This window comes from Stegodyphus dumicola, chromosome 2 (assembly GCF_044657685.1).
Source record: "Stegodyphus dumicola isolate Sdum_Otavi_A_Nest chromosome 2, ASM4465768v1".
Lineage (NCBI taxonomy): Eukaryota > Metazoa > Arthropoda > Arachnida > Araneae > Eresidae > Stegodyphus > Stegodyphus dumicola.
Window position 1 is genome coordinate 93,221,518 of NC_140769.1, and position 288,358 is coordinate 93,509,875.

The following is a 288,358-nucleotide window of genomic DNA, read 5'->3' on the forward strand; positions in this document are numbered from 1 at the left end:
ACAAACTAAAGGTGAAATTTTCTAGTTATTGGATTTTGTAAAGAAATGTGGAGAAGCGGTAATAAATGAAGATGATAAAACAGAAGTTTTTCTTTGCGATGACAATGCCCAAATCAACAATCAATTAACAGATGGCGAAATCTGTAGTATGGTTCTAGATACAGAAAATACCGCTTCCGATAGGTGGAACTTTGTAACTGAAGAAGAAATTATGTCTGTTTATAGAATTAAAGAGAAAATATTAGCACAGAAAACTAAGCAACTTACATTGAAAGAAATGTTTAATAAAGTAAACAAATATTAGGCACTTTTTTTTTTTTTTTAAAATTTTGAAAGCTTTTAGATCATAATTGCTCTTTATTACATAAATTACGGTTTCTTATTTTAATTTTATAATTTCTGCATGTCATCTTACCAGATTTAAATTGATGTTCTATAATCCAGAAAAACCCCTAATCCGGAATCGCCGAAGTCGTGACGAGTCCAGATTATGGACTTTGTACTGTATTATTATTATACAAGTAATTTTATTTTGTTTGTGCACTATATAATATTCTTTTTTACTTCTCACAGGAATTCATATTGTATTTGTATTTTATGCTTTCTCACCTGTTAAGCACAGACGTGATTTCTAGTGTTATGATAGTTTCTTAGGATTTCTATTACTTTGATGCTATACCGCACTGCCCTGTTAAATGTCTCTCGGTTGGGCTTCTTGGTTACCTTGCTTGGACGCTTTATGGCCGTCCCCCTATTTTTTTTCCCTTTATTCGTCTCCTTTGGGATGCCACATTCACGACAAATCTATGTTATGCGCCCACGTGGCATTACTTTATAGAGCCAGAACAGTTGCGCTTATCACGATATCGAGGTGATATTCATAGAAATGAATCAGTTTCTCAGTTTAGTTCAGCGTCAGTTCGGAGTATTGTGAGATCTCTGTACGAACTTACCTTTTCAAACATGTTTTCACAGCGCTGTGTTTAATATTCTTTGTAGTTTGAAATATAACTACTGATTGTACTTTGTGAGCCTGAGAACAGCTGTACAAGCATTTTTGTGGAACGTTCCAGAAATGTAAAACATTTCTTTTAGTAAAAATATATCTTATCAAGCTATCATCAGTTCTGCGTGCATTCAATCTCTTAGAAACCCGTTCACATGCAACAATATATATACATACTTAAATTTAATTATTATTTTTCTATTTATGATTTTCCCTTAGGAAAGGAAATGTAAAACTACTCCAAATTGAAATTAGGAAATGTTAATAATTAAGAGAACTGTGTTAAAACTATTAAAAACTTGTAATAAACTCAAATCCTGTGAACAGGCTGGCTGAATGAGTGTTTTCGTGGTTTTCCCCATGTGTAACGTGTATGCGAGCCAGTTTCCCTTAAAAAGTCCTCCCTTAAGGCAGATAGCCCTCGAGTGCTTTGCCGTAATCTAATAAGAGAGAGAGAGAGAGAGTAATAAACTTAAAAGAAGTATTTATTTGTAATGAATGGTATGCATTAAAATTGTACATTTTAAGAAAGAAAAATGAATAGTACATACACACTCGTATATCTATTAAATATAGCAAACTGCACAAGAAAATGTAACAGAAGAACTGAATGCGACAACAAATAATTAAAAACTTAAAACAATAAGAGTATAAAAATAAAGATCAAAGAACTTCAAAATTTATTTAAAAACAAAAATATGATTACAGGAAGAAAATTTTTTTGCATTATTCCTGCAAGATAGAAAGAAATGAAATCGGCAGAAGCAACTTTTTTCTTTCCATTAGATATTAAGTTAGTTTGGATTCGGAAAGAAACCAAAGGTTCTTTCACCAGTGTGAATCAAATAATGATTATTTAGGCTGCTAAGAGCTTTAAATCTGTTTCCACAAATGTCACAACGAAATGGGCGATTTGGAAAATGAACCTGTGCATGAGCTTGAAAATTTGAACTTACATTGGAAGAATATGGACACTTTTTACAATTATATCGAAAATTAGGTATTTCCGATTTGTGGTGCCACATCTTGTGCTTAGACAGAGTAGAGGAAGATGAAAACCACTTGCAACAAGATTTGCATACAAATCCTGCAATAAAAAATAACCATGACAGGTTACAAGTTAAAAACAAATTTCATTGACAAACAAAATAAACGATTTTACTTCATGAGTAAAGCAAACTAATGAGAAAATCAGTAATTTCCGAAATTTTCCTTCATAACTCAAAATAACTCATAACTTTATAACTCAAAATATTAACTGCAAAATTTATCTGTGCAAAAAAATATCCTTGTAAAATTTTAAAGAAATTATGAATTTTGAAATATTAAACAAATTACTATTACAAATTATAATTATACTTATTATTTTTTAATTAGTTATAATTTATTCATAAACTCTTCGAAACATAATAGAATAAAATTTCTTCTAAAAAATTAAATTTCTGCAGTTTTATAGTTTGCATATATTAATAACTTATTGACAAAATATCTGATAATATACAAAATATGCTGAATAAATTTCCAAAAATTAGCAGTTGCAGACAGGAAATATTCATTTATCATAATAAGTGAAAGCAAATGTTTTAATGGGATGCAAGACTTCTTACTGCATTAGTTTAATATATTTAAAATACAGTAAGAATATCATAATTTAATCATACAACTATTACTATGAAATCGTACAGCAAGATAACTGTTATTTTCCTAATTTCCAGCATGAATGAATTTCAATGACACTTAAAAATGGTACAAATTTTGAAAGACTTATTTCGATATTTTTAGATAAAATAACAATACAAGGAAATATTCAAGACAAATATACTAAGCATTAGTTTAAAAAAAAGGCATATTATTTTTTCCATGTTGTTATTTTTGTTCTCAGCAATATGCATTGTAAGGATATTCTTTGCTCAAAGCTTATATACAGTTTTATTATTACAAAATTAAAGAGAAAGTTGGGGGACAAATTCCTTTACGGCTTAAACCAACATCATTAAAAAAGTTCACTTGAAAGGAGAAAATTAATTCTTGTTTTTCTACACTGCAATTTAGAATTCATCCCCCCCTTTTTTTTTCAAATTGCAAATTCAATTATTCCAAGGCTGCTTATTATGCAGTTTTTATATTCTTAAACCATTTTGCCAAAGTGAAGTAATAAAGATTCGTCATCCTTATATCAATTCCTCTTAAGCTCAGTTTTATTATAAAATTATGTTTTTATATGCTAAAATTATGCATACCAAATACTATTTATTGCCAAATAGCATTTTATAGTATAGTATAAAAATATTATTTAAGGAGCATGTTTTGCTAAATATAATTTAAAACTACAATATTATCACATATACTTTAAAGTAATATCATTCGACGTCTCTAAAGAGTTATTTCATTTATATATTCAGATCCACTTTACCACATACTTCAATGTAATGCTTTTGAATCTTTCCTTAAAACGGTTATATACATATATTCATTTTAGAAGGAATCTGGCTAATTTAATTTATGAATCTATATATATGAAAATATTTTGCTGGCTTAACGCTGTTTCATTTAATTTGTTTCTTTGATATTAAGGAGAACACATAAAAAGAAAATTTCAATACTTTTGCACACTTTCACCATTAGATTAAATGTTTTTATTATACATACAAAAGGGGAAAAAAGTTTAATACATACTTTCCATGTGACATAATATACAGATGTAAAATTTTATATTTACCACCTAATTACAGTTGGCAGGTTCTAATGTCATCAAACATCCTAATATTTAACTCACCTCAACTTAGGATCTCATCATAAGAGGATCAATGATGGCAGTTCTATCCATTCCGATTCTCTTTGTACTTAGAAAACATGTCAGAACTATTTTGACTTATTTTGTTATAAATAAACCACCAAAACTAAAATAAAGTCCATTTTCTAAATTCATCTTGTGTTTACAATGCATAATAAACAATATGCTTTTATTTGATTACATATCTTGTTATATTACATATATGTTTGATTACTTTTAACAAATACAAAGCTATAGACAAAAAAAAAAAAAAAAAAAAAAAAAAAATCTCAAGTGGTTAACATTTGCTTAAAACTTTAAAAAAATTCTATGAATATAAAAATAAACTATAACACAATATCAACAGAAATATGAAAATATACAAAAAGGTTCTTTAAAGTAACTGACCATAACTCACAAGTACAGTCAAAAGTCTTTAATCCGGACTCGTCGGGACTTCGACGATCCCGGATTATCGATTTTTCCGGATTATAGATCATCAGTTTAAATCTGGTAAGAGGGCATGCAGAAATTATAAAATTAAAAATATGAAACCGTAATTTATAAAATAATGAGCAATTATGATCTAAAGGGTATCAAAATTTACAAAAAAAAGAAGCTTAATATTTATTTGTTTACTTTATTAAACATTTCTTCCAACGCGCGCATGCGTAAAGCATACATTACGCATAGCCGAAATTAGAAAATTGCAACCAGAAAACTATTTGATTTGTATTCGTGATATTTATAATGACGAGGAATTTGATTTAAATCATATCAAAGACGGAGTACATCGAGATGAAATACATTTAGTAAGGAATTATAAGCCGAATAAAATAAAAACATCTGCCCTGAAGATGAGGATAGTGCTGACAGATCAACTTCCAGTTCATTGCATGCCGTGACGTCCCCCCCCCTCTGCAGAGCAGCGTGAAATTGATAAACAGATTTCGAAATGGTTAAAGAAACAAAGGATATGTCTTTATCCATTTTTTGTAGCAATTCCACTTTTTGTTTGATGGACATCGAAACATACTTTCGTTTTGTAGATGCTCTGGGAGCTCCAGCATCGGAAATTCTATTTGACATAATCGAAAGTTCAAGCTTACTTTTATAAAATTGCTCTTACAGTCTGCAAAAAATAATAAGCCGGATCCAATTCGAAGATTAAGGAACAACGCAATCGTCAACATTAACTGAAATAGATAATTAGATAATTTTAGCTTATACCGTCCGTTATACATTAAACGCGAACGAGAAAACGTATTCTGCGCTTGCGCAGACACATATGCGCAGTCGTAAAGGTCTTGCACGCACGCGTAAACGCCTATGCGCATGCGTCAAGGCGGCGCATGCGCAGAAAGATTTTAGCTTTGAGGTCCGGATTATAGATCATTCCGGATTATGGGTGTCCGAATTAACGACTTTTGACTGTATATTCTCCCCCTACCTCTAATCCAAAGGTGACAGGTAAAAAAAGAAATAGATCATACTGCTAATCAAACCACTCAGAATTTTAGACTTTGCTGATGGTCCATCATAGAACTGCTTTGCTTGTAACCAAAAGTAAATTATTAAATAAAAACTACTTCCTGTCAAGCTCAAGAAATCTGTTTTTTGATTAGTTAGTTTATCACAATTTATATGTGATGGTACATACAGAATTTTAGAGTTCTCATGTATAATTAGGAATTCACACCAAGGTGATAAACATGACAGATGTACAGACTGTTTACAGATGACTTTTGGAAATTTGGGATTATATGATTCTTTATATATAATACTTGGCATCATGCAAATCAAAGACTATTTACAAAACAACTGTTCAGAGTAGAAAACTGACCACTCCTCTCTCCAGATTATTATTTTTCAAACTAAAAATTTATAACCCAGCCTTGGAAATAATGTTTGTTTTAATCTATTTGTATCTTATTAATCTAAAGTACAATAAAATCCCTTGTAGCCGGAACCCAATTAACATGCATTATCAAAATTATGGCACTTCTGAAAGTCTAGATTTAAATCTGAAATTCAGGCCTACGAGACAAAAAAGTATATAATCAGCTAACTGTCTGAAGACTTAAATGCTAAACATTTGTATTACGTTTCTGCCTCACAATGTATCAGACCTTATCCAACTAGTTGATCAAGGAATTTTCCAGAATATAAAGATGAACAATTAATTTCTTTTTGTTCATCCATGTGTGAACTTTGAAAGTAGTGTTCACAATTTTTAAAAGCAATTCATACTGATTTATGACATATTTACTTTTCTTTCCTGGAAAGATGAAAAGAACATGCATTACTTTACTCTGCTGTTGGTGTAAACTAAGGCAAATGATAATGTTCGTAGATGATGAATCGAGCCATAAAGATTCTCTTGATTTTAAAACACATCTAAACCCATGTCACATACCTCGGATTTACTTACATATTAGGAAATTACTGTTAGTAAAGAAGAGGTGTAGGCTTGGATGGAGATAAGACAGTTTTGTTCCCTTCACACTCTTTTAAGATGATGAGGAAATAATCAGACATTCAGTGATAAACTACAAATAATAATAAGGTGTTGGGAAGATAAGTTGAAGACAACACATAGAGCAAGGAAATTATGTGGAAAGAAGCAGACAAAAAATTGCAGACTTTCATAAGATTTCTCTAGAAACATACATCTATGCCCAAACATGATCTTAAGAAGCTTCATTGTATACACAGAGAATTTTTAAAATTACAGTAATAATAAACTAGCAGACATTGAAAGTTATATTTGAATCAGCCATAATACTAAGAAATTTATAATTTTCATGTGATAATAAACATGGTAACTTTAAAATGTTGTTTAATTTTTTTCAAACATAAAATCATGTTATGCATTTTTATTTTAAATTACATGCATAGTTTTCAATATTTTTTGTTTACTTCTCACTGACAGATCAAAAACTTTAACAACATATGCTGCAGTTTCTATAGATAGCTTCACAAAACATGCTCATGTAAGTTCTATATCTAGAAAAATCTCTTATCCAGAACTAGCACAGTTTAAAAAGGTTAAAAGAGATTCTGCTGTATTCTAAAAATCTTAACTGCAGAAAATTTAATAATCTCATTTTGGTGCATATCTTGCAAAGTAAATTTTCTGAGGCTAAAATTATTTATATTTATTCATATACACAGCTGTACTTTTGTTTGCTCAGTGCAGACTGCACACTAATCTATATTCATATAATATGCATTAAACTTTTACTGACCTATAGGAGAAAAGCACCACATGTGATCCCTCCTTTTTTTAAGTAAAGAGCCAGGTTTAAACCCAAACAGATATTCTAATTCTCATAGACTGATTTTAGTGTCAAAATACTCTGTTTTAGAAAACAATTCATGTTTTCAAATACAAATGTTAATACATAGAATAATTTTAAATATTTTTCAAAATCTTTCTGAATGTAACTTTCGCTGTTAGAAAAATTAGGCAAACCTTATTTAAATTGCTAGAAATATAACAGACTAAATAAAAAATGTAATTAATGATCAAAATTGCTGCCAACATTACATTACAAATGACCTAAAAGTTGGTAAACACTTAAATCCACATTTTAATGAATCTGTAATGTAATATTATGAACAAAATTTTATAAAAAAATTCTTCATAAAATTCCAGTGGTACTTGGAACCACATTCCAATTTTTATTAAATTATGTCTTTCATAAGCACAAAATACTTCAAAATAAACTCTGAATGTGGCACTTGATTACTGAGCCATTACCTGAAAATGAGCTAAGACACATATGGACAATGGATTTTTGTATTAAATTTAACTATACCAATTAATAGTAATATTAAAATTAATATTACTATTTTTAATAATAAAGTAAAGTTGAACATAATAAGTCGCACATGGTTAAATCAAACCCTACGGTTAGGTTGGTTATTTGAATACAGCGACGAACATTAGAACTATCTTGCCTAATAAAGATGATTTCTGTATCAATCAGTGATGATGAGTAATTTTTGTATATCCAAGGCTTTATGTAACCCCATAATAAAAAATTATAGGATTTAATCTATGGACCATGTTGAAAATGACAGCTCATTACTTGATCCCACTTATGTTGAAAATAACAGCTTATCAATTAACATTTTTTAAAAGTTAAGAACTGTTTGAAGGAAAAGCAACAAAGAATGATGTTCCATCCCGCATATGTGTCTCAAAATCTAATATCTACCTATCTTTTAAATTAATTTTTTTTTTTGTTTTTGTTTTGTATGAGGTTAATGAAATATTTAGGATTCAAATGTATTACAAACTAAAATTCCTTACTTCCCATATTTAACATAATACATAATTAAGACAAATAAAACATGATTAAGGAAAAGCAAAAAGAATCTAAAATTTATTCTTAATTAAATGTTTTGATATGAAACAATAAGTGCCAAATACCCCTTCCCCTACACATTTCAGAATGGAGCAGGTAACAAAGAATTTCCTTTAAAAATTTACCATTTAAAGAATTGTCTGCAATGCAGAAAAAGAAACATACTAAGCTCTTTTTTCCTTCCTTTACAGCTGAAATCAACTAAATTCTGATTTTTTTTTTCTCTAATACCCCAAAAATGAATCATGCTTTCAGAATTTAGGAATTCAAAATTTTGTACCTGTACATAAAAGCATGCAATTCATTACTACATGTGGAATATAGACATATAAAGAATTATTAGGATTCATTTTGTTAACATAATTCATAAAAAAATGAGAGTCATCCTGACAAAACATTTTACTAATACTTCTCAGCTGCAACTTCATAATGTGTTGTACATGTCAGATGGGAATTTTTTTAATGGAGAAGAAATTATTTCCTTCAACATTATTGCTTGAACAAATATTTGTGTTCTGACAACTATAGCTGATTCAAATTAGAATTACAGAAACATAAAGAAACTAAACTTGGAAACTTACATTGACAGTTAAATTAAGACACAATAACACGCCGAATAAATACTAATTCAGAAGTCAAACAACAAAAATCAGCGTTATATTTACCAAATTTTCACAGGACTAGTTTCGATGGTTTTACCGAACCACCATCTTCAGCTGCAAAACCGCAAATGAACCAGATAGGAAATAATGATTAGATAAGATAAGAAAGCCTGGACAAGAACCATCGAAACTAGTCGGTAAAACCATCGAAACTAGTCCTGTGAAAATTTGGTAAATATAACGCTGATTTTTGTTGTTTGACTTCTGACAGTTAAATGTTAAGTTTATTTCAGCCAACAAGCTAAATTTCTTACATGTTGAGAACTAATCTTAAAGCCAGGGCCCACCAGTGGCCAAGCAGTAAAGTCGCTGAACACTGGTAGTTCAGTCCAAGGTTCGAAATAGTGAACAGGCTGACTGCATGGACGGTTTTGGGGTTTTCCCGATGTTTAATGTGAAAATGCGCAAGTTTTCCTTATAAAGTCCTCGACAAAGGCATCTCTTTCCTTAGGCAGATAGCCCTCTAGACTTTGCCATAATCATAAAGCCATTTTGTTAGTATGTTTTACATGACCAAATAAATCTATATTTAATTCCTCATTTATAAAATCAAAAGATTATTAACCTAAACCTTTCATAACCATAGCTGCCAATGCTGAAATAACAAGAAAACAGGAGATTTTTCATGCTGCGCTGTTAAACTTCAGATAGATTATAGACTGAAGAATTTGACTTATATCAATTTATACCGCCTAAGATCATTATACTGTCATAGTACGATTTTGATATAAAATATTTTAACTTAATTTATTCATAGCTGTCAACCTAAAAACATGAAAAATTGGGAGCTTCCAGGAGTTTTTGCACTATGCAGTAGGGCCATTTCAGAAGTATTCCAAACTGACTTCAATTTACTTTATATGCATGATTCACATCATTCAACTATTTAATTTAGAATATGATTTTAACAAAAATATTCTAATATTTAATTGAAATTCTAGATATTCTAAATTTCATATTCTTTGGCTAATTTCCAAGGATGGAAAGCTTTATTTTATCAGTACTTTTCAACCTGACAAAAATAAAATAAATAATTTATGTATATACTATCATGTGGATAAGCTTAGTAATTTACCAAATAATGATGTAAAACAAAGTTAAATACAAATATTTACTAATTAAACATTGGTTAAACCTAAAATAATAAATATCACCAAGTAACATTCCCACTGGCTATGTACTATCAAAACTATGTGCATATATAAGATATAACAAAATATGATAGCTGTTTCAGAAAAATAATTGGCGACCTCAAAATTAACATTCTAAATTTGGTGATCTGCCACTAAATTCATCTCTTCTCACAGGTTCTAGATTTTTCTATCTTACGTAATGTTTTAATGCAGATGCTTCTTGTCCAATCAAATTAATTGTAAACCAAAACTCTGAACTGAACTTTTCCGACTCCCACCCTTCTTCCTCTTGAAGTTCTATAATACTCTTCCCTTTTTCTTCATAAGCTCTAATGCCGGCAAAATGCTTTTCATGTATGCTGCTGCCGCTTACTTGCTTAAACCGATGTTGTACTTCAAAATGCAACTTCTGTAATCAAATATAATTAGGAAACATCTTGGAGGAAAAGAATGATTTGATATATGTAAAAAAAAAAAAATAAAATAAAGATTGTGATTTTTCAAGATATGTTGTAATAAACACGTCATCATGCTTTCCCACCTTCAAGTTTTCTCGGTCATCTACGCAATATCAAAAGTTGTTAAAAGTTCCAATGTCTTCATCTACGCACTTTTAAAAATTATTACATATATAAATTCAATGCGCAAAAATCCTTGACCACAAAGGTCTTTTTTAGTTTGTTATCCTTTCTTAAATTACATACATACATATTTTGCTGTACATATTCATTTCCTCAACATTCAAAAAAAAAAAAAAAAAAAAAAAAAAAAATTTTTATTTAAGGCACTGAGGGAAAAATTCAGTTATTAATAAAATCAATGGAAAATTTCATTAAAGTTGTTGTGTGTTGCAAACTTTACAATAAAACCATTAAGTTGGATTTTTAAGCATCTAATAAATTTAGATAGCAACTAAAAATTTCACAACAATGACAAAATGCCTCAAAATTATGCCTTAATACTTTTATTGTACAATTCTTGTGGTCTCCGAGGGAAATAATTATCATTAATGCTCGACAAATATGAACTTCTATTACTACCAAATGTGTTTGAAAAATACCTTTCTATGAACATAATACATTTCTTTACGTTTACATTATTTTTTGATATATTTTTATAAATTAATCAAGAAAAAGTATAAAAAGCGTTGATAAATACCAGAACTTAAACAAAAGTAGCTTTTTTTTTATTCATAAACTGAAACTTAAATACGGTGCAAAGTCTGTAATCAGGACGTCGATTATCTGGAATGATCTATAATCCGGACCTCAAAGCCACAAACTTTTTTTTTTCGTATGCTTTATGCATGCACGTTTAATCGTAGCCTTCGAGAATACGAAGGTCACGGTTTAATGCGCGCTTCCAATACGTATACGTTGCTTCCGATAGTGAAGAAAGTGACAGAGAGGTTATTGAAAACGAAAAAATTTCGATTGACAAATTAGTCAGTATTCTCAATACAGCAATTACAGGACTTGAAGAGTGGAACTTTGTAACTGAACAAGAAATGATGTCTGTTTATAGAATTAAAGAGAAAGTATTGGCGCAAAAAACGAAGCAACTTAAACAACTTACATTGTAAGAAATGTTTAATAAAGTAAACAAATAAATAAATATTAAGCTTTTTTTTTTTTTTTTTTAAATTTTGATACCCTTTAGATCATAACTGCTTCTTATTTCATAATTTACGGTTTCATATTTTTAATTGTATAATTTCTGCATGCCATCTTACCAGATTTAAATTGATGTCAGAAAAAACCCTAATCCAGAATCGCCGAAGTTCTAACGAGTTCGGTTTACGGACTTTGTACTATAATAGGCGTCTTTCCCCCCCTTGAAGCTATGAAATCTCCCCCACTATTTGAGAAACCTTGTTTTCCACATTTCAGAAAAATGCCTTTTAATTCATTCAATAAGCTTTAGTTTTTTAAATGATAAAATTTATATGCCTCTCTTTATTTACAATAATTATCAATATCCCATGAATAATATTTAGAATACTTTTAATTTTATATCACAAAAAATAATTCTTTTTTTTCATGTTGCAATAATAGTAGTATTTTATCTCAATCTTTCATTGCATGCTAAATTGATAATAAAAACCAAGCTTTATTTAAAATAATAATAATAATTAGCCAAATGTAAATAATAATGACAAATTAATATATTCTCAAAACACACACATTTTTAAAGGATACAGGAAATAACTTTTGACAGAAAAATTAAATATTTTAAAAAGATAAGCATGGAATACTTTCAGCAATTTTTCTATATTTGCTACAGATAGACATTTAATTTATTAGTATTTGCTGTTTTAGAGAAAAAATTAACCCATTAGTCTCTGGTGTTGCGCTGACACAATGGTCAAAATAAATGCGTATATAAATATAACTACCTACGATATTTTATACCAGCAGATGATTTTGTGTAGGGAATATTATGAAAATTATTTCTGTAAGAAATTATTTGCCTTCAACAATCATTTTGTTTATAATAATTAATCTCATACTTTAAGCAAAATTTTCGACCGGGTATTTCTGCTGAAAATATTTAACGAAAGAATCGCCATCTTTATGAGTGACCTATTTTTAGTCAAGGTCACCGTTTATGAGAACATTACATCAGTCAGATGTTTATATTTGTGTTGGGAAGGAAGGGAAAACAGGTGTTGCGTTGACACAACGTCAGCAGGAAACGGGTAGTCAATTTCCTTTTTCACTCATTCCTTTCGATGTTTTGGTTCACGTTCTGGTTGTTTAAAATGCCTAGAACGAGGTATCTTACTTTAGAAGAAACCCTTCAAAGATTTTTTGATGAAGAAACAGATGATGATAATGTTAATAATGACCAGAATGAAACTTATATTGTTGTTGTTCCCCCAGAAATTGCAAAGGCTAATGTCGAAGAAGAAAGGAATGGCAATGTTTTAAATAATGATAATGACATTTTACCAAATGACACTGCTGGGGAAATAGAAATTCACGTAAGAAGTAAGTTTCAGCTTTCTAAAAGCAGTTATAGTCATACTAAAACGTTTAAAATGCAGAAGACTGAAATCTTCAAGTGGATAAAAAAAGGAACTGTTAGTTATGTCTCAGGAAGAACATGAAGAAAGAGATAGAAGAGTAATTATAAAAGACAAAACACAAGGTAAAACTAGTGCACAGATTTTCAATTTTCTCTTTGGTTTAGACATTTACTCTCTTCTCGTTGAACAGACAAATATATACGCTCAGCAAAAAAAAAAAAAAAAAAAAAAAAAAGCCCAGAATTTATTGCATATGAAGCCTATATGAGAAGATTTATTGGAATATTATTGCTTACAAGACATCATTCTTTACCTCAAGGCCAACCAGCGGCCGAGTAGTAAAGTAGCTAAACTCTGGTAGTTTGGTCCGAGGTTCGAATCCCGCGAACGGGCTGGCTGCATGGGCGTTTTCGTGGTTTTCCCCATGTGTAACGTGTATACGAGCCAGTTTCCCTTAGAAAGTCCTCTAGGAAGGCATCCCTTCTCTTAAACAGATAGCCCTCGAGGCTTTGCCACAATCACACACACACACACACACTCTTTACCTCAAGAAAAAATGTATTGGTCTTTTGATAAGGACATTTCTGTTCCTGTTATACGAGAATTGATATCACCTTTGCAGTACAGGAATATGAAGCAGAATTTGCATTTGACAATACTGATAAATTATATGAGGTGAGACCGTATCTAAACTTACTAAATATCACCACTTTTTTTTACTGGAAATATAAAGTCTCTTTTAGATTTCACACACGAGAATGCATTATTCCTTTTGCAAACTCCTATTGAGAGTGTAGAATTAGCCAGAAATAGATCAGCAACAGGAAAACCTAGTACATTCAGCATTCAAAAACCATTGCATGGAGATGGTAGACATTTTATTGTAAAGTCCGTTGATAACAAAAGACTTTGTTGTAAAGAGTACCATAGCCAGACTGTTTATAGATGCAAAGTACGTAATGTAGCTTTACATCATGATTGTAATCAAGCTTTTCATGCTTGAATCTTTCAAATGAAATAATCTGTATTTGTAAAAGAAATACAATGTATATTTTAATATTAAATTAATTACAAGTAAAGTGATTTGTAGATTTATAAAACGTTATACAGCTAAAAAGTAATCCTGCGCTCCACTCAAAAGAAACATCACACGAGTACAATCCTACTCACTAAACATCTGTAGTCTTTTTCCGCTGACGTTGCGCGAACGCAATACTCGCTTTTTCCACAGGTAAGAGCATTTATTTTATTTTCAATGTAAATTTATGTTATAAATGCTTAATTTAATATTTGTTATTATTTTCACGAGAAAAGAAACATTCCTTGTAATTTTGGCAGTTAATGGGTTAAAGCAAACATGTTAAAATACTAAACAAATTTTAAAGATTATAAATAAAATATTAAACAGATTTAAAGATTTTAAAAACTATGCAAAATATACGATTATCAGTATAAGCAAGAATAGACATAATTAACATTGTATTATCATGTGATAAAAAAAGTTATCCAGTGAAGAAGCTATATCTCTGAATCTCTTCACCATGATGGATGAGTACATGATTGTTAAGGCTATTCATGGCCTTAAATCTATTACCACATACTGTACATTGAAAAGGTCGATCTAGAGAATGCACAGCAGCATGGTTCTTGAAATTTGTGCCTTCATTAGTTGCATATGGACATCTGTTGCAATTAAATTTAAATTTGGGAAATTCTGATTTATGATGCCATATTCTATGCTTGGTTAATGTTGATCGAGCAGAAAACCATTTGTAGCATGTCCTGCATACAGCACCTACTGATAAACAAATAGTTTAGTTATAAACCATTCAGTAACTTGATAATAAACATAATTACAACTAAACATAAAAATACCTAAGAAAGCTTTTAAAAAATTACAAGTAAAAATTTTAATTCTTTTCACAACAAAATATTTCTAACAGTATAAATCTATTTGTTACTGTACAAAACCATGAAAAGTTCAAATATGAAACAGTAAAAACTTTGTGGTAATATATGTATTGGCTTGATTTTTTATACAGTACAAAGTCTTTAATCCGGACTCGTCGGGAATTCGGCGATTCCAGATTAGGGGTTTTTCCGGATTATAGATCATCAATATAAATCCGGTAAGATGGCATGCAGAAATTATAAAATTAAAATTATGAAACCGTAATTTATGAAATAAAGAGCAATTATGATCTAAAGGGTATCAAAATTTACACACACACACACACACAAAAAAAAAAAAAAAAGCTTAATATTTGTTTACTTTATTAAACATTTCTTTCAATGTAAGTTGTTTAAGTTGCTTTGCTTTTTTTTTGCTAATACTTTTCTTTAATTCTATAAACAGACATAATTTCTTGTTCAATTCCACTGTTCAAGTCCTGTAATTGCTGTTTCGAGAATAACTAACTTGTCAATCGAAAGTTTTGCATTTTCAATAACCTCTCGGTCACATTCTTCACTATCGGAAGCAGTACATCGAAACATGCTTTCGCTTTGTAGATTCTTTGGGAGCTCCAGAATCGGAAACTCTTTTTGACATAATCGAAAGTTCAAGCTTACTTTTTATAAAATTGCTCTAACAGTCTGCAAAAAATAATAAGCCGGATCCAATTAGAAGATTAAGCTGCAGCATTAACGGAAATAGATAATTTTAGCCTACTTTATGCTGTCCGTTATACATTAAACGCGCATTCATAAACCTATTATGCACATGCATAAAGGTATTATGCGCATACGTAAACGCATTATGCATTTACGCATGCGGAGAAAGTTTGTAGCTTTGAGGTCCGGATTATAGATCATTCCAGATTATGGATGTCCGGATTAAAGACTTATAATAATTATAATAATATATTGTAATGTAATATAACTTTTAAAATTATGAACCATATTTACATCTAAAACTGTTTAAATTCTTTCCAAGATAATTCACAATCACAGATGAACAGAAAATGAAAAAAAAAAAATATTCTGAAGATTATTACAGTAATCATATAATGTCCTTTGGAGTTCAGTTAGAGACCTCACAGTGATTGACAAAATATAAAAAGTACATAAAATACATAATAAAATTAAAAGAAGTGAAAATACACAATAGAATTTCAGAAATTTTCAAGCAGCAAATAAAACTTAGAATGTATTTCTCAGCTACGCAATAGAATACATTTTAATATTATCAGAATTATAATAATTCCTACAGAGAATGCTCTTATGAGCAATTCAATTTTTTATTACAAATAGTTTGTTAAAATAACAGCTGTTTCGCTTTAAACACATAAACTGATAAGAACTGGATTCTTAACAATATTCTAATTTTTGTCAAAAAAGAAATCATCACTGTAAAATATGGCAAAAGGAATACGGCTGCTTGATTCAACATAATTTCATGATCACAGGTATTTAAAAGTTTCATGATTGCATTTAATTTTAAAATAATGAATGGAAACAAATCTATTAACATACAAAATTAATAGTGCATAGGCATTTATCAGAAATCATTACAAATGTATTATTTTAGTTTGAATGCATAATATACAGAAAGCCTAAACAGTAGCAAAAATCATTTCTTGAAATCTAATTTTCCCCCCTTAATATCTAACTTTTTTTAATTCAGTTAATCTCAATGTTTTTAGATGCACTATGTATCTTTTAAAATGTTTGCTGAATACACTATGATCATAGTGTATTCATGTTATATATAGACACAATAAAAAGTCTGAAATCTGAAAGCCTGATATTTGAAATGATGTAATAAACTTCCAGACCATCAGCATTTTTTTAAAATTTTATTTTACAGGCTAGGTTATTGTAGCATAATATTAAATAAAACAGGTGTACTGTAAAAGTGCATCATTGAAAATTCTTTAGGTATCCTCATAACAGAAATTGAAAGGGATAAACTTTCACCTCTGAAAAATTTACTGCAACATGAAAAAAAAAGCAATCTGATCGAGCACAGGAGTAAGTTCAGTTGGAGAGGGAGGTGGGCATGGCTTTCAGACAGAATGTTGCGTACATGATCTTGAGAAGCAACAAGGAGTCTTAGATTACTGTTTATTCAGCAGCAAAAATTTGAGGAAAATACATCAAGCAACAAGGTTGTGAGTCTAACTTTGCAAATAAAGTCTAGCATTAAAATAATTAACTCATTAACTTTCAACACAGTGGAGATCATCAGATGATGCCACCGGTTTTGTAGTTTTGTATTTCGCTTTCACTTCCCAGGGAATTACAATATAAATTGACATTAACCACGACCACACTTCCAGCCTTTGAATATTTGTGCAGGGAGAGGTATACTTTTTTTTTTATCTAACCTAAATAATAAATACCAAAATGTATTTGTTTGGAGTGGGGTGAAGCTCATACAGGTTTTCTTTTGTTGGCAGAGTAGCAGGGAGAACAAAAAGAATTACATTCCAAAGAACTTAACATAGTAAATTGCACTCTTCCTTAGCTACGTAATTTGATCCAGCTCATTATTTTTTGCAGGCTTTTATTATTATAACAACTATCTTTTCATAATTAAAGTTCCAAAAGCACATTTGATTCTTGCCTTCTATAGCAACTTCAATTCAGGCTTCAGAAGAGTGCGATTCCCAAATTACACAAAACAATAACTTTAAAGTTTTCCAATGCAATGACAATGGCTAGTCACCAGCCAATAGTTAGTGAAACTTTGGTACTTGCTGCTATGCTAGTGTCAGCGCAAATATTATCACACTCTTACCAGCACCTCAAATACTCTGGTTAAGGGAAACAATGCATGTAAAGCCATAAATAGTACCACTTATGGGTGAAATGCAAAAGAAAAAAAATTTGGCAGGCCCTGGCCTGTAAAAGATAGTGCAAGAGGAGCACTGTGTAATATATAAGAAGTAGTGTCGAGGATGAAGCAGAAGTTAAATGAATGGCTGGCGGTAACCACATGGTGGTCACAATAGACAGCGAAATTTGTCACATGGTTTTAAATCCAGAAAATTTCATTACTGATAGTGAGGAAAGTGCTAAGAGGTTTTTGAGAATGAAAATATTTTGATTGACAATTTAGCATGAATTCTTAACACAACAGCTTCAGGATTTGAACAGTGGAACTTTGTAGATGAACAATAAATTATACCTATATATATATATATATATAAATGATGCATTAAAAAAAAGAAATATTTAATAAAACAAACAAGTAAATATTGAACTTTTTTAGTAAATTTTGATTCCCTCAAGCTCATAAATGCCTCATTATTTCATATTTTTAATTTTATAATTTCTACATGCTATTTTCCTAGAGTTAACGGTGAAGTCTCAATAAATCTGGATCCTGTACTCTGTAAAGTGCGTGTGTGTGTGCAAGCATATAAATCAAGCATGGTTTAGTTTGTAATGATCATACTGCATTCAAAAAACATTTTTTTTTAAAAAATTAGTTTATAAAACACTTATTTTTTAAAGTATTATCATGTACGTATATACATGTGTGTGTGTGTGAGTGCGCTTACATATATCCATTAATTTTCATCTTACTTTTAACATACACATCAAAATCTATAATATTAAATGAGAATCGAATAATTCTTTTAATAGAAATATAAATCTAAAGAAGAAACTTGCAAAATAATTTATATTAACTGGAACACAATGATATTTTTAAACCATTATAGATGCTTAGTTATTCAGAATGTACAAGCAAATAATTGTAGGTAACTGACACTAAAGCCTACTTAAACACAACTAATTCCACAAAATTCTGTCTTTTAAGCTTAAACTTAAAACAGACCTTTTTTAACGGTTCTTTATCAAAAACCTTACTTCCTGTTTATATTTATTTAATAATCTAAATTAATATATTTCCCTATTTTTAAATTACAGTTATGAAAGATAATACAAGTATAACAGTTCAATAGCAAAACAAAATACATCTTGAAAATACAATTGCAAACAAAAATCTAAGCCATTATTACAAGATGAAACTTCAAACTGAGCAATAAACATAAATGTTTTTCTCCGCTTGATGTAAAAAATGTGACAAATTTTTAAAAAAGAAGAGAGAAAAATAAAACTTAATAATAATATCTGAAAGGACAGAGTAGAAGCAAAAATAACAAACTTACAAATGAATAATCAATAATCTATTTTTATCAGAAATGCATAACACCTCATTCAAACTGTTAAAATGAACAAATCTTGTGTTGAACCAAATTAAAGTGAGTATTCCTAAAAGTTACCTTCAGCATTAAAAAAATACAAACAGATTTAATGACGAGGCATAACGTGATGCACAAGAAGTTTTTCCCCAACATGAATAACTATATGATTATTTAAACTGCTAAGTGCCTTGAAACCATTTCCACAAAATCGGCATTTATATGGACGATTAAGTGCATGCACGCCTTCATGAGTTTTGAGACTTGAACTAGCATTAGTAGCATATGGGCATTTGTCACAATTATATTTGAAAACTCCAAGTTCAGACTTATGGTGCCACATTCTATGCTTCATTAAAGTAAATTCAGATGTGAACCATTTCTTGCAAGTTCTGCAAATAACATCTGAAAGGAAACATGCATAAATATTAACATTTTTTTATTAAAATGTACTATCATATTAAACAGTCAATAAATCAAAACTGCAGTGCACTGTCAATTACTATACATGATTCAGTTCTTTTTTTCCAAATTCAATTAAAAGTTTCATAAATTAAATGAAAATTTTAGGCAACACTAATTTATCACAGCGTGGGAGATTAGTCAATCATTAAAAGAGGAAACTGTGACCCAAGTATATCCAATAAATAGAATATTTTTATAAAAAGCAAATTACATGCATTTCTCAAAAACATAAAAATCATTGCAAAGACAAAATATGGAAGTCAATTTTCAGCATATACAAAATTCTCAAAATAAAATATTTTCATAATTTACTACAATCAAATAAACTTTAACATAAATACAAAAATATTAAAATCTGAACTTCAGACCTATCACAATACTTCTGAGTTGCTATTTATGGCAAAAAGAATCATCCAGAACTCATTTTCAATACATACAATAATTTAAAAAATTTCACAAAATTGCAAAATGCTCAAATTATTCTATTCAATTATAAAAAAAAATTAAAAATTTCAAATTGTAATTATTTTGAGCTTTTTGTTCTAATCAAAATATCTTAATCAATATTTATTTAGCTTTCAAGGTTCATCTTTGAATTTTTTATTTCGTAGTCTTTAATCTTAATATAAAAAGGTTGTTCTATCAACCTTGGAACTTGATTATTTTGGGGGAAAATACATAAATCTGCTTACCTGAAAGGAGAGGGGAAAGGAAAAAAAGAAGATATTAAAAAACTTGTAGCTAAAGTAGTACAGATAGGCAGATAAAAAGTGTAAAATATAGCAGCTTCTGACAATGCTTTAAGATTTTCAAAATTTCAAGTTATTGTTTCCCAAATCACCACATGATTATAGGGGGAAAATATAAAATAATAATCTGAGACACACAGCATCTTAATTTGCATATATCTATTCATTTATGAATTTTATTTAGTTCTACTATATTTGTTATGCTCAGTAATATATTTGTTTTCAATTAATGTTCAGACACATTTTTAGAACAGCTTGCACGAAGATACAATCTTCTGCCAATATGCACTAACTTAACATTAAATAGATAGGAAGAGACTGATACTTGAAAAATGTGGCCAGAATTCAAGGAATTATGGTAAACATTTCTAAGGAAAATGCTTTGTACTTCAGTCATGATTGCAATACATGCACAATACACACTTTTTAAACAATCAGTATTTTGATTATGGGTTAAACGTATGTCAAGGATGTAGGACGTTGAAGAAATTATCAGTACAATAATATATTTCACAATAGCATATATTAAACACAAATTGAAATGTAACAACAATTTGCTTTCATGTAAACAAATATAAACTAAAACGTAATCTGTAATCATCACATAAATCAATGAAGAATGGAAAATTTTAAATTGCACTTTAAAGAGTAGACTGCAAACTGGGAAACACTGCAGACACATTTTTGATAAAGCATTGAAAATATTATATAAAGCAATAAAAATACAAATGATTCTACTCCTCTAGAAAAACATAACATTAAGTAAATTAGGAATTAAACAGGTATAAATTTGCAGTTAAAAATATGTTCTGTTAATCTTATAGCAAGGTAAATATAACTGTGCTTGACACTGCAGGGTTGATTTATGATTTTGAAAACTTCAGAATGCTGCCAAATTTTGTTTGTAAAGTTTTACTTTAGTGTTCAAAAGCTTGATATTGAATAATTTTTGCAGAACTGTTCGTAAGGATTAACAATTAATTTTAACCTGGGATGCACTCTTTTGAGTCACACGAGCGCGCGCGCTGGTTCTAAAAGACCCTGCTCGTGTTTTTTGAAGAATAAACTGTTACTCTTCAGGTAAAAGTGCTACATTTATGCCAAAATTTTATGATCAAACTTAAAAAATATGCAAACTATAAAAATTAAAATTTTAATTTTCATAATATTTTTTATGAAATAAAATATTTTTAAAGGAATAGAAAAATGTATTATATTAATATAGAATTTATTAGGAATTCATTATATTATTATTTAGGTTATTCAGGTTTATCAGGAATATACTGCCTGAAAGAACATCTTCCTCGAGAAGCTTCAAATTTTTCATCAATTGTTATGAATTCACCGACATTGTAATATTTAAGGCAGTTATTCACAAAATCTTCAAAAAATATCTTATAGGTGAACGTTTATCTCTTTCTTGACGACGTGAGTTTCTATGTCATCAAAATGCAAATATTTTGATAAAAAAAAGAAAACGTTTGTAGGACATATAGTTTTGTCGACAAATTTCCAAGCCGGTTACATGAGATGACTTATGTCACAAAAATAAAGCACGAATTTCAATTAGAGTTGAGTGACAAGCATTTCTCTCTCTTTCAAAGCTGTTAGAAATAATGCAATATAAATACTTTTTTAACTGACGACTTTCAGCAACATTTGTTCACTTAGTAAAAGTTCCCACAATTCATTTGAGTCTACACATATTTTGCCTTACTGATGTTTCCGGACAATTTAGTAATATCTAACATCAGCTTTAGGCGTTTTTTCTTTTTTTCCCATTAGGTGTTTTTGTCTTTCCAATAAAGCAATAAATGTTATTCTCATTTTCGTTTTCAGAATGCATCTCGATTTCTGAGTCAGTATCATGAGAAATAAAAAATTCATTATAACCTTCATCATCTGTTTCTTCAGTGGAGTCTTCAGCAGCTGATACATCTAATAATTTTTGCAAACATAACATTTCTTCCTTATAGGATAAATTACGCCACTTGTTTGCAGTTTTCCGTGCTACCACAAATGAACTACGCTACAGCAATGCTAATAGGCGTACTGGGTCTGAAAGACCGATCCAATTAAAATGAAACTTCGAATCAAATTTTCAGCAAAAAACTTCAGAAACATAAAGAGGATGGCCTTCGAGGAGACTACACTGAACCACAACCACTTGGGGAAAATAGGTACGTTTTCAGAAAAGTTTCTTTAATCAGGTGAGTCCATTGGACCCAGCCCACGCGCTCGCGGGTTAATCAATGCCTTTTTTTTTTAATGTAGAGCTATATATATATATATATATATATATAATAAGTAAAGTTAAATTAAATTTAAATAATTCTCTTGTGCCATTCCTGCAAGGAATGAAATTTGAATTTTACAAACATTCTCTATTCGTATAAAACAAATTTAAAGTTAATTAAAATTTAAATTTTAAATTATTAAATTTTAACAGCATACAAATAAATAATTAATTATTGCTGCAAACCAATTTACAACATCAATTAAATTCTGAGAGATTATGTAAATTAATTTCAAGATTCTATGGCTAATTGTTTTTTAGTTATGTGAGATATGTACAGACATTACAAAAAAGCACATTTTGAATCCATTTTGGAATAAAGACCCCTTCATTCTGTCTGTATGTACATACAATAAATTAGTCAAAATGAATTTGGGAATGGCCAAAATTGATATTTCTATTGAAATCTGATAACCAACATTTTTTGCAATTACAGTACTTCCTTTGCTTTGCACAATGAAGTGAAAACAGGAAAACCATTTCATATTTCAAACACATTTTATTATGCTTTGCATTCATTAAAAACTGAATTCATAAATACTGCATCTTTTTGTTTACTCATATTTTATAGCAATGGTCTCAAACTTAAATTACATGCAAGTTGAATGAACAAGCTAAAAGCAACGGATGGCCTTTTGTTTCACCAAGATAAATTTTTTTACAAGAATAAAAAAAAAAAAAAAAAAAAAAAGTGACTGAATTCTGGGTTTCACTTACTAAACATATATCAAAGCATGCATAAATAATAATAATAACATATAGAAGGAAAAAATATTTATTTTCTGTCTGAATTCTAAAGTTTGGTACCTGCAAGACATCTGCCAGAAATGTCAATTGGTTACAAACACAATGACAGCTAAATTTTGAGACAGATACTTATTTCAAATAATTGTAATATATTGAACTAACCACTAAATAACTTACTTAAAGAAATTTGGAAAAATTTTTCAGTTTTCAGATAAAACTTAACAATAAATAACGACAACTTAATTTCTTTTATTTATTTATTAAACTTTTTTTCGACACATACAGAAAAAAAAAAAAAAAAAAATATATATATATATAAATGCTTATAGGTAACTAATTATAAACTTATTTATTTATACAGATTTACAGTTGATGGCATTTCAGTTCTGATAAAATGTTTAACCTTAGAAAACAATTACTGGAAACTATCTTCATAACAGATTTAAAAGCTAATCGATCACTCAGATTCTTTTCTTATAGCAATAATTTTCAACTGCAGAAAACTTTGCTCACTGTACATTCCTATGTAGAAGAGAAGAATTAAATTTTTTTTCTAATTTGTTAATTAGGATGCCAGCTTATATATGTATCCACCAATCTTGAAAAAGGTACAGGCACTTTTCCGTTAGCCGGCTGCAAGTGATGAATAGTTAAATATTGCCCTTTTTTATTTATTTAGTTATGAAAAATATTAATTTTAAACGAAATGAGTTATTTATTTTATGAAAACAAGTTAGTTTATTTCCAAAATTGTTTATAATGTTGTTTTGTTGTGTTGTCACCAAAATGAAAGACTTGATGGAGAAATTTGCACCTGGCTTTCTCAGCTTTGGAACTTGTTTTTCATTTATCGAGAAATGCCAAGCACCCATACTGTTGTTAGAATTTTCAGCAAACCTAATCACATGCAGTTTGAAATCTGCTGTATGAGTTTCTCTTCCCACTCATCTTTCAGACAAAAAATATAGTTGCATAGAAAATAAGATAAATATGTCACAGATCATATACAAGATAACAAATGAATGGAAAAAATGTGCTAGCTTCAAGAAGGGTTACCAGAGTTAAAACTACTGTCATTAGAATCTGGCGTTTTTTTTTTACAATGATTTGATTCAAAAAAATTCCATTAGTTTTATTTACTTGGTAATATTTTTGTCTTCATAGCAACACTGGACACTACAGGAGTTTGTTTTTTCATTTCGGCTTATATATGGATTTTGAATTTTGAAGAAAAAATGCATTCTTGGCATATACAAGCATCAGCTTATATTCGGAAATATACGGCAGTTCCTAACAAAGTGATTATTTTTTTCCTAAAATTTCTTAATTTAATGATATTTATTTCTTTTCAAGTGTCAATAAAAGTTAATCATATCTACATGTTAAAATCTTTCAGAGTTTTATATCGCACTAAATATTTAGGACCATTTTGTATATTTTCTGCATGTTATTCTTTTTCAATTTTAATGGTGATGAAAATTATGCAAAATCAGATTACAAATCAAGCAGCAGTATAAGTGTCTGAGACACCAGCTCTTCAACACAGGTTGTACAGGTATAGTCCCACCACACTAACTGTGCAGTTCCACATAAACTTGAGGAAGAGCAACCTGGGAATAGTCCAAGGATCTCTTAGCTCTCTTTCCCCTTTAATCACTCAAGAACTTTGGCTAGCCATATATTTTGAATGACAATATAAACAAAGTATTTTAGGAAACCCTAAAATTAGTATTTTCATAAAGTGAAGAAAATTAAAATACATTTACATCAATTACAACAACCAACTCCCCAAATGATTTCATTTTTACATATATTAATTAATAAAAACTATTGAAAGTTTTCACATATATGAATATAATCATGAGTAAATTATTTTAATTTAATAAATTAAATGAGTTCTTCTCCTGTATGTATAATCAGATGATTATTCAAACTTGCAAGCCTTGTAAATCCATTTCCACACTGATAACACTGGAAAGGTCTATCTCGGGAATGGACATCTATGTGATTTTTATAATTGGAGATCTTGTTGCTTGCATATGGACAAAGACTGCAGTAGTATTTGAAAGGAGGAAATTCGGATTTATGATGCCAAACTTTATGTTTTGTTAAGGTAGATGTCGAAGAAAAGGATTTTGAGCAAATATTGCAGACAAATCCTAAAAATAAAAGAAATGATATACTATTGTATAAACTACATGATAGTTACAAAAAAAGCACTTTACAAATTTTTATTTGAGATTAATACAATCCTTTAACAAATTTACGAAAAGCAGAAGTTTTTTGATTATGTTACCCTTTACTCCTCTCTTTTTTAATGCAACATTGTTCTAAAAAAGGCTTCACATTTAATTAGTATTTAATATGAGAAGCACTGAAATATGCATGTTCAGAGTCAGTAGTGAGAAGTACCAAACTGATTGAGTTTTCGTGACTATCTGTATTTGCATTTGTTTCATCAGCAAACTGAGTTAGTAGCCAAGAATTGTAGCTATAGACATCATATTTGAAGTTATAAGTTTGTTTCAAATGCTAATCCTAGCATCATGTTTAAAGACAGTTTTTAGTTTTAGTCTTTAACATAGCTGTAAACACATTTTAGAATTTTATACTCAGCTTCTACTACTAAAATTGCAATTTTTAAATTAATTTACACAGCAGTAAGTTGTAATTTAATTTCTTCTATTATTTTCTAAGTTACAGAAGACTGACTGTTATTCAAATAGCACTTCATACACCAGAAACCTCATAGGACTATCTTCATAAATAAAAATCTATCAATATAAATAATTTTGCCTTTAGCATATAGTAAATGAAGAAAATAGGGAAAAAGCTTATGGAACTGAAAAAATAAATATTAAGTTTTGCTGCTTACAAGTTATTAATCATTTCCTATGATATCAGCATTTAAGGCAATAGAAGCAGTTTTGTGATCAGCCAATTATTTAGCTGGTATGAACTGAGATGGTATTTAATACAGTAAATCAAGAAATTACTTTTCATAAAATAAACACTACAATATGCTATTCACTAGGAAAACCAATTCTAGAGTAGTGAATAATGACCTAAAATAATAACATAGAATAATGTTATTCTACTAAATTTATCTGCTGCTGCAGATGTTTGACAAATATACTTCTGATATGAAATATTTTAAGTGATCTCCTTAATTCATTAAATTTCAATCTCATTAAGCATATGAGAAATTTAATTATAATAAATCTTCTAGTCAGATCTGAAATATTAATTAGACTGCATGCAAATTAGTTAGAGATTTATAAACAAACAAACAGAATCAACAGAATCAGTGCTACACTGAGTGAAAACTGTACTACTTACTACTAAGGTATGAAAATACATACCTTAGTGGTAAGGTATGCATTTTACATACAGGTTAAAGGTATGTAAAATACAGACGCAAAAAATATAACGCAAAATTATCCACAGAAATCTTAATTAAACTGTTATTGCTAACATGGTCTGTTTGTGGGGTAAAAATGTCATATCATTATTTCAAAATAAAATGAATTCAATGAATATACAGAAAAAGGATCCAATCTAAAAAGAAATCACTATCACAATATTTCTTTTCTCACATGCTTTAAAAGATACACATCAAATTTCTTTTATTCTGTAGAAACAAAACTAAGCTATTTATTTGATTGCAGCAAAGTACCTGACAGAAATTTCAAATCAATTGCATCTGAAATAAGTTGGTGATGAAAGTCAAAAGCAATCAATAAACATTTTCAGAATTTTACAGGAGTACTTGAAATATTCATACACCAAATAAATACAGCCAATAATATTTAAAAATAAAACACAAATTTCAAGGTATATTTATTAGATGTTACCACATTGTATGCAAAATGGGAATTTCATCAAGAATAAGGATTTGATCACATTTAGTTCAGAAATGGAGTTTTAAAGTGAAATCTTTCAAAGCACTTACTTTTTTTTTGTTGTTGTTGCTGTCAATTCCTTATACATTTACATATCCTTGTATATATATGTATTCCTTATACAGTCAAAAGTCGTTAATCCAGACTCGTCGGGACTTCGGAGATTTCGGATTATCGATTTTTCTGGATTATAGATCATCAGTTTAAATCTGGTAAGATGGCATGCAGAAATTATAAAATTAAAAATATGAAACCGTAATTTATGAAATAAAGAACAATTATGATCTAAAGGGTATCAAAATTTACAAAAAAAGCTTAATATTTATTTGTTTACTTTATTAAACATTTCTTTCAATGTAAGTTGTTTAAGTTGCTTCGTTTTTTATGTGATAATACATTCTCTTTAATTCTATAAACAGACATAATTTCTTGTTCAGTTACAAAGTTCTGCTGTTCAAGTCCTATAATTGCTGTGTCTACCGACTAATTTGTCAATCAAAATTGTTTCATTTTCAATAACCTCTGTCACTTTCTTCGCTATAGGAAGCGAATTATAATGACGAGGAATTTGATTTAAATCCTATCAAAGACGGAGCACATAGAGATGTGATAATACATTCTCTTTAATTCTATAAACAGACATAATTTCTTGTTCAGTTACAAAGTTCTGCTGTTCAAGTCCTATAATTGCTGTGTCTACCGACTAATTTGTCAATCGAAATTTTTTCGTTTTCAATAACCTCTGTCACTTTCTTCGCTATCGGAAGCAAATTATAATGACGAGGAATTTGATTTAAATCATATCAAAGACGGAGTACATCGAGATGAAATACTACATTTAGTAAGGAATTATAAGCCAAATAAATTAGAAACATCTGCCCTGAAGATAAGGATAGTGCTGACAGATCAACTTCCAATTAGTTGCGCGCCGCGGCGTTAAAGATAAACAAAGTTTAGATAAACAAACGTTAAAGTTTAGATAAACAAAGGATATGCCTTTATCATTTTTTGCAGCAATTCCACTTTTTGTTTAATGAACTTCGAAACATACTTTCGCTTTGTAGATCCTTTACATATTAATAAATATATATCAGAAATTCTATTTGACATAATCGAAAGTTCAAGCTTACTTTTATAAAATTGCTCTAACAGTCTGCAAAAAATAATAAGCCGGATCCAATTCGAAGATTAAGGAACAACGCAATCTGCAACATTAACTGAAATAGATAATTAGATAATTTTAGCTTAGCTTATACCATCCGTTATACATTAAACGTGCACTCGTAAACGTATTTTGCGCACGCACACAAGCATATTCGCAGCCGTAAAGGTCTTAAAGGCATGCGCAGAAAGTTTGTAGTTTTGAGGTCCGGATTATGGGTGTCCAAATTAACGACTTTTCACTGTATACTAAAGACGAGGGTTGGGGCAAAAGCCATGGCAACTGTTTTTTTCTTGTAGATATGTGAATGGATCACAAAACATTTATGTGTCGCGTGGAAGTTCTGCAGGCATAGTGTGTATGCAGAACAATAGATGGCTCGGTGGTAGCGAGGGCTCTGAAATCAGTCAGTTGGTGAGTGTCATGTGAGATGGAAGTAACCCGTGTTGAGCAGTGCACTTACATCAAACTAGCCATTCTCCAAGGAAGAAATGTGATGGAATGTCACAGTGAATTAGTAGAAGCCCTTGGGAATAATGCCCTACCATATCATACAGTAGCACAGTGGGTAGGAAAGTTTCAGCAAGGATGTGTATCAATCAGTGATGAGCAATGTTCGTGATGACCGATGAGTGTGTGGACCGACTTGGCACATGCCACCATCGAGCACCTCATGGATGAAGACAGACGATGAACATTACTGGAGTTAGAGAGGGCAAGTGGCATCGAGAAACGCACTATCCACAGGATATTGCGCTATGAGCTACAGCTATGCAAAATCGCTTCATGGTGGGTACCGCATGCACTGACGGAAGTTTAAAGGTATGTGTGCTATGAAATATGCTCCGACCACTTTGCACGCTGGCAACAGGATGGCAATCAATTCTTGTCACAAATAGTCGCTATCGATGAATTTTGGGCCACGGCATACAAACCAGAACTGAAACGTCAGTCTGCGGAGTGGCGACATCTTGGATCACCAGGGCAGCAGAAGGTCCGTCAGAATCCTTCCCCAGTCAAATTGATGGTGATCGTCGCATATGACATCAGGGGTGTCATTGTTTGCCACTTTGTTCCTCATGGCAGAACAGTGACCGCACAATACTACAGGGACTTTCTGGTACAACAGGTATGACATGGCGTTCGGGATAAACGTCCGGATCTTGTGCACAGTGCAATAATTCTGCATGACAATGCAAGACCACATAAAGCAGAGTGTGTACGGCAACTACTCCGACGTTGGGGATGGGAAGATTTGGAACACTCACCATACTCTCCTGACCTTTCCCCCTGTGACTTTGATCTCATTCCCGAGATTAAGGAACCAATATGTGGTAGGTAGTTTGCAACAAGAGAGGACATTGCTAATGCTGTGCGCCAACAGACAACCCGATTCAGACATGGTGCGGCAAATGCTGAGGCTGATGGTATTCAGCGCCTCCCACATCATTCGCAGCGTGTGGTGACAGTAGCAGGGGACTACATTCAGGGTTCTTAGGCCCAGGCTTGTAATGTCAACTTTATGTGTATTGTGTTATCATTCTTTTGCATTGTGAAAGCCATATTGCCCTGTATACTACTGTAATAAATTCGTGTGTTGCGACATTTCAGTTCTATTCACTGTCCACATATGTAGTTAAGATCTTGTCCTTTTATATGTATTTGTCACATTTTCAAACCGGACTGGTATCTTCAAGAAAAAAAATAGTTGCCATGACTTTTGCCCCAACCTACGTATATATATACACACACACACACACACATATATATATATATACATACGTAGGTTGGTATATATATATATATATAATATTCCTTATTTATATACTCATATGTGCATGTAGTTTTATTATAAATTATTATGAATTATTGGGTTTTATGTATTATATATATACACACACATACATAAAGAGAGAGACAGAACACAAATTAAGTATCGTTACAGAATATTCAATTATCATATTACTAATACTAACCTTCTACAGAAAATCAATTTTCCAATAAATTATAGAATGCTCACTATTCACTTACATTAATGTTGAAGGGCTTAGATGAAATAGTATAAATATTACCAAATAAAAAAAATAATAAAAAAAAATGTTTTTTAAACAGTTAAATCTAAATAATTCCACTATTTACTTATTTATGTCTAAATAAATTAAATAAGCTGAAAAAAGTAACCATCAATCTCTGAAAAATTAAGGTCATATTTCATAATAAAACATGATATAAATCAGCTTAAATACATGGATGAAATCACATATGATAGTTTAATTAATTTTGTACATTTCAGCATAACTACTCTCTAAAGTTCAATTGTTATTTATAACATACAATTAAAATTCTATTTTCATCCAAGATATGACTAAATCTTGAATAAATAATTTATTCATATTTGAATGCAATATTTATACTCGTAATGTGCATGTATTCTACTCATGCACTACATGCGCATGTGTTTCATAAATGCCTGAAATCTCTTGAATGGTTGGTCGCAATCACATAGTTCCAGTTTAAAAAATAAATCACATTAAATAGGTTTTCAGATTATAATGTTATATAGTCTCAAACTCAGCTTGGTCACACCAAATGTCAGAATTTAAGGGCAGTAAAATTTTTAGAATTTAGGAAAAAAAACCAATGGTGCAGAATTTGAGTGGCAGAGTTTGCTGGCCACTTTGTACTGGCAAAAAAGTCCAGTGTGGGTCCTGCATGTGTCTGAGTATAAAAAAGGCAATCACTTTTTTATACTCAGACACATGCAGAGCCCACACTAGATACTTTTCTGCCACAGTTACACTGAATTTTACCACTCCACAAAGTGAATGTTCCAAATACAGTAACCATCAATGAAAATTTACTTTTCTCTTTTACATAAATTCAATTTAAATTCTTTAATATTGAATGCATTTTTAAGAAATATTTTTAAAGAATGAAATAAAAAAACCTTTTTTTTTTGGCAATATTTTAAAATTCAAGGCTGAAAGTTATTTTATATTAGTTAATTCTACAATCTCCGATTTCAGTATAATTATGATAGTTTGGGATTCACTATTATACAAAAATGAAATTATAATTTTTCTTTTAGAAACTAATATTTAGCCAGATTAACAGACTTGTGCAAATAATTAATGATGTGCCTCTATCTAATTTAATATTTTTTATCAAACATTTTTATTTTGGGTTGTTTACTCTGTAAAACATAAATGTCCATTTAGAAGCAATAGTTTTTAGTTACCTTCTTTAAAAATGCCAGAATTTGAATTAAATCCCTGAGAATTTTTTTTTTTTGGGGGGAGGTGCAAGTGGTTTTAAGTTGTGTAATTCTGATAATTTTTCCATTTTTTAAATTTGTACATTATACTAGGTGGATAACCAAAAATTTACTAACTGAAACTTTACAGACAGAGAAAAGTTTTAATTTTAAATATTTTTACTACGTGTTACATGGCCAAAATTACAATATGAAAGCTTGCCTTATTTGATTCCATTTTAATTTGAAATGAGCCTATGATCAACAATTTAGTTGTAATCTTTCTTGAAAATCCCATATATATGTGTATGTATGTATGTATGCATGCATATATGCAAATATACTGCAAACTGAGTGACAAAGAGTTATGCTATAAATCTACAATACATAAAAGAAATGTGAGTTTTCTTAGCTTAGAAAACTTAGTTCTTAATTTTAGTTTTTTAATTTTATGTGTTTTAATAATTTTACAAATTATTATTCAATTATTTTGTATTTTTAAGTATTTGCTGACAAATTTAAGCAAGTTCTTTACTACTGAAGTTTAGGAGTCAACATGTATATGAGACTCAAACAAATTTATAAATAATTTTCTCATAAAAATAATACATAAATTAAATAATTGAACTTTTTTATTTCATTTGATCCTAATATAGTACATTAACTAAATTTCTTAATATTAATAATCAACTTGGAAGTCTCTTCTTGCTAGAAAAAAATCAAGATGAACGTTATTATGCTACATTTCATTATCCATATTGTTGTCATTTACCTTTGAGACATTACCATCTTCAGTTCTGCCTATTACATTGCTCAGGAAAAATAAAAACTTTTACTTTAATACTCTGAGCATTACAGGTTTGATCTTGAAACCCTACAATCTCCAAGATGTCATGAATAGGTGGTATTTTCTTGACTATAATTCCAAAATCAGCCTCTTCCTTTCTAAATCAGCTCCTTTGCTTCCAATATGTTTCCAACCCAGAATCGAATCCATCAGGAACTGACAGAAACTTTTGTGTGCAATGAATTAGAAAACTATCCTTCTATGCTAAATTTTACATCGATAACCCTTGGAGGATTAAACCAGCAGAAAATGCAGTGCCGCCCAGATACTATTCATTATACAGTTGAATTGAAGAATTGCATTTTACAATTCATAAAAGTGGGAGTGCAACCGAAGAGAAAACAAAAATCTTGAGATTGTTCTAGAATAGTTACTACTCAGAATCAAAACAAAATTCATTTTGCTATCGCCAAATGTTATATATGCTCCGAAACTGGAAGAATTAAGAAAGATAAACTACTGATATTACAAGTGTTCTTTCCTTCCATATCCTACTTCTATTTTTTGAGTGGCAACTGAATTTAAACATGCACTCATCTTTACCTTGTTCAATGGACAAATAACGGAGGTCCTGCATGGGTCTAACTACACTAAAGAACCACATTATTTGCATATTTTGAATATATATATATATATATATATATATATATATATTAATATTAATTATAATTATATATATATATATATAAATTTGGCTTACACATAAGTTTTTTGGTTTGGGTTGAATTTTTGCAAAAAGATTTTTACCTTTTGGCTTACATCCAGAAATTTATGGTAAACACTTAAAACACTTGTATATATCTTACAAATTCCATACACAAGCTCAAAAACTCTAAAGATTGTTTTTAATTTTAGTGAATAAAGACCATTTTTTTTGGGGGGGGGGCAGAGATTTTATATTTAAAGACACATTTATATTATAAGTCATATATTTATAGCCCCAATTTTCTTAATGTCTTGTTTTAATGGTCACTTTGCAAAATCTTATAAATGAATTCTACTTGCATATTTCTGCATGGGTGTAACTCTTTGAAAGTCTTATTTTTTTAACAATATTAGTTGATATGTGTAGTTTCTTACGGCTTCACCATGAGGTCTGAAGCCTGAATTTCCACCACTTATATAATCAACCCAAATGCAATTTTTTATTTCATTGGAGGACTAAAGTATGTTTTCATTTTGTTTACATATGTTATTAATACATGTTATTATTTATTATTCACATATGGTATGCACATTAATTTATATATGGTATGCTCATAAGCAAAAATTTATGAGTGATTAATGTTAATGTGCCACACGAATTAGAAAGATACAAGCAAAAAAAAAATGTCACAATAGAACTATATTTTTAATAACAGAATTAATATTAGAATAATATTAGAATTTTCCTAACGATGAAATATAAAATTACAACAAGCTTCACAAATTAGCAATTTGGCTATTTGAGCACATCTGACCAAACTGTTAGGAATACTCAAATGGTCAAATTGCATTCTTAGGGGCAGACCAGCTTAACTACAAGTAACACTAAACTGCCTTAGATGTTACAGCAGACTGCATATCATCACAGCTAAAATGTTTCTGCATCACTAACAGGATGTGATTTTTGGCCAAGATTTATATAGTATGTGCAAGCTTGGCTCCTTTAGCACCCTAGCCAATCAGTACAGATTGCACCCCCAATAAATTAAACATATTAATAATTAAAAATGAAATATATTTTTAATTAGTTGTTGCCTGTGAGAACAACTTAACTGTTGTCTATGCTTGCAGCTGGTCCACAGTAGTATGTGTTACATAAATGTTGGGAAATCAACAAGTAAGGCATTTTCTTATACTAGACATCTTATGTGTACTATTTCCTTTATTAAGTACAAAATAATCATTAGATCACAGATTTAACATTTACTTGAAAGCTAAAATCACCATAGCAGATTGCATAATTCAAAACCAGAATATCAATTTTAATTTCCTCATGCAAAATGTTAAGTGTAAAAATCATAAATAATAACATGTGTAGACTTAAAAAAAAATGGGCCAATCAGAAATGTTTCAGCATCTCAAAATCTAGAGTACATACACTACTAAAGCGACTAAAAATTCAAGACATGACTTTTAAAACACTAATATTTGCGGTTTACTCAGGGCTGGATTATGACTTTTAGAGGCCCTAAGCACTAAAAGGTTTTGGTGCTCCACATATATTTACATGTTTTTTTTTTTTTCATTCTTTTTCTCTCAGTCTTGGTTTAGCTGCACTACATATTCTCTCATAAAACCATCAAAGGGAATTTTTGTGGGGCCCCTTCTTGAATACCTAAATACCTTTTTGTGATACCTCCTTTCCTTGATGCACATGCTTATTTTGCTTAATGGTTAATTCAACTCTGAGTTTACCTCAAAGTCAGGTTTTGAAAAGGTCTCCAGAACAAACCTATGACATTTCCATGGACGCATGCACTTATTTCCTTCTTTATACTTTTGCATGAATCTACAAATTTTTTCATTTACACTGCTTTTAAATCCAAAGGGTTCATAATTTCAGGGTAATGCAATAATGTGCCACAATTGGAGACAGACTGAGTGCCTGCTTACACACTTCATAAAAAAAAAAAAAAAAAAAAAAAGAATAAACTTCCTCTTAAAATTTATTTTTGAATGTTATTTGCAACAGTAATTGATTTAGGTTTTAGCCCTTGTTCAACAAATTACATCTCAATGCTACATTGAGAACTTTGTCTAATCTCAATGCTCCACATCAATTCTAAGTCAGAAAGCTATTCATCTTAGCTTTTACTCCTTTTTGTATATTTAGCAGGAACATTCAGATTTTTCTCTTTCTTTTTATGATCTAGATGCTCCACATTGACTGGTTTCTTTGGAATACTTCTGAAGTCTTTGTAATTATTGAACATATCAACCACCAATGTAATTTTTTTTTCAAATGTTATTTTTGTAGTCATTGAGCATGCTCGATAACACAAGTAATTTTTCACACTGTCATCCAGCAAATGCTTGGGTACTTTGCTTCTGATCCAACAGTTTGACTAATTAGTAAACATTTAAATCTGTCAATTTTTCAAAATTCATCATATCCAAACTGTTTTGCCATCTGTTAGTATTTTAATTCAAAAATAAAATCCTTCTAAATCTTATCAGGTTGTCATTGATACAGGATATCAGGTAAACAAAAAGTTATCTTTTTTGATGTCCCATTTAATGCAGCACTCACAGGGAGGAAATGAAGTGATTCATACACTGCAGAAGCAATGAGGGTTAGTGTAACCCAAGGGCTCTCAACAAGGGGAGATTTTTCCCCTGGGGGAATTTAGTCAGCTTTTTATTTATCGGTTAGGAATTTAGTTTCAGTTTATGAATATCAAAAGTTACTTTTATTCAAGTTTTGGTATTCATCAGCATTACCTATATTTTTAACTGCTTAGTTTATAAAACATGTTAAAAAATAATATAAACCTAAATAAATGCATATGCAATTTTTTTTAAAGTTTTGGGAAGGAAAGGGGGAGGGAATGATCTAGCAGTAATGAAAGGGATGCATGGAGCAAAAAAGCTTGAGACCACCAGTGTAAATACAGATTTTCATCAATACAGACATATTGTGCACACAGCAATCACAACTCATCCAGTGTCAAAATTGAAATCTCCAGAAATTGAGGTATCAAAACAACTTGTTCTTGTTTATTACTGACTGAGGTGACCCTATCAGAAGCTGTTTCAAGTTTGTCAAATACACCAGGCCTTTGGGGAAGTTGTCGCAAATGAATGCCCCACCAGGCATTGGCTTCAGAAGTTCATGTAGGAAAATTTGAACCCTTATTATAAACTCTGCAGTAGGTGACTACAGTTGTTCGATGATAGAGCCCTGAACAAAGCCACAGAGAAGAAAGTGACACCTATAATGAACTAGCTGAATACTTCCAGGTTTCCGAAGAAAGAGTTAAACTTCACCTACCTAGTAGGGAGGTATACGAGTTGAGCATGTGGGTATCTCACATACCATCAGCAGCTAACATGGAACAATGATTAGCCTGTTTGTCGTTGCTGCCTTGACACAGCAACACAACCATACTGGGTGAAGTACTCATAAATGGGGGGGGGGAATGGATCCAGTTCAGCACTCCCAAGTATACTACAGAATAGTTGTCTTCATGTGAGCCTGCCTCTCCCACTTCAAAACCACCTCTGAGAGCATGTAAGATCATGTTGTTTGTCTGATGAGTGAGTCGCAAAGTGATGCATTATAAGCTGCTATCACCAGGCTGCACCATCATTGCAGACCTGTATTTGAAACATATGTAACACACATTAAAAACAGAAACAATCATTATTCGTTACTTGCAGGGGTGTGGTGAACCTCCAAGACAATGTGAAAGTCTCAAGGAAGAGAACTAGAGAAGCTTCAAGTCTGGTATAATTTATTATGCTTTCAAAAACCCTCTAAAAACTCTTTCTAAGCTAGCTTCTCCATAAGATTAGGGATCTTAGTTCTATAAGCTTTAGAATATACAATTAAATAACAACCAGCTCCTATAAATCACAGCAACTGTGAGGTCATAGTCATAAACTTTTAAATGCATATCGAGGCCCTGTGGCACAGTGACTAGTGCATTGTGCAGCAGCACCGCAGGTCCTGGGTTGCCTTTCATCTCTTGGGTCGATAAAATGAGTACCAAGTTCACTTGGGTACTAAACACTGGGTGTCCTGCGACAAGCTGACCACTTATTCAGGGCATATGCTTATGCACCCCGGGGCCCATGGTCATGAAAGCAGATTTCGGGGCACTGCTGGCCTTGGCCCATTAGGGCTGTTTGCACTACTGAGTTTTTTAAATGCATATCAGATAGGAAGAAGTTCAAAATGCAGATTTGAGCCTAAATTTTGACCAAACTTGTCAGCCACACCTTTAGCCAAAGAATATGAGGCTTTCTCACATCCATAAGGATAAAAGAGAAGGGCAGTTGTTTGAATTCTGATCCATCACAATATTCACCCAGAAGGATCTTAAATAAGAAGCAGATTAGTGTGTGATTTCCCTTAGAGCTAAGAGCCCCAGAGTGCAGATCTTAGTGAGTACAATCATTTACTCCAAGGATGATTAGGTTACACACATTGACCTTTTTATCACTTTGCCCAGAAATGCCATTTTGTAGCCGTAAAGTTCTTATCAAATTCAGTTTATATACTCAGACCGATCAATAGCAAACCCTAACAAGAAAGAGGTAAGGGTATCAAAATTATCTTTAGCAGTAATAAAAAACCAATGAACAATAATTCTACAATTATAAAACTGATTTAATTTTTGATCACTAAAATTTTAATACATAATAACTATACAAACTGTGAAATGATCTTCTATTACAATTCAATATACAATATTTCTATATTGGTGATAGTGATGAGCATGTCCATAACAGCTGGTGTTACTAATACTATGTTAACTTTAACAGTAATGAAAATTTATGAACGATAATTCTACAGACATGGCAATGCTAATTATACTCTTGACTGCACTAAATTGGTTTAATTTCTGCTATTGTAACACTACTGTTGCTGTTTCTATTACTATTAGGTACTATAAAAAGTAACTATCTACAATTATGATGGTACTTAAAAGCATTAAAATCAATACATATCATCAATAAAACATAAAAAAAATGGATTTTATGCTAGAAGATGATAAAAAATAGTTACTCAGTAATTCCATGCAGGAATGGATTTTATGCCAAAAGTTGATAAAAAATAAACACTCAATAATTCCAAAACAGTAATATTTCCTTATACATAAATACTAAAGTTTAATATTAAAAAAAACACACACATAATAATGCTGATTTCAGTTTTTGAGTCATTGCTCAATTTAGTAAAGCTTAATTCCATAATTAAAGCAATTGTTATCAGTATTAAAAGTAAGCAAAACAGAATAAATTAGAACAGTAACAGTTATGAATCTTTTTCTAAATCATAATTTCAAATGGATTTTTATCTCTATTTTTGAGCACATGTGATATCTTACAGTAAAAATAAAAGTACTTACTACATTTGACAAATTTCATTAGATGAAGCTCTACATACACTGCCTGGCATGGAAAATGCAACCATAAAAGATTGGGTAGAATGTGATCTCAGCTGATACAAAGACTGATCATGCATACACAAATAAGGGATGTTATTTATACAAAGATACATTTTTACAGTGTTGAAATATACAGGGAATCAGTGAGATGTATCACTACTTCTTGTGGGGAATGAAACTGCAACCCTCAGAGGTACGGATTCAATTACCATAAGGATAGCATCCAGAAGGATGGAAGCCCATATGCTCTAAATTATCCTCCAAAGTTCATCCTCTGATAAAATGGTTGAGGCAAAACAGACAAATGATGATCAATGAGATCTCAGATGTGTTGTTCAATTGGCGAAAAATCAGAGGTCATCGAAGGCCAAGGAAACAATGGGGCATGCTGCAAGGCTTGTCTGCTAATGAATACTGTGTGTGGTGTCATACTGTCCTGTTTGAAAATAACATTTTGCAGCTGCTGAAAGTAAGGTAGCAAAGCTGGTATAACTGTAGCACCTCATCAGCATATTGCCATGCTGTCAATAGTGCCTTTGATGCATAACAGGGGTGACCTGCTGTCATGAACAATGGCACTCCAAACTATGATGCCACATTGATGAACAGTATGGCTTTCAGCAACAGTAATCGGATTTGTTCTATCTCCTCAATGTCTCCAGACTCTTAAATGGTAACTATCATCAAATAAACAAACTTGAGACTCATCACTGAATACCACATTGTGGATTTTGGATGTTCAAAAAGCTTTTGAAGACACCACTGCAGTCTTTCGTGTTGATGGTTTGACTCTAATGGCACTCTTCGCAAGGAGCAACTTGTGAGCTTTCAGCCAAACGTCAAGAAGTTTCCCAGAGGGTGCAGAATCCAAAGATCCCTGCATATGCCTCAAAATGTCTACAGCAGTCAACTGTGAGGCTGCCAATGTTTCTCTTTGTATGTGTCATTCTGTACATTCTGTAGTACATCTAGATAGACCTGGTCTTTGACTATTTACATTTCCTTCATCGATCCATCTAGACTAAATTCTATGCATAGTGGATACATCTACATGCATTTCAGCAGCAATACGACAGGAAAACCAACCAGCCATGTTCAGTCTATGGTTTGACCCCTCATAGAAAAACTCATTTGCTGGAACTGCGTATAGGGTGTCATTGTCCAGGCATCTCTTCATTTACATGTCTTCTAGTATGTCGAATTTCTTCAAATTATGGATTCCCTAAGCTGAAGAGGGTAGCAACTGCTAGTTCATCAGCTGTTTCCTTCCTTTTTATCACATGCTGTAATTACGTGACCAACTTGCATTTCACAACATCTGCATGATTTGTTCTGCTACACATTCCCCCAAATTTGCATATTTATATGCTTGAATCTTCCTTGTGTTGCATTTTATATTGGCCAATGTAACAATGAAAGATCATTTTACTTACACAACTGATCAACTTATACAATTTTAAGACAAAACGATCTTGCAATCTTGAAATCAGAACAATTTCCACAATGAAAAAAACCTTTGGAGTCATAAGATTTACACAAATCACTAACATTTCATAGTCACAGAAAAGCATATGATTTGAAGAGATTCGCATTAAAGAAATAATAATACTTAGTAATCTGGAAGATGACACAAATTAAGGAAAACAAATCTGGAATCAAGGTAATTCCTAAAGATCTCATCAAAGAAATCATCTTCATATTCTGAATAAATGCACAAATGAAAACGACTTTATAATTGATGCAATTCCCAAACATCAGAAAACAGGATGATTCCTCATTTGTCAAATTTCCAGCAGAAAAGACTTAGTGCATGTCTTTAACTCAAAATCTTACTGATTCTTTAAATACAAAAACATTATCACCAAGGATATTCTTAAAACAGACCAGCAAATATTTTTGTCAGAACTGTGGCAGGCAACTCTATTATCATTTTAGATATATTTTTATTTCATTTTAGATATAAGTTGTAACACAATCTGAGAAGAAACCATTATTTACAAAAATATTTACAGCTAATTTTATATTACAGGTTTTCCTGTCATAGCTGAAAGAAAAGGAGCTTTGCCCTCAATTCATGCTACAATTTTTATGGCCCCTCACGATGCAGCTCTAGAGGAAGATGTCTTTGATCCTATCTGTGGGCACAAAACCATTTGGTGTAAACAAAACAAAAAGTCAAACTTGGTGAAATAAACTGTGATATGCTCTGATTATCATCAGCAGATGCCTTAGAAAGGGAACTGTTACAGCAGGCAAGCCTAAGATGACATTTTTCAGAAAGATTGTGTGATAGCAAAAGCTGATGCAAATACATAAAAAATTCCTTTTTGCCATTCAGAATCATTTAACTCACACTTCTTGGACATTCAGTCTAGAAACACTGTTGGATGAAATCTAGAGCAAACTGTCAGTATTAGTTGCAGCATCGATTAGTAACTTATAGGCATTGATAGCTATACCTTTCTACTCTTGCAGTAGCAAAACCTGAAATTTGTCAGACAGGATCTACATTGTATTCGGTGATGAATTAAGGTTTTTCATTTGACTCAGATGATTAAAGAATTTGTCTGGAAAGGAGGTCTGGCTAAGGCTGCTTACTCCATATCATATGTCAATAATACCTAGCACGACCATTTGGAAGGCCACTTATGATATCCAGATTTTAGTGACTTTTTACCTGATGATACATTGATAACATCCAGTGACCTGCTGTATTGCCAATGCTGTTGCATTTGTAGGGAAGTTATCTTTCAGAAAGATGATGCAAGTCTCCAGGAAATGTGCAGTGCAATAATCTTTCTCGGATCTGCCAAATTCCAGACCTTTTCTTAATCTAACATGATACAGTTTAAGATTCCAATAACAGTATCCCACAGTATATATGAACTTCCTAGCAATTACAAAACATCTGACAACAAATGCCAATATAAGTTCAAGCAAAATCGTTGCAGAGATGTTGCTTATGAATTGTTGCTCGAGATGGCTATACACAATATGAATATATGATGGCTATACAAAATATGAATGCATGATGGCTATATACAATATGAGTACATTAAGGTTCTGGACCAATATCTGCTCAATAAATAGACTCACTGCCATCTAATTTTAACCATTTCTTCATCTTAGTGTCATGGGTCAAATGTCACTGCAATCAAATAATTTTATTATCTGGATGGACTGTTTAATGCAAAGTACCTTTCAAATGAGCATTTAAGGTACATAGATATCTACGTATATGATTATCAATTTTACTTATTTATTTATTTACATGACAGAAATACATCTTCTTAGCAGTTATCAGAACACAGTCACATTTGAAAGCGAATTTAATTCAGATTGTATATTCTACAAACTGGCTGCAGTGATGGACTTTTAAAAAAACTGCATATACTTCTTTATAAAAAATAATGAGATGCTAATAATATTAATAATTTATTAATAACTCAGCAGAATTCTGAAATTTGCATTCCTATACACATATATCACTTACAAGAACCTGTAAAAGGCTGGCCGGATAATGCAGTCCAAATATATGAATATCAAATGGAAAAAAAATTAAGCTCATGTTTAAAATTTTATTTATTTTATGAAAATGGCATTCACACTAGATTTTTAAACATTCTCTACATATAATAATGAAAATCATATTTAACTCATATAAAGATTCAATAACCTTCAATACGCTTATCACTGTCACTTATTAGCACTTTTCAAGCATAACCATAGCTTTTCAGTCACATCAAGCTAATAATATTCAATACTTACAGTCATCACTATAATCTGTTTCTTTAAATTAGGAACTTCAAGGTTATTTCTTGCCATCCAATTTGACTTGTAAGCATGGGAAAAACAATAGACTCAATTTTCTTCCTCCACTACATTTTCATTCAGTGTGTTTCACTTCATGAAAAGTATGCAAATGAAATCTGACTTGAATTAAAGTCTCAAATGACATGGAGCAAATACATGCAATGGAACATGGCAATGGCCTTGCAGCGCTTATTTTAAAGTAACAAACTATAAAATACACTAAATTTATGACAAAGCAAATTTTACTATCTTGAAAGGCAATAAACAAAATATTTAATAAAAACAAAATTAAAATGGTACACTGCATTAAACATGATAATGAATATTCTTAACAGTAAAGTCTCAAAATTTTATTTATTACACATTGAATTAATAACTGCAATGATTACGAAAATTTTTCTCTCAAAAAAAATTTGCTAATAAGCTATAAAAATTATTTTATACAATCAAACAATGAAATTTAATGATATAACAGTTTCAGTAATATGCCTAAGAGAATATTAAAAACTTCCTTATTAGAGAAATCAACAGCAATTTCGCTTACTTTAACGTAAGGCATGATTAATAAAAGTTCTTATATAAAACTATGTTTTTATAAGCTATATACAATTATCTGTCCAATGCTTAAGAGATTTACAGAACAGTGCATTTTATATCTCCAAAACCATTAACACCATAAGTAGCAAATTATATTTTCCAAAGTACCCTCATCACTTTTTTTCCAAACTTGTACCTTTTAGCAATATCAGACAACTATGATAAAACAGTTAAAATTCAGATTAATTGAAAGTAAAGCAAAATGATTGAATGGTCATCATAAGCAGAAGTAAATATTAAAATTACATTGAAAAGGTGATTGAGGAAATAAAATGCTATCTTAAACAGCTTTCACATTTTATCTAAGACAACATACACTAATAATTAAATGAAAATTTAACTTTAAAATTGCTAACCCGCCAAACTGGCATTTTCCCTTTGACAGAAATAGGTGTACTTTAGCATCCACAGTGCTAGTATTAACTATTATGGTCACTAAGAGACATACAAAAAACAGCTCTCAGATTTCTCTCCAGTATGAATAACAAGGTGCTTATTCAAAGAACTGAGACAAGTAAATCTATTATCACACACATCACAATTATATAATCTGTCACTTCTATGTACTGCTGAATGCTTATAAAAATTAGCTTTTTGGTTAGTAGAATAAGCACACTGAGAGCAATTAAATTTGTATTTTGCAGTCGGAGATTTATGATGCCACATTCTATGTTTTCCCAGTGTTATTTGAGAAGCAAACCACTTTTGACATGAGTTACAACTATATCCTGGAAGGAAACCTAAAATAGTAAATTTAACTTCAGCTTTCTGACAATCAAATTTAAATAAACACTGAGAATAAAATATAAACACATACTAAAATATTCAAAAAAATTACATCTCTACAATAACTTGTTGAAACAGATAACATAACTGCTGGATAATAAATCACCTCGTTTCAAATAATCTTCCTATTCATGTCATATAAAGAATTCTGAATAAATTTTCAAGTAACCTTTCTATGCATCTTCAGAGCCAAAAGAAAATTTAGAAAAAAATTTATAAAAAAAAAAAAAAAAAAAAAAAAAAAGGCCAGTTTTTATAGCAAAGAATCTTCTAGTCACTTCATTTTAGACATGTAAGCAAATACATTATTAACTGAAATCAAATATATACTTTTAGGTTTTAAAAAAGGCAGCAAAATGTTTTCAAATCTGTATGAAAAAGTTCTTCTGGGTAATAATGTATAAAACGTCCAAGTTACCAAGATTATGAAATTAGCAATAATTTGCATTCAATCTTAACATTACAATAAACTCCTGTATGAAAAATTTGGATTATTTGGATCAGAAAAGGAAAAAAAAATAAAGTATCAAATAATTGTATTTTATCGTAAAAAGTATAATCATACAAAAATTAATAATAACTTGCATATTTTCTAAACACTAGCTGCTCCCAAAATCAGCCCCTAAAATAATTATTACAAAAAAGAAAAAAAATATATAGAAATTTCACAGGTCCAGTTAGTAATTAATAGCAGAAGAGATGAGTAACTGCATTTATTACTTTTATATTGCTTAGCTTGTTAATGAATAACATGCTGATTAAATTTCAAAGAAAAATATTAAGTACTTTATGTTTAGCCCAAATGCCAACACACTGCCATGTGGAGGATAAAAATTTGTTATTTCGGGCAGTGACAACGTATCTCTTTTAAATTGCTGAGTTCATTGATTAAATTTGAAAAACAAATATCTTACACTATGCTACATGCTTCTTTTAAATAGTTGAATTTTTTTAAATCACTAATTCATTACACAAAATTCCATTGACTTTACACAAATACGAAATAAATTTAAAAAAAAAAAAATTAATTCAAAACTCGAGTACAAGATGCACATGTTTGGTGGAGGGTTCCACATGTTCAAAATCTGTGGATAATGTACATACGTACAGATTCTTCATTATTTAATAAGAGAGATTTTTAATCTTCAGAAATATCATGAGAAAAGTTATTCCATTATTAATTACATGAAACATCTGTTAAATATATGAATATAATTATCCAAGAATTTTTTAACATATAATCAAAAACACATAAATAAATAAAACCTTTTTGAGTGCTTATTATAGCAGGAAAAAGTATACATTCAGAGTTACATTAAAACTTCAATTTAATGAAAGTGATGATAAAAAATAAATAATTACATGAGTAGAAAATAAACTCTTATGTTAGACTGCTAATGACTAAGTATAGTTATTGCATTTACTATATTAAATTAGAATGCAACATAAAAACATAATAAAACAGAAAAAAACAGAAAAATTTAAATTATTCTGTATGACTTAACTAAGCTGTTAAAATTTTATAGCATAGGTTTTATACCAACAGAACAGATTTCATGCAATAAAACACGTATAAAAACAAGACATATTTTAAGCTATCTATTTCGGCAAAAAGGCAAGTTAACCATATGTATATATTTTAAATTTTGTTTTGGAGAAAAAAGCTAGATTATTTTTAATTGTCAATCTGATCCTTAAAAAATTACTCAATTATGCAAAACAAGTTAAGTTAATAGCAATAATCGATTAAAAACAAAATAAAAAATAATTTTTTTTTAAAGTCTCAGTAAGTGTAATGTTACGATATAGTTAATAACTTATTACATCTATTTAAACAAAATATAAAAATATTTCAGTAATTTTAAAATTACACCTTTGTTATTTTATTGGAAAGCTATAGATAAGAAAGAGCAGAATTTTATTCAATAACTTTATAAATGATTTTCTGCATTTAATTAAATTGCAGCTTCTTTGCATACTGATGTATGCTAAACAGTTTGAAAAATTTTTGAAGGGGGGGGGGAATCAACATTTTATCACTTGCAAGTAGTTACCAAAACATTATTTTATGATTAAAACAAATTAAAAATTATGCATTGAAGAAAGATGTATAACACTGATTTACTAAATAAATCAATACAAGAATGAACAATGCAAAAAATTTTCAAAATATAAAAAAAATAACCGGAATTAGAAAATTATTAGTTGCAAGTCAAATCCAGAATATTTTGATTTCAAATGATGTTGATGAAAAATCTGATATGAATTTAATACTATATGGAGATCCAAACATCATATATGCTCCTTCTGATTTACATACAACATTTTAAAATTATGATGACAACTATCTGATTCCAATACATTTTAGTCTTGAATAAATTTGTAAAATTAATCAAAATGTAAATTAATTTGTTACTCTCTCTGAAGAAAATATATCAATAAACACTAGATTTTGAATATAGACATTAATGTTATACTATTTATTAGCAGTAATTGCTTGTATTTGCCCATACATAAGCAAGAACATAGCTAGTTTCCCTTTTGACAGATAATTTTCTTATGCTTTGAAGCATTCAACAAACAAGGGTAACAAGGGCAATTGTAAGTTTGGTATCATCCCTAATTTGTTCCACATGCTTACATTACAAAGGAAAAAAATTTAGATTATGATATAATGTGCAAATTCTTTATCAAAATGAATAGATTTCTCCCCTTTAAACTAAGTACACATCTAAGTTTTTTTCAACTTGAGTGAAAAAACAAGTTAGGTAAATGTTGCTTAATCTGATCATGGTTAATGTTATCATTCAGATATTGTTATCAAATCACCACAGACACACTCACTTGTGTATGAAAACCTAGAAAATGCATTGCTTATTGTGATCAACAATTCGGTTAATGTTATCAAACAGTTGTGGAATAATTTTTTTAAATTGAAGTAAAGTTACCAAATTAAAGTTAAAAATTCAGGTTAAGGTTGAAGTACAGTACAGAAATTGCTAAATGACAAAGATATATTTCCAAGTAATGGGCTAAAAGTAATGGGCTAAAAGTGCTACATAACATGAACTTTGGGAATTTAATGCTTTGGCGGATATTGATAAGAAAAAACTAAACTTGCAGCATCAATGACAGAATATAACTGGCAGTCGCTTTCCAAAACTAATCCATGCACATTTAATGATAAAATTTCTGTGGAAGATGACATGAAATTGGAGAATCTCCTACAATACTGAGACAGATTCCCTATAGTTATTAAGATTAGGAGTACAGTACTGATTAAACAATATTGAGAAACATTATTAATATAAACAGTTCATAATTCAGTATAACATTTACAGACAATCAACTATTAATGACTTTTTCCCTAATTAAAATATTGTGAACGTAAGTATTTACATGTTTCTAGTTATATTTACATTAAATGTGTTAAATTCCGTTGATATATTTCTTGTTGAATGTTATTATTCAGTTAATGTTATCAAAATTATCATGGACAAACATGATCACATTAATGACGCCTACTGAAGTAAAAAGACAATATTATTAGATTTGTATTTGCTGCTACAAGAACATCAAAATAAACTGACACAAATAAACTAGAGAGAAAACTAAGTTTCACAGTGTAATTTTTAATAGCAGTTTACATTACATACTGGTACATTTATAACACAGAATATGCTCCATAACGCAAACTACAACTTATATAGAAAACCACCTAAATTATGCAATCCCATTTCAAAATGAAAGCAGAAGCAACACTAAAATTCATTAAATTTATTCAAACATCATTATACTCATTCACAATAACACTTTATGTGATAACAAAAAGTGCGACTGATTTTTACAATGCAATTATATTACTATTGGAACACCAATGTGTAAATTAAAACTAAGCCTCCCTTCCAAAAAAGCAAATTTAGATTAGAATAGAATAAAACCCCATTGAATGATCTGACATGACTAACTCTACTTCAAATGCAAATGTAATTTAATTTATTTTGTTCCTGAAGAAGGACCTATGGTTAAATGATGTCTGACTTGATTTACTTAAAATATATGCCATATCAAGGACTTTTTTGGTCTAATTTTAAATACAGCAATGCATTTGATAAGTTGGATAATACAATAATTAGTTTTAATTACAACATTCATCATTTTACAATAAAAGTTACATACATATAAATAAATAATGATGAAGAAATAAATTTTATTTAGTTTTCTTAAGTATTCATACTTTAAACCTTTATTATCTTTTATATATTATATAAAATTAACCATAAAAAAATTTAATAATATTAACAAATATTTCAAACTGCTTATTAGATGGTAAAAAAAAAGTACAATACAACAGTGGACATTGGTATGACCACACATTTTTCAAACTAATACAGATGTTTCTCTACTAGAAGGATCACTAATTTTGAGTTTCAAAAAATATTTTTATCCTAATTTTTTTTAATAGATATTTCACAGATTTAGATATTTAGTGCTATAATTTTATATCATTAAAAAAAGATTTAAAACTAACTAGTATGTTGCATAATTATTACAATGAATAATAATTAATATTCGCAACCTAATAATTAATTTCATCTTGAATGCACATGCTATTATTTAAATGCTCCAAAATATATTACATATATGTATATACTTAATACGATGCTGCCCAATGGGATATAGGATAGTGGTTAGTGACGCCAACTACCATACCGAAGGGCCCGGGTTCAAATCCAGAAGGCACAGATGTTCTAAATTAATAGCATCTTTGCAGCATAGCTGAAAGTCCAATACATGGCAAGCTGAAAGTATTTTCACATGGCTTGGTGTTAGGGAAAGAGGGATGCTCTTCCTCAAAACTGGGGTGGGATTGGGCAAAGTTATACTACCACCTATATAATCTCGAAGACTCTTAACAACAATAGATGTAATCTTGTATTCCTCATCACAATAAAATTTGTGGGCTTGTTCTATTAGCTATAGCACAACAACACACTTAATACAATAGATTCTGAAATTTATATTGTACATGATCATAATAAATAAAAAATTAACACATTTAATTTCCATCTAAAATAATCAGACAAATGCATCTATAGTACATGCATCGTAAATCCTACACACAAAAAAGTTGATCTTCATAAATTTTTAATTTAGAAGTTCAGTTAATACTTCAGTATCTCAATTACAAAAATATTGTTCGAGATCATCAATATTACAGTTCCATTAAAGATTTTTTTTTAAATCCTTTTTGTTTTTCATTTCCTCACTTTCAGGAGAATTAAAATCACTATCTGTAAAGCAAAAGTTTTAATGTTATTAATTTCTCCTGGGCATAATTTTATTATTGAATGATACCTATTCATCAACACATATAGTATCCACTTTTTGCCCTTTTTTTAACAAATTTATAAAAGTCTGATTCATTATATCAATAAAACTGGAAGAATAGGAAAAGTATTTTATAAAAACCAGCTTTCTGGGAACACTTTTCTATATCTGTCTTTTTTTTTAACTTAACTACCAAAGCATCTAAAATATTTATGCATTTACCCAAATCATTACAATACTCAGCTAAAGATATTTTAGATAAAATGTGGTGTAATTTAAATTTTAAACTCTGAATAGATCATACCTTGAACTAATGGTAGATACACACACCATGTCTTTGACAGAAAAAAAATATAATGTCTATTTCTGAAGTTTCAAGTAAAGAAGGTTGAGAAGTAACATTACCCATAAATACTTTATAATTAAACATTTTTTCATCAAGAAATATAATCTTTTCATCATCAAAGATATAATCATTTCACCATCAAAAGAAATAACCTTTTGATGCTGTTCCTGGCTTCTGTCTTTTCAAAAGATATAAGACAAGTAACTAAGACTTTCAAAAGATAAGATTTTCCAGGCTCATATCTTTAACTTATATCTCTTCAAAAAATATAAGCCAGGGGTTCCTCTAGGGGGCCAGTGTTGACCCTGTAGAGGTCAATGGAATTTTAAAGGAGCTCAATGATGATCAAGGGGGCAGTTGTAGTCTATAGCAGAATAAGCATCTTAATTAATTCATTCCTCCATGGCTAAGGTACAAAGTCAAGTTGTGGGCACCCTATGTTTTGGAATTTAGTTGTGGGCACACTACATTTTGGAAAAGTCATTCAAGAGAAATACCACAATATAAAAGCAATAACTGAATCATTATCATTGACTTTCACCACATGACTTCCTTGTACAGAATATTAAATTATATGCATTTTCCCCTGCATTTCATTTAAACTTATTTCCTCGAATTTCATTAGAGATGTATTTCTCATTCAAGTAATTCAGTTCTCACTTCACGGCAAGGCAAAAATACATAAAAACTCAGAATATTTTCATTAAAAATTGAAAGATCTAGAAAAACATAAAACACCAAATACAGTTAAAACAATTAAAACAAAAAAAAAATTTACAATTAAAATTACAGTTTCTACGCATAAAGAAGCAATTCAGCCAGTAGGGAAGAAGGCAGATTTTTCAGAGCACAAAACTAAAAGTTTCCTTTTGGTCTCACTGGGCAAAAAGACACTGAAGGTGCAGAAGGAATTAATTCACTATTCTGTTAAGTTTCAAATGTAAACAAATATGACTTCTATGGTAAAAAAAAATTAAGGCTTAGCTGCACTTAAACAAATTTAAATTGTTGATAATTCTACAAATATTGCATGCAGATTAACTAAAGGTATAAAAACCTTAACAGAAGATAAGAACAACATAATTAAACAACTTTTAAAGCAAAAAATGCAGAATTTATCAACATATAAGAATAAAAAACTGAGCTCACTGAGCCGAGTAACAGTGTATGGGAATATATATACTTTTGGTGTGGCTGAATGCAACCAAAAAGGGAGGTGCACAACTACATGTTATAGCAGCCCTATATACAACATTTCAACATTCTGAGGTTACTCGTTGTTGAGTTATGTGAGATGCATACATATGTACGTACATATAGACGCCACAAGAAAAATTTCTTCTGAATCCATTTTAAATCAATTTTGTTATTTGTTTGGGGAAAAAGAGTCCTTCATTCTGTCCTTATGTACAGATGCCATGCAAAACCATCGTTAAACTGCATTCAACAGCGGTAAAAATGGATATTTATGTTGAAATATGATGCCCAGAATTTTTTGCGATTACAATACTTCCTTTACTTCATATAAGGAAATAATAAGTAAAATAAAGAGCTATCTTTAAAATAAAATTTTCTAAGCCGAAGAAAAACATGCAAATGCCAAATTTAAATTGGGGAGGGGGAACCCTTAGATTGGTACGGATTTTTTAATAAAATTTTACAGATTTCGAAAATGAACTGATACAGATATCTCTTCTTCAGTGGCAAAATAATTTTGCATGAAATTGATGGATTTTTATTGAATTCTACACCAAAATAAGGTTGCTTTTATTGCTTAATTATAAAGCATACGTAAATACTATTAAACAGAGGTAAAATATATTACATGCCTAAATTAAGGGGCAGGAAATAGCAAAATTGTCCATTAAATAGAAGTGCCCTTTATTTAGAAATAGCCACTATAAAAGGCTTTACTGCATATGCATAATTGCAATACAAGCATGCCCATAAAAGTCCTTGCATGGTCTTTACTTTTGCAAACACTGGTCATTGACATATACTTCCAACTACAAAAATGTTTTAAATGCAACAAATATACGTTTTAGCACTTTTAAAATAAAATTAAAAAAATTAAACAAGAAATCTAATTTTTAAAAGTGTCTTTGACCATATGAATAGGAAGTTATCCCTATAGTTTGTAAAAGTTTATACTCATCTAAAAGCTAAAACATCAAAAGTTTGACTTCCAATATAACAAAAACTGACAGACATATTTAATATCAAAGCCTGAGATATTTTCAAATTTTTCAGCCACAGAAAGAAACTTTTATTATGTTTGAGACCTTGGCTAAAAAATAAAACAGAATAACCAAGAGTTGATTTTCTTTCCTTTAATGTCATTCCGTAAAAGTATCTTTGCAACATGATTCAGTTTTATTACATTTGATATTTTGAAAGCATTTCCACACAAGTAATGTATAGATTTTTGGGTGCTAAAAATATATTAATAATATTCACATGTAGTTTTAATATTTTAGAATTATAACCTATTGAGTTGCTAAAGTTCATGCCCAATTTTCACAGATGGCAGATTTTTTTTTAATAACCATATTATAAATTGACCATCTTAATGTGCTGTGAGTCAGCACAACCTTAGAATAAAGTTTATTTAAATTCATTTCTTTGCAGGGTTAATGTTCAAAATGGAAAATGAAAATTTACATTTTCATAATGTTATACTATACAGTGCATTCAATTTAAAAGCGATATGAAGCACAAATATACAATACACAAAATATACAAGTAAGATTCTTTAAGCATATGGTTGAAAACGATGACCTTATTCTTGAATACATATGTTAACAAGTTTTTCCATATTTTTAGCAACATTATGGAGAACATCTACAGTTATACTACTAATTTATACCATTATGTTGTGCCACAGCTCTTCTAAGTTGTGTGGATTCTGCCTACTTACTTTTTGCTTCAAACCTGCCCCCCCCCCACAAGAAGTAGTGCAGATTTTGAAGATCTAGAAAGTCCCAGTCCCTTTGAAATAATCCTATGTTCAAAGAAATCTCTTAACCTACACATCGTCTTACTGGAAATATGCAGAACTGCACCATCCTGCTGAAACCAGCACCAACATTCCTCTGGTTACAAGACTGCAATAAACTGCATCATAATGTTTTTTTATAATTTTCACTATCTATTTTGTTTACAAAAAAAAAAAAAAAAAAAAAAGCCCTACCACTTGCCACTTGGATATAGCACACTAGACACTCACTTTTTGGGACTCGACAAAAAAAGAATTTTCAGAGCTCCGTGTTTGATAATTTTGCAATGACACATAACCATTCAGGTGAAACAACATTTCATCAGAAAAGAACTTAATCCAACACAGTGATGTCATTCCCAATGAAGTCCTTCGACCATTGACCGTAATGCACGTGACTAGGGTAAACAATTTAATTCATGAAAAACTTCATTTTGATATGGATATAATTTCAACATTGTCCTCACTGCTGTACGGGCTGATTCTATGGACACTTACATCTCCTGGTTGAAGAATTGTAAAGATCTTGTCATTATTTCACTAACATTAATCACTGCCTCTTGTGTTACTACAGTCCTCTTTATGTCAATGTTTCACATTAAGTACATATACTGTCTCACCGAATTTACTGACCATTTTCTGAACTGAACTTACAGTTGGAGCACTCTTACCAAACATTTACATGAATTTACTGCACATTTTTTTAAATGAATTAATTCCGAAATGTTGTTAAAAAATGAGCACATGTTCCTGAACACTAAATGGCATCGTAGAGGGCAATTTCTCACTCCACTAAATGAAGAACATGCAGTCAGCAGTAGAGCAGACCACCTGCAACTCGCAATGCATTCATCCCCTTCCCTTCCGCTGTAATGAACGTTTTCAGTAACAATGGGCACAATGGAAAAACAACAACAAAAACAAGACTCAAATATACCTTACATACCACTTTCAAATTGAATATGCTCAATACAGATTTTAAATTGAACGTACTGTATGAGTTTAAAAAGAAAAATTAGTGTTGGAACTGCAATACAGATGCTAAGATGTTTATTTGGATAGTATTCAATTTTGAAATTATAAACATTGCTCTGAGGGACCTTCCAGCACTGAGAATGACTTTATCTGTGATTTAGTGAACAACAATCGAAATAAAAGAGATTGCTGAGAGGCTAAATGTTGGCAATTCAACTGCATCTCAGCATTTAAGGCAACTTGGATAAACTTTGAAACTTGACACAAGGATCCCGCATGTTTTAATAGAACGGAACAAATTGTGCATTCAGAGCCATTACTCTCCTCACCAATAATATCATAACTGAAAACAAAAAACGAGTTGTGCATAACAACATAATAAGAAAGAGAAAAAGGAAGCATGGAAGTAAAAGAGCAGAATCTATGGCAAAAATTGAAATGCATCCTATGAAAGTGTTATGTACAAATATGTATGTGTAAGAGTGCAGAGGAATTACTTTTCACAAGCTTCTCCCATGTGGCCAAACAATAACTGTGAACAAGTACTGTGAGCAAATCACCCAACTCATTGTTGAAATCCAAGCAAAACATTCAAATCTGGTCGACTGAAAAGGTATCATTTTTCATCACGATAACGGTAGACAATATGTCATTAACGGGCGCTGCGAAAACTGAAGGAGTTAAATGTGAAATGTCTCCAGCACCTGCCATATTTCTCTGGCCTTGCCTCTTCATATTTTCATCTGTTTCCTTCTCTTCAAAATAATTTGAAAAGCAAAATATTTGATTCTATGGAAGAAGTCAAAAACTACCTAACAGCTTTCTTTAAAGGAAAAGCATAGTCCATCACAATCAAAAACTTGTAAAAAGTTGGAAGATAGTTATAAAAAAATGATGGATATTATTGATAAATAAGTATTTTTAATGAAAATTTGCTGTACTTAATTTGGAGGGCATGAACTTTTGCAATCAGCCAATAATAATCATGCAAATTCACTGGATCAGAAATATTTTTCATCGCTAAATTATGCAAATATCATTACAAGCTTTCTTATGGTTTTCTGAACTGATGTTTCATTCTCAGTTCTATAAAAATTTAAATATCTCTTCAATTTGTGTACAAATCCTGAATGTTCAAGTAATAATCTCAAACTTTAAAATTAAATAATTTGGCAAATTTTTATGATATGGGAGTTAAATGTTTGTGTTTTATTTTTTAAAATGCACATAAGTATTTAAGTAACTAGATGGGCTAAAGAAAAATAAAAAGTTAAATTTTGTAATTTTTATAAAACTGCTTTCTTAATCCTGTAGCATAAATATTTGTGCCATTTAAATCATTTTTGTAACTAGAAATTTCTAGGATAGGCGTTCTCAGCCGAAGAACAGTTTCATCACAAGGCATGTGGTCTGCTTTTTATTTACCTGTTCTATCAACTTTTTATACTTTTCCTTAATTTATAAAACACATTAAATCATCTAAATTTAAATAAATGCATACATATTTTTTGAGTTTTGTAAAGAAGGGAATGATTATATAACAATGGTAAAAGGCATGTACTGAGCAAAAAAAACTGAGCTCCACTGGCCAAGAACTGTATTTAGTGTTTATCACCAGCAATTGCAAAAATAAAGGCAGTGAAAAGACTTTTATGGGCATGCACATACATATAGAAACTGGAAATAGCTCAGATAATGCAAAAGTTCTTGAAGCAAAAAAACAAAAATGATTTGCATTTAATTTACATCACTTACTTTAAAAATAAAAATTATATACAAAAAGTTTCAATTTATATAATATTAGAAATTCAAATACACTGTATCCAAAAATATTAGTAATATTATTTGATCATCCAAGTGAGTGGAATGGTAAATTTTCTCCTGTGTGTATAACAACATGAACACTTAAACTCTTGAAAGTAGCAAACCTATTTCCACATATGTGACATTCATAGGGCTGACTGCTTTTATGAACAGCAGAATGCCTCTTGAAATTAGTAGCCGTATTTGTTGAATAAGGGCACTGTGTGCAGTTGTATTTAAAAAGTGCAAGTTTTTCTTTATGGTGCCACATCCTATGTTTGAACAATGTAACTTGAGATGAAAACCATTTTTCACATATGTTACATGTGATGCCCCTGAAAACACCTGTGAAAAATTTATGTACTGAATTAAAAAAAATATACTATATCTGCAACAATGTATTAAGATTTGTTGGTTAGTAAGTAACAATATTTGGTTAAAATGCAGAAGACAAATATTTAAGAAAAAAAGAGACAATATTTTAGCAACTGAAATTATAATAAATTTCCTCACTTAAGATTAGCAAAAATTATTGAAAAATCTATCGTAAGCATATCAATATACTTGAAAACAGAATGCACAAAGAATTACAAAATAAAATAGTTGCACTAAGTGCACATAATTATAAGCCAATATGTTTTAAATAATTTACAGAGCAAGTTTACATAGTATAATCAAGCACATTTTCAAAAACATATATATTTTGCCAATTGCTTCATTTCAGAGATCATACACTCCATATTTTTATCAAATATGATTAACATTTTTAGAAACTAATTCAAAAATGTTTTGCGCTTCTCCAGTGTGAATCAGAGAATGGCTGTTCAAACTACTGATAGTTTTGAATCTATTTCCACAAACTGTACAAACATGTTTACGACCAGGTTCATGTACTAAACAATGATTTTTAAAATGAGAAGATTCATTAGTAGAATATGGGCACAATCTACAATTGTATCTGTATACAGTACTGAGAGATTTATGATGCCACATTCGATGCCTGGACAATGTTACTTTGGAGGCAAACCACTTCCAACATGTAGAACAACGAATTCCTCCATATGAGCCTGAGAAAGTTGGAAAAAAAAATTTATAAAACAAATTTATTAAAAGATGGGAAATCAAAAAGCAATATATAACACTACATTCTGCAATGCAAAGCAGTCTGCCTAAATAGAAACAAAGGGGGGGGGTGGAATAATATCCAGACCAAACAATTAACATTTTATTTTTTGAACAAACCTTTCATTCCACTAAATTTTAAACATATAACATGTCTGCATTTAAACTCTGACGAAATATTTTTTATAAGGAAATTATATTAAAGAATAAATTTTGAGAAACATACTGAGAATCTTGGAATTTTATGTAGATATAAAATGTATTATTATTTTTACAAAAGTTCTGCAATACAAAACAAAAAAATTAGAAAGAAATACTACAAAATTAGCAAGGCAACTTTTTCCATGAGTATTCATTACATAAATAAAATAAACAAATTCACACTATTAAAGGTCACTCATAACTATTGATTGCAATGATTTAGAAAGAGTTGTGAAAAAATGAATGAAATATTGCTACTCATCAAAACAATATGACGAATTCATTTGCTCAAGAAAATTTCATTTTGTCCCTTCCTTCTTACTTTAAACTATTCAGCACTCTTTTTTTTTCCTTTAATCTAGCATTTATTTCACGATTATGATAATTTTATCACATTTGTTTTACTCAATTGATTACAGTTCTACATATAATTTTTACTGATTATAAGTGAAGCACAAATGTTTTACTTTACTTACGTAAAATTGCTGGCAATTAATAGAGTGATTATAAGCACCATATTTTTTTTGATAAAATATGTTGCCTCTGTACGAATATTCCTTTTTACTCATGCCTTAAAAATAAGAATACTCTTAAAAACAATGCTTGTTTATTTTGCACGAAAATATAGAAATACATTAATAATCAATGAGGATTTTTTCATTAGGTAGTTATGCTTTGAACATATAAAAGACAAGCTTACTTAGATGCATTATAGAGTTATTAGGTATTTGTTTTAAGGCGGAAAACATGAAAAATGTTACTTTCTTACTAGGATCCCCAAAATGGTAGTCGGACATACTACCAACTACATCCTCCCCCCCTTATATACTGTATTTACCCTTATATTTTCCCTGCCAGCATTTTAGCAGAAAAATCTGAAAATTTTTTAAATAGTCACATAATTTCTCTCTTCCTTAAGGTGTACAAAATGCAAGTTCCTCTAAATTTTAAAATGGATTCATCCACATATCCATGCTGTCTGAATAGTGAAACAATAATAGTGAAGAAGCTTAAGAAAATGGATGCTGCTGATGGTTCTGAAGATCACTGCATGTGAGAAGACAGACTCAGCACTGAAGGAGATGGTTATGATGGATACTGAAAGCTCAGCAGACGATAAAGATAGCAGTTCCAACAACACTGAATGATTTGAGGCCTAGGAAGTAGTAGAGGGCAGCAATAAGAGTGATCAAGATTCAAGACACAGGAACACAGAAATGAAGCCATCTTATTAGATACTGTAATATTAATATTACTGTGTATTCTTATTGGAATGCAATTTTCTTATAAAAGAAAACCTGGCAAGAGAGAACAAGACTTGATCGGCCAAACTCTGGTGGTGACAAATTATCTTTCATATTTTTAGTTGGGTGCCACTACAGTTAAATATTTATTTTACAGCTGGATACGTGAAAAATCAACTACACCCTCAGTAGGATTCAAACTCTACTTCTTCTGATTGTTAGCAAGATAAGCTACCACCACAAAAAAATGCATTAGGAAAAGCAAAAATTCTAAAACGTCTGCCATTTTTATAAATTTGTTTAAACTAAAAATAGCATAACAAAAGTTTAGTAAATTTATTATAACATAATTAAGCACTGCATCTGTCCTTTGAATCTGGTGAAACCAATATGTCATGCTACTTTAATAAAAAAATCAATTCAGAAGATCCCACAACAAGCTCATACATAGGAATAACTACATATTTTATGAAAAAAGTGCTAAAACTAAGTACAGAGTAGGAAGTTACATAGCCAAATGTTTCTCACGTGGCTAAATAAATAAAATTTAAGAACTGCTAATTCAGTTTCAATACATAAATTTATTAAAGGATAATTTATTAGAATCCAAAAGTAGAAAATTTTATAAATTTTTCTCTCCAGTATGTATAATAATGTGGCTGTTCAATGCTCCAAGAGTTCTAAATCCATTGTCACATAGGTAACACCGAAAAGGACGATCTTCAGAATGCATGTCTACATGACACTTAAAATTCGAGGTCTTGTTGGTGGCATATGGACATCTGTTACAATAGTATCTAAAAGCAGGAAATGCAGATTTGTGATGCCAAACTTTGTGCTTTGATAAAGTAGATGGTGCTAAGAACAATTTAAAGCACATATTGCACGTGAATCCTAGAAATAAAAAATAAATAAGTATAAAAAGGAATGACGAAGTAAAATGTTTTCATTAGCATGGATGTAAACAGTTAAAACTGAAGTAAACATTTATTAAATTTTTAGAAACTTCACAATTTAATACATCAGGTAGCCATAAAAGTTCTACTGGTTTCTCAAATAAAACTTGAAAGCACAACAGATTATGACAAAAAAGTACTTACTCATCAATATAGTACTGTTAAACTCAATAACCTTTTCCCACTGTAACACATGCTCATATATATCCTATCCGTAAAATGTCTAGTTTTTAGAAATAAAGATCTCAAGTCTGATTTTAGTAATGCATCATCATAGAACTGTCTTGTGAACATATTGTTTTCCATGGCATAAAACGGAGGATAATCAGTTAGAGAGAGAATCGGAAATTCAGCATATGCAGCAACTCTTCCTATTTCAAAGCAATAGTTCCCTCACAGTTATTTATGTTATGTGTAGCTTAATTGCCCTTAATATTTTTCCTAGTTACCAATTCTGACTGTTTCCGATACAAGGAAAATTATACATATTCAAATGGCTGAATATAGACCTCACCTGGAATTATATAACTTTGATGAAGGAAATTGTCATGCATAATATTAGCCATTCTCTGTAACATAAGATTCTTGTTTTAAAGTGGAGCTTGCTGCTTATAGAGTAGGATCCAACAGCAACAATCAATGATGTGACTATTTAAAGTTGTACCGGCTCTATTTCTCATCACAAGCTACATGAAATCCAAACATATTCCATTTTTGTGATGATAGACGAATGAGCAGATGGACAGCTTTTCAGGTCTCTTGCTGCTTGCCCTAATTTGTGCAGTCCCAATCTTTATGAACAACAATTATCAAGTACAATATTAATCACAGATGTTCATGGTACATCAGCCAACAATTTGTCACCAAAACAGAACTTTTGGAACGACTTTCATGGAATATAATTTGTAACTGTATTGTTTCTTAATACACTGCTTATTTTCCAGTATGCCTCAGAAGTGTGTGTGACAAGCTTGTACTCATAAAATAAACATAATCGAATACTAACAATGTTAACAGACATAATTATTATAATTTTCTATACAATGAAAAATGAACGGAAATGTGAAACTTCTCAGGTAGTAAATCTTATCTGTAAACTGTCATACCGATACATGCATATGCAGTTTACATAATATACATGCATCACCTATGCTCAGAAACATGTTCAACTATGTTCAACAACTATGTTCAGAAACATCACTGAAAAGTGATAGAATATTTTTGTATACCAAATATACTTCCCTCTTCATTTCTGAAGCTTTGAAAAAGAAGTGTAAGTAAATAATTGCTAAAATTTATTTGATAAATTACTCAAAAGTAATAAGTAAAGAAATCAAAACTAAATAAGATACAGAAAAAGAAATACAGAAAACAAGCCCCTAGTTAAAATTACCGAAAAAGTTTATAAGCATTTAAAATTTAGAAACTAAGTATAACTTTTATAAAATGCCAAAAGCTGAACTGCACAAAATCCGAGGCATTTCAAGCATGAATACAGAGTCGTAGCTAGTGTTTTTAGCCCATGGGGACAACTGAAGATTCACACCCCCTCCTATTTAACAAGAATGGAAAACATTTAATTCTAAAATTTCATAAGATCAGTTTGGCACCCCCTGGATGCTGCACCAAAGGACAGATGCCCCCTCTAGCAACACCCCTGTATGAATAGTACTGAAATATGTGGCTCTTATAACTGTTAATATAATAAATGAATCACAAATTTTTAAAATTTGCAAAATCATCAAGAATTCTGCAGCATAAAAAGCTATCTAATAAAAGTGTACATGACATTAAACAACAATAAATTTTTCATCCATATTTTTATACCATTCAAGCCTCTGCAGCATAAAAAGCTATCTAATAAAAGTGTACATGACATTAAACAACAATAAATTTTTCATCCATATTTTTATACCATTCAAGCCGTTTAATCATTTTCAGTAACTTCTGAATGAATATTGAAAACTAGGAATTCCTAATATAACACAGGTAATATGAAACACTTAATTTGTTAGAAATACTATTACTATTACAACGAGGATAAAAATATCTTTTATTTAGTAACACAAATTTAACTAAACTATCAGTATTATTAAATAGTTCAATTTTAACAGTATAAATGGTTTAATAGAATAGTTCATAATTTATACAAGACTGATATGTGGGAAAAAAATTTTAATTTTAAAGCTTAGAAATAGCAATTTATTTAACATGTTATTTCAATACTTACTACTTTCCATATATCCCATACATGTAATAAGCTTCTCTTATTTATTTAGGTTCACCAAAACTGTAATATTATAGAAAATGTTATATGAATCCAAATAAGTTTCGCTAACAAGTGCTGTGTAAATAGATTCTTCTAAAACATCTCACTTCACAAAAGGTATTCCATGAACTTTTCTTAAATGATGCTATGCACTTAAAACAATTCTGAGAAACGATAATATTCTTACAGCTTTTAAATATTTAAGTGTATAGGAATAAAAGGAAATTCTAAAGACATGTAACATGATTATTATTCCTACCTTCTTGAGTTAATATTCTAATATACATAATCATTATTAACTTCAGTTCTTGCATAGCCTATGAAGATGTATAGAGAACTCCTAAGTCAGATAACTCTTGAAAACTCTTCAATACTTTCTTAATTAACTAATGATACACAAGAAATTAAGTTCACAAGCTTACACATTTTTGTTTTTTTTTGTTTTTTTGTTTTTGTTGTTGTTGTTGTTGAAGTGGATTTATACAAAAAATTTTAAAATTTTATTTCAAATAAATTTTACAGCATCATACACAGAAAAGTTTAAACAGCGAGTTACAAATTCAATAAGTACAATTATTTTAAAAAATACATTAAAAATAATTATATATTTTAGAATTCAAGTTATGAATATGTATTAATATATAATAAAAAAATCCTACATTAACCAGATACTTTTTTATACTCCTTTTATCTTCATTCTTTGCCAATAATTACCATCATTAATTTTTTAATTTAATTAATAGAGAAAAGAAAACTTTATCTAAATGTCAAACAGCAAACAGGATTAGTTTTTTTTAATTTCTTTCTACCATCAAACATTACTAATAAAAAGCTTTCATTTGCATTACAGCTAACATATTTTCTCAAATGCAGTGACCAACAATGTATTTAAAATATTTCTGTTGATCAATCATGTCTGTCTATATGTTAAAAGAAAAAATACAGAGATTTTGAAAAATGATGTCTTATACATTCTATACATGCATTTGCTTACATATTATGATAATGCATTACAGATAATTAAAAAATTCAAAACCAACTCCATATAAAATTTTATACTCAGTTATTACATTTTCAAAAGTACTATGAAATTATGACACATAAATTGGAAAAACTGATATTTACATAAATGATACATTTTTCATGAAGCGAAAATACTTTTCTTTGAAACTTACTCATATGCAACATGAGACAATTAAAAACTAAACCAGATAAGAAAAATGCAAAATACAGAGCTTCTTTCTTGTTTTGTAAATAATATAAAGATACAAAAAAAAAAAAAAAAAAAAAAAAATTAAAGCTAAACAAATAACAGTAGAACAATACAGAAGCCTATGCAACGAACTAATGAAAACTACATTATGAAAAATTTAATGCTTAATAGAAAGTGAAGCCTTGACATCTCTCTCCTGTATGAATTATCATATGCTTATTCAGACAGCTTGAAGAAACAAATCCATTACCACATATATTACAATGATATATTCTATCACTTCTGTGAACAGCCATATGGCTTTTAAAATTTGTGGTTTGATTGGATGAGTAAGGACATTTGGAACAATTGTATTTGTATTTTGATGATAAGGATTTATGATGCCACATTCTATGCCTTGCCAGTGTGATTTGTGAAGCAAACCATTTTTCACATGAACTACAAGTGTATCCTGTGAGCAAACCTAAAATAACAAATTTTATAAAAATAAGAATGTTACTTTCTTTTTTTAAAAACTTTGTAACATAAGAATAAATACTAAGAAGTACATAAAGCAGATAATAAATATAAGGTACATTTAAGTAACAGACGAAGATACATCCTCACATTCATTCACCCATTACATATGTTGTGTAATGGATTATCTCTCCATTACATAAACATATATAGGACATGCTCTTTAATTTAAAAGCCACTCTATGTAACTTAAATTAGTATATATCCTCTTTTTGGTGTCTTCTATCTGGCTGGTTTTTGGAAGAAGCAAATGTCTATTATAATCTGTTGAAAAAAATACATATCCTATTAAATTAATAAAAATATATTCCATGAAAACAGTTAAACATCTTTTAAATGTATTTATTAAAAATGAACAGGACCTAGACAAAAGTTATATGAAGACTAAAAAAAGAAAATGTATCATAAGTAATAACTGTGACACAAATAAAAAAAAAGTAATGAGTTTCTTTTCAAACATCGTGGGTTGGGCAAATATTTTGTGGTGAGAACAATGTTTACACTTTTATATGCATTTTAAATAGATATCTGCAACATAATAAAGAAAAAAATTAAAACATGTATAAACATCTTCACTAAAGGAAAAAAAAAAGAAGAAGAAGAAGCTTTACACTTTTATATGCTTTTTAAATAGATATTTGCAACATAATAAAGAAAAAAATTAAAACATGTATAAACATCTTCACTAAAGGAAAAAAAAAAAAAAAAGCTTTAGTATCCCTCTTGTTTAATCACTAAAAACATAGTAATCCCAACATAACTATTCCCTATAAATTATAAATTCAATAATTAATTTTTAAAAAATCTTTTCTTACCTCTACAACTTTCAAACCTTAGGAATAATGCCTTCAAACAGCATGACAAAAATCTATTAATCACTATAGGTAATATTATTGATATAAAACCTAATATACACACAGATAAATATATGATCAGATGCTCCTAAATTTGAACATTAACAACTGGAAAAAAGGCTACCTTAATTTTTGCTTGTTTCAAACAAAACACTTGAATGCATTTCATAAAATAATGATATGATCTTTTTTTCTTCAGAAGCAAATCATTTCATAACCAGTAATTCTTATACTGCAGTCCAAGGAAGTCAAGAATAAGGGAGCTACAAATAATTTTTAAATATTTTAATATTTTTATAAAAAATACAATAAAAGTTCACTCCAAATTAATGGTTACGAGTTTGCCATAAAAAAGGGATTGATAAATTCTTTAAGAAAAGCTGATATACACTATTTATTAGGAATCACTGCTAAGTAAACTGCCTAATTACTGACATATATGCCTTTAGACATTATTTTAGTTCAATCATATAATTAATAATATAAATAACAAGGTGAACAGGGGTAACACCCTTCCCCTAAAAAATAGTAACAAAACTATATCGCGAAAAGTTTGAAATAAATTAATATAATAATATTCCCTAAGCATTCATTATCAGACTATTCAATTAAAATGGTGTAGTATTAATTAATTTATTTGAAAGTGAGTTGAAAAAAGTCCAAAGCATCAAAGATTTCATTTGGAATTATTAAAGAAAATCTTACAAAGCCTTCCAAAAATTTTTTTCCATTCTCTAAGAAATAGCCTTTTTGAGGCACAAAACAGATGAAGTATTAGCAAATGCCTAAGCACTGCTATTTTTTTCTTTTCTTTTTAATTAAAAATTTTTTATGGAATTTAAATCTATAAAATATCCTTAAAATGGTAATTCTGAATTTTATTTTATTCTAAATTTATTAAAAAATAAAAGTATTGTCCAAAATGATGTATGCGAAAATGATCATGGGTTATTTGAAATCGCTTTGCCTAAATTAGCTTTAGTAAACGAGTTTCTAATACACATAACAGACCGCAATACTTAAATGATATCATAATTACTAACTGTTATCAATTAAAATTTAAAAAATTATCTCTATAAAAAATTATCACAAAAAAAAGCATGAATTTTTCAGGTATTCTCAAAGTCATGTACAGCACATATGATATTACTCTGAAAACTATGAAATTAAGCATTTAATAAAATTGCAATCTTTTCAGATATACAAATTTAACAAGCTTAATACCTTACAACAAATCATAGATAATTACAAAAAAAAAAAAAAAAAAATGTGGAACCAAGCTAGTTGAAAGTTGGGTCAGTTAGCAAGATAAAATGCTCTATTGTCTACATGCCAAGAGAGATTCTTTTTGAAGGAAAAAACGATAAAAACATTTATATAACATTCAACAACTCATACAGATTCACCATCAGAAACCAAACTATGGGAATAACTGATACCTCTAATTTTTAGTCCTCACAAGGCATGAACAAAAATAAAGATCATCTTAACCTAATTTTTTTTTAACAATTAAAAATAATAAATTTTTGGAAATACGTTTTTTAAGGGAAAAAAGGAAAACAACTAAAAATGTTTCACTAAAGTTTGAAAAACTGCATAATGTGAACAATCACAAAATTATCAAAAGCTAAAAAATGGAAACTAGTTTTTTGTTAATATATTTTAGTATTTTTTTTAAAGTACGCATCTTGCTAAACTAAATAAAATGCTTTCACATTTTTATTTGGATACTGTAACATTAATCAAAGCACTTTCTTTCTTCCAGACTGAAAAACTTCAAATGATGTATATTTTTGTTTAAAAAGCTATCATGACTCCTGAAGTATAAAAAATTTTTTTAATAGAAGATGATCAATCACATCAGCTTTTACTTTCATTGTACTTTTGAAAAGTCTTAAATACTTTTTATACAGAACTCAAATTACCTACATATTAAAATTAAATTAATTCAGTGACATTCAGTAAATGGCTCATATTTAATTTACATAAGGAAAACCACAAAAATCAAACATGCTGCTAGGAACTTAACAGTTAAGATGTGGAGAAATTACTAGAGGAGCATAAAAATAAGCTCAACAAGAAGGAACTAGAACTTCAGAAACAGCAACACAAGGTGATTGTAGAATAAATAACTTCAAGAGGAAGAGAGGAAAATTATCCTCTCAAATCCACCAAACTTATGCACAATGAAGTAAGATATAAGTTTTTACATAACAATATCACTCCGATTAAGTTGCAGCAACCTACAACATATGCATTTTCAGTAACAATGTGATATGTCTCATTAAGAAGCATGTTAAAACAAATTTTCAGTGAAACAGAGGTCCAATGAGTCTCGAGCAGAGATGAATGGCACTTAGAGACAAAGGAAAGATAAAAGATTCTCTCTCAAGTCAATTATGTAATATATCTTTCTCATTATTTCCCACTTATGCCATTTAATCATCTTCATACAGTAAAATTAAATTTTCATCTATTTTATTTATCTTTTTCTATATACATTTAATGATTTCCACTGGAATTCTGCACAAAGTACTGTTGTTGCAAAGTTTAAATAAATAATCAACTGTAACCCAAGAATGAATTAATCCAATTTACATTAATTCCTATGAAGAAAATTGTTTTGGTTAATAAACACTTTGGCTAATAATGATGAAGAATGAACTAATGATGAACTTTTTATGAACGTATTTATTTGTAATTCCAGATTTCTTTTTTTCTGCATCACATATTATAACAATCACTTTGGACAACAAAAACAGGGATAAAATTTTCCTCAATTTCTACCAAATAGAATATAAATTATTATGTTTGGATGTAATAAAAAATAGTCTTCCTAGCTTTTCTAATAAGCAGAATTTATCCAAAACTATTACAAAATATTCTTCTGGTTTTCAAATTAGAAAAGCTATTAACACAAAAAGTAAACAAATATCCTATGACCTCCTTTGATCTAAGGACTCTACTAATGCATTTTTTAAAAAAAATAACAGTTTACAAGGGGGAGGAAAACAATTGCTAGCATGGCAGAACTAGCTATTTTCCAAAGCATACTTTTTTAATAATGCTACTTTTTTATTTGTGTTCATAAGCCACCAAGCAAAAAAATTGCATTTTCAATCAGATTATTAAAGTCTGTGAAACACTAATTTACTAAAATTTTTATCGCTTTATTCATTGCATTCACTTCCAATGACTTATAGCCATGCATACACTTATATAAATATTCAGAGCTGATATTTTTTCTTTCTTTTTTTTAATAAATTATGTAGGATTAATGAAAATCAAAACAAATTAAGGATCTGAGTGCTAAAAGAAAGTTAAATTTCAGTAACAATGTTTCTGAATCAGATCATACAAAATCAATCATAAGTTTTTCAAGAACACTTTTTGTTTAATGCAAGAAAAGAAAAGTTTCTGCTCACTAAATTTAGGATGATCAACTTCCTTCCCTCCAAAAAAAAAAATTAAAATCTGAATAAGGCCATTACCTGTAACAGTCTTTTAGTTTCTAAGAAAATTTCATTCAAGTTATGGGTATCTAACTAATAAGACGTGTCTAACTAAATGAATCAAAAATATTTTCCTTCTTCCCATTTTAGTGGCTACCTGCAGGCTGCATGTACTCTCTAAGCAATTACACACGACACATGAATATATTTTGGTTAAGTATATTCTGTAAATATGGCACCAAAAGTTTGCAGATGGCAAACATTATTGAAATAATAACCAAAACAGTAAACTTTATTTGCAGATGAGTTCTAAATCTTTGAGTTGTTGCACTGCTTGAAGAAACTGAAAGTGAGCACAAAGAAATTATTTAGTACAACCAGGTGAGGTAGTTGCATCGAGAAGCTGTACTAAAACAGTTTTTTGATTTCATAAATGAAATCAAAATTTTCATGACACAAAAATAAACAAATAAAACTTATATAACAGCTTTTTTATGATACATGAATAACAGATCTAGGATTTCTTCTTAACTGGACATTTAAATATTCTCAGAGCAATAAAGAAAGAATGAATTTACTGACAGGGGTGCTTGTCATTAAGCCTTTTAAAATTAAAGTGTATTTAGTGAAAACAAAACTTGAATCAAAACATTTCATACATCTTTAATCCTGTCTTATCATTTCAAATAAAAATGGCAAAAATATGCAAGAGAAATAGCAATATTATAATATATATTTCAAGTAGTATTGATTTTAAAGGTTTTGGGCCTAATTTTACATTATTTTCGTCACCATTAAAACTAATGTGAATAATGCACCAGAAAATCTACCAATGAAGCTAATTAATTTACAAATGAGATACAAATCTTACTCAAAGATCTGAAGATACAAATTTGATTAACTTCCACTCATACTTATCAAAAGATATATGTCTTCAAGCAACGAATTTTCTCAAAAATTGTTTTGTTTGGAAGCATACTTGTATGTGAACAGTACTTTTTAGGGTCCAAAATTAATAAATCTGAGATAAACAGCCTGAAGATAATTTCATGTAATAAAGATAAGGATAAAGATAATTCCTAATAATTATATGATGATGATACTTCTAGTAATAACATGATTCCCATGATGAAGATAATTTCAAGTAATTTTTCTCCAGGGCTATAAACTTTATCAGATTTGAAATGCCGTCAAGTATCAAAATGTAGTAAGAAATAAAGAATTTGTATAAATGTTTACATAAAAATATATGCATTCTTTCTGCACATGTGAAAGAAAGATTTAATAAATAAAAGAAAGTGGTTTGTCATCATTTATTCTCATATTTTGTCCCACTTCAAAAATTTTCTGTGAACATTTGGGAAACTTTAACAAAATCTGCCTATTTTTAGTTTATATGATTTATTTAGAGGTTAATTCAACATATTAGAACTAAATATCAGTTAATAATATAATTGAAATAAATACCAGTTAAGAAATTTAACATTTAACTGCCAGCACATTTAAAATGCACAGTGTAACCAAGAGAAATTTCTTGCAGGTACTAAAATTTAGATTTATGATAGAAAATAGGTACTTACGTATTAATGCCACCACAGCTGCAGATTTGGCGGTTTTTAAGTGCCGCCAATTTGCACCTAAAATTTTTGCAACAAATCACAAATTAAAACACTTTATTTAAAATCAAAACATTTTCAAAAATCAAAGTAGATAATTGGATTTTGGTGGAAAATGGGCCGATATAGAGTTTAACATAGATTCAAAACATTCTCTCTTTTCTTTGACCTGATGCTGTCGCCATATGAACTCTGCTAAATAAGATTCCATTTCCAAAATGTACGTTTACCAAAATAAAGTTTCATATCATGTAAATTGGTACATTTTAGTTTTTCTGGTAAAATATTTCGCTCCTGAAAAAAAAAAAAAAAAAAAAAAAAAGCATCTTTTTCTGTGTTTGGCAAATCCCAAAGACACATTTTCGTAGCACTAAAAAAATGGCGTCAAAAATCAGCAAACAATGAGGCAAAAAGGTATCCAAAAGATTTAACTACGTGCGAACAACAGGATTGCTCTTCATTGGCGCATCAGCACAACTTGTGTTGTGGTGCCATTAATACGTAAGTACCGAAAATAAATATAAATTTTCCCTAGGAGACATTTTGTAAGAACTTGAAACTAATAATTTTCTTAATACCATAGAAATGCTAGAAATGTCTATGCAGATTTCAAAATTTTTTTAGAACTCAGTAAATGCATTGCATATTTTACCAATGTTTAAAATAAAAGCAATAATAAATGAATTACAAAGATAAACTACATTTGAGATTCCAATGCATATTCGATATGAAATTTTGAAGTAAGATTATTAAATTTAAATGACCAATCCAAAAAGGGATATAATGACACAATTCTCCTCTACTTCCATAAGAAGAAGGGGAAAAAGGAAATACCCTCACAGTGATGTTAGTTTCATCAAATGTTTGAAACCTGTTTACTTACTGGTCTAATTCCCGAATACTGTTACTAAAATATTATATATTTCTTTACTGTTTCTGTATCATATAATTCATATTAAAATCATTCATTACCAAAGAGATCTCAAAAATAAATGGATGAATGCCTGACTATAATGCAATGATTGATACACATATATAATAAGTAATTAAACAAGAAACAAAAAGTCACATTTTATTTTGTAAAGGTAACAACAGACAAGCAAAGAGGAACTAATTTTGTCTAAAAACACATACAAAATTTTCACGTGAAGATATTTTAATATTGAATCTTACAGCTCAATAAAAAGTTAGATGAAATTACATCCAAACTTTTTATAATGTCAAAACAAATATTAAAGAAGCATAATCTTAAAATTATCTTTCTTACACACATATTCCAATTAATGTTTACAAGAATCTTCAGTAGTTGTCTATTAAATGGGCACAAATAACATGATTTTGTGAAGCTTAAGAGCAAGAGATATGATAAATCACCAGATATGGCACCTCTATTAAACTTAGTAAAGAGAATGACAATCAATTTCTAGACACATACGGCCACATTTATGAAAGGTTTTAAAGCGTCTGATTTCAGAAACTTTTGACTCAATGAAGAATTAGTGTAATGATTTCCAGACTAATATATTATACATTCTATATTTGAATTGTCTATTGGACAATTTATACCATATTTTTTTAATCTTTTGCTGATAATTATGTGCAGATGTCAGATATACAATTAATTTACATTACTACATTGCAGTTTGACATTTCAAGCAGTTTTACATATTACTTAAGGTTTTGAAAGGTGCCTAAGTTGATAATATTTTGTATCTTCCTAATATCAGTTGACCTGAATGCATAAATTATTTGTGCTTGGCTAATACCAAGTACCAAAACTTCTGTATGCAATGTTTTTAATATTCCTTTCAATGTAAAGATCAAGAATAAAATTAAAGCTTTCCTCTGAAACTTTGTAGGAAATTAATACGTTTTACAACTGGATTCTGCATATCTGAGATATGCAGAAAAAATAAAAACTTAAAGATAAAGGGTTTTCTTATGGAAAAAAGGAGGAAAATAAAAAAAAAAAAGTGGCTGAATACTTTAGAAAAGACTGAAATAATAATCCTATTTTCAAAATCATTTAAGAATTATGTTTAAATCACAGATTTTGTATCTATTTTGATTTACAGTATTACATCTATTTTGCTTGGAATTTACTGCTCATTTTACATCTATATTATTTACATACATCTTAGTAAAGTATTACCATTTGTCTATTAAATATTTCAAGGAATTTGCATATATATTTCATAGCAGATATCCTAGTTTTATATTTAGAGCAATAAAAGTTGACTTTACTTATTCAATCAAATTTAGGTTAATGCTGCGTACATTAACTTTATTTAATCATTTTAGAATATAAATAGTTCTAAAATTTGTATTAGCAAAAATAAATTATAGTTATAGCTGCTTTAATTGGTATAATGGTTAGTGCTGTTGATTATCATATCGTAGAGACCAAGTTTCGCATCCCAAAAAATATTTGCACATTGTTCAGTGGTAGGGAAAGTGGGGGCAGGAGGCCTTTGAACTCATCCCCCAGGTAGATTCTCCTTCAAAACTGGAACAGAACTGGGCAAAGTTATATTGTCACCTATAAGGTGCTCAAGGCCCATAGTATTGACAGATGCAATTCTGCAATCCTTGCCATGATAAAATTCAAGGACTTCATCTAATAATACTTTCAGACAAGTTAGATAAGTCACAATATTAACAAATAAAAATGACACAAAATTTCTAACATTCATTATCTAAAGAATACATGCACTAATTAAAAACGGATAAAATGAGTTTCCAGTGCCATTAAACTCATTTAACACTTTCTAGATTTTTTTCCCTTTAAACATAATGAAAATGAGATGTATTTTTTAAATTTGTATGCATTACATATTACAGTGCTATAAGCTGAAATTAAATTATTTAGTTTTCAGAAATATATTTAAAATACAACAAAAGCACAACTCAAATGAAACTTCAAAAAACAATTTTTTTTTTATAATATGGTCAAAAATTACACACAAAAGATAATTTTAAATGAGAGGAGATTCTCCTGTATGAATAATCATGTGGTGACTCAGGCTGGCAATTCGTCTAAATCCATTGCCACAAATTTTACACTGAAAAGGACGATCTGGAGAATGAACATCCATGTGAGTCTTAAAATTTGTTCGATTATCTGTTGCATATGGACATTTAATACAAAAATATTTGAAAGATGGTAATTCAGATCTGTGATGCCACACCATGTGCTTATTTAAGGTAGACTGAGATGAAAACCACTTAGAGCAAACTGGGCATACATTGGATGAATAGCCTGAAAATAAACAGATACTGAAATGAGTTGCAACTATTCCATAAAGCTAGTTTATATGAAAATAATAAAAGTCAATTAATTGAAAGGTTCTTTATACATTTTGCTTGTGTACTGGTGTATCATAAGAAGATTGCCCATTAAGCTCAAAACAGTAACTTGTACAATTGATTTCTGTTATATACCTATTTTCAATTTTAATTTATGTCATATGGTTTACTGGTTTATTTGGGAAATTATATAATTATTATTTGGCTTCAAGATCTACATAATTTATTAAACACATGACAATTAATTACAAAAACTGCGTTTGTAGAATTCTAGAAACAAATTCATTTTTATGTAAATATTTTTTGCTCGCTCTAAATGAAATTCATTTCAGTGATGCATTATAAACCATAGCAGTCTACAAATTAATTTAGAAATTATTCTAAAACATTCTTATAATTCATAGATGAGTTTATCTGAAATGAAATAATAGACAGAATAAATCAAATTTTTCTTTGATTGCACAACCTATTTTTGTAGTTTTTTAATTATTAATGAGGTGTAATGATATTTACATCCAGAATGCAATCTATAAACATTCATACTTTAAATCCTTAAATATTATATTCATCCCTACCTTTATCATACCACAGTAGATGGAATAAAACAGTCAATAGGAAATTTCAACTTTGAAAACACAACAATTTTACTAAAGTCTTGAAACAAAATATTAACAGAATTGTACATAAAATGCCTAAACACATTTTAATCGCACATCTGAGGGAAAAACATAGCTCTATGATCTTCACCAGTATGGATAATAATATGTTTATTCAAGCTACTTGAACTGTTGAATCCATTGCCACACACCTCACACCAAAATGATCGATCGAGTCTGTGCACAGCAGAATGGCTATCAAAATTTGTTTTTTTGTTAGTAGAATATGGGCACTTAATGCAATTGAATCTATACTGAACTGCAGAAGATTTATGATGCCACATTTTATGTCTTGCTAAAGTGATTTGAGATGCAAACCATTTTTTGCAAGCATTACAGGTATAACCCAAGAACAAACCTAAAAGAAATAATATAAGTATAGCAATATTTTAAGAGCATATTTAAGAAAAAAAATACAAATATGTTCTTAAAAAGAATATAGATACACATTAATCAAAATTGAAAAATTTAACATAATCACATTTATTAAAAAACTACATACAGATGTCACATGCCATTTAAAAATAAAAAATAAAATAAACATACAGAAAAATTTTAACATGGCCAAATGTTAAACTAGGATTTATTATAAATAAGATATGGAGCTTCTACATATTATATTTGTGGAAAGTAACAGTAATACAGTTTATTATGGTGACAAAGAACATTCAATCTATCAAATATCAGATTTTAGAATGGCCAAATGTAATGGATATTCAATAATATTTCTAATTTTAAGATATTTAACCAAAGCATGATATATTAACCCCTTAACTGCCGCGGGCGTATATATACGCCTTGCTCAGCCGATGCGTTAACTGCCCCAGGCGTATATATACGTCCTTCCAAACTGCTATCATTTGCTTCGCGCTGCTACACCTAAAATGATTCGCAAAGTTAACACATCGGCTGAGCAAGGCGTATATATACGCCCGCGGCAGTTAAGGGGTTAAAAGAAGATAATATTAAATTTAAACACAAAACTATCAGGATTATAGATATACTTAGTTTTAATTTATTACTTAAAAGGGTTGGTAGTTAAATTTTAAAACTTACAATTAAAACAAAATACTTTTGATATATTTTAAGGATTTAAAGTTTCATTAAACATTTTTTAAAAACTGCTTGCTTGAAACATTAAAGTAAAATTCAACAAAAGAAACCTTTTAATATTTTTTATTTGGCTTAAAAGATGTTAAAATTGATTATTTATGGCAAAACCTTTCTTTTAATATGTGTTCAACTAAAATTTTATCTTCAAGAAACTAACACAAATATACTATCATTATCAAAATGCTGATGTACTTTTTCATCTTTCTTGCAAATGGAAAATAATAATATTAGTAATCATAATTTAAGTTTATTGAACTAAAAATTAATGATTTAATCTTATATTAGATAAGAAAAAGAGAACAAAATGCAAATGGCATGGATGCACTCAAGAAGGCTTGCCATAATACTATGACATCGGAGATAAATAAAAATTAGCCTAGTTTGGCCTTTTATTTCCTTTTCTTGAACACCCTTTTTCCCGAGAACAGAGGTCTTAAGAGTACTCGGAGAAATTATTGGAATAGTCTTAGATTATTTTTAAGTTTTAAATCATAATAGATTTAATTACTGAAAATGGTAAAATCTAAATTAATATATATCTTATACAAATTTAATAAACATTTTATGAAAATATGTTCTAATATAATTTATTGAAACCAATACTTTATACAGTACTTGCTTTGTATTACATTTATGAAATTGTGAAACTTAATTTTTAACTTATATATGAAAATTAATGTAATTAATATTTAATATAATTTAATTTTTAGAGTTTATTACATTTAACAAAAATAGCATTTATTAAACATAATTTATCACAGCATAACAATTTTAATTCATTAGTAGTACATTAATCTAAAAATCATGCACTAATTGCATTATTGATACATTATAAAACATTAATCCTAATTAAATGCAATTTAATTGCTATTTACTAGTATTTTACTATTAGCATAACTTATATTAGAAACGGTGAAGAGAAAAAAAAAAAAAAAAAACAATGCATGTGGCATTGATGCACTCAGCTTATCAATGTTTATTAAAGTTTAACAATGTTTTTACCAGAAACATTATGTAGAGAAAAGTTTTTGATTGATTTCAAAAGTTGATTTATTTTCTTAACTTTACTGCTCATTGTTGTGCAAAGTTTCAAATTATGTTGTGAAATAAAACAATAAAATAATTAACCAACCTATATTTAATCTTGTAACCATGTCTCAAAACTTATACAATTTTAGAGTTACATTTATTCTCTATCTTTTCATTCTCCCATTCTCATTACATGCAATTCATACCACGAAAAGTTTCACATTTGCTTATTCATTTCAATTAAGAATCAAGGCTTACTTGTTTAATTTTCAAAAACATCAAACCGTACGTATTCAATAAAAGAAAATTCAACTTTATGTATGTGTGACTACAAATAAGATGTAAAAGGTGAATATTAAATAGAAAAATTAAATAAAGGGTTAAATTTTGAAGAAAAGAGAATAACAGTTATGATAATATATTAGCTATTATTCATTAAGTTCTTCACTATCAGACCAAAATATCACATATTTCACTTTTTATACTTGTATATATTTTTCTTTCTTAGTTCTATCAACCTTATACCAACCTTTTATGAGATAGCTAACCTACTGCAATTACATGTACAATATTTTTAACAAAAGAAATCTATTATAAATGCAATTTATCATGAATTTAGTTGCCTTTCGTATGGCCTGATTGCTGAAGATGTTATTATACTGTAATTCTCGAGCAATCGCATTTCTGCAGGCAGGAATACAAAGCATTTCAACTATTTCAAAACTTAAACATGATTTCAAACAAACTGTTATTAATTTCAGCTTGGAAAAACTTCTCTCCACTACAGTTAATAACAGAATTACAAAAAGAATTCAAAGGGTGGTCCATACACTGGTATAAGTATTGTGTAAAGAATATATATAAATATCAGAAACTGGTATAAGTATTGTGTAAAGAATATATATAAATATCAGAAACAAATTCTTTAGTGTTTTTGCCATTCTTGAAGCAAGATTTTGTAAGTATTAAGTGTTAATATTAAATTAATGACTGCTTACAAAGTTTCCAGTTCACCTGCTTCAAAAATTGTAATTTTTTAGTCTTTTTTTTTTTTTTTTTTTGGCAAATCAGCTCCTATTCATATTTTCAAAGTAATTAAAAATTATCAGTGTACATTTACCATGTTAAATTACTGTTTCACTACTCTTCATTGATCTTAAAGTGGCTTGAAGAGATTTCTAAACTGCTTTTCTGGATGTACTTGAGCTTTGTTGCAATATTCATGATCAAACATTCAAAGTGCTATAGATGCAGTTTTCTAGTCTTTTACACACACACCAACTCGAACATATGTCTATTAACTCAAAATATATATAAATATCTTCAGTTATTGTTTTGTACATATTTTACAACAAAATAACTGCAGACTTTTGGACATTAATAACTACTATTAAACTAACTCTCTCACTTCCCCCTTTTTCAATGAAAGAAAAGAAATCTGAAAGGATTCAGATTTTAACATCTCACCAAATGGTTTGTTAAAGTTTTTTATATGCTCTCTCTGCTTGCAATTTAATTATCTTTCTTGTACTCAATCCTGCTGTCAACCTTTTTTTTTTTTTTTTTTTTTTTTTTTTTTTTTTTTTTGTGAGTGTGTGCGTGTGTCTCTTTTTAAAAGTTAATTAAACATCAATTTCTTCCCACTTACACAACATAAAATTCAACAGTAAAATCTCAAAATGTTTAATAGCAGCAGATCTTTAGGATTCTTGACAAAGTGTTAAATTGTTGTCATACATTTTTCTATTTTTTTCAATCTTTCCTCAATTCATCGCATCAGTGTTCAATTTACTTAACATGACATACAGAATATTTTTTTGCCTTTTTAACTGCTCTTATTAAACATCACTTTCTTCGCATTTGCATTTCAAAATTCAACAGCAGTGTTAATGTTGTCATACATTCTTTTATATTCACTATACTACTTCTTCACAAATAATACAGGGCAATAACATTTGATGTGATACAGACAAAAAAAGGGAGGATCAAGATCAACAACACTTTTAGTGCTGCATTTTTTTTGCAACTTATTGGAATTTCTAATCACTGTTACTTTCAGTCTGCTATTAAGCTTTCTGTTTATTATTTCTATCATTATTATAATTACATCTTATTTAAAAAGTTAAGAACTGAAAAATTTGAAATTTATGATACCAGTTTGGAGGTCTTCTATATATAAAGATCACATCATCTGCTTTGACTACTTTGATTTGTTTAGTAGTTTGGAGCAATTTAGATGCCAAATCTCCCTGCGTAGATAGGGCTTTAAGGACTTGTAACAAAATATTTCATGCATTCAAGTAATACTTGTATCAAGATCAAAATATCTTCAATACTTTTAAATCCAATATTTTATATATATATATACTCTTAGTCAAGGCTGTATATATTGTAAAAAGTTGATGTATGTATCAAATTTAAAGCAGGATATTAAATATAAAAATATTTAACATAGTCAGCGCTGAAATATTTAAAATGAAAAATAATAAACTTCCAAGAATGCCTCTTTAGTCAAATAAAATGAACTGGAATGAACACAATATTTAACACATATAAAGACTTCTGTGCTTTTGAATATATTCCCTGCCAGGACATAAATCATTAAAACTATATAAATCAGCATGATGGCTGCCATTTAGCATTTTGGAAAATCATGTTAATTACTTTTCTTTGTGGTTAAATGAAAACAAAAGAATGAATTTGCAACAGCTTTTTTTAAAGAATATTATACTGCAGAAAAAATTATAATAAGTTATGCAAGAATATTGATTAATTTTTATTTATATTAAAAATAGACTATATTAAACATATGATTTTATAATCATAAATATATTTATTATTCTATAGACTTTGGTAAATATTTTCTGCTAATAATTAGCAATTAACTTCTACATACTTTATGTTATCATGTAACATTTTAAAATTACAGTCAACTCCCGACTTACCTGGGTAATATAGGGGATCCCGACTTACCTAGGTAATATAGTGGAGGATATGCACAGTTAACTCAAAATTATAGTTAATTCAAAGGCCATAAAAAAAAACCCACTTGTGGTCTGTACTGCAAAGACACTAACTTCACATCTGAACCATTCTCTACTTTACTTATTGTTTTAAGCTTGTGATAAATGGAAAGAAAAACACGCTTCCACCTTTTTTTCTGACATTCTGCAAACAATACATATTACAGTAACTCACAACCACTTGTAAAGTAAAATCTAAGCTTTTACTTGAAGTGTCCGAGCGAGTTCTGATGTTAGCAATTTCTGTTTCAGCAAAAGTACAAGATTTGTGAACCAAACCTTCTATGATTATTCTATCGTCAAATTAAGAGCACATATATTATCAGCTGTAAGGGGGAGATAGGACTTGTAACTGCAGTCAGATTGTTAAAAACGTGTCAGAAAGGAGAAAGGCAGAAATAAGCATGAAAATTCATCAATTAAAGTTTTACCTCTCACTAGCTTGTCTGCTCATGATTCTTGCGATAATATCCCCCCCCCCAACCAGGCCATCTTTTTTTTTTTTTTAGGGAGGAAGCCCCAGTTAAGCAACAACCGGGTTAACCTTCCCCTCTCGGGTAAACTGGAAACTGACTGTAAGCTTATGCAGCATCCCTTAAGAACCTGAAAACCATTTATGAGTGTATCAAGATAACTTTTCTCTCTGTATTATTAATATAGATCCTAATATTTTATATTTTTTTCAACAATTTTTGTCTATTAAATTTTAGTTTATTAGTTTTAATGTTTATTAGAAAAATAGCATAATACATATAAAACATATAAAAAAATTGTATCGTCTTTTGCAATTCCATAATAAAAATAAGAATTTAACCAAAATAACAATGAAACCAAGAATACCCCCCCCAAAAAAAATTAAAATGTAGCAAAATAAATAAAAAAGCACACACAGAATATGAAACAAAATTCATAATACTAGACAAAGAAATCATATGCTGTGTACTTAAAATCAGCAATACTCAATATAAATCAAATTGTACAAATGTATATTTGCATTGCCAATTTAACCAAAATAACAATGAAACCAAGAATACCCCCCCCCCAAAAAAAATTAAAATGTAGCAAAATAAATAAAAAAGCACACACAGAATATGAAACAAAATTCATAATACTAGACAAAGAAATCATATGCTGTGTACTTAAAATCAGCAATACTCAATATAAATCAAATTGTACAAATGTATATTTGCATTGCATATGTTTTAAGACATAAAACTAACTATGCTTGAGATATGCTTCATGCAAAATGCTATATGAGGGGAGGGGAAGTTTGATTTGGATAAATCACAAAAGTAAATATGATAAAAACATTACAGTAGATGTCTTCTAAAAGTCAGACAGTATAAAAACATTCATTTAAATTTTATTCTACAGCATACCTTAAAAAAAGTATATCCAACATATCAAGCTATAAATAGCTAATGTTACAAGAAAATATAATTTCTTCACAAAGCCTTTTTATACATTCCTTCATTACACAAGAATGATGAATGCCATTATGTTAGAAAAAAAGAGAAGATTTTCTTATCAAAAAAGTAAAATATTTATATTTACACAAAATGAAGAAATTACATATTACATGATTAGCAGCAAGATTCAGAAAACATTATTATGCATTTCAATCAATAAATTATATATAAAAAAGAAATAAAAAACAAGGAAAAAACTTTTCTGCTGTAGGATAACATGGGAAGTAAAATTTTTTTAAGCACAAAGAATTATACCTCATTAAATAATACATTATTTAATCCAAAAAAAAAGGCAAACCTTAAAAAGTTTTTATAGAGAATATTTAATTTGAAAACGAGAACAATATTATGACAGATAAGAATAACATATCGGGTTTTAGCGAAAGTTTACCACCACCGCAAATATCGTCCACGCAAACAGTTCGCATGTTTAATCATATTTTATCAGATGATTTTTGCCATTTGAAAGAGACTTGCTTTAAAATACTGTGTTGTGAAATTTTTAAAAAAGTATCGTTATCATTCACTACAAGGTATCCGATATGGAACCATAACACTACCAGATTAAAACCATCATTTACTTCCAGTTTTGTTGCAAAACGTCAGATAAAAAATGTCACCAAAACTTGTGTACAGTTTTAGGTACTAATACGACACAGTGAAGGTTTGGAATGCTACATCTTATACCACTTAGAAGGTTTTGTACCGAAAGTTAAAAAGCAAGGACTTTGACATTCACGAAGTAGAGCTCTCTGGCTGCCCTACTGATAATGATGAGGGCAACCTGCAAAAACTTGTGGAAGAAGATCGGTATGCACCCACTCAAGAGATTGCTAAGGAGTTATACGTTAGTGCCATGTCTATTAGTCATGCTATGCATCTTGATGCATAAACTCGACGTAGAAGTTCAATCACTTGTGATGAAAAGCAGATTTACTTCAACAATACAGCCCAGAAAGGGGGTTAGTCTGCCTCTGGTGAGCCCGTAGCAGAGTTGCAAATCATAAATTGACTAACAAAAAGATCATGCCTTGTATCTGGCAGGATTGCCTTGGTATTATTCACAAAGAATATCTGGAAAAATGTAAATCCTTGATAGTAAGGTGTACAGCGAGATGCTAGTCCATGTTGACGCTACCATCAAGGAAAAGTGAAAAGTGAGTTCAGGTGCAAAAAAAGTCATGTTCCATCAAGATAATGCAAAACCACGTGTGTCTGCATTTACCGGCTGGAATCTGTATGGACCTGAATAGGATCTTTTGCCACATACACCATATAGTTTTGACATCGCTCCTTTGGACTTCTACCTTTTTTCATACCTGGAGCTACATCTTGCTGGTGCTATCTTCCATTCTGCACAGGACCTCTGAAATAAAGTTGAACTGTTTTTGAACTCATGGTAACCAAGTTTCTGGGCCAAAGGCTTTAAAAAAACTATCAAAACATTGACAGAAAATCATAGATTTGGGTGGTGATTACTACCTGCACTAAAGGTACTGCTTTCATGTTTTCTTTTAATTTTATTTTTGGCAGAAAACTTTCGTTACCAGATATTTAGGCCATAATATCAATTACGATCCATTCAAATGGATAATCTTAATTAAAACATCTCCACACAAAAAAAGAATAAAAGTACAGTTAATACCATAGTGTACAATTGTTTGTTTCAAGTTGGTGCGTATATCTTCTTGTGGAAAATTCTTTGGCCCATGCTATCTTATAATAGAAAAGATCCAACAAAACAAGAAAACATAAAATATTACAAAACAAGCACTGACAGCTTTCTCCTTTTTGAACACTTTAAAAACTAATCATAGTATTGCAAACGTTGAAACTGAATATTTTGCACAAAAGCTATTAATAAAAAGTCATAAAAAAGACTCAAATTATTACAAAATATTTTTTAAATTCTTGAACTGACACTGATTTTGTACCATTATTGGGATACTAAGCATATTTTCCCCAGTGTGTATGATCTCATGTACTTTTAAACTATTAACAGAAGCAAATCTATTTCCACAAACATGGCATTCATATGGATGATAGTTTCTATGTACAGCACCATGCTTCTTGAAATTAGTAGAAGTGTTAGTTGAATAGGGACATTGAGTACAGTTGTATTTATAAAATGTAGATTTTCCTTTATGGTGCCACATCCTGTGTTTTGAAAATGTAACTTGTGAAGAAAACCATTTTTCACACATGTTACAGGTGAAGCCATTGAAAATACCTGTGGAAAGTTAAGAACATTTGATTTCAAAAATAGCACTATGCTTATAACTTTAGAAATCTAAATTCAGTTTTATACAATGAATATTAGCTATGATTCATGAAATCCAGAAACAGTTCAGAAAATAGTAAACCAAAGCAAAGAATTCTGAAGAAAAAAAATTCTTTCAGCGATCATCTTTACATATATTATTAAAATTTTTTAAGATTTCTTTAGGGTCAAGTAAATTACTTTCAAAATAACTACAATTTGTAAAAAGTTAATTTTCAACTTTGTTACACTTTGACTGACAAGTTTTAACTACCATGCAAAAGTGAGAATACAATTATGCATATAAGTAATAAAAAATAATTGAATCTGATACTACAAAGACTTGTTTGTTAATTCCCAATCTTTTTCATGTGTCATGCATTTTTTCAGAAAATGAGAAAGATCACCATGCTCACAAAAATTAATTTTAAAATCAGCAGCTATTTATTATTTTGAAGTTACTGAAATTTAACTTCAAAAGAAAAAAAATCAAATGGGGTTTTAAATAAGTTTTTAAGTAGCTCTGTCTAATTACAAACTACATCATAAATTTTCAAACTACAGTAAGCTTTTATAGAGGGCCCCCCCCAAAAAAAAAACAAGTACAGAAATAAAGAAGTATTAAAAACTAAATTAAAAATAAGCATTAATAAAATATGAAGATATGATAAAAAAATTTCAAAAGCAAGATGTCATCATTTATGCAATCCAAAGAGATATCTATATATGAAGTAACTATTTGTATACATACATAAAAAACGATAAGAATTGTGGCAAAACTAAGAAATGCAGTAAAACTAGAACACATTTTATGAAGAAGATATTTATAATAAAGTGGGAGGAAGCAAAAAATAGTTTAGGAATATGACGTAAGAGGAAAGTAGAATCTTTAATAATTGAATTACGAAGGATGAGAAATTAATAATAAACGTTAATGTTGCCTTAACTCCTTAATGTCAATTACTTAAGCAATTTAAAAGCAAAAAATACAAAAGGAGCTTAGCAAAAAATATATATACGTAGATTAATCTTATTACATTATATTTTACTTATAATTTATTTTAGGTCAGTACTTTTCAGTTCTAGTCTGCTAACTACTGCTACTGCTCAATTAAAATTTTAGACTGAAATACAAATAAAATGTTTATAAATTGAAGAATGAATTTTTGTTTTAGTTAACTTCCCATAAGTCTAAATTTATATTTCAACGTATTCAAAATCATGATTTTATAAAATACAACTACTTTTGGACATGAATGATGATACAACAGCTAACTTCCTCTATTTTCAGTTTTGTTTTAGAAATAAAATGATTTGGAGATTTGAAACCAGATAATAATTTGAATAAAATGAAATATACAGCCTAAAACTATGGTTCCATCCATAACAGGGTTTTAGTCTTGTAGTGTCAAAGAGAAAGCTCAAACACTTAAACAAGTGAACTTACATTTAAAATTCTAATAATTGCTTAAGTTTATGAAATTTAAAATTTTTTATTTGTCTGTAACAAGTAAGAAATTCCTGGCATGTTAAAAAATTATTTACAATTTAAATACAAACCCTGTTTTTCTCTATTTTTTTAAATAACTAATACAAACACAGATATTTGCTTTATTAAAAAAGTTTACACAGGATTTAAAGACTTGTTAAGCCTTCAGATATAATTTTTCAATATCTTACTTTAAGTATAATTTATGATTTTTTAAGTAATAATTTTTATTATCAGCAAAGCAATAAAACTACTGTTAAAAGTAAAATTTTAAAAACTCATTTTGTTATTTAAAGAATCTTTTACTACATTGAAATAACTAGTGATTTATTTCAATAAACATCAGCCATAAGGAAAAACATGCAACATTTCTACTTAACAGGTGCTAAATGTATATATATATATAGACACTTAAAATAAATATATATATACACTTAAAATAAATTTTTATTTCTTCAGTTACACATTTTAACACATTAATTTCTTTTAAATACTTTAGAAAATAATAAATAAGTAAATAACAGGTTAACAGAACTGTTTCTGACACTTAATAAAATTTAAATCAGAATATTTGAGACACCTCATATTAAATTATAGTCATCTAATACAAAAGTAAATTCTTACAAATACATACATAACAGAAAATATATACAGATGGAGGACAAAATAATAGGAACACCTGTGAAATAATGGAAAATCTTTATTAATAGGGGGTTGGACCCCTCCTGTGACTGAAGTACAGATTGAATGCGATGTGGGATAGATGCATAAAGGTCATAGACAATATTTAAAGGAATATTAAGCCATTCCTCCTGCAGAGCGGTCTCTAATTCCGAAAGTCTGGATAGAGGTGGAAATCGGGAACAAAGTTTGGACTCCAAATATGCCCATAAATGTTCAAAAATATTTATGTCTGGAGACTGAGGGGGGCCAAATGAGATGTTGAATTGCATCGTCATGCTCTTCGAACCAAGAAGCAGTGTGGATGGGGGCGTTGTCGTCTTGAAAAAGCAGTCGCTCCCCAGGAAATACAGTCCGGAGAAAGGATGGGCATGATCCCCCTAGAATGCTTAGATAGTGATTGGATGTTATCCCCCCATGCAGAATAACAAGTGGCCCAAGACCGCGCCAAGATATCGCACCCCATACCATAATGGCGCCACCCTCATACTTCACAGTCGGCAAGAGGCAGTCAGGATGAAACGCTTCTTTGGACATTATCCAGACATAAACGCAACCGATCATCTGAAATAGGATGAATGACGATTCATCTGACTATATTACCTGTTGCCACTGCTGTGGGGACCAGCCTTTGTGATCTCTGCAAAATTAGCATCGCTTGAAAGCATTAGTTGCTCTCATCAAGGGTTTACGAATTGCCACTCTGCCATAAATCTTCACAGATTGAAGTTCCCTTTTGACAGTTTTTGTTGAAATGGGGTCCTGGAGATGCCTGTTCATTTTGGATGTTATCTCGAATAATGATTGCTTGTGCTTTTGGACTACTATGTGCTTCAAGACCCGTCTATCCCTATCAGCCAACTTTGACTTTCGGCCATTGTTGTGCTTTGAAGACGTCGTCTTAACCTCTTTCGTGTACGCTGTGAAATATGTCATACTTTTTCCCAGTTGTTCGCATTATTTTGTCCTCTATCTGCATATACACATATCTGCCAAATATCAAGATAATAATGTCAAATAAGTTAACAGAAATAAATTATCTTCTGCACAGTAATATAAGAAAGACAAGTTATTTTTAATGAATATCAAAAGTTTGCACTGCTCAGTTCAGAAATCTTAAAAGACCCACTAGGTTGAAGTTAATTAACGCTATATATATATATATATATATATCATATTTACCATCATATAAGACACATTTTTTTCTTTGAAAATAGGTCTGAAAAACGGAGTGCGTCTTATATGTCAGTACTGTGTCTTTGTACGTCGATACTCAGTTTTTGATTACATTAATTTCTGGAAATTTCCTCTATTCAGAGTTATGCGATTTTTTCCCTTGTTTCCTAGCAGAGTGTGATAATATTACAGTTACATAAAGTTCAGTGTATGCTCATGTGCTGTCATTGACGATTACAGCTAGGTTCATTTAAACTTTAAAGCTTTTGTGAACAACTTATAAGTGTATGAAATTTCTACTGTTCAGTTTTCTTAAATTTCTTACGAAGTTATGTTTCAAAAACAATGTTGGCATTGCTATAACATAGTGTACAAGCTATGTGTGATTATGTATGCTAAAGAACATAGAAACAGGGCTGCAGAGAGGCATTTCGGTCCACCCCAAACTAAGAAAATGATAAGAATTTGGTGGAATTAGTAAGAGGATCCCAAAAAAAAAAAAAAAATTCACAGTAAACATGACCTACAAAAGCGAACTGCATAATGGCATTAGTAATGCACTGGATGGTACAGAGGAGAATTTGTTGTATGAGGACTCAGATGCTGATTTAGAAGAAGTTTCAAGTGATTCTTCATTTAGCTCCGGAGATGAGTGTCTGGATTTTGACAAAAAAAGATTTAAAAGCATTCTTTCCCAGATAGATTGGGTATTTGCAGAAAGTATTACTTTGTATTTGTATTACTTTATATTTAAAATACTGTAAATTCATTATAATGATCAGTAATAGTTTTATACTTCAAAAATGTGTATAAAAAGGGGGTGCATCTTTTATGTCGGCAGATACGGTATATATAAAAATTAATGTTTGTATGCAAATGCGAGAAAAGATTACAAGAATTTAAGATGCATATCTATATCAGTGAATGTTACATAAAATTTTCCTAGCTCAAAAATAAAATTAACAACATTTATGCACCAAACATAAATTCTGACATACATCTTCATTAACCAACACCAATAATTAATTTCACTCCTTTTTCATTCAGTTTCACAAGAGAAATATATAAAATGCACAAGAAGTATAACGAAATTACAAAACTATGCAAATTAGGATGACACTAATAATAATAATATGGTTAATTAGCAAATGAATACAGTACTTTCTGATTATCTGCATACCTAATGAAAATTTGGGAGCTCATAATCAAATTTGGAAATTATTCATGAACTTGTCAGCAACTCATTTTTTACACCAAGCTAATGACAAAAAGGAACTGCCATTTCGAAAACAGCATCACACTAAGAATTCCATATAAGAGCAATCAATCAATACAATTATTTAAAAAAGCCCAAAACATCAGTAATAAAGGATTTTTTTTTCGAGAAATCCTTTTTCTTGCACTCTTTTCTTCCCGTGTACACAATGATCTGTTTATATTTAAAAAACTTCACAGAATTGCAGAAATCCGGCATCCGTGCTATTTAGCAATGCGCATCGCCCTAAACAGACACATGCTTAACCTGCCACATAAATACTTAATACTAGATGACATCGTGAATTGCCACATAATTATTTGGTGACATACTGCTTTGCCTCATGAATACTTTTCACGACATTTTGGCAGGGTTGCATAAGCAGAAAGTACCATGAATGCTAAAAAAATGATCAAACAGTCATTTTATTAGTATAGGCAAACACATAATGAAATGAAATTTTCATAACATGGTCAAAATTTATAAAATCAGAATTTAATTTTTAAAACATTGAAATTTAGAAACTTTATATAAAAAAGAAATACAGTTAAAAGTTTTAAGTATCATTTGTGGCATTTGAGTTAACAAATAAATGTATGGTACTTCTGACACAAGTTTTACAGAAGCACAAAATAATTTGAAAAATACTTCTGTGAAATGAAAAGCATTGTTACCAAATAAAAAAAGTTAATTAATTAAAAAAAATTACCTTCATGAGCAAAATGATTTAACTGCACAGACAGCTTCATCATTTTTAAATTAGATACTACATTGCAAAGTAGGCATTCTATAGAATGTTTACACCAGTGGTTCTCAAACTTTTTTGCCCAATGCACCCCTTTCACTATTGCTAAGCAATGATTTCTTTCTTCCTTTCCAAAACTCAAAATGTATACATACACTTATTTAAATTTAGATTATTTTTAAAGTATTTTATAACTTAAACAAGGAAAAGTATAAAAAATGTTGATACTAAATTACTTAACAGGTAAATAAAAGGCTGGCCGCATTCTCCAAATATCAGAGTTATTTTACTGTTATATATATTTTCCTTTGGCATTATAGAAAATCACAGATACTATCTAGATAAAATATTAAAAGAAAGTCATGAAAAGATTCCAACTGAAAAAACTTGTATTCTACGTAATGATAAATGTTATTTCGGCAAAATAATACAAGACACTGATGAAAGGCTTGAAAAGATGTATATGAAGATGAAAGAAATACAAACAAATATAGGACTTTGAAATTGGGAGGGGGGAGGAAAATAAAGTAAGAATCAACTTTTTGCAATAAGGAAGAAAATCAAGTCATGTGTCATGCAACAAGATATTAGAAACATTATCAGGAGCATTTTATACTTTGTCTTTCAGCTTTGCATAAAATGTCTAAGAAACATGAAATTTTAATAGATTTATAACTTGATATCCAGTTTTTGGCATTTTATATAATACCTGCTTTTATAAGTAAGTTTTGTCAAACTTATTTCAGCCAGTAACAAGAATATAAGTGAAGAAAATATCTTTTCCAGACTCTCTTGCCCCCCCCCCCTAAAAAAGACAATATAATTAATAAATCGAGAATTTCTCATTATTCTCAACAATTCATTCATACAAAATATAAATAAATAACTCTTGATTAATCTTCAGACTTTTCTAAAGAATCTACATCCCAATAAACCCTAGTAACACTAAAAACACAAGACAAATTACTCTCTTTCCTCTAAGAAGGTAATAATCTTGACAAATTTGTTACCTTCATATAGAAAAAGTAATTAGACAAATACTTTAATTGCCGTCCAACTAGAATAGTGGTTAGCGATGCTGACTGCCATATCTAAGGGCCAGGGTGCGAATTCTGGAGAAAGCAATGATGTTTGTAAATGAAATGTATAGTGTCTGTATACAGCATGGGGACACTCTAAATATGTCGCAAGTCCTTTCGAGAGATTGGTGGTAAGACAGGAGGGGTGGAACACCTTCGAACGTATCTCCTTGGGGTGCTCTCCTTCAAAATTAGGGGTGGAACTGACCAGGTGCTCAAGGCTCTTGCCAACGACAGGCACAATCTTGACCCCTTACTGTAATGAATTTTGTAGGCCTGTTCTGATATCAGAGACCTGATCTGATGTTACTGTCAATTGGGTGGGACAAGCCACAAACAAACAAAAATACTTTAATTATTAGCAGTATCCAAAGACAAATTTAGAAGTTACAAAGTATTATCTTATGTAATAACTTTTGATGCAGTTAAAATATAATTTATAAAATAAGTAAAATAATTAATATATAAATACGAGTCATAAATAAAAAAAAATTCATTCACATAATTTACGAAATATTTATACAACTGATACTGCATGAGAATATTTTCTAAACATGAATGCATTTAGGTATGGCATCATATAACATAAATTTACAGAAAAATTTAAATGTTTATCTGTGAATGACTCACATAATCCACATTTTGGACATTTATTCAGTCATTATGTTAGTAATATATAACTAAAGAAAAATATATACATTTCATACTGTCAATCTTATTATTTAAACTGCAACAGACTACATTGCACTTTATAATTATGTGCACCCCACTAAAAAGTACTGAGGATGCAATGCATTATGTTGCTAAAAAGTTTTATGTGGCAAACCATGTATGGACATATGTATTTTAGTACATGAGGATTCAACTTTTGAAGTTAAACAGTCATTTTTCTTATCAGTATTTCTTTTGCATCTTAGTACATCTGCTACTCTCATAACAAATCATAATGGGGACTATGGAGATACTTGAATGGAAAAAGAAATTGTTGCACTTTTCAGGTTAGGTTGTTATTTGAAAATGGCAAAGCCATGAGGGTTATTTGCCTAAGTGGAAGGCTATCTTCATGGAAGTCTTCCTGAGAGAAACTGGCTGATATTTACGTTATACATGGGACAAACAGAAAAAAAAAAAAAAAAAAAAAAAAAAAAACCATGCAGTCAGCCTGTTTATGAGGTTTCAAATCCAAATCAGGATGAATATAAATATTGAGAGCCACTGGTAGGACACATTTCTTCATAAATATCGTATTTTTCTAACAATATAGAATACAAAAATTACCTTCTATGAAGCTGCATTTCTTAATTGGCCAAATATAATAGAAATAAAACAATACGAAAAACTGCAAGCAAAATGTTAGAATGCAGATAAAAAATTGGTTTGAAGATAGACATATCTCATTTACAATATTGTTTCACAATAATATAGTAAACTAAATATAAAAATTTATTTTTTTCATGGTTTCAGATATGTGCACTTAATTTGCATATGCTCTTAGAATTTAAATGATATTGTAAATTAGTTCACAGCAATAACAAATTTTATTTTTATTTTTGCAATTAAAATTTTCTTAATTAAATTTTATTTTATATTAGCTTTATACGAATAGAGAATATTTGTTAAATTCTCATTTACAACAGATATTCACTTTATTTATTGTTGGACAAAACAATATACGTCAGTAAAATTCTGTGAAGAAAACTAGGATTATCTTAAAGAATAACTATTGATTATTGTAATTACTTCTGATAAGTGTGCATGTCTTCTATTGGGGAAAAAAGAATTTTAAAAAAATTGGCGGCACTGAATGCATTGTTAAAACAGATGTAATAATACTCAATTGCTTATCTCCAAATCTGCCAAAATGTTTGCAGATGCTCTCCAAAATCAACAATGAATTCATGACATTTTGGTGGAGGTACAAATATCAGAAAATACCCAATATAACACAGATTTCATCAAAATATTTTGGAAAGTACCTAATATAGCACAGATTTCACTAAACTATTTTCAAGCATTGCAGATTTTTAAAATATCTACTCCCAATAAAACTATTTACCAGATAAAATGCAGATTCCATTACCAATAAAATATGTTCTAATATAGATATTTTGACACAAAAATTGGAGTTTTTTTTAAATGACATGCCAATTTGTTTTTCCATATTTCGATTCTACGACTCAAATTATGCCAAACTACCAAGTTTTGTAAAAATCGCACTAGTAGTTTTTAAACAATTAGCTCTCAAAATTTTAGCTCCTCAGTGTTAATCGAGTTTGGTATATACAGTCAAAAGTCTTTAATCCAGACGTTCACAATCCGGACCTCAAATCTACAAACTTTCTACTAAGATATATGGAAATTTATATATTGGCACATTTTGAAATTTGGCATATTTGTTGAAAGCGATAAAACATCAAATGTGATTTAGATACTTTGTTAAAATTATTTAAAAGAAGAATGAGGTCACTTTTTTTCCGCTCATGCACAATGTAAAAAGGTAGGAATGAAGTGCCTTTTTTCCCGCTCCAGCATAATGGAAGGGAAAGGAAAATTGGTTGCCATATATTAAGAAGTTCGCCAAGTGAATTATGCTTGGCACCAACTAAAAAAATTGCGGCAAGATAAATTTTTGAACTTCTCCGAAAATTTCGCACCAATGTTTACAAAATTTTATATCTAGGCATATTTTGAGTCGTAGAACCAAAATATGGAAATAAAATAGTATGTTATTTCAGAAAATGTCGGATTTTATGTCAAAATACCTAAGTCACGCTTTCGAGACACGAAACACACAATTTTAATTTGTGTCAATCGGCTCAGTAGAATGGGAGATATAAAACTGTCTCACCCTTTTTTTTGCGCAGTGTACCAACAAATTTTAAAAAGAGGAAGAAGAATCATCATTTAAAATTACTTTCTTAGGATTTATGTGCAAATAAATATTACATGTTCTAATAACAAGCTAGTGAATTTAAGAATTAAATTTAAATGATTTAAATGCAAAAACACAATTATCTTGGCCATTACAACACATAATGATTGTCTGTTTTACCGGTGGCAGCAATTAATCAGCAAGTTTGATGCTAATTAACGCCAAGTGATATAGCAAATAAAAAAATCATAACCAAGTAATAAAAATTGTGAAATTATTTAAAACGATAACAATTTACCATCAGATAAAAATGGGGCTATAGCATTCTTCCGAAAAGGAATATTTCACACTATTTTTGTAAAGCAATGGCAGTGCATTTGATCCATATTAACTGCAGTTGCTAAATCACCTCAAAAATTAATTAGAACTTTTGAAACTCTTCTGTTATCCAGAAATGTAGGAACATATATATGGATGTATGTGCATATATTGTGTACACATACTTGCAAATGTACATACATACATTTCTTAAACTGATCCTGATAACAGATGGTAGGGATGTGGCACCTAAGCATTAAATTTTTTCCTTGGTACTTTGGTTATTGATGAAAATAAGTGTCATTTAATTAGCTTGGGCATGACTTGTGAGGTTGCCAACAGAACTTAATAGGTATCATGGAAGACTACACCCCTAAATAAGATTTAAAATTTCTTCAAAAACTATTTTACAAATTCCTATCTTTTACAATATGCTATTAATTAATTTTATTATTTTTTATATTTAGTCCAAAAGAAGGACTACTGTTTTCATTTTGCGTTGAATCAAACCGTTGCCACGAAATGTTAAGAGTCCTGCATTATATTTGAAGAAATTAAATAATGAAAAATCTGCATAAAATGTATATTTCTCGCATTGTCATAAAACAACAGTACACAGAGCCATTGAATTTTGAATGATGTAATCCTCCTACAAATATGGACATGTGGAAGACCAAATTTGAAATTTGTGTTATTATCGATTTCATATTTTGTAAAACTTTTAACGAATTTTTTATTAACAAACTCAAGGATTTCAAAGTGAGCAATGGCAACATTGTATAGAAAAAGAATATCTCCAGTACACGAGTCTCTGTATCAGAAATTCTAAAGATATGCTCATTTTAAAACTATTTTGCGATATTGCTGTTGAACTGAATTTTATGGTTTAAGTGCGAAGAACGTGATATTTAATAAATAAATGTAATACATAAAATGTTAAAAAAATGCCTCTTAGGACGTAATTTAAAATCTGAAACCTCTCAGATTTTTTTTTTTTTTTTATCTTTTATTTAGTTACTCTTTCAGATGAAAATAATGACAAACCAGGTAACAGGGAACAAGACTTTAAAAGGATACAAACGTGGACGTATTTCATTAGTATCTGTCAAGCAGCCTGATAAAATCTTGAAGCAAGCAAAACTTAACATGTTTAGCAAAATTTATGTCGGCCATATCATTAAAATCAGTGAGGGTCTACAGGTGGTCAGCTGTCATGTCAGAAAAACCACATAACAGACAGATTGGTAAGTTTACTAGATTCTTACAATGGAGATTATTTTACAAATAACCTCGGCCAGTTCTGAGGTGAAAATCTAGCACAGTTTGAGCTCTAGGCAGGTTATGGTAAACTGGAGTTTTCAATAAAAAACCCAAGGATCATTTTAAACTATTGGTGGGAGGGCAATAAAATCACATTCAATCTTGCAGCAGCTGAGAACCACTGGTATGTATTATAATGTTAATATTATGTGATTCAGAAATTAAGCAAAGAACATATAGTCCTTAATACCTAGACAGTACAAAGCCCGAAATCCGGACTCGTCGGCATTATCTCCAGTACACGAGTCTGGGATTTGGGGTTTTTCTGGATATAAGATCATGAGTTTAAATCTAGTAAGATGGCATGTAGGAATTATAAAATAAAAAATATCAAATCATGAAGTACTTATGATATAAAGGGTATCAATATTTACAAGAAAAAAAAAAGCTTAATATTTATTTGTTTACCTTATTGAACATTTCTTTCAAGCCTACGAGAAAACGTTGGTGATTTTGAAGTCCGGATTTCAGACTTTGTACTGTACATGATAAAAATAAAAGTACAATGTATATTTTTTTTTACATTTCCAGCATTAAAAAATTCAAAACATATTTAACCAGTAATGCAATAAGCTCAAAAAACAAAAGTGCAGTAAATGTTGATAAAACAATAATACTAAAGACACTGAAAGCAACAACACATTATTCATTAATCTAGAAAGGCTTTGTCATAATTTTTAAGTCGTATAACTGATAATCTCAGGTTATTAGGAAAGATATATTTTGCAAATGATCTATATATATAACTTTGAACACAAGCTTTCATGCCTATCTTGCAGTGTCATTCCTAAATTATTAAAATTATATTATTAAAATTATCCACTCCTATATCTTTTTACAACTATTGAAAAAGCTTAAAGAAAACAAAAGGTTTTAATCCTATTGAAATAATGACAACCATAAAAAAACAGTGTTGGACAAAATTCAAGACTGTATGAAAAATCTTGATAAATGCCTGGAGTGAACATCAACAGATCTAAACTAAAGAGAAAGTCTATTCTCATTTTGCTTTAGACAATGACCATGACCGCAAATTCAATGCGTGTGAAAGCTTTTCTAGATGGCATAGCTGATATATGCTTAGAAATATTCTACCACTTGATTACAGTGGAAAAGTAAGAAACCAGAACAAGTCTCACAACTATTCTAAAGTCCATTAGTTTGCAAAACAATAAATAAATATTTCTATCTAATAACAAATTTTCATTATTAGCTTTAAATTATTAAAAAAAGGCAAAATTTATTAAAAACAGCATGAAGTCTAAAATACAGACGCCCAATATCTGGATTTCTAGACCACAACCCAAAAAATAAACATAAACAAAATAAATTTAAAATCCTCCTTTACAAAAGTCTAGGAATGGGAAATATAATAGTCTATAAAAAGAAGCAAGTGTGCTGTAAACATAATTCTTCTGCCGACTAAACAGAGGTTTTTTCCCCATGAGTAACGTGTATAAGAACCAGTTTCCTTTATAAAGTTGTCCACGAAGGCATCCCTCCCCTTAGGCAGATAGCCCTCGAGTGCTTTATCGTATCAAAATACACAAACCCTACCAACAGAGTTTCTTGCATGTCACTTTCAAACACCTGCTAGCTAAAGAGTCCACTCATGGGCAACAATATACTGACTCATGCTGTACTGATGTTGGCGAGGATCACACTTTCAACCTTTGGGTGGTTGTGTGGGATAGCATTTTTCTACCTGACCTAACAATAAGTGAAGTCCAAATTTCTCACACCATCTCACTAGAGTTAAGCAGGTACATTAAACCTTTTTACATTGTGCATGAGCGGAAAAAAAGTGACCTCATTCCAACTTTCAAATAATTTTAGCAAAGTGTCTAAACCATATTTAATGTTTTATCACTTTCAATAAATACGCCAATTTTCAAAATGCACCAATATATAAATTCAAGTATAGCTTTGGAAATTTTGAATAAAAAACTGTAATTTTTTGCAGGTATGCTTAGAAATATGTCTACTTTAAGATGATGGTAAAAATTTTATAGAGTATTATTCAAAATTCTTTAGAAAAAATTTTAAAAATTTAAAATTTAATTTAAAAAATAAATCATAAAAAATGGGTGAATCTTATTTGGAATGAACCTGAATTTCGAAATGTGAAAGAAAGAATCAAATAAGTTTAATAAAAAAAGAGAGATTAATAAATATATATGAAACTCAATTAATATTGAGGAGCTAAAATTTTGAGAGCTAATTTTTTTAAAAACTACTCGTGCGAATTTTACAAAAATTGGTAGTTTGACATAATTTGAATCATAGAATTGAAATATGGGGAAAAAGTTATATGTTATTTCAGAAAAAGTCAGATTTTGTGTCAAAATACCTGTATTGGAACAATGCTATGTATAAATCTAATACATATCCTAAGTCTCGCTTTCGAGACATGAGAAACGCAAGTTGAATTTTGTCAATCGGCCCAGTAGAACAGTAGATATAGAACTGTCCCCCCCTTTTTTTTTTTTTATCTGTATGTGTGTACATAAATACATTTCTAAATCTGGTCCTGATAAGAAAAATATATCTTATTTTCTCTGGAACCATACTAGGATTTAACAAAGGCAAACCCAGGGGATAATTAACAAACATAAAAAGTAATAAGTTTTCACATTTGTTTTTACTAATTTCATCAAAATAAAATTATATTTATAGCATGGTATAGTTTGGTAAATAAATCAAATACATTGTCATGATTGAAGTAATTAAGAATAGCATATATTGCTCGAATTGCTATTTTTGTAAGCTATACTTGTCAGGCTTACAGAATAGCAATACATTGCCTACAAAAACAGCAAATCATTCAATACTTAATTCTACACAGGTATTCAGAAAGTCCAAGTTCACTTATTGGTGCACATCAACAGGAGATGTTGAAAATGAATGCCATGGGCATCCAAGCATGGCTGAATGTACAATCACTGTATTATTATGCAGTATCTTACATAGGTCTTATTATGTAATTGCATAGATATTCTACCTTCCCTTATGCAGTTTCTGTAAGAAATGTGATCTCTCACATACAGTATTCTTTGCTGTACTGTAAAAGTCCGGCAAGGTCAATTCAGATGACCTTGATGAGCACAACGTTTCTGGATATCAGCCAGTCGGTGCAAAAAGTCCATTGTTTGACAAGCAGTATAGAGCAGCGATTCTCAACCGGAGGTACACATACCGCTGGCGGGTATGCAAGAGAAAAAAATGTAGTATGCAAAGAAATAAAGTATTTTTAACTATTAAAAAATTAAGTACCCCAACATCCTATTTTTCTCTGACACTCATAAATTTATGTGATCTGAGCTTTGTTCAAGGTCAAGGGTCAATAACCTCACACTTTAAAAATAATCCGTTTTTATTTTTACAAACATTCTTTTAGCAATAGACATAACAAAATTTGTCATTAATATGTTTCTAAAAGGAGTAATAGAAATGGATGTTGTATTTAATAGGAAATAAAAATAATCTATATATAATTTAACTATCTCCTTAATGCTTTTAGAGTTGATTTATGTTGCCACCATTTCCGGGCTCATTGCTCTATTTTCAATTAGAATCATTTTTTTTTTAAGTCGATTTGCTGTCTCTAACATCAGGTGTTTTGTTTTCTTGTTGCTTTGAGTTTCTTACTTTTCTACATGATTCAAGAATATCATTGTTTTTGTAGAACTAGGCATATATTGTGCATTTAAATATTTGTGAAAAATAAAACAAACACAGCTTTTTAAAATGCAAAATGGCAAGGACTGACTAAATGGGAAAGTGATGATTAACAAGTGATGTATGCAGGATAATTTACTAGCACTAAGAATACTGAAAAGAAAAAAAAAAAAAGTTTCTAGAAAATATATTGAAAGTTATTTTACTTCAAATGGAGACGAAATGGACCCTCAATCTCAGTGTGTTGTTTGAAATCACAGTCATCCAATCAAAGTATGAAACCATCATTTCTTAACTGACATCTTGAATCTAAGCATACCAATTTAAAGGATAAATCTGAAGAATATTTTAAGAGGAAATTATCAGAGTTCAAAAATATTAAACAAGTAATGAAAGGTTTTGTTACTTCCAAGTAAAAAAGCTTTGGAAGCTAGTTACCTAGTAAGTTGTGAATTGTCAAGATTGGGCAGGCTCACACTATTGGAAGAAACCTTATATTACCAGCAGTTGAAGATATTGTTTTAACATTATTCAATGAAGAAGCAGCTAATGAACTTAATAATATTCCATTACCAAATGATACAGTATATCGACGAATTCTTGGAATGGCACATTCCATAAAAGAGACACTTATTCAAAAAATAAAACACGGCGAGCATTTCGCATTGCAGTTGGATGAACTACTGATATAACAAACTTTGTTGAATTATTAGTTTACATGCACTTCAAAGATAAAATAATTGCCGAAGAATATTTATTTTGTGAATCTGTTCATGATAGAGCAACTGCAAATGAAATTTTCAAAGTAATTACTAATTTTATGTCTGAGAATGATATTCCTTGGAATAAGTGCTTTACCATATGCAGTAATGTAGCTTGTGCTTGCTTTAATAGGAAAACATTTTGGTGTTATTTTTCTAATAATGAAAGTCGCACCTGAAATAAATTTACTCACTGCTCCATTCATCATGAAGCTTTAGTAGCCAAACAATCCCCCAAAAGCTGAAAATCAGTTTGAATCAAACTGTGAAAATTGTTAATTTTATTAAAAGTCAAGCTTTAAATTCAAGAATATTTACGATTTTATACCAAGCAAGGGGCAGTGAACATGAAATATGTTTTTCACATTCCGAAGTAAGGTAGTTATGGAGATTTCCAAATTATCTTTCTGAACATCAGAAATTCAAATTTTCCTCTGCGATTTATAAAATTTGAATTGTGAAATTGTTTATTTAGTGAATTATGGTTGGTGCATTTAGCATAGCTAGCTGATATTTCTGGAATGAAGTTAAATGAATAAAATTTAGGATTACAAGGGCAAAGCGGTCATTTTGTTTACCATTAGAGGGAAAATACAATAAAAAAAAAAACTCAAACTAATACTCAAAGAATTTGATAATAATATTTTAAGTGTTTTATCACATTTAGGAAGTTTTCTAACCAAAAATAATTTGAAAATAAAAGAAAAATTAGAATCTGACATAAAAAATCATTGTTCTTAACTGATAAATTTCAGCATGCATTTTCCCGAGAATTATGAAAAAGAAGATTGGATTGATCAACAGTCAGAAATTTTGAGCCTATTGATCCCTCCTCATTGGTAGAAATGAATAATGCCATTAAAAAAAAACTAAAAACAATAAATCTCCTGGACTTGACAATATACCGTCAGAACTTTTAAAAGTTATAGGACCTAATTGTGTACAGCTTATAAAAAAATTAATTCAACATATTTGAAAGAGTGAGACACTCCCAACAGAATGGAAACTTAGTACAATTTGCATGACACACAAGAAAGGTGATATCCTAGACTGTAGTAATTATAGAGGAATCGGTCTTCTTTGTAGATCCTATAAAATTCTATTACCGTATTTGACGGCATATAAGACGCACCCTTATTCAGACGGCCACACACAAGGAAAAAAAGTTTCAATAGCGTGGTTTCTTTTAGTTCTCACATTTCGTAAAAGCCAAATAAACAATTATTGAATGCAATTACCTTCACGTATAAGACTGTGTCCTTCATGTATAAGATGCACGTAACTTTTTTGAGACCAAATTTAGGATAAAAAGTGCATCTTATATGCCGTCAAATACGGTATTCTTTTTGACAGACTTTTGTCGTTTGATAGGCAACTATCAATGTGGATTTGGGAAGGGAAAATCTACAACTGAGCAAATTTTCAACTTAAAACAGATTCTTGAAAAATGTACAAAATTTGGAATCGAGACTTGCAATCTTTTTATTGATTTTAGAACAGAATGTGATTGTATTAACAGAGAACTCTTCATAAAATCTATGCATGAATAGAAAATTCTACAAAAACTTGTAGCCTTGTCTCTCTAAGAAACCATAATTCGAGCTTGAGGTAAAATTCTAATAATACAGGGTGATTACACAGAACAGCTTGAGGTAAAAATTGGAGAGCGACAGGGAGATGCATTGGCATGCCTCTTGTTTAACATAGCACTTGAAAAAGTTATTAGAGACTCAAAGATCAATATTAGAGAAAATATTTTTAACTCAGTTCAAATATTGGCTTATGTTCGTGACATTGGTATTATTACTCAAACTGCATCGGCTCTCAGACAGGCATTTATGTCATTGGAACAAAGTGCTAAAAGAATTAATTTATTTGTAAACGAAAATAAAACTAAATATTTACCTTGCTTAAAGTCTGACTTACAACTCAGTCACATAGAAATTGTCAATTATAAATTTGAAAAAGTTAACACAATTTTACTTATTTGGGAACACAGATAAATAATAAAAATGTGTTGGCCCAAGAACTATATAAAAAGAATCCTTGCTGCAAATAGTTGCACCATTTTATTTACTTCTTTCCACGTGGCTATTGGTTTTTCGGATTTGGTTTATGCTATCAACCGACCTTTTCGAGGAAATTCTACTTTTTATCGGTTTACCACGTGCACGATTTTCACTTTCGTTGCTTCTTTCCACGTGGCTATCGGTTTTCAGTATTGGATGTTTCTCTTCTTTTGGAATGTTTTTGTCATATGTTGATGAAAATTGTCTTCATTATTTATTGGTGTTTTTTCATGTTATAAGTAATTACTTGTTTGGACTTTCGGAATTATATTTCTTTTGTTCACTTGTTTCTTGCTTGTACCCTTTTCACAATATGTCCACTGACAAGAACCGATTTTGTAAGTTACGCCTTAAGCGTACGAAATTCTTGAATCATCTAGTTTCTACTTAAATGCAGACATCAAAATATCATTCCCAAATTTATACACGTGAAATGTAGCCTTAAAGCTTCCGTTCACGTTAAAAAAATTTTGCATAAATTCAAATTGGCACTTCTTCGTCATATTATAAGGGACACATGCAAGCGTTTATCTAAAATTGAATTTGAATTATATTACCTCCATTTAAAAATTGCTAATTCAACTGAAAATTTTTCCTCATTTGTAAACGTTAACCCCATCGTTAATATCTCCAATAGGAATCTTTCGGGGGATCAGTTAAAAGTATTAAAATATAATTTCAACTTTTCAAAGACATCTAAGCCTTCAATTCCTCAAATCATCACCCCTATAGAGAAAGCCTTTAAATTCTCCAAAGTTTCGGAAACGCAGAAGGATACAATCCGCCACCTAATTACTCATAACGTTAATTTTAACAACAGATCTTTGGTTTCAAATCTTAGCAAAAAGGAAAATGAGATCTTACGTGAAATTCATTCTGATACTAATATCATTATCTCTAAAGCTGATAAGGGCAGACAGATCATTGTTACGGACAAACACACATATATTACTGGAGTTTCTAAACTGATAAATGAAGACCCACACTGCTCGATCCCTAAAGATCCTTCAACTTCGGACCTTATGAAAAGTTAAAAGTGCTATCAAATCTTCCCACATTCTGCCAACTCAGTTGAAGAAATCACTTATTCCACCTATTACTAATTGCGCTGGCTTTATGCTCTTCCAAAAGTCCACAAAACCGGTATTCCTTTTCGACCAATTGTTTCCAACATAGGTACTGCTTCATATCCTTTGGCCAAATATTTAGTTTCCAGATTTTCTCCTCTACTAGCTAACAATATTCACACTGTAAAAAATTCTGTTGAAGTCATTGATAAACTTAAAAATATTTCTCCACTCCGTTCCATTATGGTTTCATTTGATGTCAAATCACTGTTTACTAATGTTCCGGTCGAAGGAGCACTAAATTGTCTTGAAACTATGCTTCGGGAATTTCACTTCACACATACTGAAATTAATGAGTTGGTTTCGCTTACTAAAGTTTCTCGAAGTCAAACCCACTTTGTTTTCCAAAATGCATATTTTCGTCAAGTTGAAGGATTGGCTATGGGTAATCCTCTCAGTCCGGTACTTGCTGACATTTATATGCACTATTTTGAGATGAAATTATTTGATAAACTATCTTTTCGTCTTTGGATTCGGTATGTTGACGACACTTTCGCACTTTTTGACTGTTATAAAGAGGATTTATCCAAGATTCTATCTATTATGAATTCAATTGATCCAGCCATCCAATTCACTCTTGAAATTGAATCCAACAATTCCCTCCCTTTCCTTGATATTCTTATAATCCGCAATGAAACTGATTTTAGCTGTGTACCGTAAACCCTTTGCAGTTTGTTTACCACCCCATGCCAAGTCATGCCACCCTATTAAGCAAAAAATGGCTTCTTCTTACTATTATGTATTCCGCATGCTTAAAGTTTGTTCCTCTGAATCTTTGCTTACCAATGAACTTAATTATTTGAGAGCAGTTGCGATTGACCATGGATTTTCTCCTGTGATTATTGATAAAGCCGTTAAAAAATTTTCAGATTCCCATCAAAGAAGACATTCCACTGTTAGAAATAATATTAATGACCTTGTCGTGTTTCCATTTTATCCTTCTGTTAGCTATAAAATTGCACGGATTCTCCAGAAATTCAATTTTCAAGTCGGTTTCTCTCCTATTAATAAAATTCACCCTTCGATTCTAAAAGATTGCATTTCTGTCTTGAATTCTTGGGGAATTTATAGTATATCGTGTCAGTGTGGTTTAAGATATATTGGCCAAACAAAAAGAGCGTTGCAGTTTCGTATCAAGGAACATGAATCTTATGTCAGAAAAGGCGAAATTATCAAGTCTTCAATAGCGTATCATAGTTGGACATTTAACCATAATTTTGACTTTGGGTCTGTAAAAATTATCCAAAAGGCTTCTTCCATAGGTGAACTGGATTTTCTTGAGGCTTTTCACATTCACAAAGATTTAGCAGGTTTAGTTAATGATTTGAAATCCAATCCAGTCGTTCCTAATGCCTTTAAAATTTTACTGTCTTAATTCAATTATTTTTCCTGATAGATGGCGTTACCTCCTCGCGTTTGGTTATACCAGAGGGTACAAAAATCTGTTCAGTAGTTGCTTTCCATTATTTGAAGTTCAGATTTTGAGCGTGAAGGTGCATTTGCCCCTCGCTCCCTATTTTAACTTCGCTAATTTTTCTTGTCCTTTATGCTTGATCAGATAGCCTGGCTCAGTAAAAGTAGGCGGCCAGTGCAACTCTTATTAAAAATCCAGTTATAACCACGTGCAGTGCTGATAAGGACCACGTGTTTCTGAGACTCCTTCTCCTTTATTTTCTTCTTTCTAGGTATTTCTTTCTCCTGATGAGGAGGGACCTTTAGCTGCCCTCGAAATCGATTGTTTCATTATACTTACGCTAAATACAAGGTTGTTTTTACGATTTTGATAGATGCTTTATGCCCAGAAGAGTTATTTAAAATCCAGCTTTCTTAAGTTAAGAACTAAATTGCTTCTTTACAAAAGTCTTATAAGATCTGTCTTGTCTTATGCATCAGAGACTTGGGCATTGACTTTATGTGATGAGGAAGCTATGAGAAATTTTGATTGAAAGATCTTGCATTGCATTCTTGGTGGGATCCAAACAGACAGATCATGGAGAAGAAGATCTAATTTAAAACTCTATAAAATTTACAAACAACCTGATATTGTAAAATTTTTCAAATTACAGAGACTTAAATAGGCTGGTCATTTGGCTAGAATGAATGATGATCGTTGCTGAAAGAAAATCTGGCAAAGCCCATGGAAAATAGACCTCAGGGCAGACGGATCGACTGCGTCGAAAAAGGTCTTAATATTTTAAAGGTTAAAAATTGGAAACCAGTTACCAAGAGTAGAGATGCCTGGAAGAAGACTTCTGGAGAAGGCCAGAGCCGCCAAGCCATTGAAGATCGGATTAGAAATCCATTTGGTTCAAATTCTAACTGAAGAACTCAAAAATACCACACTTGTTAACTTTCGGCTGAACCGAAAAAAAGAACTTAAATGCATTTCAAATAAAGCTATTAAATTTGTATTGCCTTTTTGCCCAACCTATTTGTGAGAACAAGGATTTCCTTCCATGTTAAATTAGAAAAATAAATACACGACAAAATTAAACATGGATCCTAATTTACAATTAAATCTAAGAGAAATAAGACCAGACACAAAGAAACTGATCTCTCTTAAATAGGCCTAGGTTTCACAGTAAATTTTAGGATTAAAGTATTATAGCTTAAATTTTGATAATTAAAGTGGTAACCAATTTTTGATTTAATACTCTTTTGTGTATGCATATTTAATACAAATAGCCCATAGGTTGCGCAAATGGCAAAATAAACTCTCAGAAAAAAAAAAAAAAAAAAAAAGATGCACCAAGATATAAAGCAAATTGGACACAAATTGATATGCATACAGGTTTCGATGGTAAATGCAAAATTTTACATTTTGGCTGCCAATGAATGAACGGTTGTCGTAACAGCGCATCTGATCTGCGCAACTGGCAGTATATTTAAGAGAAGAAATTACGATTCCAGGTCATAAATTCTTCACGAATTTCATTCCATGTACTCTGGTAGACAGTAACTATGCCTCACATACAGGTGTGCGAACAATATGCTCAGATGTCAGAATTTGACAGACGTCATGTAGTTGGGCTCAAAGAAGCCGGTTGGTCTTATCGGCAAATAGCTCGACATTTGAGCAGAAGCGACGCCACTATTAGACGATGTTGGCAGGAATGGGGAAAACATGGCTGCACACAGCATCAAGAAGGAAGCGGTAGGCCTAGAGATATGACAGAATGTGAAGACCCAGCAATCGTCAGAGCGGCACTGACAGCCCCAGATGCATCATTATCATTGATTGTACGTGCAACTAATGCTTCAGTGACTGCAAGGACCATTCATAGACACCTCACAGAAAGGGGGCTGAGTTCACAACGCCCCTTGCACCGACTACCATTGACCTCTTTACAACATCAAGCCCATTTGCAGTGGTGTCGGGCTCATTCGCACTGGAATGTCAGTAACTGGAGTAGAATAGTCTTCAGTGATGAGTCTCGCTTTGAACTGAGCCCCGATACCAGCGAAGGCAAGTCTGGAGACGCCCCAGACAGCTGTGTGATACCAACCTGATTGTCTTCCGGCAGACAACCAGGCGTTATGGTCTGGGGTGCCATTTCATTTCATAGTAGGACCCCTTTGGTTGTCATCCGTCACAACCTTACAGCACAGTGGTACGTCGACGAAGTTCTAAGTTCTAAGGCCCATTCTGTTGCCCTTCATGTCCTGCCTCACTGTGCTTACACCAAGATAATGCCTGCCCCCACATTGCACATGTTTCTACTGCTTGACGAACATTACCTTGGCCAGCAAGGTTGCCGGATATCTCTCCTACTGAGCATGTTTGAAGCATTATGGGCAGGGCCCTCCAACCAGCTCAGGATGTTGATGATCTAACACACCAGTTGGACAGAATTTGGCACGATATCCCTCAGGAGGACATCCGCAATCTCTATCAATCGATGCCAAGCCGAATAACTGCTTGCATAAGGGCCAGAGGTGGACAAATGCATTACTGACTTTTTCACTTTGTGAAGCTCTATCACTTCAATAAATCATCCAATTTTTCTCAAACTGTAATCATTTGTTTTTCTGTAAATGTGCATCACTTCTGCCGATTTTCGTCCCATTCGGATAATTCCTTCTTGGTGCATCTTTTTTTTTTTTTTTTTTTGGTTTAAGCATATATATTTTTAATATTTCTATTGAGATATTGAAAAATAATCATTGTAAAATGTAGTGGTGGTACTAAAGTTTTTCAATTTTTGCTTAGATGGTATGTGTTAGTCAAAAGGTTGAGAATCGCTGGTATAGACCATGGTCCCACCTCACTGAAACTTCACAAAGAGGATTTCATCCTCAGGTAATTGTGCAATAAATTTTTGGAAGATGTCACTAAAAAATGCACTCACCATCTGGTCAAAAAAGACCTTGTGATATGACATCTGCTGACTGTCACCCACATTCCAACCTTCTGCATATGAAAGGGTGCTTCAAGCAAGGTTCTGAGATTTCAGCTAACCACAAATACTAGTTTTAGAAAATGACATATTCTGACAGCTGAAACCAAGCACTGTCAGCTAAAAAAGTCACTGACATCTCAAAGGAAATGCTTGATTTAGTTCAAATCAAATAAGAGCTTTCCATGACAGGTCACTCTGAGTTACTGCATTACAATAATCTTATATATGAACAGGAACAATCACAATGCCCTTTCGACTTGCAGTTGTAATATCAATGTGTTAATGTTGTGTAAGTTTCTTAATAGACTTAGATCACAACTGAAGCAAGGAATCTGAAATATCCAATAGCTTTCCATCATCCAGTTTTGTTAGCTGGACTTCTATCCCAGCCCAGTTCTGGAAATTTTGGTGACCAGGTTTTACATAGTATCACCATACTGTGCTGTCACTTGCAGAAACTGCATCATGAATGTGCCAACACCTCCTTCATGTATTGGTCGCCATGCCAAAACAGCATGCTGCTCCATAGACAATTTACTTGTATTCTTGCTCATACTAACAGCATAATAGTGGGAAATTAAGTCTGAAACATGCGAACGGAGACTTTCAGTATCCCCTGTATGTAAAATAAATATATAAAGAAAAGTTTTACCGATATTTCTAAGATTTTAATTTGTTTAAACATTAATTATTTTTCACACTTATTAGGAAAAGATAATTCACTTTGGAAAGTTCTTAAGTACATAAAATTCCAGGAAAATTTTACAATTACTTAAATAATGCAGAATATACATAATCATGCCCTATCAACTACAGCAATATTTTCATTTCAGAAGAGAACGTCAGATTAAAACTAAAAACGATATGCTAGAAGAAAAAACAAAAAGTTTAAATCTTTAAAAATACCAAGAATGAATTCTGAAAATGAGGAAATTTAAATTCTAATACATTTAAATCTTTCAGTTCACAACACAGATTTGTTATAATTAGACAAAATGATGAGACTTTATTATCCAAACGGTAAAACTGCATTTTTTTTAAATGCAATTTAATACTTTTAATTTAACTTCATACCCGATTCATGTAAATATATATGTCTCAATAAATTTTGCTTTGTAGTAAAGCCATGTGAACAATAAATACACTTAAAAGGCTTTTCGCCTGAGTGTCTAAGTTGATGGGTTCTGAAGTTTGTAGCAATATTTGTTGAATATCCACATAAATTGCATTTAAATTTATGATGTTCCTCTCTTGAAGACACTGTTATTCCAGAGCAAGTGAAGGATATAGCTGATGATATATTTTTTAAGTTAAAAATCCGGTTTATTCCATCTATTAGAAAGAAAAAAATATGCTATGAGTAAAGCAAATCATATAATACTAAACATATGTACTAAAGAAATATTATTTAGTTGAAAGTACCAAATAATAAACAACACCTATGAAACATACTACAAGAATTAAAATACTAAAGCATGATATAATTATTTTCATTTTTTATAAATTCTAACTGGTTCAACTTTATAGACATTAATCACAGATTAAATTTTTACGTTATAAAAGTACATCTACAGAGTTAATAGATTAATAACTTCAATTACCTTTATCAAGTAATATATGTATATAGAATTTTAGGTGAATTTTTAGATTATGGTAACTTGGTGATTTTTTGGCGACCAACCCTGTTACAGCAACCGGCTGGTTTTTTTGACGCCATTTTGTTTTCACGAAGTAAAGGCATTTCCCTCCCCAACAATCTGCTAGCCGAATTATGCTTATGCTAGAACTTTTATGGAACAAAAGTGCTTAATCATGACGAAGATTAGGTGCGAAATTGGGAGGAAGTGTAGAATCGCCCACTGCTTGCCGTGTTTTTAATAATTGTATATGCACGGTATCCATGTACACATCGATTTATTTTCACTTAAAAAAACATCCCAGAATTACAAAAAAATGGCATTGCGCACACTCTTGACTTTATCCATGTACACATCGACCTATTTTTACTTAAAAAGGTCAAAGAAAATTGACAAAAATCCAATTCTTCTTACTCTTGTAGAAAGTGTCAAACAAATAAGTGGGCGATTCTGCACTTTAGCAGTGAAATTGTTTCTAAGTGCTTATTAGCTAAAATCCGGATTGGAATTTTCCGGAAAGTGTCACATTACATGTCTCATGGTCTCTCATTTCTCCGAGACAAAATAATCTGTGATTCGAACTGTGTACTTCTCAGATTATTGCTTAAGTCCTAGCTAGTAACCTTTATCGCCTTACCAAACTACCTGTTACAGTAAGACCCCTTTTAACGCTGTTTCGGTTTAGGCAACCCGGGGATTCCACGAAATCGCTCGCAGCATACGGGGATTCCACGAAATATTATGCAGCGATAGGTTTTCAAATACACATCCGAAAGAGTGTACTTGTATTTCTTGTTTGGTGCGGTATTGCACAGACATATTTTGAAGGGGTAAATGTGGAAGATGTCGAAGAAATAATTCAAGAAGCAGCGGCTAGTCTTTCTAATGATGAGCTCAAGGAATTAACTGAACAAGAAGGAAACAAAAATGTTGACAGCAGTGATTCAGAAGAAGAGCAAAAAGAACTTTCGATGGTGTTTGTAAATAGGAGTTTGTCTACCATAACTGAAATAATGGATCAATTCATTGAAAATGATCCGAATTTTGACAGGAGCTCAAAAGTAAGGCGTGGTGTTAGAGATGCTCTATCCATTTATGAAGAACTTTTAAGAGAACAACGCAAAAGAAAAAGGCAAACAACATTAGATGCTTTTGTCACAAAAAGGCAGAACACTGAAAACGCGGAAGGCTAACTAAATATGACTGACTTAGAATTTTATTTATTTTTTTTTTTTTAAGAATATTCGTTTTGTTATTTATATTTTGTTTTTATTTTTGCAAGAAATAATAATGTGGTATTAATTTGGGCTTCAAGAAATAAATGTTTGGTTTTATTTTTATTAAAAAAACATACTTTTTAAATTTAATACCTAACCAATTTCCTAGCCATCTTCCCCTAACCCCAATATTTACATGTAAAGATAGCCTCGTTTAGCGCTGTTTTGCATTATGCTCTACTTTGATGGAACGTATCCCCCGCGTTAAGCGGGGTCTTACTGTACCATATACTAAAGATTAGCCGAATTTTAATTTATGAAATAATTTAATCTGAAAAATGGCAATTAATATAACAAATGCTATTTCAATTTGAAATAAAAGATCATTAAAATGTAAAATAAATAGCTGCATATCACAGTTAAAACATATTTATTTAAACACATATAAATATTAAAAAGCTTTTGCATAAATAAAAAAGGTTGTGCAAAACAAATTGTGTGCAACTTAAAATTTATAAAAAATCATCAGATGTGAAGAAAATAAGATAAAATCCTTATTCACAATGCAAATGAGAAATTATGATTAAAGGTGTAATATTTTTACCAGCAAATATGATGCAAGTAATTGCATTGAAACAAATAGAAACAGACCAACAAGGAGTAATGAAAATTATTAGATTAATATTCTTTTTATTTGTATAAGATCTGCGCATATTATTTAAATCGGTTGATCTTTACAATATGGTAACTGGTAGTTTGGCGACATTTTGGAGGCGATAAAGGTTACTACCTGGGACTTTGGTAATAATGTGAGAAGTACTCAGTTCCGATTATGCATTATTTTGCGTGAGGGAAATGAGAGATCATGGGATATGTCATGTGATATTAATGGACGAATTACGGTTCTTTAATCGGAAAAGGGGGGAAATCGGGAAAAAATCTGGAAATTTTGTATTTAGCTTTATTTTGTGTTGTGTGAAACAGCGTTGTTTAATTTTTGGATCCCATCGCCCTAACTAAAGTGAATTCGAAATGGGTATTTAGGCATTGTGATAAAGAGAAGTTTGCTTTTTATTTAGCGGAGGAAGTATGGAGGAAAAATTCGCAGAAAAAATCTTTCAATAATTTTATTGAATGAATTAGAAAAGTGTATTTGCCACGTAATCAAGATTCTGAAGAAGATTAGGTAAGTTAGTATTTTTAATTATTTGAGGATATTATTTTTATGCATTGTTCTAAATGTAAGGTGGAAAGGAATTTGGTATTATTGGGAAAATTGTTATTAGCAATGATTTAGTTTAAAGTAATTAGGATTGTAAGCTAATTTTTATTAATTTAATGTATGTGCTCATTTATATTTTATGCAGTGTTTTTGAATTTAATTATATTTTAATGAAATGATAGTTATTTTGTGAATTTTATGTTTGTAGGAATTTGGTATACGTTTAAGTTGAAGTAAACGTGCATGGAAATAATTTAAATATTTGATACTAAGTATTTGTAATGCTTGCGGTATGAATTCGTTGGTGACGTGTATAATGTAACAGATGATTTAGAGGTAAACGTTTTTGGATATTTTATTTATTTTATATGTGGAAATGTTCATATTTGTAAAGGGTAAATACTTTTTCGCGATCAGGTAATTTCATATATGTTCTTTTTACCGTGTTTAAAGATTGAGAAAATTGTCATGTATTTTCGTGAAATTTTTCTAATTTATGAGAAAACAGCAGTGTACATGGATATAGTGAAGAGTGTGCGCAATGCTATTTTTGTGCAATTCTGGGATTTTTTTTTAAGTAAAAATAAGTCGACGTGTACATGGTTTAGTGATATTTTAATTAAATGATAGTTACTTTGTGAATTTTATGTTTGTAGGAATTTGGTATACGTTTTAGTTGAAGTAAACGTGCATGGAAATAATTTAAATATTTGTACTAAGTATTTGTAATGCTTGTGGAATGAATTCGTTGGTGACGTGTATAATGTAATAGATGATTTAGAGGTAAAAGTTTTTGGATATTTATTTTATATGTGGAAATGTTCATATTTGTAAAGGGTAAATACTTTTTCGCGATCAGGTAATTTCATATATGTTCTTTTTACCGGGTTTAAAGATTGAGAAAATTGTCATGTATTTTCGTGAAATTTTTCTAATTTATGAGAAAAAAGCAGTGTACATGGATATAGTGAAGAGTGTGCGCAATGCCATTTTTGTGCATTTCTGGGATGTTTTTTTAGGTAAAAATAAGTCGGCGTGTACATGGTTTATGTGTATGTGTTATTTTGAAAAACGCGTAAGGAGTATGGTATTGTGCACTTTTTCCCAATTTTGCAGTGAATATTTGTCATGATTAAACAGTTTTGTTTGATAAAATTTCTAGCATAAGTGTAATTCGGCTAGTAGATTGTTGGAAGAAGTGTTCAGTAGATAAAAAGAAAAGAAACATGTCTTTACTTCGTGAAGACAAAATGGCGGCGGGGAAAAAAATAGAGGGTTGCTGTAGGAAAGTTATTTGCCAAATTTTCGCCAAAAAATCGCCAAGTTACCATAATGTAAAGATCAACCTTTAAATCATTTATCTACCAATATTCTAAATTATTTTTTTAACAACCATTTATATTATAAACTAAGGGATATTTGTTACAGGAATAAATTCTGTCGATAATCTAAATTTATAAATCTACACTCGTTTTAATTAAACATGATCAAATTTGAGTCACTACAAAGTCTTTTATTATTTTTAATTATGATAAAATGATATAATAAAATTCCAAATTTAAGTCACTACAGTCTTTTATTAATTTCAATTCTCAACAAATGCTATATTAAACTTCCAAAACTTAATCAGAATAATCACCGGGTTTAAGACTGATACTTTTAAATATTTCGTTCATACATTAGTCAACTTTTAAAGAAACAAAAAAAATCTAGATTTCTACTTCAAATAACGGCACTATTATGTACAACAAAACATACATTAATTAAAGTTTGACAATTTTAAAATACACACACTGAAAAGTAAATATATATTTGATTATAAAAAGATAATAAATATGCAAATACATAATCAAAGTCTCACAATTCATTTAAAATTTCTATTAAAAAAAAAACAATATAACTATAATACATATAAACAATGTTGACTTCCCAAACGTTTCGAGAACAGTGTTGCCAAACTTGAAAAAAGTAAATTGTATCCAAGCATATTTTTTATATAAAGCAAAGTAATGCTCCTTCCTAGACATTTCCGTTCTTCTCTGTCTTGATAAAAAGCACAGAAGAAAGGTAAAAAGAACAATTATTTTATGACATAAAGAGGGAACCCCAGAAAAGTATGTCTTGAGAAAAAAAATGGGGTGTCAAATTATTCTACTACAGCAAGTATAATAGTCAGAGCCAACTTATACAGACACATATAAACTGTTAAATTTATAATAGATAATTGGCAGCACTGAGAAGAAAGCGTGCTTTGATGTATTTGTTTGTGTAGCTAGATTCCACGTTTAGTTTTAATTGTGCAGGACGTTAGTTACTTTTTATTTAGAAAAGAAATAACTTTTTTTGCGTTATTAAAAGAAAATGGGTAGACCAATGCGTAAAAAGGTGATTAGAAATTTTCTCTTATGTATTTTAGTTGCCTGAAATTTTGAAGTATTTGAAATTATGTAAACATGTATAAGCGTTCATTCCTAACCTTTAAGCACACTCACCGGGTTAGCTTGTCATTAGTTTGCTACCATTTTGAAACATTTGATGCATACAGTTGGCTATATTTTTCCTGCAGATTGGCTATAAATTTCTTGTTTAAATAACAATACAACGAATATTTTTTATCATGTTTGTGTTGGCAATTTTTGAGTAAAAAAAAAGTCTTAAACATTCACACCGAGCATTCACATTCAGGAGGCAGATTTATTTAATTTTCTTGGTTATGCTAAAAATAATTTTTATCTTTTTTTGGGAGGATTAAGCGAATCTAGTATATAAATTGTTGACTTCCTTAAGGCTGAAACTGAAGAGAAAGAATATATTTAGCCATGTCTGGTTTTCGTTTGTGTTCAAGTGTAAATTGCCAATTTTTTAAGAAAATAGAAGGGTATTTGACAGCAGGAAGCGTACCTACAGCTGCCAATCTGCTCTCATATCTTCAGAGGATGTGAAGAAGCATGTCTTTTTTGTTCAGGGAAACATGTGGGCTCAGACTGTTTTTCTGCTGGAGAAGCAGAATACTTTAAGAGATAAACAGTGCTACTTCGCTTGCCTGACAGCTGGACATCCAGTTCGTAAATGCAAAGTGTTTTTGAAATATGTAGTTATATGGTAAAAAACGTGTGTTGCTTATTTGTAATACTCTAGATGCTTGAAACAGGAAATTGGACAAGAGTGATGAAAAGTGTGCAAGTTCTGAAATTAGCATGTCTAACATCACTTATGGCCCAAAGGTATTCCTTCAGACTATGAAAATAAAGTTAGTGTCAGGTAATAACGAAGTACTTATTAGAGCAGTCCTAAATTGAGGGTCCCCAAAATCATATATATTGAAAAATCCAGCAGAAGAAATGGGATATAGCCCAGTGAGAAAATTGTGAAAAATGTTAACACAACATGTTATAGAATCAGATTAAAAAAATCCACAAAATAACTTGTAACATGGAAGCTTTGGATCAGCCAAATGTATGCGATAATATTAAACCTGTTCCATGGATCAAAGGCCTTCAAAAAATGAAGATAGCATTGTCAGATGTGGATAATAAATCACAACCTGTTTAAGTATTCCTTGGAAATGACGCCGTAGGAAAACATGACAAGTCAGCGTAAAATATTGACTTGTAGCAACAGAACCTTTACTTGGTTGGACTTTATCAAGAAAATTACATGATAAGCTAATGCTATGCTTGTAACTTGCCCTTTAGTAAAAGAAATAGTTATTTCTGAAATAATGTGGAAATTAGATTCTTTAGGGATACAAGATACTTTAGAACTAAAGAAGCAAGCCTATAAAATAGAAGAGCTTGTAAAGGCTGGTTTCTGCCATTTAACTGTAAATCACACATTTCATTTTGTTGATGAACAATGAGTGCTCATAAAAAAATGCTGAAAGAATGTGGTGCTTTGTTAAAGGGTGAAACAAAAGCAAAAAGTATCACACCACATCATCTTAAGTCATCTCTAGTATCTTTTGGAATTCATGTGGCGGAAATCCTCTGGGAAAGATTAGCCTATTGATGGCATATTAAAAGCAATCTCAGAGGTAAGGCAGCCAGAACCTATATGGTAGTGGTTTAATCTTGGCACTGTTTTGATAATGGAGGCCTTCAAAATCAAGTAGCATCATATATTCTTTTTTTAACTACCAGTTATGGAACCACGCTTGTTCTGGATAAGAAATTTTCCTAGATAAGTGAATTTATATTTTTACAGCTTATTTGTTTAAAAAAATCATGCAGATTATTTAAAACACACCCACTTGATTTTATATTTCAGGAAAACAAAATTAAATAATATTTTCAAACTACCATATTTATTATTATATGCAAGTTATGAATTTTTTTATAGTATGATTTCATATGTTTGCTTGCTTACAAGATTGTTACCATAGTTTTACAAATTTCTTGTTTATTCAATGTAGCTTCATAACATTATGTAATGACGTAGATGAACATTTCTCAGCAAATTTCTCTCTTCTGTCCATGTAACTTTCTTTCTCCATCATGTTTATCTGCCCTCTCCATCTCATTTTCCTGCTTTAGGAGTACATATCAGATTATATCATTGTCATTTTAAGAAAGTGCTGAGAACTGAATAGCCTGCATCCATTCAAGCCTGCACCTCCTCTTCACTAACACTAATTTTTCCAAACATGTAAGTAAATTCAAAATGTCAGATATGTCCTAAAGCCAAAAAATCTTTGTCACTCGACTCATCATCTGTGAAGATAATCATAGGCTGCAATTTACATTTACATTAACATAAAGTAATTTTCTTTATATCTTTACAGTCAAGAACAAAAGCAAATATATGGCATCTGTCAAATGAGCCATTTCGCAAAGTGTATAGTACCTTTAAAGTTCACACACCAATGCATAAAAAAAAAAAAGAATTGATAGTTTTTCTTTATATGTTGGATAAAGACTTTTTACATTGGTTGGCAGAAACATAACACAATTATTTTCCACATTTAAGAATTCAGATTATTAATCCATTACATATTTTTTTCCTCAGACATAAATTTCAGTTTTAAATTTAGCTTTTCATAAGTGCCACTATATTGCCAGTTACGAGTGATTTTACTGTATTATTAGAAGATTTTTCAGTGTTACAGGTAAGTAATTTATACTACCTGATTTTGCACCAACACATAACAGTCCTTTTGTTATCTATGCATTTTGTGCTGAAAATGCAGGGCTAATCTTTGGAATATGGTAACAGGTAGTTTGGCAACATTTTTGTAAGGCGATAAAGCTAGGACTTTAGCAGTGTACATTGATAAAGTCAAGAGTGTGCGCAATGCCATTTCTGTGCAATTCTGGGATGTTTTTTTAAGTGAAAATAGGTCGACGTGTACATAGTTAGTTACCGTGTATGTGCAATTCTTCAAAAAGGCGGCAAGCCGTTTGCGATTCGCACTTTCTCCCAATTTCGCACCTAATCTTCGTCATGATTAAGCACTTTTGTTTGATCTTTGGATTATGGTAACTTGGCGATTTTTTGGCAACCAACTCTGCTACAGCAACCCCTATTTTTTTTTTTCGCCACCATTTTGTCTTCACGAAGTAAAGACATGTTTCTTTTCTTTTTATTTACTCAACACTTTTTCCAACAATCTGCTAGCCGAATTACACTTATGCTAGAAATTTTATGGAACAAAACTGCTTAATCATGACAAATATTAACTGCAAAATTGGGAAAAAGTGCAGAATCGCAAACTCCTTGCCGCGTTTTTCAAAATCGCACATGCACAGTAATCATTTACTCCTTATATTTAGAACAATGCATAAAAATAACATCCTCAAATAATTAAAAATACTAACTTACCTAATCTTCTACAGAATCTTGAGTGCATGGTGGATCACAAAATGTACATTTTCACCAGGTTTCTTGCACCGCCATTCAAACTATCTGTAATATCCTTCCTTTCACACAATCTTATTTCATTCCCACGTATTAGACATTCATACTTATCCGCAATTAAGCAATTCTTTTCAATTACACATAAACGCAATAAAAATTTCGGATTTACTTTATATACGGCCATGGGATCCAAATATTAAACAACACTGTTTCACAGAACATAGAATGAAACTACTGCTATAAAGTACAGCAGATATTTTTACAAATAAACCCCCTTTTCCGATTAAAGAACAGTGATTCGTCCATTAATGTCACATGACATATCTCATGATCTCTCATTTCCCTCACACAAAATAATGCGTAATCGGAACTGAGTACTTCTCACATTATTCCCAAAGTCCTAGGGAATAACCTTTATTCCCTCCAAAATGTTGCGAAACTACCGGTTACCATATTCCAAAGATCAGCGGCACTTTTGTTCCATAAAAATTCTAGCATAAGCGTAATTTGGCTAGCAGATTGTTGAAAAAAAAAGGTTAAGTGAAAAAAAAGCCTTTACTTCGTGAAAACAAAATGGCGTCCAAACAAAAACTAGCAGGTTGCTGTTGCAGGGTTGGTCGCCAAATTTTCGCTGAAAAATCGCCAAGTTACCATAATCCAAAGATTAACCAAATGCAGCAATAGATCTGTGAGTTGCATATGTCCAGGATACGGCATCATGTCACATTTTCTAATTTCTGTAGTTAAAATTACCATTTCACAGTCAGCATTTTGAGTTTTATTAATGCATTGAGAGGAATTTTGATGTTGAGTTGTAAAAACAACTTTAAAGCATGTTTGAAGGATTGAAAAAGATGTTGATATAAGTGCATGGCTGTCGGGGGGGGGAGATGCAATGAATATTAACCAATAAATTGCAAACACATGTTTTATAGAATTTTTAATCACACTAATCCAGTATCAGTATGACACAATTCAAGTATTGTTTGTGAATACAGTACACTCCTGATTATCCGTGGAATTGGGTGGCGCGGCCGCGTTGGAAAAATCGTTTTATGTACAATAAAATGTAAAATAAACAGCAGGAAATGTTTAACTAATGCTTAATATTTTAGTATATCACTCAAAACTAACCTAAAATGCATTTTGTTAATGAAAACAGAAAAGGGCTTTGTATGCTTACGAGAGGTGTCAAGGTTACACAGAAAAATTAATATATATGTACTGTTTTAATACTGTAATATAATTACAAAAGCATAACAGTAAAATTACACCTTTTTGAAGAAATCAGTCATTTGTGTTTGCTTCTTGCTTTGGAAGCATTTTCTCTTGATCAGAGATTGCATTTTTCGTAGCATAAGTTTCTCGGCCAACTCCGCATCATCTTGTTCTTCCAAATAGCTCAGCTATCCGTCGACTTGTCGTGAGTCTTCCGCATCTGCACTGTGGGCTCTTCTTCGCCTTCACTTCACTGTCCTTCATTCTCGATCTCTCCCCTTGCTTTCTTCACAATTTCGTCATCTGTCAAGTGTTTGAAGCCAGGTTTGTTGATGTCACACTCCAACCACTCATTAATGTTTTCAGCATCGACGTTCTCACCACCCAGAACTGTTTTTGCCATATCAGCAAGAGTTGCCGTGGGCATGTCTACATCTTCATTCTCTTCACAACTCAAAGGGATTAGGTTGTTGTTGGCTTCAACATTAGGCATGAGTTTTCTCCATGATTTTATGAGGGTTGATGTTTCACTGAGTCCCATGCAGATGTAATATCGTAGATGCTATCCTTCCAAAACTCCTTCAGATCATAACCTTCTTCAATTTTGGTCATTAGCAGCTTGGTTCGGTATGTTCTCTTCATTGCTGCAATGACTCCTTGGTCCATGGGTTGGATTAGCGCAGTAACGTTTAGGGGGAAAAACTTTGCAAAAATTTGTCCATCAGAAGGCTTTAGCACACTTGTTGGTGAGAAGGTGCGTTGTCGATCAATAGCAGCTTTTTCAGGTAGGTTTTTCGATTTAAGATGTTTACAAACTTGAAGAACAAAGATTTTTTAAAACCATTCTTGAAAAATGTGTCGGTTCATCCATCCCTTTTTTTTTGGTTAAAGTAATCAACGGACAAATTTATACTTGTGCCTTTGAAAGATCTCGTTTTTATTTACTTTCCAATGACAACAAGTCTGAGTTTATGTCCACTGGTAGCGTTACTGCAAGACATGATAGTGATCCTTTCCATGCTGCTTTTATGACCCGCCGCTTTACTTTCACTTTCAAATGCTAAAGTGCGAGTGGGAAAACATTTCCACAAAAGTCTTGATTCTTCGGCAATGTAAATTTGTTCAAAAGATAGCTCTTCTTTTAAAACAAATTCTTCAAATTCATGGTAGAAATCGCCGGCTGCTTGTTGGTCACCACTGAGTTTTTCCCCATGAAGTCCAATTTCTCGAATTCCATGTCGCTGCTTAAAACGAGTCAACCAGCCAGAAGACTCATGAAAATTTCCTTTCAGGCTTAACAACTCAAAAAAGGTTTTTGCCTTCGCCGCAATGATAGGACCATTTACAGGAGTACCTTCTTTTCGAACTTGAGCTAACCACTCTGCCAAAGTCGTGTCTAGCTCATCAAAGGTACATAGTTTTTTGGGTTGATCTTTGGATTATGGTAACTTGACGATTTTTTGGCGACCAACTGTGCTACAGCAACCCTCTATTTTTTTTCGCCGCCATTAAAGACATGTTTCTTTTCTTTTTATTTACTGAACACTTTTTCCAACAATCTACTAGCCGAATTACACTTATGCTAGAAATTTTATGTAGCAAAACTGCTTAATCATGACAAATATTAACTGCAAAATTGGGAAAAAGTGCACAATCACAAACTCCTTGCGCGTTTTTCAGAATAGCACATACACATAAACCATTTACATGTCGACTTATTTTTACTTAAAAAAACATCCCAGAATAGCACAAAAATGGCATTGCGCACACTCTTCACTATATCCATCTACGAGGGCTATCCAGAAAGTAGATTACGTTTTGGAATAAAAAAATAAACAAAGTATAGGAAACAAATTTTATTATATACAAATGAAAGCCACACTCAAATACTACTTTTCTACATAGTCACCATACAAATTAAGGCATTTATCGTAGCGATGTACGAGCTTGGAAATTCCTTCGTCGAAAAATTCGGCCGCCTGCGCCTTCAACCACTTCGTTACCTCTTCTTGCCTTCCATCTTGCACAAAACTTGTGGTAACCAAGCTTTTCGCTGATGATTTCGTGCAACAAACTTCGCGAAATTTGTGGAAAACTCAAAGAAAGTTCCGTTATTGTGAAATTTCGATTTTCACGGACTTTAGCATCGACTTTTTCGAGAAGTTCGGCGGTCACTATGCTGGGTCTCCCACTTCGATCTTCGTCGTGAACATTGGTTCGGCCATTTTGAAATCTTATGACCCACTGACGCACTCCACCTTCAGTGATAATGTTGTCCCCATACACTTCACGAAGCTGCCGATAGATTTCTATCGGTTTACAGTTTTTTGCAGTCAGAAACCTTATTACTGAGCGCACCTCGCAGCTCGCGGGATTTTCAATTAACGCAGACATTTCAAACCGTCACAGTATCTGAACGGAGCACAGCACGAACCTCTCACTAGCACGGCTAGATGCAGACTGAGCTGTGCAACGCTCTGACCCCAAGATGGCCGCGCTAGCCCCGCCCCTAGCGGACACAGACGGAAACGTAATCTACTTCCTGGATGGCCCTCGTACACTGCTATTTTCTCATAAGTTACAAAAATTTGCACGAAAATGCAAAAAAATTCTGTGAATCTTTAAACTCTGTAAAAAGCACATATATGAAATTACCTGATCGCGAAAAAGTATATACCCTTTCCAAGGATGAACATTTCCACGTATAAAATAAATAAAATATCCAAAAACTTTTACCTCTAAATTATCTATTATATTATAAACGTCACCAACGAATTCATACCGCAGACATTACAAATGGTTACAAACACTTCGTGCCAAATATTTAAATTATTTCCATACACGTTTACTTCAACTGAAACGTATACCAAATTCCTACAAACATAAAATTCACAAAATAACTTTCATTTAATTAAAATATCACTAAACCTTGTACACGTCGACTTATTTTTACTTAAAAGAACATCCCAGAATTGCACAAAAATGGCATTGCGCACACTCTTCACTATATCCATGTACACTGCTTTTTTCTCATAAATTAGAAAAATTTCACGAAACTACATGACAATTTTCTCAATCTTTAAACCCGGTAAAAAGAACATATATGGAATTACCTGATCGCAAAAAAGTATATACCCTTTCCAAGGATGCACATTTGCACGTATAAAATAAACAAAATATCCAAAAACTTTTACCTCTAAATTATCTATTATAAACGTCACCAACGAATTTATAAGAAAACATTAAAAATGATTACAAATACTTAGTGTCAAATACTTAAATTCTTTCCATGCACATTTACTTCTACTCAAACGTATTCCAAAATACTACAAACATATAACTCTCAAAATCACGATCATTAAATTAAAATATAATTAAATTAAAAAACACTACTTAAAATATAAATAAGCACATACATTAAATTAATAAAAATTAGCTTACAATCCCAATTACTTTAAACTAAATCATTGCTAATAACAATTTTCCAATAATACCATATTAATTTATTTACTCCTCACATTTAGAGCAATGCATAAAAATAATAGCCTCAAATAATTAAAAATACTAACTTACCTAATCTTCTACAGAATTTTGAGTGCATGTCAGATCACATAATGTCCATTTTCACCAGGTTTCTTGCACCGCCATTTAAACTATCTGTAATATCCTTCCTTTCACACAATCTCATTTCATTCCCACATATTGGACATTCATACTTATCCGCAATTCTTTTCAATTACACATAAACACAATAAAAAGTTTTGGATTTACTTTATATACGGCCATGCGATCCAAATGTTAAACAACACTGTTTCACAGAACATAAAATGAAACTACTGCTATAAAGTACACCAGATATTTTTACAAATATACCCCCTTTTCCGATTAAAGAACAGTGATTCGTCCATTAATGTCACATGACATATCTCATGATCTCTCGTTTCCCTCACACAAAATAATGCGTAATCGGAACTCAGTACTTCTCACATTATTTCCAAAGTGCTAGGGAGTAACCTTTATCGCCTCCAAAATGTCGCCAAACTACCTGTTACCATATTCCAAAGATCAGCCGTTTTTCGTGTTTTCATCGCGGAAGCACTGTCTGACATTAATGCAAAGTTCACCAGTTTGTCTCTTTGCTTTAGAATGTCATGCACTGTTGTTTCCGCAATTTCATAATCCAATTCCATCTGGTGCCTTGTATCGCCGTTTGCTACTTTGGAAATTAATTCTAGTTTTTGCGCAATCGTCAACACAACCTTCTTTTGATTTCCTGACATTTTAAATCGATAGCGAAAAACACAAAACCAAAAAGCACAAGCACCGAACACAAAAGATAAGAAATTAATATCGACCAGTTCGCAAACACTATGAGGCTTAAACTAACAATGGCGATTGGGAGGAAGTGGATGTATCGGTAAGATTAAGACGAGAGAGAGCGAAGGAGCGGGCACTGCAAGGGTGAGTAAGAAATCACTTACTCATCAGAAGGGAAGGTTCCGAGAAGGCCTGGAATATTTTTGCCATAAATAAGCACGATATTAGCAAATTTAACATTTTGCTCAGTTTTGTGAACATTTTTATTTTCTTTGCTTTACGCTTGTAAAAAAAAAAAAAAAGGTTTGTGCGGCAGGTGCAAATAATCCGCCCGCGGATAATCGGGAGTCTACTGTACTTGAATGTATTTTGCCCTTTAGTGACATACTTGGAAAAAATAAATTTGCGCTATGTATTTTTCTTTTCCCTGTTTAGCTGTCAGTGGTTGGCTAATTAAAGTTGCTAGATTCTGGGTTCAATAAATAAGTTGCCTGCACCCTTCTTCCACTCCTTTGTATAATATAAATTTTTCATTTTGTAATATAAAGAGAGATCTTTTGTGAATTAGTTTTTGGGGAAAATTGGCTAAATACAGTATTTTTTAATAATTTGTAAGAAAATTATTTATGAAAATATGTTCTTTCAAACTTTAATTTTGGTACTCTTCTGTTATTGAGACCGGATTCAGAAATATGTGTATGTATGAACATGTGTATACATGTATGTACCTTGCACACAAACAAAAAAAGGGACAGTTCTATATCTCTCATTCTACTGGACCCTTTGTCGAAATTTAATTTACGTTTTCCATATCTTGAAAGCACTAATTAGGATATATATTAGATTTTAATATAGCATTGTTCTAACATTTAATTTTGACACAAAATCAGACTTTTTAAGAAATAACATACCAATTTTTTTCCATATTTCGGTTCTGTGACTCAAATTATGCCAAAGTTTCAAGCTTTGTAAAAATCACACAAATAGTTTTTAAAAATTTAGCTCTTAAAATTTTAGCTCCTCCATGTTAATTTGGTATATTTTATTAATATCCCTTTTTGGTAAAAATATGGGTGTCCTTTGGCAAAAATGGGCGATTTTTGGTGGTACAAGGACACTGAGGCCCCGTTCAGACAAGGGCGTAAGGGGCATAAGTGGTTAAAGCCGAGCTCCACTGCCAAAGGCAACCAGTCTTTGCTACGTCACAGAATCTGGTTTAGGGCTCGTGGCATACGGCGAGTTTGGGATAAGCGTCGACCAATCAGAGCGAAGCTAAAACGAAGTGGCTTTCTTTAGATGATTTCACTGTCACATCGAAGGCGACGTTTTTTTTAATATGGAACACATCGTATCTGAATGAGTTGTAATCGTATTTGAACCTAATAATGAGTTGTAATCGTATCCGAACGAAATAAAGAGTTGATCTTGCAAGAAATCTACGATGATGACATGCATTTTTTAATGAGTTTCTCAATTTTTATTGAAAATATGGATGAAACTCATAAACGAAAGTTAAGCTCAGGATATGCATGCTGTGTGTGATCCTTTAGATGATTGATCCCATCCAATATTTTTCATTTTATTGTGAAAATTCTTTAAAAAATGCATGATTGCAAAAATTTTATTTTTTCTGTGTAAATTATTATTATTACTTTCTTTCTGTCTATAATTTTAAAAAAAATTATTATAATTTTTTTCTGTTTAACTATTTTTGTATTTAAGAATAAATTTATTGAAAAAGATGGAAATATTGTATTGCTATTTGCTTCAAATGCTGATTTTCTTTCCAAATAAACTTCATGAATTAATTTTACTAAACATCAAATCAATATCAAGAATCTGCTGTTTTTTTAACAGTAAAAATATTACTTATTAAAGAAAAAAGAAAAAATTATTTTCACTTATTTAAGAATAGTCACAATAGTCAATTCAATGGTGTAAGCTTTGTATAAGTAATAAAAGATTAATCTTTTGAGAAAATGCTCTTATGAATTCCAAGAAGGAAAAAATGTAGTGAAATATCCTTAAAACAGTCAAGCGTCTAGACAGTTTTGTCTCCTACTGAAGTTCTGTTCTGTTTTTTAATTACGTTCTCCGTGAAAATAATTTACTTTTAATGAAACTGAATAGCACACATAATTCGTAACATGGACTATAATTTAATGAATAGTACTTATTATTATTATCCACTCTTTATTACTATCATTTGAATGGAATTTTGATCATTAAATTCATGCTATTTCTCTGGTAGAAATTCCTGGATAAGGCATGAATGTTTATAATTTTGATGTATTTGAAGACTTGGGTACGTAAAATTTGTCATGGTGAAATTACTTTTGAGATTTGGTTGTAAATAGAAATGACAGTGTATGTTGAAATTAAATTCAGGGGTGCGGCTTATACATGCAAATTATTAGAAATAGGTGTATACAAACAGCTGGCAACACAGCAAAATGTATTTAATGATTGAGCATAAAATACATTGTTGGGTGAACGTTTCCTAGTATTGTACTAGTTGTGGTTGCTGGTCATTGTGAACAGTTGTGGGATACTAGTACTAGTGATAATTGATACTGGTAGTGCAGCAAACTACTATAGTGATCGACAGGGACAATGAATAAGGAGTGCTAAGCACACATTTCACTGTCACAGAAACATGTTCCTTTTGATTGAAAATTTAAAAAAAAATAATAATGTATGGTAAGTACTGTTTTTAGCTTAACTGCTTTCACACCTGCAAAATGGAAAAATATTATATACAGGCTATCTGTTAGTTATCCTCAAGATTTTTTTTTTAATTAGACATATTTAGAATATCGTATTTCTCCTAAGAGAAAATATGTATAAAAATTGAAGAAGGTTTTATATATAGAGATATGCATGTGCATGTTTATAGTATAGAGAGTACTACAGTACAATACAGAAATATTCCATACTGCTTTGCACAGAAATATATGTGCCAACCAAGTATTGGTCTTTCAAAAAAATATCTCTCGACCATTTCGTTGTTTTTCGTTTTTTTTTTTCCTTCTTCCATTGCCTCTTGGCTAATGAGAAGGGCAGATAAAAGATCATTCTCTTGAGCCAGTAAAACTTTGTGGCAAGCTGAAAAGGCCATGACACAATGAAAAAAATAAGCAGAGCGAACGCGGGAAATCAATCGAGCAGGAGAACAGCGGGGGAAGGTTGTAGACATTTCACGCATGCGCAAATTTAGCTTCTCTCATTGGCCACGGCTTACACATCCTTCTCGCAGGTGTGAACGGGTCTCCCGTATTTTATGCCCTTATGACTATGCTTCTATGCGCTTTACGCCCACGTCAGAACGCACCTTGAGTTTCCGCAATTCTTTGCCAAAAATCACCGCTATGCAAAGCCAAAATAACAAGTCAAAGAATTGCAAAAACTCGATATCCATGTACACATCGACCTATTTTCACTTAAAAAAACTCAGCAGAGAATTCAACAAAGTCGGCATTGCACACTGACTTTGTCTTTGTCCATGTACACATCTATCTATTTTCACCTAAAAACCGAAGGAGCGCCCAGTTCTATACTAGAGCCAAATAATTTCAATAAAGTCAGGGTTCGTACGGTCCTTAAAAGTCCTTAATTTTTTCAAAAATGATTTTTGGTCCTTAATTTTGGCCAAAATTAATAAACGGTCCTTAATTTTGCTCATTTGACATTTCTTATCATTTCTAATGATTGCCATTCTATGTGTGAACTGCGATTTCTCGTGAATATGGAATTAAAATTGCACGGCTCGAAACCAATCTGTTGCCGAATTTGCGTTGCAAACGATAAAAAAAAAACAATTAGCTACCCGAATGAAAGTATCGGTGTCTGATTGGCTATTCGCCCAATCTTTCGAAACAGGTGTTATCCATAAATTTAGGCAGATTGTGATGAAAGCGTGAAGCCGGAAGTTCTTTAAGAGGCGAAAGTGAAGATGAAGGTGCTCGAGAAAAAAAAGGAGGGGGATTCTGAAAATATTTGCCAAAATTAGAGCAATTCCAACCTGGAAGGCCACAACCTTTCCGATGCCTGGAAAGTGCATTTTCAATAAACTGTGGCTTCATCAAGCTGACTACAAAGACTGGATATTGATGGATGACAATCCTTATAAAGCTAAATGTGGTTTTTGTCTGAAACAAATTGAAATTTCTATAATGGGAGAATCAGCGCTGAAAATTCACATGAAAATTAAGTTTCGTTTTATCATTTCAATTTGTTTTTACATGGTTTTGCTTAGCTTAATTTCTGTGTTTGTTTCAATTAAGCCATAAATTAATTTTTTATCACCTTCTACGGAGTTTATTCTCTTTTGCACATACTATATGTATGGGATATCGGGATTATGAGTTTATTTCTGCAGAGGGTTTGTTATCGATTTCGCGGGAAATCTGTTGGCTGCATTTCGATTTTAGGTCGCCAAGCGCAAATTCGATAACGCTAGCCGAGAAAAAGTGAAGTTCGGAAATACGTTTTGAAGCTTTAAATAGATAATTAAGTTTTGGTTTAATCCTATGCTGTTGATAGTAATGCATTATTTTTGCTAATGGCGATACAATTATTAGTTGAAAACAACTAACTTATTAAAATTTTTTTAATATTTTTAAAGCTGAAAACAACTACAGTCAAAAGTCTTTAATCCGGACTCATCGGGACTTCGCTGATTCTGGATTATCGATTTTTCCGTATTATAGATCATCACTTTAAATCTGGTAAGATGCATGCAGAAATTATAAAATTAAAAATATAAAACCGTAATTTATAAAATAATGAGCAATTATGATCTAAAGGGTATCAAAATTTACAAAAAAAAAGCTTACTATTTATTTGTTTACTTTATTAAACAGTTCTTTCAACGCGCGCATGCGAAAGCATACATTACGCATAGCCGAAATTAGAAAATTGCAACCAGAAAACTATTTGATTTGTATTCGTGATATTTATAATGACGAGGAATTTGATTTAAATCATATCAAAGACGGAGTACACCGAGATAAAATACTACATTTAATAAGGAATTATAAGCCGAATAAAATAAAAACATCTGCCCTGAAGATAACGATAATGTTGACAGATCAACTTCCAGTTCATTGCACGTCCCCCCCCGGTGCAGAGCAGCGTGAAATTGATAAACAGATTTCGGAACGGTTAGATAAACAAAGGCTATGCCTTTATCCATTTTTTGGAGCAATTCCACTTTTTGTTTGATGGACATCGAAACATACTTTCATTTTCGTAGATCCTTTGGGAGCTTCAGCATCGGAAATTCTATTTGACATAATCGAAATAACAAGCTTACTTTTAGAAAATTGCTCTTACAGTCTGCAAAAAATAATAAGCCGGATCCAATTCGAAGATTAAGGAACAACGCAATCATCAACATTAACTGAAATAGACAATTAGATAATTTTAGCTTATACCATCCGTTATACATTAAATGCGCAGTGAAAACGTATTCTGCGCTTGTGCACACGCAAATGCGCAGTCGTAAAGGTCTTACGCGCACGCTTAAACGCCTATGCGCATGCGTCAACGCGGCGCATGCGCAGAAAGTTTTTAGCTTTGAGGTCCGGATTATAGATCATTCCGAATTATGGGTGTCCAAATTAACGACTTTTGACTGTAATTGAAACTAATTTTCCTGAATTAACTAGACGCAAAATCAACTTTCATGAATTACTTAAGTTATTGGGTAGAAGTTTAACTGAAAATATACATTCCGTATTATATATATATATATATTTATACAGTACAAAGTCCGAGGTCGGAACTTCGGCGATCCCAGATTTGAGATGTTTATGGATATTAGATCATTTTAAATCTAGTAAGATGGCACGTAGAAATTATAAAATTGAAAATATGAAATCGTGATTTATGAAATAATGAAGCATTTATGATTTAAAGGGTATCAAAATTTACAAAAGAAAAGAGCTTAATCTTTATATGTTTACTTTATTAAACATTTCTTTCAATGTGAGGTGTTTGATTTGTTTTCTCTGCTGATACTTTAGACTAATACTATAGACATATAATTTCTTGTTGAGTTATTAAGTGCCATTGTTCAAGTCCTGTAATTGCTGTGTTGAGAATTCCGAATAACTTGTCAATCAAAATGTTTTCTCGTTCATTAACCTCTCTGTTACTTTCTTCACTATCGGTAGCTGTATTTTCTGGATTTAGAACCATACTACAAATTTTGCCCTCCGTTAATTGATTGATGATTGGAGCATTGTCATCGCAATGAAAAACTTCTGTTTAACTTCCCTAAATTCTGCCGCCTGGTGCGGCCATGCGAGCTCTGGACCTGGTTCTGGCTTTATGTGAATAACAAATCAGTTATTCTTAATTCAAATAGCACTAAATATAATCGTTTGTCCTATGAGTATCATTAACAAAATCTATTTTTAGCATAAGGAAAGAAATTTCTGTTAAATCTCCCCTTGTCAACATTTTACCGCATTAAACTTAAATCTGTAATCGGATAATACTCTGTGATTTGGCGTCGCTGCATAAGTCATCACTCAAGTTGTCATCCGTTGATACACATGCGGTGATGAAAGCAAAATACAATAAATAATGATTCGCGATTTCGGCATCAAGGATATAAAATATTAGTTGCTGTAAAATTAACGAATGTTTCAGTATGAGATTATGCCAAGCAGATACGCAGCTATGTAGTCAAGTTACTAATCACAAATTTATGCTAAAATAATTATTTCTTCAATAATGAGGTATTTTATTTAGCGCCAAACTGAGATTAAGAATCGGGATATCCGGCATGTTTTTTTATGATGAGGAAAAAAATCTAATGCGCATGCGTAAAGCATACCCCTTCCCTCCAAAAAAGCCCTAAAAAATTGGTTGGTGGTGGCTTTGAGGTCCGGATTTCAGATCATTCCAGATATTGGATGTCCGGATCTCGGAATTTGTTCTGTATATATATATATATGTACTTTATATATATATATATAGTAAAAAATGTATATTTTCAGTATACATTTCTTATTATATATATACACATTATATACATATATATGCGATACTTAATTTTACTAATGCCTTGCATGTAATGCCCCTTTTAGCTGCAAAACATCTTTCCCTTCTCAACTGCAGAGTTTCTTCTAACGTTATCATGAAGTTAGAAGAACCATCTACTTCAGGAAAAGATGTAACTGCTAATTCAACATCAATAAGTGTAGAAAATAATAAAATCAATTCTTTTCTTTTCAAATCTGAAGTTACAGATGCAGAAATATTGTGGGCTTTTAAGTGCATCAAAAGCCACTATTCTTTTAAATCGTGCGATGATATTGGGCCGTTATTCACTAAAATGTTCCCGGATAGTTCCATTGCAAAATAGTTTTCATGTGGTGAAAAGGAATGTGCTTATATCCGTTATTTTGGTCTTGGCCCTTATTTTAAAACTTTGTTACTAAAGCATTGTAAAAATGCTGAGTTTTTGACATTACTATTTGACAAGACTCTTAATCTGACAAATCAAAAGAAGCAACTAGATATTTATGTGAGGTACTGGCATCACGAAAATAAGGTCAGAACTCAGTACCTTACTTCCGCATTTATAGGGCATGCAACAAGGGAAATTATTTTATCCAAATTTTATGAATGTGTTGAAAAACTAGACTTGTCAAAACTCTTACAAATATCGATGGATGGTTCTGCAGTAAACTGGAAATTTTATGATTTATTGCAACAGGACTTGACAAAGGAATATAACATTCAATGCTTGACAATAGGGACATATGGTTTACACATTCTTAACAATGCTTTCAAGCATAGGATGTCATCCACTGGCTGGGACATCCCATCATTCTTATCCTCCTTATATTGGATTTTTAAAGATTCTCCTGCAAGACGTGAAGATTTTTTAAGTATATCTGGCTTAAAAAAGCTACCTGTGAAGTTCTGCTTTTACTGATGGTTGCAAAATGTCCCAGCAGTTGAAAGAGCCATTGAAATATGGGATAACTTGCTACTATACATTAAAGAAGTTGAAATGGGGAAGTTTAAAAAAAAATTCATCGAAATCCTTCTCAAATATTTTAGAGGCAACTAAAGATGAAACATTTCTTATAAAATTAAATTTTTTTCTCTCTCTGTCGAAAATATTATTGCCTTTCCTTGAATATTATCAAAGTGATAAACCACTTATTCCCTTTTTTGCTGAAGATATCTTAAAACTTGTAAATGATTTCCTTCAGCACTTTAAAATTTTGAAACTAGAATATTCAAAAATAAGTAAAGCAGAAAATCTTTATAAATTTAATTTTAATGATCCAAATTGTTATAATGATAAAAGTAAAGTTTATTTGGGATTCGTTGCTGAGCAGTTAATGAATGATAAATGCTGCAAGAAGGACATTTCACAATCAGTTATTTTAATCTGCAAAATATTCTTACATTGTGATTATAATAGTAGTTGACTGTGTTTAAATAAATATCAAATAAGTTAAATAATAATCATGTAAATCTCTAAAATAGTGACTGTTATTAGTGTAAAATACACTTATACATGTTTTTAAAGAAATTATGTTCCTAATTTAATGTTATCTACTTCATAACTTGCAGGGAGTTAGTTTAATTTTCAAAATTGTTTTATGGTAAGTATTAAAGTGAATTTAATAATAGTGCATAATACACACTTCTGTTAGTTTCTTAAAGTGAAATTACAAGCATGAAGTCGGTTGTATGGATAATTGCTTTATTCTATTCGTTTTTTTGTTTGCTGATAGGTCCTTAATTTTTTCTTTGATGGTCCTTAAAAGTCCTTAATTTTCATGTAAGGAAATGTGTACGAACCCTGTAAAGTGCATTTTAAATCAAACAATGAAATAACATAAAAAGTTAAATATATCTTATCGCAACTATGCACTGTGCACTACACAAGGGAAATAGCCACTTACCTTATTTAGAAATTTCTGTGTCTTCATTCTGGTGCACACAAAATTTCTTAACAGCATTCAAAAACTTTCCTCAAGCCATGTTCTCTTTCTAATGAAATGCTTTACATTGTGACCATCTGAACTTCTCTTGCAACAAAGCCATCTCAACGATCTTTACATTCGACCATACGTATTTCCTTTGTACAAACAAAACACTTATAATGGCTACTAAGTAAACCATCAATTTTTTTTTTTTTTTTTTTTCTCTCTCTTTGGTTCCAAATCATACTGAAACTTCAAATTACTTTTACCGTGTATACCATAAAAGAAGCAACGTACTTCCTAACCAATATCCAACACACAAAAAGCCCTTGCAAATCTTTTCCCATGAGTCAAATTCATCGCAGTCACACAACCAATTATGTCATAATAGGGTTTCCATAAATGAAACGTCTTGCCGATAATCCAAGGGGCACATTTAAATATAAGTTAACCTTTTTTTTTTATTAAACTTATTTGATTCTTTCTTTCACATTCCAAATAAAATTCGCCCATTTTTTTATGATTTATTTTTTAAATTTGTATTTTGAAAAAATATTTATAAATTTTTTGAAAAAAATTTCGATTGTCGACCATAAAATTTTTGCCATCGTCTTAAAGTAGATGTATTTTTTAGCATACCTGTAAAAAATTAGAGTTCTTATTCAAAATTTCCTAAGATATACATGAATTTACATATTGGCACATTTGGCATATTTGTTACAAGCGATAACACCTACTGTGGTTTACTTGCTTTGTTAAAATTATTTGAAAATATGAATTATGACTTTTTCTTCACTCGTGTATAATGAAAAAAAAAGAAGGAAAATAGATTACTATAAATGAAGTAGTTCGCCAAGTGAATTATTCTTGGTACGAACTGAAAAATGCACCAAGATAAATTTTTTAATGTCTTCTTAAATTCTCACCAAAAATTACACAATTTAATATCCAGGCATAATTTGAGTTGTAGATTCAAAATATTGAAAAAAAATTGGTATGTTATTCCAGAAAAAGTTCGATTTTGTGGCAAAATATCATACATATGGGTTCCCTCTTTTTTGATATTTCTACTAAATTAATATTAGGAGATAATATAATCAATATTTCTTTAGTTGATAAATTGTTATTATCTTACTTTGCAGCTATTGAGCAAGTATTAGAAAAACTTGTTTTCGAACTAAGTGAATTTTAGATCATTCAATATATGTTAGAACAATGCTATATATAAATCTAATGCAGTCAAAAGTCTTTAATCCGGACTGCATGCGCTAATGCGTTTATGCGTGCGGGTAATACCTTTACGCATGTGCATAATACGTTTACGCATATACATTTAATGTATAACGGAGCTAAGCTAAAATTATCTAATTATCTATTTCAGTTAATGTTGCAGATTGCATTGTTCTTAATCTTCTAATTGGATCCGGCTTATTATTTTTTGTAGACTGTTAGAACAATTTTAAAAAAGTAAGCTTGAACTTTCGATTATGTCAAAAAGAATTTCAGATTCTGGAGCTGTCAAAGGATCTACAAAGCGAAAGCATGTTTCGATGTCCATCAAACAAAAAGTGGAACTGCTGCAAAAAATGGATAAATGAATATCCTTTGGGTTGATCTTTACATTATGGTAACTTGGCGATATTTTGGCGAAAATTTGGCGACCAACTCTCCTACAGCAACCCTCTATTTTTTTTCCCCCTCCGCCATTTTGTCTTCACGAAGTAAAGACATGTTTCTTTTCTTTTTATCTCCTGAACACTTCTTCCAACAATCTACTAGCCGAATTACACTTATGCTAGAAATTTTATCAAACAAAACTGCTTAATCATGACAAATATTCACTGCAAAATTAGGAAAAACTGCACAATACCATCCTCCTTACGCATTTTTCAAAATAACACATACACATAAACCATGTACACGCCGACTTATTTTTACTTAAAAAAACATCCCAGAATTGCACAAAAATGGCATTGCACACACTCTTCACTATATCCATGTACACTGCTTTTTTCTCATAAATTACAAAAATTTTATGAAAATACATGACAATTTTTTGAATCTTTAAACCCGGTAAAAAGAACATATATGAAATTACCTGATCACGAAAAAGTATATACCCTTTCCAAATATGAACATGTATAAAATAAATAAAATATCCAAAATTCCATGTATAAAATAAATAAAATATCCAAAAACTTTTACCTCTCAATTATCTATTATATTATAAACGTCACCAACGAATTCATACCGCAAGCATTACAAATACTTAGTATCAAATATTTAAATTATTTCCATGCACGTTTATTTCAACTTAAACGTATACCAAATTCCTACAAGCATAAAATTCACAAAATAACTATCATTTCATTAAAATATCACTAAACCATGTACACGTCAACTTATTTTTACTTAAAAAAACATCCCAGAATTGCACAAAAATGGCATTGCGCACACTCTTCACTATATCCATGTACACTGCTTTTTTCTCATAAATTAAAAAAATTTCACGAAAATACATGACAATTTTCTCAATCTTTAAACCCGGTAAAAAGAACATATATGAAATTACATGATCGCGAAAAAGTATTTACCCTTTACAAATATCAACATTTCCACATATAAAATAAATAGAATATCCAAAAACTTTTACCTCTAAATCATCTATTACATTATACACGTCACCAACGCATTCATACCTCAAGCATTACAAATACTTAATATCAAATATTTAAATTATTTCCATGCACGTTTATTTCAACTTAAACATATACCAAATTCCTACAAACATAAAATTCACAAAATAACTATCATTTCATTAAAATATAATTAAATTCAAAAACACTACTTAAAATATAAATGAGCACATACATTAAATTAATAAAAATTACCTTATAATCCTAATTACTTTAAACTAAATCATTGCTAATAACAATTTTCCCAATAATACCAAATTCCTTTCCACCTTACATTTACAACAATGCATAAAAATAATATCCTCAAATAATTAAAAATACTAACTTACCTAATCTTCTTCAGAATCTTGATTACGTTGCGGATACACTTTTCTTCCTTCTGTTTCAGAATCTTTAAAATCATACTTATCTTTCAAAGCAAAATACCAGGTAAAATAAATAACATAATAAAACATCTTTATTTCTCTCTCGCACAACCTTAAAAAACATTTATTACTATCCTTTTCAATAGCACTAAATACCCATTTCGAATTCACTTTAGTTACGGCCATGGGATCCAAAAATTCACAAACACTATTTTACACAACACAGAATAAAGCCAAATACAAAATTGCCAGATTTTTTCCCGATTAAAGAACAGTAATTCGTCCATTAATATCACATGACATATCCCATGATCTCTCATTTCCCTCACACAAAATAATGCGTAATCAGAACTGAATACTACTCACATTCTTAACAAAGTCTAACTAACCTAATCTTCTTCCGAATCTTCCTTACATGGTGGATACACTTTTATTATGGATTCAATAAAATTACTGAACGATTTTTTTTCCGAATTTGATAGAATTTGATAAAAAAAAAATTCTCTTTATCACATCTACAATTCACTTTAGACAGCGCCATATAGTCCCAAAATTATTCAACCCTAATTCACACAACACACAATGAAGCTTAATACAAAATAATATACATCCACAGATACTTGTCCAAATTCCCCCCTTTTCCGATTAAAGAACCGTAATTCGTCCATTAATATCACATGACATATCCCATGATCTCTCATTTCCCCCACACAAAATAATGCGTAATCGGAACTGAGTACTGCTCACATTATTACCAAAGTCCCAGGTAGTAACCTTTATCGCCTCCAAAATGTCCCCAAACTACCAGTTACCATATTGTAAAGATCAACCATCCTTTGTTTCTCTAACCATTCCGAAATCTGTTTATAAATTTCACGCTGCTCTGCGGGGAACCTCGCGGAGCGCAATGAACTAGAAGTTGATCTGTCAGCATTATCCATATCTTCAGGGCAAATGTTTTTATTTTATTCGGCTTATAATTCGTTATTAAATGTAGTATTTCATCTCGATGTACTCCGTCTTTGATATGATTTAAATCAAATTCCTCGTCATTACGAATACACATCAAATAGTTTTCTGGTTGCAATTTTCTAATTTCAACTATGCGTAATGTATGCTTTATGCATGTGCGCGTTGAAAAAAATGTTTAATAAAGTAAACAAATAAATATTAAGCTTTTTTTTTTTGTAAATTTTGATACCCTTTAGATCATAATTGCTCTTTATTTCATAAATTACGATTTCATATTTTTAATTTTATAATTTCTGCACGTCATCTTACCAGATTTAAACTGATGATCTATAATCCGGAATCGCTGAAGTCCTATCGAGTCCAGATTAAAGACTTTTGACTGTATATCCTAAGATTTGCTTTTGAGACATGAAGAAAAGCAAGTTAAATTCAGCAATCATTCTAGTAGAACAGGAGATATAGAACTGCCCCCCTTTTTTATGGCAAGGTGTAGGCATATGTATACAAGCATACATACAATATACATTTCTGAATCTGGTCTCAATAACAGAAGAGTACCTTAATTTTCTTCCACATGTTTAGGTTCTACAGTATTTTCAAAGGTTTTAGATTTAACATTTTTTAGCTGACTTAATTTTGTGGTCTATTTTCCAAAATAGCTAGAATTGACTCCCTTTTATAAACCAATCTTTATATGGATTTATCAGAGTTTATATGGACTCTCATAGTTTTAATGGATATTAAAAGTTGCGCTTAAAGTAATGTGTGATTAATTGATTTTTTTTCTTTTTTAGGGTGAAAGTGGTACAGCTACCACATATGTTAGCCGAAAACAAGCGTTGCGGAAACTCCAGTTGTCTCTAAAAGATTTTCGGTAATTCTACAGTTTTAGTAGCTTATTTTTAAACTTCTTGTGTAAAAAAGCTAATCCTTATTTCTGTGTGATACCATTCATAATTTAAAAATTCTATGTATTGATATTGGTAATTATCTTGGTATTTTCTGTTAATTCACACCCGCACCCACCAGTAGCCCAGTAGTAAAATTGTTGAACACTGATAGTTTCAACCTGAGTTCGATTCCAGGCAAACAGGCTGGCTGCATGGGTGTTTTCGTGGTTTTCTCCATGTGTAACGTATATATGAACTAATTTCTCTTAGAAAATTCTCCATGAAGGCATCTCTTACCTTAGGCAAGAAACCATGGTGTGCTTTGCCATAATAATAATAAACTAAACCTTATTCACAGTCCCATGGAAAGGGCAAACCCATTGATGATTTTGTGAATTGATAAAAAATATTTAGCATTCTTACAACTCGTGGTTCTGATCATAAATAATAATAAGAAGAAGCATTGGTACTTTTCTGTTTCGCTGGCGCAAATCTCGCCAAGCAGACTTTGTTGACGACAACATACGGTATACACATAAAATTGTTAAATGTTAGTTCTAAGAATTTTTTATTTTGAAGGCATAAACATTTTAATATGGTTTAAAATTTTGTAAAAAGCCAATAAAGAAAGACAATAAATTTGTAAAAAGACATTAATTTAAGAATTTACTATGCTATCATGGTTCAACATCCTGATTCGCCGGTTCGTATCACATGACCCCAAGTGATCTCATCTCAGGTAAACAACGCTACAAAAATATAATTCTCTCGGTAATTATCTACGTTAATTTCAAGTTAAATCTTAATTTAGGATACAAGTTTAAATGCAAGAATTATTTCAATTCGTATGAATAGCTTACTCAGAAATTATGTAAAATTGCAGTGCTTTACTTCACTAGTGCATTCTCATTAGAACTGATGAATTTAACCCTTGATTTTGCCTTTTCTATATTTTCGCCTTCGAGTGAGTGTTGTGTTTGCATCCTAATTGACTTAATTACTGCGAATGGTCTTGGGGCATAAAATTTAATTATCTTTGTAAATATTCTATGTAATCGTATGCTATTATTAAAAGAAACAATCAATCTGGTAAGAAATGGCTGCGACTTGTTTTGAAAATGAGGCTTAAAAGGTTACCAGCGAAGATATTCCGTTTGGCATCAGTTGTACCATTATTGGCGACTTTATCGTTTGCGACTGCAAAACGGAAAAGTACCGAAGCATTTTATGAGGAAAAAGCAAAAATTTATATGATTGATATTTAAATTTTTGCAGTCATTAAATGTTGTTTAGCAAAATGATGGTTAAATAGAAAGCATGCAAATCCATGAGTAATATAGGTTAGGATGATCAGAAAATACAGTTGTTTTCCTGTACAAAGCCTGTTTTATATAGCTGTATGTGGTATGAAATGTAGCTTTTAAAAATTATAATATTTTACACACATTTGGTAGAAATGATTTTAATTAATCTATTTTTTTAACATTTTGTAATTCGTCTTTTTTCCCCCTCCCCTTTTTGACAGTCTGACTGTAAATGATGTATTTTGCTATTTTCATACTTGTGAGAATGTTAACTACTGGATTTTTTTCTGCGTGTTATACATACTTAATTTATTTGCATATTTTTCCATCTTTCTTTAAAATTTATACTGCTTGAAAATAAAGGAGAGAAAATTATAATACTATTTTTGAGATCAAGACAAAGAAACAACTATTTTAACTCCTATAATTAAAATTTGGCTTGTAATTATAATTACCCTCTTAGCTGTCCTTGGTTGAGAAAAGGTTAGACACCACTATATTGACAATTTTTACAAAACTACAATGACTGAAACATCTCTATTCAAAATTGTACTGTGTTCTTAGCCATGAAAATGGGACATGGCTACCAGTTTTACTTGGTAACCTAAAGTGAATCATAGAAAGAAAGATATTGACTTGACCTTAAATTCTTTGCAACTGCTTTTGTACTTTTTTGAAGGAGGTAGCAGTATCAACTTTCATAGGGTGTAGATATATTTATTGTGCATTCTTTTGCCAACACCTCCATGAGATTGAATTTCCTCAATTATCTTTTGTTTTTATGGGAGTATAGCATAAAGGGCATTGGCTAGAATTTTGAAAACTTTGAAACATGAATATAAAATAACGATCTGAGAAATTTATGTGGATAAGCTGACAGATTGAATTCTTGTTTTAAACTCCCTTTATGAGTGGCAGTACCCAGTATGTGTTGAAAATTAATTTGACTAAAATGTATTTTAGTATACTTTTCTACTGCAATATTTTTCAGAATTTACGTAAATATCAATTAGTTTAATATATTTAACATATGGCTGAATTGGCAGAGAAAAATAGCAGCCCACCAGCGGCCGAGCGGTAAAGTCGCTGAACACTGGTAGTTCGGTCCGAGGTTCGAATCCCGCGAACGGGCTGGCTGCATGGGCGTTTTCGTGATTTTCCCCATGTGTAACGTGTATACGAGCCAGTTTCCCTTAGAAAGTCCTCCACGAAAGGCATCCCTCCCCTTAGGCAGATAGCCCTCGTGTGCTTTGCCATAATTAAATACACCAACACCAGAGAAAAATAGCAATAATTTTTTTAAATATTTGATAACATCAACATTTATATTCAAGAAATGCCTTAACTGATTTTTGAAAAAATGTTTACAATAGTTAAGTTGCAGAATTATTTTATACTTTTCTACACAATATGCATTTTAAAATGACAAATGAATACTCACTTATTTTGTAGCGTGTAGGCCCACTTTTAGACTTGCTTATTTGCTGTGATATTGAAATTCCAAAGTTTGCAGATATTGTAAGCTATGAATTCTCAGTAACAGTACATAGTTCTATTAAATTGAATGATAGTCATTGCAAGAGTTAACTGTGCAGTTGTTAGTAAAACAAACATTTGACCTAAAATTGTTCAATTGCATTCAAGCCTTGGGTACTACTCTTAATGCGCCCTCAGGTCGCCAAATGCTGCGATATGTGTTGTGCACTGTATTTTGGCGCGATTGCATGTTCTGCAATGGTTTTGTGGGCGATGTTGGTTTCTATGGCAACCCCTTTTATGTGGAAACTTAAATTTGCTAGTTGGTTCGCGTGGTGTGTGGTAATTAGGTAATTTATGACGTGTTGGCAAAATTTTAGTCGCGTGCCTGGTACAACTTTTTTTTTTTTTTTTTTTTTTTTTTTTTTTTTTTTTTTTTTTGTGGCTGGAAATTTTACAGGTATTAGAAGGTTTTGAACATTTATTTGTGAAAGATAGTATCAATTTTGTAGATAGTGAGTATGGCTGTCATATAAATACGATAGAGATTACATGGCAGCATGTTAAAGCTATGTTCCCTACTTAAAATTGGAAATGCGATTTTGTGTTTTATTTGGTAGTTTATATATTTTTCCATCATTGTTTTGAAATGGGAGAAGATTCTTTTAACTAATTTGTGGTGAAATTGTTTTGGTGATGTTTGAAATTAGTATTTCTACTGTTCAAAGAAGCATTCATTCATGGTAAGTGCATTTTATTTTATTCTTGTTCTTATTTTGTATAATGTTATGTTCATTGTTGTTTTAGTATGAATTTCTGTTGTTATTTTTTTTTTTTTTTTTTGGATTGCTTGAAATTAATTTTAGTTTATTTTGTTGATTAGTGCGCAATGCCTAGATTGTGCAATTCGTAAATGTTTTTTTAAGTTTAAACAGAATGCTGTGTACATGGTATTCTTGAAATTTATTGTTGTTATGTTAATTTATTATAGCAAGGTGTGCGTAGTTCGTAGTTTCCTTTGCTTCCTAGATTGTGCAATTCGTAGATTTTTTTTTAAAGTTTAAACAGAACGCTGTGTACATGGTATTCTTTGAAAGTTATTGTTGTTATGTTAATTTATGTAAGCTAGTTAGGCATAGTTTGTAGATTCTTTCGCTGCATAAATTGTGCAATTTTGTGATATTTTTTGAAGTTAAAACATATTGCTGTGTACATGAATTCTTATAAAATATTTTTGGTTAGAAACTTTACGTTTTTGCTATCTAAATTTTTTTGTTGTTGTTGTTTCAGATTTTTAGCTTAAATTGTGTGTTCAAAACAAGGTTTTTGCAAGTGCGAAAATCGTGTTTTTGGAGACATTTTAGGCTTAAAGTTCGAAATGTAGATAGTAAATATGGCACTGTGGAGTAGTTCCAAGCCTTGAGATCTGAGAGGCCAGTGTAAAGCTTAACTCTAATAAATATTCCTCATTTTAGTTTCATACCAGCTGTGAGCAGCTTGGAGTACTGTTGGAAACATCCTTCACTAGCAGGATGGCAGTTGATGAGAAAGGTGCAGAAAATCAGCTGATGTTTGGTGTATAATTTACATAGGTGAATTCTCCAGTTGCAGTAATAATACTAATGCACATCAACTCGAAATATTCTATGCCGTCAGTGATTTGTCAGCCTGTCCTCTCACTGCATTGCACAGTGGATCTGTGCTTCATGTGGTTGTGATACGGAACTGTCATATTTATGGGCATAAAACAAGTGTCTCGATTTATTACTCTAACCAGCATTATACAATACATAAATGATCATAGATAATATCTTCTTGTTCAAGAAAAGCATTTATCTCAGTGGACTTCTGGCACTAAAAGCACCATATAAGTCTTTAGCTCAAAGGTTCGCAACCAAGCGGAGATCTCATATTTTCAGGAGGAGCATTCAGTCAACCTTTTATTTATATGTTAAGTATTTAGTTTATAAATGCAAAATATTACTTTTATTTAAGTTTTGATATTTAGTAACATTTTCTATATTTTTTCTTCTCTAATTTCTAAAAAATATTAATAATCAAAATTTAAATAAATGTATGGATTTATTTAAATTTGTATGTAATAAATAAATGTTCAAGTTTTGGAAAGAAAAAGGGGGCAATGATTACCTAGGAATGGTGACATGTTGAGAACTACTGCTTTAGCTGCTAAAGCCAATATTATGTGGGCCCACCAGCGGCCGAGCGGTAAAGACGCTGAACACTGGTAGTTCGGTCTGAGGTTTGAATCCCGCGAACGGGCTGGCTGCATGGGCGTTTTCGTGGTTTTCCCCATGTGTAACGTGTATACGAGCCAGTTTCCCTTAGAAAGTCCTCCACGAAAGGCATCCCTCCCTTTAGGCAGATAGCCCTCGTGTGCTTTGCCATAATTAAATACACCAACACCAATATTATGTGGAGAATTTTGTTCTCCGGTAGATTCTGCAGGTAGTAAAGCTACAAATAAACTTACTAAATAAGTGTTATTATCCGAAACACACGATCATTTTCTATGTGAAGCTTACAAGTCATAAACTGTAAATTCAAATTATTAAGGCAATATCAGAATACTGAACTCTATGGCATAGAAAGAGAAGCATCTTTCAATGCCATAGAGTAGGATTCCTCCTGATTTACCCAGAACAGTTGTTGTTATCCCACCATCCCAGTGGCAAAGTCACTGAGCACTGGTAGTTCGGTCCGAGGTTCGAATCCTGCAAACAGGCTGGCTGCATGGGCGCTTTCATGGTTTTCCCCGTGTGTAACGTGTATACAAGCCAGGTTCCCATAGAAAGTCCTCCACAAAGGCATCACTCCCCTTAGGCAGATAACCCTCGAGGCTTTGCTCTAAACACACCAAGAACAAACAGTTGACATGGCTTACCTCCTAATGCATCATAATTATTTTCAATAAGGTCTGAACAAAATTAAATTGGCAGCTTCTGTGACTTTTTTTTATATATATAAATGATTTTTTGATTATGTAGTAGCATCTTGTTTGATGTTTTGAATTTAAAAAAATTTGTCCCCACTGCTATTTCTTATTTATATTGTGAGGAAAGACAGCACCTGGCCTTATAATGCTAATGGAAAAAGGTTAAAAAGAAATTTTGAGTAATTTCTTTGTAATAAGCGTCTGGGTCAGCTGTGGAATAGATAGTGAGATATTGCAGGGTGATATTTCTAATCACACTAATCATGCAAGTTTCAATCTTGTAAAAGTGATGTCATATGCCCCTTAGTTTCTGAGCGCCATTTTTATCATTTACTTAGAATCAGTATACTTTTACCATATTTATGCATGAAATCACCATTTAGCTGCGTCTAAGTGTTGAATGACTGCTGTGTATGCCTTCATATAATTTGGCCACATTTAGAGTTCATTAAGTTGTATGTTTTTTCATAGCACACATTTACTGATAAGCTGTATATTGCATCCCTGAAGCTGCAATGCACAGCTTATCAGTGTATTGTGGCTTAACAGATGCAATACTGAATTTACTACTTCACTGAAATTTATTAGCATATGTAGATAAATATACAGTACAAAGTCCGTAATCCGAATATCCATTATCCGAAATGATATATAATCCAGATCTCAAAGCCACAATCTTTTTTTTTGTTTTGTTTTGTTTTGTTTTTGTATGCTTTACGCATGCGCGTTTAATGTATAACGGATAGTATAAGCTAGGCTAAAATTATCTTTACTGATTCTAAGGCATTCCAGTTAACATTGCAGATTGCTTTGTTCCTTAATCTTCTAATTGGACCTGGCTTATTATTTTTCGCTGACTGTTAGAGCAATTTTATAAAAATTAAGCTTGAACTTTAGATTATGTCAAAAAACAATTTCCAATTCTAGAACTGCCAAAGTATCTACAAAGTGAAAGCATGTTTCGATGTCTATCAAACAAAAAGTGGAATTGCTGCAAAAAACGGATATAGGCATATCCGTCTCAAAATTATGCGAGGAGTGCGACATTGGAAATTCAACTGTACATGACATAAGAAAAAGGAACGTTTTGAATTTTTTGTGGATTCCGACACCCCACTTGCAATAAATAACAGAAAAAAGGTTCTTTATGCTAAAAGTGACGATCATGACAAAGTGATGACTGAATGGGTCAGACAGCGTCGCAGTGAGTTGCGTGCCATGGATGGGTCCGATGCTAATGACTCAAGCCAAAATATTTCATGAGGAAATGAACTGAAACACTGAGTGCATATGTTCGACAGGTTTATTAACCAAATTTAAAAATTGCCATGGTATAAGACAAAAATTTCAGGTGAAAAAGCTGATACTGAAGCTGCTGAACAATTTGCAGATGAATTCATTGAACTCTTTACTAGTGAACAATTATCTCCAGAACAAATTTACAACGATGATGAAACTGGTCTTTTCTGGCAATATGTACCGTGCACACATTGGCAACCTCTACAGAAAAGGCTCCAACTGGTATCAAAAATTCCAAAGCGAGACTAAAAATTTTAGCGCGTGCAAATTCTGCAGAACGCATAAGTGCAAACTTTTCGTAATCGGAAAACATGCGCGACTCGAGCATTTAAAGGAGTAATGATTTTCCCCGTTATATATCGCGCAAATAAAAGAGCATGGAGGACACAAGCATTGATGAATGATTGGTTTGAAAATCATTTTATACTCGAGGCTCAGTGACATTTGAATTCAGTTGGTTTACCTGATGACTCAAAAATAGTCCTGATTGTTCACAACTGTTCGGCGCATACTTCACCTAAAGTTTTAGTGAAAGATAATGAAACTGTATTATTCTTCCCTCCAAATTGTACGTATATCATTCAGCCTTTGGATATGGGAATAGTGCATGTGCTGAAATGCAAATATAAAGTAGCATTTTTAAAATCTATGTTAAACTTCTTGAACAATGGCAAGACTATTCAAGACTTTTTGAAAATTTTTAGCTTAAAAAAATCGCAAGATCGTGGGAGGATGTGTCTCCAGATACATTAAAAAATGCTTGGCATAATTTATGGCCAGATACCATATTTCATGGTGAGGACAATGAAGATGATAGCCTTAAATTTGAAGGTTTTCGGACATCGCATACTAAAGGTGAAATTTTCCAGTTATTGGATTTTGTAAAGAAATGTGGAGAAGCAGTAATAAATGAAAATGGCATAGCAGAAGTTTTTCATTGTGACGACAATGCCCTAATCATCAATCAATTAACGGACGGCGAAATCTGTAGTACGGTTCTATATCCAGAAAATAATGCTTCCGGTAGTGAAGAAAGTGCCAGAGAGGTTATTGAAAACGAAAAAATTTCGATTGACAAGTTAGTCGGTATTCTCGACACAACAACAGTGGAACTTTGTAACTGAACAAAAAATTATGTCTGGTTATAGAATTAAAGAAAAAGTATTAGCACAAAAAACGAAGGTCTTAAACAACTTATGTTGAAAGAAATGTTTAATAAAGTAAACAATTAAATTATTAAATTAAACAAGTAAATTGTTAAATGCTTTTTTTTTTTTTTTTTTTTTTTTTTTTTTTTTTTGTAAATTTAGATATCCTTTAGATCATAATTGCTCTTTATTTCATAAATTACGGTTTCATATTTTTAATTGTATAATTTCTGCTTGCCATCTTACCAGATTTAAAATGATTATCTATAATCCGGAATTGACGAGTTCGGATTACGAACTTTGTACTGTATTACTTTATTATGGTTTTCTGGGGGGGGGGACAACATTCACTAATTCAATGCACTTTATGTGATGAGTCACTTCTCTGTACAAGTGAGTAATAAGTTTATGCCTTTTATTTATAGGTGCAGTATATGTTTTAGTAAATCATCAATTATAAATTTTATCAAGAAAATGTGATGATAAAATGTATTAATTCTAATATTAATATTTAAAATACTTTTATTTATTTTAGGCGACTCTGTATATTAAAAGGTATTTATCCAGTGGAGCCACGTCACAAGAAGAAAGCAAATAAGAATAATTCTTCAATTCAAACATATTATTATTTGAAAGATATTCAGTTTTTAGCACATGAACCACTGATCAATAAATTTCGCTCATTTAAGGTATTTCAACAAAAATCTTACATTGCTAAAAGTATAATTCCTAAGTTCATTAATGTCTTTCAAAATGATGTGAAGGGCTAATGTTTAATAAAGTAAATAAATATTAAGCTTTTTTTTTTTTTTTTTTTTTTTTTTTTTTTTTTTTTTTTTTTTTGTAAATTTTGATACCCTTTAGATCATCATAATCATAATAATCATTTCATTCTAACTGAACTTCTGGCATATGTGAAATTTGAAATTTTTCATTCTTTTAAGGAAAATGTCGTATAAAACTCAAATTTATTTTTGAATTAAATCTGAATATAGAGGAGGTTATAAGATTAATGTACTTATTTATTTATAGGTTTTTATTAAGCGTTTAAAAAAAGCAATTGGGAAAAAGGATCAGGAAGCCAGCTCACGATTGAGGGCCAACCAGCCTTCTTTTAAACTTGATCACATAGTAAAAGAAAGGTAAGCAGTAAATGGAATTGCAAAGAAATATATGTAGAGAGAGAGCTTGTGAATTTAATTTCCACTGAAATTTATTGTATTAATTTTGTTTTGTATGTGTAAGCTTTGTTAAATTAACTCAGTGGATATTTATGCAATGGAATGCATTCTACATTCCATAATAAAAATTTCTTGGAAAATAATTTATAAAAGTGAATGTTTGTATGGAAAAGAAAGAAAAAAAGAGCTTTCATCTGAATTTTTTTAGTTCAAGGCCCTTCCCCATGCATTTTATTTTTTGGCATATTAAATGCTATATCTTCTGAATTCGGTGCATTATCAGTAGTTCCAAAAACTAAGAGAAATTATTTTGGATATTTTAAAAGATAATTATGTATTCTACAGTTTCTGCTGCATAAATTTCCTCATTAATAACTTGCACAGATGTATTTTTCTTTTGTAGATATTAATTAAATTCTATATTATATGATTTTAGAAATAACATTCATTAATATTCTTTTCAATCATTGATTCATAAATTAAATTTTCATTAAAATTAATTTTATTTATTAACTATTGGTTATGTATATATAAGCTTTGCTGAACTGTCGATTTAGAAAATTAACTATGCAGTGGAACTTACTACATACCATAACAGAAATTTTTCTACTTTTTTGAAAATAACTTGTAGAAGTGCTTTTGCATATGGAGGGGGAATTTTAATTTAATTTTTATAAGTATTTTTACTATAATACTTTTAAAACTTATAAAATTATATAATTTAAATATATGCACGTAGCATAGCTGCTAACTCTCATGGTTTTCAGTAATGAAATTAAATTGTAGTAATAAAATCTGCTCAGTTTCAAGTTTTATTGAATGAATGAAGCTTAAAATTGGATGCAAATTTCATTCTTCCAAGCCTACCGTTTCGTTAGCATAATTTTTCTTATTAAATTTTGTTTGATTTCAGGGTTCGTAGCGGTCCTTATAAGTGCTTATAAGTCCTTATATTTGAAAATAAAATATAAAGGCCCTTATAAGTGCTGACTTTTTCTATAAAGCCCTTATTTTTTTATTTTTAGTGCCTATTGTTTGCTTTTAGTGCCTTTTTTTTTTTTTTTTTTTTTTTCTTTTTTTTTTTAATCAATGCGCTATATTTTTCCCGGTACCAAAGCCGAAAATAAATAAACATTTTTTCTTCCTAATATGGAATGTCAGATGGTGAATCATACTCCTGGAAATAGCTTTTCCCCCTTTCTCTGCATTAACATAACCTTTGGTGTGCACGAAGAGTACAGACAAGTGCCCGTCGTTCTATTGGTCAAAGAATTGCAAAAGCAGTAGAAAATTCCGGTACATTCGGCATTCTTTTCCTCCCACCCAAATACTGCACACGTTTGAATTTCTATCAAGATCTTAATAATTTGCATTCTCGTTCCACTTCGTCAGTTCATATTCGTGTTTATTATGATCATTATGCTTATATGAGCATATGTATGAATGTTTATAATAACATAGTTGCAGTAACTGCTGAAGTATAGTAAACTTCCAAAAATGGTTGTGTTTTAACAGAGATTAGCTTTCTAAGAAATAATATTCGGAATGGCTTAAATAAAGGGAAAGTAATCGAATAGTCAAAATAATTTAATTTTTTTGGCCAATACATTATACAGTATGAAGATTGGGAGGTTCTGCCCTTTCTCCGCAAAATCTCGAATATTGAAACTGTTACAGTTCGCTGCAAAACAAGGAAAGGACTTTTTTTAATCACTTTCCAATCTGGATTGAATAGGACTAAAAGTTCTGCGGTCTACCACCCCAAGTGAAGAATGATTCTATTCCGGAAATTTAACGCCGTCTGTTGAAAATTAGAATGAAAAACACCCCAGTTATTTAGTTCTTTATTCTCCCAATACTGGCAGCTGTTGATTCCGATTGCGTAATATCATGTAGGAAAGAATTATGGCACACATATTGTGCAATAATATTTGCGATATCTTGAAGAGATAATTAATTTTGATGTTCTGTCCGAGATTTGTTTAGTTTATGAGAGTTTTACTGTGCTTGCTAAGCAGAATATTTTTCAGTTCCATTGTTTTATTTTTATATGATGCACATATCGAAATGTCAAAAGCATTTATTTAGTGGAAAAATCTTAAGAGCGGCTACAGTGTACCCCGTCAGCTCCTCTTTTTCAAGTTACGCTCGACTGTCCGAAAGGCGAGTTAGTTAAGCTTTTACTGTTAAAAGATGACTGCATGAAGCAAATTTCTGTCTTCTGATTTCAGAAATGTTACTCTTTTTTACTTAAATTACTTTGCTTGCAATATCTGTTAAGGGAAAACTGATATACAATGAAAATTTAGAAAATGTTCAGAATTTAGATTTAAATTATTTAAATATCAATATGAGTGGAAAAATAAATTGTAATTATTATTAGGCTCCAAGCGAATACCATAAATATGCCTTATTATTATTTATTTTCTATATTTTGAACTGAAATTTCATCATTAAATCTTGTAATATAATTTAGTTCTGCATAGTTTTTTTTTCCTCTCATTGTAAACTAGTTCTGTATATTGAACTGTTATTTAAAATTAAAGGAAAAAAAAAAGTAATTATTTTCCATGGTTGAGGTAGAGCTTATTCTCTCTTAATAAATACTGGTCTAATTTTTAAGGTTATGCAGTTGTGTATAATGTAATTAGACAGGTGCTTATTTTTTTAACTAAAATGTGGCTATGAATCCTGGATTTGAATTGTTATATTCTACTGTAGACATTTATCGAATTTTATATTAATATTCAACCATATATTTAATCAGCAAATATTTGCATTCAGTTTTCTTTTAATCAATGTTTAGAGTCATTGGGTCTAGTTTTAAATAGGAAACATGGAAAATGTGTAACGCCTTCACCGAGATTTGAATTTAGGACTTTCCAATTGCTAGACAGATGTGCTTGCAGCTAGAACACAAAGGCACAGGGGGATTTGGACCTAGTTGCATAATAATCCTAGTGGTGACAAATTTTTATTCACTTTATTTTGTGTCACTGTAGTGTGATTTTTGGATGTTTTAGAGCCAGAAGACATAAAAAATGTGTAACATCCTTACCAACATTTGGATTCCAGATCATTTGATTGCTAGCAGGATGTGCTTCCTATTATATCATGAAAGTATGCAGTGAGGAAGGAGAAAATATCTTGCAAATATATGGTATATTATACACCACCTCATCGAATCAGTTTGGAACTAAGAAGTTTTACCTGAAGATTGGAAACTGAGCATCATCTGTCCTGTACACAAAAAAGGAGACATTGTGAAATGTACCAACTACAGGGGAATCAGTCTTCTTTGCGTTTTCTACAAACTGTTTTCTAATATACTTTTTAGTAGACTAGTAACTTATACAGAAAATATTGTAGGTGATTACCAATGTGGTTTCCGCAAAGAAAGATCTACAGCAGAACAAATCTTTACAGCAGGAAAATTTTGGAAAAATCTAATGAATATGGCATTGCAACGCACCAGTTTTTTGCTGATTTTAAGACTGCCTATGATTCAGTAAACAGAAAATATTTAATTAAAGCTATGAGAGAATTATAAGACTGCCTATGATTCAGTAAACAGAAAATATCTAATTAAAGCTATGAGAGAATTTGCAATACCTGGAAAACTTATAAATTTGGTCACCATTACTCTTACTGAGACAAAACTTAGGGTTAAAATCCAGAATAATCTTTCTGAGCCTATTGGTGTTTCAAATGGGCTTAAACAGGGTGATGCACTGGCCTGCTTGCTTTTTAACCATGCTCTCCAAAACATAAAAGACTCCAACTAAGTAGTGTGATTATACTCGTTGAACTCGAACGAGTATTAATACTACAGACTGTTCAGATTTTTGCATTTGCTGACGATATTGACATAGTCACACGCACTCCCGAGTAGAGAGTACTTAGAGAGGCTTTTACATCTCTAGAGGCTAGCAAAATGCATCTAGCAATCAACCAAAATAAAACTAAATACATGCCATGTGGTAATAACAGCAGCCCCTATTTTGACATTGGGAATTACAAATTTGAAACTGTTATCAAATTTAAATATTTAGGATCAGAAGTTAATACTGTCGATGATTTAAAAGCGAAGTTTTTAATTTACAAAAGCTTAATAGACCCATTCTTACGTACTCTGCTGAGACCTGGGCAATGACAGAAAAAGGTGAAAGTATATCATTTCTGTCTTTGAAAGAAAAATTTTGAGAAGTATTTTTGGTGGCATAATTAGCAATATCTGTAGAAGAACTGTATAAATCCTTTAAAGAAATAGATATAGTAAAATATATAAGGATTCAGAGAATCAGATGGGCAGGACACCTGTGTGGATGAAAATCGAGTAATTAAAATGATCTTCTTGGCCAGACCATTCGGCACCCAAATAAGAGGAATACCTAAACTTAGGTGGCTCGACTGTTTGAAAACAGACTTAAGAATTTTAAAAATAACCAATTGGATGTCCATGACCAGGGATAGAAGAGCTTGGAATTTGATTCCGAGGAAGGCACGGGCCCATCCTGGGCTGTCTGGCCATTAAAGAAAAAGAAGATATTTTATATTACTAAGATTATCCACACAATAGTATGAACATTAATTATTAATTTTACTTTTATCATGCTTAGAAATATTTTGATAAACTGAAGTTTTTCTTCCCTAGTGAGAATTTTCTCAGTTCAAAGTGTAAGAAAACTACAAAATTAAATTAAAGTGGGTAAAAGTTAGATGGTATAATTAATGTACTTTACATCAGAATCATAATTTATATAATTGAATAAACAGAATCATCCACTATAAAGTGAATTCAAAATCTTGGAAGCTTTATAAAGGGAAGGGAGAAAAACATTTTGTTATATATTCATTAATGCTGATTGCTCATTTCTTTATTATTTGGCACAGCAAGTCATAGTTTTACTAGTTATTCAAATTATGACATTGGTCTTTTATGTCTCATTCAAATTTATTAATTTTTATTTTTAGGTATCCTACTTTTGTTGATGCCCTTAGAGACCTAGATGATGCAGTTTCTATATGCTTTCTCTTTAGCACGTTTCCAAAAACTAGAAATGTTAAGCCTGAGCTTATACAATTATGCAGAAGATTGACAGGTATAAATTAAAAAATCCTTTTTTCAAAATGTGTGGTTTGTTTCAGTGAATGAACATGATAGTTTTACATTTTCCCCCTTTTATTTGAGCTATATTATTAAATCGAATATTTTTATTAATCAAAAAGTGTATTGTGTATTCATTTTAAATCAAACTTCTAAAAAAAATTTCCCCTTGAACAGATACTTATTTCTAGTGCATTAACTCTGCAAAAATATTTTCAACCTTTAATTCATGTCATATTTTTATATTATTTATATTACATAAATATTTTCAACTTTCATTCATTTTAATTTCAGCTTTCATACAAATAATGTGTGTTTTTAAACTATTGCTTTTTTTCCTCATATATGTGTATGCAAAGTTATTTAGTGTAAACAAGCATAGATTTTTAAAATTTCAGTTCTAAAGATGAATCCAAGTTACTAAAATGCATAAGATGTTATTTTTATTTTACAATTAGAGTAAAACAAATTTAGTATCCGCATCACATATTAAATTAATACTTCCACATTGTATCGAATGCTTTAGCATTTATTCACAAACATGCTGTTAAACTTTATGAAAATATTTCAATTGAATTCCTTCACTCTCAAGTTTTGATTGTACTTGAAGTTATGATTCATTCCCCAATTTTTGAACCACCTTACCATATTTTCTTGTGTAATGTTATGTGTATTCACAAATTCTCATTTTATTTTGAATGTTTCATCTTAAAAACAGGATTTTTTAGATGTTCTACTTGCCCTTTTGCTGTGTGAAACTGCATTTCAGCTTTAGTGCAACAAGTATCGTGCCTGCTCACCAGTTGACTTTAGGCGCACTTCTGCCAGCAGATTCTTATCGCCAACTCGATGGCTGTCCTCTCACTATTTTTGCTTACTATTTAAAAAACACTGATTATTTTTAGTTTAAAAAAACATTCTTTTTCATGCTGTGCATATGTGCTTCTTATTTAATGCCATCGGCCTTTGAGCTATACTGTTGGTAGATTAAAACTCTTAGCAGTTGCGAGCCTGAGCACCCACCAGGATTCACATCATACTTATGTCTGTGAAAATTGTAAAATATTCATGTGTGTTTCAAAAACCATAGACAGGAAACTTTCTTTGTATTATTTTGTAGATCTCCTCACTTTGTAAATGCTAAGTTACAGTTGAACGTGAAGAATCTTAAGAAATGATAAGCGAATAATTGCTTGAGTTCATGTGACAAGAAACAACAAGATGGAAGGGTAAATAACCCTTTATTATTCAAATAAGATTTTTAACAGAACTCTGTCTTGGACTGTACAATAAAAGTCGACAAAACTAAAGAGGTATAGCTGAAGCTATCAAGATTCTAACCGAGTCGGCCCCTTAACGCTAATTGACTGTGAAGCTATCAAGGGTCTAAAGTACAGCCAAGCGTAATAATAGCTTATGAGAGATCAGCCTAAAAAGGCGGACCCATGCAGACAGAATACCTGGTAACTCTCTCTCTAAGATCGAAGAACTTTGTGATTAAATACCACTCTTCCTCATTATGTATTCAGATGTGATTCTAAAACTACGTTCTGGCCAGAAGTTGTAAGTTGACGTTAAGAATGGACAGGAAAGGAACTTTAAATTAGGCTGATCTTTAGAATATGGTAACTGGTAGTTTGGCGACATTTTGGAGGCGATAAAGGTTACTACCTGGGACTTTGGTAATAATGTGAGCAGTACTCAGTTCCGATTACGCATTATTTTGTGTGAGGGAAATGAGAGATCATGGGATATGTCATGTGATATTAATGGACGAATTACGGTTCTTTAATCGGAAAAGGGGGGAAATCGGGGAAAAAATCTGGAAATTTTGTATTTGGCTTTATTCTGTGTTATGTGAAACAGTGTTCGTTAAGTTTTGGATCCCATGGCCCTAACTAAAGTGAATTCGAAATGGGTATTTAGTGGGATTGAAAGGGGTAGTAATAAGTGTTTCTTTAAGGTTGTGCGAGATAGAAGTAAAGATGTTTTATTAAGTTATTTATTTTACCTGGTACCTTGCTGTGAAGTATAAGTATGATTTTAAAGATCCTGAAACAGAAATAAGAAAAGTTTATCGGACACGTAATCAAGATTCTGAAGAAGATTAGGTAAGTTAGTATTTTTAATTATTTGAGGATATTATTTTTATGCATTGTTCTAAATGTAAGGTGGAAGTAAAGTAATTTGCGTAAACGTGCATGGAAATAATTTAAATATTTGACACTAAGTATTTGTAACCATTCGTAATGTTTGCGGTATGAATTAGTTAGTGACGTTTGTAATATAATAGATAATGTAGAGGTAAAAGTTTTTTGGATATTTTATTTATTTTATACGGGAAAATGTTCATATTTGGAAAGGGTATATACTTTTTCGCGATCAGGTAATTTCATATATGTTCTTTTTACCGGGTTTAAAGATTCAGAAAATTGTTATGCATTTTCGTGAAATTTTTCTAATTTATGTGAAAAAAGCAGTGTACATGGATATAGTGAAGAGTGTGCGCAATGCCATTTTTGTGCAATTCTGGGATTTTTTTTAAGTAAAAATAAGTCGATGTGTACATGGTTTAGTGATATTTTAATTAAATGATAGTTATTTTGTGAATTTTATGTTTGTAGGAATTTGGTATACGTTTTAGTTGAAGTAAACGTGCATGGAAATAATTTAAATATTTGACACTAAGTATTTGTAATGTTTGCGGTATGAATTCGTTGGTGACGTTTATAATATAATAGATAATTGAGAGGTAAACGTTTTTGGATATTTTATTTATTTTATGCGTGGAAATGTTCATATTTGGAAAGGGTATATACTTCTTCGCGATCAGGTAATTTCATATATGTTCTTTTTACCGGGTTTAAAGATTCAAAAAATTGTCATGTATTTTCGTGAAATTTTTCTAGTTTATGAGAAAAAAGCAGTGTACATGGATATAGTGAAGAGTGTGCGCAATGCCATTTTTGTGCAATTCTGGGATGTTTTTTTAAGTAAAAATAAGTCGACGTGTACATGATTTATGTGTATGTGTTATTTTAAAAAACGCGTAAGGAGTATGGTATTGTGTACTTTTTCCCAATTTTGCAGTGAATATTTGTCATGATTAAGCAGTTTTGTTAGATAAAATTTCTAGCATAAGTGTAATTCGGCTAGTAGATTGTTGGAAGAAGTGTTCAGTAGATAAAAAGAAAAGAAACATGTCTTTACGAGAGTTGGTCGCCAAATTTTCGCCAAAAATCGCCAAGTTACCATAATGTAAAGATCAACCTTAAATTAAAATTTATTTTAGTAAAATCGCTTGTCATTGTGAATTTTTGATTTCACACGGTGGAAGGGCCGATGTTTTTAAATATGTGACACAAGTAAAATGTGAGTTGTATTGGAAAAAAATTAATTTTTTTTTTCTTGTGGAAACAAAGGACCTGAAAGTTATTAATGCAGAATGCTTGTTCTCTTCCTCTTTATTGCATAACTTGTCACTGAATGCATCGGATCATTCTGTAGCTTTATTTTGAAAAATGTTTCTTGTCAGTGAAATTGCTAAAAAATACTCGAGTACAAGGTCAAAAAAGGCTCCAGTTGTAGAAGAAATGAATTCAAGAAATTGGTATCAAAAATAAATCTCCAATTATTGATTGCGTTAACCCAGTTCTATTCTGCCTCTCTATGGATGTGAGCAATAATACTGATGCAAAATTGTATCCAGTTTTGTTTATTTTCTGTCACCATTTTAGAAGGAGATTCGACAGGCATAGCACAGCTAATTATTAAAACTTCAAAAGAAAGTGCAATTCTTCAGGATAATTGCTAGCACTTAACACCAACAATGCACCAAGAATGGTAGGCGTCAAGATTGATGTTGCAGGCATGTTAAAAAAAAACTTCTGATTTGCAAATAATATTGCACCTGTCACCTCTTAAATTCAGCGCCAATAAGTATAGATGAGCACATTGTTGATATTTATTACCTTAAAAAGATTTCTAAAAAGAAGAGGAAATTGTAGCAATTCCAACTGCTGCGAAATATTGAAATAAAAAATATGAAATATATACTATGTGTCTGCTTGTTATTTTTAGAGAAATGTTTTTCTAGAATCTTCGACCAATAGAACCCACTGCTTGCATTTTTTAAGGAAAAAGTAAATGCTTCTAGATGAGACAAAAGCCTCTACTGAAAGTTATAAAACACCTTAAGTAAATGGAGATGCAGTTATTACTTTCACTGTTAAAAGTAGGTGTGAGAAAAATCAAATCATTTCTGCACTTACGAGCAATTTAATTGGCAGTTCTCAAAATACTACAAAATATAAGCATAAAGCTCTCCCAAAACAAAGTGCTCCCCAAATAAAAAAATCGCTTGACAAGAGGCACATTTTAAAATTATTGAAAATTTATCTTGTAGGAACAAATATTTTATCTTTTTGTCTTAGTGCCTTAACAAAACTTTTTGCTTTTTTTACTCTCCATTTTGACATTATTTGATGTTCTTAGCACCATTCTACACCGCCAGAGTTCTACTAATTCATGCTTTGCAGTCTGATTACTGCAGTGAAGATTACTGATCTGGTTAAAGTATTATTTAGTGATTAATGAAACTGATTAGGGTGATTTTCTGTTGTTCATCTGATTTCTGTTTTTCTGCAATTCATATTCATCACTTAGCTATCTCATAGTCAAAAGTGTTATTAAAAGATGCATTGCAGAGGGCCGATATTGCAACAAAAGTATATATGTATATACCCACTCTGTTATTTGGCTTGGTGAGCTCAGTTTTTTAAAATTTTATATGTTGGTAAATTGTGAATATTTTTTTTTTTTTCTTTAAAAGTGATAGAATAATATTGTTCTTATGTTCTGGTTAAGGTTTTAATATCTTTGGGTAATCTGCATGTAATAGTAGTAAAATTATCAACAATTTAAGAGTTCTAGTGCTACTAACTCTAATAAAGCTGCCATTACCTTACATTTCAAACTCGTAGTAGAATGGTGAATTAGGTCAACTTCTGCACCAACTTCAATGTCTTTTTGTCAAATGGGACCAAAAGCAAACTTTCTGTTTTTTGCACTGAAAAATCTGTCTTTCTCCCGCTGGCCGAATTGCTTGTTTTTATATAGAAACTCTTAATTTTATTTGAAAAAAAAAATAATAACTGTTTTTAGTCCAAAGAGCATTAACCTAGAAGGGCTATTAATTTTGTTTTGTCATTTTGGCATTAATTCACTGTAAATGCCGAATCACTTTTTAAATTGTTGCCACCAAATATTAGAGTCCTCTATTAATCTAAAGAAATTAAATAATGAAGAATCTGTGTACATGTATGTTTCTTGCATTGTGATAAAAAGCAGTACCTAAAGTTTTGTATAGTGTACGTCTCTATCCGAATGTGGGGTCATCTGGAAGGTCAAATTTGGAATTTAGAGCATTTATGAGTTTTTTGATTAAGAAACTCAATGATTTCAAAGCGAGCAATGGCAACACTGTACTGGAGGGGGAAAAACATCTTTATCTATAGCCTGCGAGACTGTGTATCAGAAATTCTGAAGACATGGTCTTTTGAATTTTGTGATATTGTTGTTGAATTGAATTTTATGGTTTAAGTGAGAAGAGCGTGATATTTAATAAATAAAAGTAACACCCTAAATGTTAAAAAAATGCCCCTTTGGGCGTAATATAAAATTTGAAAGCTTTCAGATTTTTTTATTTGTATTATGTTTTTTTGTATGTTGTGTTTATGTATTTTACATAATACTAGACCGTACTAGGAAGTCATGTCATGTCCATATCTCTTAAGTAGATATGAAACCAGGTGCAATCATTCGACAGTCAGTTCTGTTATCCACAATACAAAACAGAGCAGCAGGAAATGTTTAGTTTAAAAAAAAATAATAATAAAATTAAAAATCTGTTTCCTTCAACTTTCCTAGTCTTCTGGGGTTAGTTTAGATTTTTTACACATTCAGTAATGAAGCCATCTTATTTATTTATTGTGAATATTTCAGTTTAGGAATATTGCATTAGTCATGTAAAAAATGTGCAAGAACTGTATTCTTTGGAGGAAAAGATCCTGGCATGGCTGAGTTATTTCTACTGCTACGTTATTGCATCAAGGAACTGTTTTGATCTATACATGCGGTGTAGGTCCATTTTTTCAAAGATGAGTAGAAGGTTGAATGAAGTAGCAGAACTATTTCATAAAATACTATGTATTACCGTATTTGACGGCATATAAGACGCACTTTTTTTTCCTAACTTTGGTCTTAAAAAAGTTACCTGTGTCTTATACGTGAAGGTAATTGCATTCAATAATTGTTTATTTGGCTTGAAATGTGAGAACTAAAAGAAACCACGCTATTGAAACTTTTTTTGCTTGTGTGTAGCTGTCTAAATAAGGGTGTGTCTTATATGCCGTCAAATACGGTATATAGTTCAAATATTAAAAGCACTTATTGCCATAAATGCCATTTTTTCCTTTTGTTTATTTTAGCCAGTTTAATTCATTATGTGAATGCCATGATATTATATACTTATGTTCAATGATAAGCACTTTCTGTTTCTATAAATATTAACATCAGTTAAATTTTTAGTGGAATTTCTTCATTACATTGTGGAAACAAGATCTTTGAGGAAAGTGTTTATCTCTATCAAAGGCATTTATTATCAAGCTGAAATAATGGGTCAACTCATAACTTGGATTGTACCACATGCTTTAGGTTATGCTGTAAGTGCATTCATTTCTATCTTCTTTTTTTAACTAACTCTTTTCTAACTTCGAGGTATTTTATTTTTTTGAATCAGCAAATTCCTGTCTTTAACAAATAAAGGCTGTCAGGGAAGTTGTGGTGCTTACTTGTTTGTGCAGCCACCCTTGTAGAAGTTGCCAAACATTCAGAAAACACCAAACTCTGGCAATCAATGCATGTAACAATTCTTCAGTTTTAACAAGTGACATTGCCCTTTTTTTATTATTATTATTATTATCTTCCAAGTTCCAAGGATTTTTATTAACAAATTATAATATCTGCTTAAAATTATGCAAATTAGCAAAATATTTTGAGAGTTATCAGACGCAGTTTACTGTTCAGTACTGTTTTGTAATTTTCACTAAGTTCAGATATCTCCAAAAACTGATGATCTCGCAAAAAATTCGAAGCATAAAAATAATAATAATATTAATATATTTAAATTAAAATATTTAAATTATGGTAAATAAAATACAATATGGTTGAGTTGAAGAAAAAGTCTATGAAAAAATAACAAAGATATTCACAAAATTAGAAATTTTTAATGTAAATTAAATAACTTCCTAAAGAAAGCAGGAAAAAAAAAATAACATTTTATGGTTTCTCATGCTCTTTTTTTTTTTTTTTTTTTTTTTTTTTCAAACTGTATAATTCCTAATTGTATGGAAGGTATTTTTTCATTAGGCAAGTCCAAATATTCAAATCCATGGTAAATACAATAATAATAAAAACACAAGCAACTGTTACATCTTTAGAATTTGCATTCTTGTTGTCAATTTTGTAAATACATTCTTTTACTTTTTCTTTAAAATTTAGCATTGTAATGACTTTAGAAATAGACATTGACAACGACTCCTGATAACAGAACAGTAACTCTTCTTTTTTAGGAGTAAAAATATTTTGTAGTTTTGCATTATGTGTTTCTCTTCTGATTTTATATCTCAAATTTTGTTTTAAATAGTGCAATTAGGGATTCTATAATGGAAGAATACAGTGTCGGAATACAATATTTTACTGTAAAATTGCTAAAAGGAGCAATTTCTTTGAATATATTCCTAAAACGATTGTCATGGAATTTTCCATCATAAAAAGAACTAAAACTGGGTTGTAAGGAGGTTTATTGATTGATTTTTCAAAATAAGCTCTTTATCTAAATTAAATTTTCTTTCCATGGATAGAAGACTGGAAATATATTTGGAGTCACGTAACTCTTCAGCTTAGCCCAAGTTGGGCAGTCAGACGACAAATCTGCCGTTTTTGTTTACTCAATAGTTTTCTTTAAAATGCTTCTCACAAATCTCTTCTTCAACTGTTGAGTTCTGATTTTGGAATGTTAATTCTTCCGACTCCCCAAAGTGCTTAAATGTTGCATCAACATTATCCTCAGTATGTAAACTAATGCGATTAACACTAATGGGATGTGGAGCACTACTTTCTGTTTTAGTTATACCAGATACAACCCAACCGAAAATGGTATTTTGTGCAATTGCATTTTTATAGAAGAATCTGCCTTGGCTAAAGCAGAGAAAAGAAATAGCTCCAATTATCATGTCTATTTGTTTGGGAGTAATGAAATTCCGATTTGCAAGATTAATTAAATTCAAATGATCAAGGTCTTTGCTGTCAATCTTTTCTGACAGCAAATGCATAAGTTAATTTTTTAAGAATTTGCTCGTATTAAAACACCCTTCCCCCCAACTAAAATTTCGGAAACAATTTTACATTTACATAACCGTGAGTCAAAGCTGCTTCAGAATCATTAAGTCCATTTTGTCTACGTATATTTTATAGTCGAATAAAGGATTCACTGATGAAAGAAGTTTCACTTCCACAGTCAAAAAGGGTGATACATTCATGACCTTGAGCAGAAGAATCTTAAATTATTACTGCTGCTGTTGGTAAAAATGAAATACTCTGATCCTGAATAGAAAAACTCGAAATATTATTTTGTTCGTCTGAGTTACAAATTTGTTCATCAGGCGGAGATGAATTTGACACCACTACATTATTACTTTAAATATCTTCATGCAGTAAAGTATGATGTTTTGCTTTAAAAATAGAACATAAATTTTGAGATGAACAAAGTTTTACTTGATAATTCTCAAAACAATTGAAGCATTTTTCCTAGTTGTAATATCTGCATGCAATATTCGCTTTTCAGTATTGTGAGTGTTTAACATTTCGAGTGAAACACATCTTGAGTTTAAGAATTCCAAAAAACACTTTAAGGTGGAAAATTCTTCTTCGCCAATTTTTTGTGACCATAAATGGTACGTTTCTGGATCAGCCTTTTCTAACAAAAAATAAATTGGCCAAACATCTCTAGACGAAGCTTTTCGCAAAGAGATTTTTAATCCATAGAGAACTTCATCAGATGTATCACATAGTTTTTTTAGATTAGCAGAATCAGCACTAGTAATTCTGGATTGCTTAAGAAATGTTCTTGATGCTAAAGCAAAGTTTAAAGTTTAAAGAAATTAAACATTTAGCAGTAGTAGCAATAAAAGCTCCCTGAGATAATATGTTTGTGCAGACATTGAAGACAATAAAAAGGTTTTAAACTTAACCAATTTATTAACAATATAATAAAGAATGAAAACACAGAAAATAAATTTCAACAATATCAGAGTCTTAGGAAAAATATAATATAACCATCATTCATCAAATAATATTTTTACCTGGTCTCCAAAACACTGGCATTCAATTCAAACAAAAATGTCCTAAACATTAATTATGCGGCCTAAAAATGAAGTTGGCTACACATTCAATAAGTCCACGATCAATGGTTGAGAAAACACCTGAAAATTTAAATCAAGTTCTTGAAAACACTTAAAACCGGCCTAACTCCGTTTGCACGAGGAATCGCCGCTCACGTATTTTAAATGCCGCCTTTATTGAAGAACATGGATGCCGCCCACGGCAGTCACTCACATGGTAGCCTCTGGAACCAAGGAATTTATTCCGGAACAATAATCTTGTGGACATGAATCAAGGAACCCCATTCCGGAACAACCATCCCGCGGACAGGCACCAAGGAACTTTATTCAGGAACAACCATCCCGCAAACCGGAACCAAGGCACTTTATTCACCGGACTGCATGCATCCTTCTGAAGGGGCTGGAAACCACTTTGTTAAGTGTCAGGAAAGCAGGAACTAGAAAGCGAACTAGAAGGGGTGAGCCAGAGCGACGCGAGATACTTATAGCAGTAGTAGGCATGACGTCATCTCACGGCAACCAATCAGCTATCGGCACGAATCGACTTTCCAGATGACATAACATCACTTTCGTTTTTGCATCTTAATTAGGTTGAAACAGTTCGTTCTCAACCCAAACAGTGGCAGTAAGAAAAAGAAGTAGAAGTAACTGCTATATTACATTAAAATAAGAACTAAACTAAATAAACATTTCAAGGAGGAGAGATGATGCAGTAAAAGGTTTACAATAAGTTATATTTTTCAACAAATGCCCCCCACATCATCATCTCCGACCTGAAATAAAAACTGAATGCCAGTATCTGTACAAAATTCAAAACAAGAATAAATAAATATCACAGTTTCATTCAGAAATTTTTAAGAAAATTTTCCTTTGGGAACATCTTATCCCATTATTCAAAAAATTTACCATAACAAGAAAGTCCAACATGTTTTAAAACAATACAAAGACATATGTATGATCATACACTCAATACATTTACCCAGGGCCCTGGTCATTCATACAACATTCTACACTATACAGTTTTACATTTACCTAATATCCATCACATATGACTTATAGCATATTTTCAAATTAACTAAACTCTTAATTTAAATACACCAAAACAAATTTCATAAAATTGTTCCACAAAATCTTATCAGGTTATGCTTAGTCAGCGGTTTTGTCATAGGATCGGCCAGATTATCTTTACTTGGGACATATTTTAAATCAAAAATTTCCCTGTTCAATAGATCACGAATGAAAAATAGTTTCACATCTATATGTTTTGTCCTCGAGTTTTCAATGGGTGATTTTGTAAAACATATAGCAGCCATATTATCAGCAAACAATATTGGCCTCGAAACATAGTTACTTGCAATCTTAAACTGAATGCATTCATCCAAAATCTTTTTAAACCAAACTAATTCTTTTGCTGATTCAGTCATGGAGATAAATTCAGCCTCCATAGTAGACAAACTCACTCCCCTTTCTTTAAATGTACGCCAAGATACAGGTGATTCTCCCAACAAAGCTATTTGTCCACCAATAGACACCATATCATCCCTGCTTGAAGCAAAATCCGAATCTGAATATATATTGAGCTTCAGTTCCTTGCATACCAGTTTAAGTTTGTGCTGTCTGGTATTGGAAACGTACCCTAAAAGTTTAAGTAATCCTTTCCAGTGAAACTTACCAGGATTGCTTTGGAACTGAGAAAATATATTAACAGCATAAGCTATATCCGGACGAGTATATCCGATTGCAAAGAAACGAGAGACATCCCAAAACATTTCTATAAGGATAATTCATCATTTCATTCGTTTCTTCTTGTGTACTGGGACTTTGAGTATTTCACACCTTTAACTATTGGAAGGGAAGTAATTTGTATTTTAAAAGACTTAAATCGATCAACTATGTCTTCTATATATAATTGTTGATGAATTAAAACACTATTGTTCTCATATTCAAACTGCACACCCAGAAGCTTTCTTGTTTTACCTAAAATTTTCAAATCGAAATGTGAACTCAGGACTTTTAATATCCTTATGGCCTGAACTTCACTTTTCCCAAACACAACTATATCATCAACATAAACCAACAGAATGACAAAATCTTTAAAACGATAGACAAATTACACCACTCAAACTTGATAAACCCTAGGTTACATAGTGTTCTATCCAACTCGTAGTACCATAATCGCCCACTCTGATGTAAACCATACAAGGCTTTACCTAAACGACACACAAAAGTTTTCTTTATCTCGCTCTACAAAACCCTGAGGTTGGGACATGTAAATTTCCTCTGATAAAGGAGCGTAGAGATAGGCACTTTTTACGTCGCATTGTATATTTGCCCGTCCAAGGTGCGCAACTAAAAGGGAGAAAAAAAGCCTTATTACTGAAAAGTTGACTACAGAGGAGTAGGTTTCATCATAGGTATTGTATTTAATTTGCCGATAACCCTGAGCCACTAAACGAGCTTTAAAACGAACAATGTTTCCAAATTCATCACGTTTAATGTTGAAAATCCACCTGCAACCTAGTGGAGTCTTGTCTTTAGGAAGTGGAACAAGATGCTATACTTTATGCTTTCGCATGTTGGCCATTTCCTCTTCCATTGCCTCTATCCATTTAAGTTTTTCTGTGGATTTCATTGCCTGGTTATAAGTGTTTGGAATTGAATTATCTAGTCAGCTATCTCGGGTATATGACGTCGAAGGAGTGCCATTTGGGTCGATTTCACCACTATAAGTGTTGCTTCCCTTGAAATCAAACAAGGTAGGATCATACTAAATATTATGTTCAGTGCAATACCTTTCTACATCATTTGGTGATCGTAGTCTTTGATTGGACCCCGTCTCAAAATAATACACATCCGTATGAGTGCCGTCTGGCCTTGGAACAGGTTTACGAAGCCAAGTTACTCGTCTCAATGTAGATTGAGTGTCAGTGCCAATTGTAGAAGAAGGTACATTGGTATCGGTTCTTTCCTCTATTTCAGGAAAATAGCCAACTGAAGTATCATTAGATTGGAACTCTACCCTTTCTTCAGATTCCAAATCAGGAAGGGTGCCCAGTGCAGCTCCACTGCCACTTTTCTGCATTCCAATTGACTCTTTAAAAGTAGCATTTAGGATTTCTACTACCTTTTGCTCATTTTCCAACCAAATCTTGTACCCTTTTGTTCGTACACTGTACCCAATTAATCGTCCCTTCGTTGCCTTTGGATCAAGTTTAGAATTTCTTTTAGCCTTTGGAATTCCCACATAGGCAATCGTTCCAAATGCCTTAAGATGATGTACTGATGGTTTCTGCTTAGTGTATAATTCGAATGGGGTTCTATCTTGACCCTTATGACAAATTCTATTAAATGAATATGCAAAATACATTACTGCATCTGACCAAAATTCGGAACTCATTCCACTATCATGTAAGATTGCACTTACATTGTTGAGAGCTGTCTGATTAAATCTCTCACAAAGTCCATTCTGTTCTGGAGTATATACATCTGTAAATTCGTGCTTTGCACCATTTTTATTACAATATGACCTGAATTGATCATTATCATATTCTCGTACATTGTCAGTCCTAAAATATTTCAATCTAAGGTTCAAAGATCTTCCTGCACGTGCTATATGCCTTTCAAATACTTCAAACACCTGACATTTCTCCACAATGGGGTACACTACCACGTAACGAGAATATTTGTCAATAAAGGAAACGAAATAACGTTCACCATTCCTACCTGGAATGTTAATAGGTCCCCATACATCAGAAAAAACCCTTTCAAGCGGCCTCTTTACTTGAATACCTTCTAAGGGTCTATAGGAGATTCGTCTTTGCTTATTGATTTGGCAATGTTCACAAAACAAATTATGTGAGTGCTTTAACACAGGAAGACCTCGAACTGAATGTCTCTTACTAGTCCTGACAATAGTATCATAATTTATATGACCAAACCGACCATGCCATAATTCACTATTATTATGCTGAACTGTGGATGCCTCAAATTTTACAGATTTGCCCCCCTTTTTGATTATTTTCGGGAACACATGATAGTTACTTCCTATCAACTTAGCCTTGTACAAAGTTGAATTTTCATCATCAGTAACTTTAATTTGCCCATTTTTACCATAAAATCTTGCTCCATTGATATCCACCCTAGGTCCAGATATTAAATTTCATCTCAATTCAGGCGAGTATAACACATCTTATGCAAAATAACTGTATCCCCAAATTTCATTTTAACAGTACCCTTCCCATGAATTGCAAAAGTTACCCCATCAATAGCTACTAGCATATTCTCATTTTTCACAGGAGAAAAGTATTAAACAATTCACGATTTTTACAAAAATGATGAGATGCAGCAGTATCAAATATCCAACTATCACCATTTTCCTCCAAATTGTTAACATTAGCTTGAGCTATAAAATGGGACTGAGCATGGGAATTATTTTTACCTTTACTCAACTTGGGTTTATTCTTACACTTAGGAGATGTTTCATTACTACTAGATACAGCTGAGGAAACAGAAGAAGCAGGCGAGGGTGATCTGGAAAAATTACCTTTCATTCTACAGTATTTTTGAATATGACCTGGACGGCCACATTTATAACACTTGAGTCCTTTAATCTGCTTAAGTTTGGGTTCACAGTTAGTACTTTGGACTTCTATAGTCTTATTGGAGTTTTCCCTATCTATCTCTCTTAAGTTAAGACGCGTTTCCTCTGCTAGTATTTCAAGTTCAACATTTTTAAATATGAACTTTTCATCTGGCCACCTCAAAACATTCTGAACTACTTGATCAAACTTATCTGGAAGGAACCTAAGAAACTGGAAACATATATATATACGTCTCTTACAGCCTGATTAATATCAGCTAATTGTTCAGTTACGCGTTTTAATCTAGAAGAAAAGAAACTAATACTTTCATTTGGCTTAATTTTACAATTTAAGAACTCTGAAAACAGGGACATATGTCTAGACCGATAATCTGGCTGGAAGTATTTGGCAAGCGTATTCCATGCCACTACCGGGTCATCAATTTCACATATCAAGTTTCTATATTCAGGGCTTACATTCACATAAATTAACGATAATGCCAATCGACTTCTGTTTTGATAGTCGGCAATAATTTCTTTTGTAATACCCTTAACATCATTTAAATCAGGACATTTTTCAATACCTTTGACCAAAAGCCATGCATTTTTTTCATTTAAAACAAATTTCATATCTTTAGACCATGTAAAATAATTACATGCATCAAGTTTAGCAATATTATGCATGACACTAACAGTAGCCATATTTGAATTTTAACAAAAAACTGCCCCCCAATCTCTTAAGTCCTAAATTAACTTTAAACTTCAAAAGTCTGCACTAAACTCAGGGGCTGGTGGCCCATAACCAAAATGATGCTAAAGCAAAGTTTAAAGAAATTAAACATTAACAGTAGTAGCAATAAAAGCTTCCTGAGATAATATGTTTGTGCAGACATTGAAGACAATAAAAAGGTTTTAAACTTAACCAATTTATTAACAATATAATAAAGAATAAAAACACAGAAAATAAATTTCAACAATATCAGAGTCTTGGGAAAAATATAATATAACCATCATTCATCAAATAATATTTTTACCTGTTCTCCAAAACACTGGCATTCAATTCAAACAAAAATGTCCTAAACATTAATTATGCGGCCTAAAAATGAAGTTGGCTACACATTCAATAAGTCCACGATCAATGGTTGAGAAAACACCTGAAAATTTAAATCAAGTTCTTGAAAACACTTAAAACCGGCCTAACTCCGTTTGCACGAGGAATCGCCGCTCACGTATTTTAAATGCCGCCTTTATTGAAGAACATGGATGCCGCCCACGGCAGTCACTCACATGGTAGCCTCTGGAACCAAGGAATTTATTCCGGAACAATAATCTTGTGGACATGAATCAAGGAACCCCATTCCGGAACAACCATCCCGCGGACAGGCACCAAGGAACTTTATTCAGGAACAACCATCCCGCAAACCGGAACCAAGGCACTTTATTCACCGGACTGCATGCATCCTTCTGAAGGGGCTGGAAACCACTTTGTTAAGTGTCAGGAAAGCAGGAACTAGAAAGCGAACTAGAAGGGGTGAGCCAGAGCGACGCGAGATACTTATAGCAGTAGTAGGCATGACGTCATCTCACGGCAACCAATCAGCTATCGGCACGAATCGACTTTCCAGATGAAATAACATCACTTTCGTTTTTGCATCTTAATTAGGTTGAAACAGTTCGTTCTCAACCCAAACAATGGCAGTAAGAAAAAGAAGTAGAAGTAACTACTATATTACATTAAAATAAGAACTAAACTAAATAAACATTTCAAGGAGGAGAGATGATGCAGTAAAAGGTTTACAATAAGTTATATTTTTCAACAGTTCTGACAAGCGACATGATAATTTAATTTTTTCTATCGTAACGATTCATCAATTTGGTTCTAGCCTCATCGTATGTAGTTTTGGAAATCGGAATGTGCTTAATAATGGTAACTGGTTCGTCTGTTAAAAGTCCTATCAGATATTGGAATTTCTGAATTTACGCTAATGACTGCTTGGTATGAAATGTCGCCATGTACAGATCTTTAAAATTAAGCCATTCAGTATATTTACCATTAAATCTCGGAATGTTTAAACAAGGAAGTTTTACCCTCAATTGCAGTGGGATTTGAAATCAAAACATTTCTGGCCGTAGCTGTTTCAATGACGGATATATAAATTACTTTCATTTCGAAATATTTAGCTTTGAATTCAGCAATTTCAGAAGCTTCTTCGGGTAAAGCAGCATCATATTGATCAAATTCTTCAAATATTTGTTCGATTCCTTTAGACCTAAGAGATTACTGAAACTATTCTGAAGCCGCGTCAGGGTAGATTTCGTTCATTCTCTTAATCTTTTAAGATAGGTTTCACTTAATTCAGTTGTTATTACCATGAATAATGATTAATAAGCGCAAATAACTTCAGCAAGGTACTTAATCAGCAAAAAATATTTCCACTTATCTTTCTAATTTCATGCAGACAATTTGCAGTATTAGTACTTAAAAGTTCATTTAACACAGTCCTAAAGCATATAATTACATTATATTTAATATATATTAAACTGTCTCAACTGGGGAACCAGATAGTTGCCTTAAACTAAAACGAATCAGCTTTGTAGACAAACTTTATTAACAAACTAAAACATGAATTATTCTTTAACAGAAAAATGCCTGCAGCACAGTGCGTCTAACCACGCCATTCTACGAAAATTAAACATAAACAGCTGTTGCCATTCACACAAACTGAATAGTAAAATAAAACATGTTGCTAGTAACAGGATTATTGTAAAAAACTTAACATAAAATTAAATACTGGGGAAAAAATAAGGCAAAAGAAATTTAAATATTAAATTTACATCCAAACAGATTCCTTTAAATTTAATTTTCAAACTTTGAGTCTCATATATATATATATATATATATGTAATTACAAAACAATTTCAATTTTAAATATATATTTTTCACATATTAAGCTGTTGAAAAATTATTTGTAAAGACATAAAGTAAAAAATTTAGAACTAATTTTTCACGAAGACCAAAAATTGAAATTCATAGTTAATAAATTTCAAATAATCCTATAAATGCAGCAATGGATTTATGCAAAAATGGAAACTTTGTAAAAGATAGAGGGAGGTGCTACTCCTCGGTTTATAGCGGTATCATATGAAATTGGAATATGGACTATCTGTGATATTTGGAAAAGTAAAGAAAAGCTGTTGAAATTTTGCAGCAGTGGTGATTTAGACACTGGAAATCTTTGCTTGAGGCTAAATCTGCAAACCTCAACACTGTCTGGTGCATGTGGTTCTAGCAGCAGCAGACTGATGAAGTACCAATTTCAAGACCACTTCTGAGAGAAATTCATGTTAAAACAGATTCACGTGGATTTAAAAATAGACACGTGATTTGAGCATATTTAATTAGAGACACGTTTCCTGAAAGCCTGTGAAGAAAACTTTCAGCAGGTAGAGATGCTGTAGAGTACTTTATTGATGACTTTTTTTGTGCTGGTAGTAGAAGAAAACTTAGCCCATAACAAATTTTTTATATGGATGGCACTGAACTTTTTTGGCGATGTTTCCCGAGAAAGACATTTGTGACAAAGTAAAGAAAGTGCACCATCAGGTATGAAAGAAGCTAAAGAAATAATTACTATTTTGGTAGGCAGCAATGCAGCTAGAACTTACAAATGTAAATTAACTGTAGCGGGTAAAAGCACGAATTTCAGAACTCTGAAAAGAGTAAAATCCTTACCTGTGATTCACAGAAATAATAAAAGTTCCTAGTCATTGAAACAACTTATGACTGAATGATTCATGAATCATTTTGTTAAAGATGTTAGAAGACATCGTAACGGTGTCGGTTACTATTAAATTGCAAGATTTTACTATTCTTAAACAACTCCTCTGCACATCCAGATGCAACCATTTCGAATGTGATGATGTCAGGGCCCTTTTTTGTCCCCAAATACATCATCATTGATCCAACCAATGGATCAGGGTATAATACACAGTATTAAATGCCACTACAAATCAAAGTTTCCAAAAAAAAAATTCTTTCAAGAGATCATCCTGTTTCACTGTGGGATTATGGGGGGGAAAAAATTCACCATCAAAGAGTGCATCTGCTAGCAGAATCGTGGAATTCTGTTTCCCAAACAAAATTATTAATTGATTAGCATAATGTATGGCCATCTGTTTATTGAAACTGAGAGCAATGACAGTGAATCTTATAGTTGTAGAGATAGTGCAGTAAAAGTTAAGACAAGAGAATTGCTTGTGTTATTTGAAAGAAAGAACAAATGAGGAGGCTTTAGAAGAAGATATCATTAAATGGATGATGTGTCCAAATGTGTCATCGCTGGCATATCAGATGACTGATGATAAAATTGTTGGCTATGTTTTGAACTCAATACAGGAAACAAGAATAAAGCAGGAAAATGATTTCTATATTGACAGAGATAGTGAATTTGATAAGAGTGAAAAATATCTTTTAGTAAAGGTTTGGAAATGGTGAAAATTACCTAAAATATTTAGGACAACAGAACTTTATCACCGAGCAAGGGATTATGACTATAACATTTTAAAAAAATTTTACTCTGGAGCATCCTAAAGTTTTTAAGACAAACCTCTTTCAGAAAAATGTCATGTAAAAAATGAAATATTTTATGCATCATTAATGCCCCTTATTTTCATATGTCTTTATCGTATATGTCGTTATTTATTTTGTTCTTGTAGTCTAAACATTATGTAATTTATCTTTTTTGTCCTGGAATCCTGAAATCTGCACAACCTCTGGTTGCAGATTTGTGGTCTTCTACTGTATAACCTCCATATCTGTAGCTTAAGAGCATTCTTCTTATTTATATAAAAAACTGTTTTGTACTTCTTGCTTTCATAATTCTTTTCAAATTTTTGATAATATAAATGGAGCATCATCATGTAAGTATTTAAATGCAGAGGAAATAAGAAAACGTGTATTTCAAACTATCTTTATGGAATCTTTTTTAAAATTTCTTATAAACATATTTATGCTATAAATTAATACTGTTAATCAAATTTAATGGTAATATATTTTTTTATTAAATACAAAAAATAATTTTTAAAACTTTTATTATTTTGTATAGAAATCAGTCTATTATTTTCCCCAGTTTATGTCTCTGGTAATTTACCAGTTGGAGGATTAAAAAAAAATCTCGTGGACCCCATGACTTCCTTGTGCGACCTGTTAAATTATAAACAGTTTTTGCTGCACTTCATTTAAACTTATATGCTCGAATTTCATTAGCGATATACTTCTTATTCAGTAAATTCAGTTCTCATATCAAGACAAGGCAAAAATACATAAAAACCCCAAATACAGTTTAAAAAAAAAAAATATGATTTAAGTTTCTGTGCTAAAACAAGCAATTCAGCCAATGTGCAAGAAGACCAAATTTTCAATACACGAAATTGAAATTTAGCTTTTGGTTCCACTGTTCAAAAAGACATTGAAGTTGGTGCACCAACTGGCTTAATTCACTATTCTCCTAAGAGTTTCAAATGTTACTTAATGGCCGCTTTGTTAGGCCTAGCGGCATTTTTAAATTATTGATACTTCTATAACTATTGCATGCAGGTTAACTTAAGGCATAAAATTCGTATGTGGAAAAGAACAATAAAACCAAAAATGCACAATTTATCAACATATAAGAATAAAAATACTGAGCTCACTGAGCTGGGTAACAAATTGGGAATGTACTCACACACATTTGGTGTGGCTGATTGTAAAGACAAAGGAAAAATCATAAGCTATGTGTTATAGGAGTCTCTTATGTAAAATTTGAACATTCTGCAGCGACTCTTTTTTTTTTTTTTTAGTTATATAAAATACATATGTGCAGACGTCATGGAAAATTCTCTTCTGAATACATTTTACAATCTATTTTGGAAAAAAGGTCAAAATGGGTATTTTTATTGATTATAAGGAGTTTTTTTTAGTTATATAAAATACATATGTGCAGACGTCATGGAAAATTCTCTTCTGAATCCATTTTACAATCTATTTTGGAAAAAAGGTCAAAATGGGTATTTTCATTGAAATATTATACCAAAATTTTTCATCATTACAATACTTCCTTTACATCCCACAAGGAAGTAAAAAGTTGGATTTACCATCATGTTTTATTATTAAAGTATTAGTTATTAATGCTGGATCTCTAAAAGATGTGGAACATTATAGGTTATTCACTGCTACTGATTTCTGCCTTTTGTTATGTAATTGTGGATGTGAGGAAAATTGCTGTGGAAGTGGCAAACTCGTAGGTATTGTATGTGACTAAACAAAGCTTATGATTGTGCTGATGTCCCAATTGATGCATCAGATTGACTTAAACGATTGTGGGACATCACATGCACACGTCAAGAAATTGCATTTGCGGTTGGAATGCCATGCTATTTAGCAAGCATTTGTTAGACTAGTGTTGGCTTAGCCCACTGCTTGCCGAAAATCTTTTTTCTCAGCAATAGGTATGTCAACTTTGACTGTTTTGAAGTAGAGGAGCATGTTAGTTTGGGACTGTTTAAAAAAAAGGGGGAGGTTTAGTACATATGCACATAGAAACTTCTTTGAGTTTGAAAGTTTAATGATTAACAAGTTTGTGACCAATTCCAACAAAGGCTTGGGAGGAGAAAGGGTTAAGAATTTGATTGTGGTAATGTTACATGTTGATTTATGATCAGTAGGTTTCTTAGCCAGTGGAAGAGAGAGCTATTTGGAACAATGTTGCTGTCTGATTTGAATTTGATCGATAATTATTATGATTCTTGTGCGTTGTGCATTTCGTGCAAAATGGTCTCTTGTATTTTTCTATAAATATTTTAAATATTAAATCTCTGCACAGAAAAGCTTATAAGCTGTAAAAGAGGTAGCTGAATGTATAACTACTTTTATTATGAGTATGGAGATGAAGGAAAGAATCTGCATTAGAAAGATAAGTAAAAATGGACTTAATTGCATCTAAATATCTAGAATGTGAGAATAACTTGATTTTGTGTATAAGAAAAGGACAAACTGATGGGTTTGAATGGTGTGAAAAGTGAAAGAGCATGATATTTGTAGGAATGTGAGAAATCTGGTTTAACAAGTCATTTGAGTATTTGTTATATGTAAGGATTATAAGGAGTTTGTTTGGAATGTGTATGAATGAATGTGTCATTCCTGTCAGCCATTGTCAAGACTGATGGAGACATACATCAGAAAATTGAGATAAAAAGTGTTTATTTCCTTTAACATACCACCATTTAGTTCCTGTTTCCACAGAATGCTTCCTAGAGTTATAACTGTTCTGAAAACAAAGCACAGAAAGGCACCAAATTTGTAATTTTCAATGTCATGTGAAGTGGTGGGTAAAAAATATTTCACCTGTTGCAGGGAGAAGTAACTATACGGATGTGTTTATCAAGTTTATTTTTATTAAAAACTGTTGTGATAAATATACATACCATGTCACTTTCAAAGAGGCAAAAAAATTCTACAAAAATGTAGCTTTAATAAAGAGTATCTTCATTTACTTCTTTCAAAATCATGCCTTTCGTTTTGTGTGCTTTTGCGATTTCTCAATGGCTCTTGGCAGTTTTGATGATGGCAGTAGGCAATGGTAATCTAATATACACAAAAACATAATGAAAATAAAATTTACTTTTAAAGCAATATCATCATTTGTGATGGAGCACATTATTCCAACTGCATATCCTGGTGGTACAAATTGTTTGTTTCAATCAGTATTTTTTAATTGTATGATAGCCCAAAAAATTGCTTACAGAAGGTTTAAAGCAACTGCTCTGGTTGCGCATGGTGGAATCAGTGAGAAGGAAAATTGAGCAAGTGTTATAAAATGCATAATTTGCCTCACCTACTGATTTTTAATTGAGATTATACTAAGAGAGTAAATATGTTGTTTCATACTATGATAGTAGTCAAAAAGTAAGATACATAGTTTTACTAGATACCATATTCTTTTTGTCTATTTATTAAAATTCTAAAGATGGTTTGTGTATTATTGTTTCGATGTTTCCTTGACTTTTTTAAGCAAGGAAAATATGATAAAATGATTGAAATAATGTTATAAATAAATAATAAGAATAAAAAAGGATAAATATATTGGTAATATGAAAATTTACTACACTGTTTTTGCTAATAACTAGCATGCAGTTTTATTCAGGTTTAATTAATAATCAGACTAATATATGTGATAATTTCAAAATACCCTCTCCCTCAAAAATTACATATGTGTGCATTCTGAGAGAAAATTTGATTTATTTTCATGCTAAATATAATGATTTTATATGGGTGTGAATACCAAATGATACTTGCTGCCCTCTGTAGAAAAGGAGGAAGTGAAACTTCGTAAAGATGGTAGGTTGTGATAAGAATCAGTGGCAAATAATTCTTGATGAATACAGAAAGCTTCAAGCAGATCTAATGCATCCGCCTTTTTTTAAATATTATGTAAATTTTCAAAGGCCTAATGCTCAATTGTGCCTTGATTTTTTTTAATTATTATACTTATTATCTCTTAGTAAGACAGCAATTAATTTCTAAAATTTTTTATTATATTTTTTAGAAACCTACAGATGTTGATTTTAAAATAATGGTAACATTTGCACAGTTCTACAGCACGATGTTGGGCTTTATCAACTACAAATTATACAATTCCATAAACATGATATATCCTCCCAAGGTATTTTTTTGTATTTTTATACTTTTTTATACCAGTAATATTGTTCTATTTGCTAACTGAATTGTTTTGACTAATCATTTTTATAATTTTTTATTCTTCCTGCAGTACTGTTATGTTATTTGTTATGAAAACTGTGTATTGTGTATATATTTATATGTTAGCATTTATGTAAAATTTCAATTGGCAGTGGTGTAGATGAAGAGGACAGTGGAAATGGGTGCTTGTTGCCGGATATTTTTCAATATAATAAGCAATCATAGAACTTTAGAGTACTGCACATTCTGAGAGCATGTATTTGCTATTCAGGTTTTAATACTGGCATCGTTTTTAATTACTGATAGAAAAAGAAGTTGCAAATTACGTGTTCATGAAGCAAAGATTGTGTTGTGTTAGATTTAAAATGAAAAAGTTACTTTAATTAGGCTGACAGAGTATCACTTATTTAGGTTTTATTATTGGATAAAAGACTGCATAGTACTTGTCTTCTGTAATGGCCTTGGTGTGTTTCTGCATTGGTGTAAAACAAATGGTTACTGATCTACACATGTGTGCAAAACAAACAGTTTATGATGTAACTGGTTTTCATAATTGTGCTGTGGCAGTCTAGCAGTTTTTCATTGTAAAATATTCGTTATGCTTACTATTCTCAGTTTTCCATCAACAGGGTAGAAAAAGGTGTAATTGATGTTTTAGGCATTAGCAGCAATTGCTGAAGTCTGACAACTAGAAAGAGTCTGTAAAAAGTGAATTTTCTCGGATATTTATGTATTTTCTTTAATAAATAGAATTTCCAATACTAACATTAAAAACACAACCACCTTGGTGCAACTTGATGATTTTTTTTTTTTTTTTTCTGGAAAAAGTTAAAGTTATCGGTTTTTGCTTTAAAAAAAAATCGGAGAATTGCAGAAATTCATGGTTATACAAATTTTAGCAGTATTGTCTGCTAAATGCAGCTTGTCTTTGTCCGTTTAAAAATTTTTAAACAAAATTCTCTGTTCCAGCAGAAATTTTACTGCAATTTCTTCCAGTGCTGACAAATTCCATAAGCACATATTCTAAAATCAATTATACTTTAAAACTAAGTCAAAAAATATAATAATTTGATTATAAAATTATTAGAAAATGGAATACAACAAAAAGACCACATATAAAAATGGGGCTGTTGCTTGACTGAAGGATTGTTATAGCAAGGTTGCCTAGAGTTTGGTACATTCTGAAAATTTGGCAACTTCTACTAAGATGGTTGCGATAGCTCATTAGTATTGAATTTTCTGGCAGGTGTACATTATTTAAAATGAATTGCGTACATAATTGGGCAAAATACGATAATTAATGTGCATATTAAATAATTTCTGTTGAATTATGTTAATATTTTAAATAATTTGCTGATAAAATTGTATTAAATACTGTAATAAGTGCAAGTTTGATATTCGTTCATGAACGAAATTTGCAACAATCCTTCATATTTTCTCTAAAAGAGTTTCAGCTAAGCCTACTGCAAATACGAGATTTCCTAGTTTTGGAAATAGTTGTTTACTGAAGCATTCGAGGGCCAGCATTTTGCTCCAAATCAAAAGTGATAGAAAAAATTTGCCATTTGGATCATTAGTTTATGAGATCGGCTTCGAGTATGTGAACAGGAATTACATGAATATGAGTGCATTAGTTCTAAATGCTACTGTTTTCTGATTTATATCACTAATTTTATTTGCCATAGAATCTAACATCAGTACATCTTCATCACTAACTAATAATATATTTGAGTCGGGTAGTTTCTCAAGCCATAATATTTTGATTAAATTTTCAGACACTTCTGCAGTAGCAACTGATTTTAATTTATGCAAAAGTTGGCTCGTTTTTATGCTGCCAAGCTCAGTACCAAAAATATCAAATGCTTAGAATTCCACTAATATTCTAGTTTTAGCATCTGAATATTTCGTGGCACTGTCATTTGTAATAATGTCTCAAATATTTCTGATGGACTTGGGTTCATGTTCTGAAACTAAATAAATTAAATCTCATTTCTTCTGAAACAATATTACTGATTTTGAACTGGGCTTCAACTCGCAAAAACCGTATTTTTGGCTTTACAGTCCAAAAAGAGGGTATTTTTATACTCATCTATGAAGCTTTGGCGACTGCATCAATTCTTTTACAGTAGTTTCAGAATACTCATTTTTTGTCATTTCAGAAGTAAAAGTGGGTCACCAGTATATAGCCTGTAACATACATATACATTAAATAACCTCAATTATATAAATATTGGATGAATAGCTTGCTGATTCATCGTTTACCATAATTAGTTTTGTTTTCGTGGATGTTTACAACATTTGGGAACAATCAAACTTTCTTTAACCAGAATTCTGCCAATACCACGACAGAGCTACTTCAGAAGACAAGTGCCAATTTCACTTTTGCCATTATTTAGGTATGTGCACTGTTATAAATTGAAGTTAAAATTTTCTATCCTGCACACGTACATATATATCAGCAATTTCTGTTGTAAGTGCATTTTTAAATCTTTCCCGCCTCCGACCCTTCTGCTATTTTTTCAATTTCCCAGATTTCTTCATTTGCTTCTTATTCTAATGTTTATTTAACAGTTGACATATATCCTTACTAATATAAATGTGAATGTGAGTTTATTTGTGTGTTTGTTTGTTACACATTCATGCCTTAATTACTTAACCGATCATCGTGAAATTTTCAAGAAATATTTTGGATATATTAGAAAGGGTTATAGGCAATAAAATGTCTTTGTTCGACTGTTATTAGACAAGCTATTAATTAAAAACTAATTTTCCCTACATTTTTCACTTTGTTTGGGTTTTCCCTATTAAAGGTATTTGGCTATGCGCCAATTAATTTTTTCACAAATATCTATGGAACAGCGGTTAGTTAAATTTCGAGATATATATCCCCCGATTCCAAAAATTCATCGCAATCCATCAATATCATTTTCATCTTCGTATGACTAATCAGCTGAGATATTAATTAAAATCTCTGAAAACGCTAATTTGAATGAGACCCAATAGTGACATTAGGGATTTTTTTTCCTTAGGTCTTCCTGTGTGGGTCGAATAAATTGGTGATAAAAATTATAATTTTTAATCTAATTATCAAAATTTCTCGAAATTTAGAAACTTGTGTCACACTCTGAATGATCAGAACAATGGTGGTAGAACTGTTTTTGTCACTTAATTATTTCCAGCTTAATCTTAGATGAAACAATACTCCGCTTGGTATTGTTAATTCTTTGTTGACAGGTTGTGATTCGAAAGCGACAGAGGAGAGGTAGCTAGTATCCGGTGGACCGTTGGGTTCGCGAAAAGGTCGAAGTTCAGGGATTCACACAGGGATAATCATTTAAAAATTAATAACTTGACTTCTAATTAATGTACCGGCTTGAAACTAAATCAACATTTCGACTTTAGTGATATATTGAATGTTTTGTTTCGTATTTTTTAAAGATCTATTCATTCATGTTATATATTTCTGTTGTTGTTGCTTGAAAAATTGCATTTATATTTTTTACATTTTACTGTGTGCGATAACAACTATTGTTTTATCATTTTAAGGTGCTCGAATGTTCTTTATTTTTAAAAACAACCCTTTGGTCAGGTGAAAATACAAAATATCCGCTGCCTATAGGTATTGAAGAATGGCAGTATTTACTGAAATTTTACACGGAGTGTACTTTTTAAATTCACGTGGAGTTGAAACTTATTTAAGGACATCAACGCGAGCGAAGCCGCGTGTGAAGCTAGTATATATATGTGTGTAAGAAAAATAAGGATTAAAAGATTAAATTAGCAGCGTAAATTAATTTCCCTTCTATATTCTAAAAACAGTAACCTCTATTTGCACTGCATCATTTTGAGACTAATCTATGTCATATGACTCTTACATAATTCTGATGATGTAAATGGAACTAAAACTCAAACAACCAATAGTAATTAAGACACAATAACACGCCAAATAAATTTTAATTCAGAAGTCAAACAACAAAAATCAGCGTTATATTTACAAAATTTTTCACAGGACTAGTTTCGATGGTTTTACCGAACCACCATCCTCAGCTGCAAAACCGCAAATGAACAAGATAGGAAATAATGATTAGATAAGATAAGAAAGCCTGGACAAGAATAAGCAAGTGGCACCATCTCTTGGTGAAACCAGAACTAAAACATAATTTCCTTAAAGGCGGAAGGCAAATTTGGATTGGAATTAAGATCATTAACTAGAACAGAAAGATTTTTATGAATGTGAAATGCCTCTAGAAAATCCAGTTCTCCAATGGAAGATGTTTTTTGAATAATTTTGGCAGCAGAAAAATTGAAAGTGTGATTTTCGGACCCACAATGTTGAGCAACAGAAGACGTCTGTGTTTCCTTTTTTCTAACATATGCCTCATGTTCTTTGACGCGAAATTTTATGGCTCTCTTAGTTTCGCCAATGTAAATTAAACCACTCTGGCAAGGAATCCTATAAATAACCCAGGAATTCATATCCGGAATGGGGTCCTTGAGTATGGAACTCGGAATTTTATCGATGGGAGAATAAACAACCCGAAAGTTAAATTTCTGCAAAATATGTGCAACTTTATAGCTAAATGATGGAAAGAAGGGAATGACAACAGTTTTATAATCTTCTAAAACAAGAGTGTGCCTTTTAGTGTGTTGAGATGAGAATTTTTTAACTGGTTGATTAATAATGTTGGGTGAAAAGCCCCTGTCAATAGCTATTGCTTTTAAATAATTTAGTTCTTCATCAAGGGCTAGTTTGGAGGAGCAAACTTGAAGAGCACGGAAAACATAGGAATAAAATGAAGCTAACTTTTGTTTAGTCGGATGACATGATCTAAAGTGTGGTGGAAGGCAAACCGATGAAAGTTTACGGTAAACCATAGTACTGAAGTTGGATGTGTCACGTGTGACCAGAATGTCGAGAAACGGAAAAGAATTACAAGTCTCAAGTTCAAAACTGAACTGAATAGCAGGATCAATAGAATTCATTGTTGAAAGAACTTTATTTAAATCATCTTTATTACCTTCAAACAGGGTAAAAGTATCGTCTACGTAGCGGAACCATGCTGGGAAGTTTAAAGTTTCAAACAATTTTGATTCATAATAATGCATGTATATATCAGCCAGGATGGGACTGAGGGGCTTCCCATGGCTAATCTCTCAGTTTGCTTGTAATATTTATTTTGGAAAACAAAATGTGTTTGTTTCAAACAGAGTTGAGTGAGAGAAATTAGCTCATCAATTTTGATGCAAGAGAAATGAAATTCCCGAAGTCTGGTTTCTAGACATCTTAATGCACCCTCCACTGGGACATTGGTGAATAATGATTTTACATCAAAAGAAACCATGAGTAAATTACTAGGAGAAATGTTTTAAACCTTTTTTACAAACTCTATTGAATTTTTTATGGTGTAAATGTTATTGTCTAATAGAGTGGAAAATCTAGAAACTAAATACTATTTAGCTAATGGATACGAGGCAGTACCTAAATTTGATACAATAGGGTGGAAAGGAATACCACTGTTATGAATTTTGGGAACATATAATCTGGCACAATTCGCAACAGATGGGATAAGCGAATGTTTTAAGTTGCCTGAAATGATTTGTGAAGATTTGATCGCAGTTTTTATTTTTGAGAAGTCTGAAGGTGAAGGATCTTTAGGTATCGGATTATATGGTCCTTCGCTTAAGAGTTTAGTGACACCATCGATGTAAGTGTTCTTATCCATGACTACTATCTGGCCACCTTTGTCGGTCTTTGAAATGATAATATCCGGGTTAGAAAGAATTTCGCGCATTGTAGCTCTTTCTCTCGCAGTTAGATTTGGTTTCGATAGTTTATTATTGAATTTCACATTATGAGCAATAAGATGCCTAATCATTTCTTTCTGTGAATCTGAAGCTTTACTGAATTTGAAGGCTTTTTCGATAAGAGCCAAAATCTTTGGAATCAAGGGTTTACAGGTTTGTGAGAAGTTAAAATTATATTTTAGAATTCTCTCTTGTTCTTCTGAAAGACTAACATTATAAATATTAACTATTGGCTTGATGTTTACAATGGGAATATTTTTTTAACTACTTGAACTGGAAGACTGTAAAAGAAGTTTTTCGAATTTAACTGCAAGGGTGTTTTTATGACGGTTAACTGCATTCTCCGTTCTAGGCCAAGACTTTTGTTCAAGGGCAGTGAATTTTGGATATGATTTAGCGAGTTCCAGATGAAGCTTATAGAGTTCATGTTCAATTTTGGACAATTGTTGACGTGTATCCCTTATGACGGACCGAAGTAAGGCAAGCTTGCAATTTAACAGAATTCTTAAACGCGACTCGAATGTTTTTGAATAGATTTGATTTGAATAAAATTGGGGATCAATTTTTTACATTTACATTTAAGTAAAAAGTCAAGATGATTCAGAAATTTTTGCCGTTTCAGGCGTAATTTAGTGAAACGATTAACGGGTGAGGGCATGATAAACAATGCAGAAAATCAAACTAAATTAACTAAGCAATAATAAAGCACACACAAAACAGCAGAAAAATCCCTCACTGAAATGAATAGAAAACAAAACGTTTGTAAGCAAAATGCATGAAATCATACAAGCAAAGCACAATATCCAAATATACAAAACATAAACATAACTTGAAAATTGCAAAAAAAGTACTTACCGAAATTCATGCAATCACCACGTGCAAAAAAGAAAGCAAAAAGTAAGCCTGTTTGGAGCTTCTATAATTAAGACACAATAACACGCCGAATAAATACTAATTTAGAAGTCAAACAACAAAAATCAGCGTTATATTTACAAAATTTTTCACAGGACTAGTTTTGATGGTTTTACTGAACCACCATCCTCAGCTGCAAAACCGCAAATCAACAAGATAGGAAATAACGATTAGATAAGTTAAGAAAGCCTGCACAAGAATAAGCAAGTGGCGCCATTTCTTGGTGAAACCAGAACTAAAACAATTTCCTTAAAGGCCGAAGGCAAATTTGAATTGGAATTAGGATCATAAACTAGAACACACAGATTTTTATGAATGTGAAATGCCTCTAGAAAATCCAGTTCTCCAATGGAAGATGTTTTTTGAATAATTTTGGCAGCAGAAAAATTGAAAGTGTGGTTTTCGGACCAACAATGTTGAGCAACAGAAGACTTCTGTATTTCCTTTTTTCTAACATGTGCCTCATGTTCCTTGACGCGAAATTTTAAGGCTCTCTTAGTTTGGTCAATGTAAATTAAACCACACTGGCAAGGAATCCTATAAATAACCCAGGAATTCATATCCGGAATGGGGTCCTTGAGTATGAAACTCGGAATTTTATTGATGGGAGAATAAACAACCCGAAAGTTAAATTTCTGCAAAATATGTGCAACCTGTTTGAAAGCAATAAAGATGATTTAAATAAAGTTCTTTCAACAATGAATTCTATTGAACCTGCTATTCAGCTCAATTTTGAACTTGAGACTTGTAATTCTCTTCCGTTTCACGACATTCTGGTCACACATAACACATCCAACTTCAGTACTACAGTTTACCGTAAACCTTCATCGGTTTGCCTTCCACCACACTTTAAAACATGTCATCTGACTAAACAAAAGTTAGCTTCATTTTATTCCTATGTTTTCCGTGCTTTTTAAGTTTGCTCCTCTAAACTAGCTCTTATGAATTCCTGGGGTATTTATAGGATTCCCTGCCAGTGTGGTTTAATTTACATTGACCAAACTAAGAGAATCTTAAAATTTTGCATCAAGGAACATGAGGCATATGTTAGACAAAAGGAAACACAGAAGTCTTCTGTTGCTGTAAACCCTTGATTCCAAAGATTTTGGCTCCTATCGAAAAAGCCTTCAAGTTCAGTAAAGTTTCAGATTCACAGAAAGAAATGATTAGGCATCTTATTGCTCATAATGTGAAATTCAATAATAAACTATTGAAACCAAATCTAACTGCGAGAGAAAGAGCTACAATGCGCGAAATTCTTTCTAACCCGGATATTATCATTTCAAAGACCGACAAAGGTGGCCAGATAGTAGTCATGGATAAGAACACTTACATCGATGGTGTCACTAAACTCTTAAACGAAGGACCATATAATCCGATACCTAAAGATCCTTCACCTTCAGACTTGTCAAAAATAAAATCTGCGATCAAATCTTCACAAATCATTTCAAGCAACTTAAAACATTTGCTTATCCCATCTGTTGCGAATTGTGCCAGATTATATGCTTTTCCCAAAATTCATAAAAGTAGTATTCCTTTCCACCCTATTGTATCAAATTTAGGTACTGCCTCGTATCCATTAGCTAAATAGTATTTAGTTTCTAGATTTTCCACTCTATTAGACAATAACATTTACACCATAAAAAATTCTAAACCATAAAAAAATGTATATATATGTGTGTAAGAAAAACCTTATTTTTCTTACACACATATATATACATATATATACTAGCTTCACACGCGGCTTCGCTCGCGTTGATGTCCTTAAATAAGTTTCAACTCCACGTGAATTTAAAAAGTACACTCCGTGTAAAATTTCAGTAAATACTGCCATTCTTCAGTACCTATAGGCAGCGGATATTTTGTATTTTCACCTGACCAAAGGGTTGTTTTTAAAAATAAAGAACATTCGAGCACTTTAAAATGATAAAACAATAGTTGTTATCGCACACAGTAAAATGTAAAAAATATAAATGCAATTTTTCAAGCAACAACAACAGAAATATATAACATGAATGAATAGATCTTTAAAAAATACGAAACAAAACATTCAATATATCACTAAAGTCGAAATGTTGATTTAGTTTCAAGCCGGTACATTAATTAGAAGTCAAGTTATTAATTTTTAAATGATTATCCCTGTGTGAATCCCTGAACTTCGACCGTTTCGCGAACCCAACGGTCCACCGGATACTAGCTTACCTCTCCTCTGTCGCTTTCGAATCACAACCTGTCAACAAAGAATTAACAATACCAAGTGAAGTATTGTTTCATCTAAGATTAAGCTGGAAATAATTAAGTGACAAAAACAGTTCTACCACCATTGTTCTGATCATTCAGAGTGTGACACAAGTTTCTAAATTTCGAGAAATTTCTATAATTAGATTAAAAATTATAATTTTTATCACCAATTTATTCGACCCACACAGGAAGACCTAAGGAAAAAAAATCCCTAATGTCACTATTGGGTCTAATTCAAATTAGCGTTTTCAGAGTTTTTAATTAATATCTCAGCTGATTAGTCATACGAAGATGAAAATGATATTGATGGATTCCGATGAATTTTTGGAATCGGGGGATATATATCTCGAAATTCAACCAATCGCCGTTCCATACATGTTTGTGAAAAATTAATTGGCACATAGCCAAATACCTTCTATAGGGAAAACCCAAACAAAGTGAAAAATGTAGGGAAATGTTTTCTTTGAAGTGCAAAATTCAACAATTCATGGAATTTAAAGATAAATCTATTCTTGAGTTCAGTGATGAATAATGGTTAATAGACTTTGCATTTCTTGTCAATATTACAGGTCATCTCAACTATTGCTTACTAGGAAGAGGTCTACTTGTTCATAATCTTGATTACTTTGTGAAAGCTTTTGAGACAAAATTAATCCTGTGGGAAAGTCAGTTGCTAAATAGGAATTCTACTCATTTTCCAAAATTGATGGAGAGTGTGAAGAACTCTACAACATGGAATTCAAAGAATTATGTACAATGCATTTCTAAGTTTAAAGAGAAATTCAAAAGCAGATTTTCCAATTTTCTTGAAAATTAAATGTTCATGAGAATGTCGCCATTTTCAGTAGAGGTTGGAAGTGTTCTGCCCCAACTTCAATAACAATTTATAGATTTACAGTGTGACTTTGCAGTAATATGCAAGTTTCATGAAAATCCGGCATTAATTTACTTTTATTCCAAGTACGGTGACCGAAGAAAAGTATCCAGGAATTCGATAACATGCACTCTTCATGTTTTCTAACTTTGGCAGTACCTACATATGTCAACAACTTTTTAGTAAAATGAAAATCCTAAAATCAAAAACAAGAGCATGACTGACAAACAGACATTTTAGAGGAAACTTTGCGAATTTCAACAACACAGATTAAACCGAATATTGAAGCTTTAATCAAGCAAAAAACAATGTCAAATTTCACAATAAAACTAAAGTAATTACCAGCTCCCGCCAGTAAAGCAAGTTTTTTTTATTGTAAATGTGTTTTGTAACATCATTCTGTACAATCATCTTTATACTTTTTTTTTAGTTAAAAATGTTGCAAAAGATTTTAATTCAATTTCTGTTTGACTTTTGAGAACCAATGTTTATATATACAAATATGTAACACTATCTCTTCGCTTAGAATCAACTGTAGTCTTTCAAAACAAACCTCCCTTTTTCATAAAATTTTTCTGACTACACTACTTTTTGACAGACGTGGCTCATGGATCTTTGTGAATTTATTGATGTGGCCCTCAGGCAAGAAAGGTTGAAGACCCCCTACTCTAAGGGAACAATCAACGAGTGCAACTAGCACACGAAAAGTTTCGCGGAACACTGGTACACCGAAGACATTGATATTCCACATCCCTCATAGTATTTTAAAATTGTACCCCTGCAAGTTGCAATTAGTCCACCAACTCTTATCAAATGACAAAGCTAAGCAATATGGATTCACAAATTGGGCTTTGTCGAAAATCGATGATGATCCACAATGGCTTCTCAATATCTTGTGGACAGATAAGGCTCATTTTTCATTGCACAGAGCAGTCAACACTCATAACTATAGAATCTGGGCAAAGGAGAACCCCCATGCCTATACTGAGGATCCCCTACATTCATCACGTTTAACTGTTTGGTGTGGTTTCAGTGCATCAGTTACTGTGAGACCTTATTTTCTTTGAAGGGTGCTGTGCAAAAGCTGGCTGGAAGACATACTCAGTTACTGGAAAATGCTACTTGCAATTGCAGCAGGAAAAAGGGGATACTGCACTTACTGGAATATAATGTCCTTGACACAGTGACATTCATGCAAGACAAGGCACCTCCTCATATTACAGCTGAAATGAAGGTATTTGTAAGAACTGAAGATCAATTAATTAGCCATCATTGTAGAAATGAGTGTCCCCCCTCACTCGCCAGACTTAACACCACTTGATTTTTAGGTTTATGTCAAGTCCAGAGTGTACTGCAATAGCCCATCTGCTTTGGTGCAGTTAAAGGGTGCCATCTATTGACAAAAATTTTATTTTATTTTTTTCCTTTACCAAAAAATTTTCCCCCTTCATGACAATAGCTTTTTCGCAAACTGCATTCAGTTCTACCAATTCCTACAATATCTATGAATTTTTAAATATTTACAGACTTATGGGACACCCTGTATATATTACCAGCAATGCAAAAGTCTTGAAATTTAAACTGCTTTATTTACATTTTATTGTGTTATACTGATCCATTTAAAGTTTTTATATGTTTATGCAGATATGATTCATAATTTCATATAGGTTCTACATATATTTAAAGCATGAAAGAATCAGAATTAGCAAAATAGATCCTATTTGTGCATATAGCTGCTGTCAAATCTAGGAGTAAACTATAGATTGGAAATACAATATATTTTGTTATGGACCAGTAATTATTCAGCTTACTTCTACATTTAATTTATGCTGACATTTCAGCACACTTTCTGTGTAATATGCAAAATTTATATTGTAGAAAATTAGTTTGCAAGATGATTTTTAATATATAAGTAGAACTATTTGGTAAAATGTATGAGCTGAAAATGTTTTATTTTCTAATTTTTATGTCTTATTTTCTTGCATATAGCTAGCAATGGAAAATATCCCAAATAAGGAATTGTTAGAAGGGGAAGATGACTATACAGAGGTAAAATTTGTAACATTTCTTAACACAATTTTTTGTAGCTTATCAATAGATTTATTTACTAAGTGAAACTTTTTTAGTTATTTCTAATTAAATCATTAGTATTATTTTAATATTTTTAATCAGTATACTAACTTCAGTCCTGTAGAAAATCTAAAGCTGATTTAATCAATTTAGTGACTAAGCGACCTTGATCTTTTTTTCTTTTTGTTTTTTGAATTATTATATTCAGTTATGAACAAACTTTTTATGTGTACCTTAAAACATAATATACATACTGTTTGTAGTAAGATTTTCTTTTTTGAACTTTGAAATTCAAATACAATATATATATATATATATATATTTTTTTTTTTTTTTTAAGTAAGCGATAAAGCATTTAATCAAAAGTATATTAATATGTTGCTTTTATATCACATTATCAATGCGTTATTTTGTGTGAAAAGGTAAATAAAACATAGCAAAATTTTTCTTCTTGATAATATAGTATTTTTAAAGGGCTTTATTTGTTTGCAAGATGCTGATAATAAATTTTGTTAGAATTCAAAATTCAGTTAATTTCAGTATTCATTAGCAATTCCTTCTTATCAGGGTTGCCACGCTACCTGGAAAACCGGGAAAAGTCAGGGAATTCGAAAATTGACCAAAATATTCAGGGAAAAGTCAGGGAATTTAAGTATTTTTGTCAAAATCTGGAAAAGTCAGGGAAGTTCATACAACGATCTCGCCAAAAAAAGTGATTTTTGCGCCGACGTCGGAAGAGAGAACTTTTTTCGCGAATTATGTATCACATGAGTGTCATTCGGGTAGCTGGCATAGAGCCAATTTTCGCAGCTCCAATTTGATTGTCTTTTAGAAAGGCAAAACAACTTTCCCGCAACTTTTGGTTTCCAGTATTCTCAAGAATCGCATGTGCAGTGCATGAACTAAAGAAAGTACCTGTTCTCGTATAAAACAAAATGGGTTTAATCCTAGTATACGGTACCATGGAGGTTAGAATCAAAGAATATGTAGTGTAAAGAAGGAAAACCTCTCTGCATCAGACGTGGCTGTGGCTCCGTTCCATCATAGAGGGAAACAGCTGTGCATGTGTGATATATCTGTCGCCAAAGATTGAAACCGGTGTCGAAGTTCGAAGGTCACGTTATCAAGAGTTCATAAAATGAATATCATTTAAAATTTCTTTAACCACTTGCGCTAAAAAGACGTGCAATGCACGTCGAGGTGCTTTTGTCTCAAACCGCGAGCAATGTGAACACCACGTCGATAAGCATTTATCGAAAAAATGAAAATAATGTGGTGCACACGTCGCCTAACAACGAGATTGTTTATTTCTCGAGTTACAGCTCTGGATTGCACTCGCAGATGGGGAGCGGCGTAAATGAGACACTTTACCGCTTGTTATATTGTAGCGCACTGCACCGCAACCATGAAGTTTAGTCTTAGTGCAAGTGGTTAAACTCTAAAGGAAAAGGAAATATTTTTTGGCGCAAAAAAAAAAAAAAAAAAACTACGAAAATCCGTTTTTAAAATTATTGCAAAAAATCCAAGAAGAAACGCCCTTTGATAAAACGTTTCATCTTGGATTTTTCGCAATAATTTAAAAATGGATTTTCGTAGTTTTCTTTTTGTCAAAGAGCGTTTCTTAACACATGTTTCTCAATTTCCTGTACACATCGTGGAGAGGGAAATTCTGGCCGCCAGGTTCCATCGCCAAATCCCTTGGCAAATTTTCCCTCCGCATTCAAGTGGCGTAATAGCATTTTACTTGTATGGAACCTTTTCTTCTTTACATAGACGTTCTTTGGTTAGAATAATAATGGGATTTGGCGACATCATGATGCGCAGTAAACGGGTCATTTTGGTCTTGGCGACAATTTTCAAAATCGTGCCAAGGCCTTACCATATACTAGAATTTTACCGCAAAATCTTTTTAAACCTTTTTTTTTTTTTTTTTCTTTTTCTTTTTAATAAATACCTTGCCATTTTGCAGTAAAATAAAAAAAAAGTAATCAGTCATCTAGGCTAGCCATGTAATATAACTATATTCGCTAAAATATCGTTGATTATTATAATTAAATTTTTAAGTATTTATTTTTATGTTATTCATATAATTTAATGTTGCTTCTTCCCTTTAAACTTATTTATTATTAGTAAATAATATTTCCAAATTTCAGGAAATTTTCTCTGGCATAATCCTGAAATTAATTATAGCAGTATGATGACATACCATCACGAAATTTAATGCACATATTTTTTCCTTATGTATGCTGCGAAATAAATATAAAATACCTCAATTTATTAAAATAGATTTCTTTCTTTCGTTTAGCTGCAGAATGTCTGCAAAAAAAGCCTTATTTTATTCCAGATTGGGAAGATTCTAATCTTCAGATTCTTCAGTGGAGAAAACAACAACTATTATAATTATATTTGTGTTTTCAAGTGTTAAGGTGCCTTTTAAGAACATACCTCACGCAAATTAAATTTACCTAAAATCTAACCTAACTATTTAGCATTGCGTTGGGATTTATAAGGACCGGATTAGCCTCGTGTTGAACTGGTGATGATCATAAGTAATAATTAAATAAAACATACATTTGTTATCCAATGTATATATCTTAAATTTTATTAAGTTTCTTAAGTGGAAAACTAAACAAAATTATCAAACAAAGTATACCAAGAATAATTAAGAATAAATGTTCTCTGGGATTTATTGAATAATTAAGTGAATTTGCTACACAATACAAGTAATACATACCATAATTAATTTACCTCTTAGCACAGCCAACGTACATTACACGGATAGACTGGAATTTTCTTGAAACACACCTGGAAAAGTCAGGGAAGTGGCAACCCTGTCTTATGCTTTTTGATGGAAATGGGTATCTTTTGCATTCAAAAATAATTTTGTTCCAGTTTATTAAACTAATACTAGTTAATATTCAGTTATATTTTTGTGTTAAAAATAGAAATATTTCAGAATGATATTTTGCAAAAAAAAAAAACATTTCTTAAGAAGATAGAAAAAACTGCAGCCAGAGCTTAATTGTTATTATTTTATTTCAAACTTTTATCTTTATTGCACATAATACATTTATAAAAAATAATCAATTTCTATTAAATCTTTTAAAAAACTTATTTTTCAGATGTAGTATATTTTTAATATTCTCCTTATAGTAAAATGTGTACTGTCTTGGTTATTTAAAAAAATTGTTAATTTTTAATGACTATTTTTATGTTAACAGTTTTTTGCTGCTTTGAACTTGAACTTAAAATCTTCTGTAGAAGGTAGCACAGAGGAAGAAGTTCCATTAGATGAATTTCCTGAAGTATGAGGCCTAATTTGTTTTGAATGAAAAATTTGTTAATTGCAGTTACTAATTGTAGTTTTTTCATTATATGTAGTTCATATAATGATATTTATTTTTTTAATTTAATTAATTTTTAAGTTTTTAATTTAATTTTTTCTTTGTCATGAAATGAAAGAATAGTATGAACTTGCTTCTAAATTACTTTTAGTCTGTTTGGTTTATATTTAATAAAACGTATGTTTCCTTCCGCTTTGTGCAAGTCTCCTGTTCCCAATTTATTTATAGATACTATTTAGACAGCTCTTCCCCCTATATATGTACTCCAAAAAATTGCATGCTTGTAGTTATAAATTTTGAGACCTTAATTTGTAGATCAAATTTTTCAGTTACAGAATTAAAGAAAAATTGATTAATTCGTTCTTGCAGTATAAGATACTCTGAGTAATTTTTATAACATACTATTAATATTGATTGATTGTATATAAAACACAGAAGTATAATTTTTTTAGAAAGCAAACAGATCTTAGCATATTAGTTTAATTATTAATGATTATTAACCTTGTTTTATATTTATTTAAAACTCATTTCAATTTATTTCTCTGATATTTTTAAAGTACTCAGTAACATTCAAGATCACTCAAAAACTTTTATGCGCCAGCATGTACCACATATATTACTATTTCATATCCAATTAAAACCCATTTTTTAAAATTACTTGATATAAAATCTAGACTGTAGTGCAACAGCTGCAATGAATTTTTGAATTTTAAAATTTTTATTGACTCTCACTTGTGAAGAAAATTTTTTTCCCCAGTCCAAAGGGGCTTTGTACCTGAACGACTATTGTTTTTGTTTTGCGATCGAATCACTATAAACGGCGTAGCACTTTTCAAATTGTTGCTACCAAATGTTAGAGTCCTGCGTTATATTTGAAGAAATTAAATAATGAAAAATCTGCATAAATGTATGTATGTTTCTCCATTGTGATAAAACAACGGAATCTAGAGCTATCTAATTTTGAATGACGTAATCCTACTGTGAATATAGGAATCTGAAAGCCCAAATTTGAAATTTGGAATTTGTTTTATTACCAATTTAATAATTTGTAAAACTTAACGAATTTTTGATTAACAAACATAACAATTTAAAAGCAAGCAATTGCAAAACTCTATGGGAAGGGAACATTTTTATATCCAGCGTGCAGAACTGTGTGTCAAAAATTCTAAAGATATGCTCAATTTAAAAATATTTTGTAACATTGCTGTTGAACTGAATTTTATGGTTTAAGTGCAAATAATATTTAATAAATAAAAGTAACACACAAAACATTAAAAAAAAAAAAAAAAAAAAACCTTTGGACGTAAGTTTTTTAGTGATAATATTCTAATTATTTAAGAACCATATTTATTTTGAGAATGTTTTGCAAAATATTTTTTGCACACATTCCTTTATTAATTTTTTTTCTTTATTAATTTTTTTAGATGTAAATTTTTTCTTTTTCTTAGACTGATGATACAGATGAAATAAGAGACCATAAAGCAAATGAAGAAAAAATAAAAAAGCTGAAAAATTTATTCTCTGGGTGTAAAATATTTTTAAATCGTGAAGTACCTAAAGAATCTTTAGTATTTATTATAAGGTTTGTATAATATATATAAATAAATAAATTCTTAAGGACCTCCTCCCCCCCTCATATTAATGTGTGTTAATTTTGCTGTATATTTTAGATGTTTTGGTGGAGAAGTGTCATTTGATAAAACACTTTTTGTTGGAGCTACGTTTGATGAATCAGATGAATCAATAACACATCACATTATTGATCGGCCAACTTTAACAAAGCAGTATGCAAACAGGTAAATATTTTTTTTTAATTATAAATGTATCTGATATGCATTTAATTATTAATACATTATGTGATTAATTTATAATGAAGATAAGATTGAAACGATTCATTCGTAATATATTATGTTTTAATGATATGACTTTCAAGATAATCAGTTTCAAAATTTGTTAATTTAGACAGTTGTAGAGTAAAATACAGTGAAAACTTCTTCATGTGAGCATGCTCTTGAAGTAATTTTATGCAAGCCACCAATACATTTCAATTATGTATTTGTTTTAATACATTGAATACATAGACTCCTACAACTTCTGGTTCTCTGTAGTTTCTACCGGGCCCACCAGTGGCCGAGCGGTAAAATCGCTGAACACTGGTAGTTCGGTCCGAGGTTTGAATCCCATGAACGATCTGGCTGCATGGGCGCTTTCGTGGTTTTCCCCATGTGTAATGTGTATACAAGCCAATTTCTCTTAGGAAGTCCTCCAGGAAGTCATCCCTCCCCTTAGGCAGATAGCCCTAGTGTGCTTTGCCGTATTCTCAATACACCACACCATCATCGTAGTTTCTACGGAAATTCATGAAAAACTATGAGCTCTGAAAAGTATGGAAAAAACTACGGATTTTACAGAAACAGAGCATGAGAACCAGTACGCATGAACGGAACCAACTAACTCATCCGATGATTGGCTGAATACTCGTGTCATCATATATCACGTGTTGAGTGCGTTCCTGTTTTTGAAGAATAGCCAGTCGTAGATCAGTAACTTCAACCGTTAATGGTTTGTCAATAGTTACCCCACAACATATCTCTACCAAAGAATTTGTATTGTACATAGACATTCTATGTCTCTACTTTATCTGTCTCCCAGGTTCCTTGCTGCTACGTGTTTAAGGCTACATTCGGCTCCATTGTTTAGATTACGGAGAGAGCTTAGTGTGTCTTGTGAACTGTGATTCAAGTGAAAGTTTTTTTTTTAATAATGCTACCTCGAACGAAGAAGCCAAAATTATCAAAGCAGAAATTTTAAATTTTTTATGAAATAAAAATTCGTATTCTTTGGAATTTCCATGAATTAAAGCATCCGAAATTTCTGTGAATCATGCACACTGCAGTGTATGCAACAAAGACTTCTCTGTTGCACATGGCAGAAAAGATGACTGTAAATGGCTTTTTTTTTTTTTTTTTTTTTTTCAAAAGCACATAGAACTTAGCACTGTAAAATCTAAAGAAATAACAAATTTCTTAATAAAAGATGATGAAACAGATCCTATAAAAGCCGAATGCTATTTTGTTCAGTTTTTAATTGAATATAATCTACCGCTTTCTGTTTCGAATCATTCCAAAGAGCTTTTCAAAGCAATGTTTCCTGATTCTGCCATAGCAAAAAAATTAATCTGTAGTCCTGCCAAAACTGCTATAGTGAAAACGCTTGCAGAAAGTACTGTTGCCGATATTATAAAATCTGTTTTCAATACATCATTTTCTCTAAATCATCATTCCAATTTTTGCAGCTCCAATTAGATTATCTTTTAAAAAGGCAAAGCAAGTTTCCAGTAACCTCGAGAATCGGCATGTGCAGTGCATGCTAAACTAAACAAAATACTTATTCTCGTATAAAACTCCACCTCCTAGTTTTTCCTCTGGACCCACCCTGAGCATTCAGTGGCTTTGTTCCAACGTAGAGGGAAACAGCTGTGCATACGCGAAATACCTGTTGCCAAAGCTCGAAGCCGGTGTCCGAAGTTCGAAGGTCACGCTATCAAGAGTTCACAAATTGAATATCGTTTCAAATTCTTTTTCTGTTCCTTTAAAATTTCTTTAAACTTTAAAGGAAAAGAAAATATTTTTTCATGGAAATAAATTAATTAATGGATTGGTTATTTTGAAACCCTTCCCACCAAAAAAAAATAAACTGCGGTAAAGGATATGTGCTTAACACCTTGAGCGCTAAGCGTATTTCTTAGGCAATTCCGTTCAGGCCACGCGTGGTGCTTAAAAGCGCTAGCATTGTAGGGCCAACAATTTTTATCGCAGTAGAAGATAGTGTATGTTTGGAAATAGTGTATGTTTGGAACGTGATTCCTATAGGCATTCATTCAACACGTTACGCTCCAAGTCTCTTTTGTAAATAGTTACATTCTATGCAAAGATATTACAAAGCAGAAAATTAGCATTACTGAAGTCCGGAAAGAATAAGCACTACCCCTTACAAGTTGTGAAAAAGAAGATATTCCGTCAAACAGAAATGCAAGAATATTTAAAAAACGACAGCATAAACTCCAAAGAAAACCGGAAAAAGCCTCTGAAGTACGGAAATATTGTAAATTATGTTATGATAAAAATGCAACTGAAGCTGGTAAAGTAATGGCCAGAAAAAAGACTAAGACAGTTGTCACAATTTGTAATCGCTGTAATGGAGAACAGTTTTTATGCTTTTACCGTGTTTCAATGAAATCCATTAGTCCTGTAATGAATCAAAATTAAGTAAATTTTAAATAATTTTTCTGTAATTCCATAAAACAGTGTAAATTGTATAGTTATATATCATGCTACACGCTGTCAGCCAGCGGCGGTCGACGCCACCTAAACAGAAAGTCTAGTGTCAGCTACAGATGGCTGACGCGGCCTAAACGGAAAGTCTAGTGTCAGCCACAGATGGCTGATGTGCTCTAAACGGAAAGTCTAGTGTCAGCCACAGATGGCTGACGCGGCCTAAACGGAAAATCTAGTGTCAGCCACGGCGCTCAACGTGTTCAATTATTGTGAAAGGTCAAACAATGTTTCTTCTTGTTCCTTATCTCCTGATCGTGAAGAGGGAAATTCTTGCCGTCAGATTCCGTCGCCAAGTCCCTTGGCAAATTTTCTCTCCGCCTTGTAGCGCCATAATAGCATTACGTCTATTGAACCTTTTCTTCTTTGCATAGACCTTCTTTGGTTAGAAAAGCCTTCATGTATTCTATTCTAAACTCCATGTTACAGGATTTGGCAACATGATGATGGGTAGTAAATGGGTCATTTTGGAGTTGGCAATTATTTTCAAAATCGGGCCAAGGCCACCATATAGTACAGTACAAAGTCCGAAATCCGGACTTCCATTATCCAAAATGATCTAAAATCTGGACCTCAAAACACCAACAACGTTTTCTCGTAGGCTTTACGCATCTGCATTTGATTTCCCCCTCCGCGCATGAGTCCTGATTCTTATTTTCACTTCGACACTAAATAAAATACCGTGTAATTGAAGAAGCAATCATTTTTGCATAAATTTTTATTAATCAGTAATTTGGCTCCATTGCTACGTAACTGCTTGGAACACATCTCAAACTGAAACATTCCACATAGATACATCGTTGATCTGACGCCAACCTGGCGAATCATTATTTGTTATGCTTTCCTTTCATCACCACATGTTTATCAAAACATGGCAACTTGAGTAATGACTCGTGTAGCAATGCCTATTTTTTTTTTTTTTTTTTATGTTAGTAATTGAATAATAAAGGAGTGCGGTAACCTTTTATGTTGACATTATGCTTGCTGATGATTATAGATGATTACAGGTTTAAGTTAAATGTGCTAAAAAATGTTGATGGGAAGAAATTTGCCAAAAATTTCTTTCCATATACTAAAAATAGATTTTGTTGATGATACTCATAGACCCAAAGATTACATTTAGGACTATTTAAATTAAGAATAACTGATTTTTTATTCACATAAACCCAGAACCAGCGCCAGGGCTCATGTGGCCACATCGAGTCGCAGAATTTAGGACCCACAGTGACTGCATCAGGCGGTAAGATATCTAGTGCCGACCCTCAATAAGGCGTAAGTATATGGTGGGAATTTATTTATTCAGAACTCTGGTAAGCCTTAAGCATGTGTAAGAAATAGACATAAATATAATAAATAACTAAACTAATGGCAATCCGGGCTTAATTGTCTCAGTGCACGATAGAAGCAAGATAAAATTTAATGGAACAACTTGTTAGTCGCCAACCTCATGATGCATAGCCAAATATGTAGTGAAGGATAGCTAAATTTGATGATGATAGTCGCTAATTTTAAAGGTTTACAGATATCACAAAAAAAAAAAAAGGTGAAATTTTTCAATTAACACGATTTTGGAAAAAAATGTGGAGAAGCAGTAATAAATGAAGATGATATAAAAGAAATTTTTCATTGTGATGACAATGCTTCTCAATCATCAATCAGTTAATGAATGGCGAAATCTGTAGTATGGTTCTAAATCAAGAAAATACCGCTACCGGAAGTGAAGAAAGTGACAGAGAAGTTACTGAAAACGAGAAAATTTCGATTGACAAGTTAGTCGAAATAGAAGCTACAGGACTTCAACAATGTAACTAAACAAGAGATTATGTCTGTGTATAGAATTAAAGAGAACGTATTACCGCAAAAAAACAAAGCAATTTACACAACTTACATTGCATGAAATGTTTAATAAAGTGAACAAATAAATATTAAACTTTTTTTTTTATTTCCTATACCCTTTACATCATAAATACTTCATTATTTCATAAATCACGCTTTCATATTTTTAATTTTATAATTTCTACATGCCATCTTACTAGATTTAAACTGATGATCTAATATCCAGAAAAATCCCAAATCCGGCGATTCCGGATTTTGAACTTTGTACTGTATTAGGATTTTACCGATTTTTTTTTTTTTTTTTTTTTTTTTTTAAATAAATACCTTGTCATTTTGCAGTAAAATAAAAAATAGTAATCAGTCATCTAGGCTAACCATTTAGTATAACTATATTCACTAAAATATTGTTGATTATTCTAATTCAATTTTTAAGTAATTATCTTTATTTTTATGTTATTCGTATCATTTAATGTTGCTTCTTCTCTCTAAATTTATTTATTATTAGTAAATAATACTTTCAAATCTCAGGAAATTTTCTCAGGCATAATCCTGAAATTAATTCTAGCAGTATGATGACTTACTATCAAGAAATTTAATGCACATATTTTTTGTTTATGTATGCTGCTAAATAAATATAAAATACCCAAATTTATTTAAAAATATCATTAAATGTATTTCTTTCTTTTGTATAACTGCAAAATGTCTGCAAAAAAAGACATTTTTTAATCCGGAAATTCTAATCTCAATCTTCAGTGGAGAAAAGAACACCTATTATAGTTATAATAGTAATGCTTTGGGGATCATTTATATATATGTGGCAAATTTTTGTGTTTTCAAGTAATACCATAATGAATTTATCTCTTAGCACAGCCAACGTGCATTACACAGATAGACTGTAACATTCTTAAAAACATGCCTGGAAAAGTCAGGAAATTTCATTCTCCTGTTTGAGTGGCAACCCTGTTAAAATATGTTCATACGTCACATAAAATTGCTTCAGCTGCTATGTTCTGCTTGTTTGAGACCTTTAGCATGCAGTACAATAGTATAAATACAGGTAGAAGCTAGGCCAGCACCTCTGTAGTACCATAGATGATTGGGGTATTGGTGTACATAACTAATTGACAAGCTCCCATCCCAGTTTAGGAATTCAAAGAGAGAATACCCTGGAGGGCAGTCTAAGGATCTCCCATCCCTCTTTGCCTACCATCAGTCTCTTCAGAGGATTTTAGCTCATCATGTATTTTCAGTACCTCCTTGCTGCATAGATACTATATGATTACAAACATCCATGCCTTCTTGGGATTTGAACCCAGGCCCTGCGGTATTTGTAAGCTTCATTAACCACTATTCCATTTGGGCAGCAATACAATGATAACAAGGACATCTAGTAAGCGTATTTTAAAAGATAAATATTATAACCAATATTTTTTTTTAAAGCAAGCGCATTTATGCTTCTTTAATTTAAAAAAAAAATTCATATCATTGTATTGATTTCAATAACTTTTTTATTATAGTCGCACAGCAGTAAGCTCGGCTGAAACCATTCGCAAATGCAACACTGCTCTTGGACAAACGGTTGGAGACCTCTCATCTATATAATTAGATTGTGCTACTTATAGGTGGTTATAAAATAATTCTATAACCAACTCCCATTCTAACTCGGCAGTTTTTCTTGTTGCAATGCTTTGTCAGCATTGAAGGTTACTATAACTGCAAGTGCAACCCTCTGTGCCATTTGTTGCCACACTTCCAGAGCTGATCTGGGGAGCTTTTCTTATACAGCTAAATATATGGCACTATGATTTATTATAAAAGGCTGACAAATAGTTGGTCATTAAAATCAAAGACAATGGAAATTATTTTCAATGAATAATATGATTACTATTATTTATTACATTTCAGGATTTATGTTCAACCTCAGTGGGTGTACGATAGTGTAAATGCGAGAATGTTACTTCCTGTTGAATTATATTTCCCTGGTGAAGTGCTTCCTCCTCATTTGTCTCCTTTTGTAGAAGAAAAAGAAGGAGATTATGTGCCCCCTGAGAAAAAAGCTCTCGTTGATCTACAAAATGGAATAATCAAAGGTGTGTATTAAAAAGTGTTAACTTTTATGCCTTCCTTAAATTTTCATTACTAATATGAATGTAGTGTGTATGTATATTTTTAAAAATGTATTCACTTAATTTTTTTTTTTTTATCATTATTATTACTTATGTTAGCTATTAGCTTTTAACAGGGTTGCCGTGCTACCGGAAAAAGTCAGGGAATTCGAAAGTTGACTAGAAAAGTCAGGGAATTTCATATGCCGCTCCGCCCCCAAAAAAAGAAAACTATTATTATGCCAACATTGAAAGCGATCACTTTCTAGGCGAATTTTATGTATTACATCAGCGTCATTTGGACACCTGGTGTAGAGCCAACTTTCGCAGCTCCAGTCAGATTGTCATTTGTAAAGGCAAAGCAAGTTTCCAGTAACCTCAAGAATCGAGAGATTCACATGTGCAGTGCACGTTAAACAAAAGAAAGCACCTTCCCATTCTTGTATAAGACAAAATTGGTTTAATTCTAGTATACGGTACACATGGGATTCTGCGACTTTATGATGAGCAGTGAACGGATGGCCGTTTTGGTGTTGGTGACAATTTTCAAAATGATGCTAAGGCCTATTGTAGAATTTTACCACAAATTTCTCTCTCTCTCTTTTTTTTTTTTTTTTTTTAATAAATGCCTTATTTGTCATTTTGCAATAAAATAAAAAATAGTAATCAATCATCCAAGCTAACCCTTTTATATAACTATATTCGCAAAATATCATTAGTTATTGTAATTCAGTTTTTAATCTTTAAGTAATTAACTTATTTTCAATGTTATTCATATCATTTAATGTGTCTTCTTCCTTCTAAATTTATTTATTATTAGTTAATAATACTTTCAAATTTCAGGCAATTTTCTCTGGCATACTCCTGAAACTAATTCTAACAGTATGATATTTCAAGTTCAATGTTGACACCACTGCTTCAAATCTTTCCACCCATTTCTTTACAACTGAAATGGCATAGTATACGCTGCATTATCATGGTCTTACAGTGATAACCGGGATTCAGAATCTTCCACTCCCGCACGACATACTCTTAAGATTTCTTCAATCACTTAATATTTAGTTATTAAAATTAATCTGCAATAAAAAAATAATAAAATTATTATAAAATGCTAAAAAACTTATTAAAAAATTCTGAAACGCTTGAAAATGTTCCATAAAATCCAATTTCAATTAAACAATCGAAAAATATAAATAAAGCCATGATTCTGTCAAACAACAATTTTGTCATAAAGATGTTGCTACTAAATTCAGCAACGAAAACTTACCATCACGAAATGCTCACATTTTTTACTTATGCATGCTGCTAAATAAATATAAAACACCTGAATTTGTATTAAAATATCAATAACAGGTTTCTTTCTTTCGTTTAACTGCAAAATGTCTGCAAAAAAGGACATTTTTTTAATCCAGATGGCAGATTTTAATCTCAATCTCCAATGGAGAAAACAACTCCTATTATACACTGGTGTGCAAAAATTAAGGACGAGACGGTTTTTTCAATATAACTTTGTACAAAAGCTTTCCAAATCAACACATTTAATACCGTAAGATCCCCAATACGTAAGGACATGAGTAATGTAAGCAACACATACTAAAAGAGAAATCAGAAGGATAAAAAGAAGCTCTATTGAAAAAGTAGCATGGAGCGCAATGCGACTGAAGGCCAAAACATCCCTGTGATGGGTGTCCAGCAAGAAGCATCCGGTCTTTAATAGGGGATATGATCTCTCCTGACTGCTAGGCAGGTTTCACAGCGCCTGCCCATGCTGAGAGTGAGGGTGTCAATGAGTTGTTGAGGCATTGCTGCCCATTCGTCTTGCAGCGCCAATCGAAGCTCCGGAATCATTATTGGTGGTAAGGTACAAGCTGCCAAGCGTCTGCCTAGAAAATCCCATACATCCGCCTCTAAAAAGACGCACATATGGAAGAAGAATCTCGTTACAATAACGGGTCCCGTTGACTGAACCTGCGTCGAAGATGGGAAGGTCTCCAATTCCGGTGTTCCCGGCACCACAGAGAACGCCGTCTCCGATGGGCAGGCGTTAGAGGTACACACCGTACAGGGCGTCGTGCAAACAGACCACCACCGTGCAGTCTTCTGGCCATGGTAAAATGCGTAATCAGTCGTCCAGTCGCCTGTGTCGTGTGTCTAGCGATTTCTCCCGCTGTCTGCCGCCTGTTTCTTCTGGCCTGTGAGGCAATATACCGGTCATCTGCGGGTGTGGTTCCTCGTGGACCACCACTACTAAACCCCCGGATAGCTGTTCCTGTAGTTTAAAATTGTCTCCAAAGTCGTGAAACGATGCTGTGAGCAATTCCAAACTCTGCAGCCACACTTGTCACACTGCGGCCTTCCTCCAACTTCCCAATGATTCGACCTCGGGTAATAGCATCCAGATGTCGTCTAACAGATGATTGATTATTCGCCATTTCTCGCTGAGGCAGCAACTCGGTGTGATTTTAACTGCTATACGGCGTGCAATCTCTTTGCCAGAAATACTGATCTTACACCGACAGCATGCTTTATACTACTCAGACACTCCCCCATTACGTCTACCTGCATATCTGCGCATGTGCTACCGTACATCACCTTACTTAATCTCCTGATTGGTCTTTCTGTTCTCTCTGCCTCTTCGTTCAGCTGATATGCTAATTTTTCGAGTTCGTCCTTAATTTTTGCACACCAGTGTAGTTATAATAGTAATGCTTTGAGGATAAGTCACGTGTAATTGGCGAATTTGTGTCTCTTCAAGTGGTATCATAATTTAATTTATCTTTCAGCACAACTAACGTGCACTATGCAGATAGACGAATTTTCTTAAAACACATGTGGAAAAGGCAGAGAATTTCTTTCTCCTGTTTGAGTGGCAACCCTGTTTTAAAGTTCTTGTAAATTATATTTCTGAATGGCACCTTTTTATGCTTGCATTAAATAATTTGCTAAAACAGTAATAAGATTTTGGAAAGTTATTTTTAATTCTGCAAATGAAATTAAATTCTAGGTATACGGCGACCTATAGAATCATCTGATGAAGAATTATCCGGAAATGATAGTTCTGATGAAGAAAAAGAAGATAAAGGTTTGTTAAAATGCTAATAATATTGTTAATGAGAAAACCATAATCTGTAATCCTTTATTGCTTTTTTCAGTCATTCCTCTATTCAGTTAATATGAATATATTTATATTAATTAAACAAACCCAATATAAATTGTCTTTTTCAATCATTGTTCTGTTTCCCGGCCTTTTTTTGCGTATGTAATTCTAAGTATAGTTTCTTTCTCATTTGATTGATTTTTTAACCACCTTATGTAATAAAATGAAAACACATTATTCTTTTAGCACTGTTAGATTTTTACTTACAAAGTCATGAAACATTTCTTTAAAAATAAAAATGTGGAAGAGATATACATTAAAGATTTGGGCACTTTACTACCTCTTTAATAAAGTGAGAAACCTGAATTTTCATGAATCATTTGCCACATTCTTTCTGCCTATTGCATAATGAATAAACAAAGTCACATTTACATTTGTGCTTTTATGTTTGAAAGTAAATAATTACCTATTTAGTTTAAAGTTAATGAAAATGTTTTCCATCTCCAAATATATAAAAGTAAGATAGTCAATAATGCCCCTTCCCCAAACTTGTAGAATATCTTTGATACATAAGGAACTAATGTATTACAGTTTTTATGATATGTCAATATAAAATATAGAAAGTGATCGATAAAAAAAGAGTGACTTTTTTTTTTGTGTGTGTGTGACATGGATAAAATGATTCACAGCTGTCTACATACTTAATTACTGTACTGGTAAAAAATCTGCTTTGGTATTGAATCAAGTTTCATGTTTAACATTTATCATGGTGATCTAGTTTGATTGTGTACAAAAATTAAATTCAGAGATAGTAAGCACATTATGTCTGTATCATCTACAAAATTCATATGTATAATTTAGAATAAACAATAGGTTAATTCTTAATTGTGGAAACCCATTTTTTTAGTAATGTACATAATTTGACTAAAAATATGTACACTGCTCAACATTGAAAATGCAATACCAAGAAGGAGTGGTCAGAAAGTGATGAAATTTGAAAAATGACAGAGACAGCAAGCAGCAATAAGTAATCTTTATTTCAAATTGATAGAATACAGAGCGAGAACCGCGTTGGCTCAGTAGGATGTAGGACGACAGCGGACAGCTATGCACGTAGAAACACATCTAGGCATAGAGTTAGTAAGAGTGTGGATGGTGTCCTGAGGGATGGCTCTCCATTCCCTTTCAACCACTTGCCATAGTTCGTCTTCTGAACGAGGCAGGGGCAGAGTCTGCAAACGGCGTCCAATCACAATCCACACATATTCGATTGGTGACAAGTCAGGAGAGTACGGTGGCCAGGGAAGCATCTGTATACATTGCAGAGCATGTTGGCAGATGCGAGCACTGTGTGGTCAAACGTTATCTTGCTGAAAAATTGCATTAGACAGCCCCTGAAGGTAGGGGATTGCCACTGGCTGCCATACATTATCCAAGCATCGTTGGGCTGTCATAGTGCCCTGAATACGAACTAGAGGTGACCTGGAATCGTAAGCAATAGCGCCCTAAACCTTTATGCCACATTGTCGGGCATTCCACAGTTACTGCCGGATTAGATCTGTCTCCACGTCGACGCCACACACATATGCGGCGACTGTCACTAGGTAAACAGAAGCGTGACTCATCTGAGAACACGACGTTTCGCCATTCTGTCATTCACATCGCTCCAGTCTGGCACCATTCTAAACATTGGTGTCTATGCTGTGGGGTCAATGATAGTCTTCTTAACGGACACCGTGAGTGCAGGCCACGTTTAACCAATTGACGAATGAATGGTTCTATTCGACACGGGAACATCCAGGGTATCTTGCACATGCTGCAGAATTGTGGTACAAGTGACTGCCACAGCTTGTCGGCGGATGCGTTGATCCACATGTGCTGACATCACTCTGGCTGCACCTGCACCCCTCCTTCTTCCCACATTTCCTTGTTCCAACTATGTTTACCATAGCCGATGCACCATGCTCTCATCCATGTGGGTATCAGCTGTGATTTGACGTAAGAACCAACCCTCCCTTCTCAGCCCAATCACCACACCCTTCGTAAAATCATGTATCTGCTGGAAGTGCCTTCGTTGATGGCAGTCTGGCATTCTCTCCTATTACACATATCCTCCGGGACAAAAACGAACTTTCCTCGATAATTCGTCTGGCAGAAATAACGACACGAATATTTCCCATTCTGCACGTTCCTTGCCTTATATCTTACTTCACGTGCGTTGGAGAGCTGCACATTTCACATCATTCGCATAACTCAGTGACGTCTGTCTACTCTAAAATTTGCATAAGTTTCTGATCACTCCTTTTTGGTGTTGCATTTTCAATGTCGAGCAGTGTATAGGCAGTAGATGATATCCATAGGCCTGCCCCCCCTTTTTACAAAATTTAGAAATAGCAAGTATAATCCTTAAAAAAAAAAAAAAAAAAGATACGCAGCATATTTTTATTTTTATTTTTTCCCCTAACCTGGTATTTCTGTATGGCATTTTTAAATACATGCTGACTAGGAAAATCACACCATGGCTAATAACAGTACATTGATTCCCACTTTTGGCTCAAGTGGTTAGCATTTCTGTTTGAGCTAAACTATAAATGCAGCAGCAAAGCATTTGTTTGTACTGGGATATTGCTCATACAGGCTTTTTTTTACTAGTGTAGCACTGGGAAAAAGAATGAGAATTATTTCCAAAGAACTTTTCCTAACATAGCAGTTTTGCTGATACTGGTTTTCTTTTGTTAGTTGAACAGCTGGGAAGACAGAAAGGATTAGATCAAGAACTTAAGTTCAGTTAATGTAGTAAACTGTGCTCTTTCTTTTCCCTTTTTATGTAAACTACTCAGCAACTTTTTTACGTTTTTGATTAAAGATTGTATGTGATGATAGTTTATGTTACAGGAATTAATTCTGATCATAAATTGGTATATAGATAATGTTTCCTGCACTAATATCCGTAATGATATCTCTGTAGTTAACTAATTTTATACAACTTATTATATTTTGCAGGCTATTACTAATACAAGTACCTTATCAAAATTTAAGCTTGAATTTTCAATTATGTTGAAAAGAGTTTCTAATTCTGGAGCTGTAGCAAGATCTGCAAAGCAGCATATTTGATACTTGCTTTCTACAACAGCCTTGGCAAGACAAAAAAGAACCTCGTTGTCATATGTCAGGCATAAAAAAAGTGCGATTTCAAAATTAAGCAAAATAACAACCTAAATTTGGTAGAGATTTTAAATGCTACAGAGGGCAAAAGTTTCCAATTAATAGAATTTTTGAAGAAATGTGGAGACAACAGGTGGTTTCCAGTGTGATGACAGTGCCCCTATCAACATTTAACTAATTGATGGCAAAATCTGTAGTGTAATTTTAAATCCAGAAAATATCTCTGCCAGTAGTGAAGAAAGTGACAAAAAGTTTTTGAGAATGAGAAGATTTCATGTGATAGTTTTGTTAGAATATTCAATATGGCAAGAATATACTCTATTAGTTTTGTTAGAATACTCAACAGTGGAACTTACAAAGCATTAAAAATGAAGCATCTGAAACAACTTGCATTAAAAGAAATGTTTAATAAAACAAAGGAAAAATAAATACTCAGGATTTTTTTTTTTTCCCTGAAGTTTTGATTTGTTTAAGATTGTAAAGGCTTCATTATTTCATAAACAAACATTTCATATTTTTAATTTTAGAATTTCTACATGTTGTCATCTTAGTAGATTTAAATTGGTGATTTAAAAGCCAGAACAGCTGAAGTTCCAACAATTTTGGATCTCAAACTGTGTGCTGTATCATTTTGCAACTCTTTGAGGACAAAAAAGGAGTTTTGCTCGTATAGCTATGAGAATGATCCACCAGGTGAAGAAAAAGTGATATCATTCAATCACCCCTTAAAATTTTTAATATTATGTATTGAATGTTAAATGTGTGTATTTTGGTTGATCATGGAAAATCCAATAGGTTTCAGAAGTCAGTATCGGATATATTTTTTGAAGAAGAGTTTGGTCGCAACATAAAGACATTTTCTTGCACAATTTCGTATAAGAAAGGATCCCTGCAAACAGACCATTCACAAATTATGTCAGCAATTGGAAGTAACTGGCTCTATGTTGGACTAAGAACCTATGGTATCCAACATGTAACAGGTCTTAAAATGGTAACAAGTCTTCTTTACACGCTCAGTAGCACATACAAGACAGAGTCTGTCCACACATGATGTATGCTGTTCTTGAGTTTTCTGAATGAGGTGTTTAATTTGTGTGTAATGTCTGTCACATCAGTGTTTTGAATGTTACAAAGATGGGAGACAAACCAGATAAGGTATTTACAAGAAAGCTCGCAAATATAGCGCATCTCAAGTCACTTATTGTGCATCTGTGGCATGCAATTTTGGAAGGCATGCCAGAGGGTTATAACACATGCAAAGGTTCTCTTGTTGAAAATAAAATGGTGCACATATAATTATACAGTCAAAAGTCTTTAATTTGGACTTGTCTGGACTTCAACGATTCCGGATTATCGGTTTTTCAGGATTATAGATCATCAATTTAAATCTGGTAAGATAGCATGCAGAAATTATAAAATTAAAAATATGAAACCATAATTTATGAAATAAAGAGGCAATTATGATCTAAAGAGTATCAAAATTTACAAAAAAAAAGCTTAATATTTATTTGTTTACTTTATTAAACATTTCTTTCAACGCACACATGCATAGAGCATACATTACGCATAGTCAAAATTAGAAAATTGCAACCAGAAAACTATTTGATGTGTATTCATGATATTCATAATGACAAAGAATTTGATTTAAATCAAAAACACGTTTGAAGTTGATGAATAGTATTAAGATAGCATTTCAAAACTATTTAGACAACGTAAAATTTCATCGGACAACTGTCATTGCTAGCTAAATTTCGCACTTGCCATACAAGATTTCCCTACATTTTTCTTCACCTGTGTTTTGGAGCGCCTTGGGTGAAACTTTACGCTCAGTTTCATTCTGATTTGGAACTCTCGAGGGTAAATATTCTATTGTCACTCTATGAAAAACAATCAGTAAATGGTCTAAAGGATAGGTTTGGGAACCTCTGCTGTAAGCCAATAGTTCACTTTTTTCTAAATCTCAGTTCACATCATTGTATTCTCTCTTGCATTTTAACTTTTTTGAGGGCAAAAACTATAAAATTTCACAATGCACCCTTCAAAAACTAATGTAACTAGATATTACATTGCAAATATATGTGATGACCTTCATTTAAAAATTGCTATCCATGGCTGCCAACCTTGAAATATGAATAGACAGGATGTTTTCGTGTTGCACAGCAGCATCATTTAAAAGAACTGACTTAAATTCACTTCATGATTGAGGTTATTCAACTATTTATAATATGGTTATGATATAAAACAGTAATTTTTAATCAGATACTCTGTATTTTATGTTTTTCGGCTAACTTCATTTAATAATTTTCTTGCGCTTTTATACTGAGAAAATCCTCAGCAGGGAAGGAGAGTAACACATGGAAATTAAAAAGTATATAGTATTGTCTGGATAAATTTAGTTATGTACTATATATTGATCTAAAACAAAATTAAAGACAAATATTACCTAATTAAGCATTACCTGGATCTTCATATAAAGTTATACAGTCAAAAGTCTTCAATCCGGACTCGTCGGGACTTCGGCGATTCCGGATTATAGATCATCAATTTAAATCTGGTAAGATGGCATGCGGAAATTAAAATTAAAAATATGAAATCGTAATTTATGAAATAAAGAGCAATTATGATCTAAAGGGTATCAAAAAAAATTTAAATAAAAAGCTTAATATTTATTTGTTTACTTTATTAAACATTTCTTTCAACGCGCGCATGTGTAAAGCATACATTATGCATAGTCGAAATTAGAAAATTGCAACCAGAAAACTATTTGATGTGTATTCGTGGTATTTATAATGACGAGGAATTTGATTAAAATCATATCAAAGACGGAGTACATCGAGATGAAATACTACATTTAGTAAGGAGTTATAAGCCGAATAAAATAAAAACATCTGCCCTGAAGATAAAGATAGTGCTGACAGATCAACTTCCAGTTCATTGTGCGCCGCGACCCACCCCCCACTTTTTGTTTGATGGACATCGAAACGTTTTGGCAGCGCCGGAATCGGAAATTCTTCTTTACATAATCGAAAGTTCCAGTTTACTTTTATAAAATTGCTCTAACAGTCTGCAAAAAATAATAAGCTGGATCCAGTTAGAAGATTAAAGAACAACGCAATCTGTAACATTAACTGAAATAGATTATTTTAGCTTAGCTTATACCGTCCGTTATAAATTAAACGCGCATGCGTCAACGCATTATGTGTTCATGCATGCACAGAAAGTTTGTAGCTTTGAGGTGCAGATTATAGATCATTCTGGATTAAAGACTTTTGACTGTACATATTTTGTATTAAATTCACTTTCCATGCTCACAATTATGTTTATATATTTTGTAATATTTTGATGAAAAATAAATGCATAATGTGCAAAACAATTGATGTGACACTTGTGCATCACCCTGTCATATCTTTTCATCAATTCTTTACTTGTCTTTCATCCATTCTTTATTTCTTTTGAAAACGAAATTGCTAACATTGCTTTGATCTGCTGTTTCCAACAGCTTTTTAATTTTAGATATAGAAAAGATATGATGTTTAATCCACAAAATTCTCTAGCCTGCACAGCTCTTGGTCCCAAGTTACACAGATGATTATAACTGTGCCATACATAAAATGTGGTTAACATTATTTTCATAAAAATAAGGACTTTTTCCCCATATTATATGTGTTTTCTCTGGGGCTGTTGGGTAATGTAAAACAAATAACCATGTCTTACACATTTTATTTTACAAAATTGAAGGCATTTCCATCAGTAGCTTCTATTTTTTTATTGTAATTAGTAGTTTATTAGATAAGAAATTTCTGTATTCTTGCCCCCTCCCTTTTTTTTTTAATATTGATTTTTATTTTCTGTTGTTACCAATCATCAGTAAATTTTCAGATTTGCTTTATCTCTTACTTCTGAAAAGAAATTAAATGTAAAGCAATTACAGCATGGTTGTGTAGTTATTGATGGATAAATGAAATCTATTTTTATGATTTCCATTCTTATTTGCAACATATAACTTATTTCTTGACGTAAAAATGTAACAAACTTTAAAGAAGAAAAGCTTACACGATGCTTATCATGGAACACTGCAAGTATCTATATCTGTATCAATCTTGCTTTTTAAGCAAGAAGAAAGTTGATGAGGACTTTGGCGAACTCTGTTTCCTCCAATCCGTGAGGTAACACTCCAAGTAACAACTTTTTTTAACTCAACTCCTCGTTGCCAGACAGCGAATCTATGCAAAAACATTATGTCACGTTGCCAATTAGGAAATCTTAATAATCATATAAAAACATTAAATTATGTTCCACTACAGTTGTATAGCTTTATTTTTAACCCCTTGTGTATATGTTTTTGTTAAACAAAGATAATATATGGTTATGTTTGTTGAAATACTGGGTTTTCTTATAGCATGCTTTATTTTTTTTAATCATTAATTCAGTTTTACATTTAATAATAATTCATAATACACACAAACGTTTTCAGTAAGGTTTAAAAAGAGCATAGAAATTCATGACAAAATATTTTCTAAATATGTTGCATAACATTATAGCTTATAATATAGAAATTTATTTATAATTTAGTAAAATTTCTTTCTTTAAATAAGTAATATTTTGTCAATCATGTAACAAGTGTTTTTCATATAAATGTTTATTCATATAGGTGCAACTACAAATTCATATATTTCTGTTAGTTTATTCCATTTATTTTGTACAAATAATAAATTAATTAATTTTATAGCTAAGTTGTGATCATCTTAAAATTTTCATTGAAACTTAGAATATATATATTTATTTTATCAAATTGTATTACTTTAAACTAGTATTGTAATAAACTATTATGTATTTGAAGTGTTTTGCAACATTTTTATGTATTTTTGATAAGATTACATTACTTCAAATATTATAAGTTTGTTAATTTGATCTTTACTTTTTAGATTATTTCTGTTTCCATTTATTTAAAATTTTTATATTCCAGAAACTGATAATGAAAAGAAGAGGAAACTTGAAAATGCTAAAACAGAAGGACAGAAGAAAATGAAAGTCACTGAAGGTATACCAGCTAAAGAAGATCCTCTAAAACTTGCAGAAAAAGAAGCTGCTGAAGAAAAAAGATTAGCCATCATGATGATGCCAAAGAAGACAAAACGATTATATAATAAAATTGCATATGGTCAAAGACGAAAGAACAGAGAGGTAATAGAATTTTTTCTGTATAAAACAATACATATGTTTCTTGGTAATATTTTTCAAGTTAATTTTAAGGTGCTTAAAAAGATTATTTATATCGTAATACAAAGATATAGGCATCAAACTAAACTATATGAGTCTGCATTAAAATTTACTTAATAGAATTAGATTTTTAACAATTTTATCTTAGTTACTTCAAGTAAGTGAGGTTCTACAGTACTGTGATTGTTGCTAGTTGCTTCTAAAATTAGTAAAGAAAAGTTACTGAGCAATTAACCCTTTCTTGCGCAGAGTGTTCAGTGTGAACACATAAAAAATATTCCCTCTTTAGACATTGAAAATAATCGATAAATATCGCGAAAACTACACTAATGATTACTTTTTAATCTCTTTTATGAATAATAGATGGCAGCACCACCCAAGCAAATTATTAACATTGAGATATATTCTGTTTTTAAAGACACTGATTTTTCAAAGAAATGTTTCAGATTTTTTTTAATATAAAAAATATCAATGAAAAAAATCTTTATATAATTTTCATATGCTAATCTGCCTATTCTGTATTACTTTTAATATTTATCTTTGAAGTATTGTGTATAGTGAAGCCTTAAGTATATGGTGTGTTCGGACTGAACACACTATACTGGTAGCGCCTGAGACCAGAGCCGCAGAATCTGGTCTCATGCTTCAAACATAGGGGAGGTTGAGAGCACAGATTTATTTATATTTGTTTTTATTCTTTTCTGTTTTTGGTTTTGAAGACCCCCGTGCTTTGTTTTTTCACTTAGCTATTTGATTTTCAGCGAGAGCAGACCCTTTTTTTTCTCTTTCTTTCATCGTGTGTAGTTTGCTTAGTTTTGATTTCTGTAGCTTTTTATTTGTATATATATTTAATAATTTTTTCCTAGTCAATAATTAATTGTAAACATTTTAGTATTTTAATTATTTTTCTTATAAATTGTGTAAATGGCTCGGAGAGGCCTCTGCATTGCCGAAGCAATGAGAGTTCCCCCCCCCCATTTTTTGGGGTGTAGAATAGCAGGCCTCCCCGTGGTGCACCCTGGTTATGCTAAATCCGCTACAGAGATCAGATTCCACTGTTTTTAAATCATAGACAAAGTATTTTACTGTAATACATGCTTCACAGTAGTGCTCACCTATCACAGCTCATGCGGCTCAGTGTGTTCGCTTCGGACACACCCACAAAATACAAACGGTTTGTGCAATCTTTGTAAAATTATACCTGCATACTCTCTTAGGCCTAAATAGACTGCCTATGAATTTTTTTGGTAAAATTTCAACTACAGGAAACGTGCAGGAAAGGGTTAAACTATAATTAATGTGATTAAACTGGTTAAGAGTCATTATGTTAGTTTATACAGTAAATACATAAGTCAATCTCACAACCTGAAACTGTATTTTAAATTTATCTGAATAATTTTTAAACTTAAAATTTAAGAAACCTCTGTAGTCATAAATATATTTTATTGAATGAGTTTATTTAAGTATTTGTAGCTAATGAATTTGTATAAAATTGTGTTGTAATCAGATTTGTGTAACATAATTTTAGGAGTTAAAATTTTTTTAAGTTGCTAAGAAGCAAATCTTTTTATTTCTTGCAGGCTCAAAAACTGAAAGAAAAACGTGAAGAATATGAAAAGGAATTGAAGAAACAAAAAAGACAAATACTTAGTGCATCTTAGAATTGCATTCAATAACTTTCCTGCATTGTATATATTGCATATAAGATACATAAAGATAGATTGTGAAATACATTCTATAAATATATTGATTTTTATTATGAATGGAAAGGGTATGTTGATATTGTGTAATGAATGATAGAAATGAGAGATTATTCTGAAAGGAATATTGATTCTAACATAAGACAGGTTTGCCATGCTACCTGAAAAACCGGGAAAAGTCAGAGAATACGAAAAATGACGAATAAAATCGGGGAATCAAAATTTGTAAAAGTCTGCAAATTTCATATCACGATCCTCAAAAAAGTTATTTTTCATGCCAACATTGGAAGTGATCACTTTCTTGGCAAATCATGTATCGTGTGAGCTTCATTCGAACAGCTGGCATAGAGCAAACTTTCGCATTCCCAATCAGATTGTCTTTTAGAAAGGCAAAGCAAATTTCCAGCATATTTGGTTTCCAGTAACCTCAAGAAACCAGAGATTCACATGCACATGTGCAGTGTATGTCGAATGAAAGTAAATTCACCCCATTTTCATATAAAACAGAATCTTTTAAACCTCTTCTTTCTTAAATGTTTTACTTGCCATTTTGCAGTAAAATAAGAAAAAAATAATAATCGATCATCTAAGCTAAGCATCTAATATATCTGTGTTTGCCAAAATACCGTCGATTTTTGCAATTCAGTTTTTAATCTTTAAGTAATTAATTTTATTTTAATGTTTTTCACATCATCTAATGTGTCTTCGTCCTTTACTTATTAGTTAATAATACTTTTAAATACCAGGCAATTTTCTCTGGCATACTTGTGGAACTAATTCTAGCGTTCTTAATTCTGACAATTAAAACTAATTCTGACATCCCTTCACGAAATTTAATGCTAATATTTTTTACTTATGTGTGCTGCTAAATAAATATAAAGTACTTGAATTTATTTTTAAATATCATTAAATAGATTTCTTACTTCCTTTAGCTGCAAAATGTCTGCAGAAAAGACATATTTTAAATCCCGATTGGGCAGATCCTAATCTCAATTCTCAGTGAAGATAATATAAAATTCTGTGATATTTCCCTTGTTTTGCTACTGTTTTAATGCTGTTTTCTGAAAAGGCTTTTTTTCTTTGAAGGGGGGTGCAATATGTAAGATAAAAAAATATGTAAATCAAAATTATAATTTAAACTAATGGTAAAACTTTAATTCTCCCTCTCTGTTCTAAAAATCGTAATAACTTCTCTGAATTGCATCATTTCTAGATCATTTCATCTTAGATGGATGACGTAATAATTGGAAACTGAAACTTTTAACTCAAACCAAAACCTTTCTCTTCGTGTGCTTTCATATTGGATGACTATGCACTTTAGCCTTCGCCTCTGTGCTGATTAGACGCTGTTTCATTCTGCTCTGTTCCTATCGCAACAATATAAAAAATGTAAATTTTCTTGAATAGGCATGACTAGAGTGTCACGTGATTGTGGCCACAAACATCAACTGGAAAATAAATATGGAATTAAAATCACCTCGATTGCCAAGTTTCTTAAATATTATGAACTCAACATTGTTAGCACACCATGCAATCAGATTTCTTCATCTTAAATATGGATCTACGATATCTAGGTATTACGCATCGCTGCTGCTTCATCTTTTCCTTCCTATTATTACATGTGTGTATATATATATATATATATAAAGTCATATGTAATTGGCAAATTTTTTTGTTTTCAAGTGGTATCATAATTAGTTTACCTTTAGCACAGCCACCACATGCTATGTGGATAGCCTGGAATTCTCTTGAAACACACATGGAAAGGTCAGGGAATTTCATTCTCAGGTTTGGGTGGCAACCCTGATAAGAGTTCCAAACCGTTCAAAGAATCTTTAATACATAAACTTAAATATTTTAAGTTTTTGTGTAAGGCAATAATGCAACCAAATCTCAGTTTTGAGTAAGATTCTGTGAAGATACTAAAATTGTTATTCAAATTTTTTAAATTAATCCATTATATTGTAAGAGATTAGCAGGCTTTGGGTGGAAATTTTTGTTCAGGCATTCAGATATCTGTTTGAGGAAGACAGGGAATGCTGAAAATTGCTTAATAGTTGATCGTTCTTTTATTTTCCAGTTTTTGTAGAAAGAAAAGATAAATTTCCAAGTTGAAAAGTTCATAATCATCTGTTATGAAAGTTTTCTGCCAAAAAACGTTCTTAATAAAGTTGGAGAGGGAGGGGAAAAAAAAAAAAAGAAAAAAAAAAACGTGAAAGCAATACCTGTAGTACAGGTAGTAATCACCACCCAAATCTGGGATTTTTCTGGTAACATTATCATAGTTTTTCAAAGCCTTCGACCCATAAACTTAGTAGCTGTGAGTCCCAAAAAACATCAACCTCATTTTGGACATCCTGTGCAGAATGAAAGGTAGCAAGCACCAGCAAGGTGTAGCTGGAAGTATGAAAAAGGGTAGAAGTGTGAAGGAGTGATGTTGGGACTATATGGTGGGTGTAGGGAAAGAGCCCATTTGAGTCTGTACATAGTCCAGCCATTGAATGCAGACACATGTGGTCTTGCATATGTTGATGGAACATTACCTTTTTGCGCCGGAACTCGGTTTCATGTTTTTCCTTCATAGCAGCATCAATACGGACTAGCATCTCGCTGTACACCTTACTGTGAAAGGGTTTTACCTTTTTTTTTTTTTTTTTTTGTTGCAATCCCACCAGTCTTTTGTTAGTTAGATTGCATTTTACGGTGCTGCCAACAGGCTCACCGGGTGCAGACCAATCCCCTTTTTGTCCTGCGTTGTTGAAGTAAATCCACTTTTCATCACATGTGACGATGCAGTTCAGCATTTTATCCTTGCGATGATATTCAGGCAGGTTAGTGCAGGCACGAACATGTCTATCCTTACCTGCTTGAATAAGTTCATGCAGCAACTGGCAATTGAACTTATATGTCATGTTTATGCAATGCATAGCATGACTAATGGCTTGCTAAGAAGTTAATGTCGTAACTCCTTAGCAAGCTCTCAAGTGGTTGCATACTGATCTTCTTCCGCAAGTTCTCGCAGGGGAGCCTCATTATCATCAGTAGGCCGGCCAGAGCGCTCTGCTTCATGAATGTCATAGTACTTGTTTTGAAACTTTTGGTAAACCTTCATACAGGGTTCGTATGGTCCTTAAGAGTCCTTAAAAGTCCTTAAATTTTTTGGAATTTATTTTTGGTCCTTAAAAGTCCTTAATTTTGGCTAAAATCAGCAGAAGGTCCTTAATTTTAATCATCTGAAATTTCTGTCTCTTTTTTTTGACTGCCATTTTGAGTGTGAATTAGCATTTTGGAGGAATATTTTTGGCGATTCACTGACATATATGGTTATCTTTTGAATGGGTTCATGGGTTATAATTTGTTTCTATTTCTAATAAAAATGATGGGATACTCGAGTTTCTTATCAAGAAGTGAAACATAAGCATTTCGAAATTCCTTTTTTTCTAATAAAGAACACTTAAACAACTTTTTGCTTTTGGGGATGTGAATTCTTTTATTAAACAGCTCTAAATTTGGCAACTTGTCAACATTTTGGCAATTTTAGGATCAGTTTCTATAGAAAATTTTTAATTCCGAGATCTGACACTTTTTCGACCAGTTTTTTTAAAGCATCATAACATTGATAAGTTTCATTAAAATAATGGTAATATATTGAAATTATACGTAAAAAATAACATTAAAATAAAACATTCTATTTTTCGCTGTCATATTATAAAGTTTCATTTTGGCAACTTATACAATATTATGAATCTGATAAATAAGGCATATTGCTATACAGCATAATTTACGAAACAGCTCTTAGCAAGAACAAAATTAGCTATGCAATTAATTAAAAATGTCTTTTTCTGACTTTTTGCTGTTACAGAATTGGTAGGGATAATTTTTCTTTAGTATTTTAGACATTGCAGCTTGGAAAGTTTAGAAGCGTTTGAAGTCAAGATTTATCGACCCACGATCCTAGAAGATTTTGAGAAATATGTGACAAAATGAAAAATGTCTCCATGATATCGATACGTAATGGATGTATTTTACAGAAAGTTTGGGATGAATTTCTTACCTTTTGGAGAACGTCTGGAAGAACAATGAAAACATAATATTTAAATGTTTTACTCCTGATACTAAAATCTTTTTCTTAACATGTTTATCTTCCCTTTATTTTCTCTACCTTTCACTAGACACAAGCATCAAAAATATCAAAAATGCTTCTAATCTTATCACTGGGCAGGCATTATAGAAAGGGATTTTTTTATTAATAAAGAAATTGAAAACTAACAATTTAAAAGATTCATCTAATATGCCTTAATGCATCAGTCCTAGAGCTGGCACTAGGCATTTTCCCACCTGATACAATCTCTGTGGATCCTAAATTCTAAACGTTTTGCTATTTATAGATTTTGTTGTTGGGTGTGTCACTAAATTCTAAAAATTCTGCCACACCAGCTTTGTAACCGGGCTTTACCATATATATTTCATATTTCTTCTGAATGTTCATATTACTAAAGAAATAGAATTAGCCACTTTTTCTATACATTCTAAATGCATTTAGTGTTTTTTAGAATAATAGAAATAATTAGATCCAAAAATTCTAAAATAAAACGGAACTGTGTTGAAGAAAGAAACTGAATACATAAAGAAAATTACTCCTCAAAGATATGTGCAGTTATTATTATGTAACTTACCCAATTGTTTATAATTTCAGCCTTTCAGTTTATGATTCAGTCAGGGGTTTGGGACTACTTAACTTTTACCAGATCAAGTAAACCCTCATAGGTACCTTGTGGAGAGGTTGACAAGTTAGGAGATGAGCACGCAGAAACTAGCATTGAGACAACTCTCTAATTGTTAGAAAAGATGATTAAAGAAAAGGAAATCAATATAAACTAGCCAAAATGTTTGGAAAGGCTTCAAATTAAAATGAAGGATAAATATTTTGTTGAGTGTTGTTACAAAACATATGTTTTGTAGCTTTTAATGTGTATCCTAATATCGTTTAAGAATCAATGTCATAAATTACATGTATTTTAAACTGTGGAATTTTATTAGATTTTGATTTTAATAGGCTTTTTTAACAAATATCGTTAAAACATAAAATTTAATAGTGGCCATGTAAATCCATAATGACTAAGGCTATCTAATTACCTAATTTAATTATTTATAACTAACTGCTGACCCTTAAAAGTTATCTCTACATATTAAAGCGAGTTATTGCCTTTCATTAACACTTACTGTGGTCACAAGATAAAACACAAAAATTTAAAAATTCAAGTAAAACTTATTCTTTGCATCTAGCGAATACAAAATAACTTATCATCTGTGGTACTTTAATCGCTTATTGGAACATTAAAGTATATTAACTGGGCTACAATCCCTTGGAACTCTACACAAAGCTATGACACTAACTGCATCAAACAAAGCCTGACTAAGTTTCAACACTTGCCAACTGTGTCTACATCAGACCTTTCAGGTTTGTTCTAATGAGCATGTCTCTCTAGACAAGCAACAGCGGTGACAACATTCAGTCTTTTGTTATGAATCATGCTGATTATGATCTTACTTCTCATTTTAACCTATACGTTTGACGTAAAATCTACCTGCTATTTACTAAACCTCTAGACTGACTAAGTATGTAACAAAATGAGATAAAAACATCAACATAAAGCTAACTATTAGTAAAACATAAGTAAATGTCATCTTCTTTCAAATATGTCCAACTATTATAAGTGTAAAATATTTCATCCTACTTGATAAATTGTATAAAGTTTATTTTATTCTCAAACTTATCAATCATTATGTTAATTAATTCATGTTTAGTAATAATGCATACTACTCAAAAATCTGTTTTATTTTTAGGATGGTATTACAAAAGTGAAATTCAGGCATAGAATAGTATTTTTAATTGAATTTATTCAGTTCCCATTTGCTCATAGGTCCTTAATTTTTCCATTAATGGTCCTTAAAAGTACTTAATTTCTGTGTGCAGAAATGTGTACGAACCCTGTTCCTAGTGTCATATGATACACCATTAGTACCTAAAGTATTGTATACAGTCAAAAGTCGTTAATTCGACACCCATAATCCGGAATGATCTATAATCCGGACCTCAAAGCTACAAACTTTCTGCGCATGCGTCGCGCGTAAGACCTTTACCGCTGCTAATTTGCGCGTGCGCAAAATACGTTTACGAACGCGCGTTTAATGTATAACGGACGGGATAAGCTAAGCTAAAATTATCTAATTATCTATTTCAGTTAATGTTGCAGATTGCGTTGTTCCTTAATCTTCGAATTGGATCAGGATTATTATTTTTTGCAGACTGTTAGAGCAATTTTATAAAAGTAAGCTTGAACTTTCGATTATGTCAAATAGAATTTCCGATATATATTTACTAATATGTAAAGGATATACAAAGCGAAAGTATCTTTCGGAGTCCATTACACAAAAAGTGGAATTGCTGCAAAAAATGGATAAAGTTTATCTAAACTTTAACGTTTGTTTATCTAAACTTTGTTTATCTTTAACGCCGCTGCGGCGTGCATTGAATTGTAAGTTGATCTGTCAGCACTATCCTTATCTTAAGAGCAGATGTTTTTATTTTATTTGGCTTATAATTGCTTACTCAATGTAGTATTTCATCTTATCTTTGATATGATTTAAATCAAATGCCTCGTCATTATAATTCGCTTCCGATAGCGAAGAAAGTAACAGAGGTTATTGAAAACGAAAAAATTTCGATTGACAAATTAGTCGGTATTCTCGACACAGCAATTATAGGACTTGAACAGCGGAACTTTGTAACTGAACAAGAAATTATGTCTGTTTATAGAATTAAAGAGAATGTATTATAACATAAAAAACGAAGCAACTTAAACAACTTACATTGAAAGAAATGGTTAATAAAGTAAACAAATAAATATTAAGCTTTTTTTTTTTTTTTTGTAAATTTTGATACCCTTTAGATCATAATTGTTCTTTATTTCGTAAATTATGGTTTCATATTTTTAATTTTATAATTTCTGCATGCCATTTTACCAGATTTAAACTGATGATCTATAATCCGCAAAATCGATAATCCGGAATCGCCGAATTCCCGACGAGTCCGGATTAACGACTTTTGACTGTACATGATTTGGTGACATTCTGTAACTGACTTTTTGCTGCAGAACTGGAAGTAAATAATGGTTCTAATCTGATAGTGTGATAGCTCCATTTCAAACACCTTGTATTTAATGATAACGATATTTTTTTACTAATTTCACGACACATTATTTTAAAGCAAGTCTCTTTCTTTTAAATGCCAAAAATCGTTTAACAAAATATGATTAAACACACCAATGTGAACTGTTTACGTAGATGATATTTGCAGTGTTGCAAAACTTTTGTTAATGCCCGATATAAAAAAACTAACAAAATGTAAATTTGCACATTAAATAACGTATTAAAAAAATCGTCACCTTAAGAATTATATTCGCATTACATTATTTAATACAGCATGAGCATAAAAAGGAATTTATGTTAAATTGTTTTAAACAAATAAAGATTTCTCAGAAACATGTTTTATGTACTAAAAAAAGGAAAACTAATTTATTTACTTAAATATCATTTCTACTTCGTTGCAGTATTGTTTATCATTTCAGTGTCTAAATACAGTATGTACATACAAATCAAACCCTCCAAGAATGTGCTACTGGACACATATCATCATACTTATCTTCTTTCACTCGTAGACGAAATACGAGTTCTTAATTCAGTGAACCCTCTTTAAGATGACCAGACATCTTTCCAGTAATTTTGGTCCGTATGTATAGAAGTCTTTAAAATAACAGTGATCATAAACGTAAGTCATAGCTGCCAACTGTGCCAATTTTTTGTCACATTTCAGTAGAATCTCATCAAATCTCCCAATTTCTAATTTGTAGGCTTTACTAAGGAAAATATTTCTCTTATATAATTGAAATCTATTGAATTAATAAAACTGAAATTCTGCAAATTCCATTTTTTCATTCCTTTTCTTTAGTATCATTTTTCTTGCTAAATTTTATTTGATCTGTACTATTTTTATGTACTGTAGACATATATAGAATTCCCTCCATGCCGATCTTCACATTTCTGCCATTAGTTAACGAGTAACACACTAAAAAGATGAAAGTTAAAAAAGTAAGGATAAAAATTAGCCTCCATAGAGCTGTGTGTAATAAACTTCAAAATAATGGGGTAGTTCTTGAAGTGGTCACCATCTATATCATCTTGATGACATAGAGGGCAACAAGCTGAATCCTTTACTCCTAGTCCGATTCAAATGTTGCTGTAAATAATCGTGGCCAGTTATTAAATGAAAGCAAGCAACTGCAACAGCCTGATGTATTCTGTAGCAGCTGTCTTCCTCAGAATTTTTTTATTCATATTACTGTGGCTTCCTAGCATAAAAGTAGTAATGCTACCAGTACTTCTAAACATTAGAGTAGCCATCATGATTATTATCCATTAATGGAATGGCAATATTTTTTGGAGAGTAAATTTTGTATTATTACATTAACAAAAACTATATTTTAATATGTATTAACACCAATAATGTCTCACTGTAGCATTAAACTTTCTTGAATTAATACATAACCTCTGTCCAGGAAGTTCAATGAATGTGTCTGTAGTTACTATGGATTGTTGTCGTACACAAAACAGCTGTTACTGTCCTTTGATATAATCCCCATTTGTGGTATTGCGCATCTGAGAACGGCTGTTTAATAGAGTGGATTCATATTGCTTTAGTAATCATATGCTTCCAAATGAGCTAGAACAAACTATGTTCAAATTTCAGCCCAAAATATTGACATTTTGAGGTTCCACACCTTAAGTGAATATCCATGCGGATGTTTTAATTGTTGTTTGTGTTTTTTATGAATTGCTTTGTAAAAAATGCCATTTTTAGCATGAGAAATTGCTTCACCAAAATATCAAATTGAATGCCACAAAATATGTTATTAGATGTCAGAATGAATTCTAATCTGACTATTGGTTCTAGCTTGGGGTAAGCAATCATGAGGCTTCCATGATCTTTCAACAACTTTTTATTGTGAATTAGTTGGTTTTTCAGCTTTTTTTGTCAATACTGCTTTATCAGTCATTGTTTTTATTGAACTAAGATGGGGTCAACTAGAAGTGCATTATTGAGATCATTATTGGTCATAAATGTCATTGTTTTGTATGCTTGTTGCACACCAATGAACTGCCTCTTCGTCTTTTCCAGAAGATTGATGGAAATACATCTGGATCACACCACTTTCCTGAACAATAGGAAAATGCCTGAAAGCATTTGAAACTCTTTCCATGACAAGTTATTTCCCTATTCCAGTTAATCTGAAAAAAAAAGACCTCAGTACTGAACAAAAATACCTGCTTGATATTTCTAAGGCAGTATCCTCGAGGGGTCCTGGGAAGATAGCCAACTCAAGTTGGGTCACTATAGCCAACAGAATTCTTCGCCTTTATGTATCAACTGCGGAATGAAAATACGACTTGAAGCTATTAGCCGAATATGGTATAAAAGTTTATGTACCTTGTTTGAAATAAAGAAAATCTCAAGAGCAACACATAGAGCATGTCATGTTCATGGAATCTTCAAGAAAAGTTTATTCCTGCCAGAAAATTTTAAGGCAGTCATTTACGAAGTTATTCAGAAGAACTATAATTTTGCTCATTCTGAAAATATCCTGTTGGCGATGCTGAAAGAAGAATGAGCACATATTCATGAACTTGGTCTGAGAATACTGAAAACAAGAAAAATTGACTGGAAGGAGAAAATACGATAATTTGTGCTTCCCAAATATAATTTCAAAGCAGAGGAATATTTCGAGATGATTCGCTGGGATAGTCCTTTGGAACCATCAGCTACCTTGAACCTCAACGATGAAGACGTAAGATTGATTAGAGGCAGTTCTCAGTTTGAAATAGAAAAGCTACCTCTCCATTCTCAAGTAGTAGAGAGACTTGTTACAAAAGCATCATTGGCAACACATGGTGCAGCAACCAGAGATGGATTCAGATGCAGTCAAATCAAATCCCGAAATGAACTTACAAAGTTAAACACAAAGATGAATTTCTTTGGCTCTGATGTGAAACATGAAGATGAGTTATTAATTGAAACTTTTTTACTGGCATTTTTTACCAATTACAAACATAAGTTTACTTAGGAAAGAATAGTGTTTTAAAAAATTCATTAAAAAATAATTTGATGTTTTCACTAGCATTAACATTGATTTTTTTTATTTACCTCATGTGGAACATGCAGATGGTGATTGTTTGAGCTGCAAATTTTTACTGTGTTCTTTTCATCAAGCAAAACCATTTGTTGAGTCATAAAATTTGGAAAAACAAATTTTTGCCTTTTTCGCTTTATCTTAACGGTACAAGTCTTGGAAACTCTTGGCGAAGTCCTCTTTGTAGATGGCCTTCAGGTAGATCATAACATTGCGTTGTATGTCCGAAAAATCTGTGGCCTTCAAACAACGACAACATAAAGCATAATTATGGAATACGAATTTGCGAATAGACCGTCCGAGGTTGATTAACTATCTCGAAGAAGGTAGGGGAAAAGATAAAAGATTACTTTGTTAGCGTACTAAACCTTGTGACAGTTAAGAATTTTAAGATAGCCGATTTAGAAGGGCAATCAGAATAAAGTAAAATATCGAAGACTACGTAAGAGGAGTCGTAGTGGTAGAGAAGCAACCATTATGAAGAGGCCGCTCAGCATATCGAGCTAGGTCACAGACATGGACTAAAAGAGAATAGGAGTACATCGCCCAAGACTCATTTTTTGAAGAAGTCAAGGATGAAGTAGTGAAATATCTCGATCCTGCTAAATTATAATTAGGAAAACGAGCCATGAAGAGTGTTAAAAAAGGAGGGGTCTTGATGCAGGTTGACCTATAAAACAACCTCGAAATTTTGAAGGGAAAATAAAAAATTAAGAAAAAGAGTAGAAAGAAAAATGATCGCATTCCAAAAATAATGATTTACAACGTAAACAAAAATTTAGAAAAAGAACTCGAAGAAAAACTAGTTACACAGAATTCAGAACCAAAAAAGGCAGAAACAATAATACAGTCAAAAGTCGTTAATCCGGACTCATCGGGACTTCGGCGATTCCGGATTATAGATCATCAGTTTAAATCTGGTAAGATGGCATGCAAAAATTCTAAAATTAAAAATATGAAACCGTAATTTATGAAATAAAGAACAATTATGATCTAAAGGGTATCAAAATTTACAAAACAAAAGCTTAATATTTATTGCTTTACTTTATTAAACATTTCTTTCAGTGTAAGTCGTTTAAGTTGTTTCGTTTTATGTGATAATACTTTCTCTTTAATTCTATAAACAGACATAATTTCTTGTTCAGTTACAAAGTTCCGCTGTTCAAGTCCCGTAATTGCTGTGCCGAAAATACCGACTAACTTGTCAATCGAAATGTTTTCGTTTTCACTAACCTCTCTGTCACCTTCTTCATGTCTTTATCCATTTTTTGCAGCAATTCCACTTTTTGTTTGATGGACATCGAAACATACTTTCGTTTTGTAGATCCTTTGGGAGCTCCAGCATCGGAAATTCTATTTGACATAATCGAAAGTTCAAGTTTACTTTTATAAAATTGCTCTTACAGTCTGCAAAAAATAATAAGCCGGATCCAATTCGAAGATTAAGGAACAATGCAATCATCAACATTAACTGAAAAAGATAATTAGATAATTTTAGCTTATACCGTCCGTTATACATTAAACGCGCACGCGAAAACGTATTCTGCACTTGCGCACACGCATATGTGCAGTAGTAAAGGTCTTAAGCGCACGCGTAAACGCCTGTGCGCATGTGTCAACGTGGCGCATGCGCAGAAAGTTTTTAGCTTTGAGGTCCGGATTATGGGTATCCGAATTAACGACTTTTAACTGTACTTTTCTCGATGAATGCAAGATATGGCAAACACTGTATAGTGTCAATAGATCCCGCTACGTTAAAAAAAAAGTCCAATGGGCACGAAATAATGAACAGATGGCAATTGTAATCATGGACCAGACTTTACCAGCTCTGAAAATCATAACTATAGACACAATCACGGCAACACACATCACAGGTGTAAATCCCTTCATTCTAGCCACAATGTACTGCTCACCTTCACAAGATGTAGACCCCATCCTAGCATTCTTAGGAAAATTCCTAAGGACCCACAATAGCTTACCAATTATCATTAGGGGCGATTTCAATGGAAAACACCCTATCTGGAGTCCAGCACACCCGGACGCGTATTTTTACTTCCTCCATAGGAAGCGCAACCCGCGACTAAATTTGGCGATTTATTGGGTCTTGGCGAAATTGTGACACCAAACGCATGCGCAAAAGGAAATAACGCTGTCGGTTTATGTTTCAAATTTCTGATGGCGAGTATTTTAAACGAAGTGTAAAGTGAACTTTATAAAATTCCATAATCGGGGTGAGCGCCAAGCTTGGCGAGAGTTTTTTATTTGGCACGATTTTAATTTGGTTGTGGTTTCCGGCTGTATGTTTTCTTATGGCAAACCTAGAGCTTTATTTCGGTAACTGTAAAAGCACGAATTTAGTGTAGCCAGATTTTTTTTAAATTTAATTTTGAAATACTGTGTTTGTTTTTAAAAGTTTTATTTATATAAATATTTGCAGAAGGTTAAGCTGTTGTTGGTGGGAGAATGTTGGATTTCATATGACATGAAGTTTATAATTTATGAATATTTTCATTTAATTTTATTTAGTAATTTTTTTTTTTTAGTTTTGTTTCTTGCATGTGGAATATTTAAAGCTTTGAACGAAAGTTGTTTAGTGTTTTGAATTCCACGACGATAGTAACTTGAATATTTTAGTTAGTTTATGATGCTGAATACGCATAATTTGCTATTCTGTTTATGTTTAAAATTGACTTCGCAGTGCTCTGATCTGATAAGTGTATACATTTATTTACTCAATTATTTATAAGAATTGTTCATTCTACTATTTTATGATGAATTACATATATATCCCAGGCAGCATGCATTTGTGGCCTTTTGTATAAAAAACGTTCAAGTTGAATGTAAAAATATCATAAAAAGTGTCCAGTGGCAATTACTAGATATTTACGTATATTTTTACGTTATACTACACGTAACTTTTATGTAAAATTGAGGTACATGTACGCATGAGACTGCTGTTCATTCGCAACTTTTACGTATGATATACGTAAATTTCAGGGATTTACATATATTTTTTAGCAAAAATTTACGTATATTTATCGCATATACGTAAATCTCAATTTTTTGCTTCATGTATGCGTATATATTTAGTAAAAATTTACGTAAATTTCCCCGATTTTTTACTGTATATAAACGTATATATTAGGTAAAAATTAAAGTAGATATTCCCCGTATTTTACGGTACAAAAACATATATATTTGATAGAAATTAACGTATAAATTTCCCATATTTTACTGTACAAAAACGTATATATTTGATAATAATTGACCTACCCTATGTTTTCTTTGCATATGCGAATGATTGGTAAAAATTTAATCCGATGTCTTCTCCACTTTACTGTGTATAAATGCACATTTTTTGGTAAAAAATTTGCATAAATCTCCAGTTACCTTTTCACTGCATTTTTCGTAAAATGTACTTATTTTAATCTCATATTTTTTATAAAAATCTATGCAAAAGCTTTCTGCATGCTATGAATAAAAGGTAAAATGTCATTTTTATATCAAATTCTTACATATCTGTCTTTTAGTTATGTACAGCAATATGGAATATATATAACTGGAAAATTTAAATGCACTAGTAAATGCAAAAAAAATTAATTTCTATTCAAAAATTACATAACACTTAAAGGCTGAAAATCACTTTTAATATTCCATTTCAAAGTGACTACAAAATATGCAATAAATTTCGTAAACATCAATTCTATGTTTAAATCAATTAATGTTCATTTACATTTTTGTGTACTAAATTCATTATTACTAAATAACACTTTAAATAAATTATTTGCTTTTCCGAAGGACATTTTCTTATGCCATATAAATGAACGATAGCATTAATTGATTTAAAACATAGAACACTTTACAAAATTTATTGCATATTTTGTAATCACTTTGAAATGAAATATTAAAAGTGATTTTCAGCCTTTAAGTGTTATGTAATTTTTGAATAGAAATTAATTTTTTTGCATTTAAATTTTCCAGTTATATATATTTCATATTGCTGTATATACCTAAAAGGTGGATATATAAAAATTTGATATCAAATTAACATTTTATCTTTTAATCATAATATGCAAAACATTTTTGCATAGATTTATATAAAAAAATATGAGCTTAAAATAAGCACATTTTACGAAAAATGCAGTAAATAGGTAATTGGAGATTTATGCAAATTTTTTACCAAAAATGTGCACTTATACACAGTAAAGAGGAGAAGACATCGGACTAAATTTTTACCAAAGTCATTCACATGTGCAAAGAAAACATAGGGAAGATTTAGGTCAATTATTATCAAATATTTAAGTTTTTGTACCGTAAAATACGGGGGAATATCTATGTTAATTTCTATCTAAAGTACAATATAGTTAATTACCAAATTCAGTAAACGACTGTAGAGCAAAAAAAAAAACATCATACATTTAGATTATTTGAATGAGTGAGCTAAATTTTAAAATTGTTAAATATAGACCAGGAAATTGTAGAAAACTTACCTTTTCCAATAGTTACGGAGTTGACTTTTTGTTATTTTCCTTGAAGATGAATGTTTAATGTCACAAATATTGCATTCATATCTTCAGATAATACACAAATACATATTTATTTATATAAATTAAGTTTGTCCAAAACATGTTAAAGAAAATATTAATTTGCATGTAAGTTAATCAAGTAACTTCTGTTTTAATTACACACATAATTATGATATGTAAAAATTTTACATTTATCAGTCAATCTTGCAATGTATTGTAATCTATTATTGTTGTCTTTCTCAGTTTAAAATCTTATAAATGTATTAGATCAGTACTAAAAGTTCACCTCTACAAAAGAAATGCTTTATCGAGACATTTTTAAAAAGTTCCCTTTTACAATGTAACTGTTAATTTCATAAATAAGTTCATAAAATTATGCAAATTCAAAATTACTTAAATATGTTCTTTATTTTATCTTATATACCAGATAAAATTTTAAAAATTTTATTTGTTTAGGAATATTGAAGTTTTTAAACATTTATCTCATGTGACTTTTTCTATAATATCATTATAAATGTACATGTTGATGTGGACATACCAATTATTTTTTTCATCAAATAGCTTTATGGTATTAAATGATTTAAAAGGAGGCAACTGGACAAAAGAAAACAATTAGAAGTTGGCTAATTTTTTATTAATTTGTTGTAAAATGCTGTGAATTTTAGATTATGCTCATATGATGACAATGAGTTATTAAAATTATAAAATTATTATGAGCATATCCCACATAAAATAACAAGTATCAAATTTCGAGTTGTTTGAAGTAATTATGAACTCTAATACTTGTAAAAGAAATACACATGAAATTAATTTAAGAATTAGGTTTATTTTACAGGTATTCGAAAACTGCAATTACTGATAAACAATAAAAACTAACATTAAATCTGAAGAGCATAATTTTTTTCAATAATAAAATTCAACATAGATTTCATTCAGCTTCGCCATATTTGTTCTATAGTTCGCTGCCTTTAATATCCTGCACGATTTTTGTAAAAGTGAATTCTTTGTCACCCAATGTTTTGAGAACAGCTAAACAAGAAAAAGAAAAATGTGTAATAATTTCACACTTCAGATGTTTCCAGTTTTTTAAATATAGTTGAAGTATTAAAAGATGTATATAAAATGCACTGAGTATTTCATATTTAAAAATTTACATTTCAGTAATTAAAAATTTAAGTTCATACTATCACACTGTAAATTTCAATTATATACCTTACACAATGCCTATAATTTCAAGTAAAAAAATACCTAAAGATTTGTTTAAGAACTGCAAGGTTAAGAAAGTCTTTAATGGCTATGTTTGTATTTAAGTACACGAGAAAAAACTTAATTTTGTATTAATTATATTGCATTAGCCTTTCCAATTTTACTCCTACATATAGTAAAGAATATTCGCTTTCTTACAGATAACTTTTTCTTAAATAAAGATTAAGCAGAAAACTAATCACAACACTACACTGGTGTGCAAAAACGAGACGGTTTTTTCAATATAACTTTGTACAAAAGCTTTCCAAATCAACACATTTAATACCATAAGATCCCCAATACGTAAGGACATGAGTAATGTATGCAACACTTACTAAAAGAGAAATCAGAGAGATAAAAAGAAGCTTTATTGAAAAAGTAGCATCGAGCGCAATGCGTCTGAAGGCTGAAACATCCCTGTGATGGGTGTCCAGCAAGAAGCATCCGGTCTTTAATAGGGGATCCCCTGACTGCTAGGCAGGTTTCACAGCGCCTGCCCATGCTGAGAATGAGGGTGTCAATGAGTTGTTGAGGCATTGCTGCCCATTCGTCTTGCAGCGCCAATCGAAGCTCCGGAATCATTATTGGTGGTAAGGTACAAGCTGCCAAGCGTCTGCCTAGAAAATCCCATACATCCGCCTCTAAAAAGACGCACATATGGAAGAAGAATCTCGTTACAATAACGGGTCCCGTTGACTGAACCTGCGTCGAAGATGGGAAGGTCTGTACGACTACCAAGCATGATGCCTCCCCAAACGAGAACACCGCCACCTCCATACCTGTCCCTTTCAATGATGTTCGAGGGATGATTGCAGCTTTCCCGCTCTCTCCAGATGAGTATGCGAGGAGAATCGCTACTCAAACTGAATCTGCTCTCATCTGTAAAGAGTACTCGTCCCCATTCATTGTCTCTCCAATTCCGGTGTTCCCGGCACCACAGAGAACGCCGTCTCCGATGGGCAGGCGTTAGAGGTACACACCGTACAGGGCGTCGTGCAAACAGACCACCACCGTGCAGTCTTCTGGCCATGGTAAAATGCGTAATCGGTCGTCCAGTCGCTTGTGTCGTGTGTCTAGCTATTTCTCCCGCTGTCTGCTGCCTGTTTCTTCTGGCCTGTAAGGCTATATACCGGTCATCTGCGGGTGTGGTTCCTCGTGGACGACCACTACTAAACCCCCGGATAGCTGTTCCCGTAGTTTGAAATTGTCTCCAAAGTCGTGAAACGATGCTGTGAGCAATTCCGAACTCTGCAGCCACACTTGTCACACTGCGGCCTTCCTCCAACTTCCCAATGATTCGACCTCGGGTAAAAGCATCCAGATGTCGTCTAACAGATTGATTATTCGCCATTTCTTGCTGAGGCAGCAACTCGGTGTGATTTTAACTGCTATACGGCGTGCAATCTCTTTGCCAGAAATACTGATCTTACACCGACAACATGCTTTATACTACTCAGACACTCCCCCATTACGTCTACCTGCATATCTGCGCATGTGCTACCGTACATCATCTTACTTAATCTCCTGATTGGTCTTTCTGTCCGCTCTGCCTCTTCGTTCAGCTGATATGCTAATTTTTCGACTTCGTCCTTAATTTTTGCACACCAGTGTATATACATGTAACAGAATACTTCATTTCACATATACATGTCATTAACATACCTACATGCATTAACAGGCTATTTTACACATTTCAATAAACCAGAAACCAATACACAATCAAAAGTATTATCAGTAAATTCCTCCAAAATCAGAACACAAATCTTTAATTATGATAACAATGGCATCTCTGTTTGCAATATAAAATATTTCAAGTCTACATTCATGTGCATTCTAAGCAAACAGAAAGCTGAAGAACAATAAAATTATAAATACCATAAAAAATTTAAAAGTCATGTAGAATGATAGCAAGACTAAATGAAGTATTCCTTCAAAAATCAATTTAAATTCAAAAATTTGCCTTCCTATTTAACATCTCAAAATAGGGTTACTTACTCCTTTCACTAACTAAATTTCCTGTCTTGGCAAAATAAGAATTGTCACTTCTGTTGCAGGAAATATTTGCTGCAAACTTTGTATACAAATAATCCAGTGAAAAAAAATTTAATTGTGGCTTGAATATTTTCTTTGTTAAATAAATGAAAAATTCCCACGTAATATTAATTTATGATCTACATGAAGCTTTTTACCTCTACCATATCATGCAGCCCAAAAATTTCTGAATTTGATACCCAAAACATAATTCTACGTAACTGTTATGTATACATTTGCTTGCACATACTTAAAATGAATTATACACACAAAAACTTAACATATTAACTTTAATAAATTCTTAATTAGCAGGATGACTCAATTAAGGCAAAATATGAAAGAAATCTACCTGATGGAATAGTTGTAAAAGATATATATATATATATAAAAAAAAAAAAAAAAAAAAAAAAAAAAAAAAAAAAGCTAATACTGTTTACTTACACGTGGCAGAAATTGAGTAAACTGTATGTAGCTGGATTATTTATTAGGAATAGAAGTTAGATCAAAGTACCAGTTCTGGAAGGCTTTAACCATTTGGGTGCAAAGAAGCATTTCAATTTAAAAAAGAATAAAAGCTAATAGAATTTTATAATTTTTACAATCTAGTACAAATATTAGACACATAAACAACACTAAACGCCATTATTTACTTGCATATTTTCCTTCTTTGTGTACTTTACTCCTTAATTTTTCAGAATATAATTTAGAAACAGACTTATGGTACAAATGTATGGTAAAAAAAATATTGCTGAAACTGATATGTCCTTTGAATTATATACTATAGTGCAAAGAGGGATGGAATATGTGAATAAATATGATAAATCAGATTACAATAACATTAAACAAATAACATGAAAAACTGGAAAAAGAAATTTTATTTGAAATTATTTTTTAACTCATGGAAAGACAGACAGTATTTCCAACTTATTAAATTCAATTACACCTTACCCTTGTCAAACCAATATTGGTACTTTTCCATTTTGCCGGTGCAAGCGATAAAGTCGCCCAAAATGGTACAACCGATACCAAAGAGAATATCCTCGCTGGTAACCTTTTGCGTTTCATTTTCAAAACAAGTCGCAGCTATTTTTATCAGATTGAATGTTTCTTTTAATACTGGGATACAATTACACAGAATTTTTACCAGATAGTTCAATTTTATGTCCTAAGGCCATTCGCGGTAATTAAATCAATTAGGATGCAATCACACGCTCACCCGAAAATATAGACAAGGCAAAATCAAGGGTTAAATTCATCAATTCTAATGAGAATGCACTAGCGAAGTAAAGCACTGCGGTTTTACATAATTTCTGAGTAAGTTATTCATACGAAATGAAATAATTCTTGCATTTAAACTTGTATTCCAAATTAAGATTTAACTTGAAATTAATGTAGATGATAACTGAGAGAATAAGCGTAGTTTAACATGAGATGAGATCATTTGGGGTCACGTGATATGAAAGCATAGGAAATTCTTAATCTCTTTTTACAAATACAAATTAATGTCTTTCTACAAATTTATTGTCTTTATTTATTATCATATTACAAAATTTTAAACGATATTAAAATGTTTATGCCTTTAAAATAAAAATTTCTTAGAACTAACATTTGTTAACATTTTTTATGTGTATACTGTCTCCAATAAAGTCTGCTTGGCAAGATTTGCGCCGGCGAAACGGAAAAATACCCTAATATTTTGCATTTTTTTTTATCATTTTCATAAATTTACCATTTTAGGGAGGCTCGGTAGCACAGTGGCCAGTGCGTCACGCAGCAGCACCAGAGCTCCGGCGTTTGATTCCCAGGCTGGGCAAGGTTGAAACAGCCTTTCATTCCTTGAGTGGGTCGATAAAATTAATACCAAGTTCCATTGGGGACTAAATACCGGGGGCCTGCAACAAGCTAACCACTTATGCACAAACACCAGAGAGCTCACCGTCTAGAAAGTAGATATCAAGAACATTGCCAGCGATGGCTCTCTAAGAACTGTTTGTGCCATCCAGTTTAGTTTTAAGTTTTACTATTTTAGTAACAAAAGTACATCTGTAACAGGTTTGGTTTAGGTTTATTTGATTACTGCAAAGCACAATAGGGCTATCAGCCTAATGTGAAGAATGCCTTCGTGAAGGACTTTCTAAGGGAAACTGGTTCGTATACATGTTACACATGGAGAAAACCACGGAAACGACCATGCAGCCAGACCGTTCGCGGCATTCGAACGTCGAACCGAACTACCAGTGTTCAGCGACTTTACCGCAGGGCCGTTGGCGAGCCTTCTATTACACAGGACCTGTGTGCGCAGGATCACCTTCGAAATTAAGAGAGTTGTATTTAAAATCGATGCTAAACTAAAACTGCTTTCTTGCCTAATTTTATACTATTGAAAACACCGGTAATTGTCAAAATTATTCGTATTCAATATGTGTAAGATTATTAAGGAGCTGCCAAACCGCAGTTAACCATGTAATATACTACATTCAATGTTATTATTTTCTTTTTGAATGTCAGGTTTTTATTATTTCTGCCATTATATCTGAAACAGGACATAAAGATTGAGTTCATGTAGAATAGAAAATTACCTTGCAACATATCCAATACGACTTAGTGGCATGCCACTAAGTCGTATTGGATATGTACTGCAGTACTTCATTGTCTAGAAAAACATTTTAAATTATTATACTTAAACAAAAAATTCATATTTATTACAGCAAAACATCATTAACACAATAAACCAGAGTTGAATGCAAATCTAGTTTAACTCCATTCTTGAAAACTAGTTTATTACTTTCAATTTAATTTTAAAATAATAAAAAATAAGGTACGTATTATGATGACTACCTAGATATCTCGCCTAAACTGGCAATCATTGTAGGTTATACAGGTTAACCCTAACATAGGTTATAGAGGGCACTAAGATAGAGAGTATTAATCCCACACTAGGGGCTCTAACATTTGGCGGGAACAGTTTGAAAAGTGAAACGGATATTTATAGTGAACCAATGCAAAACAAAAACAATAGTCCTTTAGGGACAAAGCCCCTTTGAACTAATAAATAAATTAACAGCTTTTAGCTATTTTTTCTTCTTGTAAAAAATAGACATACAGAATATTTTTAGAAAATAACAGTACTTTAAGCATGCATTTTCCACATATTTAACCCAATAATTCATTCTAGCTCTGTTGCAATACTGGCAAAGGTACTCCTCTGTTATTAGGACGGGATTCAGAAATGTACAATGAAACCTGGAGATACGAGGAAAGTATGAGCAAAATACGAGCATTGACTCGAGTAACGAGCAATGAGCCAGGCTGGTTGTATGGGTGGCGCCATTTCCCTATCCGGCTCAACTCAGGGAATCCCCTCGTCAGATCACTCAGGGTTCTTTTATATACGTGTTTGTGCACTTGTAAGTTAATTTTTTTGACATTTAACGCGAAAATAATTATTTCAAGATGCCTCGCAAGAAGATTGTTGCCTCAGATAGTGCTGCAAAGAAAAATAAGGAGGCCATGGCCGTCAATATCAAGAAAGAAATCATAGATAAACATAAGCATGGTGACGGAATTGGCGAAGACTTGTGGCCTTTCAACATCGAAAATCTACACTATTCTGAAGAAGCAGGAAGAAATTAAGAAACTTGATGTAGCCAAAGGAATTATCGTTGCTTCCAAGCACCACAAAAGTACTCCTAGATGTTGAGAAGCTGCTGTTGGTGTGGATTAATGAGGAGTTAAAAGGTTGGTAACAAAGTTTTAAACTACAGTTATATTATTTACCAGTGTTATTTATTTATTAGGAAAAATTGACTTGATATTAAAATGCTGATATTTTTTGGGGTGTGGAACGGGTTAACTGAATTTCCATTATTTTCAATGGGGAAGCTTCTTTCTAGATACGAGAAATTTGCTATACCAGTTGAATGCTGGAACGAATTAAACTCGTATCACGAGGTTCCACTGTAGATATGTAAGCATGTGTATATGCATGTATGTGCATATATGTGTATGAGTATACACATACATACATAAAGAATATGGACATGCACACACGAGCACCTACATTTAAAAATGCATGCATATAGACACACATTTCTGAATCTGGTCCTGATAACAGAAGAATACCTACTTGAAACATAGGATTTACATTAATCAGCTTTATTAGAATTCTTAAATGCAGAGAATTTCATCTTCACTATCCGAAAATTCAGTTTCATTTCTAGCTGAAACTATATCAGGACAATCTCATTTATATTATTTCCCTCTAACAACTGAACATTTTTAAAACCTTTTCTATTCCATGGAAAACTAATGCTACATTAAACGTATATTTTCTAAATCTGAAAATTTTAAGTTAGCTTAGAAACTGTAATGATTCTTAAAAAGTTTGATTTATGCAGATGTTAGATCAATAAAATTACTTTCCTGTGAAAAAGTAATATGGCGTTGAACAACATGATTTTACACATCAAGATATACTGAGTGAAAATTCCTGAAATTTTTTATTTCTTGGTATCTCACTGTGCAAGAATTGTATAATAAATAAGACTACCTCCCTTTTAAAAAAAAATGTTTAGTAAATACTATGAAGAAAATTGGTTACATTATTTACAGTTCATAATTAACAGAAAATAAATCATTTCTTAGCTTATCAGAGTTCATTTTTATCACATTCAAAAACAGTACTAATTTAAACAAACATACCATTATGATTTCAATAACTATGAAATAGAAAATCCAAATCTGCATCTTTGATGGTCTAGTAGATTGGATGTCTCGTTTACTACAATTCAGCAGGGTGCTGACTCCCCAGACTGTAATATATATATATATTTAATTTACAAGAGAAAAAGCAACAAAAATATAAACAATTTCTTGGTTTTATATAAGCATTTCTGCACATTTACAATTTTCATTTTTTTAACTATCTAGTTATATCAAAATACATGATTTAGTAAAATATAATTCAAATAATTTAAAGGTATTTTAGATCCAATACTAACTTTCCAATACATTTTTTCATGCAAGTCTAATAATCAACATGACTATCAAGTTTTGACTTCGAAACTTATGTTTAGAGAAACCTGAAGCGGCAATAAATAGTACTAAATTTATTCAAAACTGAAAGTAAAGCATTCTTACTTTATTTTCTTTCTTTAACTATGGCAGATCTTTTAAAACAACAAAATCAAGCAAGCAAAAAGGAAATGCATTCATGAAAGGACTTAGGACTTACTTATTATTCATGAAAGGATATATTTCAGTAATTACAAGTGCATGAAAATTCAGTATATATAAAATAAAATGAACAAAGATTTGGAACAAAGTACCTGTGTTTCTATCGCATAAAATTTCCTGTTTTAATAGCACAATATCTTTGAGTTAAAGATTATATATTAAAGCAAATATATAAAACTAAATTCAAAAATAAAAAATTTAATTATTTTTAGGAAAAACACTAAGCAAATAAAAAATTTTGAATTTCATAAATAAATGAAAGTTACATGCTTTATTTTTTGGCATAAGGTAGATAATATTTCCAGAACAAATTTGTCATGTTAATACAGTCAAAAGTCGTTAATCCGGACTCGTCGGGACTTAAAGATTCCGGATTATCGATTTTTCCGGATTATAGATCATCAGTTTAAATCTGGTAAGATGGCATGCAGAAATTATAAAATTAAATATATGAAATCGCAATTTATGAAATAAAGAGCAATTATGATCTAAAGGGTATCAAAATTTACAAAAAGAAAAAGCTAAATATTTATTTGTTTACTTTATTAAACATTTCTTTCAATGTAAGTTGTTTAAGTTGCTTCGTTTCATGTGATAATACTTTCTCTTTAATTCTATTAAACAGACATAATTTCTTGTTTAGTTACAAAGTTCCGCTGTTCAAGTCCTATAATTGCTGTGTCGAGAATACCGACTAATTTGTCAATCGAATTTTTTTTCGTTTTCAATAACCTCTGTGTCACTTTCTTTACTATCGGAAGCGAATTATAATGACGAGGAACTTGATTTAAATCATATCAAAGACCGAGTACATCGAGATGAAACACTACATTTAGTAAAGAATTATAAGCCAATTAAAATAAAAACATCTGCCCTGAAGATGAGGATAGTGCTGACAGATCAACTTACAATTCATTGCGCGCCGCGTCGTTTCCCTCCCCCCGCAGAGCAGCGTGAAATTGATAAACATATTTCGGAATGATTAGATAATCAAAGGATATGCCTTTATCCATTTTTTGCAGCAATTCCACTTTCTGTTTAATGGACTTCGAAACATACTTTCGCTTTGTAGATCCTTTACATATTAGTAAATATATATCGGAAATTCTATTTGACATAATCGAAAGTTCAAGCTTACTTTTATAAAATTGCTCTAACAGTCTGCAAAAAATAATAAGCCGGATCCAATTCGAAGATTAAGGAACAACGCAATCTGCAACATTAGCTGAATTAGATAATTTTAGCTTAGCTTAGACCGTCCGTTATACATTAAACGCGCATGCTTAAACGTATTATACGCATGCGCACACGTATATTCGCAGCCGTAAAGATCTTACGCGCACGCGTAAACGCCTATGCGCATGCGTGAACGCGACGCATGCGCAGAAAGCTTTTGGCTTTGAGGTCCGGATTATGGGTGTCCGAATTAACGACTTTTGACTGTATAGAATTTTTTAAAGTTTGAAAACTAACAGTCTCTTAATGAAGAAAAAGTTACAGAAATGATAATTACTTATGTTAAAGTAAGAAAAGATATATTTATAATTTGTTTAAATCTTTTATTAAAGGGATAGTAATAATCAATTACTCAAGTATATGTTAAAATCTAAAATAAACCTAACACTTATAAATGTAATAATTACTTAACATGATCATTCAAAATATATTACCTAACTATGTTACTTCTGATTAACATTTCTTACATGATAAAATATTTCCCAGATTGAATTTTTCTTTAAAACTTAAATACATATTTTGAATATAACGCCACTCATATGTTTCCATATACAGTGGCTCCCAAAAGTGTTCGTACACTTGCGATTTTCATTGAAATAAGGCTCTTTCAATTAATTAAACTTAAACTTTCTGAATGAGATTTTAATAATAAGATCTATAATCTATTCGTAATAAAATTACATGAAACATTTTAAAAATATAGCGAAACTTTATTTTTTAAGTAATTAATATTCAAAAAAATGACAAACATATTATTTCACAAAAATCTTCGTACACTTCAAAAAAATCTTGACATTATAGTAAATATTTTCAATTTTCATTAAATTATCATTTAGTAGGATATTCTTTAGCATCCACAACAGCTTTTAAATGTCTGGGAATAGATTTTACTAGTTTTTTTGTAACTTCTGTATCAATGTTCATTTATTCTTCCATTATGACTGTTTTGAAACGCTTTTCGTTTTGATGTCGTGTTTCCGTACTCTAACCTCCAGTTCTTTCCAAATTTGTTCTATGGGGTTTAAATCTGGCGACTGAGTTGGTGTTTTCAAAACTGTGGACAATTATAGAGACACCACAGGCGAACGTTGAGAGCCGTATGCTTCGGATCGTTACCATGATTAAAAATAAAGTTGTTTCCAATACCCAAATTTTGGACTGATAATTTTAAATTGTCTCCTAAAATATTTAAATAAAGAGAATGATTCATTATGCCATCAAGAAATACCAAATTACTTAGTCCTGATGCTGCCGTGCACCCCCACACAAGAACACCTTCACCACCATGCTTAGTGTTCCAACTAAGTTCTTAGAATGAAGTTCCTCATTTTTTCTTCTCCATACAGTTATTCGACCATCAGAATCAAAAATATTAAATTTCCTTTCCTCAGCAAATAGGGCATTATTCCAATACGTTTCGGGTGTATTTATCATTGATTTTTAGAATGAAAGCCTAAGCTTTCTGTTTTTCTCACTAACAAAAAACTTTTTACGGGCAGAACGCCCATGTAATCCAGCTCAGAGCTGTTCTCTGAGAACTCGTCGAACAGTTTCAGGTGAAATTGAAGTAGGAAACTTTGCATTAAATTCTGCCGAAACTTTTACAGCACTGAAACGTGGGTTTTTCACAAATTTTCTAATAATAAATCTCTCATCACGTTTAGTTAACTTTCTCGGTCGACATTTTCTTACCTTGTTTTCAATCCAATTTTCTTCTTTAAAGCATTTTATTACATACTACACTGTAGAATGGGATAAATTAACTAATTTAGCGATATTTCGAATTGATTTACCACTACTATGGTGAAAAATTATCAATTTTCAAATGCTGTTTGTAATTTCTTTACGACTGCGACCCATTTTTCAACAATAAATAGAATATTCTGAAGTAAACAATAAAAATTAAAGCAAATGATTTTTTTAAATGCCACCACAATGCAAAAATTTAAAAAAAGCGGTGAACGATAATTCTAATTTTGATTTTATCTAAAAATATTTCAGTGTACGAAGACTTTTGTGAGATAAGAAGTTTGTCATTTTTTGATTATTCATTTCTTAAAAATAAAGTTTCGCTATGTTTAAAAATATTTCATGTAATTTTGTTACGAATAGATTATAGATCTTATTATTAAAATCTCATTCAGAAAGTTTACTTTTAATTAATGGATAGAGCCCTATTTCAACAAAAATCATACGTGTACGAACACTTTTCGGAGCCACTGTATATATATATAAAGGAAAATATATCTCATTTAGTAAGTGCTTACATAGGTTACAAACTAGACAGCAGAAGCAAAAAAAGATGAAATGAGTTAAATAAAAATTGTTAAAATGAATAAATTATTAACTTTTATACATCCACTTGATATTTTATAAGAAACAATACATATCGTAACAGAATTATTCAATAGGTAAATATATACATGTTATAGTTACAGAGTTATTAATACTGAACTATATAGGGTAAACTAAGAATAGTCATTATTAAATTAGGAAAAAATTATTATTATTTTATTGTTCACTTTCAACCAAATATAATCATTATTAAATATCATGGTTTACTAAATCCCAAAAATGTTCAGGAAAGATGTAATAACACAGGTGCTGAGACATGAGCATTCCATAAGCCGAAAAAAAAGCACTTCTACCTACATTGCTATCATATCATATAAGCTCATGCTCAGCTGAAGGAGATTCCCCCCCCCCCCCCGTATATACTATTCGCAGAGAATCCGTTGGCGCCGTTGCATTTTTACTCGCCTAGCTCGCGGTTCATCGACGATGAGCCAAAGAATCTTTGGATGAGCCGAGCCGTAAACGTGATTTTTAATGCATGTAAATTCAAGTTGGCAGATAAAACAATATATTAAGCATATGGTAGTAAAAATTCACAGATAATAAGCATGTAGATGTAAAACTAACCGGTTAAACGTGATATACGAAAATAAATTTGTATTAAATTCAAGTTAGCACAGAAAAGAATATATTATTAAGCATAAGACAATATATAAGCATTTATAACGGAAATAAAAATTCATTAAAAAAATATAAATTAGTATTAATGTACTGAAATTAACCGGTTAAACGTGATATACGAAAAAAATTTGTCTTAAATTCCAGTTAACACAGAAAACAATATATTCCTTACACCAGCAGTGGTTTGCTAATTTTGATGACCATGGTGATGCATCAAACTATTCTGTCATCTTAGATAATCAATAATATTTTTTTATTTCAATTTAGTCATCTATTTATGTCACACCTGCCATCCGCTGAAAGGTTATTGTTAGAAAAGCATTAACAATATATTATCTTGTTAAAATTTTACGCCATAAAAATTGATTTATTCTCAGAATTTTAGATGACAATAACCAATAATAAAAATAAAAGCATTACTTAATTATTTAAAATGCACATGCACGTTTTTGCGGTCTACGAAAACAAACTACTTTAGACGTTGGAAACCTCATGGTTCTTAGAGCTGTTAATAATTAAGATCATAACGTGAACAGCCATGTTACAAATTAGCATTCACCCCTCCTTTCATCCCGAACCGAGAACCGGCATCTATCTACGAAAATATTTCTATCTATTCGTTGTTAAAAAAATTCAGAAAAAATAATAATAAATAAGAAAAGAATAATATAAATCTGCAAATGCGAACAACGACAGTGATAATTCAACAAAATAAACGCAAGAGGAATGGTTGCATACTTCTTAGACTTAGACTCTATAAGTGACCGAGCTATTGCGAGGAGCAATGTTGCCGGTTCCAGAATTAAAGCCCAAGGGCACTTGACGTAAATAAATCCGGACGTGGAGAAAATCTCAGATGAGAAAACGGAGTTAAGGGGAAGAAGAGAAGTACCAAAAGGAGCAAGACAATCCAATCGGACAAGTTCGCAAAACGTGACGAGGGATCATAGCTTTCAAGGAGGACCCAAGACAATGGAAATCAATGACAACAATACGAGAAGATACACTACAGCAATAGTTCCAATGACAAATTCAAATACAATTAAACAACATCAATCAGTAGTGCTAAATACAACACAATACAAAACAGCTATACAACACAATTTAAATACAACTATTCAACGAAGCTATAGAAGAACTTCAATTAAAATCAGATGCATTGGAAGTATAAACAGCTAACAATTGAGTATCTAAGTGAAAAAGTTGTCATCTCCTCCCATGAAGGTGTGAGCTGCAAGTGGTCTGACGCTTATATCTTCGAAGAGAATTTCATAATTAAAGACTTGGGAGTAATTAACAAAGTCACATTGCACAGCTTTGTTGAAGAATTTTTCATTAGATCTTCTGATGTAATCTGGAATCGTCTCAAGTTTTAAGTCTCTGTGTAAAAGTTTATTGTGGATAAGATAGTGTGAATCAGTAATAATGCGCAGAAATTTGTTTTGCACTACTTGTAATTGATGCAGTTGAGTTTGAGTGACTGTGTTACAAGCAGGAGCATCATAACAAAGTATCGGTCGAATGCAAGTGGTATATATATGTTTTTTGGTACGCAAGCTAAGATTTGAATATTTTCCAATGACCGGGAGAAATCTGCATATTATGCCCATGGCTTTGCTCTTGACACTATTAATGTGATTAGACTATGTGAGCCTTTGGTTCAAAATAATTCCTAAGTATTTGGCCTTTGTGACCAGAGGAACAGCTTCCTGAAAAAGGTAGAGATGTTGAAAAGCAATATTTTTCTTAGTTTCGAGAACCGGTACTTTCAGCATGGTATGGCCGTTGACTGCATACTTCGAACAAACGAATAGGATATATCCTATGGGTTACCAGGTTTGAACTATTATCGCCAAAGTTGGCGATGTTTACATTTACCGGATTCTCTGCGGAAGTGCTTCCAATATCATGGTTTACTAAATCCCAAAAATGTTCAGGAAAGATGTAATAACATAGGTGCTGAGACATGAGCATTCCATAATCCGAAAAAAAAAGCACTTCTACCTACATTGCTATCATATCATATAAGCTCATGCTCAGCTGAAGGAGTTCCCCCCCGTATATACGTAATATATATCTTTATTATAATGCGACCACGCTAACCATATGCAGTGCTAGTAACTGCCAATAGCTCGACACCACAGTCAAGCCATAAAAAAAGCACCATAAACACACTGTTGAAAAATGAATCGCCATTTTTCTGTATTTAATACCCCCCACTAATCACATATGAAGTTTGCTGCTTCAGTAATTATGTTTGACACATGCACAATTATATACACTGAAGTGACAAAAGTCATGGGATAGCAATATGCAAATATACAGATGGCAGTAGCATCGCGTAGAAAATGTGTAAATGCGAAGTGCTTTGGCAGGGCTTTCATTTGTGTTCAAGTTATTCATGTGAAGAGGCTTTGACGTGATTATGGCCGCACGACGAGAATTAACAGAACACGGAATGGTAGTTGGAGCTAGACGCATGGGTCATTCCATTTCGGATAGCGTTAGGGAATTCAACATTCCGAGATCCAAAGTGTCAAGAGTGTGCCGAGAGTATCTAATTTCAGGCATAACATCCCACCATGGACAGCGCAGTGGCCGACCACCTGCACTTAACGACCGAGACCAGCGACGTCTACGTAGAGTTGTCAATGTTCACAGACAAGTAACACTGCGTCAAATAACCGCAGAAATCAATGTGGGACGTACGAGGGACGTGTCCGATAGGACAGTGCGGCGAAATTTGTCTTCCTTGGGCTATGCCAGCAGAAGACCGACTCGAGTGCCTTTACTGACAGCACGACATCGCCTGCAGCGACTCTCATCGGTTGGTCCCTAAACGAATTGAAAACCGTGGCTTGGTCAGATGAGTCACGATTTCAGTTGGTAAGAGCTGATGGTAGGGTTCGAGTGTGGTGCAGACCCCACGAAGCCATGGACCCAAGTTGTCAACAAGGCACTGTCCAAGCTGTTGGTGGTTCCATAATGGTCTGGGCTGTTTTTACATGGCATGGACTCGGTCTTCTGGTGCAACTGAACCGATCATTGACTGGAAATGGATACCTTCAGCTACTTGGAGATCACCTACAGCCATTCATGGACTTCACGTACTCAAACAACGATGGGATTTTTATGGATGACAATGCGCCATATCACGGGGCCACAATTGTTCGCGATTGGTTAGAACATTCTGGACAATTCCAGCGAATGATCTGGCCACCTAGATCGCCCGACATGAATCCCATCGAACATTTATGCGACATCATCCAGAGGTCATTTCCTGCCCAAAACCCTGCACTGTCAACACTTTCACACACAGATCGTATTTTATTCTCGAGTGTCAAGATGAAGAAACATCTTTTTACTCGACTTCTGATAAGGATCGGGTGGGGGAGAAAGAGTAGGGTGAAAGGAGTGTGGGAGGCAGAAAAAAGAGAGTGAGGTCCGCACTAGCGGCGGCGTGGCAAGTTCAGTGTCGTTATAAGATGTAGCCGCGGGTGGTAAAACCGCAGAGTCAGTTTAGCGTGAATGAGTCAATTAAGGTTGTGATTTTTATGTGGGAAGGATGTCACTTGGGTAACAATGTTTTTCTGTGGGATGCGGGGAGTGTCTGAGAGTGCTAATAAGGCACTGTGGGTTTGTACTGAATAAAAGAAGTTGACCGCTAATCGTTTAATATACTCTTAAATAAGTTTGATTCGAAGGTCTCTGTAAATATAGATGTTTGTAATATACCAAGGAGCATTGATAATTTCACGTAGAATTTTATTCTGTAGCATTTGTAATTGTTTAATATTGGTTTTAGCTGCATGTCCCCAGATCGGTGCTGCATAAAGGAATGCTGGGCGATATAGAATTAATTTGTTTGTAGTGGATAAGTTGCTTTTTCTACCAAGAAGAGGTCGCATAGTAGCTGTGGTGATTTTAAATATTTGTACTACGGACCGGAAATGGGTTCTGAAGGTAAGTTTTTGGTCAAGGGTGACTCCAAGGTATTTGGTTTCATTAATCCAGTCTATTTCTTCGTCAAATATTTCAGGGGGTAGAGGACAGTATTTCATGTTTCCTTTACAGAAAATTATTGCCTTAGTTTTATCAGTGTTAATTTTAATCCTCCAAAGGGTAAGCCATTTTTCCAGTTTTATGAGATAGCCTTGGAGTTGGTTTCTTACGGCGATAACTGTGCAGGCTTTAGTAAGTATGGCGGTGTCATCGGCAAAGAGTGCAAAATGAACAGAAGGGTCTTTAGAGATGTCTTGTGTATAAATATTAAAAAGGTACGGCGAAAGTGCTGACCCCTGTGCCTCACCAGCATTTATTACTCTGGTGGTAGAGTAAGCAGTACCGATTTTGATTCTGAATGTTCTGTTGCTGAGAAAACAGGCTATTAAGCGAATAAAATGATCTGGAAAATTGAGAGTGATTAGTTTGTAAATAAGGCCTCGATGCCATACCCTGTCAAAAGCTTTTGCGATATCGAGGAATATAGCACCGGTCGGAAGCTTGCAGTTGTAGCCTTCAGTGATAATGTTGATAACTCTAAGAAGTTGGTGGTAAGGGCTATGATGATTACGAAAACCGAATTGTTCTGGGAGAAAATTCATGGAAGCGTGAATTTTTTGGATGTGGAAAACTAGGATTTTCTCAGTAACTTTAGACAGATGGCTAAGTAAACTGATAGGGCGATAGTTCTGTGGGAGAGTTGGATTTTGTTGCGGTTTAGCAAAAACAATTATTATAGCTTGCTTCCATCAGTTAGGAAAATGAGCGAATTTGATAATGTTGTTGATTATCTTAGTTAGGCAGGTAAGAGCGTTGATCGGAAGATGCTTCAGTGCTTTGGTCGAGATACCATCGTGCCCTGGGGCTTTCTTCGTTTGTAAGCGGCTGATGGTGTTACAACGATTGTTGGGATAGTCAGGAAAGTGAAGTTGTACGGAGCAGGGGTATTAAGGAAGTTATTGAGCACCTGGTTGACCCGTTCAATATGGTTATTGTCGCACGGAGTGGGATTAAGAGTGAATGTATCTTCCATATAGTCCGCAAAAGATTTAGCTTTATCTTCTTCTGTATATGAAATTCCACTAGGTCCATGGATAGGTGGAATAGGTTTATAAGGTTTCTTGAATTTGCGGGAAATGTCAAATAGGGAATTGTCCTCTATAGCTAGGTTATTTAGGAAATTGGTCCATTTTTGTTTTTTGAAGTTCTTGATTCTTCTGTTGATTTCTTTTTGCATAGAGTTTAGTTCGTGTTTGAGTTGTGGATCCCTGGTGGTTTGCCATCTTTTACGGATCCGGTTTTTCTCTTTAATACTATTTATTTATATCGGCAGGCAAGGGGAGGAAAGGCTTGTTCACATAAAAAGCATTGGCGGCTTCTTTTAAAGCAGAATTGATGCTGTTGGTAAAATTTGAGACTTCGTGTTCTAAATCTTCTTTGTTGTTGATGCATGGGTTACCTTTAATGGAGTTATACAGAATTTCAGAGTATTTGATCCAATTTGTAACTCCTATACTTCTGTCAAGTGAGGGGAGGTATTTATTAATGGGGATTCCAAATACAATGGGGTTGTGGTCGGAAGACAGGGCTGAAATTACAGAGATATTGCATCTGTTAGTAATGTTATTTGAGATGAAGAAGTCAATTGTGGAGGCGCTATTGTACCCGTAATGGGTGGGCTCGTCTGGAGCATGAATGTTATAATTATTTCATTGAATGAGTTTAAATATGTCATTTCCTTTTTTGTTAGCAGGTCCTCGGTTCCAGCAGGGGTGTTTGGCGTTGAAGTCCCTTCCGACAATGGTAGAAGTATTAGAATTAAGGAGGTGAATCAATTCTTGTGCGCTGGGATTATTATTTGGTGGGATGTATATATTCGAAATTTTGAATTTTTTATGTTCTATTACAATTTCTATTGTGTTGCTTTCGAAAGTGGTGCTGGGATTAGGAATTTGAGAATGTTTTATGCTCCTTTTAACAAATGTGATGATGCCACAGCCTCTTCCTGTCTCACGATCCGTACGGTAGGTGTTATAATTAGCATAAAGTACTTTGAGTGCTGGTTTAAGGTGAGTCTCTTGTATGAGTATTACGTCAGGTTCAATTTCAATAATGCGGTTGGATAATTCATCTTTTTTATGGTAAAGACCGTTTGCGTTCCAAGAGAGGATTTTTATGTTGCATCTATTCTTGAATTTATTAGAATTAAAGATGATTTCCTATCTTTTCAATGATTTCGACTACTGCGATTATTTTTATCAAGAGGTGATTTCTTGGTTTTAATGTTTTTGAGTCCTTGTATCAGTATTGTCCAGATTGTTTTTAGGGAAGAGAAGTCAAAGAGGTCTGACAGGGAGGATTCTGCGGTGCTGGTAGTTTCTTCTGTTGGATTTTCGTTTTGAATGGAGGTTTGAGCGAGATTTTTGTTACTGTTTGATATCAGCTGAGGAAAGTCTTGTCTTCTGTTAGTCCAGAGATTGGTTGCTGGTGGAGGACTGGGTTGGAACTGAATTGTTTGTTTTTTGGTCTGGCCGGGCAATTTGAGAAGTTGGCTGGGTGAGGACCTTTGCAGTGATAACATATGGCTGGCTGGTCGCGACTACGGGTGCATTCTATAGGTTTATGATTGCCTCCGCAATGGACGCATACCCAGTCTCTGGTGCAGAGCAGGGAACTGTGAAAAAATCCCTGGAATCTATAGCATTGTGGAGGGCCAGGTTTCTTGCGTAATGATTCTATTGTTACGTTCATATAAGCTATGCGTTTGATTTTGAATACTTCCTTATTTTCTTCTGATTTTGGTATACGAGATGTACTAAGAAAAGCGGCATTGGTTTATTTTCTTTTCTGTTTCTTAATAGTGAAATAAAGTTAATCTTGAATCCTTTGTCAAGAAGTTCTTGAGTGATGGTTTTGGGAATCTGTGGTGATGGGTAAGCCTCTTATTATGACTTTTAAAACTTTATCTTTGGGCCATAAGTAGGTGTGGACTTTAAGCTTAGTTTCTTCAACTATTTTGCGAATGAATCAATGTGAGTCAGAGTCTGCAGGCTGTATTTCAAGGCGGCGTCCTTTTAAGGTGCCAGTTATCTCTTTTCCGGTTTGCTTGTTTAAGTTTTTTAAGAATTCATCCGCTTTTGGTACGTCATCTACGACAATAATTGGCACTTTATCAATTCTGCTTGTTTTTGGGCTGGAGTTTGGTTTTCTATTTGTGGGAATGGTGTCACTTTTGTTTGGTTGGTCTTTTGGGGTGGTAGTGAGCTGAGTGGCTGATTCATCTTCGTTGTCCAAATGCCTGTCGTCTATTTGGTTCTCTAATTGTTTATATCGATTGCTGATTTTGAGGGAAGACTCCTCATCGGAGTCAGAATCCATTTGTCTATGGCGCAATTTTCTTTGTTCTTTGAAACCACTAGTAGATTGAAGTATGTCGCAGAAGTTTTTAATCTCTTCAAATTGTTTAGCGAGCTTTTCGTTAGAGGTTTGTAATTCGTTTATTTTTGCATTGGCCATCTCGTTTTCCTGCATACGCAGTTGATTAATGGCTGTTACAAGGAGAAAGTTTAGTTCTTTTTTATCACTAGCGGACATAATCACATTTGGGTCGTTACGGATATCTTGGATATCTTCCACCAAGGATCTGGTAGTTTCGACGTCATTCGATAAAGTAATTTTGTGACTTAATATTTGGAGAACGTTGGGTTCATCATTGAGATGTCTCATGTGAGGATTTTCTGAGTTTGGAGGTGAATTTTCCATGTTTGTGTTATTATTAGTTACAGTTATGTTTGTTGTGTCATATTAATTAATCATGTGAGGCAAACAGGTTGGAAAAAAGGCCTAACTAGAGGCCGTACCCGAAGGTACCCTTATCAGCACGGTGAATAAAGAAAATCAGAAGAAAGAATAAAATACGACCTGTTTTATCCAGCGAAGGGGTGCAGCAGTAAAGTTAAGGCGACGCTTATGCGAGGCGAAAGCCAAAGAAAAAAACAACCCAGAGCCCGTGAGGCGAGGTCGCTGAACTCGGTACAGTAGCGGGGGTGGTAGCAACGCAAGGAAACGGAGAGCGAAGCGATAAGACGTCTATCTCGAACGCTGTCCCACCTCGGAATGTGCAACACTTTCACAATTATGGACGTCTATAGAGGCAGCATGGCTCAATATTCCTGCAGGGGACTTCCAACAACTTGTTAAGTCCATGCCACGTCGAGTTGCTGCACTTCGCCGGGCAAAAGGAGGACCGACAAAATATTAGGAGGTATACCATGACTTTTGTCACTTCAGTATATAAGCCGCCATTACGAAATATCGGCGATCAAGTATCACGCTAGAAAATACGACATATCATCACGATAGTTCGTCCATCTCTGCGCATGCGCTAGCCACACAATTTCGCCAAGACCTGATAAATCGCCAAATTTAGTCGCGAGTTGCGTTTCCTAGGGAGAAAGTAAAAATACGCCACCCGAACCACAGAGGTTGAGGATCTGCGAATTCCTGGCAGCAACAAACCTAGCGGTAATAAACAACTTGGACAGCCATCCTACATTTTCAAATTCAAGAGGAAACGCTTGTGTTGACCTCACCCTCTTACGAAAAATGGGACCCATCAAAATTACGAATTAAGAAGTCGTAGAAGAGAAAAACTTCAGTTACCAAAACTACATACGGAACTGATAACAAGAAAATGAAATTTTCATGAGTGGACAGGATCAAATTCAGACAAGGCCTCTCAGTAATTCATAATGAAACCAAGACCCCACTGTAACTAGAAATAAAGGGTGTTACCAACGCTCATCTGCGAACATGAAAAAAAAAAAGAACAGGCAATATATAAAGAAGATGATATTTGAAGCAAAAAAGACCTCCTGGGATACATTCTGGGGAGGTCTTCAAATCTTCTTTCCCTTTGGATCCTTCTTTCCCTTTGGATATTGTTAAGGGGAAAAGTCTCAGCCCGCTCACCTAAGTCAGCACTAGTTCAATCATCGATGGGTCAAACTATAGAAGAGATCATAAATCATCACTTTCCCGATCATCCAGACAAGAAAAGAACTATAGTTGTTCGCAGACAGGTCCACATCATCGGACCAGGTTGGCGCCGCTTATGTAATATTCTTTAAAGACGAGGAAATAAACGCTGTCTAATCATGGGTCAGTTTTCCAAACAGAATCATTTACTCAAAGATAAACCGCTCTCTAGGCAAGCACTTCCAGCTTCACTTCAGGTCTCTCTTTACAGATAGTATAAATGTACTTCAGAGACTAAACAAAAAAGGCCACATAGCTCACTACCTCAGGGATCATAGATTTACGATGGTTATCAGGACCACTCACTTGCAAGATCTTCCAGACTCAAGATTCTCCTAGCAGCCTACTACTTACAAAGAGAAGCACAGTCAATCACGGCTTAAGGGGACTCATACACCTTAAAACCCATAAGATCTTCGAATATGTGACTGTTGCGAGAGTTGGGATAACTTATTTATTTTAAAAGCAACTTCCAACTTTTTACAGTTGAATACATAATATAGCTGCTTTCGGAAATAGTCATCAGACAGTTTGTGTTGCCACAAATATTTTTATAATTTAATCCGCTTTGTGACAAAAATTTTCCACCTTGCCCGCACAGTTTAAAATATTCTATTACATAATTTAATTACATATTTAATATATAGCTTTTATAACATTTGGAAACTACTGTGAACCAAAAATTCTAAGAATTTCATGCTAAATTTTTATTTTATTTGGAGTGGAGTTTATAAAATGTATTTTGCTAAAATAAATCTGTTATGTTTTCGTGCATAAAATTTGTTAATATTAAAATATTCATCAGATTTTTGGTTCAGTTAGAATATAGTGTCCATATAAAGAATTCCATCAAATTTCAAATATGTACCATTAGCCATTTTAAAAATATCATGCGCGCAAGGTGGAAACATGATGAAAAATTTTGTCACAAAGCGGACTAAATTACAAAAATATTTGTGGCAACACAAACTTTCTGGTTACTAGTTCCCAAAGCAGCTATAATGTGTAGTCAGCTGTAAAAAGTTGGAAGTAATTGCTTTTAAAACAAATAAAATATTCCAATTCTTGCAACAGTCACATATTCGAAGATTTTAAGGGGTTTAAGGTGTATGAGTCCCCTTAAGTTAACAACACGAGAGACCTTATTAAAGTAAACTAATACCAGTAGAAACTTGACGAATGTGAGCTTATTCATTGTACACATAGTGTAAATATTTTACTTACTTATTAAAACTAACCAAATTTTCAATTCTACTAATGAAAACATAAAAAATCAAATGTAAATTGGACACCCAACATAAGAAGACAATGTAAGTATAATGTTATTAACATTATACAATGAAAAAATAAATAACCAAGGTTGCTGGCGCAACGACAAGTATGAATATGTCTGACCTTTAGTTCCTCGAAGGTGAAGCTGGCTAAGTGATAATTCTTTTCTCAACTCTTTCTAAAGCCACTTTAAACCGGTTATTTTTGTCGTTTACGTTTGCATATCGAAACGGAGTCATTTTTATTTACTGAGCAGACACTGTACGAAAAATTTGCTTCGAGATGGAGCAACGTTATAATATTAAATTCTCATCCAAATTAAGTAAATCTGCTACCAAAACGTTGGATCATTATGTGGTAGTTTATCGTTATCAAGAATACGACTGGGCCTGAAGTCTGAAGATGAGAGTTCTCCATACGAGGCGGAATTGAAGAGGAGATACAAAAAGAAGCCCATTGCTTCAATATTTTGAAAGCAACGCATGAGACTGGTCACAACAAGTGTATGGATTGTATAACCGCTTTAAATATGGGAAGAAAAGCGTTGAAGGTGAACCAAAGAAAAGATGCCTTTCAGCTTCAAACAATAAGGGAAATGTGGAGAAAATTCCTTGTTTTGAAAAGCTGATAGATTTGTAACAACTCAGCAACTTTCAGACATGCTTGTAATAAGCTATAAGTTAATTTTAATTGAAATTATAAAAATGAGGCTTGCTTGTGCTCGATTTGTGCCTCAGATTTTGACAGAACAGACAAAAGAGAAAACAGAAAAGCTTGCTGTGAAGATTTGCGGACTACTTCGAAACAAAACAGCAATTTTTAAAAGAGCCGGTGTCGAAATCAAAAATGAAAGTGATGCTAATTGCATTTTTTTTATTGCAAAGGAGATATTCACCATGAATTTGTCTCTGAAAATTAATCAAGGAATCAGTATTTTTACAGGGAGACTCTTTTTCAATTACGAAACAGTATAAGGCGAGCTAATAAGGAACATTTTGAAATGGACACTGGTTTCTTTTATGCGATAATGCTAGACCCCATACAACATTGTCTCAACAACGATATCCTACTAAGCATTCAATTGCAGTGATAAATCACCCACCAAGTTCTTTCGACTGATCGCCACTGAAGTTTTTCCTTTTTCCGACGTCGGAAATCTTGGAGATCTCATTGGAAACGTTTCCTTCGGTATATAATCAAGCAGTTCTTACTTCCAGAGAAATTTTCTCAGAACAGCTCGCAATAAATCAGCTGAGATGGCGAACCAATTTCCCGCGGCATTATTTGAGGAATTTAGATACTTACCATCAGCAAACTCATTCGATGCCTGACCACCTTAAAACTGTTTCCCTTGTGAGCAGCGATCGTGACTACCCTGTTTCCAAAGGGGCTGAGGGTACACAGGCCGCAGAAGGGCATGAAGCTTGGCAAACAAAAAAAAAAACTTTTTTTTTTTTTGTGTGTGTGGATGCGTGCTTACGTTGGTCTTAATTATGCATAGCTTTTATGGTTTTCAAACTAATTTCGTTAATATAATTGCGTGCTTATATTAGTATGAGTCATATATCAATATATATGTAATATCAATATAAGTGTAATAGAAAATTTCAGACTTGGCGGACTGAGAAATATAGCAGGATTAAGGAAGGCGATAGAAAAAAAGAATCTGACTGTTTTTACAAAACGATGGGAAGGCTGAACAATATTCACAATTGATGGATGTTACGCGACATGGAAAATTAATGATTTTTTTTTCCGAGCATTTGCCAGCATTTCAATGATTTGAGCTTCAAGGCCCCAACAAAACAATTGCCGTTGTGATGGATCTCATTCGCGTTTCTGAGGCTAAGCTGCAAGTTTTCAATAACAATATTATTTTCAAAAACTAGTACTTCCCAAACTTAAAAATATTTACCAGCGATTTGGAAATACATCAAAAACCAGACCAAGCGAAAGTCATTGAAGAGTTTTCTTTGATAATAAATTCCTCATTCGGTTACGAATTTTGTACATAAAGAGATAATTTTTCTGCAATTATACGTGAAATTGTTGTATTTTTTTAGAGGAGTGAAGCTTGCCGGTAAACTAAGGGTGCAGAGGCAAGTCTACTTAATTTTAATGAGTAAATGGCTATCCCGCTGAATTGGCGAGATATCGCGAAGCTGACAACGGTTTTGAAGACTAATTTTTCTGGACAAATTTGGCGAGAAAGCGCAAAAAACGGCGACATTTTGGTCCGCTCCCTGTATTACAGTAATAGGTATTATAATTGAATAAATGTAATTGATCACTAAATTAGTTGTAACTGTAATTTAGCCCTCATATGCCTTCTAGTAATTTTGAGAAGCAGAAAGTACTAGAAATATTTCGGAAAAGCAATATCTGACCAGAATAAGCATCTGCTGTCAGTTATTGCTGTGAGTTCTTAGTTCCGAGCAACTTCGGAGTATTGAAAGCTTCATTTTTTAAATGCACTTTGAATTGCATTGTGTTTAACGTCCTTAGTCGTTCGAAGTGTACCTACTGATTGTACTCTGTGATATTTTGAACACCTGTACGATATTATTTCTGTCAAAAGTTTTAAAACTCTGAAGTGTTTCTTTTAATGAAATAAATTTTATCGACTTATCATCGGACCAGTGTGCCGTGAATTTATTGCGAACACCTACGCGCACAACAATTTTGGTGTCAGAACTGGGTTTGAATGCCGGTGAGAAAAGCTACATTGTAGCAACTAAGACAGCTGCCTTTGCAACTAAGCCTTTGCTGTATTCCAAGAAAAGATGGAAGAAGCCAGTAGAGATGAAAGCAGGCCAATAAGCAATAAAAGCGATCCAACAAATGATTCAAGTTGGTCAAAAAGAAATTAAAAGAAATTACTGCCATTTAGAAAAATTCCAGGCTGTGGAAAGCAGGATAGACATGGTTGAAGACAATGTTGGCGAAATTCAAGAAACAGTTTCTACGATGAAACAACAAATCCAAGAAAGAGTTTCTGCTGTCCAACAACAAACCAAACAGCATACTGATGACAAGTGAACAAAGAAAAGAGAAAGTTTCTGCAGTAGAATAACAAATCTGTTACAGAGTTTCTGCTTTTACCAAAGAAGCTGGCACCTTCTATTTCTTCAGCCTTCTTAGCGTGCATTCGTGGTGTAGCGGCCTGCACGCTAGGCGGGTATTCCAGAGGTCCGTGGTTCGATTCCCGGCGAAAGTGTTGCTCATTTTTCCTGCTTCCAAATAATCCCAATGACTCTACAGTGGCGCCCGAACTAAAAGGGTGGTGGATGATGATTCTTCACACCCAGGATTTGGCGACTGAGTCCCCTAAAACTCCAGTCGCCCTTTAAAAGAAGGAGTATATAAGGTATTTCTCCCGCCTTGTTAGCGTGCTTCCGTGGTGTAGTGGTCTGCATGCTGAGCGCGTATTCCTGCAGTCCGTGGTTCGATTCCCGGCGAAGGCGTTGCTCATTTTTCACGTCTCCTGCTGCCAAAAAATACCTAATATCTCTAAACTTTATCTCTTTCGCATCGAGAATCCAATTTCTTTTCCTCAAACATTGAAAACGGCCGTGTATACGAATTTCTGTTGGAATACTTTTCCTTCCCCATGACAAACTGAATGTTACAACGCTAACAATAACCTACTGAAGTAAAGCGACAAGTTCTTTCTTGGCCCCTTTGACCCTGTGTGAAGTTTCCCTTGGGAGGGGACTGCAACTTCAGGCATCAATAGCTAAACATTGACAATAAACAAAGGAAAAAGAAGGTGCATTAAAATAACAGAACTACGTTTAGTCACTTGAAAAGAATGATTGACATGTCATTTAACAATTCATGTAAGCAATGAGCAATGCAATAACGTATAGGGAAAGCACGAGGTAGGAAATTATTCAGGCGTTCGGGGGACCTGCCGCTGTCTGAATGCTCGGGCTTTTGGGTCGACTTTTATGAAAGGGTTAAAGAAATTCATAGCAACAGCAGAAAGCTATTCTGACGGTTTTAAATTTTTATACAAACCTCCTAGCCCCTATCTATCCACATATGATGATACGACCTCCCGGCAAGTGTATAAGACACGAATACATGGGATTTTTAAACTAAAGCCTGTCATCTCGCCGCTTCTGTGAGAAAAGACGCGGCTGATAGCCTTCAAACTGTGCCGCAAAAACCAGAGGTCAGACTGCAAAGTCTACCCGGCGCGTTGGAGCTGTGCTTTGGCGAGGAATGTGTTAAAAGATTACAGTGGGCTTCAGTTTAAATCTCGCCAAATAGAAGCCTACGGAAACATTCCAGAAGCTCGCCACGCATGTTGAAAGGCTGTCCCATCTCGCGTTTTCGGATTGCCCATCAGAAACAATGGAAATCCTGTCCCTGCAGTACTTTCTCGATGCCGTCTGTGATCCTAAGGTACAGAATGGCCTGCGAATGGCGGATGTCAAGGACTTGGAAAGCGCTCTAGTGTATGCCACGAAATTCGAGGCGGCCCAGCAAGCAACTCGCAGAGACTGCCACCCACTCACAGCTGTTCAAGTCCACGAGACAGAGGATCAAGTCTCTTCTCGTCTAGAAGATTTAACCAGACACAAATCAATGCCTTGATACAGATTAAGAGTGACCAGAAACTGATCTTAAATGCTGCAATTGCGGTGGTGAAGTGATATTAAGAAATCCCACTTCAGATTTCTGCAGTGAGTGGTGGCAGCAAAGGATATATCATCATGGGACATATCAATGGAGTTCCTTGCAATATGACCATCGATACAGGAGTCAATGTTACCATCATTCGGAAAGCTTTAATTCAACAACTGGAAGGTAAACGTGTCTACACGCCGCCCTGCGTTACCCTTCAGACGGTGTCCGGGAAGAAAATCCAGAACGACTGAATATTAAACGTTAACATCATGTTTGGAACTGCTACCTACTATCGCACGGTATATGAGGCAGATATTACAGATCCTTGCAGACACGGATTGGACTTTCTAAGGAAATGAAAATTTCCTTGGACTTTACATGTAATGAACTGCATTCTGCCTCTAAGGGCATAATCCTATCCAGAATTAATGGTGAAGGAGTTAAATCTGTCAACCAAATTATAGCTCAAAACGATATCGTAGTACTAGAAAGAACTCAAGATGATATTGTACCACAGCCGAAAACAGATATTTCCGTTACGGAATAAAATGGAATATCTAAAGAATAGTAACACTGTAAAGAGTACTAGTACCCTGTGCACTGATCGACCTACCGAAGACCGTTAACCCGGTGAAAGTTGCCAATGTAACAAACATGGCGAAAGTCATTAGGAAAGATGAAGTGGCTGAAACATGTACCCAGTGTTAAACGAAACAATAACCCTCCAGAATCGGTTTTCAGAGATCCTAATATCGGAATTATTGCAGAATGCACAATTAAGTGATAAAGAGAGGAGTACTGCCGAACGTGTCATTCGAGAATTCGAAGATGTTTTCTCCCACTCGTCTTCTGAGGTGGGTTGAACCAGTTTGATACAGCACAAAATCGATACCGAGGATCATCCACCGATCAAGCAACTTCAAGACGTCTACCGATTGCTAAACAGGAAGCGTTAAGAACACTTTTATGGGACATGCAAGAAAGTGATGTCGTTGAGTATTCAGAGTCTACGGGCATCTCCCATCGTCCTCGCCAGAAAAAAAAAGACGGTTTAACCAGATTTTGCGTTGCCTATTGCCAGCTGAACGAGGTTACGAAGAAAGACAGCTACCCTCTACCTGCAACTGACGACATTCTGGACACTCTTTCTGGAAGCAAGTGTTATTCGACGTTTGATTTAAAGAATGGATATTGGTAGGTAGAAACACATCTGCCGCCCAACCGGTATAGTGGTTAGAGTCGCAGACTGCTGTGCCTAAGGGCCTGGATTCGAATCTCGGAGAAGGAATGGATGTTTGTAAATGTATAATGTCAGTGCGGCATGGCGGCAGTCTAAATTTGCGGTGAGCCGAAAGTCCTCTCATGTGGTTTGGTGGAAGGGGAGAGACCCTCGGACCCGTCCATCCGGGGTACTTTCCATAAAAATTGGGGGCGTAACTGAGCCAAACCGCATAGTCATCTGGCTGCCAGCGATAGGGGTAAACTTGCGCTCCTTGCCAGGAGGAATTTCGTGGGCTTGGGCTGACTATACGTCAGACAAGCGAGCACAAGCAACATCAAAAACAGAGACACATCTTGATGGCCGAGAAAAACGGCTTTTACTACCGAAAAAGGACTTCAGTTCCTTTTAATAGTAGTAAAAGCCGGTGTTCAAGGTGATGCCGTTTGGATTATGCGATATAAGAGAAATACTCGAACTCCTAGTGGAGAAGCGTGCTCAGAAGTCTTTCCTACGAATCTGTCTGATATACCCGGATGCAATGGCGCCTAGTAATAAGCACTGTGGAACTGCAGCACCCCCAATTTCCACTTATTATTATTTTTAATATGGTGTGCCCTTTAGTCTTTAATTCTTTCTTTATATTTTTACAATACATAATCCTTAAGCTTTATGTCAGTAGCCATCCCCCACTTTGTCAAAAAGGTACGAAAGTCTTTGGAACTTATGGACCTAAGGTCCATGTTGGAACTGCGCGCTTCACAGTTCCAGCGATGTGGTGTTTGGCTGTTCTGCGCATGCGCACACAGAAAGCAGCACGCGAGCCGGGCAGAGAGAAGAGCACTGTCGCTCTTGCAGTGCCGAAATTCTGGCATGTTGTTTGAAAAGTGATTTCTTTTTCTCCGCGTGTGTGGTTGGAACTTCATCATACGGATCATAAACAGAGTTCATGAAAATTTGCAACCTTTTAAAAAATTGCCTTAGTGAAAGTCAATCAACATCAAATGCAGAACAACAACAAATGAAACAACTGTTCCTATTGCTTTTGCAATAGGTTAAAAAAGGTTATTTAATTACGGCAAAGCCTCGAGGGCTATCTGCCTAAGAGGAGGGATGCCTTCGTGGAGGACTTTCTAAGGGAAACTGGCTCGTATACACGTTACACATGAGGAAAACCACGAAAACACTCATGCAGCCAGCCCGTTCGCGGGATTCGAACCTCGGACCGAACTACCAGTGTTCAGCGACTTTACCGTTGGCGAGCCTTCTATTACACAGGACCTGTGTGCGCAGGATCACCTTCGAAATTAAGAGAGTTGTATTTAAAATCAATGCTAAACTAAAACTGCTTTCTTGCCTAATTTTATACTATTGAAAACACCGGTAATTGTCAAAATTATTCGTATTCAATATGTGTAAGATTATTAAGGAGCTGCCAAACCGCAGTTAACCATGTAATATACTACATTCAATGTTATTATTTTCTTTTTGAATGTCAGGTTTTTATTATTTCTGCCATTATATCTGAAACAGGACATAAAGATTGAGTTCATGTAGAATAGAAAATTACCTTGCAACATATCCAATACGACTTAGTGGCATGCCACTAAGTCGTATTGGATATGTACTGCAGTACTTCATTGTCTAGAAAAACATTTTAAATTATTATACTTAAACAAAAAATTCATATTTATTACAGCAAAACATCATTAACACAATAAACCAGAGTTGAATGCTTTTGCAATAGGAATTTTAAAATATCTAAATTTCAAGTTTTGGTTAGAACTTTTTATCAGATGCCTCATGTTGAAATAATATACAATCAAATGCAATTCAGAGAAATTATGTGTTTAAAGTTAACGAATATATAACAAATTCAAAAACTGCTATCTTAGAATTAAGAAACTCAAAGTACTGTGAGAATTTTTCAAAGACACCGATGGCAGAAGAATAGAAGAAGGAAATATGTGACTTTATACTATGTATTGATATAATGCAGAGATATTCTTCCACTAAACACTTAGCAGCTTCTAAATTGTTAAACAAGAAATGCTTCGCTAGTTTTAGGAATGAATATTCTACAGAAGAAATAGTACTGACCACTGAAGCATCTCTAATGGTTGACAAAGAAAACCTTGAAACTAAACTAAAAGTATTCTTTCGTAGGTCTGATATCCATGAATACTGCAAATTAAATGAGCTACTGAAATTTATCTTCGAAAATAATCTAGATGATGTTCTTAGTGGAATTACGAAACTGATAAAAATTCTCTTGAGAGTTCCCATGACTACATCAGAGGCAGAACGCTGCTTTTCAACATTGAAAAGAATGAAAACTTTTCTAAGAAGCATTATAATTCAGAAAGACTAAAAGCGATTGCTTTCAATAAAGAAAAATTTCCTCAGTTGTCATCCAGAGATCAAGGAGAAAATTACTGATTGTTTCGTGCAAAGTAAAACAAGAACAATGGATTTCATTTTTAAATGAATAGACAAAGAGTGAACTGTAAAAATTTTGGTTAAAGTTATTAAGAAATGCTTAAATTTTTTTGTTAAGATTTCTTGATGTTTCAAAATAAATTTTCTTTATATACATGTTTGTTTCCTTTCAGACAATTTTTAAACAAAGGTTAAATTTTTTTGGAACAGCACCCCCACTAATTTTAGCCACGATACGCCACTGCCCGGATGATATCATCATCGTCGAGAAGAGTTTTGAAGAACATCTAGAAAATCTTAGAAATCGCGCTTCAGAAACTGAAAGAAGCCAATCTAAAGTTGAGTGTCACCTTGATAAAAGAAGTCAAGATTTCAAATACTTTCAAAGATTAAAAGAAAAACTTAAGAACAGACCCACGCTGGACACTATGCTCGCTTCGACATTCGTCAAAAAGAGGCAATGGTGGTTCGCAGGCATCTTAAAATACCTCACTACTTAAGGACAATCGAGAAAGCTGCATACTGGCGAACAACAGCTAATTTTGCCAGCCACTAAAGAGGTTTGGTTTAATAACTATTCTACACAATCCTGCATATGATAATACTAAAAATTCTTTTGAGCGACAACACAGTTCAAAGAAGTATTGATGAAATGAGATATGATGTCGAAAACTTCTTGCATAATTATCTGCGAAAGACCCATTTCTCATTACTACATTCAGTCTTCACCTGGTAATGAAAGCACTATTATTGGCATATGCTCGCTGTTATGGACTAAGAAATCCGCAAACAACTGCTCTTCTAGAGAACTTTGACAATAGGCACTAAAGGCGAATCAAAATTCATTACTTTGAGAGATTATTTCACAGGAAAAGAGATGTCGTTATCAAATATGTCAGCAGCAGCAGATAGAGCACCATCAGCCATGTGTGGGAGCTAATGTGGTTTAATACAACCATTTAAAACAAAATGTACACTGCACAAAAAAAAAAAAAAAAAAAAAAAAAGGGGGGGGGGGACAGTCCTATATCTCCCGATCTACTTGGCCGATTGACAAAATTCAAATTGCGTTCTTCATGTCTCGAAAGCGCGACTCAGAATATATATTAGATTTATATATAGCACTATTCTAACACAGGTATTTTGACACAAAATCGGACTTTTTCTGAAATAACATACCAATTTTTTTACATATTTCGATTCTACGACTCCAATTACGCGTGGAGGACTTTTTAAGGGAAACTGGCTCGTATACACGTTACACATAGCATATCAGGAGGAATGTTATCAGTGTATCACATTTTTCATTTCTGCCAAATTGTTTAGATTATCACCATAAACAGTGCTTTTGAGATAACCTCATACGCAAAAGTCACAGAGGTTGAGGTCTGGTGGGAAGTGTTGGCCTATAAGACGTTCATTCGTGAAATGTTGCCTAAGTAACTATGCGACACTCTTGAGGTGGTGCCCAGCCCTGCATAAAAATCGTAGTATCTAAAATGCCACGTTACTGCAGTTCATGTATCACGAAACATTTTAATATTGTCTCTAAGTGAGCTGCAATCGCAGTGGTCCAGCTGTCGACTGCTCTTCAGAAAAAAATGGTTCAGTTATAAAACTAGCTGTCATTCAACAGTAAACGGTGTGAAATAACTGTTATGCAATCGAATGCAGTAGGAGAATGCAATGGAACTAGATAAATAACATGAGAGATTTCTTTGGCCCAAATCGATTAAAAGCGTTTTGAATCAGTATCTTCATGTTTTAGTGCCGAATTCAGGCTTAAAAAATTACAAATTAGCGATCTGTAAGAAAACGATTTCCAGATTGTACGCACTTGTGAGAGTGATTTGCGATCTCACATTTTCTAATCGCTAATTCGTGGTTTTCACGGACGAAATTCTCACTTAAAGGGATGGCGCACTCGACATTTATCGAATTTAACGTCTTTAAATAATAATTTGCCTACTTCAAAGTTTCTTAAGGGTATACAACAGATTAAACCCGTTTAACAAAAGGTTAGGTTAGATTCCGACCCATATTTCGTTTAACAATATTGCATACAGCGCCATTTCCCCCCTGGTGGTGAGGTTTCGAACTTCCTTTTTTTCGCGGAAAATAAATTCCCATGACCTCCTTTACACAATTTCCAAGTTTGATAACATTTGATCCAGTAGTTTTCCTTTTATGACCGTTTCAATGTGGAACTTTAATTATAACCACTCTGTATATTATTAAATTTTAATTTGAAGCTATGCGTTATATGTATACCATGCATAAAATTTTCGCTTTTATGGAAAAATAAAAAATCGAAGCAAATATACTTAGTATAATGGACCAAAACTGGAAACATTTCCCCTCCCTCCGAAAATAAAATATTGAAATTTCGAACCTGAATTTACTGGGTTATCGAAATATTTAATTTGACTTATCTTCTAAGTCCTAGTTCCGACAACAATTCCGTCAAAAATTCCGAATTACTTAAGCTAAAGTTAAAGATTTAGTATATATTCACTGTATGTTAATAAAGTAATCAGAGTGTAATAAAAATAGATTATAGAATTTACGCTGATGTAACTTTTTGTCTGACTGCACATGTAATGGAAGAGAAGGTTTGTAGAGATCTGTATTTCACATGCCTCTAAAAGTAGATGTCATATTAATTTTGTCTCTTCAATGTCAAAAAACTTTCCTTTGAGAGGCAACTTTAGTTTTTGAGAAAGAAAAAAAATCACAAGAAGACAAATTTGAAGAACATGCAGGACGATTGAATATACATACTTATTTTCCGAACACAAGCGGTTCTCCGACTGGTTATTGAATAATGAAAAGATGCATTGTCATGCAATACAAAACATTTGGAATACGTTTTCTGGCTGAATAACGTAAGATTAAAAGTCATCTGCTTAATTCACATCCATTTACAAGTCAACTACTCGGGCAATTGCAGAATCGTTTTGATCCTGAGCTTGTAAGACAAACCTAATATCACTGGATTTAATCACTTCTTTAATCTTCCGAGAACGTTCCTTCTTTAGCTCATATTCCAAGAATATTAAGTGAATACAATTATTGCCAAAGAAATTGAATATTCATTTGCACTACGGCTTGGTAGTTTACTAACGAGTTAACAAAACTTAAATTCTGCTTTTTGTCTCAAAGAATACAAAAATATTTTAAATATTTACAAATAAAATATTAAATTGGACATTTAATTGGAGCCTCATCAGTTGCCTAGCATTTGAAAAAGAAAAGATTGTTAAATACTAATTGTTTGCTGCTCAGTCTAACCCAGGCTGCATGGTTGGTTTTCGTAGTTTTTTAGGTTCTCTTTACAAAGATTCTCTATGAAAGCATCTTAATCAAATAGCTCCCATGTTCTTTCTATGTTCAAATAACCAACTAACCTAGTTTAAACGCGATTTCCAAGTGAAGTTACTAGTAAAATCCGAATACTCATTAAAAATCATGTAGCTAGCCAATCGGGAGTAACATGAAAGATACGGAACCAATAATTGAAATGTTGTTACGGTACGCTGTTTCTTAACTTAGATGGCCATTCCATAATTAAATAGCCCACCAACAGCCGAGCGGTAAAGACGCTGAACACTAGTAGTTCGGTTCGAGTTTCGAATCCCGCGAACGGGCTGGCCACATGGGTGGTTTCGTGGTTTTCCCCATGTGTAACGTGTATACGAGCCAGTTTCCCTTAGAAAGTCCTCCACGAAGGCATCCCTCCCTTTAGGCAGATAGCCCTCGTGTGCTTTGCCATAATTAAATAATCCAATTCAATCCTTAATTAAATATAATTGATTTGTAAATTCTACTAGAACTGACGGTAAGAATTGAAGTGGAAATAAGTAATATGGTGTGCAATCTTGATTAATATAAAATTAAAAATATTTGCATAGAAAAATGTTTGCATTCAGACAGAAAGTTTTTTGAAATATTTGCAATTACTTTATAAGAAGGATTTATTAATAACAGTAATAATTACTTATTATATTTCTGATGATTAGGATTCAGTTCTTGACAATTACATTCTAAATTAGAAATTTAAGGATATAATGAAAATACGCTACGCACAAAAATACATTTTAGGAAAAAAATTAGTTGATTTTTTATGTTTTAAAACTTCTTAAATTCATTTAGTAAACATCGTATCCTCGTTGTTTATTGAATCCAGAATGTTGGTGTCGTTTATATAATTATTCTTACTTGTCCACAGAATCTGCTGACTTATCCAGCCATTAAGTAGCTGCAGATCATTTCTACATAACCATTGAACTTCCATTAATTCAGTCTCTAGAGGGTTGTATGTTTATATCATAATTTGACTTTTATAAAAAATGATTATTCTAAATATTATGTTTCTATAAAAATATATTGTGCTTTAAAAATATGGATAATAGTATCAGCCGCACTTTCAGCCACTTCAAAAGCAACAGTTTGTTTAGAAATAAATTATGCAGTTAATGTCATAAAATTCAAATAAATATCAAACGAAAATTCTCAGTTTTAGACAATTCGATTTAAACGAAGTAAAGTAGCAGACGATAAAACGCCGAAGGTAAAAATTTACTCTTACAAAAACTTACTCTTAATTTTTTTAAAAAAAGAAAAGATACGAGAGAAATTTAAAAAAAAAAAAAATAGTTAAAAATTTGAATAATATCATCTATAATTTAAAAAAATAGCCTTTCATATAGTATTAATAAATATTTATTACGCATCATCGAGGGAAAAAATGTCATATAATTAATTCTCCGTAAAATTTTACTTGAAGTTTAAGGTTAAAAATAGCTGTGGCAATTCAGTGTAACAAAAATCCAAGGAGGTTAGAATCTCCTTGCAAAAATCCATAGACTACATTTGGCGTTATTATCGCTCAAAAAAAAAAAAAAAAGCTGCCAAATTTCAAAACGCGAAATTATGTAAATTCGTGTATATCTTAGAAAATTTTGAGTAAAAAAGTCTAATTTTTTGCAGATATGCTTAAAAATACATCTACTTTAAGATGATGGTAAAAATTTTATAGGTTATAATTCAAAATTTTTTTCGAAAAATCTATAGAAATTATTTAAAAATAAAAATTTTAAAAATAAAACGCAAAAAATGGGTAAATTTTATTTGGAATGAACCAAAATTTCGAAATGTGAGAGAAAAAATCAAAAAAGTTTAATAAAAAAAAAAAAGAGATATTAATAAATATTTGCCAAATTCAATTAACATTGAGGAGCTAAAATTTTGAGAGCTAATATTTTAAAAACTATTCGTACGATTTTTACAAAACTTGGTATTCTGGCATAATTTGAGTCGTAGAATCGAAATATGTAAAAAAATTGGTATGTTATTTCAGAAAAAGTCCGATTTTGTGTCAAAATACCTATGTTAGAATAGTACTATGTATAAATCTAATATATATCCTAAGTCGCGCTTTCGAGACATGAAAAACGTAGTTTGAATTTTGTCAATCGCCCCAGTAGAACGGGAGATATAGCACTGTCCCAATGTTTTTTTTTTTTGGGAGCAGTGTACCTGGTGTGTTTGCAATTCGCTGTGTCATCCCTCGACAAGATTTAGTAGCTGAAACTCCGAGTGGCTTATTACCTCAATCACTTCAAGTTATCCTAAACGCAGTAAACAAAATTCCAAGCAATGTGTTGTATTCGAGATTATTTGCGCAGTTGTTTGAAGAAAATTACAAGAACTCTCGTCGATTACTTTTTTTTTTCCCTAATGGCGAGCACTTGATTATGCCGGCATCGTGCACTCCTACGGCCAGATCTGTGGTCCATCTTTATTATGGAGGCACCTAATAGGTGGGCCACTATCTTTAATACCATTGCCTCCTATGAAGGGGCAGACAATTTTTACATCCATGCCTTTTCCGGGCCCTTCGGTATCGCAATCAGGCTCCCGTCCGACTATACCGTTTGGGATTATTCTTTCACACTGAAATACACTGACTGTCAAAAAGCTTACGTTTAACATTTTTTTTTTTTTTTTTTTGAGACTGCTTTAAAGTTTTTGGATGCTAAAGATTTCATCTTAAAAAAAAATTTAATCAACTGGAAATCAGATATCGTTTATTTAGCAGATCTGTTTATTAAATTCAATGAGGCTAACTTGTAGTTACAAGGTGACTATCTTAATTTAACAGAAACCAAGTCTATAACTGCAGTTATTCTTGCCAAAATTAACCTAGAGAGGCAGAACATTGGGCGGCAGGAACTTTTTCAGTTTCCCAATTTGTCAGAACAAACTGCCTGGATGATGACGTTTCATACGGGCAATTTGTTGTGACAAATTGGGAAATTCAACATTTAAACATCCTTGACAGGTTTGAAGATTTTTTGGCTACACACTAAAACTTCAAATACTATGCAAACACCACACAGGATTATCAGTTCATGCGGTGACACTGAAGAATCGGATGTCGTGTTACAAGAACTGATTGGAATCTGCACTAATGAAAAACTTAAGGTGCAGTTTAAAAAGGGATAACAGCAATTCTGACTTCAAAGAATATACTTGTTACTTATCCTGCATTATGACAATCGCAAAAAAGATTTTGATAGCATTTGCATCTTTATAACTTTATTACAGATTTGCTATTAAAGCTTCAGGTTCTTCATCCCTCCCATTAAAAGTATTGATTTTATTTATGTACTTATTTCATGTAAGAATATTGTTAGATTCGCATTTTGTGCCATTCTGATTAATAAAGGTATGCAAATAATTTCTTAATTTAAAATTTTCCACCTTACAATAAACTCTATAAAACGGGTAGCTGTCAAAAAAATGTTTGAAGTTGATGAATATTTAAAAATTTAGTATTAGATAGCATTTCAAAACTATTTAGACAATGTAAAATTTCACCGGTCAGCTTTCATTGCTAGCTAAATTTCGCACTTGCCATACAAGATTTCCTTACATTTTTCTTCACCTGTGTTTTGGAGCGCCTTGGGTGAAACTTTACGCTCAGTTTCATTCTGATTTGGAACTCTCGAGGGTAAATATTCTATTGTCACTCTATGAAAAACAATCAGTAAATGGTCTAAAGAATAGGTTTGGGAACCTCTGCTGTAAGCCAATAGTTCACTTTTTTCTAAATCTCAGTGCAAATCATTGTATTCTCTCTTGCATTTTAATTTTTTTGAGGGCAAAAACTATAATATTTCACAATGCACCCTTCGAAAACTAATGTAACTGGCTATTACATTGTAAATATATGTCATGACCTTCATTTAAAAATTGCTATCCATGCAGCTTGAAATATGAAAAGACAGGATGTTTTCGTGTTGCATAGCAGCACTATTTAAAGAACTGTCTTAAATTCACTTCATGATTGAGGTTATTCAACTATTTATAATATGGTTATGACATAAAATAGAAATTTTTAATCAGATACTCTATATTTAACATTTTTCGGCTAACTTCATTTTATAATTTTCTTACGCTTTTATACTGAGAAAATCCTCAGTAGGGAAGGAAAGTAATACATGGAAATTAAAAAGTATATAGTATTGTCTGGATAAATTTAGTTATGTACTATATATTGATCTAAAACAAAATTAAAGACAAATATTACCTGATTAAGCATTACTGGATCTTCATATAAAGTTACACATGCCTAAATTGCCATATGTAGATTCTATGTATGCCTTTGAGTGCAGATTAAGAAAACTGAGATCAAATAAAATTTAATATGGAAAACTGTTGAAAATCACGAGGGACGGGAAAATAGAATCTGCACAGTTCCAATTTAATTTATTGCTTTTAAAAAAAAAACTTCTTAGTAGAGGCTAAAAATTAGAGATTTGATGATATACTGGGAAATGCAATGAAAAACCAAGAGGGCTGACATCTATATACTATTAAAAATATTTCTTAAATTAATAATTTTATTAAATGAATTATGTACTAGTAAACCATTAAGTCAATGGCTTTACATTTGCTAATATAAAGAGTTAATTATAAGTAACTGAGTCTGTATTCACTGTGTAAAGTGATTCAAGAAGTTCAGATAGAATTATATATTAACCAAGCAAAAGCCATGCCTGAATTTTATACTTCATTTCAAAATAAGATAGAAAAACCAGACTCAACAAAATCCCATTATTTAATGCAAAATAAACATCTTTCAAATATTTGGTAATTTAAAATTTTTGTAGTTCATTAAAAATGACTGATAAATAGAAAAAAAATTGGTGACATAAATGTTTAGATTATGTAAACTAATATTCATTTATACATACTCAATAACAGCTACTTTGAATAAGAGAGATTACAATTAATTTCTTTTAATTTTCTACTAAATTTGAATCATTGTCAGCAGCTTAAAAATTTCTCATCATTTTAAGTTGGGGAGGAGGGTAACTAATTTTTATTATAGATAATTACAAAAAATGTGTTTTGAAAATTAAAAAAAAAAAAAAAAAAAAAAAAGGAAGAAAATAAGAAAATGGATATATATTTCTTGGATTAAGTTCATAAACCATAAAAACTAAATACCAATTTTCTCTCTAGGTGTGAAAATAAGCATATTTAAAGCTTTTTTTTTTTCGATGTAAATGTATAAAACTAAAAAGTGCTTTAAGATGAATTGACATGTTTCTATGCTTTTTTATTTAGTTACTGATAAAATTCACTATTTAATTTGTTTAAATATCAGTGTAGTATTAAAAGGGTGGTGTTCTTTTAATAGAAATATGCAAAATAAAACCAAAAATACACAATTTATACCATGAATTTTAATAAAGAAAATGAGGTATCAATATGGATGAAAAAATCATGATTTCATTGGTTCACCACTTCCATTAACCTTATGTCCACATTTCTCCAGTTCAGCCCTACGAGGGGGGAAAAAAATCTATTTAAATTATATATATTTGAATGAATTTTTTACTTAAAGAGAGTTACAGTGGATGGACAAAATATGGAAACACCTTGTGAAATGCATGTTTGAAAAGAAAGATTGATTTTAATGAAATATGTAGGTGGCGCTGGCGTTTTTGACTACTGACGCCACCTATACAACTTCGTAAATGTGCTAAACAGTTCAGTTGTTGTCGGAGTACTGTTATGTGAGGTTGTCATTGCATTATGTCAGAGTTAACAGACTTCGAACGTGGGCAAATTGTTGGAGCACGTATGGTAGGTGCTTCCGTAAGCAAGGTAGCCGAGGTGTTTAGTGTTTCAAGAGGTACTGTATCGAAGATTTATTCCGCATATTTGAAAAGCGGAAAAACATCATCTGCTAAATCACGGCGCGGACGAAAGTGTGTCCTGAGTGATCGTGACAGATGATCATTAAGGGCAATTGTAACGAAAAATAAGAAGACCACAGCTGCAAAAGTTACTGCTGAAATGAATGTTGTGTTACCGAACCCTGTGAGTACCAAAACAATTAGAAGGGAGCTTCATAAACAGGGAATTGATGGCCGTGCTGCAATTGAGAAGCCACTCATCAGTGATGCTAATGCCCGTAACAGGAAAAGGTGGTGTTTAAGTCATAAAGCCTGGACTATAGAGCAGTGGAAGCGAGTAATATGGTCTGACGAGTCTTATTTCACATTGTTTCCCACTTCTGACCAAGTTTAAGTCTGGAGAACGCCATCTCAAGCCTATAATACAGACTGCTTGTTGTCATCACTGCATGGCGGGGGTTCTGTTATGGTTTGGGCAGCCATATCGTGGTTCTCTGCTAGCCCCATGATAACTGTGTCAGGGCACATGACTGCCAAGACTTATGTGAACATTTTGGCCGATCAAGTTCATCCCATGGTACAAACTTTGTTCCCCGATGGTGATGGTGTCTTCCAAGCCCCTGTTCACACAGCTCACATTGTCCAGGACTGGTTTTCTGAGCATGAGGATGAGTTGTCCCATCTCCCCTGGCCACCACAGTCACCAGACCTGAATATTATCGAACCTTTGTGGGCTACATTGGAACGGAAAGTGCGTTCTCGTTATCCACTGCCAACATCGTTATCTGAACTTGCCACCGTTTTGCAGGAAGAATGGTATAATATTCCCTTGGCAAACATACAGGAACTGTATTTATCCATTCCGAGAAGACTGCAAGCTGTTTTGGATGCCAATGGGTTTCCTACACCATATTATGCAAAGAAACATGTTTTTTTAAAGGTGTTTCCATATTTTTGTCCAACCCCTGTATTTTTGGTGTCAGTAATAGTTAAATTTAATAAATAAATAAACAATAAAAACATTAAAAACAGTTTTTAATTAAAGTACAATATCTAATCATAAAGAATCCAACTCATAATTTGAATGGAAAAGAGAAAAATGTATTGAAAGCACAAATCTGCCGTTTTTTAACCAAAAATTATGCATTTATTGTCAAAGATTGGCACATTATGTTTTATTCAACTGAATTATAATTTTAATCAATTTTATTAAGTACTGCCCATCGCTAGCCACTACCTTTTCCCATTTTTCTGGCAGCATACGGATACCGCATTGGAAGAATACTTCATCTTTTCAGAATCTACAAATCAACCCAATTTTTGGTATGTTCATATGATGTGAAGCCCTGCTCACATAGGCCATGCATTATCAAAGGGCACACATTCAACTCAAAGCTGAACATTTTTGCATGGGGAAAAATGTGATGCTAATAAAAAATTGCTAACATTTCAATATGTTTTACACTCTTTTGCTACTTTTTACAAACGCATGATAAGATACTATGGAAATTCTTATTAGTGTTGATCTCATAACAAACTTAGCTATAAACTTTAAAATACTTTTCTTTTGTTTTTCTCAAATTTCTGTTTTAGATAAGAGTTCTTTGCATGTTTACAAGTTTCATTCAAAACCGCAACCATTTAATATGGCGATTTGATAAGTTAGTGATTTTTTATAATGCATAAGACTTACCCATCTGCTGAATTTTCAAAAATGTGCCAAACTGGCCTGTAATCTCCAGCTTTACCTCGCAATGATCTAATGTGGCGATTTGATGACCTAGCAATTTTTTAAAACGTGCAACACTTACCCATTTGGAAAATTGCCAAATTTTTGAAAATGTGCAAAACTGGCCTATAATCTCCAGTTTTATGAAATAATTAATATTTGGAACTTGCTTTCAATGAAACAGCACATATTTTCAAAATAACAGACTCCTGGCATCAAGAAATGTGTGACTGAAGCTTATGAAAATGGATAAATACTGAAACAACAACATGAAAAATTACCACATACACTTTAATATCTTCACTTTCATTTGATATACTCCCAAATGATTCTTGATAAGGCACATTTTGTTTTTTAATAAGGATATAAATTGTTATTATTGTATTTTTCCCAGTCTTTTGAAAAAATTATTTAAACCTGAGACCTTTCTCCTATAGAACAGTAAGAAGTGGATTAATTTCAAGCTATGGAACCATAACATCAAAAGCATTTGTATTAATAATACGGTCAGCCGAATATTCCAACTGCACAGTAATAGACTGGAACAATTACCTGCTACCAGTCAACCAGATTATTTACCTTTCTATAATGTCATTTATTATGTCAACTAGATAATTTACCTTTATATGTTACTAGCTTTACCTGTGGCTTTGCACGCCTTAAATAAGTTTCAACTCCGCGTGAATTTAAAAAATACACTCCATGTAAAATTTCAGTAAATACTGCCCTTCTTCAATACCTATAGGCCGCAGATATTCTGTATTTACACCTGGTCAAAGGGTTATTTTTTAAAATAAAGAACATTCGAGCGCCTTAAAATGATAAAACGATAATTGTTATCGTACACAGTAAAATGTAAAAAATATAAAATGTAAATGCAATTTTTCAAGCAACAATAACAGAAATATATAACATGAATGAATAGATCTTTAAAAAAATATGAAAAAAAAACATTAAATATATCACAAAAGTTGAAATGTTAATAATAGTTTTGTGGGATGGCATCGTTCATTATAATCGGATGACGCAACAAGCTGTGAGAATAATCTTTTACTTTTTTCGATGATGAAAGTCAGACGATTCCGCCATTAAGACGATGATGCGACTGAAAGATGTTTACATGTAAAAGACAGTCGATTCTCTACATCTGTATATATCATCTAGGTAAATTCATCTTTCTACACATGTAATCATTTTGTAGTCTGTAGCAACTATTTATGTTTCATTAAATATTCGAGTTATTCATAAGTCGAATTAGTCATTCCAAGCCCCTAGAGAGCCACATCGGAAGTAAGTTTACAAACATCATATTCTTAGACAGTAAGTACCGATTCTACAGAATTGGGCGCTCAGGCCGGTATGAGCCTAGGAAGAAGCATGATGAATATTACAAAAGAAGAGAAGTAAGTTTTGTTTCGATTATTTCTACATTATTACTTCTAAGAATAGTGTTCTATGATACTGTGAATTAAGATGACTACCTTAAATTCTATTCCTAGAATTTTCAATTCTTTAAAGACTGAGCCTACTAAGTCAATTAAACTTTTACATCAAATTGTGTTTGGAACTTTGGGTGATCGAAAAAATAGAGCTAGACTGCATAACTTTTGTGGTTTTCCATCTAATTTTAATATTGAAGAAACAAAACAAAAATTACTTAAAACTCTTACTGCATATGATTTTATTTCTGTGTGTAATTTGTTACATCTTAATTATGATTCAAATCCTGATAAAAACTGTGATTTAATATTGAATAGTCTTTGTGATTTTAAGCTTTTAAAATCCGAAAGTGATGACGATGATGAGTTATCTGAAAACGAAAGTGTTTATGATTCTGATAAAAATGATGATATTAATTCTGTTTGGTCAGAATCACCTCCCATAAATAACTCAGTGGATGAAAACATTATAATGCCTAGCAATATTTCCCTACATTTTCGTGATATCTTAGAAACTGTTTCTGAATTTAATGGCACTGATACATATCCAGTTGAATCCTTCATTGGTGATTTAGAAGAATCTTTTAAACTATTTAAGTTATCGGAATTACAGAAAATTGTGTTTGCTAAAAAATTGCTTACTGGTTCTGCTAAAATATTTATTAGGTCTTTGAAGGGTATAATATCACGGGACAAATTAAAAGAAAATCTTTTATCTGAACTTGGTTCTAAAATAAACAGTGCACAACTTCATAATTTGTTACAGAAACGACACTTAAAACCTGGTGAATCACTTTCAAAATATTTAATTGCCATGCGTGAAATAGCCAGTCGTGGTTTTGTTGATGATTCATCAATTCTTGATTATGTAATCAATGGGATACCAGATCAGAGTAGAAACAAAATTGTTTTGTATGGGTGTAAAACTATTTCTGAATTCAAAGAGAAATTAAAAATTTATGAGAAAATTCGCGTTCCAGATACGAAAAATAAGGGTTATTCAAGTACTAACACACAAAATAAAACATGCGCTGTACCTAGTAAGATTAAAGAGCCAAGGTGTTATAATTGTGGAAGTTTAGGCCATAAATCGAATTTCTGTAACAATAAGAGTAAAGGATTTAAATGTTTTAAATGCAATTTGTTTGGACACAAAGCCTTAGATTGTTCGAAAACATCATCTAAAAATATCCAAGATGCCAAAGCTGTTACTCCAATAACTCAGACTTGTCAGAAAGAAATGCATAAAACTGTTAATTTGGGTAATTTGCAAATTGATGCTTTAATAGATACTGGTAGTCAGGTAATGTTAATCTGAGAAGATATACATAAGAAGATAGGTTCTCCTGAATTTAAGTCGTCAAATCTACAGTTAACGGGGTTTGGTAATGGGAAAATTAAGCCTATAGGAAAATTTGATGGTGAATTCGAAATTGATGGTTCTTCATTTCGATCAAATATTTGTGTTATCGCATAAAACGAAATGTTTTTACAAGCGATCATTGGTACTGATATTATAAGGCAAGGGGAATTAACTGTAAATAAAAAAGGAGTCGAAATTAGAAAATTGCAACCTGAAAACTATTTGATATGCATTCGTGATATTTATAATGACGAGGAAATTGATTTAAGTCATATCAAAGAGAGTACATAGAAATGAAATACTACACTTAGTAAGGAATTATGAGCCGAATAAAATAAAAACATCTGGCCTGAAGATGCGAATAGTGATGACGGATCAACTTCCAGATTATTGCTCACCACGACGCTTCCCCCCCCCTCCCTTGCTGAGCAGCGCGAAATTGATAAACAGATTTCGGAGTGGTTAGAGAAAAAAATCATTAAACAAAGATGTTCTGATTACGCAAGTAATATCGTGCTAAGTAGAAAAAAATGTGGCTCATGGAGACTTTGCATAGATTATCGGCGCCTGAATTAAAAGTAATTCGCGATTGCTTTCCTCTGCCATTAATTGATGATGTTATTGATAAATTACAAGCAGCAATGGTATTTACAACACTAGATTTAAAGAACGGTTTTTTTCATGTTGAAGTGGACGAAGAAAGTAGAAAATATACATCTTTCGTAACACAAAACAAACAGTATGAATTTCTGAAAGTCCCGTTCGGTCTTGCCAACAGCCCAAGTGTTTTTCAAAGATACATCTATGATATATTTTTGATCTTTTAAAGGACAATACTGTTGTAATCTATATGGACATCATTACTCCTTCCGAAAATGAAGCTCAGGGAATTAAAAAATTGAAACGCGTATTACAGACTGCATCGGAATATGGACTAGAACTAAAAATTAAGAAATGTCAATTTTTGAAGCACAAAATCGAATTTTTAGGACACAAAATTAAAGATGGGAAATTATATCCTTCTTCTTCTAAAACGAAAGCAGTAATTAACTTTCCAGAACCTAAATGTGTAAAAGATGTTCAAAGTTATTTAGGTTTAACTGGTCACTTCAGAAAATTTATACCTAATTATTCATTAATTGTAAAACCACTTAGTGATTTACTGAAGAAAGATTCTAAATTTAAATTCGAAACTAAAAAACGTTATGCTTTTAATGAATTGAAACGCATCTTGACGTCTGAACCTGTTTTGTGTATTTATAATCCAAAAGCAGAAGCCGAAATACACGCTGATGCTAATGCTGACGGTTATGGTGCGGTTCTGTTACAGAAATCCTTAATTGATAATCAGATGCATCATCCTTAATTGATAATCAGATGCATGTTTATTATACGAGTAGGAATACGACAGACATTGAACGTAAATATTCGAGCTACGAATTAGAGGTTAAAGTAGTCGTAGAAGTTCTTAAAAAATTCAGGGTGTACGTATTAGGCATACCATTTAAAATTGTTACAGATTGTAATGCATTCAAACAAACTATGAGCAAGAAAGACATTTGTACTAAAATATCTAGATGGGCATTAATGTTACAAGATTATGATTACACAATCGAACACAGATCTGGCACCCGTATGGGATATGTGGCTGCTCTTAGTTGAAATCCTGTATGTATGGTAATTCAAGATGGTATAACATTTAAGATAACTCAGGCTCAAGAAGACACAATACACTCAGATTCGAAGCCAACTAGGAGAAACGCCACTGCAGAACGAGATTCTGAAGAGAAGCATTTTCTTGAAGAAGAGTCATTTGCTAAAAATGATGAATCAAATGCGAATTCTACTAGAACAATTTTAGTCAAATACCTTGCAATAGAGAAGCAAAAGAAGCCACTGGAGACGAAGAAACTACAGACACTACCGAAGAAGAAGAGAAGATTGAAAAGCAGAAGTCAGTCAGAAAACCTGATCACAACGACGCTGATACGGAAAGCAAAGACGGAACAAAAGAAAGTAAAGAAGGCGAGAAAAAAAGAAGCGAAAAAGCAGATTCAGGAAGAAAATTGAAAATCTTTGATAATGAAATAATGATTTTGATGATTCCTGATTTAGACGTTTTCCCCGACTAGACAAATTTCTCCTGATTTGACTAATGGACTATTATTTTAAAGACGTGAACTAATTTAAGAAGACTGAAGATGATGTCTAAGGATGAAATGTATGAAGGAAGACGGCTTAAAGAAGATGATTTTGAGAAGACGCATTCGAATGACGGATCTTGAAGATATCTAAGACGCATTCAGAAGACGTATCCAGACGGTATCTAAGAAGACGCATTCAGACGATGTTTAAGAAGACGTAAATACGAAGACGAATTGTTCCAGACAGCATAAAAGGAAGACATGTTTGGGAAATAGGTACATTCAGATAAACTGTTAAAGTTGAACGAATGTTGAAGAAGAGCTAACGCCATTATTTCTGAGGATGTTAAGATGATAAGGGAAGATGACTGAAATAAACCATTTAGGACGACTTTTCCCTCAATAGTAACTAAAAATCTTTTTTTTGTTTTTTAAAATTTTATTTTTCAGATCCCTAGATGAGATGGTGGTGCTACGAGAATGCGAGGCCATATTCCATCAGGATGGACGAGCATTTGTGGGATGGCATCGTTCATTATAATCGGATGACGCAACAAGCTGTGAGAATAATCTTTTACTTTTTTCGATGATGGAAGTCAGATGATTCCGCCATTAAGACGATGACGCGACTGAAAGATGTTTACATGTAAAAGACAGTCGATTCTCTTCATCTGTATATATCATCTATGTAAATTCATCTTTCTACACATGTAATCATTTTGTAGTCTGTAGCAACTATTTATGTTTCATTAAATATTCGAGTTATTCATAAGTCGAATTAGTCATTTCAAGCCCCTAGACAGCCACATCGGAAGTAAGTTTACAAACATCATATTCCTAGACAGTAAGTACTGATTCTACAGTTTCAAGTCGGTAAGTTAATTAGAAGTCAAGATATTAATTTAAAAATGATTTTCCATGTGTGAATCCCTGAACTTCGACCTTTTCGCCAATCCAAAAGTCTACCGGATAGCAGCTACCCCTCCGTCTGTCGCTTTCGAATCGCAACCTGTCAACAAAGAGTTAACAAAAGCAAGCGGAGTATTATTTCATCTGTGATTAAGCTGGAAATAATTATGTGACAAAAACAGTTCCACCACCATTGTTCCTATCATTCAGAGTGCGACATAATTTCCAAATTTCAGAACAAAAGTTATAATTTTTATCACCAATTTATTGGATCCACACGGGAAGACCTAAGAAAAAACCCCTAATGTCACTATTGAGTCTCATTCAAATTAGCATTTTTATTAATATCTCAGCTGATAAAAGTAGTACAAAGATCAGAATGGTATCAATGGATTCCAACGAAGTTTTGGTATCGGGGGATATGGGTCTTGAAATTCAACCAACTGTTGTTCCATACATATGTTTTTAAAATTCAATTGGCACATAGCCAAATCCCTTTAATAGGGAAAAAAAACCCATCAAAGTAAGTGAAAAAATGTAGGAGAAAAGCAGTTTTTAATTAATATCTCAGCTAATTAAAGTCGTACAAAGACATTTTATAGCCTTCGTACCTTTTTTAATATATCAAAAATATTTCTTGAAAATTTCATGATGATCGGTTAAGTTATCAAGGTGTGAAAGCATAACAAACAAACAAACTCGCATTCACATTTATAATATTAGTAAGGACGTCCATACTTTGTGTATGTTGATTATCTTATTAAATAAAAGGCAATCTGTTCCTTTAACTTCTTCCAGAATGACTGGCACAAGTTTGGCAAGATCTACACAAATTTTCATGATTGGCAGAATTTTATAATCGAATATATCTTACTTCAGAGTTTATTTCTGAAATGCCATGTTTTCTTTCTAAATCTCACATAATTTAAACATAGGCACTGGAAATTCAAACGGATAAAAATTTAATTACTTGTTTAATAATTTTAGATCAGAAATTTTGTAAAACAAAAAAGAAAATTTACCTTAACTGATTACTAAACTCGTCTTCAACATTGTCATCATCCCAGTTATCTTCCCAGACATTAACGTCTTGTTCATCTTCATCTTTAGCAGTCCAATCTAAAATTCAGTACATGAGTCAAAATGCATGTCTATATGTAGTCAATTCAAACATTCAAAATATTTTAAGTATTTATGTATTAATGCAACCATCTTAGCCAAAGTTTTTAGTCAATTTTAGTCAATTGCTAAGTCTTCACACTGTGTCAAACTCTGGCAACTACATCCATAATAAGTTTTTAATTTTAACAAGTAACATCACCATTTTCATATACATTCTTTTTGTAGCATTTTAAGTTCCAAGCATTTTCATAGAAAATCCATGATACTTTCTGCATTTATGTACAGATTTTCTGCAATATCAGCAAGTGCTTTAAATTGATTCTTAACAGTTTTTACTATGAAGTTTCGACTAGAACAAAAGAAGCAGAAACCCGATAGTCAATTAAAGTGATCAATTGGTTTTTGAGATAGATACCTTATATAGTATAGCATTAATAGGCGACCTCTTTCTTCTGTAAAACAGTGCCAAGTCTACTACAAGGTGCACTAATAACTACAAGGTGTCTATAATTAAAGAACCCTATTTCAAAACTGCCTACAAACAAACTAGTAATCAGAAAATTGTGAAATTTTGTAGTGGACTTAATGAAGGGATGACAATGTCTTTCAGCGGAAAAAAATAATTAGGGGCACCCGTAAATATATTTTTATCTTGTTATTTCTTTAATTTTTAAATTTATTTGTGTTGAAATTGTTTGGAATTTACTGATGTTATCTTAGTTTAAATTTGTTGTCAAGCATTTCTGATGAGAAACTTCTTGCTTATTAAACTTGCTTATTCTTGCTTTTTAATTAGATTAGTATTTAGTAATCACAATTGCTTATCTAAGTTTTTTGTTTTTATTTTAGGCTTTAAGTTTGAAATGTAAATAAACAAAAAAATTAGGTAAGTAAAATCATAGTTTCTCTCATCAAACCTGGTCTGTATGAGACAGCTGTTCCTTATTTTTTTCTAAAAATATGTAGTAGTTCTTGAAAAGTTCTCTCCAACCATGATAAAGACTGTTCTAAATTTAGAGTGCTAATTCAATTTAATTAATTCTTTTTCAAGAAATAATGGTAAATTCACAGTTCTTGAAAATCTTTGCTTGAATATCATAATGTAAATTTCTACAATCACCATCTTGAAAGTCTTTCGTAAAAACTGTTGTAGTGAATATAAAATGCAAATATTTCTGTGGTATATTCATGAAATGTTATTAAAATTAACTATTCAAATTACATATATGTACCTCCTTTTCATATACAGTCAAAAGTCATTAATCCGGACTCGTCGGGACTTCGAAGATTCCGGATTATCGATTTTGCGGATTATAGATCATCAGTTTAAATCTGGTAAGATGGCATGCAGAAATTATAAAATTAAAAATATGAAACCATAATTTATGAAATAAAGAACAATTATCATCTAAAGGGTATCAAAATTTACAAAAAAAAAAAAAAAAAAAAAAAGGCTGAATATTTATTTGTTTACTTTATTAAACATTTCTTTCAACGTAAGTTGTTTAAGTTGCTTCATTTTTTATGTGATAATACATTCTCTTTAATTCTATGAACAGACATAATTTCTTGTTCAGTTACAAAGTTCCGCTGTTCAAGTCCTATAATTGCTGTGTCGAGAATACCGACTAATTTGTCAATCGAAATTTTTTCGTTTTCAATAACCTCTGTCACTTTCTTCGCTATTGGAAGCGAATTATAATGACGAGGAATTTGATTTAAATCATATCAAAGATGGAGTACATCGAGATGAAATACTACATTTAGTAAGGAATAATAAGCCAAATAAAATAAAAAACATCTGCCCTGAAGATAAGGCTAGTGCTGACAGATCAACTTCAAATTCATTGCGTGCCGCGGCGTTAAAGGTAAACAAATTTTAGATAAACAAACGTTAAAATTTAGATAAACAAAGGATATGCCTTTATCCATTTTTTGCAGCAATTCCACTTTCTGTTTAATGGACTTCAAAACATACTTTCGCTTTGTAGATCCTTTACATATTACAGTCAAAAGTCGTGAATTCGGACACCCATAATCCGGACCTCAAAGCTACAAACTTTCTGCGCATGCGTCGTGTTGATGCATGCACGTAAGACCTTTACGGCTGCAAATATGCGTGTGTAAAATACATTTACGAATGTGCGTTTAATGTATAACGGACGGTATAAGCTAAGCTAAAATTATCTAATTCAGTTAATGTTGCAGATTGCGTTGTTCCTTAATCTTCGAATTGGATCCGGCTTATTATTTTTTGCAGACTGTTAAAGCAATTTTATAAAAGTAAGCTTGAACTTTCGATTAGGTCAAATAGAATTTCTGATATATATTTACTAATATGTAAAGGATCTACAAAGCAAAAGTATGTTTCGAAGTCCATTAAACAAAAAGTAGAATTGCTGCAAAAAATGGATAAAGGCATATCCTTTGTTTATCTAAACTTTGTTTATCTTTAACGCCGCGGCACGCAATGAATTTGAAGTTGATCTGTCAGCACTATCCTTATCTTCAGGGCAGATGTTTTTATTTTATTTGGCTTATAATTCCTTTCTAAATGTAGTATTTCATCTCGATGTACTCCGTCTTTGATATGATTTAAATCAAATTCCTCGTCATTATAATTCGCTTCCGATAGTGAAGAAAGTGACAGAGGTTATTGAAAACGAAAAAATTTCGATTGACAAATTAGTCGGTATTCTTGACACAACAATTATAGGACTTGAACAGGGAAACTTTGTAACTGAATAAGAAATTATGTCTGTTTATAGAATTAAAGAGAATGTATTATCACATAAAAAACGAAGCAACTTAAACAACTTACATTGAAAGAAATGTTTAATAAGGTAAACAAATAAATATTAAGCTTTTTTTTTCTTGTAAATTTTGATACCTTTTAGATCATAATTGTTCTTTATTTCATAAATTACGGTTTCATATTTTTAATTTTATAATTTCTGCATGCCATCTTACCAGATTTAAACTGATGATCTATAATCCGGATATAACGTTGCGCGCCTCCAACTTGCACGCAACCAAGAGGTGACTGTGAAAACTTGTATAAAAGATAGAGCCTTGTGAAGGGTTTAAGTCCCTTTTTATTCAACGTAATAAATTACAATTGCGTCCTCTTGACGCTTACAGACTGTGCCAACTTGGCAGTCAAATAAAAATAATAACCTGAAAAGAAAGTAAAGACAAGATTCTAACTACGAGGCTCTCTAAAATAACTAACTCACCGCGTTTTACAATACCGCTGCTAATTCAGCAGACTTGAAGCTCACTGGAACGATTACCACTACTTCCCGCCAAGCACATAGGCCGCAACACGGGGTTCTTCAATTCTCGCTAACTACCTCCGCGCTCGCTAAGTAAGAATATCACACCGAACTCGTTTCCTTCTATTTAAATCAGAATACTTCCGCTGATAATTTGAATCCTTGCGCGTTCTACTAAAATTTACATATTCTGGCATTGGCAGTTCCAGGGGAAAGTAAGGCTTGACAGGAAAGATAGTTTAAACTTAAAATAAATGTTAGTTAAAATAAATATAAACCCTACACGGAAAAATCGATAATCCTGAGTCGGCGAAGTCCCGACGAGTCCGGATTAACAACTTTTGACTGTAGTAAATATATATATCAGAAATTTTATTTGACATCGAAGTTCAAGCTTACTTTTATAAAATTGCTCTAACAGTCTGCAAAAAATATTAAAAGTTCAAAGATTAAGGAACAACGCAGTCTGCAACATTAACTGAATTAGATAATTTTAGCTTAGCTTATACCATCCATTATACATTAAACGCGCATTCGTAAATGGTTTTTGCGCACGCGCACACGCATATTCGTATCCGTAAAGGTCTTAAGCGGCGCCGACGTGACGCATGCGCAGAAAGTTTGTAGCTTTGAGGTCCGGATTATGGGTGTCCAAATTAATGACTTTTGACTGTATTTCCTTTTCAGCCACTTGGTTTGCAAATGTAACGTTAGCATGATATCAAATTAAAGATAGGAACTGAAAAACCTTACATGCACACAACTTTGTGAAAAGAACAGCTATTTTGTTAAATCCAAAAGAAAGATAAATACAAAAATTCTCAAATTAGAATGCATATTGAATCATCAACAGTTGTTCAATGATTCATTCTCAGTTAATTGCAGATGACAGAAATAGTGAACTCTACCAGAGTGACCCAAAAGTAAATAAAAGAGCTAGAAACAGAAAAAAAAAAAAAAAAAGTGCAAATCTTCAAACCATCACCTGTTCTACAAATCTTTTTTTTTTTTGCAACATAATGCTCATATTCCAGGGAACTACTCTGATATGCGCCTTCAAGTCGCCAAATTTCTCACCAAAATTCCATGCTGCCATATTGTTATCTAAATTTTTTGTCTACATTTCGAAATTTAAGCCTAAAATGTCTCCAAAAACGCGGTTTTCGCAAATGCAAAAACCACGTTTTGAACACACAATTTAAGCTAAAAATCCGAAACAAAAACAAAAAATTTAGATAGCAAAATCATAAAGTTTCTAACCAAAATTATTTGACAAGAGTCCATGTACACAACGATATGTTTTAACTTAAAAAAAAATCTACGAATCTACGAACTACACATACCTCGCTTTAATAAATTAACATAACAACAATAAATTTCAAAGAATACCATGTACACAGCATCCTTTTTTAACTTAAAAAAAATCTACGAATTGCACAATTTAGACGGTACGCACTAATCAACAAAATAACTAAAATAAATTTCAAACAATTTAAAAAAAAAAAAAAAACAATAATGACAGAAATTTATATTAAAAAACATTGAACATAACATTTTACAAAATAAGAACAAGAATAAAATAACATGCACTTACCATGAATTAATGATTTTTCGAACAGCAGAAATACCAATTTCATACCGCCTTTAACATGCCGCCACGTAATCACTATTGTATTTATATAACAGCCAGACACACTATCCAGAAAATTCATACTATGGTTCACAAATATAAATAAAATAAATAATCACAAATCCCTACTTCTATCATGCACAGCCACTTAAAAATAATCTCCTAGACCCTCTTTCCACACCTCCAAATACCTACTGCCCCTCAACAGGATGGTCACGACGATATTTCTTTTTGCCGAACTTCAATTCAACAACTTCCACCATTTTATCTTCCCCCCCTAGCTTCTCAGACATAAAGCATAATGCGAACCAATGAACTCCAGGGAAGATTTTTCAACGTCAACAAGGTTGCCATACAGCATGCAATCGCGCCAAAAACCAGCGCAGAACACATATCGCCACATTTGGTGAAATTGGGGCATATATCAGAGTTGTACCTGCTCCAGTAATAATAAAATACAATTCCATTTTGCTTTAAAAAAAAAAAAGCAAATTTAATACTTCTAACAAACAGTATGGAAAATCATACGGAAATATTTGATAAAGTTTACATGAATGTAAAATTTTAAATTGGGGAAAACAGTGGCTAATTTGGTACAGATTTTGAATGAAAGTCACTTTTGAAGATGATCAGATCTAGGTTTCAAATATATTATACGGGAAAAACAGGAAAGAATGAATACTTTTCTGTTAAATCTGCCATATTGTGCATTTCTTTTTCCAGTTGCATAACTTCAGATTTTGCTGGCAAGTAAATATATCACTACAGTAACTTTACAATGAAAAGTAAACAATATAGAAATATTTTACATTCAAAATTAACTCATGTATATATATAATCTTTGATTTAGTAATGATTATAAAAAAACAACTTTTATTTTTTAATTTGTTGTTAAGATATTTCCAACGTATATCACCAGATATGAATAACAGTATCTCTATATTTCAGTCATATTAAATTCAGTAGCTAGAATAATGTTCAAAGAAGGTTAACCCTTCACTCAGCAGTTACTTTCCTCCACTGACTTAAGTATAGAAAAGAATCTTAAAGATACATTGTGCCTTCAGAAGGGTTAAATATTATCACAATAAAAGAAAACTATTTTAACCACACTATAAAATATGTATGATATAAATTAAATATAAAGAAAACTTAATGTGTTAAATTACATACACCCCTCCACCATCTTCTCTTTTTTTTTTTTTTTTTTCTAACTTTAATTAAAAAAGAGATATGAATGGATGTACTAAAATTTCTGTATTCTATATTTCAAAGATATCTATTATTACATTCATCACTATTTTTTTATTTACACAATACATTCTGCTATACATTTTTAGCTTGCATATTGCTACCATAAATTAGAAGCTTCTAGATTATTTAGTGAAACACAAAGGAAGTATGCCAGTAAATAATAGTGACAGCAAAAATTAAAAGAATTTAATTTAAATAAAAGTATAGGAAATGTGCTACAAGAGGAATAGGTAAAAGTTGGTTTTAAAACGTTTTTGAGACATGCAGAAAAAATTAGTAAAATCATATGGAATGATAATAATACGGAATGATATGGATACGGAATCATACGGAATGATAATAATTTAATAATTGCAGGATGAAATGGAAACTTTACAGTGATTTTCCATGCTGTTTATTATATTGTGCAGGAGTTCCTGTGGTAATAAAATATATTCATTGTGAGTAGTACCTTAAAACTTCTGAACAAAGCTAGGTGGGAGCTGCAGAGATGCAAGTCAGTCTTCCATACATGTCCTATAAGACATGAATCCAGAAAATATAAAGGCCACTCCAACTGCTGGATTCTTTCATCCTCAAGACAATAAGTCACTAATGCAACAAGATGCAGACAGCCATTATCATCCATTAGATGGAAGTTGCTACTGACTGAAATCTTAAATAACCTGACATAAGAATCAAGAAACTCATCTCTCTATACTTCAGCATTCATAGTTACATTAGTTATAATTGTGTAGCTCAATGTGGCTATTTAAAATGATGCCAATCATAACATGATTCCACTGACTTTGCACCTATTTATTCCTTTCACATATGTTTTTGGACTTATTTTGTACATTTGGTTGATCTTTACATTATGGTAACTTGGCGATTTTTTGGCGAAAATTTGGTGACCAACTCTCCTACAGCAACCCTCTATTTTTTTTTTCCCGCCGCAATTTTGTCTTCATGAAGTAAAGACATGTTTCTTTCCATCTACTGAATACTTCTTCCAACAATCTACTAGCCGAATTACACTTATGCTAGAAATTTTATCTAACAAAACTGCTTAATCATGACAAATATTCACTGTACAATTGGGAAAAAGTGCACAATACCATACTCCTTACGCGTTTTTCAAAATAACACATACACATAAACCATGTACACGTCAACTTATTTTTACTTAAAAAAACATCCCAGAATTACACAAAAATGGCATTGCGCACACTCTTCACTATATTCATGTACACTGCTTTTTTCTCATAAATTAGAAAAATTTCACGAAAATACATGACAATTTTCTGAATCTTTAAACCCGGTAAAAAGAACATACATGAAATTACCTGATTGCGCAAAAGTATATACCCTTTCCAAATATGAACATTTCTACATATAAAATAAATAAAATATCCAAAAACTTTTACCTCTAAATCATCTATTATATTATAAACGTCACCAACGAATTCATACCGCAAGCATTACAAATACTTAGTGTCAAATATTTAAATTATTTCCATGCACGTTTACTTCAACTAAAACGTATACCAAATTCCTACAAACATAAAATTCACAAAATAACTATCATTTAATTAAAATATCACTAAACCATGTAGACGTCCACTTATTTTTACTTAAGAAAAAAATCCCAGAATTTCACAAAAATGGCATTGCGCACACTCTTCACCATATCCATGTACACTCCTTTTTCCTCATAAATTAGAAAAATTTCACGAAAATGCATGACAATTTTCTGAATCTTTAAACCCGTTAAAAAGAACATATATGAAATTACCTAATAACGAAAAAGTATATACCCTTTCCAAATATGAACATTTCCACGTATAAAATAAATATCCAAAAACTTTTACCTCTAAATTATCTATTATACGAGGGCCATCCAGGAAGTAGATTACGTTTCCGTCTGTGTCCGCTAGGGGCGGGGCTAGCGCGGCCATCTTGGGGTCAGAGCGTTGCGCAGCTCAGTCTGCATCTAGCCGTGCTAGTGAGAGGTTCGTGCTGTGCTCCGTTCAGATACTGTGACGGTTTGAAATGTCTGCGTTAATTGAAAATCCCGCGAGCTGCGAGGTGCGCTCATTAATAAGGTTTCTGACTGCAAAAAACTGTAAACCGATAGAAATCTATCGGCAGCTTCGTGAAGTGTATGGGGACAACATTATCACTGAAGGTGGAGTGCGTCAGTGGGTCATAAGATTTCAAAATGGCCGAACCAATGTTCACGACGAAGATCGAAGTGGGAGACCCAGCATAGTGACCGCCGAACTTCTCGAAAAAGTCGATGCTAAAGTCCGTGAAAATCGAAATTTCACAATAACGGAACTTTCTTTGAGTTTTCCACAAATTTCGCGAAGTTTGTTGCACGAAATCATCAGCGAAAAGCTTGGTTACCACAAGTTTTGTGCAAGATGGAAGGCAAGAAGAGGTAACGAAGTGGTTGAAGGCACAGGCGGCCGAATTTTTCGACGAAGGAATTTCCAAGCTCGTACATCGCTACGATAAATGCCTTAATTTGTATGGTGACTATGTAGAAAAGTAGTATTTGAGTGTGGCTTTCATCTGTATATAATAAAATTTGTTTAATATACTTTGTTTATTTTTTTATTACAAAACGTAATCTACTTTCTGGATAGCCCTCGTATTATAAACGTCACCAACGAATTCATACCGCAAACATTACAAATACTTAGTGTCAAATATTTAAATTATTTCCATGCACGTTTACTTCAACTAAAACGTATACCAAATTCCTACAAACATAAAATTCACAAAAAAACTATCATTTAATTAAAATATAATTAAATTCAAAAACACTACTTAAAATATAAATAAGCACATACATTAAATTAATAAAAATTAGCTTACAATTCTTATTACTTTAAACTAAATCATTGCTAATAACAATTTTCCCAATAATACCAAATTACTTTACTTCCACCTTACATTTAGAACAATGCATAAAAATAATATCCTCAAATAATTAAAAATACTAACTTACCTAATCTTCTTCAGAATCTTGATTACGTGTCCGATAAACTTTTCTTATTTCTGTTTCAGGATCTTTAAAATCATACTTATAGTTCACTGCAAGGTACTAGGTAAAATAAATAACTTAATAAAACATCTTTACTTCTATCTCGCACAACCTTAAAGAAACACTTATTACTACCCCTTTCAATCCCACTAAATACCCATTTCGAATTCACTTTAGTTAGGGCCATGGGATCCAAAAATTAACGAACACTGTTTCACACAACACAGAATAAAGCCAAATACAAAATTTCCAGATTTTTTCCCGATTTCCCCCTTTTCCGATTAAAGAACCGTAATTCGTCCATTAATATCACATGACATATCCATGATCTCTCATTTTCCTCACACAAAATAATGCGTAATCGGAACTGAGTACTGCTCACATTATTACCAAAGTCCCAGGTAGTAACCTTTATCGCCTTCAAAATGTCACCAAACTACCAGTTACCATATTCTAAAGATCAGCTATACATTTTACTCCCTTCAGATTATAAACACATCTAGAATCACTTTACAAACAAAACTGAGATTTATAAGTGAAGAGAAAAGGCTTCAGTTCATGATATTCCAATTTGATGATTTATACACTAGTGTAATAGGTGCATTTCATAAACATGAATTAGTGAGGTACAAGTCATCGGTTTCTTCACACACAATCCTCTCTTGTGCAGAATATCACTTGTGATTTATCTAGGTAAATGAGCCCTGAGATATAGTAGACTCTTTTGCAAGTTGAGCTGACATGAGTCATCTATTTCTTTTAACAACCATTGCCAAACAACGATCTTGAGAGTCTGTTGGGGCTCATTTTCGACCTTGAACCTGGTCATATGCATACATCAATACTTTTTTAAACTGTCTCCTAGTTGTGCCATGACATAACAATTTTGTCATGTCAGAAAGTAATTTCTACTTAAACGAATTTAACATGACAATTTTGGTTACTTTATATTTTTTACAGACCTATGTCAATGTTCGTAATGGTACTTTTTCCTCAGAGAGCACCACTACGAACACGAATTCGTAAACCTTTTCACTAAAAGAATGTAATTTCTACTTAAACGAATAGATGAATTACTGCCAGAAAGTTCTTAATGAAAATAAACATCCCAGATTTCAAGTAAAAATACTGTAATTAGCAAAATATATAAACTTGTATCGCACTTTCCCGCTGTTTTGGCGATATTTACATTTATTCATCTAATTCATTTCATTTTCGCAAAATTTAGGAATAACCTGCCACACACTACATGAAAAATATCAGTGCTAAAAGTTTCCACATTAATTAAGATTATTCTAAGAGCAACGCTTTGAGATAATAACTATCAATGAGATAAACTACCAATAATTTTTGGAAATTTATTTTATAACTTTACCTTCAGCAGGGAATTCTTCAAATTCGTCATCTTCTTCAAGCAATCCTAGATCCACTTTTTTGGTTGTTTCACTCATTTCACTTTGAGGCTTTACAACCATGACCATGAAATGTCCAAAACAGATATAACTATTTGTTGAAAATATAATTATCAACTTCTGCAGCAATTCACAAGCACTATGAATTATTGTACATCTAAGAAAATCATGAAGTATAGGATGATTCGAAATTTTCACATTTCCTAGACGGACAGACAAAGTAGACAAAAATGTCTTGTTTTGCAATCGCTAAGTCCTTTTGCCCGCTGGGTGAAAAAACAAGCTTAGCTGGGAAGGAAAGGCAAATAGAAAGGTAATTTTGACCGCATGGCCTTACTTATAAGAAATAGACCAACCCAAATCGGTTTTCTCCCTTGTCCTGGCGCATTCCCGGCTGCGTATTTCCAAACCCTACCCCACTTTTCGAATTTTTGACGTCACGGAAATATCGACTAGTTTAACCTGGCAAGACGCCTACCCCACTTTTGCCTACTACGGCGCGCATGTTCCTAAAACGCAAGGTCCGTAGAAAGAAAAGGTTAGCTCGACGACGGTTCTTTCTAAGGACCTTGGCCTAAAACGTACTCGCCGTACCCCCTGCTGTGACAATGCTGAATCACTATTGGCTGACCGACTTGCTACGTAAAAAACGACACTTGTTTGGTCACGTGACAAGCCGAGCATGGATTCTGAAACGAGAAGCTGGACCCCGCGCCGTACCCTTCTGATGCTAGCCAATTATGTTTAACTTGAAAATGACGTCATTTATAGGTGGAGTGATTGGCTGTCGATGAAAACGCGAAGATGTTCACGAAGTTCTTGTAAATACAATGTAATTTTGTAGTCAATAGTGCTGTAGAAGTAACGAGAAATTGTGTACCCGTATGTATTCGTTACTCGGTGAACCAGTACTCGTTACTATCGTATCGTTACTCGTTACTGTCGGTAAAATCGATCCGTATCCGTATCCTGAGCTTATTTTATCGGTCTACGGCCCTAAAAAGGGCCTTGAAACATCACATCGCATTGAATCACGTGAGCTATTCTACCTCGCGGGAACTGAGTAGTGCTGCGATAGGGAGTTTTGCGTCGTATTTTTGGGTAGAAAAAATTCACTTTATTTTGGATATTATTTTTTGGTGCACTGGATATGATTCATTATTAAATTTTCTATTGCTGTCAGGGCTTAGTTTCTAAAATTAGAAGCGCCTACAGAAGGCCTAACATAATAATTAGCAACTGAAATGTAAAATACTTATGAGTAAAATTTAATAAAAATGTAAAAACAAATAAAAATTAAAATAATTTTTAAATTTATGATGACTAATTAAGTAATAAAGTAAAATACCAGATCTTGTCTTATTGGCTTAGTATCGTTTCGTCCTTTCTCATTTCATTCCCAGCTCAAAAAAGTGTTATATCGTTTGCTGCCTTCCCCCACCAATTCCCTTTTTCCCGTTTCATCCGCTGTTCGAAAAATAGGTGTTTACTTTACGATAAGGCGAACGTCTGTTTACTTCAATTAAAATGGTTTAGAAGAGATGACTGTTTCTACATCGACTTTTGATTTTTTAATACTAGTTAATATTTTATGCAGACAAATTATGTTGAGCAGGATAATGAATTTCAGACGTGTTCAAAAGGTGTGTATCTGAATATAATAACATTTTTGTTATACAGTATCCATTTTTTTAAATTTCACACATTTCTAAAGCAACAGAAGTACGGTAGCACTATTTTGGCACACACATCAAAAACATGTATAAATAAGATTGTTACATTCCTTATTAAAAGTAATGGGTCCTCTTTAAATGCAACCATTCATGCTTTTAGAGGATTTTACATGTGGTGGTCTTAAAAAAGTGATGTTCACTACCAATGTTTGTTTATGTTCCCAAAAATAGAGATCTCTTAAGAAGTGACCTCTTAGAGATGTCGTAAATAGATGATTAGCTATAATTATTTTCCAATAGATAATGGAATTAATGTAATTTAATGTCAATAACTCGAGGAAGCAAGTTTAAATACGGTGCAACAAAAATACAGAAGTATTTTAAATGACGAAAATATTCAGATTTTGTCAATGTCAGATTTTAAAAAGAATTAATTTTGGATAAATTATGAAATCCAACTTTTAATGTCGTCTTCTGGTTTCTATATTTATATCTGGCAAAGTTTTATACTCGTTATGAAAAAATAAAAATACAAGAAGTTTGAGTCCCGTAGGACAAAGATTGACCGAGAAATTTAGTTTCAAAATTTGCAATGTTTGATGCCATTTGTAACTTGCCTTCGGGTATCGCTTAATTAAGTTAGAATAATTCGAGGAAATAAGTTTAAATGAAGTGCAGCAAAAATAAGCATAATTTAAATAGTCATAGAAGAAAGTCACGCGGAATCTATATCAAATTTTTACTTTTTCATAATGAGCATAAAACTTTCCCAAATATAAATACAGAAACTGGGAGACCGCATTAAAGATTAACTTTCGTTATTTGTCCGTTATTCGTTATTTCGTTCGCTGCTTCCCCCATTCCCTTCATCAGAACCGCTAATGACCGAAAGGGTGAATTTTCCCCGATTCATCCCCTTTCTAAAAACTCCTTGTTGAGACTGTTATTTGTTGAGACAAGGAATGCTATATTATAAACGTCAACTTGCTTTTTACACTTAACAATATGATCGATAAAACATTCGCACATGTACAGGTTAAGTACGAATTAAGAAAGAACTTAAAAGAAATTTAGAAATCTATAAAAGGTAAGGAAATTTTTATGTTACTTTACTAGAGATAATAGTGAAGCACTAAATATTTCAATCAGTGTTATTTCCTAATGCTAAGAGTATACCTTTATTCCTTTAAGAAATGGCCCACCAGCGGTTGAGTGGTAAAATCGCTGAACACTGTTAGTTCCGACTTGAGTTCGATCTCAGGCGAACGGGCTGGCTTCATAGGCATTTTCGTGGTTTTTTTCCCGTACGAGCTTACAAGCCAGGTTACAACGTACCATACGAGCCAGCTTTCCTAAGAAAGTGCTCTACGAAGGCGTTCTTCCTCTTGGACACATAGCCCCAATGTGTTTTGTCATAATCAACCAAACCAAATCATTTAAGAAATATATCAGTTGATCACTGCTCAGTGTACATTTGCTGTTTGCTTACAAAAACACTTTGTAAAGACATTTCCACTATTTTGCTAATAATTCTGGAAGGCTCATAAAATCCGAAATTATGTTACACTAGCTAACAGAGAACTTAAGTTTGCTTAATACAACAAAAATCCGCTATTGAAAATATTGAATCAATATTAGAAATCAAAAGCTAATTGAGATTAAAGTAGTAAGAGTCATATCGTCTAACCCATTTTAATTGAAGTAAACAGGTTCTTACTTCATCGTAAAGTGAACACCTGTTTTTCCAACAGCTAATGAAACGAAAAAGGAGCCCACCAGAGCTCGAGCGGTAAAGTCGCTGAACACTAATAGTTCGGTTCGGGGTTCAATTCCCGGCTAACGGCTAGCTGCACAGGCTTTTCGTGATTTTCCCCGTGTGTAACTTGCATATGAGTCAGTTCTCTTTAAAAAATACTCCACGAAAGCCTCCCTTCCCGTAGGCAATAGCCCAAGTGTGCTTTGCTGTAACCGAATAAACCGAAACCGAAAAAAAAAGGGAATTGGTGGTGGAAGCCAGCGACGAAACATCGTTTTAGAAGAATGGGCTACATAACCAAATTTCTATCTATATTCTGGTAAACACTACATTATTTGCTCATCAAAAGCCTAAATTTAGTTAATGCTCGGCTTAGTTCTGAGATTGCAATTTCAGGCACAGCCCCTAAACAAGACGATGTCTGGTATTTTATTTCATTACTTAGTTATTCTTCATTAATTTAAGAATTAATTACATTTTCATTTGTCTTTAATTTTTTTTAAATTATAGTAATAATCATTTAATATTCTAGTTGCTAATTATTTTATTATTGTAATAGTTATTTTATTTATTTTTTATTTTTATTTATTCATTTAATCATCTTTCCTGATGGCCTTCCATAGAGCTCCAGCACCTCTAATTTTAAAAATTAAGTCCTGACTACAACCGATGATTGCGAAAATAAAAGTCAAGTAACTTATTTAGTGATAATTAAATAAAATAAAAGCCAAAGCTTTATTTTCGCCTTACTTGGCTTTTATTTTATATATATATATGTGAGTGTGTGTACTTTACATTTAATTATAAGGACATATATATATATGTACTTTACGTTTAATTATAATTTATTTAATATACATATACATATTTACGTTTGGTAGTATTACCGATTGCAATAAAAAGAGAGGTGCACATCTAGATGTTATAACGGACCCATATACAAAATTTCAACGTTCTACAACTAATCGTTTTTGAGTTATGCGAAATGCATACATACGTACTTACACATCAAGAAAAAAATCCCTTTCAAGTATCAACTTAGAGTCATAATCATTAGTCATAAGTATCAGTTTAGAGTAAATGGGATTACATTTAACAATCAGTTTTTTTGAAAGAAAAAAAAAAGAGAGAGAGAGAGAGTCCTTCATTGTGTTCGTACGTAGAGACGTCATCCCAAAAAATAATTCACATGGATTCCGTAATCGCCAAAAATGGATATTTCCATTAAAATATGATACCCAAAAGTTTTCTCGATTACAATACTTACTACCATTTTATTTGGTACAAAGAAGTAAAGAACCTATATTAACCTACATATTCTTATATAAACAATACAAAGTGCAGTATGTAAATATTTCAAATCAATAAAATCTCACTATGGCACGCTCAAGGAAAAAAAAATCATCTGAATTTTCAAATTAGAAACATAAATCTTAATGTAAAAAGCGAATACAAAATAACGCTTCACGCTATCAAAGTTGCTCATTTTCTTAAATATCAACAACTAAACAGTATTTCAACTAAAACACATAATGTAAACAAGAGTTTGCCCGATTCCCCGAAAAATTCAAAATTATCTATGAAAAATATGAGCGCATTGTGACGCAACCGTATCATTCGTATTGGAACAGCAACCGCATTAGAAACCGCATTGGGGACTGGCGCTGCGATCACGAAAGCTGGAGGCAGTGTCTAAACATAGCTCCGAAATTTTTTAAATAACTGTTTCAGTAAATATTTTCAACTCTCTAAAAAAGTTTAATGCACCTTTCCTATGCAATGTCTCATTCATCAAATTGAAAAAGGAAACTTCGCTTCATCGAAACTTCAGGTGTTTTGTTAGCTGTTTACTATCAACACGAGAAATCCAAAAGAGGCCCTGACACGGAATATTCAGATAAGTAACATTCTGTTCTCTATACAATATATGTTTCTCTATCACTAGAGTGCAATTAAATTTTTTTATTTATTATTTTTCATAAGATTCTAGCATTATACAATAGTTAGTAATAGTAGCAAGTCATGTGGTTCTTTTCTTCGTAACTATTCCGTAGAGACGCCACATTCCTTATCAGTAGTCCGTTCTTATCAGCAATTCACACCCTTCGGAGGCCCCCCTCTTCGTGCTTAGGAATTTCTTGAGAGGGAAAAAATGGGGATCTCTTGACCAACGATGAGTATAGATTGTGATTTTTGTAACAAAGATCCCCGACTTTTTTTTTTTTTTTTTTTTTTTTTCAGGTCTCAAACTTAGAATTATGAGCAAATAAAAATACAGTGTGACGGAATTTGTTAAAGTTGTATTATAATAAATTACAATGGTTAAATTAATAAATTAATTTTATATTTAACTAATATTTAAGAAAAATAAACTGTGTAATTTATTTTTGCTGAAATGCTCTCACACTGTGTATGGATTTATGATTTTGTCAATTACTGTTTTTATGAAATATACATGA

General features: G+C 32.0%; 4 protein-coding genes across 6 annotated transcripts; 1 reads left to right on the plus strand and 3 right to left on the minus strand.

Moving 5' to 3' along the window:
* Positions 1 to 19,236: 19,236 nt before the first annotated feature.
* Positions 19,237 to 36,639, minus strand: LOC118202780 (zinc finger X-chromosomal protein-like). The gene is made up of 3 exons (XM_085810201.1): positions 36,570 to 36,639; positions 25,319 to 25,543; positions 19,237 to 19,532 (listed from the first exon to the last, which is right to left on the minus strand). The coding sequence occupies exons 1-3, from the start codon at positions 36,637 to 36,639 to the stop codon at positions 19,237 to 19,239; spliced, it is 591 nt and encodes a 196-aa protein (XP_085666327.1).
* Positions 36,640 to 47,454: 10,815 nt separating this feature from the next.
* On the minus strand, positions 47,455 to 110,571 carry LOC118202778 (uncharacterized). 2 transcript variants are annotated; one of them, XR_015039499.1, is made up of 4 exons: positions 110,499 to 110,571; positions 105,636 to 105,893; positions 63,792 to 81,561; positions 47,455 to 62,760 (listed from the first exon to the last, which is right to left on the minus strand). XR_015039499.1 is itself a non-coding variant. In XM_085810906.1 (3 exons), exons 2-3 carry the CDS (start codon positions 63,834 to 63,836, stop codon positions 62,518 to 62,520), a joined length of 288 nt encoding a protein of 95 aa, XP_085667032.1. In that variant the 5' UTR covers positions 63,837 to 81,561; positions 87,647 to 89,410; the 3' UTR covers positions 47,455 to 62,517. The 2 variants fall into 2 exon arrangements, 1 of the variants encoding a protein (XP_085667032.1); XM_085810906.1 differs by lacking the exons at positions 105,636 to 105,893; positions 110,499 to 110,571 and adding an exon at positions 87,647 to 89,410.
* Positions 110,572 to 110,865: 294 nt separating this feature from the next.
* On the plus strand, positions 110,866 to 207,913 carry LOC118196070 (pescadillo homolog). 2 transcript variants are annotated; one of them, XM_085810907.1, is made up of 16 exons: positions 110,866 to 111,022; positions 133,810 to 133,889; positions 142,621 to 142,774; positions 143,118 to 143,227; positions 148,241 to 148,368; positions 154,962 to 155,095; positions 170,996 to 171,112; positions 182,049 to 182,213; positions 182,969 to 183,028; positions 186,271 to 186,354; positions 187,842 to 187,975; positions 188,064 to 188,189; positions 194,469 to 194,653; positions 197,673 to 197,750; positions 205,897 to 206,114; positions 207,731 to 207,913. In XM_085810907.1, the coding sequence occupies exons 1-16, from the start codon at positions 110,999 to 111,001 to the stop codon at positions 207,809 to 207,811; spliced, it is 1,878 nt and encodes a 625-aa protein (XP_085667033.1). In that variant the 5' UTR covers positions 110,866 to 110,998; the 3' UTR covers positions 207,812 to 207,913. The 2 variants fall into 2 exon arrangements, with proteins under 2 accessions (XP_085667033.1, XP_085667034.1); XM_085810908.1 differs by lacking the exon at positions 182,049 to 182,213.
* A 54,773-nt stretch (positions 207,914 to 262,686) lies between these two features.
* On the minus strand, positions 262,687 to 282,697 carry Sem1 (Suppressor of exocyst mutations 1). The gene is made up of 3 exons (XM_035372476.2): positions 282,434 to 282,697; positions 271,769 to 271,865; positions 262,687 to 262,805 (listed from the first exon to the last, which is right to left on the minus strand). Exons 1-3 carry the CDS (start codon positions 282,537 to 282,539, stop codon positions 262,745 to 262,747), a joined length of 264 nt encoding a protein of 87 aa, XP_035228367.1. The 5' UTR covers positions 282,540 to 282,697; the 3' UTR covers positions 262,687 to 262,744.
* Positions 282,698 to 288,358: the final 5,661 nt, after the last annotated feature.

Excerpts from the sequence above, each read along its gene's own strand:
- LOC118196070 (XM_085810907.1), top strand. The coding sequence starts at position 110,999 with ATGGGTAGACCAATGCGTAAAAAG. Across the intron at positions 142,775-143,117 it reads ATAAATTTCGCTCATTTAAG|GTTTTTATTAAGCGTTTAAA; the intron begins GTATTTCAACAA and ends ATTTATTTATAG. Across the intron at positions 188,190-194,468 it reads ACAAAGCAGTATGCAAACAG|GATTTATGTTCAACCTCAGT; the intron begins GTAAATATTTTT and ends ATTACATTTCAG.
- LOC118202778 (XM_085810906.1), bottom strand. The coding sequence starts at position 63,836 with ATGAAATGCATTCAAGTGTTTTGTTTGAAACAAGCAAAAATTAAG. Across the intron at positions 62,761-63,791 it reads TGAAACAAGCAAAAATTAAG|GTTTGCTCACAGGATACACT; the intron begins GTAGCCTTTTTT and ends TTGTTATTTTAG.
- Sem1 (XM_035372476.2), bottom strand. The coding sequence starts at position 282,539 with ATGGTCATGGTTGTAAAGCCTCAAAGTGAAATGAGTGAAACAACCAAA. Across the intron at positions 271,866-282,433 it reads TGAAGAATTCCCTGCTGAAG|ATTGGACTGCTAAAGATGAA; the intron begins GTAAAGTTATAA and ends ACTGAATTTTAG. Across the intron at positions 262,806-271,768 it reads GAGTTTAGTAATCAGTTAAG|GGCTGAACTGGAGAAATGTG; the intron begins GTAAATTTTCTT and ends CCCCCCTCGTAG.
- LOC118202780 (XM_085810201.1), bottom strand. The coding sequence starts at position 36,639 with ATGGTTGTGTTGCTGTGTCAAGGCAGCAACGACAAACAGGCTAATCAT. Across the intron at positions 25,544-36,569 it reads TTCCATGTTAGCTGCTGATG|GATTTGTCTGCAATATTTGC; the intron begins GTATGTGAGATA and ends TTTTATTTTTAG. Across the intron at positions 19,533-25,318 it reads TGGATTTACAAGGCTTGCAA|ATGTTATTTGCAGAACTTGC; the intron begins GTTTGAATAATC and ends GTTTCCTTTCAG.